A 268,982-nucleotide genomic window follows, 5' to 3' on the forward strand; every position below is an offset into this window, starting at 1 on the left:
AATGCCGCGGTTAGACTCTTATTCTAGTTGTTAGGCGTTACAAGGAGAGGCCTTGCGAGAGACATTCCCTCACTGCTTTGCTGCAGGTTTTTGAGACGTGAACCAAAGCCGGCACAGCGGCGGTGACTGCTGGCCCTGTCACTGCAAACAGCTGTGTGTGCTCAGTGCCTTGACGGACTGTGACTGCAGGAGGAACCTTACTGTATTGTAATCATTTCAGCGCTACTCTGTGATCAGTACCTAATCTGTATTTCATAGTTATTTGTATTAACCAGCCTGCTTTTTGTTTATGTGGAATTAATGTTTGGAGAAAAAGCTGTGGAAGTGGTTTCGTGCTTTCATAGGAAACGGTTGGATTTTGAAAGAAAAAAAAAAAATCTTTGAACATCTGTTTTGATGCATCAGTTGGGTGAACGTTTATAAAATTAAAGACCGCCTTTTGTCAACCTGAGCCCCTCTTCGTTTCGCGCGCCAAAACTCCTCCCCCCCCCCCCCCCCCCCTTCTGGGGCCCAGCAGGAATACTGTCCAATCCCGTCCCCGCTCCCCTCACGCGGGAACCGCCCAACTAACGCCGCCCTATCCAATCCCGTCCTCGCTCTCCTCAGGCGGGAAACGCCTACTACGTGCCGCCCTGCCCAATCCTGGCCCAGTAATAACAGAGCGGCCTCTTCCCTGCGTTTTGCCCGGCCCAACTTGCTATAGGGGCCGTCAGCGCTCTGGCAGCCTCCGTGCTAGGTGGCTAGGTCGTTTTCCGTGCACCAAACGCAGCCGTTCCGCTGCTGCTACTGGAAAGTCGAGTCCTATGCCATCTCTCAGCCTCGATGACATCCGTCGGGGAACTCCGGAGCAGCCATCGCTGGCCGAGTGGGCGGGTCGAGCGGGGCAGGGCGAGGATTGGTTTGGGCGGGGCGGGAGTGTCTACGAGTCGGATTGGGCGAAACGGAGCAAGGCGGGAATGGGGGGCGGGCCAAGCCCTGACTGGGCTGCGGCGGGGATTGGTTCCCCCTGGAACCATCTAGGCAGTGATTGGCTCTGAGCCAGCGAGAGGCGGGAACAGGAGGTGTGAAATACGAGCGCGTGCCGCAGCGTGAGGGAGTATCGGCGAAGGTGAGAAGGCGGCGGCGGCGGCGGCAGAACAGGGAACGGAGCCGGGAGCAGAGCGGAGTGCGGTGAGCCTGGCTGGGAAGCTGCGACTGGGGGTCGGCGAAGTGATGAAAGGATTGGCTGTTGGCCATCGCAGCGATTTAGGTGGGGGCCGCGTGCGGTGTGCAGTGCCTGTGGACACTGTGTAGAGATGGAGTCACAGCGGGAAAGGACTGCTGGTGGGCTGCTGCGGGAAGACAGGGCAGCTGTGCAGCACTGCTGGAGCTGAAACACAGGAGCTGAGAATAAAGATGCTGTGGGAAACAGGGCAAGAGCTGAAATCACTGGTGTGAGCTTCCTATAAGGTTTTGTGGGCAAATATTGCAAGAGCTGAAATCGTGAGGCATAAGGTGGAAATAAAGCCTCATGGGGACAAAAATGGGAGGCAATGAAAGAACAATGAAAGTTCAAAATAAAAATTGAGGCGGGAAACAGAGCATGTGGTAACAGTGCAGAGCTGCTGCTGGAACCCACAGCACGGTGTGCAGGTGTGTTGGAGAGGCTGAGCTGCACAAAGCCAGGGCATCTCACTGGAGTGCAGTGCTGAGCTGAAGCTGACAAGGAGCTGAGAATAAAGATGTTGTGGGAAACAGAGCAAGAGCTGAAATCACTGGTGTGAGATTGTTACAGAGCGTTGAGCTCGCTGAAATCGAGTGAGAGTCGTTATTGTGGGGTGTGAGATGGAAATCAAGATTTGAGGGGGGGAATCACAGATCGAGGTTTGAAATCCATGGGTATGAGCTGACAGTGCAGAGCTGCTGCTGGAGCTGACAGCTCAGGGCATGGAGGTGTGTGAGCAGAGCTGTGCAATGCTGGAGCAAACCCACAGTGTGCTGGGGCTGATGGAGCAGAGCTGGAGCTGAAACACACAAGGAGCTGACAATAAAAATCTTTTGGGAAAGGGGGCAAGAGCTGAAATCACTGGTGTCCATTTATTACAAGACTTCTCTGGGGGAAATCAGGCAAGACATGGATTGCAAATCAGGATCTGTGAGGGGACACGGGGCAAGGGCTGAACTCAGTGTGTATGAGCTGGTAATGCAGAGCTGCTGCTGGAACCCAGGGCACAGGGGTGAAGCTGTGTGAGTGAGGCAGAGCTGTGCAGTGCTGGAGCTGAATGAGACCAGGAGCTGAGAATAAAGACGTGAGCAGAATCCACAGAGCTGAAATCACTGGTGTGAGTTTATTATAAATATTTTGGGGGAACAGGACATGAGCTACAATCATGGGGAGTGCCCTGGGAATAAAGATTTGGGGGCATCACAGGGCAAGAACTGAAATCAGTCAGTGTGAGCTGACAGAGCAGAGCTGTACGATGCTGGAGCACAACCCCAGTGTGCAGTGCTGAGCTGAAGTATGGAAGGAGCTGAGAATAAAGATGTTGTGGGAAACAGAGCAAGAGCTGAAATCACTGTGTGAGATTTGATTAACGTTTGGGGGAAATAGGGCAAGACATGAGTCGGGCTATGGGATCCTTGGGGGCCACAGGGCAAAGTGGAAATCACTGCGTATGAGCTGGTAACACAGAGCTGCTGCTGGAACCCATGGCATGGGACAGAGATACGTCCAGCAGGCAGAGCTGCGTGCAGCCACAACACCTTGTGTGCAGCGTGCAGTGCTGCGAGCTGAAGGGGCAGAGCTGGAGCTGAAACAAGGAGCTGAGAATAAAGATGTGAGCAGAAAGTGCAGGAGCTGAAATCACTGGTGTGAGTTTCTTATCAAACTTCCCAGGGGTAATGAGAGTAGAGCTGAAATAATGGGATGTGAGGTGGAAATAAAGCTTGAGGGGGAAACGTGGGGCACGAGCTGACAGTGCAGAGCTGCTGCTGGCACCCACAGCACGGGTGCAATGCTGTGTGAATATGAGGCAGAGCTGTGCAGTGCTGGGGCAGCTCACTGGAGTGCAGTGCTGGAGCTGAAGCTGACAAGGAGCTGAGAATAAAGATGTTGTGGGAAACAGGGCAAGAGCTGAAATCACTGGTGTGAGCTTCCTTTAATGTTTCTGGGGAAATATTGTGCGAGGTGAAATCATGGGGCAGGAGCTGGAAATCAAGCTTCATGGGAGGAACAGAGGGGAAGCCCTGAAATGATGGCACACGTTGAGAATAACGATTGGGGTGGGAAACAGAGCAGCACTGACAGTGCAGAGCTGCTGCTGGAACCCACAGCACGGGGTGAAGCTGTGTGTGAGACAGAGCTGTGCAGTGCTGGAGCTGAATGAGACCAGGAGCTGAGAATAAAGATGTTGTGGGAAACAGAGCAAGAGCTGAAATCACTGGTGTGAGTTTGTTACAGAGCGTTGAGCTCGCTGAAATCGAGTGAGAGTCGTTATTGTGGGGTGTGAGATGGAAATCAAGATTTGAGGGGGGGAATCACAGATCGAGGTTTGAAATCCGTGGGTATGAGCTGACAGTGCAGAGCTGCTGCTGGAGCTGACAGCTCAGGGCATGGAGGTGTGTGAGCAGAGCTGTGCAATGCTGGAGCAAACCCACAGTGTGCTGGGGCTGATGGAGCAGAGCTGGAGCTGAAACACACAAGGAGCTGACAATAAAAATCTTTTGGGAAAAGGGGCAAGAGCTGAAATCACTGGTGTCCATTTATTACAAGACTTCACTGGGGGAAATAGGGCAAGACATGGATTGCAAATCAGGATCTGTGAGGGGACACGGGGCAAGGGCTGAACTCAGTGTGTATGAGCTGGTAATGCAGAGCTGCTGCTGGAACCCAGGGCACAGGGGTGAAGCTGTGTGAGTGAGGCAGAGCTGTGCAGTGCTGGAGCTGAATGAGACCAGGAGCTGAGAATAAAGACGTGAGCAGAATCCACAGAGCTGAAATCACTGGTGTGAGTTTCTTACAAAATTTCACAGGGGAATTAGGATAGGAGCTGAAATAATGGGATATGAGGTGGAAATAAAGCTTGAGGGGGAAACATGGGGCAAGGGCTGACAGTGCAGAGCTGCTGCTGAAGCCCACAGTGCAGGCATGAAGGCACATCCATCTGCTGGAGCATTTCCTGCCTGGATCTGATGGAGCAGAGCTGGATCTGAAACTGAGACGACAAGTTGCGAAGATTCTTGGAGGAAATATTGGGCAGAAGGTGTGAAAGCTTCACTTTCAGACAGTGCAGTGCAAAGCCAGGGTGCTGTTTGCTCGAGTATCCAACTGCTGGAGGTGACACGCACACCGTGAGTTGCACCTTTCCAGAACCGAGCCAAAGTAAACATGCAAGCAGATGGCACATCCAGCAGCTGGAGCTGTCAGAAGGTAGAGCTCCTCTTCCACAGACTGCAGCATCTGTAAGATGGGGCAGATCTGAAACCGAAACGCAAGGTGTGCCCTGGAAATACAGATCTTGACATGAGCCAAAGGTCGTGAGCTGAAATGTTGGATCTGGGGGTGAACGTGGGATGTGGACAGAGGTAGAAATGCAGCTGCCAGCAGAGCTGTGGGAAGCCAGAGCTCCTACTTGGAGTGAACAGCATCCGGATTGGAACTGCGGGGTCAGAGCTGGAAATGTGGACCCTGGGGAATGGTGGGGCCACAGCACCCCCGGATGCAGCTCCTGTGCCCAGCTGCTGTGTGCATGTGGAGCTGGCAGCAGGAGCTCTGGCTGCTGGTGGATGCCTCATTTCTCGTGTTTGCTCTGGGTGCTCCCTGGGCAGCGCCAGGCTGAGGATGGCAGTTGGACCCCAGCAGCTGCTGCCCACTGTTCCAGGGAGCAGCAGCACCCTCAGCCCAGCCTGAGGATACGCAGGGACTCTGCTGGGCGCAGTCCTCAGTGCACAGTCATGCCAGGGTCCAGGCCTGGTGCTGCTCAGCCCTACCATCCCCCCAGGGTTCCAGGCATCTCCATAATAAACTTAAAGATCGTCTTTTGTCAACTTAAGGTATATTTATTCAAGTGCATCACTAATGTGGCCACTTCTACAGCCCATGAGATGGCAGTTCCATACCCACAGCAGTGCAGTTATCCCTGGGCTCTGCAGCTGCGGGGCTGCTGCTGCTCAGCTCCTCCTGCCTCATGGACTGCAATGGAAACCATGCATCTTTGTGTTTGAATTTGTGTGAAGCAGGAGAGTGCAAGAAGAAGCGCTGGGAACACACTGCATCAGGCAGATAAGTGCAAGGGAACGGGCCATACAGCTTCTGTGAATGAAAGGAGAGCAAGTAACAGCAATAATCACATAACTCACTGGACTAATTTAGTTAACCTATAAATTCCATCATGTTCCATAATACATTTCATTCGGGTTACTAAACTAGACCTAAAGCCTCACTGCAAAATCAAACTGCATTCCGTAGAGGATGCACTGCACTTGCTGACATGCTCCAATATTTCGGTCGCTCTCTGCTGCTGCAGCCTGAAACCCCCACAGCTGCCCAGTTCCTTCTGCTCGGGTGTCCTGTGGCAGGAAGGATGCTCCCTGCTCTAGGTCCTTGCTCTGCCACTGGAACAAGTTTTCCAAACTCTGTTCAGTGCTACAAGTCAAGATTCTAGCTGTCTGATTAAATTTGATGTTTGTCCCCAAAACTGTGTGCAATGTACCTGAATCCAGGGCAGGCTGAAAAGGACTCAAATACATTCTCAGAAAATCTACAGGGCTTGAACATTCTTCAGCTTTACACAAGTAGCCAATAGTCTCTGCTGGGATGAGCAGCTCAGGGGCAAGAGTGTGCAGACTGTCACTGCTGGCCTTGCTGTCACCCTGTGGAACAAAGAGCATTTTGATGCAGGTGCAGCAAGGGCACAGGGCTACAGGTTACCTAAGCAGCAGGACTGGAGCTGCTCCCCATTTCTGTGTCCTTTGGGAGCGCTCAGGGACAAAGCCCAGGAGAGGCACTCATGGGACACAAGCCTGTGGCAGTGCTGTGAATGATCTCAAACGATCTCGCTCAAACAACCACACAAAACAGGCAGACACAGGTCTGAGAAGCAGCGCAGAATAAAGCAATGACTTTCTGTGATGCTTCCATGCTGCCTCCAGAATCCTCTGAGCGTGCTGATGGACTCTGCGGCTGCTGAATGGTGTGGGGGAGTGCAGGGCTGGGGGGGGAAAACTGAACTTTACCTCAGCAGATTTTAGCACATAGTCTGCCACGTTGACCAGGAGCGTAAGACACTCTGCGACCACCTCTTCTATAGACTGTGATTGCGTTGAGTCTTCTGGATGTGTCGCAGGAGATGTCACCACTGCCACATCCCACCTCGCGAACAGCCTGCTCGGGATGTTGTGTGCCACCACCAGGGCTTTGATTTCCTGGAGAAGAGCACTGAGTGGAAAGGGAGTGAATTCTGCCCTTGAGAACAGCAAGCAGTTTGTATCATCACATTCATGTTTCATAACCCAAGCAACGCGTGACCTGCACTCAGTGTTTCCTGAGCACAACGTGCTGCACATGTTGCACACCTCCCACCCTGGCCCTTGGGCGAAGCGGATCATCCAACAGAAGCTTTTTTCCAGTTGTGCTCTAACAGCTGTGCAAGGGTCTGAGCAGACTGGTGGATGGGAGGGTAAGAAATGAGCAGAAAAGCAGGTGGGATTTAGTGAGCAAATGGAGGTACGGGATGCTACTGGGCCTACGGCACTCAGAAGGAGAATGAAAAGTCAGTGTAATTGTACCTAACGTTCTGATTAACCTGAAAGGAGCTGCCTACCACTTCTGTTACAATTTATTTTTCAGCAAAGGTAATGGAAACCACTCACCTAGGACCCTGATTTTGGAGAGAAGCAAGAGCTCGGATGAGAAAATGTATTGTGCTACTGCAAGACTGCAGAGGAAAGGGTAGAGTTTTTATGAAATTGCATATCATAAAATACTATCTGAATAAAAAGTAATTCTTCAGTATCCATCCTGTAAATAGTCCTTGCCTTTGAGACCCACGCTCTGAGGACAAAGCATGTTCCCATCGTGCCTGACAGCACTTCATGCTGTCACATCCCTCCCTGCTCTGGAACAGTTCGCTTCAGTACAGGGGGCAGCAAATTCCAGAGGAAAGCTGCCGACCCCACACCCCTCAGCTCTTAGTTCTCACTTTAAACCAGTGAGAGTCAGAGGCGGTCACATGTTTGCAGTCAGCTGCCTCTGAACAGCCTCGTTTGTACAAAGCTGAATTGAGGCCATTGGATCCCTCTGGGAATTCCTTTAACTTACTTCCACTACATGAAGAACATGTCCGGAACTGAGAAGCAGCAGCCCCGAAACTCGTTCTCTTGTGTGGTACTCTGACGCGTCTTCAAGCAATTCTCTGTGATAACCTTGTTTCAAAAGAAGTAGTTTGTTACAACGCCCACAGTGGGAGTTCCAGCAGGTCAGTTCTCTGTCCTGCCTGCTCAGATTTACAAATTACGCTTTTTTTATTCAGAAGCATTAAAGTATCACTTTAACGGGAACATGCGGATCGCTTCTTGAAGCATGCAGCACTACAATTTGTGTCAGCCCCTAAATCTGCACCCAAACCTCACTACTAGGTGTACCTGGAGTCCAATTCCTGTTGGCATTCATTGAATCACAAAATCATGAGTTGGAAGGGAGCTCTGAATGCCGCGTGGTGCCACTCCCTGCACTGTGCAGGGACCCACAGCTCCATCAGTGCTCAGAGCCCCGTCCAGCCTGACCACGGCTGTGCGCAGGGTTGGGGCACCGCCACCTCTCTGGGCACCCTGTGCCACTCCTTTACTCCAGAGGTGCAGCTACACCGTTGTTGCTGTGGATGCACTGCCTGCAGGCCCCAAGCATGGAGCACAGCCTCTCCCCGATATTGGCACCAGCTCATACAAACGCTCTGGGAAAACAAACAAAACAAAACAAACAAAACCCAACTCCCTTAATGCTCCTCACAGGCAGAGCCACCCACCTGCCACCTCCTCCTCCGTCACCTCCTCGCGGAGTCGGGCCACGACCAACAGCCGCTGCAGCGGGACGCGGCACTGCGGGCAGAGCACAGCGCACACAGCTCACCACAAAAGCCGCCGCCGTCGCCGCCGCCCGGCCCGCCGCCCGCCCACCTGCAGGGTTCGGCGCAGCCGCCGCCGCCGCACGGACAGGAGGTTCCTCCGCTCCAACTCCAGCGGCTCCGGACAGCCGCGTCGCACGGCCGCTCCCGTCTCCTCCTCCATGGCCGGGCCCTGCGCCGGGAGCCGCCGGTGGGGGCCGCGCTGCGCTCGCGGAGCCGGGGAACGGCCGTTGTGCCGCGCGCCAGGGCCACGCCTCCGGCTCGGGCAGGTGCTGCGAGTTCCGGCAGCCACACGAGGCCCTGGGGATGGGTTGGATACCGAGCTGAACGCGTCGGCGGCACAGCCCGGCCACGTTTCTCCTCTCGAGGACGAGCTGTGCCTCCAAGCACATCCTTTCTCCTGGCGGAAGGCTTTAGCCGCGCTGCACCGCCCGTTCCCTGCCCACCCTGGAGGAGTGTGTGCCACTGGGCTCAGCGCCGCTCGTCCCATCGCTGCGCCTCGGCTGAGTTGCTCCGGCAATATCAGCCCCACCGCCTGCCAGCACACTGCCATCAGCGCAGTCCCGTGGGAACCGTCAGCAACCGCGGAGCGCGGGGCGTGGATACGGGAATCCAGGCTGTAAGCCGTGCCCCGAGGTCAGTTGTGCACCCTGGCGGTTACAGGGGCTACAGCTCAGGGAAGCCGCGTGTCTTATGTATGGTTACACGTTAAATAGGAACAGAATCCAGATGTCCTAAGTGCCAGGTAGTGCTTTAACCCCAAAAAGCATAATTATATACTTGGAATAACCAACACCGCACTCCCGCCTCAGCTCGTTGTGCTCAGCTTTGTGCATCCAGCTCAGCTCTGCAGCTGCGCCGAGCGCTGCTAGAGGTGAAATGAGGGATGCGTTAGGGAGAAGGGTCTGTCTTCTTAAATAAAACTTAGAAAGCACTATGAGTTACATTAATCCTCTGCTAATTATTATTATTTACACCAATTAACATTAGTTGATGTCATCTGGGATCAAGCGGCGGACTGCTATGCGAAGTAGGCCCAGAGGAAGACCCCTGCACATATGCTCAGTATCAAGTTGATGTTCAGGACGTGCTTCACCAGTGGGTTCTCCTCCAGGGAAGCCATGGGACACTCGGGTTTGGCTGGCGCCACGTCCTCAGGGTTCTCCTGTCTGCGTTCCATCCCACAGAGCCACAGGAGGGTTCTCACCAGCTTTGAGTCCTTCTTGGTGCCAGTCGGACCTACAGGGGCAGCACAGAGTAAGCGTGACCAACTGCAGATCCCAGATCTATGTCAGTGTGGCCCTGCACAAAGGGCTTTGATGCAGAAGTGCATCCTCACTCTTCAGACAAGTACGCTAGCTACTCTGAGGTGTGGGAAACCCTTCAAATAACATCTATTTGGGCTGTATGGCCTATTTCTTTCTTCCTTGGAGATCTGAGCTCAAGCTCTGCTCTTCCCAACATTTCAGGAAGCAGTGACAGCATCAATCTAAAAGCCCATCTCTAAGTATTTGGAGCCCACCAGCTTCCTTTGCCACGTGCATACTTTGTCCAGTTAGGGTTACTCCACATTACATGTGTGGAAAGGAAATTCTTCCAGCTTTGGGCTGGATTGGGCCATGTGTGACAAAGCATCAGTTTGCAACAAGAACGAGACTTCTCAGCACTGAGAGATCTGCACTTCACTTCCTCGTTACCTTACTGATCTTTTCCTTAGCTTTTTATAGATCAGAGGAATACACAGCTGCACAGTTGCATAAACAGTGTCCCAAGCCTGGCAAAAACAAGTGATGGTAACCATTGCTGGAAAATGCAGAATGAGTTGCTGTGCATGTTTGTACCTAATACCGACAAGCACAAGTTTTAAAAAATGTAAATCCTCCTTCACTGATCTGTCAAGAGCTCCGCCCAGGGCTCTGGGTTCTCCCTGCTGCTAGAGTCCATCAGAAAACATCACTGAAAAACAGAAATGGAATTTCATGAAAGTAATTGTGTTCTTCCTCCACCCTCCCCTTTCAATCAGTTCTCCTTGCAGCAGGTGCAGGCAGCACTAGGCTCTATGCAGGACAGTGGCATGGCTTTCTGCATCCCATCCAGCTCCTTCTTGATTTCAAGCATATGTAATGCCATCAAGAGATGGAAAAGGAACTAAGCTTTTGCTTAGGTGAAACTGTCAGGTAAAACCCTTTAGCATGCCCTGAAGATACAGAAATCCAGAGGAAGCAGTTTTAACTGTTCTCGTCTTCAGGGTGCACATTGCCTAGGGTTGTTAACTGTGGGTGTTACTGAGTATGGTGTTGGAGCACTTACATTTGTTATCATTTGTACTATTTTCAGAAGCAATGCTTATATCAATCTGGAGAGCTGGGCGCTCAGCTTCGCGTGCTCCTTTGGCAGTGTCAGGAGAAGTGCTGACCGCTAGGTCTTTCTTGGCTGGAGGATCCCCACGTGTGAACCAGGTAAGCCGACTTATCTGATGGCATGAAGAGTGGTGTTAAACTGCTTTGCGGTCGCTTAAAGGACTGCCTGAGCAGTACAGCAGCCTGCAGAGAGAACACTGTGAGGGGTTGAAGTCTGTCCTCCCGCTCTGCTGGAGCAGGTGAACGGCTCAGTGCCCCGCTGCTGGCAGCAGAGCGGCGCTGGGTTAGTTTTATCTGCAGCCTGGGAGCTCTTGGAAGGAAGGAGGTCTTCACTTTTGGTTACTGCGTGGGTATCGCTGGATGCAGCCTGAGCGGGCCGGGGAAGGGAGCAAAAGAATGGAAAACGTGGCCAGTGAGGAATGATTCACAGGACGGGGGTTGTTTAGAGAACAAAGGACAGATGGGAGATAGGATAATTTTCTTGAAATATGTCAAAGGCTCATTAAAGAGGAGTGTTCTCGATACCAGTGACAGGGCAGACACGAAGGGATGAGCACAACATGAAGCTGGAAGGATTCAAGTTGGAGAAGAGGAAAAACTTCTGCAAAGAGGGGCAGGACGTTGAGCTGGTGGTGCGCTTCCCTGGGCACCTCCCTCGGGGGGCTTATGGGAGCGAGTTCGCCACGGGTCTTTCAGAAATGCCAGGTTAGTCCTGTCTCGAAGCAAGAAATGCATTGGCTGTACGATTTCTGAAGGTCCCTTCTGGCCCTCCTTTCTGCTATTTACGTTTTTTTGTAGCCTCAGTATGTCTATTAAAAGTAGTCAAACTGGCACAAACCTGTTCCAGAGGAAGTGTGCTCTCTGCCCTTGATTTCTCTTTTCTGCGAGTAAAAATGGTTCCTCACTAAATTAGTAAGAGTTCATAAAGATGACCCAGAATCTGGAATTTCTTGGAAAATAGAGGGAAAAAGCTAGTTTGTTATGCATTAAACACACACGTTTGAACTTAAGAACAGCTCTTTGTAACATCAACTGTTGACCTGTTTCCAGGGTGGAACTGTGGATATACGGGACCAAAACCTTAAAAGGAAAGCAGCAGGGCGCTGGAGCAAAGGAGGGATTGCTGTTACAGGTTGCTACAAGTGTTTTCGTGGACTGAGAATGGGTGGAAACGCCCATTTCCAGATTATTTATCTCCGCCTCATTCCCACGGATGTAACGTGAGGCATCCATTCACCAATAAGGGAAGCAATGGGAGGGGTGGACGCACCATTTCCTCCGAGGGGGGCTCCGTCAGCAGGCTGACAAGCAGCACGGTGAGCGTGGAGACGGCCGCCAGGACCATGGAGAAGTAGAGGTAGTGCATGTAGCGCAGCACGCCCGGCCGCGTGTCCCGCTCCCCGCACTGGGGCTCAGGGAAGATGAAGTCCAGCACCAACCGGATGACGCCCATCAGCAGCCCGAGCACCAGGGCCCAGAACGCGCCCTGGGAAGGGAGGGTTATTTGCTGGAGCGGGAAATGTCAGCCCGCCCAGGACTCAGGGCTATGAGCTGCCAGGCTTTCTCCTTCCTGTTTGTTTGGTTGGCAGCCTCCCATCCCTCATTTTCCCACTTGTGCTGTTTTATCTAGGCGTGCTGCTGCTGTTACAGTAGTGTGGTGTCTGCCCTGTATTGGAGACCAGAGGGCCATTCAAGAGAGGTGTTTGCATCCCAATGGCTGCTTTAACCACAGGTGCTATTGACTGCCCTCCAGTGAAGCGAAGCCAGGTTTGGGAAGGCTTTACACCCCATACTCAGCACCAGGTGAGGAGCTGCAGGCTTTGGATTCCTGGTGCAATGCTCCTTAAATATGTGGGCCCCCTGGTGCAGATCACACAAGTGCATCTAATGAATGGCAAGCAAGGCCCTAACGAGCTTCAGGCTTTATGAAGGGCATCTTGCAGCCAAGCAATGCAGTACTCTCACTGCTTACAAAATGTCTTTTGAAAAGCACCAGGAATGCCTGCCTCAGGGATGACTGTCCAGCAGTGCCTAGAGGGGCTGTTACCTTCTCATTTGCTCGCTTCCAGAAGCAGCCCAATATGAACACCATTGCCACAGGGGGCTGCAGGTAGGAGCTGATGGATTGGATGTAAATGAAGAGCTGCCCGCCCTGGCCAGCCTGGACCAGTGGGATCCACAGGATAGAGACCACCGTAAGTAGCAGCACAAAGACCCTATGCAAGAAGATGTCGGTATTGTTAGCTCAGATGTTTCTTTTCCAATTGTCCATCTCACAAAACTCCTTCTGAGATCACTTGTAACCACGAGGCCTCAGCTTTAGCACTGCAGCAAACCTGTACACTATGGGGCTCTCGGCCCGTTCTCCCTTATCGTGGTTCCCTTGCGACATACCTGCCAATGATCATGAGCTCCCACTCGGAGCATCGAGGCCGGAAATGTTTCCAGAGGTCCATGGTAAAAATGGTGCTGGCACTGTTGAAGATGGATGTGAGGGAGGACATGAGGGCTGCTATCATCACGGCCATCATCAGGCCCCTGAGTCCTGGAAGCAGAAAGATCAGTGCAGCCTCACTGAGAATCCCAAATAACCACTTGCTGTATGCTGTCCCTCACCACACTTCCGTCTAGCCCAATGTAGCCCCACCAAATTACAGCTGCAGGTTTTTTTCCTTTCTGGCCTTTTCCTGCCCAGGCTGCTCACCTACAGGCAGGAGCTCTATCACCAACTTCGGGTAAGCGATATCAGAACAGCCGGATGGGTTGCCACAGATTTTCTGACAAATCTCTGGCTCTGCGCAAGCCACCAGGTCTGAAATAAGCAAGGCAGGTGAGAAGCAATATTCAGGGGTCACAAGAAACAGTATAGCTGAAGGCTGCTGCAGGAGAATTTGCATTCTGCTAGTTGTAGCTGGGAGGAAGTTTTGTCATACTTTGGGACTTGATGTCCTGCAAAAGCTGTCTCAGCTGCACAGAATGGACACAACCTGTAGCGGCTGTCAGAGGGAGCAGAACTCTCCTTCAGCACTGACCTGGGAAGAGGATCCGGCTGATCATGCCTGGCATCACCATCATGAAGAGGGGCAAAATCTTCAGGTAGGAGGTCATCAGGGAGCCTCCCTTGGCATGTGAAAGGTTTTTAGCAGCAAGGGACCTCTGAACGATGACCTGGAGAGGAAGAAACACTTTGGATCTGCTGCTGGGTGGGGCAGAGCCAACTCTGGTGGTGGGGTTGGGTCACGCACTGCTCTTTGGCACGCTGTGTTTGTTTATATATTGTGTTCTCTAAACTATTGCAACTGTAGAAAAGCGAGCACTGGGGTGAAGGTGATCAGAGCCCTGCAGAGCTGAAAGAGTTTAAGAGTGCCTCATCTTTATGGACTGGGATTAACAATGAGACACATTCTCTCCTCTTTCTACATTGAAATAATTCACAAAACCTAGTTGTGCTTCTGCAGTTTTGCAGTCTGAGGATTGAAAGCAACACATTTTACTGCGCTGCTGTCAGAAATAGTGACCAGTCTAGGCTATGCTGCACACCTCAGGTCTGCCATCGGAGTCAAACAGCTGAGAACACGTCCTCAAAACCCAACCGAGGCGGAAGCAGCGACGCACCTGGTCAGTGCACCAGTACCACAGGGACGGGATGGTCATCCCCACCAGCACCCCTGGCCAGGGAAGGTCGGAGTTAACAGGGTCCCGGAAAATGTGGAAAGCGTCTTCCCTTGGCAAACCGCAGCTGCTGTTCTCCTTGCGGGTGCTGGGAATGGCATCAAAGTATTTTGCCTGCAGACCTTCCAGACCACCGACTTCAACAAAGCCTAAAATAGGTCATGAGAAGCAGTCATCACGTCTTCTCTGCCCTTGGTTTTTAGTGTCTATAGTTTGCTCGATAGATGGATAGCTATGGTCTCTGTAAATCCTCCACAAGCATTCTTTAAAATCAGGAGTTACTGGCTTGGCAACTGATCCATGGCAGGGGGTTGGAATGAGATGATTGCTAAGGTCCCTTCCAACCCAACATTATGGCATTGTAATCTATTCTACAGTTTTAATGCTGGACAGGGGATGGCATCACACTGTAAACCTGTTGGCTGGAGATGATGCTTGTTCATCTTTTATACTACCTCAGAACCTATTTCTTTAATTTTTCATGGAGTTCTCGTGCATTTTTACCACTTAAGAACTACTGTAAGATTATTTGACTTGATAAGATTACATGAACACATATTTCTACAGGGAAAAAAAACACATAAAAAGCAGTTCTCAGAACAGCAAACAAGTAAACACTTGTAATGACCCAGCATGTCTGTAGTGCTAAAGCTTCTGTAAGCTCAGCAAGGAGGAGCACTCACTGAAGACCATGAGGCTGATGGCACCGACCAGCATGATGAGGGTCTGCAATGCATCCGTGTAGATGACGGCAGCCAGACCACCTGTGGGAGCAGAGAGCAGAGCTGGAATCTGCTCCGACCCCCTCGGCAGCATCCCGGGGAGCAGCGCCGTGCTGCTCTGCCCGCACTCAGCCATCCCTGCACCTCGTGTTGCAAATCAGAATGAATCACCATTTTGTCACCAAGAAGCTGATGTCCGGTATAAATACCTCTATGGGAAATGCATGGAAAAACTCCAAAACAAAGCCCAGGCTGAATATGGAGGAGGAAAAACAGCAGTGGTGGAGGCGATCTCTGCGAGCAGCAACAGGAGGGGTGAGCGCTGGGAAAGGAGCAACCTTTGTTTGTGTGGGATTTGTGCTCACTCCGTGCATGGCTTTGTTCCATTTGGCCACTGTTAAGCCCCAAAAGGGCACCCAGGACTGACAATGCTTTTTGCATTACGCAGCTCATTGCTATGTTAATCCCTCATACTCTAAAAAGCCCAGAGGAGGAACTGCACTGGGCAAATGCCATGAGCATCACTTCTCTTAAGGAGAGACTGCCATGCATTCATATGTGGCGTGGCCTTGTAAGGGGCGTTCACATACTCACTCCTGGTAATACTTTTTAACAGGTGAGTTACCATTTGCTGTTCTCCTTGTTTTCCGTACTCATGGCAAAAACAGATGGAATGTGAAATTTAGGGCTCCTACCAGAAGCATGAGGCTGTTCTGTGCATTACATGCACACGCTGAGCAGGACCTGCTGTGCTCCGACCTGAAACTCAGCCACGCACCTGCTACGGTGTAGACAGCAGTGATTGCTAGCAGGCCCGCCACAGCAATGTAGAGGTCCCAGTGCAAAGCTTGCTGAATGAAGAGGGCCCCAGCGTACATATCAACCTATGAACAAAAATGATTGCAGTTGCTAGATGACATTACCCAACCCCTATAAGCTGGTGATGCGAGGGAACGGACGTGCAGTGATTAGCATCACAGGATGTTCTTAAGGAGCATCCACAGGACCCCAAGTATGCAGTGCTCCCAGGGATCAGGCAGGTGTGTGCCAGGCTCCTGGCCCACCTGTGCCCTGTGTGCACAGGAAAATCACAGACAGAGACCTCTCCACTTTCTCCAGCTCGTGCAGTGCTGCACAGTTAATGAGCAGCTCGCGGGGTTGCGCAAAGCTTGCTCCTGTTATTCATTCCAGGCACTGCATCAAAGGGGAGCAGCAATAAATCACGGAGCTCTTTCTGCCTGAGCACATACCAGCTCCTGCATTCTTGTTAATCCTGCAGATAGCAGCAGTAGGTGTTTGTGCAGGAAATGAACATGCAAAGGGAAGAAACTGGGCAAGCCAGCCAGGCATACAAATCTAACAACAGAGCATCCACTCAGCTTAACCTTCCAATGGGTAATTGCTCAGGATGTTGACATCTAGCTTTCCCCTTACTGTAGCAAGCATTCAAATCCCTAACAGGGAAAAAAGTAATCATTTTTGTGTAGCTTCTTTAAACAGCTACAGTTCACCTTTCTCAGGTACTTTAAAAATACACCTCTATTTCTGTTATTCCGGGGAAGGTCCAACCATTGCATCATCTTTTCAGTACCTAAAGCAGGGCTATAAGAGAGAAGGGGACAGACTGTAGCAGGGTCTGTCACTACAGACCTACAAGAAGAAACGGTTTCAAACTCAAATGGGAGATTCAGATTGGATCTAAAGAAGAAGCTGTTTGCAATAAGGGCAGAGAGGCGGTGCCCCATCCCTGCAGACACCCACGGTCAGGCTGGACGGGGCTCTGAGCACTGATGGAGCTGTGGGTGTCCCTGCTCAGTGCAGGGAGTGACACCACACAGCATTCAGAGGTCCTTTCCAATCAAACCATTCTCTATCTCTGTGATCTCAGCCTGCCTGGGTAACGCACTCTTCCAAAGCAGCTTGAATTCAACTTCCTACCATTTTTTCCTACTCACTGATATTTTGGTGAAGATATAGATGAACAAGTAGAGAATCGCCAGGAAAATCTGGATTCTTTTTCCACCAAAGCGTTTCCGTAGGTACTCTGGCATGGTGGTCACCTGTGTGGGACAGACATGCTGGAAAGGCAGCAGCACACAGAGCTTCAGCTGGGAGCCGTGCAGCTGCAACTGAGCATGGCTGAGCTCCTGAGCCACGTGGGGGTTTGAATGCCAGAAAGTGACTGATGGACACAACGGCCCATTTACTTACTCCTGCTGCTATGTAAATGGGAAGGAATAACCATGCCAGCACCAAAACAGAAAACATGCCCTGCAAAACAAGTGGAAAGGAAGGTCAAAATGCTGCTCTAGGCTGCATTCAGGTGGGGAGAGCATGTGGCACTCAGGGGCATGGAGACCTGGGGACTCTTCAGGCCCCCCAGCAGCTGGTAGAGGCAGCAGAAGGGTTGCCACGCATATGGAGCCATGCCATGCCATGCAATGCCACACTCACATTCCACTCATAGGCTGTTGCAGCGATTCCTGATGCAGCTCCTGACCCTGCCAGGCCAATGAAGTGCCCGCTTCCAACATTGCTGGCAAACAGGGATGCACCCACCTGGGAAGAGAGGCAGGGGTCAGGCATTGTGTCCCTGGGAAGCTGGGGGTGCACAGAGGGGAGGTGGCAAGGAGACACTGTGCCAGCCAGACACACTGGTCTTGAGAAAGCCAGCATTGTTACTGAGTCTTTGCAAAAACACGGATCACATCTTTCTTCCTTTTGGAGAAGTGAATTCTGCATTGACAAAGGTCTCACTGTAACCTAGGAGCACAAGCAGGATAACAACAAAGATACTTACAGGCCACCACGCCATCTGTCCCCCAGCCAGAAAGTAGCCTTTCACCGTGCTGCGCTGCGTCTTCCACATGGACTGAGAAAGCAGAAGAGCAGAACAAAAGATCACCATTATCAGCTGCTGCTCAGAACCGCACTGAGCGCATGGCTGCTCCCCCAGCAGGAGCCTGTCCTGTCCTCACTCCAAACCCACAGTGAGGCAAGCAATTTTGGACGAGAGCTGTGGGCACCTGCAGTTATCAGGAGGAGTGCTACACATTGCATGCATTACATGTTGACTCCCATTCTTCAGAGACCTCAAAGGTTTTCATGTGAAATGGTGAGTTCTGCATCGCGTGTGGAGGCAGCAGCCATTCATCTTGCCTTGTGACAGCCAGACTGTGCTTCTGCTATTGCAAAAGCCATGCCAGGAGGATGTCCTGCTGCCGTAATTGTATGTGGGGACTATTTTTAATTCACAAAACCTGCTGGCAGGACCTCACCGCTGACAAACACAGATGATACATGGGCCAGCAGTTCCTTCCCGAATGAACAAAACGTTATTAGTAGTACTTGGTACACGACTTCTTCCTCACAAGTGCTCTCAGTGCCTCCACAAACACTGGAGCTGAACAGCCCTCCTGCGGTGCAGTGAGGGCACTTCTCCATGCTGAAGTAGGGGAAAGGACCTGTCAGCTGTGCCCTTCCACTCATGTAGTTGAATTCAGTGAAGTATGGCTTGATTCAAGCCGAAGTAAAATAAGCTGAAGTCCAAACAGCCATATTCTTCAATATAACAGCGGTCTGAATGTTAAATGCTTACCCAGAGCCCAACAGCCAGGACAAACACAAAGTACAGCACGAGGATAGTGATGTCTACAGCGCCCAGTGTCTTCTGGGGAAACACATCCCACTGGGGTGTCGCCAATGATGGGGTACTGCTGGTGCTCTCCATGGCTCTTCGTGCAGGATGGGCGCTTCCTCTGGGCATAGATCTGAAAAACATGGGCTGTGTGGTTGCAGCACTCTGGCAGAAGGGGAAGCTGCTGACTGCTCCTGAACATCCCCAGGGTGCCCTACTCTGCCCAGCCACGGGATCTGCTCTCCATTACCCTGCTGAGCTGAGGAGGTGTCCCCTGGGCCCCCAGCACCACCAGGACACCGAGTGCCCACTCCTCCTTCTGCTCCTTATGCCTGGTCCCTTGGCTACTGCTGCACTTGTAAGGTGACACTTACAAGCTCCCACCTCAAAATGCTGGAAAAGGTGGGGCAGGGAAAGGCGGTGTCACCTGCTGCTGGGGAGAGGAGCAGCCCAACAGGTTCTTCCCCTGAGCCCTGAGCCCAGCGCCCAGCACAACACAGAAACATCTGCCTGTGCCTTGTGCATGGCTTTCACAACGCTCTCTGGCCTCACCCATTTGTTGATACAAGAAAATGCAGCTTTGACTCTCACCTTCCCTGGTGCCTAAAGAGCTGTCTGAAGTGCAAGCAGCTGCTCCTGGGTATTGCTGGCATGGCCAGGTACATAAAGCCCAGGTGTGTGAAGACATAAAGCAGAGTGGGAATGGATACACAAAAGCACATCCACCATCCCTACACATCGAGGCAATGTTGCAAATGCACCGGTGATGAAAATGCAACAATTTCACTGGGCAGCACTGAAAAGTGTCCTGTGTCCCAGCTGAGATCAGCCCCAGCCCAGGTTGGGGTTGCATTTATGGGAATGTTGGGCAGTGGGTGGCTTTCAGGCACAGTCCCATCCCCTGCCGTACGCAGCAGGTGGGTTGTGCCCTGCGGTAGCCACAACCTGGAACTGCAGTGCCAAAGCCCATTCAGAACCACACTCTAAATGGCGAGTGCTGAGAGCACAACCTATGGGGCTGCAGAGCCTTTCCTGTGCCGTACAACATGCCCAGGTCCCTCCGCATCTTCTAGGAGTGCTGGTGTTGCACCTCCCTAAGGAGAGAAGTCTGGGCCTGCACTGAGGCTGTGCTGGCACACTTGACTTGGAGAAGAGAAATGCTCGTTGGTGAGCCAGCCTCAGGGAGCTGCTAACCCCTCTGCCACCTCCCGCTTTCTCTTTTGAGCTCTCATTCTGCCATTTCTTACCAGCCCGAAGCACCTCCCACATCAGGTGCTGTGCACTTGCAGCACAGTCTGCACTGAGCTACCTGAGTTCAGTGCCATGCAGGGCTTGGCTTTATGTTTTCCCTCTGCAATGTGAGTACCACCAGCTGTTTCCTGTGTTGCCAACGAGAGAACACAGAGACGTGCTGGGGGTGTCCCACGCCGGGCTGTGTCTGTGGGCGCCACACAGAGCACAGGGACGAATGCAGTGAGCTCAGCTGCTCTGGCTTCAAATCCTCACTCTGCCACAGTGGAAATTTTGCCCGTTTTGTGCATTCAGGTCACAGCGCGGTCCCCCTCGGTTCCTGGCACAGGCGGCAGCGCTTTCCTCGCCAGAGATTGTGAGCAAGGAACATCCGTGGCATTGAAATGCGGCCGCTGAAGCCGGCCTTTATCAATGGTCCGGGGAGACGCGGCCACGTGGGTGCCGAGGCACCGCCGGCGCTGTATCTCTCAATGCCGCTGCAAGGGGATTTTTTAAAGCTTTCCCAGCTCTGTATCCCTCCTGCAGTGACCGCCGCCCCCGAGGGTGTCCGCCCCGCAGCCGCCCGCAGCCCAGCGCCCGACCGCGAGGTAGAAGCCGGAGGACTTACTGCGCTCAGCTGGGTCTCATTCTGCTCCCTCGCGCTAGGCACCACCGAGCCTCTGCCAACTGACGGGCAGCTTAAATATTGCCAGAGAATGGGGATTTGCCAGCGGAGCTGTTAACAGTGTCACAAGGAACGAGGAGGAATATTCATAGTCAAAGTTAAACTAATTGCCCGAAGTTACTCGTTCGGTCTCCCGAGGCTGTGGTGAGAAGTAGTTATTTTCACCGTCAGCGCTCATAGGTCAAACTCCAAAGAGTGCCATCCTCTTAAGCAATCTGCGCAGCTCATGAAGGGACAAGTAACAATGAAAGTCAGCGCCGATGTCCTCGCAGGCTGACACCACAAGACACAGGAGGGAGCTGACAGCCCTGCGTCTGAATGCGTGCCTGAGCCTCACAAAGGGCAGGATTCAGCCGTGGGCTGGGGTCCGTCTGCGAGCCTGTAGGTGAACCCCAGGACTGAGTTCCTTTCTGAGATCAGGGTGGATAAGCATTCGCAGTCAAATAAAATGTGCTGAATGGTGCTGAAGGGACCTTCCAAAAGGAGAGGCTGCGGCAAGAAGTGGGGTGCAGCTCACGCCCAGGCATGGGTGCAGCTGATGGCCAGGCAGAACTGCCATCGCTGGCTGCCCTTGAGCAGAGCCTGCAGGTCGTGTCATGCCACAGCTCTCCGTGCTGCCTTTCGGGAAACCTCACCTCTCTTAAAACCTCTGCTGTTAGAATGAGAATTACAACTTTCACCTTTCCTTTTCTAGACAGACAGTGGAGGAAAGTTAAATATGCAGTGATGAAAAGGAGCACCCCAGAGCAAGGCAGAAGGAAAGTAGGAAAACCTGTCTTTTAGATCAGATCACACTGATGGATGTAACCAATCTTGTGGCTCAAGGTGCTTTCGTTTGATCTGCTAGAATGTGGAAATGCCAGGATTTCCTAAATTGTGTTAGAACAACACAGAACCTTGGGAGCCATGAGAACCCGGGTGCCCTGTGCTACCTCCAAGCTGTGATACTTTCTGACTTCCAGCCCTTCCCCTCCGTAGCTGAAACTTCAGTTTGTCCTTTTGGCAGCTCTCAGGGTCCAGGAAAAAAAGCACAGCTTAGGGCACTTCTAACAATGCACAGAGGAGACTCGTTCAGACATGTTCCAGCGTGGCTTGGAAACGTCACAGAGTCGGAAGGGACCTTTGGAGATCATCTGGTCATCCTGGTGCTGGTTTGTCCCAGCCAGTCTTCCAGCTGGAGCTGTGGCCAGGACTTCACCATGGCTTTGCTGAAGCAACTCTTTTTATTTTATTTTATTTTATTTTATTTTATTTTATTTTATTTTATTTTATTTTATTTTATTTTATTTTATTTTATTTTATTTTATTTTATTTTATTTTATTTTTAATATCCTCCCCATTTCTTGCAGGAAAGAGTGTAACTCCCTGGGCATTCCCGCATGTGAAGTGCAGCCTGGGGTCACCTCAGGGCTGCCTGGTAGCTGGATCCTTTCCTAGGACACACTCCCCAAGAAGGTGACCCATGGCCAAGGTTGTGGTGCTGAGGATGGGCTGGGCAGGGCTGGGAATTCCCACCTGCTGCATGGGGCTGGGAAAGGATTGCTTAACACATGAAGTTATCGGGGAGAAACCAAAGAGCACATGGCAAGTGTTGCTGAGGCTCAGACTCAACGTCTGCCTATGGGACACGATCTGCAGTGGTTTGAAGGGCAGCTAAAGGAACACCAGGCTGTTGGCATGGCGTGTGTGCGTGTGCCCAGGATTGACTTCTGCCCACAGGTTGGTGCCAGCTCTGTGCAGAGCCCCCAGGGAGCAGCTGCCATGGAGCAGGCTGCTGTAAACAAGCTAAACTGCAACTAGGGGATCTGATAGCAGACCAGCCCCTATCTCTGCTGGTGGCATAAAGAGAGATAAATTGCCCCAAGGACATTGCCTCAGCTGCAGCCAGGAATTCCTTTTCAGAGGGGAACAATTCACTGCTTCTCACACACACAGCTGTTTTCTTCTGAAGGCTGCAGAAAAAAATCCCTACTATTTTAAGAATTTGCTGCTGATATTCATCGTACTGGCTTGAATTCTGCTCACAAATAATTCTTTTCTACATGACTGCAGTAACTTTCCCCATACCAGCAGGGTCAGATGATGCACCTCCCCAGTGCAGGTCAAGGGACTGATAGCGAGGTGTGCAGCCACACAAGTGCCAAATGCAGAATTCCTCTCACCTCCATCTGCAGCTGTTGTACAAAGCAGTTTTCAACAGAGCAGAGATGTACATGCAGCCAGGAGGCAGAAGGCAGCAGCTTTATTTTGGGAACAGCACATAGGCATCAGGTAGATACTGAACCATGAATACACACAGTCCCATTATCAAATGATAGAACCGTATCTCAGAAGTTCTGGGTTTTGAAATTTGAAAATATTCACATAAAAACACCAAGGAGGCCGGGGCTCTAGCTATCCTGGAAAGTTACAACACGTAGCAAAATCTATTTACAGCACTTCCACATTTTTAATGATGGTTGCATAATAACCTCCAGCGGTTTGAATTTTCAATACATTTTTACAAAAAAAAAACAAAACCAAAAACCAAAACCTGAATGCAGTGAGAACATCCAAACCATGAAGTGGAAATGGGTGCGCATTGCACTGCACCATCACTGGGGGACAGAAGAGCTCTGACAGCACGAGGCTGGGAACCGCCTGGCACTTACAGCTGTATAAACCAAAAACACGTGGGGAGAAGGGTTAAAAAAAAGTATTGAAAACAGAAGATTTGAGGGTTATAAGGTCTCCCATAAATAATGCACAGGTTGGTAACAGTGTGTTTCAGCACAGTGAGAGCTCTCACTCTGGCATCGGCATGGGGGGTCACCTAGGCGTCAGCGAGTGGGGGGCTCAGGTGGGTGGGACGCACACAGCAGTGGCTGCGCTGTGCACCGAGCAGAGCCTCGCTGTGTAACGCACTGCGGTGTTGTGCCGCAAAGCTGGCGGGCGCTGCGTGGTCTGGAGGCACGTGCACGGACTGTAGGGTGCTGCTAGCCCTTTGTCCAGGGACATCTGGCGGGGAATTGCCTTGATTACAGCAAACAGCCGCTGCTGCAGGATGGGTGTGCATCAGGCCCCTGAGACAGCCTGCTCAAGTCATTGTACATCCCCAAGCCCTGGGAGCGGGTTCCAGAAGGCACGGGGTGCTTCTGGCTGCTCTCTGCTGCTCTCAGGGCAGTACCAGGGCATCAGAGGGCTCCCGTTCATTTTTAAGCTACCAAAGATTTTGTGCTTTCCAAGGAGGCGCCAAAATGCTCAGGGATCCCTGGCTCCTGGTGAGTTCGGATAAGTCTAGTGCTGATGACATCAGATTACTGGGAAGATTTCTGTCAGTCACTGACAAACTCTTATGCAAAGCTGATGGCCAGGAAGGGCTGTGGGGCTTTTCTTGCTCCCCTGAGCAGCTGGGCAAAACCAGCCTGGATCTTCATTTAGGACTACATATTGTGTCACTGGGGTTCTGCAAGGTCTCATTTCTTCCCATCTCCTCAGCATTGCTGCACAGTGTACCCCATCCCTGGTGCTTCCAGCTCAGGCACCTGGCATCAGGGCTCTGCACCTGCAAGGGGAACACTGGGGACACATCCTGCGTGAGAGGCTGGGACATTGCACAACCACACAGAACGTGGTTGTGGGGATGAGTGACAGGGCTCCAGTGAGCCCTGGTGCCAGGAGTGTGTGCCATGGGAGCACAGGGCAGCGGGGTTTCACCCAGATGTGTCTGCAATCCTTGATTCTGTGATACACTGGAAATGAAGGATGCTAGGAAGGATGCCATCAAACCAGCACAGGGTTTCCCTTTGTGCACCAGTGTCTCAGCCTCGTCTCCATCTGCAGCCATCCACACCTGTGCTCAGCATCCAGGCTGTCCCGGCCCCTGCGGTTCTGCTCGATGGTGGCAGGTGGCAGCAGCCTATTTACAACCAAACTCAATGGGAGCAAATTGCACTTCATTGGCAACGAATCCTTGCGCCTCATGTTGTCACCAGGCAAGGGGGGATGTCATCCTGGGGCTGCGCTGGCTGTCTCCAACCTGCACATCCGTGAGTGCCCGCTGTGGGGAGAGAGCAAATAGCAAAGAATCAGGTGAGGTGAGGAGCACACTGCAGAATGTCCCCCCCTGCATCGGGCACCAGCTTCAAACTTATTGGGTGTTGGAAAAATGTCCATTTTGCTGCTTGCTGCTGCTGCAAGGAAACCCTTTTCTGACTGCCTTTGAAAAATACAACTCACCTCAAACTTGCTCATGAATTCTGCAAAAATGCCGAAGAAAGCTTCTGAAGTTGTCATTTTGGAGTCTTCCCCAAAGAAAGACAGCACCTTGCTGAACTCCTCCATGGCCCTGTGCTGCAGGTCGTCCAGTGAGCGCATGGCGGGCTGAGCGCTCTCCAGGAAGGACTGGGAGGGATGGCGTAAAGGAAAACAACCCAGACTGGAGCCTGGCATGGACATCACCACTTCTAATGGCTACCAGGCAGGGACAGCGGCCACTAAATGGTTTTACTGGAGGGCAGCAAGTGTGCTGGGGATTTGCCTCTTTTACAGAAGGATACGGTCATCACGATGGCAAACCGGTCCTCGGCGGTGGCTGGCATGCTGTGGCAGGCCATCTGGATGTCAGTGACAGTGGTGTGAAGGTCCTTCAGGTCGGCTGTCAGTGTTCTCTGGTTCACTGCAGAAGAAGAGGAGTGGGCAATGTTCCCCAGCTCTGGCTGCCTCCTGCTGCCAACTCAGGCACTGCACATCTCCTTTTGCCCTGCCTTGTCCGTGGGGTTTAAACAGCAGCAAGGCCACATGCAAAATCCAGCTGGGAAAGCTTCCAGTACAGACCTTCATCTAGGGAAAACTTACACTTCTGGGGCTGAGTTATCTTATCTTTATTTATCCCCTGCAGCACCAATTCCCAGGGGAATTTGCTTGCCACCTAGGAGGGGATGGAGTGCCAGGAGGACCCCCATGGTTGCCTGCAGTCATCCCATGTGCCAGCATGGAGAGGGTGACCCTAAGATCTTTGTGATTTCTTTATGGCAGCTCACTGAGCCCTCTGATCCTCAGCCTGGGCTGTACCTGTGGTTGAACTGTGGACGTACAGCATATATAGCCAGCAGTCATCAGCATGGGTCAGCTGGGACCTCCCTGCTGCTAAGCTCTTGCTTTTGCATCCTCCTTCTCTCACTCAGCACCATTCCTCCTGGCTTATGCCAATGGTGAGCAGCTTGTGGCCAATCCAATACCCAACCATTCACCAAACCCTATCCCCTACACCCACAATGAACCATGAGGCTGTGTAGATGCTCCCACATGTGTTTGTGTTCCATTACCTTTGGCAGCGAGCGGCACTGTGGGAAGATCCTTGGCAAAGCCCAGAAGCTCTGGGAAGTGTTGGCTGAGAGATTTGGCAAGGATGTGCAGGAAGGTGGATTTCCCATCAACGGTCTTGGTTGTGTTCAGCTGCAGCAAAGCAAAGCAAGGAAGTAGGCTCTATGCAGAATGGGTCTGGGAAGCACCCAGCAGCTCTGGCTGCACAGAGGCTCCTCCGTGCTGCCCATCTCTCATTGCATTGCTGCTGGCACTGCTGCCTCCTGCATGAGGAAAAGTAAGCTCTGTGTCCTTACCTCTGTGAGGAAGTTGATTTTGAAGCCTGTCGTTTTGCTGGTCTTGGGCTGCCCATTGTTCAGGTAGTTTCCCATGGCCAGCACAAACTGCAAAGAGAAACCACAGTGACTGAGCAGCACAGGCAGTGCCCATCTGCTTTGGTGCCCATCTCCTTTGGTGCCTGCTTTTGGGTCAGATGGATGTTCAATAAATTCAGCTTACTTTAGCACTGTCCAGGAGCACCTTCCCTCCCTGCAGCACTTGGGCCTGGTCTGGATCAGTGCCTTTGCCACTTTCAGCACAATAGGATTTTGTCTCTCAGCAGCATCCCTTGCAGGATCAAAGTTAATTCTGGAGGCTGCTGAGCTCTCCCTGTCTGCAGGGTAAGGAATGTCCCGCTGCTCAGTAAATCCTTCCCCTCCTAAAAACCTTTTGCAGATGTTATGTGTGGATCTTTAACAGGATCCTTAAAGAGAAAGCAGCAATCCAGCAGAGCTGTTCCCCTCCCTAAGGATCTGACTCTTCACACTATGGCTCTGGAGCACTGAGGCACTGCAGGGACAGGACCTCAGAACACCTGGAGCCCAGCCTGGGGCTCTGGATCCCTGCTTGCTCTTTGTTACCATGCAACCAGCATCTCCTCCCCAGCACTTAGTGAGGTGCTGGGGGTCACTGGCCAGGAGCCCATGGCAATTCATTCTCATCTGGAAATGCCTTTTGTCACACTGTATCTTCATTCACCCCACCTGACTTTTTTTTAAAAGCAAAGCTGAGGGAGTTCACCATCATTTGGGGCAGCTCATTGAGTTCATCTGAGCATGGCAAAGCATGCCCAGCCCTGGGGTCACCAAGGGCTGCTCCCCACAGCAGGGCTGCTTCTGACCTCCAGGATCTTTGCCAGCTTCTTGCTGCTTTTCAGCTCCAGAGAGGCCTTGCAAATACATTCATAGCTCGCTTTGATCTCCTCCGTCTTCTCCTGCAGAGTGGTCTTAAAGTGAAGGCTGCGCAGTCGGATCTTGTACTCTGGTACTGACAGCATCTGAGAGCAAAAGGAGGAGGAAATTACTCCTGTCCTTGAACCACAGACCCTCCTAGAAGATTGAAATTTTTCCCTGTACTTAAAAATGGCATCATGCTGTAGGAAAGTGAGTGTTATAGCAATGCCCACAGGTCAACAGAAAGTAAGCCAGAGCTGGGCAAAGTCACTCCTTAGTGTGCAGCAAAAAAATGAGACATGTTTTGGCCACGGGACATTCAATGCTGCCAGCTCCCAGGCACCACTCACACGGTCCCTGTGGTGGGTGCCCCCAGCCTCCCCCCCAGCATCACAGCCCTGTGTGTTTTCTGCCCTGTTCTCCTTCCCTGCAGCACTCAGTGGGATGACCTGGATGCTGCACAGAGCACCTCCCTCCAGCAGGCACCTGCAGCACGAACTGGTCAGGCTCGCTCAGCTTGCCGGGGTTCTCCTTGTAGCTCTGGAAGCGCTGCACCTCTTCCCCATCCGGGGCGTACAGCAGGAGCTGCTTGATGTGGGAAGGCTCCAGGCGGTCCGTCTCCATTGTCATGAGGATCTGACGCAGTTCCATGTGTGAGAGCTTCAGGTGGGCGATCAGGATGGCTGCAGGGAGGATGCAGTCAGTGGCACGGCAGGCAGGATGTTTGGCGTGGCCGAGAAGCGTGGACTTAGCCTTGTGCCCAAGATGGCACAGATCTGTGCTCGGAGCGGGGGGGGGCTTTCCACTCCCCAAGGCACTGCAGAGGCTGTAGGGAGTCCTGGGGCATCGCTGTCTCCCGCAGCCCCCGGTCAGACTGTTGCGCTGCTTTGCATGCACGTCTCCAGTGCAGCAGGGCACCGTGCCCTGAGCCCCTGCCTGGCCCCACACCAGGAAAGCAGGACCCCACAGGTCCCACCATGCCCCCACCCCACCACAAGCACCTGAGATGTGGTGCTGAGCCCTGCCCACAGCCCTGCAAGCTCTTCCCAGGCCAATGAGTCACATCCCATCTCCGTCCTGTCCTTCCCTTCCTCCGCCCGCTGCCCAGGCTGAGCCAAGGTCTGCAGGGCCTTCTGCTGGGTGACAAGGGCAGCTCAGACCAGGGGAGCTGTGCTGGGATGGTGCTCATGGGATGGTGCTCATGTAGCCTCCCTCCTTTTACCTTTCCAGCTCTCTACATCCCCGGTCCCATCTCTGGGCCTGTTTGGGGGTACATTCACCACGATGTTTACTTACATGTGTTGTAGGCCTTTTTGTGGGACAAAATTTCAACCACGTCTTTCTTTTTAAATGTTTCAGGCATGAAAGTTGGCTCTGGAAGAGAAACTGAGAGATATAATCGTGGGTAAGGACAGGCTCAGCTGTCTCCAGCGGGAAGAAAACTGCTGAAAACAGTGAAACCATGAATGAGATAGGAGGACTGATGCTTGGCACACAGCAATGGCTCCGGGAATCCTTGAATTCTGCGATTCAAAGATCTCCTGAATGGAGGACTCGGAGCTGAAAAAGGTAAAACGAGAGGTGAAACACACAGAAAATCCTAGCAATATCCCCAAAATGACAGCTCCTGGCAAGGGTCACATAGCATCCCCCTCCCACAGTCCATCCCATCGGAACCTGCCCGCGTGAGATTGGCTCTGCCCACGCCTGCTGCCATTACTGTGTGTTATTACATATATAAGCAGAAAAGTGTTACTCGTGGTGCCCTCTATAGACAGAGAAATGTGTTCACAGCTGTTTGAGGGCTGAGCTTCGGGAGCAGCGGAGCTGTGATGAGGTGCGTCCCCATGTGTGGGCAACACACGTGTGTGGACAGCAATAAGCAGAGCCCATCACAGATGGGTACAACGTGTGCTGCAGGTTGGAAGCCAGGCCTGCGGTGGCAATGAGGAGCAGCTTTGGCACACAGGGTGGCGTGGTGCTGACTGAGCATGGCAGCTGGGAGCAGAACAATGCAGAGCTCTGCTGCCCAGGTTGGCGGAAATGCAGAGAGAAAACAGATAACGGCAGCAAAGAGAATTAAGGGAGACAGCAAAATCGTCTTCACCTTAATAGTCTGCAGTGCCAGCACTCCAGCACCCTGTGTGTGAATGGTGCTGTCTTCCAGGTGCCGGAGTCAGGCAATGGTTGGTGACCATGGAGCACTGTGCCCCTCTCAGGCTGACCCCAGGACCTGCCCAGGGGCTCTATCACTTACTGGTTGGCTTCTGCGTCCCGAAATGAAGCTCCAGGTCGAGGTATTTGACCATGTCGCTCAGCTTGTCATAGTCCGAGTCCTCCCCGAGCTGCAGGAGGAGGAGGAGCAGGTGGGAACCCGGGCACTGTGCCCCCTCCCCACCACCACCTGGAGATCTGTGTTCCCAGGAAATCCCACGCTGATGGCACTATTCTTATAAGACATTTTTAACACTAGCAATGCCCTGCAGAAATCTGGGGAGTCATTCACCGCCTAAGGAAGTGCTTCTACACTCATCTCACAGGATTTACTCATTCTCTTTAGAGAAGATGGAAGGACACATTTCCATCCATCACTGCCTCCTTGCCCCACAGATCTGTTTAGCTCCTGTCCTGCACTGAAGCCCCACAGAGCATGCTGCTCTCTGCCTGCTGCTGGAGAACAGCTGCTTTACTAAGAACATAGAATTCCAGGGATGCCTGGAATTGTTTGCATCCAAAAGTCACTGGGAAGAAACATTTCATTCTCCATGGTGTAGGGCAGAGGGACGTGCCTGCTGGGATGCAGGATGGGAGAGCAATCCCACAGCTCCTGTCCAGCTGTTTGGAGCTGCCATCCAGCTAACATCATGGGTGGAAGCTGAGCACCATCAGGCTGGAGGCTGAGTTCCCAAGGCCTGTATATCCCTGCAGGGCCCTGAATCCACCTCTAGAGCTTTTCATTGCCCCAAGTCCGTGGTGCCAAAGGTTTATTGCACTGAGCCTCACTCTTAGCTTCTTCTTTGCCCCCATGGGCTCTCCATGCTCTCCCTGTCAATGCTGTGAACCACATTTGCAGTTCCCCACTGATAAACCTGTGACTCCCTTGCATCTCCCAGGCCATACCTGTCCCCAGATGGTCCCCTCCGAGTTCTCCACCTGCTCCCACCGCAGCCTCTTGACACTCATGTGGTTGGTCTCGCTCCGGCGGTGCAGCAGCCCCCGGTGCAGGGGGGGGGCGCAGGGCACAGGTGGGGGAGGCGGGGGGGGAGGCGGAGGCGGAACGGGGTGCAGGTGGCCCACCAGGGGCTTGGGGGCAGAAGAGGTGCTGGCCTTGGGGGGCTCGGCCTTGGCAGGGACAGGTTGGGGGTCATGGAACTGCAGGGGGGGCGGTGGGGGTGGGGGGCTGAGCGGAGGTGGGGGGATGTGGTCCGACAGCGTGGAGTAGGTGAGGGAGCTGCCCTCGTCACTGCTGCTGATGTACTCGCTGCTGCTGACGTCGTTGGTGACATAGCTGCCCTGGTCATCGTGGAAGCTCATCTGGGGGGAGGAGGGGAGCGGATGAAGGTTGCTCCCATCAGCCATCGTGGGATGTTCTGAGCCCCCATGGGAAAAGGCTGATGGAGCATTTCCAGCACCACGCTCACCTCCTCGTAGTCATTCTCGGGGGTGAGGAAATCATCCACGATGGTGACACGGTGTCCCAGCTGCTCGCTGAGAGCATCCAGGAAGCGGTCGGTGTCGCGGCTGCGTGGCGGCCTGGAGAAGGTGAAGAGCTTCTTGCGCCGCGACAGCGGGCTGAGCGGGTAGGGCCGGTGCTGGGGGGACGGGGCCGGGCTGCTGTCCAGGCTGACGTAGGGATTGGACTCGGTGCTGCTCGGGGACCGCAGGCTGCTGTGCAGGCGGTAGTAGCACTGCTGGGCGGCCAGCGGGTCGCTTGGCCATGAGACGGGCACCCCCGATCTGCGGGCACCTGCGGGACAGGGCGCTGCCGGGCGGTTCCTGCTGCCACTGGAGACCCCCCCACGTCTGCCTCTCTCCAGAGCTGAGGGAAATCGGGCGCTACCTGCAGCATGCGCCGGGTCGGGGGCTGGGGACGATGTGTGGTGCAGGGCAGCATTGCCCACCTTGCTGGAGAAGCTGCCCAGCAGGCGGTTCTCCAGTTCTGCATAGACAGCCGACATCTGGGGGAAAAAGGGCAAAGAGCTGCTGGAATCAAGGCCTGGCTTGTGACACACCCAGGGACCTGTGATGTCCCGGGGACAGGACATCCACCATGGACTCAACCACCCCCATCTCTCACTCTGTAGAAGACTGCACCACCCTGACCTGATGCTCCTTCACCTTTTCTGGAGCTCCCCCACTCAGCAGCCTCCGGCTCACAGGGCTGTGACAGACCCCCACGTTATTCAAGCTGATTGCCCAGAGAAAAGCCCAGGGGCAGGGATGCTGCCAGGCATGGACAGCAGTGCTGCACATCCCTCCTGCTCTCCCTTCTATCTGCTTTCCTACGTTTACATGGAAGGGATTTGGTGATGCTCCCTGTGAGAGCAGAGATCCCGTGTTCCAGGGCAGTGGTGCCCGCAGGTGGTGCCCGCACCATTTTGGGGTTGGGTGTCTCTGGCAGAGATGTGCCATCGCCAGCCTGCCTCTCTCCGGGGATCAAGCGAACCGGGACCTCCACGGTGTCACTCTGCCCTGCTGGGAAACAGAGACAGACCTTCAGCAGCCCGTCCTGTGCATGCCCCCACAGCACTGACCCATGAACATTCGTGTGCTCAGTTATAAAATGAGAATATTTTGCATTTCTCAGGTCACCATGCTGGTAGGTTTGGAAGTTTCCTGTGAATCCTCAGCACATGAGCAGTGCTGTGGTTGTGCTGTGGTTGCAGATGTACCTTGCACAGCTGGACAGTGATATTAAAGAGAAGAGCCATTTATCCAGTGCACGTTTAGGAGTTTGGACAACCACAGGAGGACAGACAAGGGGCGATATGTGGGGTTTCCTTTGAAAAGAGGAACAGTTTGAGCCAAGAATGGATTTCATCAATAGTCACAAAGTGCCATTTTGACCTGCTTTTCTCACAGTGGTTTCACAGATGCTGTTCTGCCTATGAACCTGGTGCTGTCTGACACAGCTCACAGGAAGCTGCAGCCTATGCCCCAGAGGGGAGAACCAGCAGCCCTGGGGAGATGTGCATCACTGAAGGGGAGGAATGATTCTGATTACTGCAAATCCCATGGTCTGCTTACCCTTGCAATTCACTTCTGAGCAATAGAGGAGACTGGAAACAATGTTCAGGATCAGCCTAAGAGGCTTCTTATTGGAACTGCTTAACTTTCATAAATATGGATTTCCAAAGGCTCCATCTCCTCCCACCAACTGTGCCCAGGTCAGGATGTCAGCGTGGCCCAGAACACCTGGGCACAGTCTGCAAGACCCCAGCCCCACAGCACCCACCTGCAGCCCCTCCTTCCTCAGGGCGGTTGGTCCGGAGGCTGCTCCGGCACAACGATGCCCCTCGCACTGAGCTGCGGTAGCGTTCCTCTGCCTCGGGCTCAGCTGCAGCAGGAAACACAGTGGTGAGACATGCACAGACCCACCAGACCCCCCCTTGCCCCACTGTTTGTACCAGGGCTGCCCCCAGCCCTTCGGCAACAGCTGTGCTCACGGCTTTCCCCATCCTCAAGCTGCTGCCAGGAAGCAGACTGAGTTGCAAACGCAGATGCACAGAGTGGAAAATTGGAATTGCTCCTTTTCCCAGCAGGATTGGTGTCCAGCAATAACTACCTGCCCTCGAGGGACACAGGGCAGTGGGAGCAGTGCTGTAACACTGCCTGGGAGAACCATTCTGGTGGTGGAATGGCTCAGAGGCTCAGACTCACAGCAGGACGGGGATACTGGAGCGTCAGTATGACGTGTCCCATGGACTGGTGTTCAGACAGACCAATAGACACAGGCATCAGAGACTGCCACTGAGTTTGGAAGAAGACAGGAGGAAGAATCACCCCAAATTCATGGATCTCTGGCCATGCTCCCACACATGGACACACATCATGAACCAAAACAAGCAGCACTCACAGACTGCCCCTCGCTGCCAGGGTGGGAGCCAGGGAGCAGCTCGCAGAGGGGGACGGGTCCTGGGGGACAGAGTGCCATCCTCCTCTGCCAGGGCTGGGGGCACACATTGGCACTCCTGGCACACAGCTGCCATCTGCACACACATTAATTTCCCCCCAGATCTTCGGAAGTTCGTAAACTCCATTTTTAGGATCTGTGTTCTTGGGAACATACAGCAGTTAGGTACACCGGGGCACGATTCTACACACAACAAAGCAGTGATAACTGAGACTGCAAACTGGGTGAGCAAATACCCTATCAGTGCATAGCAGGGGTATTTGCAGCAGGACTGCTCTGCTGTTCCCCCTGTGAGGGAAAAGGCTGTGCTAAAACCACAATGTTGTCCACAACATTGTTGTTGAGGCACCAAAGCCTCTCTCCTCACAGCACCTCTTTCGTGCCATTTTACTGATACCGAGTCTAAAATAAACATATCAAAACACTAATGCCCTAGAGTAGAAGAATTTGGAAGCAATTAAGAAGCTCAGATTCAAAGATTAAAACGTTTCAGCCCAAATTTGCCCTCCCCTTTCTGCTGTCTGAGTGCAAAGCCCATAATCCCACCGAGGCACAGCTGCGTGCTGCTGCAGCAATAAGGGATGGTGACAGCAGCACATGGCTGCTCCGAGCCAGCTCTATTGGGGTGAGACTTCATCCTGAGTGCTCACTGCAGGTGCTGTGCATGGCTGCGGGCATCTCACAGACCCCACTGCCATCATTGCTCATTCACCTGTTATCTGAACACTGCCCTTCGAGCACCAATTCCTTTTGGAGCTTCCTAACAGCCTGAGAGCTTCTGGCACCCTTTGCACCCAGACCTCTGCAACAGAACCACTACCACATTTGCTCTCAAAATGCAATTGCCCTTCCAAAACTATACAGAACTATACAGAAAAGGAAAAGAAGTAACCTTCAGCCCAACATTCACAGAGCAAACCCTAGTTATTAGCAGGAGCTGGAGCACAGCAGCAGCTGCACTGAGCAGTGCACACTCCCTGGGCACATCCCTGCTAGAGCTGGAGCTTTCCTCTCACCTGCCAAGGACTTGTAACCAAGAAACCTGGCAATCTTTTGCTGGCAGTGCTCCTGCTCTTCGTACGTCAGCAGTTGGTAGATAAACTGCCAAATGACTTGCTTGGCTGGTGTGTCCAGCACCGGGTACACATCCACAATAAGAGTGTCAATGTTCCTGCAAAATGGGAGAGAGAGGGCTGGGCAGTGAGTGCATTCTGAGCTGCACAGCCCCAGCACACAGCTTTGCACCTCCCGATCTGCCTGCAGCTCAGCTGCTGGGATTGCCTCATCATTGGTGCAAGCCACCCAGGTCATCTACAAGCAGAGCTGTGGGCAAGGAACAGATCCTGGTGGGAGAGATGTGGGGGACTGGGGATGTGCAAGTGGGACTGATAGGGACAGCAATCTGCAGGGCCTGGCAGCACCTGGCAGCCAGACCATAAAGCCTGCTATGGGAGGCTGTGTGTGTATGGGGCAGCATGGATGGGTTGTGTGGTTTGATAGGTGGGTGGATAGATGGACGGACGGACGGATGGATGGATGGATGGGTAGGTGGATGAGCACCAGGACATAGAGGTGCTCTGGTAAGGCCTGAGGTGTGGGCAGCTGGGATGAGGGCTGTGTCCTATGCTGTGTGGGGTGAAGGTGGTACAGGGTCTGCTCAGGATAATGGGGCTGAGTGCCCGAAGTGGTGAGGACGGTGAAAGACCCAGGGAAAGAAGGCTGTCCCAGAGGGACTGGTCTCTAAGAGGTGGGTCTCAGCTGAGCAAGGCTGGATCACAGATAAGGTCAGGATGTTTTTCTACTGAGAAACTCACGCAGAAAGGAGTGGTTAAATTTCACTGCAACTATTGCAGCCTTAATGTAGAAGCAATAGCAAGAACTCCATATAGAAAACTTTGTATTTAGGACTTTGTATGTAGGAACAAATCTGTTGTCTTGATATTAATCACTGAACTCCCTCAGGTGTGTGAGGGAGAGCTGAAAGATGACAGTGATTATCTGCTAAGCTGCTCTCTATATGTGGGTATTCTGCCTTTTCTGTGATGCCAGACAAGGCACCACCATCCTGACTCCCTTCTGTGTTTACTGCTGGGCAGTGCTGCTATTTGCAAGCAGCAGAAATGTCATGTAGAGGATTTCACCCGCCCTTACCAGGGCAGGTACAGGTCACAGCTGGGGCAGGCTGATGGATTAGGTGATGGGCTGGAGCAGCTACAGGCAAGATGATTTTGTCTAAGGCTGAGCAATTTGTTCTGAGTGTTCAGATTCCGTCCAGGTTCTTCCAAGCACAAAACCCCCTGGGCTGGGTCTTATTTCCCACTGCAGGTCCCAGAGGCTGCAACCATGCAGAGGGAATCCTGCAGGAGCAGAGCTGTCTCAGGGGATTCTAAGCAATGATTTCTGCTTTATCGTCTCAGTGTGCTGACTGCTGGTCCCCAGTGGATTCATTCAGCTGGTGCTGGGGGATTCCAGCAGCTCAAGTCAGCACCTGCAGCTCTGGGTGCGACTCTGGTCACATCAGGTTGGTGCAGCCCCAGCAATGCTCCTTGGGAGCTTATCGCTGCCAGTGACCTAAATACAGAGGGGTTTGTTACATTTCATTGCAAAACAGGATTGAGATCCTTATCTGTCTGTATGGAAACAGAGTGCTACATGAAAGCATCAGGACCTGCCTGGCTCTGAGCAGCACATCCCCAGAGCAGGTGCTGAGCTGTGGGAAGGGGCAGTGAATATCTTCCAGTGCCCTGAGAGGTGGTACATCCCTGCTGGAAGGCTGAAGATGAAGGGCAGAGAGCAGGTTGCTATGACACATCCTGAGGCTGGGTTTCAGCTGGGTGCAGCTGTGGGATGAGGACTCTGCAGCTGTTCTGCTGCCGAGAAATGCTGAGAAGAGCAAGGAGTTGGGAATGAAGCCCGGTGAAATCAGAGAGGTGGAACAGAACCTACGGCCATTGTGGGGACTGCCAGGCAGCAAGAGAGCCAGTGCTGCAGGGGATGAGGTCACCGTATGGCAGGGGGACCAGAGGTGACCGTGCTGCCCTGTCCGCGGGCAGGAAACCCAGTGAGAGATGGGTTCCTGCTCAGCTCTTACCCTGAGAAAAATGCACAGCTGGAGAGAGCAGACAGCTGAGCCTGGCTCTGAGCCTGCGGGCTGAGGGCTGTGCTGCTGCAGGACTGTCCCTGCTGTGGCCATCAGAACTGGTGCTAAGGGAATGGCACCGCTAAGAAGTTACCGATGTTGGAAGAAGCTCTCCAGTGCTTTGCAGATGGTACAGCGCTCAGGTGGGGTGAGCAGGTGCTCCAGCTGCTGGTTGAAGGTCCTCCCTTGAATCTTGATGCTAGAGGGGAGGATCTCTGCCACCCACTGCAGGGAGGTGAGCGCAGAGGAGCTGGTCGGGGAGTCGGCAGAGTCAGAGTCTGCAAGGTGCAGGCAGAGAGAAAAGAGAATTGAACAGGCAGAGGGGCTGGCTGAGCTCATAGCCCATCCTCTGGACAGGGCAGGAGGACACTGGGGCAGCTGTGTGCCCCCAGGAGCCTGAAAACCAAGCAGATGGCAGAGCCGTGACCTGCATATGGGGGTCCTGCACTGCCCTGCCTGCACTGAGCTGCCTGAGAGCACGGCATGCAGTCTGCTTGGCCTTGTCGGGGTCTCTTGGGCCAATACCTGTGTTCCCAATCCCTGCCTGAAGCCCAGACTGCTCGCATCTGCTGCACCTCTGTTGGGCAGCTGAAATCCCTCTGAGGCGGGAGAGCTTAGAGCACAGGCACCTCAGCTCCACTGAAACACAAATCATGGTGTTCTGGTGCAGGGGTGGTTACCCCAGGAAAAAAAGACAGATTTTGGCCTCTGGGAAGCAGCGTGATGACAGGAATGGTACTGACACAGGGCTGCTCACTGTGTCACCCTGCCTTGGCTTCTTTCATGGGGCTTTGAGTGCCACTGCTGTGCACTGATGAGCACTGCGGCTCCTGCTGTTGTTTCTAGGGCACATGCAAAGCAGTGGATAGCACAGGGCTTGAGGGAGCCCTCACCGCACCAGAAGGACAATCCAGTCACCAGTTCCCAGCCCTATGCATCACACAACAGCACCACCACAACACACTGCCCCTCTCCCTGCATTGGGAATGCAGCACTGCGAGTTCTGCAGGACCATATTCCTGCACCTCACTGCAATCACTGACACAACGCACCACCTGCTCCCTCCAGCTCGCTCCCAGCAGCAAGCTGAATTATTCATGTCAGCAGTTCTGCACAGCACAGTCCACACACAGCTGTGATAGCTGCACAGCGACTATGGATGCACGGAGTTGGATTACTCCAGTCAAGTACACAGCACAGACTGCATATGAAGGACACTGGAAAGGGCTGTCAAGGACGATCACACAGTGCAATGAGCTGCTGGGCAGCAGCCAAGCCCAGGATTCAGCCTGGCCACAGAAAGCCAAGGAGCAGCTCTGCAGGTAGTGGGGAGCAGCGTCCAGTACCTTCAGTGCCTTGAGCCCACGGGCATTGGCAGCTCCCGATGCACACAGGGAGTTTAGGAACTCCTGAATCTGGGGTTCCTGACCCTCAGGGCACCCCCTCTGCAGCACACTTACCGCTGGAGAAATTGACGATGCCCTCTTCCACCACCAAGGTGGGCATCGCCCCGCTGCCCTGCAGCATCGACACCACCTTGTCATGAGAGCAGTTCCTGCAGGGCACAGACAGCTGGGTCAGGGCCACCCCATTCCTTGCAGACAGACAGCCCCTACTGTGCCCCGGCTGCAGCTCCCTGGCTCTCCTCTTGCTGGTTCTCAGCTGAGATCACGCTGCATCACCGCAGCCACAGTGAGCAACGGGCATGGAGTGTGCATCCACAGTGAGCAATGGGTGTGGGGTGTGCATCTACAGCCCCAGCAGGTGAACTTCACATGTAGGCCAGAGCACTGGGGGACTCTTCCTGTCCTAACTCTGCATGGAGAGGATGTGAAGTGGATGATAAATACGTCCCTGGGAAGGGCACCGGTTGACCTGGGGCACTTCCACTGCAATGTGGGCTCAGAGAACAGCCTCTAGGTGGGTATGCTCTGTTCTGGAGCTGCTGCATCAGCCAACAGTTTGCTGGATCAGCTGAAATGTGAGAGCCTGAGCACTGCCAGCAGCAGCATCAGATGTTTAACCTTTAAATATTCATCACTCTCTCTTATCTTGTAGTCCATCCTAACCCTTTGCTCTTGCTTTTCTTTGCAGAAAGCCCAACCTGGTGAAATACAGGCTGCTGCCACAGCACCAGTGATGTAAAAGGACAAGCAAGGCCGGGCTGAAATATTCCTCTGACACTCAGTTTTCATGGAAAAATATTACAGGAGGTGTCTATATGGGGTGACATCCCTCACATCCCACAGCAGATAGCTCTGAAGGATGCTCATCTCTGGCTTCTATTCTATGAGGGTTAGTAATGAACACCGCTGCGCCCCCTCCCACAGCAGCACACTCCTTCCAGGAGCCACTTACCTCATGTCCAGGCCGTTAAGAAATAGGATTCGGTCTCCAGGTTTGAGTGCAGCCTTCTCAGCCGGACTCCCTGCAGGCAGAGGGAAGGAGTGGGGCTGCAGCTGCTGCCCCTGGGCTGGGGTCTGTCCCATCCCTTCCACACCTTCTGTGCCCCAGAGCAGGGACCCTGCAGCCTTGTAAAGCTCCTTGGCTATTTTCTAGCAAGCAACATACACTTAGCACTTCTGTTTCACGCCATAGATAGCTGGGTTGGTCTGAGCCTGGTGGCCAGCAGGATTCTTACCTGGCAGAACGGACTCGATCCACACTGGTGCATGTCCGCGCAGCGTGAAGCCAAAGCTTTTGTTGCCTTTATAAACTCGCACCGTCCTGCAGGTAGAAAAAAAACAAATGTGACATCAGAACACAACAAACGTTGGGCTTTGGTTTCCTTCCCCAGCCCCTCTGTCTGGGTACCTCCTGCGCTGCTCACCGAGTCCCTTTGATGCCTTCTAAAGGGACACCCCTTGCAGACCCCTGGGACGAGGACAGCATGCTGCCACTGTGGCCACTGAGCACAGGGTCTCTGCTGAAGCCTTTAGATCCAGTTACGGCTTTTGCAAGCTAAAGCTGAATGTACATTAACATGAAGGTTGCAGCACAGGGGAGGTGGGGATGCTGGAGATGGGAGCTGAAGGAACAGAGCCTGTGAGCATTGATTGATACTCTATTAATTACTGCACTCATAAAAACACAGCCCAGGGCTCCAAATCAAATGTGTTTTTAAAGTGAAGCACAGGCTATAATACATTACATATAATAAGAGAGAATGGGGGCAAAGAGCCCAAAGACTGATGAGAAAAAAGTAAAATTCAGTGAGGAAATGTTGGAAAGAGCATCAGGAAGAGATGAGAGCTTCCTGGGGAAAGTGACAGCACCGAGACCATTCACAACCAGGAAAACCACTATAGAGACCAGTTTTACTCTGGCAGGGAGAAAAATGTGTTGGAACTGAATTTTGGAAAAGTCATAGCAACAAATTTTCCTCACAGGGAGGTGTGCTGTGGCCAAACACCCTGAGAGTAACAGATGGAGGCAGGGGAATGATTTGGAGCAACCACAATGGCACAGGGCCTCCCCAGGAGCAGTCCCTGCCCCCCAGCAGACCCCGTCCCACTCTGCTTGTCTGTGAGATGGGGCTGGGAGCACAGCGGCAGTCAGCGCCAGCACAGCAGGGCAGCTCCATGCTATGAGCTGCAGGGGTCTGGCCATCTGGGCAGCGGGAAGTGGGTTAATCCCCTGCGCAGCCATGTCCTGCCTTCCTCCTGCTGCTGCTGCCTGGCACCCAGACACCGCTGGGGCAGGGCAGGGAGACGTGCACAGCCTGCTGTGCGCTTGGCAGTGCGGGCCATCGGAGCGGCCAAGCATCCCGCACCCCAGCTGACGTGCCCAGGCATCCTGCAACCCACCCAGCATGCCACCATCCCTTCAAGCCTCTGAGTGCCAGCTCACCTCCACACACACCTTTGCAACAGCAAGGGGACAGAAAAGGTGACCTAGATCTGGGACACGAAGTGCAAACCTGTCCACCCTTCAAGCAAGAAGGGTCTGTGCTCAGCCTCATCCCAGGAGGATTTCACCCATCCTGTGCACAGAAGACATCCCCATTCCCAGCATCTCCCCCATGCTGCCATCCACACCAAACACACCCAGGCAGCACCCAGGAGCCGTATTACCTGCGCGCAGCCCCTGAGGCCACATTGCTGGTGATGAGCGAGGTGGTTTTCCGCAGGCTCTTGCTGAGCTCCTCGTGGCTGCGGGGCACAGAGCTGGCGCGGGTGGACACGAGCAGCCTCTCCTGGTGGTCCTCGCTCCGGCTGCGCCGCAGGCGGTTGCTGTGCTGTTCACTCTTGGAGCGGCACAGCTTGCTGATCAGGCTCTGTGACACCACCTCATCGAAGCGCTGCCGGTGTTTTTTGGGGATGAAAATCCTGGAAAAGGGGAAAGGAGAGCAGAGAGTGAGGATGGGACTGAGGGGGTGATGGCACAGAGCTCTGCATCCAGCAGTGCCCGGAAAAGGAGAACTCCAGTCCCTTGTGTGCCCTCAGCCTCAGCACTGCCTGTGAGCACCAGGAACACGGGATGCCAAGGATACAAGGGGACACCATGGATGCTGGCTGCATCTCCTGCCCCTGTCCCATGCACAGCTCCTTGGGGTGAGAAGGTCGGAGCTCTCTGCAGCACAGCATTATGCAGAGACCAATCGCAACAGCTCCATTCCTCCTTGATGCCCCATCCCAGACCCTATTAGCTGCTAGTCCTGCTGGGCCAACGGCAAGGTGCAGCTCAAGCCTTGTATCAGTTGTTTTTCACCCGATTATGGCCCAGCAGCCAGCTCTGCAGAGAAGACCTCTCTCTGCCTTCATCCCTGTTACAGGTGCTCCAAGGACCCTGGCAGACTCACACACTGCAGGGCCCCAGTGAGGTGCTTATTGTCCCCGCATGGCCCTCCCTGCCCACGTCCCCCCTCCCCATCCCTGCAGCACTTGTCTGGGGTGTCACACACCTCCTGCACTGCAACACATGGAGATGCCTTTCCTTCCTCTCTTTTTTCCTTTTCCCATCACAGCTGTGAAACACTGACACCCCATTCATCTCCTCCCACCTTTTCCATTTGCACATTTAGGGGTTTCTGGAGGAGATGTTATCTCCCGATGTTTCTATAGCAACTCTAACTGTTGCACCCAAACTGCATCTCACTGCTGCAGCTGTGCCCACTCCATATGCAGCACCGCTGGCACCTCTCTTTACTGCACACACCTCATCTCATGGACATGCTCTCTACATTAGCAGGGAGCAGGGATGTGGTGTCACCACCCTGCACCTCAGGACTGCATGTTATGGAGTAGCTTTGATTCACAGCAGGATGCAGACAGCATCTGAAAAGATCTGGGCTGGGGGTACTGGGGGGTCCTCAACCCCAGGGCATCTTCTCTAAAAGAATCTGAAAGCAAGGATGGAGCTGGAGGAGGAGCACAGATCCCAAACCTCTGAGACTAGGACACAGCTGTTTGCACCCAGGGAAAGGCTGAGCCCAATGGCGCAGCCCGTGCCCTCCTGCTGGGCCGGAGCAGGCAGAGCTCACCTGGTCCCAAGGCCGACAGATGTTCACACATAGTGCCAGGTGATAATTTAAAATTAGTGAACACACCAGCACGATTCACAGCCAATCTGTGATGAGGCAACAATGAGAAATGCAGTGAGAAATGAGTGCAATGCTGCTAATAAGCAGCTCCCCAGCTGCAGGCAGGCAGCAGGGGCTGGGGCCAGGCTGAGCCCCACTTCCCTCCCAAGGGCAGAGATGCTCTGCTCTCATTTCAGCTGGATGAATGAGATCGGTCCCACAGCTTCCCGCAGGGCTGCCCCACTTTGCCAGGGTGGTTCCTTTGCCTGCGGGCTGGCAGAAAGGAGAACGGAGCAGCAACACAGCACGAGCTCAAAGCAGGCCCAGAGACTCCTTTTTTTATGGACTGACTCAGTGCTAGCAGTGAAACTTGGTGCTACCAGGGAGAGGAGCTTAATGATAGTAATAATAATCTTAATAAGTGCACAAAAGATTTTCTTCTTCCAAAACCCTTTGCAGAGCATCCTTAGGATGGGCACAGCACTTCTCAGAGACCTGCAGGGAGGTATTTTAGAGCTTCAATGGCATGCAATGTGGTGAGCACTCAGATCTGTCCTTAACAAGTGACCCACCATCCAGGCAGCACATGGGTGGCGTTGGCTGATGTGACACCAGCACTGACCTGCCTTTCTCCCTCTCTTCCTCCTGTGCTCTGTCAGCACTGCCCACATTCCCTGTTGGAGTGCAGTGGCTGACGTTCCCCCAGCCCTGGGCACGGTGACTGCCAGCACCCAGCCCTGCAGAGCACTGCCAGCCCTTCTCTGTCATACCAGGACACCTTCATCAGAACTAAGTCTGAATCAATACAAATTGAGGGCATTTTCCAGGCCAGGAGATGTCCCCAAGGGCCATGTGCTCCCACAAGGCCAGGAAACACGGCCGGCAGAGCCTGTCCTGCCTGTCCCCAGCTGCTCTGATGCTCACTTGGGTACAGCGTGCTTGGCACAGCTCAGCCTTTGTCCGTCTCATTCTTTAAAACCCACAGAGAGCTCATTTGCAGCTTATTTCCTAATGGATATTCCCACTGCACCTGAGAGGGACTCCCTCCTGCCCCGCAGCCCAGCACCCACCCCACAACCCAGGTGGTGCCTCCCAGGAGCTGTGGTGGGTGCTGAGCCCTGTGCCACGCTCCGCAGCACGCACAGCTCAGTGCCCTCACCACAGGCACCGTCTGGTTACAACACCCAGCCACAAGCTCTGCACCCCACAGCACCCAACCCATCTGCGCATTGTGTGCACAGAGCCAAAGCAGACCCTGATGTGCAATTCCCAGCCCCCGGCCCCAGCGTTCCTTTAAGCTTCGCCCCACGTTCCCTGGCTCCTCGCGCCCCTGGCAGCGGGGTCCCCTCGCACGACCGTGCATCGTGGGGACACCGCAGGAGCACAAGCCCCACACGGTGCACCAACCCTCAGGCACAGCACGGAGTGCAGACGTACCGAAAATGCCGAGAGAAGCTCCGGTCCTTCCCCATTTGTCCAAGGTGCAGCGGGAACAAAAGGAGACGCTTCAGCTCCGCATGCAGCTGAGGCTCAGCCCCGGCTCACGCCCACGACGCCGGCTCCAGCCCCGCACGGTGCCAGCGGGCACTGCCCTGGCACCCGCCGTGCACTCAGAGAGCGGACAGATGGGCACAGCCCTGTGCCTGCTTCTCGCCCCGCGCTGTGCCCAACGCTGGTTTCACTCTGCCTTTTTCCCAGTGCCAGCGCTGCCCCAAAACTCGGCTCTGAAGCCTTTTTGCTTTCCCTAACCCTGCAGTATGTGTGATTTCTAGCTGGATCTCTCTGGGAAGGACGCTGCACAGAAAGGAGGGCACGGCTTCGTGCCGAACTCCGGAGGGATGCCTCGCTGGTGCTAATTAGTTGACTTCTAAGTGCTTCTGTTTAAATTACATGCTGCCGTAATGGGTGAGAAACCTTAAAGGCAAGCAGTGATTGCGCGGGTTCAGTGCTGCTTGCACACTGCACCCACTGGACCCATCCCTGCAGCCATGGGCCTAGCAGCAGCACCAGGACCCGAACCTCAGCTCTCCTGCACATGTAGAGCACTGTGGAGCACTGCTTCTCCCTGGGGTGCCGCAGCCACTCTTGGAAGCAAGGATAGAAGATAAAATCCTCTATTTTAAATGCTACCGTCTTGAAACACGGCGTTTGATACAGAGGATGTGAGGCTTTTGGAGCTAAAGAAGCGAGAGAATCTCCAGGCAGCAAAGGAGAAAAAAATGAAAAATGTATGGCTTTGCCTCAAAACAGCTATCAAAGAGCAGACCTTGACTGCATCCCTAGTGCAGAAAGCACATCCCAGGGAGGATGAAAACACTGAGCAACACTGGGATTATGTCTAAACTGTGCCAAACCAATGGCTCGCAGGCCAGAAAACACCTCTGCCCCGAGAGCAAGCTGCAGTGCCCAATGTCACATGGTTCTGAGACAGAAAACTTCACCCATCCAACAAGCATTATGGCATCGCACAGATCTCAGTGCTTCTCCCTACTTCTCCCCCCCGGCCCCCCGCATCTCTCCCCCAATATCTCCATAGTGCTCAGTGCTGTGACACCAGGACAGCCGGGTCACCCTGCACCCTGCAGCACACACGCAGCTGGGGGATGGCCGTGGCTGCCCCCGAGCACAGAGCGGTGCATTCCCACCATGGATTTTCTGTGCACACAGGGCTGTCTCCCCGTCCCCGCAGCCGATGGTCGATAATCGCTCATCGGGCCGCAGATGTGCCTCATATGTGCCCACAGAGTCATTAGAGGGAATGGGGCCCTTCCTCACCACAGAGCCACACAGCCCCTCCCAGCCGGGTCCCACCCTGGGGAACTGCTGATGACTGCTGTGTACTTCGGTGTAGGAACAGCAGAAACCATTTTCTGTGATCTGTTTGAGATCCCGAGCGCACCTCAGGTCACGGAGCTGCTTTACAAAACTGAAGTTGCACATCGGCGGTGGTGTGAATGCAGGCAATGCATTACAGCAGCAGCTTGATTTGTCAAACCAAATTAGTTCCTTAACAGGAGATTTTGCACCACGACCTTTTGGCCCATTTGAACTTGACTGCAACCAACAGAACTTCCCTCCCAGCTGGTGCCCCACTGGTGGCACATTTTCTCCCTAACTCCTGTTTGGGCCGTAGGACACGTGTCCAGCTATCAGAATAGGGATTTTTTTAAATGGAAGCAGCCGAGAGCCACCTCCTCTCCTTCAGTCACCTCCTGCTGCCCACTTTGTGGCAGTTCTGCCCTGCAGAGCAGCACAGCACTGCTGCACCATGCACCAGTGGTGCCCCAACCCCAACCAGAGCACGAGCTGTCCGTGAGGGCATGCAGTCTTGGGGAAGGGGGCAGGCATGGCAGCAGCACGGTGCGTCCTGTATAAAACCCTGATGGATAAAATGAAATTTCTCATCCAGAGGTGGCCACAGATGGCCTCAGCATTTTAATATGGGGAGAAGCTGAGTGATGTTATTGCTGTGAAAAACAAGCTGGGACAAATAGATTGTCTTGGGAGTGTTATTAAAATGAGCTCAGTGGAATTTCTCTGAGATGAGAGAATCCCCAGCAGGCAGCAGCGCTGTCTGCATTGGGGATCAAAGGGGCTGCAGGCAAAACTGCAGCACTGAGAGTGACACTGGGGCTGCCTGGTGCCCCTCAGCAGGGGCTGGGAAGGAACAAACTGTATCACTGTGCTCTCCTTGCAACAAAGCACAGCAGAAGGACTTACAGGAGCCCCATGGCACGCAGCAGCCTGAATAACCCGATGGGTTCTTGCACCTGGGGTGTGCACCAGCATATGGGTACGTCCTGCTAATCGCATCCAGGTTAATGGGACGGTGCCTGTGCGCAGGGCATTGGAGCTGGAGTAGCATGCACAACTTTTAGAACACTGAAGGTCAATGGGGGGAATGGAGATCTGTGCTCAGAGCTCCACAGTTCTGTTGTCCATCTGTTTGAAACATGTTTCAAACCTCAGTGCCATTGCTGTGAGCTGAAACAACACTGGCATGGATACTGGGACACTGCTGGTGTGGGAGGAAAGGCACAGGGCACAGCAGACAGCAAAGGGAACACGGTGCTCAGTGAGCTCCTAACCTCTGAAATGCAGCAAGGATCCTGTCTGCATCACTTGTCTTTGTGTCAACAACCCTGGCACTGCAAGGTGCCCAGAGCAGAGTCAGAGCAATTCCCTGCCTGAACCACAGCTCTGCCTGGGCTGGAGACATCCCAGGAAGAAGAGCTGAACCCCAGGACCCACAGCTGCCCCCTACATCCCATGTGGGGCAGATATGAGGAGAAGAAGAATGAACCCCTGGGTCACAGCTGGGCTCTGATGCCCGCAGGTGACAGAGGGGCACAAAGTGAGAAGAGATCTCCCTCTCCCCCACCGCACAGAGCCTCTGGCACTGGCAGCTCTGATGCACTACGGCTGCTAAGAGTTGATTAACTTTTCACATATCTCCTTTTTGCAGTGCTAGATCCCGGAATTAAGCAGCTTTCCAACCGTTCCCCTCCCGGCTCCCTAGGATCCCAGGAAGGGTCCGTTGTTACTCACCCGAGGCAGCTCATCTTCCCCCTGCGCCGCTGCTGTTCATCATTCCTGAGCAGAACTACAATTGTGCACTTTTACTACAGCCACCAACCATATGGGCAGGGGATCTGCGCACAGGGAGGACCTGGCGCAGCACGTGCATTATCCCTGCTATCCACAACCCAACGGATGAAGAAAATGTCAGCAAATTAAAATCTGCGGGAGCTTAATTCTGGGCAAATGGGATGAAATCCATTTGAGCTGAAGAGGGAAAAAAAAAAAAAAAAAAAAGCAACTCGAAAAAGCTCAGCCTGAGGACAGCAGGAGGAGGAGCGCTGCCTGCAGCCCCAGGTCCCAGCGTTGTGCTGAGCCTGGGGGTCTTGGGTTACACTGCACAGCAGCACAGAGCTGGGCAGGGGGATGCGTGGGGAAGGAGGAGAGTGGCAGCCAGGTCCCAAAATAAACACGGCGCTGCAGGAGAGATCCAATCAGACGAGCACCAGGGATGTGCTTGCTGTTTAGCTCTGCACGGCCACACAGTCATCCCCCCGTGGGTCACTGTCACTGTTGCCACCCTGCACACTGATGCAGGGCTCAGCCGGTCTGCTGGAACACAGGTCTGATGGCATGGGGAGCACTGGGAACCCCCAGCATCCCTCACATCACCCCCCAACATCCTCCCTTCCTGCCCATGAGCACTGCCCTCACCTGCCCCATGCTATGGAAAGGGTTGGTCTCACTGTTTCCCCACCTGCTTTGTAGGGCTGTGGGCACTGGGGGGGGTTGCACAGCCATGGGGGTCTGGGGCACCTCTGCCATGGGGCTGAGCCCTGAGCCCTGTGGAAATAACCCAAATAGGTTCTCAGCATCCTACACATCCAGCACACACAGGAGCTTCTCAGCACCTTTGAGTGAGTTATTAAAAGCACTAAAAGCTCTTGCTCAGCAGCAAACCTGCTTGATGCTGGACTCTGGGGTAAGCAGCTCATGTTCTGCACAAACAGCAAACACAGAGCTGAATGCAGCTCCCACCAATACATCCTCAGCTGGGAAACATCGTTTCCAAAGCAACTTTTTTTCCCTTCAATTCATTTCATCAAGATTAGATGGTAAATCTTTCCCCTAAGCTAAATATTTCATTTTCATTAAACTGAGATGAGCTGCCCGATTCGCCATGCATCCTGCCCCAGCCCCACTGCCAACCTCACACATGGCACGGAGGGAAAAGTACCTCGGGATGGGGACAGCAGACCACTGCTGGGATGGGGATGCCCCAGGGAAAGCGTGCCCATGGCAGAGGGGCTCGGGTCTGGAGGGCAATGGAAAAACTTCCTGCAGTCCCCTCTGTGGGGAAAATAAAAAGCCGTAAAATTCTGCAGGTGGTGGTTCCTGGTGCCCCTCTGAGGGTACCTCAGTGGGGTCTGATCTGGAGGTGCCAGGGGTTCCTGGTTTCAGAGGCACTCACTCTCCCACTTCAGGACCTCAAGAGCAAGGCAGATACCCTGGCACAGGGATGTTGTTATGGTAACGGTAATATCTCGCAATTCCACTGATTAAACCAGAAATTGGAAAGCCAGGCCCAGAGCGGGGCCAGATGGAGACCTGATTCCCTAATGGCCACTGTCTCAGCCTGGCTGTAATCCCTGCCACGTGCCCGCGTGCTGTCCCTGGCCCTGTCCCCATCCTTGGACACAACGAGATCAGCACAGCAGTGCAGTTGCATGCTCAGGTCCCCATAACACAGACACTCTGCCAAGGCACAAGAGGTGCTGGGGACCGTAGAGACCCCCAGCAGAGCAGTACCATGGCAGCCCAGGATGTGGGAGCTGGCCCCCAGCCCTGCGCAGAGCCCCCTGCCCCCACAGCCCTGCCAGGCAGGCTGATAGCATGGGTGACGTCAGCCAGGCAGTACCTGATGCTGTCGATGAGGTGCTGGTGGGACTCCTGGGTGAGCAGCATGCACAGGGCACAGGCCAAGCACTCCACCCTCCGCTCGGCTGCGTACTGCTTCAGCGCGGCGAACACCTGCTCCTTGAGCTCGGGATGGTCCCCCAGAATGGCATCCACCTGCAGCACAGAACAAAGGGGCCCTGAGAGGGGACAAGGGTGAGTACAGGGCACAGATCAGATCTGACTAGGGGCAGCATCCGGACAATCAATGGGAAGGGAAGCAGTGTGGCAAGGAAAGTGAAACTTTCATCATTTGGCATCTCATGCCTATCCCCAGTCCCATTGCACTGCATGCCATAAGCGCTGCACAAGGGACACTAGCATGATAAGCCCACAGGGCCACCAGGGCCACCAGGGAGGTGGCCACAGGAACCATCCCCCTGCCATGGATTCTGGGTGCCACCACGTGCTGTACATTTCAAGGTTACTGAATCTGGGACAGAACAGCAGCTGCTCCCTATGGATGGCTCTGCAAACTTTTCTGTCTCAAGGTCCAGCACAGTGAGGACGAGGAATGTGGTGCTTCAATGAGCTTAGTGCTGGGCCAGTTCTGTTATGTTTTATCCCAGGCTGAGGTGCTGTGCCCAGTGTGCAGGGGACAGAGGGCAACATTGACCTCAACTGAGACCCCGAGCAACTTTTGGTGATTGCCACACACAGTGCTCTGCAGGGGCAGCCCAGCTCCAGCCCTACAAACACCACCTGGGCACTGTTAGAACAGAAGCAGTCAGCAGGCAGTGGATCTGCACACGGGGCAGCGCCTGCAAACCCACAGCTCCGTGCCTGTGAGGCTGTAATTGGAATGCCGACCAAGGGGGTCTGGCCCACGGATCTCTTTAGGAATGCTTTGTTCCTGTATTAGCTTGGGATCAAAAAACACACAAGCCTGGTTATTTTCATAACAGCATTTTAAAAGGCTGCTTTGAAATGGAAATTAGAAAGATTAAAAAAAACAACTGTGATCAAATTCATAATTAGCGCAGGGTGATGTTTGGTAAATTACCCACTAGGCAGCATTCAGGAGCACAATGAAGATGTCACTGCAGCACTGTTTCTCCCTTTTCACACAGTAGGACTGCACGGGGATGCTCAGGCAGAAGGAGGGCACTCAGGAAGTGTTGATGTGGTCCCATAGAGCAAAAAGAATGAGCACTCTCCAAACCCAAAGCTCTTCATAGCACCCATTTATTCTCTCTGCAATCATTGCAAGATGGGACCCTTCTCTCTGGCACTGACAACTGTAGAAGTCTTTTCCAACCCAAATATTCCTACGATTCCATGAATCCACCCCCATCAGCCTGCCCTGGGTGTCCTCGTGTGGGTGTGCCAGACACGGGATGTGAGGAGCGTGGTGCTGAGCTCCACCTGGGTGCCCCCCTCACACCCCATCTTTACCTTTTTGCTGAACTCCTGCGCTTTCTGCTTCCTCTCCATGCGCACAGCAGCAGCGCTGGGGCCGAGGTCCCTCTGCGGCCGCAGCAGCCCCAGTCGCAGCGCTCGCCTACCGCAGGATGCCAGCAGCTCGGCCGCCGCCTCGGCACTGCGCACAGCCACGCCGTCCACCTCCAGCAGCAGGTCCCCAGGAGCGATGCCGCAGGTGGCAGCAGGAGAGCCAGGGGCCACACTGGCCACGCGAGGGGGGCTGCCGCCCTCCAGCTGCAAGCCCAGGTGTGGGGCCGGGGGCAGGTCGGCACGCTGCAGCCTGGACAGCACGCCGATGCTGGGGGGCACGGAGCTGCAGCGCCGGGCTAATGCCAGCAACGCCGGGCAGCCCAGTGAGGCGACGGGCTGCCCCTCCAGCTCCAGCACCTCGTCGCCCGGACGCAGCCCTGCCGCTGCTGCACTGCTGCCCTCCTGCACCCACAGCACGTAGCAGGGCCCACTGCCACCCAGAGAGAAGCCAAACGCCTCTGGCCAGCCTTGGTTGGTTGTCGGCATGGCTGCAACTGCAAGACACAAAGGGAGGCGCTGGTGTGGGAGCGTTCTGTTCAGAGTGGTGCTTTCTGCTGGAGATGCCGCATTGGGTGTGCCATGACACTGCACCCTGGGGCACAAAAATGCTTCAGGAGAGGAAATTTTCTTTTGTATTTCCCCCGAAATGGTTCTTATTCTCCCATGGTTAGCAGTGAGGATGTGGCATGCACCCAGCCCAGGGAGTGGAGCAGGGCACCTGCTGTGTGTGTCCATAGAGGTCATTACTTCATTCACACTGTGCTGGTGAACTGACATTCAGTGGCTCATTTCAATACTCAGTGCTGCAAACCCTATTTCCAGCAGCATCTGCCAGACCCTCTCAGCCCCCTGAAGCATCTCTTCCTGCCCAGAAAGTGAAGGCCAATGTGTCCCTGTGCTAACCTGGCTACAGCACCCTGAAACACAAATGATGATTTCCAAATTCTGATTTTGTAGTTAGTTTCAGTATTAGGATCCACTTGGTGAATGCAGTGGGGAAGAGAGCTCAGCGTGCAGCAGCCCCAAGCCTCTGCAGAACGTTCTGCCCCAGATGGGATCAGCACAGCCAGTGTCTTCCCAGGCCCCTCAGGTTCTGCTGCAGTGCACGCGCGTTTGCTGTCTGCTGACACTCGCTCAATTAATTTGCATGCGGAGCTTCACTTCATTTGATCTCAGCCGCCTGAAGATGCTTTTTATTCCCATGTTTATTCCATCCATGTTACTTAACTCACATTAAGCGTTTACAAAAATGAAACAGACTATTTTATCTGGGCAAATTATCTTAGGGGAACTCTGAAGACTGAATCACTCTGAAGCGTCATTGGGAATGCATTCTGAGTTTCTTGCTCTGCAGATTGGAAAGACACAGCAGGTGCCATCCTCATCAGGAAGTGCTAAAAAGGACTAAATGCTCTGTGGAAACCAGCACTAAAGATAATAACCATGCCCTCCTCCACACAGTGCTGACTACATTACAGCGGGGCTGATGGCCATGGTCACATCATCCTTCCACCTCCATATCCTACTGCTACAGCACTTACAGAATTCCTCTCCAGTCAGCCCGACAGGGCAGGTCTGTCCCACCACAAGGTCCTGGTGTTCCCGGCTGTCCTCCATCACCTGTGCTGCTGTGACATGGCCAAGCGAGGTCCTTGCCGGCAATGCTTTCTTTGCCTTTATTTCCCTCTGCCCTAATTGCCTTTATTGCTATCACAGGGAGAACTACAGATGGACCAATAGCTGCGCCAGCCCTGGCTGAGCCTTGCACTGACCTCAGCCTACAGCTTGAGGAGATTAGGGCCTGAAGGGAGGTACAACGGATTAGATCCCATGGAGGGAAATCCGTTACCCACATGGGTAAATCTGAAGATGGGCTGTGCCGAGCAGTGGGATGCATCACTCTGAGCCCCTGGGGCTGGGATTTCGGTAGGAGCACAGAGGTTGCAGAGGTGTCCACCTCACGACACACACCATGCTGCAGAACTGGGTCCGCGCTGGCTGTGGGTGCTGCTCAGTGCGCTGCCTCCACCAGGCTGCCAGAAGCAGGGCAGAACTCCTCACAATGGGGCACATCCTGAGCGCAGACCCCATGCTGCCTCCAGCTCCCCCATAAGCTGCTATTTCTGATTTTCTCCTTTGCTTCCTCAGCACTTAGGGATCCCAGGGCTTAGCATGCTAAGAGGTTTTAGGGTATTACATGTTCTGCTGCAGCACCAGCAGGAGGCTGCAGAGGGACAACACACCCCCATACAGTGCAGAGAGCCATCCTGCCTTCCTGGTGAGTGACATGGAGCAGCTTCCCAGAAACCTGGGCTACCTGGGGTTGCACAAATCCTTAAAAAAGGGAGCTGCAGAGCTCCCATGGCTGCATGCTGTACTTTGCTCATCACTGCTGTTGTGCTGGGTGCTTGCGTGCTGCTACCTCAGTGCACTCCTGCAAAGTGTCGGGGGTCTGAGCTGCTGACCGACCAACTGGCACAACTGTAAGAGATATTCTTTCTTAATCCTTGCAAGAAATTAGTTGTGAGCTTCCAATCTAAATGTACAGATAGTGGTTCCTTGAAGGTCTCCCAGACTTGGATCAGAAAAGGCTTTTAATTGATTTTCACAGTGTTCAGGCTGAGTGAGCTCTGTGCTGAGGCTCACCCTACGGTTGAATCCTCTGCTGCTGTTTTTCTCCCAGCACAGCCCAGGAGGCCTGGGAGCAGAGCAGGATGCAGCTCTGCTGTGCACAGACATGGCACAGCCCCGAGTGTACCACAAGCGTAGCATTGCACCAAATACACATGGTTCCTTCCAACATCCCAAACCTACAGCTGTACTCAGAGCTGTGCAGAATGTGTGCTCTGATCAGGAGGACAAAAACAGCTCGATGATGACCCAGGGGTGCAGTGTGGGGCTGCAGATTGCTGCTCCAGGCTGCACTCAGACCCCAGCTCGGTGTGCTGCTGTAAAGGAGCTTATCAGGGAAAACAAGATCCAAACTGTGAAACGCCCCTCACACCCCACGGCCCCTTCTGCCCAGCGCATTTCTCATCTCCCAGCACCCTGCAGCCCTTACCTGCGTGCCCAGAGGATCAGCTGGCAAAACCATCACAGCGCCGCGGAGCTTTGGATCAGTTACCTGGCAGCAGCACCTGGCTGAGTTCCTGTGGCAAACTATCGCAGCACAGTAACCCAATCGCTGCGTGCTGGCAGCAGGGCGGCATGGCCAGGCCGGGGTGGTTTCAGCTAACAGCCATGGGCAGCAGCCAGCACTGGGCTCCCATCCGCTCCCATCCAGCGCCAGGACCTGATTTTAGGGCTGGTTCTTGAGGAAGCTCCTTGTTGCTTTGAAGAAGAAGGCCGCAACATGTTTTATAACATGTTTTTAGAAATAGCTGATTTGAAGGAGTAAATATACCATATATTTTAGTAGTGTCCTTTTAGAAACACAGCTGCTGAATTGTTGCATTATGTAATTAATTCTTGCTTGCAAAACTGTAATAGCTTATAGCTGTTTCTAATAGTTATGGATGTAGCATTATTGACTAGAAAGTAAGGCTATTCTGTTTTAACAAGAAACCTTCAGCAAAAGAAACACAGTGATGAGATGATGTGAGTAGGCTTATCAAACATCAAAAGAAGCCCTCTACACAAGGCTGAAATGTTTCATTGTGGAAGCAGGTTGGGACGCAACAGGCAGACATCAAGATACTCCCCTCTAGCCTCCTTATCTTCCAACACCCCAGTATATATCATTAAAACACAGGTTGCCAAGCTTATTTCTACCCAAGGACGAGCAGATGTCTGGAAATAATAGCCAAGTACTAAGTGAGAAAATGTTATGATTTTGGTACCTACGAATTACTTATCATTGGCATCCTCCTACCAAGCATGCATCGATGAAGAAAGTCCATATAGAGGGTAAGTGAGGAAGACCACTGGATGAAGGAACAGTTGGTTGGACTGTCTTGATGCTAGAAGGATGCCAGAAAGTGGAAGAGACTGTGGAATAGAAGAGTGAAAACCTCATAAACCACTACCTGAGATGGGTGCGTATATGTTAATTATTTCATGTGTAATTGATGAGTATGTACCATATAATGGAGGAATTTGAAGTGCTTATGGTGGAAATACCCCCAGTGCTTCCCAGCGCTGTAATAAGGAACGCCTGGCTGAGCGAAAACAAAACTCTGCTGTTAAGTTTCTTCAATTCATTGTTAAACAGCACCGTAACACTTGGAACTCCCGTTCAAACCAGGAAACCAAACACCCCACAAGCAGCAAACACGAGGGCTTTTCAGCAACCTCACAAAGCTGCACCCGAGCGGGGCCACGCAGGACCGCGAGAACCGCACAGCGCTCTGAGACGAGAGCTTTCGCTTTTATTTTCGCCTGCTTTCGTCCTCGGTTCGCTCTGCGGACACAGGACGAGGGCCGGGCAGGAGCTCAGCGCCGTGCAGCGCCTGCGGGCCTCTCCCCGCCGAAGCCGTTCCGGCACTGCGGGCGCAGCCGCCGCTTCCGGGTGCAGCCGTGCCGTGCCGTGCCGTGCCGTGCCGTGCCGTGCCGTGCCGTGCCGTGCCGTGCCGTGCCGTGCCGTGCCGTGCCGTGCCTCCGTCTCGATTCGCAGTTCCGGGGCGGCCGAGGATCTCAGTGCTCTCCGGGTCCGGCTCGGCCCTCCCTGCAGCCTCGGCCCCGGCCCTCGGAGCCGCGCATGGACTTTCTGCCGCTCCTGCTGCTCTACCTGTGCCTCGTGCTCGCCGTCGCCGTGCTGTACTGCAGCCACGCGGGGAGCGGGGGCGGCCGCCTGGGCAGGGCAGCCCGCAGCGCCGGCCAGGTAAGGGCTGAGCACGGCGGGGGGCTCCGAAGCGGGGCCGCGGGGCGGGGCTGGGGGAACAGCTTTACACTAAGGCGGTATTGCCAGGGAGGGGATAAGGCGGTCATTGAACTTGTGCAGTTTATGAGAGTCTAAGCGGACTTTGATCCTATTTTGTTCCCAGTATCAGCGTTTTGCTATACAGACGCTCATCACCGTGGAGAGAAATGTATTATTTCCCCACATTTCTGAATGTGTACTTGTATGAAACGTGGCAATCAGCAGCTAAGCTCCCCGTTTGGAGAAATACAATTGATACTGGTGTGCGTGAAATAGAGAAAGGTGGTCCTAAATAGTGTCTCTAGGCACTTTATCTTTTTTTATATCTGGCCCTAATGAGCGAAGTGCGTAACTCTGGAAGTGCATTGCCATTCTTTGCTGTGCTCCTTTGAGATCCTTTACACTATTCTGTGTGTTGGGAAGTCACCCACATGCACACAGCACAGCTGTTCCCAGCCCTGCAACATCTCCCACCCCCATCTGCCTGCTGGGCTCCAGTTGTGCAGGGTGGTTGTGCTCACTGCACGGCTCTCATCCCCTCGTACCTCTGTCACCACCATGAGAGCTTTTTGCTTTGCTCTAGGAAAGGACTGAATTACAAGGAATTGATGTTCCGTGTGTGAGGAAATAATGGGTTTGAATATAAGGTTAGGCTGTAATTAACACACAGCTGATTTAGTTTTCATTCTGCAGTTGTGTGGTAGGTTGTGTGTAGCTCTGTCTGTAGCATGTCTCCTTGCTGCACTATGCAGTCTCTTTTGAAAAGACTTGTAACCAGAGCTGCTGATAAGAGGCATACCAGTTAAAAGAAAAATATTTAGCATCTTCTCAACTCTACATATGTCTTTTGCCTTCTGGTCTTTCGCATCTGAGATAAAAAGCTGTGACACTGTTTTCTTTCCCTGTCTGCTAGAAATAGGCTCAGCTGCTCTATTTCTTCCACTGATAAAGCAGAGCGTTGCTATAGAGATGTCATCTTCTGAACAGCAGAGCCAAACAATTCCCCAGTCACACACAGTTGCAGAGGATCCCGCTGAATGAAGACAGGCAGTTTTCTTCTTCCCCGTGTCTGGCTGTTTTTGAAATGCCAATTAGGCAGATGTGGAGCTGTCAAACTGAGCTGTAGCTGTAGCTGAAGGAACTGGGGTGTGTGTTGTTGACTTCTTGTTTTGCTTTTTGGTTTCCTATATTTGATTGTTGATCTTTCTGGAGAACAGCAGGCTTTATCTCTTTGCTTATCTCCCCTTACATCTGTTAGATGTCCCAATGAAGCATATTGTAGTTCAGAAATTGCTCAGTTCTATCCCCTGCTTAGCCAGTTAAACAGTCTATAGCCTGATAAAAGCTCCTTATAACTTTCACACATTAACCCAGATACATTTGTTTGTGCCTGCTGGGCTTCCAAGAATGGAGAACCTCTCTTCCCTTTTGAAAGCCCCAGCAACATGCCCATCAGGAGCTCGTGTGCCCCCAGAAATGAGCATCCTCCCTGGTGATATGGCTGCAGTGATCTATAACTGAGGGATTAGCGACTTACCTTTTTATTTGGACAGTGCACAAGGTGGAAGTGGTGTGCAATTCAGATAAACACAGTCTTTTTATTTTCCTCAGGTACTGTCATTAGTAATCCCCACTCGGCTCCAGAGTGTGACACAGAAGGTGCTCCTCAGGCTCTTTCACACACGGTAATGCACATTTACTTAATGCTTTTGACATTATTTTTTGCTAATATTTCTGATTACAGTTGGTGTCCTGTTAGTATTATCCTTAGGTGTTCTCTTTCCATCAGGAAATTACAGGAAATTATCAGGATTACAGATTCCCATTAAGGTTTGTCAGGCTGTTGTCTTGCTGTTACTTGTGTTGAGAAGATGGTTCTCTGAAATATCTGAACATATTTGATGAATAATGTAGCTCAGCAGCTTCCACTGTAACAGATGTTGATCACACTGGTGGTAAACCACATCCACGGGAGAATTACAGCAAACTCCCTGGCAGCTGCAGAATGAGTTCAGGCAGAGCTGCTGATCCCTGCTCTCTCCCCCTCAAATCCCATTACACCCTGCAGCCTGGATGTGCGGGTGGCTCACAGGAAGCTGCCAATGTCTAGCCTGCTGGATTGAGGTGAATTTAGCAGCATCCTGTAAAATCTGGTGCTTTAAGATCAGTTTCAGAAACTTCTTAAATACTCATCCTGTGGGGGCAGAAACTCAGGTATGCCGTGTACTTCAGAGGCATAATATTTCCAGCTGTTGAATGCACACCACTGCTGTTTGTTTCCCGCTGTGCAGATTTTCTGGTGTTAGTTAACACTGCCCTAGAGAGAGTGGTTTCACTGTTGAATGTGCAGTCAGCAACAGAGCAATTATCTAATGAGCTTGGTGTAGCTGTCACTGCTAGATTACGATTGGTGCTGGAGGCACTTTGATCCTTCAAGCAAACTGTTCCACTGCTTCACCTCGCTGTTTTATAGCAGTACACAGCAAATGTATTTTGGCAGAATGTTTTATAGCCTATTGCTATGGCATGCTTTGGCAGCACCAGGGGACTGTGAGACTGCGCTTGACTAGCTGGTGGAAATTAATCCAAAGGATGTGCTGATAATGGATGTGAGTTTAGTTGGCGTATTTAAAGGAGTGTGACGAAGAGAAGGTGAAGCTCCTGGGTGGAGAGAACACTTAATATGCAATCTGTGCTGGCCTGAAAACCTGAAAGAGGTGTCTCCTTGCATTTGGAAAGTCTTCCCTGAGCCTATTTGATCTGTTGATCAGGATGCTGAATGTTAACTAGACCATCTCCTTGCTGTTGCAGAAACTATTTGTTTGTTGTCCTGCACATAGCCTTGCAAGCAGCAGTTTATGCTGAATACACATGGGAAGTGTTTGTTTACTGCTGGGAACTGGAGTTCCACCTTGTGCTGCTGCTGCTGCCCTACCTGCTGCTGCTTGGGAACATGGGCTGCTTCATTCTGTGCTCCTGTGCCAATCCTGGTAAGCTCATGCTGAATGTGGGCTGTGGCTGTTTGAAAATAGAACCTTTAAATGTTGCTAATACCAATACTTTTACTTTTTTGTCTTGTTTCTTTCACAGGTATAATAACAAAATCAAATCATGCATCACTGATGAAGACTTATGCATATGATGGTGTATTATTTCAGAAAGGCATTGTGTGTGCTACATGCAACGTGGAAAAGCCAGCCAGATCAAAACATTGCAGTAAGAACTTTAACTTCTTTGACAAGCAAAATAATACATTCCCAAATTAATTCTTTATCAGTAATTGCAATTCATATTGCATCTGTTTTATTACCCAGTTCATTGCACATAGAATTCTGTTCAGTTTCATCAGGGTTCCACATCACAGCTGCCCTTTGCCCATTCGTGCTATTACTTGTTCTCACAGAAATGACCAGTTCTGAAGGTATTGCCTTGGGCCAGGGCTAGACAAGCTGTTGAACATCTGAAGGTGAAATAAAAATTATTGTCTGACAAGAGTTCAGAATATCTTGTTTTACTGGCAGAATTTGCTGCTGTCATCATCATTTAAAATGAAGCAGGCTAGTTACAGTCTCTACCTTTCATGTGCTGTGTTAGGCAGTACTGCCAGAGAAAGCAAAATACTTGAGCTCTAGTCTTGGTAAATTAAGAAATGAGGTACACAAGTTTGTTTTTAATGTTGTTTGTTTGGTGGTAAGTAGTTGAATTCCCTTTAATGTACACTATCACCCAAATCATGACTGCAATTCTCATTTTTTTTCTTGAATGCAGTGCTGTCCTAAACTGTGTAAAAATGGAATCAATCACTTAAAACCAAACAACTGACTTGCCTTGTTGCTCACTTGTGATCAGGTTTCTGTAATATCTGTGTGCACCGTTTTGATCACCACTGTGTATGGGTCAACAACTGCATCGGTGCCTTCAATGCAAAGTATTTCTTCCTCTACCTCTTCACACTGACTGTGATGGCTGCGACCATTGCAATCATCACTACAGCATTTCTCATCCAAGTGGTGCTGCTGTCAAATATGATGCACGGGAGTTACATTGATGACCAAGGACAGCAGCACGCTGTTGAGATTTTCTTTCTCATCCAGGTAAGCTTACACTGGCTGGGCTCTTAGCCTATGAAAAGATTTATCTTTGTCTTTGCTTATGGAGATCTTCAAGTCTGCCTGTTATCAGAGGCAGAATGTAAACAGATGGCAGTTTTTTACTGACTTACACAGCTGTTTAGGTTTAGAAAACTGAAGAATACTTTAACAATACGGGATTTTTCTCGTAGCATTTTGTTACATTCTCATTTGGATTTTTGTGTCTCCACTGCTTTAACTCAACAGATCTGATACATGAAAATGACTATATTCCAATGACCGTCTGTTTTAGTTTCGTTTAGGAAATGGCCATCAATCCTTGAGATAAGTATGTTAAAGCAGGACCCTTTGATCCTAAATTTATATCCTCAAATATTTTCTCACCCATTTAAGCAAAGAGTGGCTGAGTCACTCTGATACTTCAGTCATTTTGCTTTTCATTCCCTTCATCCATTTCTGTAGCATGGCAGTGAGGTGATATGTAACGAATGCTCTCTTAAGCCATGTGATTTAATAGCCCAGCTTTATAACCAAATCATTATTTTCTTTTCCTTGCAGCACCTTTTCTTGACTTTTCCTAGGATTGTCTTCATGCTTGGTTTTGTTATTCTTCTCACACTTATACTGGGTGCATACTTCTGTTTCAACCTATACTTGGCCTTAACCAACCAAACTTTCAATGAATGGTACAAATTCAGAAGATACATGCATTCCCATCATCGAACACTGCAGCCTTGTGACAGAAAAGTTGTCTACAAAAACACTTATGCTAAAGGAGTCTGGATGAACTTAAAGGAAATCTTTAAGTCTCCTGCAGTGCTGGAAAGAAAGAAGAAAAAATGAAGATAAAACTCTTTATTGCATTGTTATTTTTTTACTTTTTGTAAAATGTGCTTTGATACCACGGGGAACTTTGTTCAGATAAGAAAAAAAAAACAATTTCAATTAGTTGGAAACTTCTCATGTGATCAGTCTTCCAGAAAGAAAAAGCTGAAGCTCCTGCGAGTTTGTCTGTAACACTGCTCAGATCAGCTGTGAAAGCAACGTGTTTGTCTTCTCAGACACATCTGCAGTCCAGAAGCTTGCTGTACTCGAGTTAGGTTCAGCTAAGGTACATCATATACACATAAAATGACTTTATATATATGGTTACTGTTTGTATGCTGCAAAATATATTCCATGGTATAATTGGCAAATGGAGCTCCTGAGTTACTTTAGTGTATCTTATGTACATCTTCCTGCAGGAGGCCTTAGAGGAACTTAGCAGTGCCATGCATGTGGAAGAGGTAAATGTCTGAATGCACTGATTTGTCTGTTACTTACACTGTGTTTGCCCTGCAGAGAGATCACAGCTGACAGCAATATTCTAATTAACAGTACCTCAGCAGAACTCTGTTTAAGTTACTCAGTGAGAAGCTGTTAGAAGTCCTGGTAACAAACTTGCTGACAGGAGGTGCAAGTGTGGACCAACAGACTGCAGTGAATCTCTCCATGCGGGAACAAGGGGAGAGCTAACAAAGAGCTGTTGTGAGCTCTGAGGAAGCTTCATTTTTTTGTGAGTACCTTTGGCCAATGTTTAACCTATTAACAGTATGTAGGAGTTGCATATATTCAGCTAAAAAACAGGAATACTCAGATTCAGCAGTTTGCGGAACCAGTGTTACACTGCAAATTTGAGTGAGTATGGAACTCCTTATTTTCAGAAAGGAAGCTACAAGTGCTGCTCCTTAGCTGCTGAATCTCTTTTGATGCCCGTTCTCAGCAATTTCACAAGGTGTTGCTTTAGCATTACTAAAATGGTGGACTTCTGATAAAATTTCAGCATCCTGAAAGAGTATTAAAAATGGTGGTTGAGCTCTGGAGATGCAGATTCTGGCAGATTGCAAACTTAATCCTTCTGGCATTTTTCATTTTCATTCTGCTGTTTGAAATTCTGACCCTGCTGTAGGGATTTCTTTGCATTTCTGGCATTTTTTCTGCAAGGGAAGTTAACAGCAGCTGAAGCTGTTTCTTGGGCTGCCCTCCTGCGTTCACAAAATGGACCCCATCAGAAGTACAGCAGTAACATGGGTTTCCACTTCTGTACTGGAAATTCTCTAGGTGAACTCTGAAGGGCACCTTGTCAGTGGACTTCCAAAAAAAAAAAAACAAACAAAAAAACAACCAAAAGCACACCCTGTGACTTAAGTATCAAAGAGAGAAGTAAATTTATGGCCATGAAAGTAACCTATAATTCCTCTGACTGGAATTTTGCTGTAGATCACTTGAAAGATCTCTAAAAGCAGACAGGCACAAATCTGAGCTTGTGGAGATTAGCTAGGGGTGAAAACTTGTTTTTGACTCACCAAAGGATGAGGGTTTCTTAAGCATAATGTTATATGCCTTGTTCTTTTTTCCTTCCAGAAATTCTTCTGAGTGATAATAGAGCAGAAATAATAGGAAAAGTGTAGTAAGAACTTTAAATAACTTTATTTTTAAAAATGTATTTACATGCCTAATCTGTACAGTATGCAATTACAAATCCATACATGGCTGTAAAAAATTAATGTACAATATGGCTTTACACACCAACAGACTAGCTCTCAGAGTAGCCTGTCTGGCTTTGCAAGGGTACAATGATGTGTTCTTTATAGACCAGTACATAAGGCTACTTGTCCAGGATATAAAATACTTTAAAAATATATATATATATATATACTGCAGTACCATGCCTTAGGAGGAGTAAAGTAGTGAGGTTAAAGGCATGAAAGCGTTTGACTGGTGGTAAATGCACACCAGAACTCCTTAGGTTTGGTTTTCTTGGTTTGTTTTAAATGCATATGATTAATTGTAGTCATCTCTCATGAGACCTACATACTTGCTTCACTTTCTGAATCCTCTTAAACACCAAGATGCTACTGTTCTGTGGTCAGAGGTAAATGCTTTGCAAAGGAATTTCCTTTATTTGAGGGAGCTGCACAAAAAACAGACTGTCAAATACGGCATAGTGGTCACTTTCAGAGTAAACCCACGCAGAGGGCTTTAACTACTGTCATTTCCATTTTAAACAGAAAACACCTCAGGGCTGTACCACCCTGTTAAGCCATTTACCTATAGAAGCACTCCTGCTCTGAACAACTGTAATGGCAAACCTAGGACTGATCAAACTCCCCAGCCTGGAGGCACACAGTAAGTGTAACATCTGTCAGTAGCTGCATGCTGTTCATTACACAATCACAGTCTGGACTTCCACCTCCCCTTCCTGGGAGGCAATAACAAACTCTCCTGTATGTTCCATTATTTCAATGTCCTCTGATGCCACCATTGTCACTGTTGCTTCTTCTGTCTCGATGCTGCCTTCTGTTGTCAGCACTGCTCCTTCTCCAATGGCAGAAGCCAGCGTCATAGCGACCTGCTCTGTGAGGCTTTCGGGGGTTGCAATGGTGATGGTGTCTGCAGCATCTGTGGTTACTTCAGAGTTTTCTGCTACGGTGACATTCTGTACGATGATCTGGTGACCAGAGTTTGCTTGATTTACTATTTGTTGCACAACCTTCATAATGTGACTGTCAACCTACATTATGAGAAAAGTGGCCGTGTTATTTCCTGATGTGTTGCATTGTTAGAAGTACAGTCGTCATCATAGCTGAAAACCATGTCTGATGATCAGCAGTGCAGTACAGCAAGCAGCATTTAGTTCCCATTTCCTCCAGCTGCTCCCTGAAGCTCTCATGAACCCAAGAAAAGCAGAGTCTTATAACACGTATCTTGTGTTACTGAAGGTGTTTTGCCAACAGGGTACTTTCTGGATTTAAAGTACTGTTTGTGGCAAAATCTTAACAGTGCACACTTAGTTGTTCAAGACAGGCTGGCTACAAGTGAGGAGTCTCTGATTTTGCAACAGCCCCTATTTCTAGCCTTCAGGAATTCATAAAGAGGGTAATTTCTCAAGGCTGAAGTGGCATTGTACAATTCTACTTAGCAGCTTCAGTCTCATGTACTAAGAACTACAGGTTACTAGCCTCCATCACTGAGGGGATCTGGGGTTAGACTGAGCTTTGTTCAAACTCGGTATGGTCACTGTTATTATTTTATACAGACAGGTCTGCAGAACTGCTTATTTAGCATGACTTCCAGACATTCAGAGGAGCTCATAACACTCAGAGGGGAGTCACAGAAAGAACAGTTTAAGTAGCTGCTTTACCTCGTGTCTTGTTCCCTCCATTATTTCAGTAGCTTCACTGGTCTCCATATCTTCAGTTGCAGTCTTGAAAGACAAAATAGCATGATTCCTTTTTTAGATTATTAGGTTGTTGTTGTTGTTGTTTTTTTTTAAATTCTATTTCCAAGATAAAAAATATCAAGATCTTTTATAAAATCATCCTGTTTCCCCCCACAATGCAGTAACTACTCTAGAGACAACTCCTTAAATTTTTCTCCAAATCCCATTATAAATGGCTGCTTCACAGTAATGCATAGTGCTCAGAAATAACTGAAAGAGGACATCCTCTCTCAGCAGGATTCTGCCAACTGGCAGATTTTTCTCCAATTAGTAGCAGCCCCAATGTTTACTATGGCAGCACTAAACAGACTCAATGAATGGACTGTTATTCTGCATAGATAAGAGCTGGCTCCCTATCACAAAGAAGGAGGAAGTGAAGTGCATCAATTGTTGTTTTTTGATGGTCACAAAAACTGTTTCAGACAAAATAAGCTAACTAGAAATGGGAGAGTAAACTGAAGTTGAAGGAAAGCTGAAGCAAGTGTGAGAGGTCAGAAGATCTTCGATAGTCAGAAGTTCTTAGTTTCAGCCTTCTAATTAACTACTGCCAGCCTTCCCCACATCCTCATTTTCCTGCCTCAGTTATGTGCAGGACAACAAGGCTGCTTGCTCACTTCTTACCTCAATGATGTATTCCTGAGTGTCTGCCACCACTGAAGAAAACTCTACCAAAACAGTATGAGGATCTTCAGAGATGACTGTTGCAGCTAAATTGTCAGCTGACTGGCTTTCCTCAGACACCATCACTTCCTCCACCTCTTTCAAAGCCAGAAGGCAACCACCTGAGTGGAATTCCAAAAATGCCATAAAAAGACAATTTACATAACCAACACAAATATGGGGATACCTGGCAAATGCTATGCAACACTAATGAGACCCCTTTAACAGGATACCACTGACAAATGGCCAGCAATCAGCAGGCTTTAATCCCACCAAGCCAATTAATGATCTAGAAGAGGTCCATACTTCATTACTGATTAATGTAGATTGGGAAAAAACAAAAAACCAACAAGTCTGCATCCCCTCTTTTGATGCAACAGAGATGCAGATAAATAAATGGCCTTTGATGAAGATCATTAGAACCACTCTGAATGTTTTGCACCCAGAACAATCATCGTCATTCTGCCAAGAATCAGCTCGTCCAAACCTGATCCCAGAAGAAACGTGCATCTGCCCTCACTGCAACAGAGATAAACCTGGCCATCTCACCTTTGGTCTTTAAGTGCCTGTTGAGCGTGCCGTGCTCTGCGAAGCCTCGCCCACACTTGTAACACTTGAAAGGCTTTTCCCCCGTGTGATGGCGGATGTGGCGGACCAGGGAGCCCTTTTCCCTAAAGCCCCGGCTGCAGTACTGGCACACGTAAGGCTTGTCCTCCAGATGCGTACGGAAGTGAACTTGCTGAGCGTTCTGTAGAGAGAGAAGTACCAGTTAAAGGGAATGCCTAAATCAAGCAAACAGTGTTTTAGCTTTCAATGTGAAAGTCGGCGTGTTTGAGGACTTCTCACCTAAGGCACGATAAAGATGTTTGTATTATTTGTTTTCATACGTGAAGGAACAGTTTCCTCAGAACTAGGAATTAAGACTGCCTTTCTTGTCCCTACTGATACAAAAGTGTCTTCTGCTCTTGTAAGAGGAGAGGAGCTGGCATTTGTTTGTTCAGCAGTGAAGCCTCCCAGCTTATCCCAAACCCAAGCTCTGGGAAGGAAACTCTCAGGGCGAGCCTGACACAAGGCAGACACACCTTGGTTTTGTACCGCTTGCCACACTTTGGACAGGAATACGGTCGCTCATCAGAATGCACCCTTCGATGCCCCTTGACGTGTGCAATAGTCTTGTAGAGCTTGCCACACTCTCCGCAGCGGAAACGCCGTTCGTTGACGTGCACCTCCTGGTGCTTTTTTAACAGGTAGCCCTTAGTGAACTCTTTGCCGCATTCTTCGCACTTAAAAGGCTTGTAATCTAGAGAGAGAAAGCATTAATGACAGAAATGCTTTAAATTGGCCTTTTCACAAAACTCTACTTCTGCAGATGCCAGGCAGGTCCAGAAGCATGGAGCCTTTTTGTTAAGCTCTAGAACAAATTGTAAAAGAATAACAAAAACCATTGCTCTGATCTTTTCATGTTTTGTGTTAAGCATCAACAGAATTTGTATGGCTGACGTTTGTCTAAAAGCAAAGAATGTGAAACAGTGAAAACTACACTGTGTTCAAGATCACAAGATCTTGAGAGAGTAAGAGAGGTAAGAAAGGATGCATTTTAGACAATAGCTGGGCGTTACAGCCTTACCTAAATGTCCTTTGATATGCGTTTCAAGGGAAGCAGCTTCACTGAAAGCTTCAGTACAGTGAGGACAAATGTAACTTCTGTAGCCGTTTGTTCTTTCTGCATCTATCTATTGGAAAGAAAATGGCACGGTACGTATCTTTTTTACTGCTCTGTAATTATTTGTAACTAAATTCCCAATTAAATATTCTAGCTTTCACCCCCATCCCTCCCCAAAAAAGATTGATATTGATAACAGCTTGCACTAACATGCATGAAAAGCATGCAACAAAAGTTGGCACAAAGACAAAGGGGCAGGGAGAGGTGCATGGAAGATAACGTGCAGGGTGGTCAGGATTACGGTACTGTTCACAACCAAGTGCAGGCTCAGAAGATTAAGAAATTAATCTACGAAGTGCAAACATACAGGCTCTGATGGTTCTACTTCAGCATGCTGTTCCCCACATGGCTCCTCTTCTGCTTCCACCACTTCATTTTTTATTTCTTCTGTAGCAGCCACAGCAGGCTCATCTGCCTTCTGCATTTCTTCCACAGCAACTCTCTCTATCACAATGCCAGAATTCCTCATGGCCTGCCTTAGCAGATTCTCACTGTTTGTTTCCCCCTCACAGGGCAGCTCCTTAGGATGTGACTGCTAGAGGAATAAATAGTCCAAAACTTGGTACAACAAATGCACAGGCTGCTTTTTGACATATTTGGATGAAAAATCAAAAAGAGAATGATCTTCAACTGGGAAGATGAGACCAATCTGTACTCAAGGAAAAAATCTGTATTCAAGGAAAAGCTTTTGCTTCTGTCAGCGTCCTGCAGCAGTGCATGATCAATGTAAACAGCTTCTCACATTTTGCATCATCCAGTAAGGGACCCTATGCATCTCAATGTATGCTCCACACTCAAACAAGGTCAAAGCAGAGTTTGCCTTCTTTGCTTTCAGATGAGAGAGGAGCTAATTATCCATTTATTTTTCACTGCACAGGTTTACACTTAGCACCTAAGAAAATTTCACGAGGTAAAACCCTTCAAACTACTTCTTGCATAAAATACACAATATTCAAGAGAAATAACACTCACATCTTCATCCAGAGATTTTGCATCTACAACAGGAAGCTCCTGCATTTGGACATGGACTTCATGAAGAACGTTGCCTTTTGCATCTGTCACTAGATGAATCACAGGTGACGTCTCAATGGATTCACTCGCTATTGATGGAACAGTTTCTGAGTTTGAACTACAGGATCCTTCAAGAAAAGCAGAATGCATCACCTGATGTACTGCCCACCCCTCATCCGTTTACTGCACCCCACAATAAATGTGTTTTAGAATACAAAGTGCCTGTTAAAACCATCCTTGTAATGGATTCTCAAACATTCTTTATAGCCTGGCATCAACTATGTGCACTTTGGATTAATAGTTTTGATCTGTATAAAAAAGGACATTTTCTGGTGTAAAAGAGAAACTGACTATCAATGCAGAATGTTTCTTAAAAGAAAAACAACGTATAGTTCAAATGCCAGGAGCATGCTTGGTTTTATCAGACACAAGGCAGTTATTCACAGCATCACTGACCTGCGGGCAGATCATCTTTATTGACTACTATTTCCTTGTTCATGTTGAAGCGAATTTTCTCAGTGCAAGGTGTTAGAGATTTCAGATGCCGAGTCAACGCTCCTGATTCCCGGAAGCTTTTCCCACATTTTTTACATTTGTAAGGTCTTTCATCTGGGAATGACGAGAATCAAAATAACAGTATTAAACCAACAGCTGCCAGTTTAAGTTCTGTGTGACGGACTTACAGAAGAGCGCTTTCAACTACTTACAGCAAGCAGATTACGCTTATCTCACAACCCTGCACTGCCTCCCAGCATCCCAGACATCGGGGAACTCAACAGCCTCAACTCAGCTCAGTGGAAGATGGAAAGCAGCAATAAACTCCATTCTAAAGTATGCTGGATAACAACACACAGTGCACCCCAGCAACAAGGGGCAATTTGAAGTTCTCTTACCAGTATGACGCCGATGGTGTCGAATCAGAGACCCCTTTGTCCTAAAGGAAGTTCCACAGAGTTTACATTCATAGTCCTTTCTGCTGCTGTGAGTGATCATGTGAGCTTTGAGGATGCTTGCCTGGGATACAAATCACATTTTGAAAGAAGGCTCAACAAGTGAAATATTTCCGTGATAAAGAGCAAAAGTGTTCTTTTTCAAAGGTTCTAATTTCAAAGTATATCACACTGTAGAAAAGCACGTCGTTATCAAGTCTTGTCTTAGTATAACAGCTAGCCTCAATTTAGTGCTAACCCAAACAGCGTAGAAGTTACACTTACTGTTTTAAATGTCTTCTGGCACAGCTCACACACATACCGCCCTTCTTTGTTGACCAGAAGCTTAACCTTTATCAGCTCTGTGGCAATATCCTGCTCCTGATCATCGGGGTTGCCTTGTTCTTCAGTGACATCGCCATCAACGTGACCATTTGGGTTTTCAAAAACGTGGTCTCCTGCCACAATGACTTCTTTTATGTGCCCGCTACCTGGGAAAAGGACACAGACCGTTCTGTACAAAAGGCAGCTTTACATGCCTACCTAGGATCAATGTATTGCTCCAGAATTTCAAGTGGTAGGAAAGGAAGGAAAAAACAGATGCTTTAACCCCGGAACACTTGTCTTTGTAAAGTTTGTATTACTGATATTAGAATAGACAGCGCTCCTGGAACTCCCGGAGTTTTGGAGTGAAAGCTTAAATCTAAGGATGGCTTTTGCATCTTGAGAATAATGCCCAGCCCTGAGAGCATAACACAGAAATGTCATTTATGGGCCACAGCAAGACGACACAGGGAAGGATGCTGGAAAAGCAAACCACCCCCTAACATTGGGCCACAAAGGCAGCACCCCACTCACCTACGATAGCTGACGCATTGCCGATCTCCTCTGCTATCGAGGATGCTTCAACAACGATATGAGCAACGGTTATGGACTCCTCGACCGCGGGAAGGACCTGTAGGGGCGGAGATGGTGTCAGCCGGAGGGGCAGAGCCCTCCGAAGTCACAGTGCTGCCTTCAGCCCTCGGGACGGGCACCGGGACCCGCTGTCACCTTCGGTCCCTCGGGGCCCAGGGCCGGCTCCGGGCCGCGCTGGCAGCGCTTCTGGATCTTGTGCTGCACGAACTCCTCCAGGGAGGTGAACTCCGCCTGGCAGCGCCCGCACTTGTGCACGTCATCCTCGTCTGCAACGTAAATTCGGTCGGCGGGTTCGGATATCGCGGGGATCGCGCCCAAACCGGAGCTGCGGGCGCTCCTACCGGGCCCGTCACGGCCGGGCCCCCGCCGCCCCCCGGCCCCGCTCCGCCCGGGCCCCTCCGGTACCTTCCTCGCCGAAAGGCGCCGGGAGGCCGAGGAAGGCGCCGGACCCGGCGCCGGGCCCGGAGCCCGAGGCCGCCGCCCCCTCCCGCTCCTCGGCCGCGGCTGCCGTAAGCGCCGCCGGCCCCGCGCTCGTTGCCACCGCGGCCTCCATGTCGCAACGCGCCGCACCGCCAAGATGGCGGCTTTACGGCCGTGTCGTCATAACAACGGGCCGCGTGCCGCGGGACGGCGGCCGGAGGGACTCGGCAGGGAACGCGGCCACGAGCGGGGGTTCCGGGATTGCTGTCGGTCCGACGGCCTTCGGGCGGCGCCTCCGCGTGCCTGCCGCTGACCTTTGACCCCGCGCCCCCATGAACCCGAGCCTAACGAGTTACTAGGCGAGGCGGCGGGGCCGCCCAACGGACTCGTACGACCACCCTCTGCCGGCCAACCGCGGCGCGTGGGGGCGAGGCCGCAAGGAGGGCGCCCAGTAAGAGCGGACGGAGCCGGCCGCGCGGCGAGGCGGGGGAAGGTTCGGGCGGCCGGTTCCGTCCAATGGGAGCGAGGGCCGGGCGGAGCGCGGCCAATGGGAGCGGCGGGGGGGGCGGGCTTCGCTCCGAAGCGCGGCGAGGCGGCCATGGCGGCGACGGGCGGGCGGCGGTGCCGGCGGCTGGAGGGCGAGACGGCCCGGGCTGTGCTGGCCGACGTCGACACGCTGCTGTTCGACTGCGACGGCGTGCTGTGGCGCGGCGAGGCGGCGCTGAGCGGCGCGCCGGCGGCCCTGGGCCGTTTGGCGGCGGCGGGCAAGCGGCTGTGCTACGTGACCAACAACAGCAGCCGCACGCGGGTCGCTTACACCGAGAAGCTGCGGCGCCTCGGCTTCCCGCCCGCCGAGCCCCGCCACGTTTTCGGCTCGGCCTTCTGCGCCGCCCGCTACCTCCGCCAGGCCCTGCCGCCCGGCGCCTCCGCCTACGTGCTGGGCAGCCCCGCGCTCGCCGCCGAGCTGGAGGCCGCCGGGATCCCGCACTTCGGGCCCGGCCCCGCCGCCCTGCCCGGCCCCGCGCCCGCAGACTGGGCCCAGGCGCCGCTGGAGCCGGCGGTGCGCGCCGTGCTGGTGGGCTTCGACGAGCACTTCAGCTACGCCAAGCTGTGCCAGGCGCTGCGGTACCTCCTGCGCGGCCCCGACTGCCTCCTCGTCGGCACCAACCGCGACCACCGCCTGCCGCTGGAGGGCGGCTCCGCCATCCCCGGTACCGGGCGCGGGGATCGGGGTGGGGGGTGGCGCCCGGACGGAGAGAGCCGCTCCTGTCTGCGGCTTTGCTTTGGGGCGGCGGCTCCTCGCCGTGCTTCTTGGTCTGGTTGTTGAGTGTTCCTGCGGGGAGCCATGAGTTGGACTCGATGATCCGTACGGGTCCCTTCCAGCCCGGGCTGTTTTGTGATTTATTTTCTAGCGGGCATGGCGGTCCCTGCTTTATTTCGGTGCGAGTTGTCCCTCCCCTCCTAGCAGGCTTTCAATTACTGGGCGCCAAGTCCTGAAGCCCTCTGTGCAAACCTGGGTTTTTGAAGTACCCCACATGATTTTAACCGGGTGCCATCTCCTGCGGGTGCTGAGAGTCCTTTGCAGTCCTTAATCGATATTTCTCCTCACCAGGGACCGGCTGCCTGGTAAAAGCCGTGGAGACAGCAGCAGAGCGCGAGGCTTTCATCGTCGGGAAGCCCAGCCGTTATATATTTGACTGCGTGGCCAGCGAGTTTGACATCGACCCTGCACGCACCATCATGGTGGGGGATCGGCTGGACACGGACATCCTCATGGGCAACACCTGCGGCCTCACCACCCTGCTGACACTCACTGGGGTCAGCACGCTGGAGGAAGTGAGAGAGCACCAGGAGAGTGACTGCCCTGCCCGGCAGAGCCTGGTGCCTGATTACTATGTTGATAGCATAGCCGACCTTCTTCCGGCACTCGAGCATTAATAGAGCAGAACGCTGGCAGTCTTGGGAGCCATTCCCCGAGGAGGGCCCCAATTAATCATCTCGTGACAGTAACGTACTTGCTATGATGCCACCTGAAATTAGCAGCCCTTAGCTTTTTAACCCTTTTGTCCTCTTGGTATGATTTTGTTTACATCTCGGTCTTTTAAAATGCACTTTGAAACAAAGAGGGCATTATGGTGTCACCCAAGTCTTGTGGGTTTGGAGTTTTTTTGGTTTTTTTTTGTTTTTTTAAATGATAAGCAACACGTATAGCCAAACATTTGTGATACTCAGTGTCATGTTGTCCTCTGGACTGAGTTGGGGAAAGCAGAGCCAATAGAGCTGAGGAAGAGAACCCAGCAACTTGCAGCGTGTCCTCCTGGACAGACTGTGGCTCAGTCTGACTTATTCAGGGAAATGACTTTTGGAGTGTCTAGTAACTTAGCAGCTGTGCTTGGAAATGCTTGCAGTGGCTGACAGAATTAGTACTTGGCCTTTGGATTGATTTATTTTTTTTTCCAGATTGGGTCTGTTCTGCAGTATGGCCCACTCTAAGTGTGACTTAGGAACTGAAAGCGGTCTCCTTCATGTGGCCGTTACAAATTGCACTTGTAATGCAGATTAGGGTGATTCCACATACAAAATACGAGTGGTGTCTTCTGTATACTGTAGTTGTCCGGTGTTGGGTGTATGTGTAAAGTACATGTACATACAAGAACTACCCTAATCCTAACTCTATGTCAGAATATATTTAAAATATAAATTTAAGTATAGTATATGATAATATATCTTCTTTCCCAGAAGGGAAGCTATGAGGAATGTACTTCACTGATCACAAAAGTTTTAACTCTCATTAGCTTATGCATTTGATAATGCAGAAAATATGTAACCATATAGGATTGTCCTTCACTCCTGCTGTCCCCAGCAGTAACTGGATCGATCAGACTCCAGGTTCGCTCCCGTTCTTCCCTCAGTGAGTCACAGCTCAGTCTACATCTGTTGAACCCCCCATTCCAACTCTCCACTGAAATAAACCTGGAAGAGAACCAACTATATATGACGACAGCACGTGCTTCCTTTAAATAGCTGAATTTAATATCTTCCTTGTGTGGCTGGTGTGGGGGCCTGGCACAAGCTGCTTGGCTGAAGAGTTTGCTTGCTCAGGTAATGATTTTATTTTGATCCCTAGGTAGCTTTTGTGTGATGCATAGCTCAGGCTATGGGACAGATTTTTATGCAGGCTAACTTGAAGGCTACGGTTCCAAGCTTTTGTATTGCAGAATCAAGTGAAAAATTATATATGCAAATAATGTTATTTTATGTATAGATTCAACTGTTGTTAGTTAAATTTAAGCACTGACCTTCCTTCATTTCCCATTGTTGGGTTGAATAGCTCTGGCTGTATCGATGCCGTTTCCCTCCACTCAGACACTAGAAATGAGTAGATTTACCACCTTGTTGGTACAGCAATAACTGTGCAGCCCATATTGTCTTTCACTGTTATGAAAGTATTAGCTGGATCTTGTAAAAGACTTCCATAATTCAGAGTTGTGTAAGGAAGCACAAATAACCTCTTCCCTGTTCTCGTCTCTCTCCAAGAAGGCTTGCAAAAGTCAGGAAAACTTTCATGCTACCTGGGTTACACAGAAATGGACATTGTGGGTTTACTGCAGGTAGGATCCGACTCGATGTGTTCTTCAGTTCACTTCCTGCATTTGGTGCTTCTAATTTCAGAATATGTCAAGTAAAGCAGTACATGCCAGGTGAGGCGTTCAGCCTCTTGGTGCAGCACGCTGTCCCTGTTGAGCACTGTTCACTGTACAACCCATACCTCGATTCCCTTACGCTGAAATGTATTCTTGAAGGTGTCAGTTGTGCTTCAGAACTCTGTATCAACTTCCCAACAGTTTTTAAGCCTCTACTTCAGTTCACATTAAACTTGCAAACCTGCTTTTCCCTTGCATTGTCTTATTTTGTAGTCTCTTTCGTGTGCTCTGGCAGAAATTCTGGGAGTTAAGGATATGTTTGTGTTGACTGTCTCTGCTCCTTATGTAGAGTATCAGTGAATAAAGCCAGCCCTCCAGTACATAGCTTCTGTTTGGGTGCCTGGAGCTGTATGGGACTCTTAGTATTGGCTTGAATCACGTTTGTTCAGCACAGAGCTGAATGATTCCTCTTCACGCTGATGTTTTCACCACGTTTTGTAGATATTGTTTCGTTCCTGTGCCTTAGATGAGGCGTGGTATAAACTTCTTACTCTGCTGCCTAGACATGGAAAGTCTCAGTATGGGGATCATGCTGTTTCTGTGTTGCTATTTGGGGTGCTAAGCTTTACAGCAGAAGCAGCTGGTGGACTGCAGTGGGAGGTTTGCTTTGTGTCTTTTCTAACATCTCCATTTGCAGAAGGAGAACTGGTGGTCAGACTGTTTCAGCATCGTTCCTGATCATCAGGAACTCTGTTTCCATCAGAGAAAACAGCAGCACAGGACACCAAGTGTCTGAGATGGCTGGTTGGGGCACTCTGACCTAGTGTTTGATTGCACCTGAGCAGTCATGTCCCCCAGAAGCAGCGTGCTAGGAGATTGTGCTGCTCTCTTCTCAAATAGGCTTTGACTTACAGAAGGAAGCACAGAAAGCACGAGCGGAGGGGAGTGCATGGCTGTTGCTGCAATGGTGAGAAGCTCAGGGCTAAGTCCTCTTGACTGTGACCCATCCTGGGCCATGCTTTTGAGGTGTCCAAAAGCTGTCATCCCGTTCAGTGCCACATGGAGGAGTTCTGTTGGGATTTCCCTTGCCTCCTTGGCTTTGGTTATTCATAGAATCATAGAATGGCTTGGATTGAAAGGGACCTCAAAGATCATCAAGGTGCAACCGCCCTGCTGCAGGCAGGGCTGCCAACCTCCACATTTAATACTAGACCAGGTATTCCTGGCTGGCAGCTCTCAGAAATACCAACCTCTCACAGGAGTTTCTGAACTGCCCAGGAAAACTGATCTGAGCTGGGAGCTCTTGTGAGGTATTTCCCGTTACAGAAGTGTGTTTGCATGAGCACAGCTCATGTGATGGTGACTTTGCAGCTCATGTCTGTGACCAAGACAAGTAAAGAATCGTATATGGAACACAAATGTGTGTGCAGCCAAGGCTTGCAGTGCAGCAGTCTGCAGGATAAACAGTTGGCTTCAGCCCATGGGGATCTGGCAGCACAGAGTTCATGCTGAAATGTAGAAATAACTGATGACAAGGGCAGGCTGCCACTTTTCTCTATTCATTTTATCTCTTAATGAGACTCACCCAGTCCTGCTACTGGGGACTGCCAGCAGGGAGGCCCTGCACAAAGCCCTCAATTATATTCCACCTGCATGCCTCCAGCTGGCTCACAAGGTAAGCAGGAAGAGTGCTTCTCTACCACTGACAGTATAAATCTGCACCCCTGGCTGTCCCCCCTCCTTCCTCCTCTCCCCTGGCTGCAGCTCTAAGGTTTCATCCTCCTCACAGGTCTGAGCTGAGGAGCACCTGGCTGGAACTCCTTTGGCCACAAGGATCGCGCATTCACGTTTTGCAGGTGTGTGCTTAAGTTTCCTGAGCACGTTCGGAGCTCAAGATCATGCCCAGTCTGTGCATCAGCAGGACGCAGAGCTGCAGGAGCAAGGTTGTCATCTGAAGTGGACGATGGAGGGTGGGAACAGCCCCAGCGACGCTGTCTCTGCAGTGAGTATCCCTGGTCCCTAAAGGATCACACAAGGCTCGTTCAGTGCTTGCTCAGTAACTATGCCTCTTCTCAGGGAGCTGAGTGTCTGCCTGCCCCTGTGCTCATTCACTGGTTTCCCACTTGGGGGAAATTTGCTGGCTGTTGAGAATCTCCCCATTACTGTGGGCTTTGAGGCACAATTGCATTTGGATTGATGAGCCTCCAGCTGTGCACAGCTCTAACTTGATTACAGCTCGCTGCTGTCCTGGTGGAATATATCTGGGAATCACACAGTGCTGAGAACGATCAGTTGCAGATGTGGAGGCTGCAGAGCCCATATATGGGCCCGCAGCAAATCTAACCCTGCAAATTGACTGAATTTCTCTGTTCTTCGGAGTATTTAAACTTCTTTTCTTTTTAAAAGCACAGTTGTGGTTTGCTGAAAGCACATTTCTTCCGCTTTGTAAAAATGATTTTGTGTGCCATTAAGTTAAATGGTTTAAATATAAAAATTAAAGTGATTTTTATATCAAGACATGGGAAGTGCTAGCATGACCACCAAGCTGTTTTGCTTCAAGTAACTGCTTGCTTTGCATCACTCTGTCTGTGGCCACGTCCTCCTCCAGCCTCCTGCAGGGTTTTTGGGTGCTGTGCATTCCTGGCTGCCGGGATGCTGTTTTGCCAGCATGGCACAACACACAGCAGGACCCAAATCACGTCCTGGGGGCAGAAGGCAGCCTTAGCACAGGGCTGTGCTGCAAAACTGCAGTTCTGCTCTCAAGCAGCCCCAGCTGATTGCACAGTGATTTCTTTTGTGAGCAAGGAATTGTGTTTTGAATTTGGGAAGGATAAAAGCAGCAGAAGCTTTAATTTTAATTCCTGTTCTTTCCCTGTTTTCCTTGGCTCCTAGGGCAGGAGGCTTGCAGCACGATTCACAAACCCTCCCAGGACATTCTGGATCATCTTGTCCATCACATTGCTTTTTGCAGCTGTTGGCATCAGCGTTGGGGGGATTCTTGGCTTCTCCCACAGCTCTGCCCAGGTAAGGATCTCACCCAGGGCAGAGAGCTTCCTCCTGCCCACAGCCCACTCTGTGCCTGGCAGCTCCTGCAGCCTGCAGAGCACTGCGAGCAGCGAGCTGAGCAGCTGCTGCTCACCCTGCAGCATTGCTGCCAGGAACCATTGCTTAAATTAGAGGAACTTCCACGCTTCATTTGTAAACCTAGACCCAAGCTGGCATTTTGCTAAGCACGCAGTTCCCAGCATGTTGCTGTATTTGCTAATGGACTCTGCCAGGCAGTATAGAACAGCAAAAGATTCAGGGTGGGTATGCAGGAGGGGAGATGGTGTGTGTGAGTGCTGAACATCTGATGGCACCACTGCCCTCTCTCTGTGCCAGGCTGGACCACAGCTCAGCCGGATCACACTGCATGGGGAGCAGGACGTGCCGAGGAACCAAACAGCCACAGTTGATGTGTCCAGGAGCACTGTCACCTATTACATCACCTCACGGAGTAACCGCAGTGCCATTGTGCTGTACGACAGCCAGCATGTGAGTGTGCTGCGTCGCGTCCTGCTGCTGGGGTCTGGGTGCAAAGCAGGAAAGCACAACCTGCTGCTGTTCCGTCTGCATCCCCAGCACCGTGCAGAGCTGCAGGATCACACTGGAGATAAGCAGCCACAGTCTGCTCGGGATGCACTGGGCACAGCATGGCCACAGCAGTTGATGCTTTGTTAGGGGGGAAATAATGCTCCTGGGCAGCACTGCTTGCTGTAGTAAGACACATCTCTCTCCCAGGGCTACGTGTGCTACAGACCTGCAGAGCAGCATGCCTGCTACCTGCGCACAATGGACCCTGAGGACCGTGAAACCGCACAGGTGATGCTGAGTGCAACTGAGCAGAGGGTGAGCGATGGGCAGCACGAGTTGCTTGGGCAGAAGTGGGGACTTGCACAGAGCCCTGGCATGCTGACTGCCCTCCCTGCCAAGGACAAGCCTTCTGGGCAATGCTTTGATTCCCACAGGGCTCTGAGGAAGGATGCAGACAACTCCCAGTGTTGCTGAGAGCCCATCTGTGAGAAAGAGCAGAGCTGCGGGTTGGGGAAGGGGGCTATGTCCCACAGATGTGAATAGCAGAGCTTTCACAGAACCCAATCCCACTGTATTTGGTTACCTGCTCAAAATTCTGGGGAAAAGGAAACAAAAAGGTTTTGTTAGCAGTGTGCAGGGAAGAAAATTGGAGTCGATCACGTATACAGACCCTCTGAGCAAACTGCTAATGGATGCATGGAGGGGGCAGAGCTCCTGTTTCAAGCAGCCAGATGCCTGCTTTGTGCCCTTGCCAGCTGCTCCCTTTCCTCAGACTAGGACTGCCCCAACCCAGCCGGGACAGAGAAACATAGGAACTGCCAGCTCTGAGTTCTAAAAGGGATGGATGGGGACAGAAGCAGCTGCTAGGAACTGGGGCTCCTTAATCAGTGCTTTCACTTAATGTGAGGCACTTTTTGGGTGAGTTGGATGTGGGAGCCGGGCTGGGGCTGAAGGAGCAATTAGGAGCTTGGGGGAAATAACAGGGCTTTTTTTTTTTTCCAGGGTGACAAACTGCTACTCCGGAATAACCAGACCAAGTACTACAGGGAGTTCCTGGGCATTGTGGCAGGGAAACAAGTGGACCCCAACGGCCTGGGTGAGGCCATCCAAGCTCTCTGTGAGCAGACGTCCATCTTCTGGGTCCAGAGAGCAGATGGTAAGCTGCATCTCCTTTTGCAGAAGAGGAAAGCAACTTTGGTTGAGGACCTCAATAAGAGCAGGGCTGTGCTGCACAAAAGTGAATGGGCTGCCAAGGCAGAGACAGGTGACCTCTGCTTCAAAATCAGGCCATTGTTCAGCCATTGCTGAACTGCTGGCTCACACCCACAACCTGCAGTGAGATGCAGTGCTGCTTGGAGGCTCTGTGCCCCTTCCCTGAGCAGCACGGCTCTGGCTCTCTGTGATGCTGTTGGCTTAACACCTGTCACCTTCACTTTCCCTAGAGGCAATCTGCAGCTCTCACCCTGGCCTTTCTCCTGCTTTAACGAGAGAGGTCATTCCCTGAGGCATTCCACGAGTTTGGCTCTCTAGAGACTCACAGCTATAGGGCTGCAAAAGCATTCCTCTCACCATGTTTCTTGTCCTTGCTCATTTGGCAGGTCCAGGGAAGCAGCGGTTGATCTACCTTTGCATTGACATATGTTTTCCAAGCAATATTTGTGTGTCTATCTGCTTCTATTACCTTCCTGATTAAGCCCTGCAGCCACAGATGCCCTCTCACTGCTCTACATACTTGAACTGTATTCCTGAAAAGCCTCTGATTTCAGCAAGGAAGGTAACATCTACAACACTGCCTAAAAGCTTCCTACTGATTTCATGCTGCCGTTCAGGAGAATTTAGGTAAAGCAACTCTGCTCAGCGCTGTTGGTACAGAACTTTTATTTGCCGCTGCAACCCAGGGCTGCATCTTGTATGTAGGCAGTAGATCTAGACAGAGGAACCACATGGAGTAGCTTGTGTTTTGTGGCCACGTGCCCTGTTCGATACTGAGTTGTTATACTTGCTGGGGGTGGTGGTTTTCTAAGAGAGCAGATCTCCAAGAAAGCCTGTGAAATACATATTTGAATAAAGGGACTGCAAAACAAGAAAGCAGCCGCCTTTCCTCTCTGTTCAGCCCATTCCATCATTTAGAAAGGCTGATTTTTTTCCACAAAAATCACAAGGCTGTCAACAGCAGAAGCCGCAGGGATGTCTCCAGCAGCTGCTCTGCACCCAGCTCCCCTCAGTGGCACTGTGCCTCCCATTCCCTTTTGTCCCAGCAGCCTCCCTGGGAGGCCAAACACATTTCAGTAATGGTCTGCCTGAAGCTGAAGTCTGGTGTTGCTCCAGGCAGCTGCCAGAGTGAGTCCTCTCCACCAGGGGAATGGGGATGGCTACAAGCACATCTCAGGGTCCAGAGAGGATGCTGGCTGTTTTCAGACAAGGGAAAACAAGCAGAGGTCCTTTTGTTCCAATACAATCGTTATCCCAATACGCTGTCATTGAAAGCAAGGCAGACGACTGCTTTTTGGTGCCCACTGTATTCTCTCTTGATCTCTCCAGTTTCCACACACCACAGTCTGGCCAAGTTATCTGAAGAGGCTGGAACAGAATGAGAAAAGAGGAGGGAGAGATACTGTTACACTTCAAGTTGTTTTGTTTTTTTTATTAGAAGAAATACTGTCCTCTTACTTCATTCAACAGTTATGAGCATTGATGGTGATAGGCAAGGGAGCTGTGCAGAGCAAGAAACCTGGTGTTTCTGTATTGGGATTTTCAGTAATTCAGAGAGAAATTACTGTGGAAATTATAACGTTTTGAAAGAACTATTGTACTGCAAATGCTGCAAGCAGCATGTCTACCAGGTGAAATGAACTACACAAGAGGATCATCTCTCCAGTTTTAACAGAGCATCTGTTGCCTCCTATTATAGCACAGGCTGAAAGCTGAAGGGATTTCATACAGTGCAGTGGGCGTGAGACTGGGTGCTCTAACAGAGGAGTCTTCTTTTCTTACATACACGGGTGCTCTAGGGTTTGGCAGTGTTCCACCAAGAGAACCTGCTAGGTCCTGTGTCACCATCCAGCACTGCCCCACCAGCCTGCAGGCAGGAAAGGAGGGTCTCACCTGTGACAATGTACTGTGAGTCTCCAGAGAAAGCACAGTCCCACATCCAGCCACGAGAGGTTTCCCCTGGGTTATTGCTCTTAATGCTCAGCTCTGTCATCAAAGAGAAGTTTGAAGTCCTCCAGATCTTACATGTCTGATCTGCAGAACAGGTAGCCAAGAGCCTGCAAGGATAAGATAGGCACAGGTAATCTTATTAGTCATGCTGTACATTTAAAGGCCTCATTAATGCAGGCCTGGAACAATAATGAACTGAAGCCCTGTGTACTTAGTAATCAGATTTCTTTACCCCGTATCATCTGCCTTACGAGATTCAAGCTGAACTGATCTGGTGGAGGAGCACACTCACGTGGAGTCGGGGCTGAATTTGCACTGCAGGGCGTAGCGGTTGTGTGCTGGGATTTTGGTCTTGGGGATCAGCTGGGTTACCTCCTCTCCGATGCCACCTGTCAGGTTCCACACGTAGCAGTTTCCCTGTGAGGAGATGGAAGGTCTGTGGCTGGCTTTGAGGCCCTTAGCCAAAAGCAGCCCAGACTTTGCGTCCCATCACAGCAGAGCAAAACTCTGTAGTGCATGGAAACTGGCTGCTCTGCCCCACAAGGACAACCCAGAACTGTAAATCCCATCCCATGCCCAAGCTCACCGAGCTGTTAACAGCTGCCATGTAGCTGGCATCAGGGTCAATGTGCACAGAGTTCACGGAGACTTCAGGCTCTGGAATCAGCTGCTCATTGTGGTCTGTTTTCAGGTCCCAGATGTGAATGGCCCCACTCTGGTCACCCACAATTAGCTCAGCCTGCAAGAAAACAGTGACTGTGTCCCTCTGGAAGAACCTCCCAAACAGCAGCCTTGGAGCCGAGGTCCAGAATCAGCCCATCCAGCACCAGAGCCCTGCTATGCTTTAAAGCATTGGGGTCCCCTTCCAATGGACTACTCCATAGCAGAGCTGGGCCTCTGCTTGCTGCTGGGAATAGTTTCAAAGCTCCTGCTCGTAGGCAAACTGCAGCCTGCTGAGCTCCCCATGCGCTGACAGCAAACCAGGCATCAGTCTTACCTTGCACTGTGCAAAAAGGCTGTTTAACTTAACAGAAGTGTTGCTAATTTTATAAACCCCGCTGCAGAGAACAGGTGCCTGGTTTCCAGAACTGTTGTTTGGAGCAGAAGCTAAACAACATCAGCAAAGGCCAAACGATTTACAGCATGTCTGAGCTGAGAGCATGAGGATGTAGTTTGGCCAGTAAACAGCTGAAGCACTCAGGAGCATACAGATACCTAAAGAACACAAGCCTAAGTGGGTTTTTCTCTCTCTCCCCTGCTCCAGGAGCCAGCTGAAGGGCAGTAGCTCTGGCTCCAATCCCTGCTGCTCAGAGCAGCAGACAATGCTGGCAGCTCTCTATTAAAACCAGGACTTTTTATTGACAGACTTATACTGTCCATAATTTTAGCAGAATCCCTAGAGGAGATCAGGTCATCGGGTGCAGCTAATCCTGTACCTGTGACCAATGGCTTGCTTCTGGGGAAGACAATCATCCCTTGATATATTTAGCTGACCGTGTAGTGCAGAGGCATCTCCTGGACACCTCCTAGTCCACTCTTAGCAGCAGTTGCAAGAACAATTCTAACATTGCCATGGTTTTACCCAGGTCATGAGAAATCCCTCCGAGAGTCAGCAGCTCCACAGCATGAATTGCACAGACAGGACGGAGTTATCTGATTAAATACTGCCACCTCTGGGCTAACTAACTGTCCTGTTCACAAGCCATTGCTCCACACAGCCATAGTGATTATTTTGCATGCATGATTTATGTACAATATTTGTTTTAATGCAACACATTCTGAGTCCTATGGTGCTGCAGCAGCAACATTTGGCTGAAGTCCGTTCCAAATGACCAATCTCACGTTTAGTGCAGAACTCAGCATTCTGAGCTTTTATAAAAATCAAAAGCAAAGAAACATTCCTATTATTCATTTTTCAAAAAGGTTTGCTTTGAGAAAAAAAAAACAACTTTATGTTGCTTTGTCTGCAGCTCCCACCCTGCAGTACCATGGATACAAAATGGACCACATGCGTTACAAACACTGCAATGATACACATTGATTTTCACCACCATGCCCACTAATGCATCCCCACCACCCCCATTAGCTTCATTTCCTTAGCCTGAGCGACCTCTCTGACAGCTTCTGAACTGAGTGGTGGATCTCCAGCAAACCCTGAAGACATCACAGACCTAAATGGGGCTCTTGGCCTCTGCTTTTTTCTGCTGGCAGTGCTATCCCCTCTTGTGCCACCTGCTGCCCTCCCATCACATCTGGTTTTATTCATGGGATGGTCTCAAAGGGATGAGAGTGGGACGAGAGGCACTGCGCTGTCTCTGTCCAACAGCCAGCAGGTTAATTAGCACAAACAAGCTCAGCAAAGTCCCATGGCTGCAGCACACGTGCTGATGCCTGCTGCAGGTGCAGAATGAGCCGGACACAAGCCAGGGACATCTGCTGGCTGCCAGCCCTGCTCAGGGATGTTTGCTCCCTGACAGGGGCAGGGACACACTCTACCTGCACCAAGCCTGGTCATGCAGCAGCTGCTCTGCAAGGGAGCAGATGGACGTGCAGCTGGAGCTGCTGCTGCTGATCCTGCAAAGCCACCAAGAGCTGAGTTCACGCAACCAAGACCATCAGCCTTCCCATGGGCTCAGCAATGTTTCAGACTCCCAAGCATTTAGCGAGCATCACCTTTTCCAGGAAAGACAGTGACAAATGCGTACCTGGTTGGGGTGCAGGCAGACGCAGTTAATGGGAGCATTCACTTGGAAGATCCGCTGGCACTGCAGGTTACGAGACCTGCAACAAGAAGACACTGAATGAGCCCACATGAGCCTGCAGAGGAACGTCCCCTTCCAGCAAGCCCTGTCCTCACCTGAGGTCCCATATCCGTGCCATGCAGTCCTCCCCACCCGTGTACATCCAGCGGCCGTCCTCGTGGAAGCCGACGGAGGTGATATTCTTGCTCACGCCGTCGTAGTTGATGACGGGGTTGGGGTTGTTGGAGTTGAGGTCGTACATGCGGATGTGTTGGTACCCTGCGGCGGCAAATAAGGCTCAGCGGTGCGGGGGCTACCAGTGACCCCCAGCACCCCGGGGCTCACCTGCAGCCGCAATCATGCTGCGGTCGGGCGTGATCTCCAGGGCGTTCACCTGCTGCCGGCGGTGCTAAGGGCAGCAGCGGGACCCCACAGCAGGAATCCCTTGTCACACAAACACTCCCTCTCCCATCACACAGAGATCCCACTGCAGCACCACGACCACCCAAACCGGGCGCCTCTCTCAAGCCGGGACCCCCCCCGTGTCACACCGTAACCCCGTGTCACACCGTAACCCCGTGTCACACCGTAACCCCGTGTCACACCGTAACCCCGTGTCACACCGTAACCCCGTGTCACACCGGACTCCCCCCTCCCCAGGTACGTCCCCTCCCTCGCGCCCGCCCCGTGGCAGGATACGGAGTCCTGGTGCTGCACGGTGCGGGTGCAGATGCCGCTGTGCGCCTGCCAGAAGCGCACCGTGTGGTCGTACCCCGCGGTGGCCAGGATGACGGGATCGCTGCCCACCGTGCCCTGTGCCGCGTTCATGGCGGCGGCGCCGCGAGGAGCCGCTCAGGGCTCCCGGCCCGGTGGCGGCCGGCGCGGAGGGCGCGGGAGGCTCTGCGCATGCGCCAGGCAGCCGGCGGCCGCTTTGCGCGAGCGCGGGGCACTTTTCCTCATCGCGCAGGCGCGCGATCGGTGACGTAAGAAGGAGCATGCGCAGAGAGCCGAGCGGTGAGCGGTATGCGCAGGGCGCGGGGGGGTTGAGGCGGGACTGCGGGGTGTAGTCAGCAGTGAGTTACCTGCTCAGCGCTGCCGCCAGGGGGCGCTGTGCTGGAAACGGCCTCGTCGCACCGAGCGGAACGGAGGGAGGGTGGCGGCTGTATGGGGATGCGGGGCACCGGGATGCGGGGTGGGGGCACGCGGGGCGCACGCGGGAAGCACACGGGGCACACACGGGGCACACGTCTCGGGGCCGGCAGGGCTCTGAGCCAGCGCGGAGTCGGGCCCCGCCGTGCCGGTGCCGGTGCAGCGGTGCTGTCGGGCCCTTTAAGGGCGGCGGCGGCGGCCGTGGGGCAGTGCTCGTACCCGCGGCCGTGCTCGCGCCCGAGGGCTGCCCGCCCGGTACCGCACCTACCGGTAAGGGGCGCGCTCCGGGGACTGGGGCTGTCCGGTGGGTACCAGGGATGCCATGTGGGCACCGCACCGGGAGGCGCAGCCGTTCCCCGAGGCGGGCGGTGCATCCCTCTCCCGACACGGCGGGATTCGGGGGGACCGGGACCGGGCGCGGCGGTACCGGGGCTGAGGCGGGGATGCTCCGGGAGCGGGGCTAAGGGCTGGGCTCGGCGCCGTCGCCCCCGCACGCACCGCCGCGCTGCGGCAGCGTGGGCTTCGCATGGCAACGGCGGCGGGACGGCCGGGTACAGCGCTGCGCGGCTCCGGGAGGTAAGCGAGGAGCGGGGCCGGGCGCTGCGGGTGTGCGGTACGCGGCAGGTGGCCCCGAGGTGCGCGCAGCCATGCGCGGGAGCCGCGGCTGCCCTCGGTGCTGCTGCCCGGCACCAGCAGGATCTGATCCGGACAACCTGCGCTCAATTCGAGTTAGATAACGTATATTATAAACGCCCAGTCTTGGCGAACTGACAGCCTCTGTCCAAATATTTATACGCGCTCTGATCAGGAGCTGTGTTGCCATGGCAGTGCAATTAGCACTTGGTCTATTAACGGCCTTCCTGCGGCCAAGAGGTGCTGAGCTCCCCGTACCGCGGGGTCTCAGAGCCCCATGCCCTCCCGCACCCGCACTGCTCCTCCCATGAGGGCTGACGCATCGCTGCCGGGAGCATCCATCGCCAGGCGGGATGGAAATGGTGCAGGGATGGGATGGCACAGAGCGAGTGCCGCCGTTGTCCCCTGTGGCACACCAGGAGCATCACAAAGCGCATCCATGCCACACACGAGGCACATCACACGAGCGCAGGGCACAACCTGCGGCGATGGGCTCAAGGATGCTCAGCACACACCCGCACGTTGCTGCCCTGCCCTGCCCTGTGCCAGGGCCTCGTGCTCTGGGCACAGCGCGCCCCGTGCTGCCCTGCGGGATACGCTGGGTCCGGGTGCAGCGCTGCCCTGCGCTGTGCTGTGCGGGAGGAGGTGTCGGCAGGGATTAGGGTTGCATCTAGAAAAGGGCTAATTCAGAGCCCACGGCGCTGGGCGGATCGCAGCAGCTCTCCCCTGGTGCCACCGTTCTGGCAACACAAACAAAACCTCACAGTCAGCTGAGCGGCTCTGCAGCAGCAGCGACCAAAATCTTTTCTTTTTTTTTTTTTTCAGTTTCCAAATGCAGTCAGTGCTGAATTTAACCCTAGAAGGGGCCACTCGCAGCTGCCTCACTGCTGGGGGGTCTGATGGTTATGTGCAGGAATGGGTGCATGGCATGTGCTCTGCTTCCCCAAGGAAGTGCATTGGAGCTGCAGGTGTATGTGGGTTCTAGAGTGGTTCCTGCAATGCCAGGTATATGGGAACCGATGTGACTCTGTCAGAGCTGCAGCATCCTCCAGAGTGAGGAGGTGGCACCGTGGGGTCCAAGCACTGTGCTGTGGGCCCAAGCACTGTGCCGTGGTTCCAAGCACTGTGCTGTTCCTCTCTGTGAACACAGAGGGGGCCGGGCAAGGGGAACCTGCTGTTTCCTGCATCACAAAGGCTGCCTTTTCTTTGGGATCATTTTCACAGGGTTTAGTGGATCATCATCTCAGGAGTTCTTCCAAGTGGTCTGGGGAGAGGGCGTGGAAAGACATAAAATGCATTTTTATGAATCTTAATGGTGACAGCTCTTTGGAAGGAACTCTTCCCTGTACCTCTCGTGTCCTACATGTCTCATGAGAGATCCAACATCGGTTTAATCCACCATATCTCTCCCACTCCGCAGTGCGTCCTGCAGACCCTGGACAGCACAGGGTGGTTGTGCTGTCAACCTTCTGCCTTCTGTGAGGAAAGCACTGCTCCTCCCACCGGGCTCAGACCTGAGGGTGTTTGCTCCTGCCTCACTCAGAAGCTGAGCACAGGTCCTGGAGGTGCCATGCCTGCCCCGTGATGCAGCCCTGATCCCATCAATCTCAGCAGTGGCACAGGAGCACACAGTAACAGGACCTGCCTCACTGCTGCTGCCTTGTTTGCTTTGGTGGAGCATAAGGAGGCTGTGCTCACAGGCAGAGACAAAGGCACTGGGGCGCACAAGGTAGGAGGGACATGGGATGGCTCCAAGTGTGGCCCTGATGAGGACCAGGGTGGCTGAAGGGGTGTCCCCCTGTCCCTTTTCTCTATGTGCCCTGTGCTTGGGGTCTCTCTATGGCTGCCCAGCCTGGGTGCTGTGGCATGAGCAAACCTCTTGTGTGTGCACACAGCGATGGCCTTCCAGCGGAGCCACAAGCTGAACCTGCTGCGCATTGCTGTGCTGCTCCTCGTGGCCTTGGCTGGCATCAAGTTCCTCTTCCGTGACAGGTGAGGTGGGAGCAGGAGTGGGACACAAAATGGTGTCCCAGTCCTGTGGAGGCTTGGTGCTGGGGGTATACCTCTATGCCTCCCTGGCTCCACTCTGCCCCATGCAGCTTAACCCTGCAGCTTCACAAGCACATCAGCAAGGACAGCACGTTCTGGGGGGATGCGCAGGACTCTGGCCCCCAAAGCCAGGCTGTGGAGGTCCAACCTGCAAAGATCACGGCCCCAAGGCAGGGACCTAAGCAGCAGTTCCCCAAAGACCTCAGTGCCACCGAGATGAGGCTCGTCCACCTGGACCTGAAGGGAGCTGCTCCCAGGGTCTCCTATCTGGAGCAGGTGAGGGTGCCTGGGGACCGGGCAGTCCTGGAGTCAGACTGACCAGGCTGTGCCTGCTTGCTGAGCTCACTTTGCCATCCCACAGCTGTTCCCACTCCTGTCCCAGCTGGGAGCCAATGGGATCCTGATTGAATACGAGGATATGTTCCCCTTCAAGGGGGAGCTGGAGGTCCTGAAGTCCCCCTATGCTTACAGGTGAGCGGGGCTGGTGCTGGTGGGGAGATGGCAGCACCACTGGTGGTAGTGCTGGGTGTGACTTGCATGGGCTGTGCCCAAGATAGTTGTGCTGGAGCTGCATTCATGCCTATTTCCTGCTGTACGGTGTCAATATTTGGGTCTTTAGTTCAGGCATGGAAATCCAGGAGGTGTGGGGTGGAGCAGGGCAGCTGGGGCAAGGCAGGGCAGGGTGCTGCAGAAGGAGGGAATGTTCCCATACACTCTTGCCCCCATTGAGGCTGTCCCTGCCCTCCCCAGTGAGGAGGACGTTGAGTGGATCCAGCAGCTGGCAGAGCTCCACAAGCTGGAGGTGGTTCCCCTGGTGCAGACCTTCGGTCATGTGGAGGTAGGGGCCGGGAGTGCTTGAGGGGGGGCTGAGGGGTGGGATGGGGACCCCGAGTAGTGGAGACACCTCCAGGGTTGGGGCAGCCACAGCACAAAGTGGCCTGGGGCTGTGTCCCGAGTCCCCAGCACCTGTCTTGGGGATGGAGCCCTGGTTCTTGTCCTCCTCCCCCCCATGGTGGTTTTCCTCCCCACACAGTTCATCCTCAAACACACCAAGTACCAGCACCTGCGGGAGGTGGAGCGCTTCCCCAACAGCTTCAACCCCCATGTCCCGGACACCCTGGCATTGCTCAAGGTCATCCTATCACAGGTGATGGAGAAGCACAGGCGCTCCTCATGGATCCACATTGGTGCAGATGAGGTGGGCAGGGGGTTATATGAGACCCAGACATCGCCTGGTGCCAGGCGTGCTGAGCATCCCCAGCCCCCACATACAGGTCTTCCACCTCGGGGAGGGAAAGGACTCCAGGAATTGGATGAGCAGCAACAAGGGTGACACAGGAACCATATACCTGAACCACATCAAGGATGTGCTGGACTTCATCTCCACACAGTACCGGGGACTGCGGGTGCTCATGTGGGACGACATGCTGAGGAAGATCAGTGTGGGAGCCCTGCAGGGTGAGGGGCTGGGGATGGAGATGGGGACAATGTCTTGTCATTGTGGTGGAGATGTGAGTGGTGCCCAGTGTTCATGTCACTGTTCCTGCCCTACAGAGTCTGGGATAGCAAAGCATGTCTCACCTGTGGTGTGGTTCTATGCACCTGACTTTGACGCAGAGCAGATTGGTAAGGTGCCATGCCAGGACCCCAGGGCTGCTCAACAAGAGGGGACAGTCCTGGGGCTGGTGATGCTGCCACTGTGATCTGTCCCTGTCCGAGCTGTGCCTACCACCCTGTTCCCTGCTGCTGCAGGGCAGTTCATCACCAAGTACCTGGAGAGCGGTTTTGAGGCCGTGTGGTTTGCCAGTGCCTTCAAGGGCACCACGGGCCCTACGCAGAGCTGGCCCCCACTCAGCTCTCACCTGAAGAACCAGCTCAGCTGGCTGCGGGTGCGCGAGGCCATGCCGCGCTTCGCCCCGCTGCGCTTCCAGGGCATTGTCCTCACCGGATGGCAGAGGTGAGGGCCGCAATACATGCATGCCATCCCCTACGTGACCCCATGTGAGGCCCTGGCACTGCGTTCCCATCCTGCAGGTATGACCACTACTCAGTGCTGTGTGAGCTGCTGCCTGTTGGCATTCCTTCCTTGGCGATATGCCTCCAGACCCTGGTGAACGGTGAGCTCCCTCTTCCCCCTCTTTCCACACTGCAGCATCCTTGGAGGCTTCACCCCTCTGTTTTGGCATGGCCATCTCCAGGGGGATTCACGGAAGAGACGCGGAGAAAGGTGCTGGAGGTGTTGGGCTTCCACAGCATGCAGCTGGAGCAGAGCACATGGTGCGTGGCCAGGCAGGAAGAGTACATGGAGGGATCGGATGCTGGGTTCACCACCCGTCCTGGGATCTCCCTTCTTCATGCTTTCCCTGCAGTGAGGGAAGGGGAGCGTTCCCTGGGGCAGAAATCTATCACATGGTGGAGCAGGTGAACAGACAGCTGAAGGAGAGCATCACCAAAATGCTGGAGGAGGAAAGGTAACACAGGGGAAGGCTCCGGTTATGAGCATCCCTGCAGCAGAGGGGGCCCATGGGGCCTGGTGTGGTCCTGTGCCTCCTTGCATTCCTATCCCCTTGTGCCTCTTCAGTGCCATCAAGGGCTGGTTCAGCCCCTACCACCGCAAGCACCAGTTTGGCAACCCTCGCAACATGGAGAGCTTTGGCAGCAAGATGCTCAAGTATGTGTGGAGGCTTGGAACACCCCCAGCCCTGCAGGAGGCTGGGAGAGGGTCCTGGTTTGTCTCTGTGGCGTGTTCCCACTCTGCTCTCCCCACCCCAGGCTCCATGAGGAGTGGGAAAGCTTTGTCCGGGACCTGCATGCCCGCCTGGAGAGTATCTACTTCCCTGACACAGTGGAGGAGTGGATGGAGGAGAATGTCAACCCCTACCTGGACCCTCTGCGGGACCTAGTCCGGGATTACCGTGCCATCATCCGCCTCAACGCCCAGCCCAAGGCACCTTAGGGGCTGTGTTTCCCCATGGACTGGGCAGTGGGGGCCATGGGAATGGTCTGTTTGCTGGCCTGCACCCTTCTTCTGTTCAAGGCATGACTGTGGTTTGTTTTGTACTGCACACAGAGCCCTGGCGTGCCCCACTTCCCAATAAAGTATTTTCGTAGATGCTGCTGAGTGATGGGGAGGCTGCAGCTGTGCTCCCTCCCTGCGTGCATAGAGGAAATGGGGCTGGGAGGAACAGATCATCCCTGTCTCATCCTGTGGGGACCCCTGCTCCTCGGGGAGGTCTCAGCTGCTTGGGGCTGGGACTGAAGCTGGTGAGTTTGGTTGAAACATCTACTACAGGCAGAGAGGGGGCAGCCACTGTCCCACAGTGTAGCTGGGCTCCTGGGGCTGGCCATCTCCCTGCAGTACATCACCCAGCACAGTGAAAGTGATGCTGGGGGCAGAGGCAGCAAGGTGAGGGCTGCTCTGGGCTTTTCCATGCCTCAGTGTGCCTCAGTATGAAGGCCTGGCAGCGTCCCCCAGCACCTGCTCCACATCTCCATGGCTGCTTTCAGCAGCAGCAGCCGCCACTGACTCCCTGATGGCTGGGAGGGAAGAGAGCAGCACTCGCTTCCTGCACCGAGCTCTTCCCAAAGCCTTTCATCTCTCCCTTCCTCCCTCTCAGCCAGTGCCTGGAGCCTCCTGTGCTGGCAGTGCTCACTGTGATGTGCCACCCTCCTGCAGCAGTGCTGCATCTAGGGGCTCTGTGTAGTGGGGGGGTGGGTCCCATGTACCCCCAAACCCACAGCTCCCTGAGTGCAGGGCACTGATTGCAGCTCTGTGTGCACGGAGCAGGGATGCAGATGGTTCACTGCATGGATTTCTATTCTGCAAGGACCAAACAGGCTTGGCAAGAGCCTGGAGGGAGCTGCAGGGATACGAAGTTGTCCGAGGCTGCTGCTGCAGTGTGGCTCAGAGGGGCAGGAGGGGTGCACAGCTTTGCTGCTTGGTTCTAGCTGCAGGGATCCTGGTGTCTTGGAGGCTGTGGATAGGAGAGCTTCACTGCAGAGGGCTGTGGGTACAAAGAGGTCTTTGTGGAGAAGACACGGTTATGTCCTTGCATGGTGGCAACTCCCAGCCCAGGAACCCCGCAGCAGTTCAGGTCCCCACACAGCCGTGCAGTGCCAGCCTGTTGGATTAGAGGACAGATTAGGCAGCGTTTTGTGCTGGAAACCTAAATGTCCTGGATTGGAAAGTGGGGGTGGGGAAAAGAGAAGCACTCTGGTGGGGGGTCACCCAGAGCAGGGGGGCTGCAGGGAGAGCCAGGGGCTGCAGAAGGTGTCCTTAGGCTGCAGCCTGAGGGTATGGACGGGCCTGGGGTGGGCAGGGGCATGGCAGTGGCAGGGGAGCTGTGTTTATATTTGGATGTTGCTTTGCACTCCACATCCTTTCTTCTGCTCCATGCACCTCTCCATGTCCTGCAGCTGTCGGTCCCCATATGTTGCTCTCTGGGATATCCTGCAGCTGCTCACCCCTGCTGTCCTGCTGTGACCTGTGCATGTCAGTGGGGTGCCAGCCTTTTAGGGTCTGCAGATTGGTTATCCCTTCTGTCAGTGTGCTTCCGGAGAATGTTTATAAATAAGGTGATAGGTGCTTTATATATATAAACATAAATATTTATGTATGTATAAATAAGTTTGTATATAGGTTATTTTGCCAGAGCTGGGCCCTTAGTGAGGCTTTTAGGCAGTAACTCACCCAAGAGAGAGAAATTTGAGTGTGATTCTGTGCTGTGTTCAGCTCTGACCGGACACCGCTGGCACATTGATGGGGCCATCCATCATCACCCCATTTCCGAGCCTGTTTGCAGCATCTTCATATAGCCAGGTATCACCTCCCATGTCCCGATCATTTAGGCCACAAAAAAATTGTACGGAGACATATGTCACCAGCTACTGCGTCCACGGCAGCGGAAAATTAGGCAGCAATCAGGGCTTTATTTAACGAAATGGGAAAGCTGCTCAGCCCGGTTCCGCTATCAGCCACCCGGGGGCCGGCGGCGGTGACTGCAGACGTCGGGCAGAGCCGGGACAGGCCCTAGGCGGGTGGGGGGCTGTCGCCGGGCAGAGCGGCGGGTTCGCCCCGCTCCGGGGGCACTGATTGCTGCCACCTCCCCCGGACTCGGCACCTTCCCCAGCTCCGGGGAGGGGATCCCCGCGCCCCGCCCGCAGGCACCGGGGTGGCCCCCCCGCGCCTTCCTCCTCTCCCTCCTCCTCCTTCTCCCCCTCCTCCTCCTCCTCCTCCTTTTCCTCCCCCCGTGCAGCCAGACCCCTCCCCGCGCGCTCGGGGCGGCCCCGCTCCTCCTTGCGGCCCCTCCCGGGGCTCCCCCCTCTCCTCTCGCATCGCCCCCGGGGTCGCCCCGGTGCGACTCCCGGTGCCCCCCGCCCCACCGCGCCCCGCCCCGCCCCGGGCGCCCGCCGCCCCCGCCTCCGGAGCGGACTGGGAGGGGGGGCCCGCGCCGCGTCGCGCCGTGCGGAGCCGAGCCGAGCCGAGCCGAGCCGAGCCGCCCCTCGCCGCGCCGCGGAGGATGCTCGGGCCGTGAGCCCGCAGCCGGCAGCTCCGGCGCCGCGGAGCCATGGGCAAGGACCAGGAGCTGGTGCAGGCGGTGAAGGCGGAGGACATCGCGGCCGTGCAGAAGCTGCTGCAGAGGCCCAAACCCGGCAAAGCCAGTGAGTGCCGCGACGCGGGGCCGGGCCGGGCCGGGCGGGGGCGACGGCACCGCGGGCATCCCCCCTCCTCCCCGGGCATGGGCACCCACCCGCTGCTCCGGGGGCCCGGCCGAGTCGCGCCGTGCCCATCGCCGGCACCGCGGCACCGCGGGCGGGGGCCAGGGGGTATTCCCGGCGGCGCCCCGGGGGCACGGCCCGGCCCGGAGGTGGAGGGATATGGGGGGCTGCAGGCGGCGGAGCATCCCCGGGCGCTGCGCGGGGCTGCGAGGAGCCGTGTGCGCTCTGGTCCCGGTGCGGTCCCGGTACGGCCCCGCAGCAGCTCCGATACGCCCGGGGCAGGCAGGCAGGCAGCGGCCGGGCTGCCCTTGTCCTGTGCTCGGAAGCAGCCCGCGGGGGGATCGGGAGGGACGAGGGGCTGCGGCCCCAGGGTAGGGCTGGGGGCGTCTGAGCATCTGTGTGTGTACAGTGTGTGTCTGCATAGACCATGCATGTGTGTGCATGGACAGCGTGTGTGTGTGTGTATGCACCAGGACTGCCGGTGCCTACGTGTGTGCAGCTGTGCTCGTGTACGTGCGTGTTGGGGTGTGCATGTGTGCCCGTGTTTGGGTGCATGTCTGTGTTTGCGTGCCGGTGTGTGCCCTGGCATATGTGTGTTGGGATGCGTCTGTGTTGGTGTTTCTCTGTGTGGGGGTGTTTGGATGCATCTCCACGGGTTTCTCCCTGCGTGCAGCTCTGCATCAGGGCTTTGCACACCTCGGTGCGTGCACACCGATCTGTGTGTCTGTGCACGGGGCTGCGGGGGTGTAGCCGTGTCTTGCTGCGTACGTGTGTGCAGCTCCCGGAGTCTCTGCTCGGTGTGCATGGCTCTGTTGAGGCGTTTCACTCGGGACTGAATTATTCATGGTGCTGATGCAGCCGCAGGTTTCTGGCCTGGTGTGCGGGGCCAGGGGCTGTCCCTGAGTACGGGACCACAGCACACAGCCCCACTGCCACTGCGCCCTGCATCCTTCCCTCCCAGTGTGCCCTAAATGTGGGCACCCCATGGTCCCAGTGCCATGTAGGTTCGTGTGCTTTCCCTTTTGTATACTGGGGTTTCTACTTGAGCAGGGCATTGTGCTCTCTATGTCCTGGTGCTGAGCAGGGCTGGCCCTCATGTCCCCTCGGTGCCATGCAGGGTAGTGGTTGTGATCCCGTGTCCTGAGCTGTTGGCATGGTGTTCCTTATGTCCAGATGCCACATAGGACGATTGTGGTGTCTTGCATGTCCCCGGTGTTGCCCAGGTGCTGTCAATGCTGAGGGCCTGTGTGGGGAGAGAACAAGCTCCAGCTGTGAGCTTCATTCATCCCAACCCACTTCAGGTGCTGCTGATTCCATGGCTTCAGAGTGGTGTGTGATGATGGGACTGTGTGTGGCCCACGGCACTGTCCCCACACTCCCCTCTCAAACCCCACGGCCTGGGTGCCCAGCTGGCGTTGCTGTGGCAACAGGCAGTGGTGCCAGAGTGCTACCACCTCCTCCTGCATCGCATTCATCTCTCCACAGCCCTGCTGCATCTTCCTCTGCAGAGCCCATGGGCTGGGGTGGCTGTGGGGACTGGCAGTGCTCTGTGTGCTGGGCTTAGAGGAAGGGGACAAGGGACATCCCATGAGGTCAAACCCCCTCCTGTCCCATGCCTAGCTGAGCTGCATGCCTCCAGCTGTGCCAGAGCCTCTCGTGCTGTGACTCCTGCTCCTCACAGAACCCAACCTGTAGTGCCGTGCTCCTGGTGTGGGGACACGCGAGCAGCCCTGCAGCAGGGCTGGGGGATGCAGAGCACCACCGGGGTGTCCCGTATCACCATCCCCTCTATGTGCAGCTTCCTTGCTCACCTTGGGCACTCCCTGCACTCTTCGGCACCAGGAAGATTTGTAACTCTAGCTCTGTTATCTGGATAATATCCTATTCATGTGGGGGTTTAATAAATGAGATTTTAAAAATCCCTGCGTGAATTAACACGGGTTACCATGGTGACGTGGGGCCCAATTTAGCAGAGTGGAGTAAGAGTTTGTGGGGCCCATGCCGGCCGCAGCGCGCACCGCGCTCGCTTCCCGGGCATCCATAATTGATGAGGTTGTCTGAAAGTTACGCAAATCAGATGCAGGGATTTGGCAGCAAACTGTTTCCCTCCCTGTCCCCTCCTCCCTGGTGCTACCTCGAAGAATTGTCATGACTTGGCGTTTTCGCCTCTGTCCGCAGCTTGGGCACTGTGGGGTGGGATGGGGGCTCGAGGTGTTCCCAGCTGGGTCTGTCCTGGGGTGCTGGGCACCAGGAGATGGGTTTTGTTGTGCTGCTGCAGGGGACCCTCAGCATTGGTATTTTGGACAGGTGGGCTCTGTCTTTGAGATACTGCTGCCACAGTTGGCTCACCCGCTTTGGAAATGGCTTCTGTAGGGCCCCTGCCTTGACCTGCGGGATGGACCCCTCTGCCCCAGTTTCTCCCACCTGCTGGGCTGGGGGTTCTGTGAATCACTTCTACATGCAGCAGGTTGTGTGGCACAGATGTCCTGGCTCATGTCCCCATGTGCTCTGGATCCCTTTCTCCAGGACGCCTGGAGCCAGGCTCAGGAGACAGGCAAGAGGCTCAGCACCTCACACAACTCTCTGCCACGGGGCCCAGCCCAGCCTAACCCCACTGCCATGGGGCACAAGCATCTCTCAGGATGCCTCTGCCCTGGACAGCAGCATGACTGTGTTGCTACCCGCACTCCGCACCGTGTCCTGTGTGGCACCGGTGGGACCATGAGTGAAGCAGCTGGTGTAGGAGCTGGGCAGCTCTGTGCAGGTTGGTGCATGGGGCAGTAAGCAGCATGGGCAGATGTTGGGACCAGGAGGCAACTGCAGCTCAGCAAACACCCTGAGGCTGCCCCACATTGGGCATTGCCTTCCCGCGGCACTGGGCACCTCCAGGCATAACACAGCTTCACCTGCTGCTTCACCATGTGAAGGTGTCAGTAGGTGAAAGCTGGAGGCAGGAACTGGACCCTTTGGGGCACGTGGGGTCCCCACAGAGCCGTGTCATGCCCAAGGCCCAGTACACAGCATCCTGTCCTCTGATGCATCCTGAGAGGTGGCCAGTTAATTCTGCTTTTTTTTTTTTTTTTTTTTTTTTTTGCCCTGCATTTGATTGCATTAATAATCTCCTCTGATAACAGTATTTAATAAAACCAGGCTAATATGGCGCAGTTAGGAAATGTCTTTGACATTTTACAATTCAATTTCCATGCAGTAAAAGGCAGGGCAGCTGCAAATCCAATTCTGGTGCAGTGCACAGGGCGCGCGTGGCCGGCGACTGCCAGAACAGCCCTGTTCCCCCCATCCCTCCAGCAACACAGGAAACTTCCCCATCCATGGCTGCTGCTTGCGGCTCCTGCTGTTGCATATCCCCTGAGTGCTGCAGGGATAGCCACGTGGGATGCTGCCCTCTGTATGTGTTACGGACCATGGGGAGATGCCCACCCCCAGCACAGGGGATGAAGTTGGCTCCAACTGCTGCAATGCTTAACAAGGTGTCAGTGCTTCCCTTATAAACTTCTTTTCAGGGTTTATAACTGCGTGTGAAGCCTTGCTCCGAGCAGGGACTTGGCAGCCGGGAGCACGCCGGCGTGCGCCAAGTTTCCTTCCAGAGGGGGATTATTACTCAGCTCGGGGTGACATGTATTTATTTTACATTTTCTTGCATCTCTCTCTGGCCAGGCCAAAGCTGCCGGCCCAAACCCTCCCTTCCCGCTCCTGTTTTGGGGCCGACTGCACGGTCTGGGCAGCAGGGAATGCAGGCTCCCAGTCCCGGCTCCCGTGCTGGCCTGGATTTCCTCACGTCACACCGGGTGAATTCAGGGCTGCACCAATTAGTCCTTTGCTGCAGGCAGGCAGCCTCTTGTGTTGGGGCTCTCAGGGTGCTTCCCTTGCGGGGACCTCGTACTGTGCCACCGTGCTCCCCACAGCCCAATGCTCAGTGGTGGGGGAAAACTCTGGGCATGGCCCGGACCAGGCTGGGCACCAGTGGCTTGGTGTCCTGGCAATGCCACCAAGAGCTCAGGGTCCTGGCAATACCACAAAGTTCTCGGGGTTGCAGCAGTGCCATGGGACCGGGTGCTGCATGCAGCCCCATCTCCCCCTTCACAGCCGCCGTGTGGTTTCCCGTAGCCAGCCTGGCGTCTGGCTCTCTCCTGCTCCGGCTGCTCTGCCTTTAACCCTTCCCTTCCCCTTGCAGGCACTGGGAAAGGCCATGATTGCATCTATGGATCAGTGAGCCCGAGTGTCACCAGATCTCTCTATTCCCCTGTGCCTGCAGGGCCCCACTTTGTGACCCAGCAAAGGCGATGCCCATGAATGTGGCTGTGCTCAGCATGTGGCAGGCAGGAGCTGTGGGGTGCATCATGTAGGATGGTGATGCTTGAGGCTGTGTGTGTGTGTTAGCTTCCACAGTGCTCCTGTTGCTGCCAGCATGCTCTATTAGTGCACTTTGTGTCTCAGGGACTGCTGCCTCTCCTGCTGAACACTCACCATAAACCTGCTCTGCATCCTCTTTGCAATGCAGGTCAGCTAAGGGTGCCTTTCACAAGTCTTCAAAGCACTGTAGGGAGTGCGTTAAAGAATGGATTTGCTGATGTTTAATGGCCGGTCTGCATTACTGCTGGACCAGGCTCCTGCAGGCAAGGAAAGGAGGCTGGGATTCAAAACCTGCTTGTGCTCTGTTCGGATGCTGCTGCTCTGTTGCTCTGTCCCTGCTTTGTCCCATTGCTCCAGAGGGGTGCTCTGTGCTGGGCCAGTTACCAAGCTTGTGTGCTGCACCAACAGCCACCTCTGCCTGATCACTGTCCCATCCTGCAGCAAGGACATGTGCAGGACAGCACATCGTGCCCGGGCAAGGAGCAGCGCTGCCAACAGGTCGGCTCTCATGCCAGGCTGAGAGGGATCTTTAAGCTGTAATGAAATGTTAATAGTATTTTCCAACTCAATATGGGAGTAGAAAATGAGGTGTTTAACACTGGGCTCTGCAGCGACAGGAGCAATCAGCCTGAAAAATGGGAAGGCAGGGATGCAGCACCATCCCTGCGCAGCCTGCTGCTGTGGCTCTGTAACGGATGGGTGCTGTGCCCAGTGCAAGCTGCTTGGCCAGGGGAGTGCAGGACTGTGGGGAGCGGCCTCTCCTTGGGCCCTGCCAGCAAGGTCACCATGCTGTGTGGTGACAACTGTCCCTATTGTGAGGACTGGGGTGCTGCGAGCTGCTGGGATCCCAGCGCTGTGCTGTGCGTGGGCACCAAACAGCTGGAGAATGAGCAGGTTGGGGTCAGCGTGCAGCCACAGTGAGTGTTGCCATTCTGAGCATCATGCCTGCAGCTGGCTGCTCCACACTGGCTCTGCTCTGCCCACATGTGTGTGCATGCATGCATGTGCCCCATCAGCATCCATGTGCATCACGTACCCTTGTGCATCTGTATGCATCCATGTGCAGTGTGCGAGCCTGTGCCTGTGTGCTCGCCTCTTACAGCCATGTGTTCCGCATGCCTGTGGCCCTGGCCTGGCGTGGGGCTCGACACTGGGGCCAGCTCTCAGCAGCAGAAGCAGCCGCCGGCTGATCCCTTCCAGATGTGGCTGTCGGAGGCCCAGCTTGCACCGCCTCCTCACTGAGGCCCATGGAGGTCTTGTTCCACTGCTGCTGGCGTGCACAAAGCAGCACCTGCCCGGCTCCTGCATTGCAGCTGGGCTGTTTATGGCGTGCTCCTCACAGCTCCGTGCTGCTCGGCAGCAGCTCTTCTTCTGGCTCTCTTCACTCCAGTGTTCACACGCTCTGTGATTCTCTCACTGAGCCCTCACACCCCAGCTCCCAAACCAATTCCCTGCAGTATGTGCTGTTGTGGTGACACTGGGGATACTGGGGAGTGATCCTTGAGCCCTGCCTGTGCCCTGCAGAGCTGTGAAATTGTTGAGAGCAGCATGCCTCTGCTGCAGCCCAGCTGTGCTTTCCCATGCTGTGCAGTGGGCATAGAGCAGTCTGTGGTGATGAGTGGACAGGGACAAATGATGGCACTGTGGGTGCCGTGTTTGGTGCAGACCCCAGGGCTGATGTATCAGTGTGTGGTCTGGGAGCTCGAGTTATGGCCCTGCAGCAATGCTCTCTGCATGCACAAGTACGGGTGCTGCTGTGTACACGGGGAGCTCCCCACTGCTCCCCAGCGATGCCCAGAGCTGGATGGTAGGAGGCCAGGTAAAAGTGTCTACTCATTAGTTAATGATGCTTTAAGGTGCACAGAGCTGCCAGTCCCCTCCTGCAGCCCAATTGGGCTTCCGGTGCTCCCCACCCTTGGGAAGGGAGCGAGAGGCTGGTAGAAGTTGTATGGACATGGACAGGGCCAGGCAGGACTGTGTCTGTCCCATGCAGTGCCAACACCTTCCCCATCTCTGCCTCCCCCTCCATGACCTGTGTGTGCCCTCCATTCCCGTGCTGTGCGGCAGCTTCGGCATGTTGGCAGTAACTCCTTCCAGCCGGTGTGATTACTGAAAATTACCTGTTTAACATCACCCTGGAGCTGGGAGAATGGATTTCAATTAAGGCTCCATGAAAACGGCACCAGCAGGGATTTGAGCAGAGCTGGGGGTGGGCGTGAGGCTGGCACAGGGCTGCTGATGCTGAGCCCTGTGCTGCCCCTGCAGTGCCGGTGCCACCTCCCTGCTGCTGTCCCTGTGGCTGCAGCTGCGGGGGGTGGCTTGGGGGCAATGGGAGTGACCCTGGTGTGTGGCTCAGCCGGGCTCCCTGGCACGTGGCAGAGGTCGGGTGAGGATAAGGCCTGGTGATGCGTAGCAGCAGGGATGCTGGTGGGGCCACTGGTGAGCGCAAGCTGGTGCTGGTGGGCATTGTGGGGTCTCATACAGGGGCCTGGGTTTTGGTGGTTTGTGCTGGGGGCTGTGGTCGAGGCAGTGGATCTGGCCCCAGCCATTGGCTCTGCACTTGGTGCTCCCAAGCTCCTCAGCGCCCGTCTCTCCCTGCGTGCCATCCTCCCCCATTGGTGCCATCCCTGGCAGCCTGGAGGGACAGCCCGTCCTTCCTCCCTTTGGTTCGGAAAGTTTCCTTTTTATAAAAAAAAAAATTACAAAGGAGTCCCCGCTGCCTCTTGAAAGCTGCATTTAAGTTGCTTCATTCTGGCCCCAGGGGACAGCCCTGTGCTGCTGCAGCACCGTGACTCAGGCTGCCACGGCCTATTGATTTTGAAGTGCAGATTTCTTGGCTCCCTGGGGAAGGCTCCGTGCAAGGGCCGGGGCATCAGGAGCAATCATTGCCCACAACTCCACAGTGCCCCTCAGCGTCACCCTGGGCCTCTTTTTCCCTGGAGGAGAGCCATGCTGAAGCCACCGCAGTCCTCCTGTACCCTGTGCCTTGTCCTGAGCTGTGTCAGTGTGCTGGGATGAGAGTGGGATTGGTGACATGTTGGTGGAAAATCTAGGGTCTTGGGGGGCAGTTTGTGATGGGCAGTGGGTACCCAGCTGTGGTGCAATGGATGTCTATCCAGCTGTGACTGGCAGCTGTCTCATTGCGGTGGGTGCTGGGGTGTCCATCTGTGTTGGGCTGTTGCTGTCCAGCTGTGTTGAGTGGTGGATGTGCAGATGTGCAGAGCAGTTGTCATCCAGCTGTAGGGGCACCGAGTGCCCGGCTGCAATGGGTCCATCCCAGCCCCACTGCCTCTTTGCCCCAGGCAACCCCTTCCCACGCATCCCCGCTACAATCGCACCTCACCAGCAGTCCGCCAGCTTCCCGGTGCATTATTTATACCGTCAACATTGATCTGAAGACGATAATGGCTTCATTAGCATCTCAGCATAGTGCGGGGCTCGGTGCTTGGCCCGACCTTGGCTGCAGGAGAACATGTGCTGTGCTGTTGGACAGTAGTGAGGGGCGGTCTCCTATGGGCACAGCCTCCCCACTCCTCACCAGCCCCAGCCTTAGCACCCCTATGAGGTCCCCACGAGCACAGCCGCACACTCTGCCCATGCACACACCCTTGGGGACCCAGTGACACAGAGCAAATTGGACGGCTCTTGCCAGGGCTCCTTGTGCAATGCCAGCTTTCAGCGCCCGTTGTTTGTGTGGCACTCGTCAGCAAGGATATAATTAAGAGCAGCTATTTTGGATGCTTCCTTTATCTGGCAGCTCACAGCGATGTTGCTGCAGGATCCCCCCGCACCATCTGAAATTATTGCTGTGCTCTCCAGATGGGAACATGGTGCTGGCAGGATGTGGCCGGGCTGGGAGTGGACATACGAAGCAAAGGGAATCCGTGGGGTCATCCCATTATCTTGGGCTCATTAGTGGCCACTGAGATGGGGAGGCAGAGGGGCAGCCCAGCTTTCCCCTCATTAGATGGATGTTGATGTGGAGCAGGTTGGAGCCACCTGCTCGATGCAGACGCCCGCTCCCTGCGAGCTGGCACACTGTGATCACCCCAATGCAACCTGGGGGGAGCAGGCAGCTCTGGGGTGCCCAGAGCAATGGCACTGGGGTGCAGTTGGCTGGGCAGCATGACTCACCCTGCAAATGCAGCCCTGCACATGCAGCTGCTCGTGCTGTGCTCACTGCATCCTGCCCTGCAGGAGCGCGTGGGGCGGGAGGATGGGGTTGGTTCCTGCGCGCTGGGCTCTGAATCCAAGCGTACATTTAGCTACTGTGATCCCGTCATTTAAGTAAAGGCATTTATGAGAGTAGTAGCTGGGATTAGCTCCCCGAGGCGGTGTTTACACGCAGCAGACTCTGTTTATAGTCAGTGTCTATGGCAGATGTCTGCGTCTCTCTGCGTGCACAGCAATCTCTGGCTGGAGACAGTCCGGCCGTGCTAGGCTTGCTGGATCCCAGGAGCAGTGTAGTTCCTTCTTCTGATAGGGTCCTGCCCTGCCTCGCATTACCAAGTCCCCACGTTGCTGCAGGATACACAGACATCAACTGCTGGGCCATGGAGTGAGGGAGAGCAGGGAGCCAGGCCCAGGGAGCTTTGTGCTCCCGCATGGCACATCCATCATCAGGACAGTCCGTGGGGACATGGGGATGCCCTAAGGAGATGGTGTACTGCTGGAAAGCACTGAGTGCTTGTGTGTGCCTGGTGTTCCCCATCACTGCTTGGGTGCAGGTGAAATGCTGCGCAGGTGGCAGCAGGCTCAGCGGCTGTGCAGAACTGCACTCTCCTCCCCATCTGCCCATTGCCTTTTGTGTTCGCTCTTTTTAATTGGCAGCGCTCTCTGCTCCTTCTCTTCTCCCTCGTTAGTTGGAGTTTCCTGGTTCTTCTGTGCCATTAATGAGCTGTCTTGTGTCTTGCCCCCTCTGAGCAGTCTGCGTCCCACGCCATGGCTGAGGCTGCAAATCTGGCAGCATGCATGGAGTGCCTTCCTGCTCCTGGGACATCCGTCCTACCCCGAGCCCCTGGCTGCTGCAAGCATCCAGCCATGCTTTAGCTGCATTGCTAAACTTTCTGCACCATTCTGCCATACCCCGTGCCAGGATGTGCTGTTGGCTGGATCTCCAACTGAGAGCCAGCACAGCATCTGTAGTGGTCAAGTATGGGTCTTCATTACAGGAAGGGCTTAATTGTAGGGCTATGGGGTCATGTGCCCTCAAGGGTTTTCCCCACAGCCTCCAGGAGCCTTGGTGCTCCTAGCTGGTGTGGTGCTCTGCTAGCCCTGACCTGCCTGCTGCTGTTGCAAAGCTCTGGTAAGGGCCCTGGTGCAGGCACAGGGCTGGTTCTCTATTGGAGACAAAGCTGCATTGGCTCCTGCCATCTGAAGCCATGGTGAGGGCTGCAGGGGTGCCAGCCATCATCTGTGCGCTCCACCCCTGTGCCAGAGGGCACCTGGCTGCCAGCAGCACCTGGGGGTGCACTGTGGGAGTCACAGAATCACCCCCAACTGCTCCTCCTGGGGACACCGGCAGCCACTCCAATTTCCATCAGCCCATTTGAGGATGTTATCCCATCAGTGTGAGCTGCCTCCCAGCCCAGCTGTTAGAAGCTGAGGAGTCGTGCTGGGGTCCGTGCTTGCTGCAGCCCTGCCAGAGTGAGGCGGGTGCTCCGCTGCTGCCAGAGCTTTAACAAAAGTCAAACCGCTGCGCGGCTGGAAGTCACTGACTAAGCACTTGGCACGAGCATTTATTGAAGTGCTAAACAGATTTTGGCAGTGGCAGCCTCTTCTGCAGGTGCAGAGAGAAGAGTTTCTCTGCTCTGGTTTATTCAGCATTCGGCCAGCACAGGTTTGGCCAAAGCTGGGGTTGCAGCTTAGGCACCATGTGGCACTGCCCTGTGAGGACAGGGCTGTCACTGTGCATGTCCCTGCACGCAGACACAGCAGCTCCGGGCTGGGTGGGGACAGCGGTGATAGCTGCTGCCCCTCATGCTACCGGCACTGCTGCTCCCTGCCTGCAGCTGAAGGCTGAGCTGCTGCATCCTCGGGGAGCTGCATCCCTGATTTGGTTTTAAAGAAGGCACTTTGGGTCTTAATAGGAGATAATTAGAATCTGCTGGCTGGGAAATGAGCCTGTGCTGATCCCAGCTGAGATTGCAAAAGTGGTTGCACGGGGATCGGCATCATCTTGGCATCACTGCTGCACCCCACAATGTCGATCTCCTGGGGAAGCCTCTCGCTGGGAGCAGCCTGTGGGAGAGGACAGGCCCTGCTACCACTTGTCCATCTGTCCATCTGTCTGTCCTGCAAGCGGGGCCCATCCTGGGGCCAGGGCTGAAGACTGGACCCAGTGTTGCGTGCCAGCCTGCTGCCTTTGTCTGCCGGCGATTTGCATCTCGCAGGGCGGCTCGGCCCCTCTACTGGGAGCAGCTCATTGGGGCAGCAGCGGGCAGCGGAAGCAGCCCTGGGCACCTCTCCACCAGCCCTGAATGGCACCTTTGTTGGGGAGCCTGGCGGCAGCCATGGGCTGGCGGGCACCCACTCAGCCCTGGTGCTGGAGACTCTGCTGCAACTGGGATGGGACGTGGGGCTGCCACATCCCTGAGGTCCGGCTGCACCAATGGGGATTTGTTGCTGGAGGGTTTTGTTACTGTGTTAAGGAGGGTGGACTGCCAGGGCGAGGGGGCTGCCTTGCCATGGGGAGCATGCTCTAATGGTGTGGTTTTTGGGAAGAAGGCAAGTGGTCTGGTCCGGGTGTACTGGGGACCTCTGGCCCTCCCCATGCTGTGGAGACCCTGTGGTGCCCCCACCCACCATGTAGCTGCCTGGTCACACTGTGCCAGGAGAAGATGTTGTGAATCTGATGGATGGGAGCTGCTATTTGTTGCTATTCAGAAGCCATCCTCTTTATCTATCATCCATCGGCCCTGGGCTGCGCTGTTGTTAGCAAATGTACGGCTTGTTGGGCTGTCTGGCGGCTGATGGAGCGCAGGAGGGAGCGAGGGCAAACAGAGCTTGGCAGCATCCGCGTGGGCAGAGAGAAACTTCTCCCAGTGCCTGGTACCGTCCACCAGGCGTATCCCTCCCTCTGCAGGAATGAGACATACATGAAGGGGTCAGTTAGCTGGGATGAAGCTGTGGGGCCCATGTGGGTCAGTGCCATGCACAGCGCTGGCTATGGACAGGGATGGCAGAGCCTGATCCCCATCCCCAGGTGCCTCATCTGCATGCGCCTGGCCCTGTCTGCACCACACGGACTGGGATTTAAAATTCAATCAGGGCTTTACGTGCCAGGAGAGACTCTGGCTGCTCAGCACTGGCTTTACCTGCGTTGCGGTGAGACCTGTCCTATGCTGCATTGATTGAATGGGACAAGGCTGAGGGCACAATGCTGCTCCAGGTAAGGGGGTACAGCCCCCCCCAACCCCAGTTCTGCATCCCTTAAAGTGTGCTGGTGGATGCAAAGAGACCCTGGTGACAGAGCAGGGTGCCTTTGGGGGCTGGGACCCCACTCTGAGCCACTAGCCACTGGCACATGCAGACCCCACAGTGGGCCAGCAGCAGCTGCTTGCTGCCCGCACCTGGCAAGCATCCCGCTGTGCCCGGTGTGCTGACACAGCCCTCTGTGTTCTATAACTGAATATTGTGTTCAGGTGCTGATAAGTATTGCAGCCTGCATCATGAGCAAGGATCCAGCAGCCCTTCCATAGTGCTCTCTCCTCCACCTGAAATTGCCCCTTGCAGGGCTGTGCCTGTGCTGCAGCACCTTGCCTGGCTGTGCTCCCAGGCAGAGGAGCAGCCTCTGATCTGCTCTTCCTCAACCCTCAGTGAATGATTTCCCCAAGGCGTGGGGATGCACTGCTGCCTGCTCGCTGCACTGCACACACGGATGGCTACAGCTGCGTGACGTGGGCACCCTGTGGTCTGGGGTCACTGTTCCTCCTCCCCTGGCTGCACAGCCCTGGGCTGTGCCCCCTCACCTCAGAGGGCTGCAGCTCAGCCAAGCCTTCAGCCTCGCTCCTCCTCCTCGAGGCCCCAGGAGTGGTACCACAGCTGAGCTTGGAGGTGTCCCATGTCCCCATGGCTCTGTTGTGTTCCTGCTCTGTTACAAGGAAGAGCACTTTCACTGAAAAGCCTGACTGGCGTTTGTGGATAAATCTCATGTAAATCTCACTCCATCCCTCCGTGCTGCGCTAATTGGATTGCTGCGAGGGACTCCATTCCCCCACGCCTTTGGTTGGAGTCGGGCAGAGCAGAGGAAGGCAGGGCAGCACCACGAGGTTTGAGGTGTGGCAGAGTCCTGTGGGTAAGGGAATGGGAGGGAAACCCCATGTCAGCTGTGGGGCTGTCAGCAAGTGGTGGTGGGTAAAGCAGCACTACCCAGAGCTATTTGCTTTGGGCATTTTGATGCTTGCAGGAGCAGCTTTTTCCTGGGCCTGAAATGCTGTGCATGGCCACCCTTCTGTCCAGACCTCAATCCTTATGCTTGCAGCACCCACAAGCTTGGGGCAGCTCCTCACAGCCCCTTGCCACACCTGGCCCTGGACTGTAGCCAGCAAAACCTACAGGAGAAGTAGCAAAACCCACCAGCAGCCGTGTCACCCTCCCCAGCACACTCTGTGCCCAGCTGTGCCGCCTCTGCCTCCTGGTTAACGGGCTGTCTGCTCTTCCTCTCTCCCAGAGCTCCTTGGATCAGCAAAGAGAGTCAATGTCAATTTCCAGGACACCGATGGGTGAGTGTGACCCCGCTCCGGGTGTGCATGCTATTGAGTGTGTATGCTATGGGCTTTGCATGTTGTGGGGTGCAGTGAGTGGGAGATCTCATGCAGGTATCCTTGGTGCAATGCGGATAGCGTGACTGCACATGTGCAGGTGGCTTTGTGTGTACCAGCCATGCATAGCAGTGGAGATGAGGGCTGAAGGACACGGTGTGCTGTGCTCCTGCTCTGCCAGCCCCTGCCTCTCATGCCCTGAGCGATGGTGGTGCTTTGGAAGCACCCATTCCTGCTGGGGCGTCAGCTCTGGGCATCTGTCTATGTGCATGGGTGCACACCAGCATGCAGATGTGCATCTGAGAGTATGTGTGCATGCAAGCGTGGCTGTATGTGTGAGCAATGTATGGGTATGCTGGGCAGCACCGGGGAAGGCACATGGCTGCATGGGCAGGATGGGGGCTGTGTCACCCATGGCTCCTCTTTATGCAAGGCCTTCTGGGGGCTGGGGTGGTATAGAGAGAGCCTGCACTCTGCCTGCAAACTCCTGATGGGCTCAGGGTGTGCAGTAGCAGTCTTGCAGCAGTTCAGCTGTCCCAGTGCTGTGCCTCAGTTTCCCCGTCTCTGCAGCACTTGCTGGTTCCCAGGCTGATACTCAGGTGACCCCATGCTCTCATCGGGCCCTGCACAGCTCTGCAGATCTCCCTGCCGTTGTGGGAGAAGCCTCTGAGGCAGCCCAGGGGCAGCAGGGAAGGGGGGTGTTGTGATTTGCACCATCTTGAGCCGATTTGAGCAGGGCGCTGGAGCGGAAAACGCTGACATTTCCAGGCAGACGCTGGGGATCGGCCTCCTGAGCGAGCTGTCTGCTCTCATCGCAGCGCCCGACGGAGAGCGGATGGGGAATCACAGGCAGTGGGGCCGCGGTGCCATACCGTGCTGCCGAGCGGGGACGGGAGGATGTGACCCTGTGCAGCTGGGGGTCATGATGATTGCAGGGGTGGCAGGATTGCCACTCACTGCCCACAGTTTGGACATGGGGCCTTCAGGGTCAGCAGATCCCATGCTTTGTTGGTGCTGAGGTAACCAAAAGAATGGGATGGGGATGCTGCCTGGAGCAGTGGGGCGGCGAGTGCAGCCTTGCAGAGGATGCTGCTGCCAGAAGCAAGTAGGTCAGCGCCTGCCGGGTGGGAGCGGAGCAGGGTGCAGTGGGACGAGGGGCTTTCCCCAGCTCCCAGCACAGGGCAGGGGCACTGTGGCCATCTGGCAGCCTGGGCCCCCCCCCGCTGCTGCCTGCGGTCGCGCCGCTGGGGCCAGGCTGGGGGAAGTGGGTCAGCAGGGAGGGGTTCCCTGGTGCCAGCCGCTTCCCTGGCAGTGCCGGGCCTCTCGCCTCCGGTCCTGGGACTCCCAGAGCTAAATGCTAAATAACGATAATAAAGCAAAATAATATGGATTGGCTGAGTCTGGTCCCTATGGCAGCTCCTTCTCTTGGTGCCCACAAAGTGCAGAGGCATGCATAGGGAGGCTGGCAGGAGCAGGGTAGGTGCTCTGGAAGCTGCAGTGGGTGCAGGCTGGAGTGGACAGCCCACAGGGACAGTGCCTGAGCCCCTCCTGACACTGCGCCCATTCCCCAGGTTCTCTGCCCTGCACCATGCAGCACTCAATGGGAACACAGAGCTCATCTCGCTGCTGCTGGAGGCACAGGCTGCGGTGGACATCAAGGATAACAAAGGCGAGTGCCTGTGGCTGTGCCACCCTGGGTCTGGTATGCAGGGCAGAGCACTGTGCCTGGCTGTGAGCGCACTGGGGTGGGAAGTGAAGGATGCCTTTTGCTATGACATGGGGGCTGCATCCCTCTGGGGTCCTGCCCCATGCCCCCCACCCTCTGCCCCCTTTGCAGTCTTTGCCCAGGAGCATCTCTGTGCCCTGCAGGGCTCACTGCTGCTCCTCCTGCTCACCTGTAGGCATGCGGCCCTTGCACTATGCGGCCTGGCAAGGCAAGAAGGAGCCCATGAAGATGGTGCTGAAGGCAGGCTCCTCTGTGAACATCCCATCAGATGAGGGACAGATCCCCCTGCACCTGGCAGCACAGCACGGGCACTACGACGTGGTACAGCGGGGCCAGTGGTGGGGCACAGGAGGGGACGGACAGTGGTGGGGCACAGGGGACAGCAGTGGGGCTGATGCCCTCCCTGCCCCTGCTCATGCCCTGCTCTCACCGTACCTGGTCCTTCTCACCCACAGTCTGAAATGCTCCTGCAGCACCAGTCCAACCCCTGCATCATGGACAATTCAGGCAAGACGCCCCTGGACTTGGCATGCGAGTTTGGCCGGGTTGGGGTAAGTCTTTGCAAGCTGGGCCCCCCTGAAAGGCAGATCTGAAAGCGGGTGGTGGGTTCCTTGGAGTGGAGAGTCCTGTAGGTGGCATGGGGCAGCTGTGGGGAGGAACTACAGCAAGGGCATCTCCTGCTCTTGGGTCCTGCGGGCTGACCAGGGGTAGGGCACCCCTGTCCTGGGTCTCAGGGGGCCATCTCAGGGCGGCTGAGCCATCTTTGCAGCCCTGCTCCGTCTGTGTTTGCTGATCCAGGTGGTCCAACTGCTCCTGAACAGCAACATGTGTGCGGCGCTGCTGGAGCCTAAGCCAGGGGACACCACCGACCCCAATGGCACCAGCCCTCTGCACCTTGCGGCCAAGAATGGACACATCGACATCATCCGGTGGGTGCTCTAATGTGCAGGGAGCGGGCCAACATCATTCCCATCCCACCCTTTGCTGACCTATCCGTGCATCCACAGGCTCCTGCTGCAAGCTGGCATTGACATCAACAGGCAGACCAAGGCGGGCACAGCACTGCACGAGGCAGCCCTGTGTGGCAAGACGGACGTGGTGCGGCTCTTGCTGGATGTAAGGGCTCCCCCAGCTCTGCTGTCCCAGGGAAGGAGTGCAGAACGGGGTTGACCCCAGTGGGATGTTACCTCCTGGTGGGAGGGCCTAGGGCAGCGAGCTGTGCCCATGGCAGCATGACTCCCTCCATTTTGGGTGGCCCTGGTGGTCCCAACCAGTTGTGTGCCATCCCGAGCTCTCTCTCCCCGTATCATTGCAGAGTGGAATTAATGCCCACGTCCGGAACACGTACAACCAGACGGCTCTGGATATTGTCAACCAGTTCACCACCAGCCAGGCCAGCAAGGAGATCAAGCAGATGCTGCGGGGTGAGGGAGCAGGGTGGGCACCTTGGGATCAACTGTGGGACACCTCCATCAGAGAGCCTCCAGGGGGGATCTCAGCACTGGACGCCCACCAACACTGCCCTCTGTTCCCACAGATGCCTCAGCTGCACTGCAGGTGCGGGCTGTCAAGGACTATTGCAACAACTACGACCTGACCAGCCTCAATGTGAAAGCTGGAGACGTCATCACTGTGAGTGTGGTTGCACAGGGCTGGGGGGACATAATGCAGGTGGGGAGGCACAGCCCTGCCCTTACCACTCCGTGCCCATAGGTGCTGGAGCAGCATGCAGACGGGCGCTGGAAGGGCTGCATCCACGACAATCGGACCGGCAATGACCGCGTGGGCTACTTCCCCTCCAGCCTCGTGGAAGCCATAAGCAAGCGAACAGGCAAATACTTCCCCGCCTCTACCTCCCAAACCAGTCCCAAGGAGCAGCCCAGCCCTAGGGACCCTCCTGTCGGGCTGGGGCTCAGGGGCTGCATTGCCACTGCTGAACCAAAGGGCACTGTCCCCATTGTGCATGTGAAGTTGGTGTCCCCACCGCACAGGGTGGGACAGGTGTGTGGGGCTGGAGCCCCCGTTGTGCGTCTCCACCATGTGGGCACACTGCTGTATGGGGGTCAGAGCCCCCAGTTATGTAAAGAGTCAATGCCCTCGCTGTGTGTGTGGGAGGGAGGTCAGTGCCGGCGGCCCAGGAGTGTTGGGTGGGCAGTGTTTTTGTCTGTGCATGGGGATGGTTTGGGGTGTTACGGTGGTTTAGGAACATGGTGCTCAGGGACGGTCCCAGCGGCTGCACGTGGGGCTGGGTACTGGTGCCAGGGACCTGGCACTGCCCCACTAGGACTTATCCGTGGCCAGGGACCGTATCAGGGAGAGGAACTCGCTCCCTGCCCTGTGGCTCCCCATCCCAAGGGGGTGCCCTTGGCTGTGCCCAGTGCCAGGAGCAGTGTGGTGGTGCAGGCACAGCACTGATGTGATGCACTCAAAGGCAGTGCACTGACCAGCTCATTGCCCAGGGCTGCTGCATGTTCCCAGCCCCACGTCACCCCACTGTACGTTTCAGTGAGGTCCAGGGGAGCGGAACCGTGCCAGGCTGCACCGATCAGCACAGCCCTCCTTGCCTGGCAGCAGGTCGCATGCTAGTGCTGCAGAGGCAGGGACAAGGCCTGTGTCTCCTGGGCTTTGTTGCAGTGGTGTTTCCAGAGTGTAGGATTTGTGGCTCCAGGAACGCAGCCCCACGTGGCACAGGGGCTGCTCCAGGGCTTGGCACAGCGGTGCCGCCCTCACAGCCCCATTCCTGCAGCAGGGCACGTGGCATCCTGGGAGCCCAGTGGGGACTCGATGTTCCCCATTGTCATTGTGAGGTGTTGGGGGTCTGCAGGCTGTGCCCATGGGTCATGCCCTGCCCTGTGCTGTGTACTGACTTCTGCTGTTGCTTTGTGGCTCAGCTCCTTCTCAGTTGGGTCTCGGTTCCGCCTCCTCCAAATTTCTTTTGGTTGCTTACTTTGTTAGCTGTTTTTTTTATTTTTATTTTCTTTTTTTTTCTTCCTTTCATTCTTTTTTTTTTTTTTTCTTTTTATTTCTTCTTTTCTTTTCTTTTTTCTTTTTTTTTTTTTTTTTTTTTGGTGGTGCTGAACATGTCTCTGTTATTTTGATTCTTTTCATTTTGTCTCTTGTTATGTTTTATTATCAGGTTCATGGGAGACTGTAACAATCCCCCAACAGTACCAAAAGATCCCGCTCCCGGCTTACGGGGCTGCTGTGCTAAACGGTGACGCCTCGTCCCATCCGTTCCATTCCCTGCCTCCACCTCCACCTCCACCACCACATTCCCATCAGACTCTTTTCAGTTCCTTTGGCTATCACAGGCTCTCCCCTAGCAGTGCCGACGAGCCGCGTTACGGACAAGGTAGTTCACCGCTTGCTTCATTCTCTCGATGGATTTCTTTCTTTTGAAGTGTGTATCTATTCTTTTCTTTTCTATCCGCTCGGCTTCTCTCCCCCGTGCCTTGGTGCCTGCCGTGTGCTTGCACGCTGGGTGCGTGTGCGCCTGCAGGCGCGTGCTGGTGCGTGCATGCAGATGTGTGCATGCGTGTGTGTGTGCATGCGTGCGCGGCTGCGTGCGGCTGTGTGCACGCGTGCATGCAGAGCGGCCCCTCTGCTGCCCTCTCCTTGCACTGCTGCTCTCACCCTGCTGCAGCCACATCCCATCCCCGGTATCCCTGGCCACGCGGGCAGCACTGGATGCGGCGCTGAGCCCCTGACCGTGTGCTATCCCACCCGCAGCATCCACCCCCAAAAACACTTTGCAGCCTCCTGGTGCCAGGTTGGGAGGGGACAGCAGGAGCGACGAGCCCCTGCCCTTGTAGCATCCCCTCCCGGAGTGTTCAGCGCCCACAGGGCTGGGTCTGCGCATTCACAGCGGGGCTGGCATTGTCCTGAGGGTGCTCTCAAGGCTGGATCCCCACAGGCAGTGACCAGCTTCGTCCTTGGGACTATCTCTGTGGCACAGGCGGGTGACGGGCACTGCTGGTGTGGGTGCTGGTGATGGTGACTGGGGAGCAGATATGGAGCCAAGGGTTCTCATGGTTGTAGCCTCTGTGCTGGCACACTGTGCCATGCCCTCGGGGGCCTCTGCCAGCTGTTTGGGGCTGGGGGTGCTTGCACAATGTGAGGCACACGGTGTGTTGGAGGAGCACTGGGCCTCGACTGTGGCTTCCCAGTGTGATGAGGATGGGGATGCAGCACTGCTCCCTAAGATTTTCTCTTGCAGTGAGATGGCCGCAGCACGCACAGTGGGCACATCTCAACCTAACAGCGCCGTGGCTGTCAGCTTCCTGCTCACGTTCCTACCAGGAATTTATCACCTTGCACCATCTGCCCTGTGCTCCAGCCTGGCTGGGAGCTGGGCAAGTGGTCTCATGAATAAAAATATCTGCAGTGGCACAGGGGTGCAGCTTGGGCACAGATCCAGCACAGGGCTGCTCTCCATCACCACGCGATGCTGTTTTACACCCTGATCTCACTGCAGGGGGTTGGTACGGATTGAGCTCCGTGCTGGGCATCTCCAGCTCTGGCCAGTGTGAGAGAGATCCAGTGGGGCTGGAGGGAGCGATGGAGGAGCACATTGATGGAGCTGCACTTCTGGGGTGGGTTGGAGTGCATGGGGCTGGGTCTCATCACTGCAGCTGGGTCACCCCCGTGTCACCTACTGCTGTAGGGCACCCTGGGGAGCACAGCACTCTGGTGTCTGGTCCTGCAGCACCCTCGCATGGGGGCAGGTGGCCACATGGGGACAGCTGTGCTGCCTCAGCTGGGGACAGTGGGGTGGGGGCTGTGGTCCTGACTGCCTGAGTCCTCGCTGCTGCCTCCTGTCTCCTGCAGTGGGTCATGTTCCCATCCTGCTGTGCACAGGGACAACATAGTCCCCGTTTCCTAACTCCTGCAGTGGATCTGTCCTTCACTGGTGCCTGGCAGGACGGGGCCGTGGCTCTGGCCATGTGCACATGGTCACTCCATGCTGGCTGCTTGAGGAGGACAGGACCGAAGTACAGCATTGGCATCCCCCAAAACCTTTGACTGTTTTTTTTTCCCCTGCATATGGTGGTGATGGGCCCAGGGCCAGGGCTCACCTCTCCCCACGCCACACTGCCGTGAGCCCCTTCTGCTGGGTCACACCTGCCTGACACTGCTCTCTCTGCTCTGCCACCAAGGGTCCCGTGGGGCTGACATGAGCCCATCCCACCTTTCACCATCGCAGGGTGGATCGGCTGCACCTGCACCCACCGAGGAGATCTGGGTGCTGCGGAAACCTTTCACAGGTACAGTGGGCATTTCCCTGCTGTTCCCAGGGCAGCACGCATCGCAGCACCACAGTGTCCCCGTGCCTGGATGCGGATCCCTGATGGCATCTCCTCTCCCTGTGCAGGTGGTGATCGCAGCAGCCTGGGTAGCACGGGCAGCGTGGCCTCAGCCCGCAGCTCCGGAAGTGGGCAGAGCACGGGCAGCGGGGCGCACGCCCTGCATGCTGGTTCCGAGGGCGTCAAGGTAAGGCCGTGCACCGGCACACAGTGTCACATGGCTCCGGCATCGGTGCTGGCTCGTGGTGGGACTTTGCTCCTTTGGCAGCTGTGATCCCATCCTGAGCAGAGCCTCTGCTGAGATCAATACTGCACCTCGTGCTGCAAGGTCCTGTTGGCATTCAGTGTGGCGTGGAGAAGCTGGTCACTGCCTGTTGGCATTCAGTGCCGCAGATCATGGTTGTCACATCCGGCCACCCTCTTCCACCCCCCATGCTGGCTGCTCGCTGAGCTCAGCCCCCAATAGCGGTGCAGCATCTGGCCAAGGCCCGAGCTGTGCATCTCTGCTGCCTCTCTGAGGATGCATCTGCACTGCGCACTGCACCGCACACTGCACGCCGCCATCTGCACGCGGCCCACTGCAGCTACGCGCTGCACGCTGCCATCTGCTCGCTGCACGCTGCTGCCCAGTGCACGCTGCTGCCCACACGCTGCCCTCTGCATGGCACGCAGTGCCCACTGCATGCCACACATTACACTGCGTGATGCACATTCTGCACCGCACCGCGCACGCTGCACAGTGCACACAGCACACCGCATGCTGCGCTTTCCGCACTGTACGTTGCCCACCATTCATTGCACGCTATGCACTGCTCGCTGCCCCCTGAACTCCGTGCACAGCAGCCCCTTCCCGTGCCAACACATCTCAGGGAGCCCCATGAGCCCACCTCCCCACAGGTGTGATGCTGTGACCGGCTGGGCACTGAGCGCAGTGCGTGCCCCCCATGCCGACGGCCACCACGGCTGCACCGTGCAGGGGGGGCCGTGCTGGCAGCCCTCTCCGGCGTGCGCCGGGGTGCCGCGGTGCCGCAGGCTCCCACCACCCGCGAGCACCATATGTGCTGCGAGCGCTGCTTTCCCCTCCGCAACCCAGATCCGTCGCGCTCCTCCCTGCAGCACCGCAGCGCCCGCCGCGCACCCCCCGGTTCCCCGCTCGCCTCACTGCCGCCTGCTCTCCCCCCTTCTCGGGGTGTTTTTCAGCTGCTGGCAACGGTCCTTTCCCAGAAGGCTTCTGCGCAAGATGCTGCCGTGGGCGATGGGCCGGCCAAGGCGCAGGACATCCCCGCAGGTGCGTGCTGCCGGCCCGGCTGCTGGGAGCAGGAGGAGCCCTGGCCCCGCCGCGGGCTTGCCGTGGGCTGAGTGATTTGTCTTTTTTTTTATTGCCGCGGCACCCGGCGCAAAAGAAGAAAACGTGTGGGTAAAAAATGACTCTCTCGCCTTTCGGCTGCTGCCAGGCCTTCTCCTGCCTCGGTTAGTGGGGGCACCGTGGGGAGGGGGAGGGGGGGGGGGGGGACGCGGGCGGGCGGTGGGGCGAGAGCGCTCCCCGGCCCCTTCCCCTCCCCGGCCCCCCCTCTGCCGCTGTCTCGCCGCCCAGGGGCTCGGCCGGGGGCAGCCGGGCCGGGGGTGCCCACGCCGCGGGGGAGGCACGTGGGGGACGCAGGAGGACGATGCTCGCGTGCCGGGTGTGCGTGCCGGGGGGGTGCCCAGGCTGCAAGGGGGAGGTGCATCCATAGGGGGATGCAGGCGTTGATGGGGGTGGTGTGCACGCTGGGGGAGTGCAGGTATTGCGGAGGGACTGCACAGATGTGGAAGGTGCCCACATGAGTGGGAGATGGATGTGGTGGGGAGGCACATGGCAGAGGGAGGCACGTGTGAGGAGGTGCCCACGCGAGTGAGATGCAGACTGGGGAGAGATGCGTGCGCCTGGGGGATGCACACGAATTGGGGAAGCAGTGTGCACAAACACACACACACACAAGGAGGATGCAGGCAGGTGCCAGAGGGATGCATGCAGGCGCGCGTGCACACACACACACACACACACACACACACACACACAGAGGAAAATGCTCCCGCAGCGTGCAATTACATACAAGGAGGACGCACTTACCAGCAGGGGGAAGGAGATGCTCTTGTTGATCTGGATTAGAAACATGAGGTTGAAATTTCTGTGCAAACTGATGGCTGCTGAAGGCCACCATCCTGAAGACAAGGGGTGTCTGGATGCCTGTGCTGAGGTGCAGGGGTACAGGGCAGCTAGTGGCAGTGTGCTGGGTCTCCTGGCTGCAGTGAGGCTGAGCCTAGCCCTGTGCCAGTGGCATGGCTGGAGGAGTGGGCACAGATGGCTCTGGGCAGCAGGACCTCAGGCTGCTGCCTGGGGCACGTGGGCAGACGAGGAAAGCAGCTCTGGGGAGGGGTCTGCCTCCTGCTGGGTCCATCAAAACACTCTGGCCCTCAGCCTCCACTTGGCTACCCCAGGTGAGCTCCATCCTCTTAATGCCCCAATGATGCCACGGTCTGTGGGAGCTGTGCTCACAATGACATGGGGGCCAGGGAGACCTGGGTACTCTGCAGAGCTCTGTGCCAGCACAGCCTCCTCTGCAAGCCTGGGGATAGCCTGCTGGCCTTATTGGGCACCATCTGCACAGGGATGGTACTGTCCCAGGGAGCACAGCCCAGGTAAGGGCGCCCTGCTGCATGGGGCTGGATGTTGCTCTCCTCTGCCTATCCTAGCCTTGTTGCCCCTGGCAGTGGTTCTGCTCCCTGCCTTACACAGCCAGAGTCTAGGAGCTGCAGCTTAGAGATGCACTGAGGAGGGCCTGACCAAGATCCTAGAACCATGAGGCCCAGCAGACCAGTGGCCCCATTCCCCACTGACTGCTGCCCCCCCAGCAGGCTCATCGCGGTCGCAGAGTGTGGCCAGCTCCCCCTATGCACCCCAGCCACCTGCCGAGCAGCAGCTGAAGAAGATGGAGCCACCATCAGAGGGGAAGGTGAGCGGGGAGCACTGAGTGCACTGGGTACTCTGCGGAGTTCACAGTGATGGGGGGCATAGGCACAGCCACCCCCTCACCAACAGCTGCAGGCAGAGCTGTGCCACAGCCACCTGTGCTGATGTGGCTGAGTGCTGGTTCTGGTGCTGGCCATGATGCCGTGCCCATGGGATGCCTAAGCCAAGGGGCTACATGGCCCTTCTGCAGTGCTGACTGATCTGAGGCCAGCATGCAGCTGGACAGCCCATGGGGCTGTGACAAGAACAGAGCAACAGATCCCTGTGCCAAGGCTGCCCCGAGCTACACCACTCTTCTCATTCTAGAGCTCAGAAGCTGTGTACCAGTGGCTGTGTAAGTTCCAGCTGCAGCTCTACGCACCCAACTTCATCAACGCCGGCTACGACATCACCACCATCAGCCGGATGACGCCAGAGGTGAGGCCATGAGGGCAGTCCTGGGATTGCCACCTGCTTGTGGAGAGTGATCCTGATTCTCCTCTCTCCCTCAGGACCTCACGGCCATTGGTGTCACCAAGCCAGGGCACAGGAAGAAGATTGCCTCTGAGATCAATAACCTCAACATCCCCGAGTGGCTGCCTGAGTACAAGCCGGTAAGGGCTGCGCGGGGCCGGGTGCCATGGTGCCACAGTGCCACATCCAGAGCGGTGCTGGGAGCCCTGCAGCAGGTTCCATCCAGGGAGGGCTGTCACAGGGGGAGTGGCAGTGGGAACTGGCTCACTGCTCCCAGATGAAGCCCATATCCCATGGTCCTGAAGCTGCACGTCCCCTGCTGAAGTCCCTGGCATTGGCATCGGGCCAACGACAGCTGTCACCACATGGATGTGATGCTGTCTGCGCCTTGATGTTGTCCCATCACTGGACCATAGTAAGGGGTCCTTGGAGCACAGAGGTGCAGGAGTTCCCTGGGCCCTCCCCGGTGAGCACAGGGACACATGTGGCACTATCACTGCATGTGGTGCCACCTGGTGCTGAGCAGTGTCCCATGCCCCCAGGCCAACCTGGCGCTGTGGCTCTCCATGATTGGCCTGTCCCAGTACTACAAGGTGCTGGTGGAGAACGGCTACGAGAACATCGACTTCATCACTGACATCACCTGGGAGGACCTGCAGGAGATCGGCATCACCAAGCTGGGTAAGGTCTCATGACACAGCACTGTGGTTGGCCCATGGTTCCTTGGCTTACACTTGATGCTTTGTGCCATCCCCAGGCCACCAGAAGAAGCTGATGCTCGCAGTGAAGAAGCTGGCAGAGCTGCAGCGGGCTGAGCTGGGCAAGTATGAGCCAGGCACACTGAAGAGGAAGGCAGCGGCATGCCCAGAGGTGCTGGCCATTGAGTCCCCACCACCTGAGCCACCCGAGTGCCAGTCACCCAAGATGACAACGTTCCAGGACAGCGAGCTGAGCAGCGAGCTGCAGGTGGCCATGACAGGTGAAGGCCCTGAGGAGACGCCTGAGAAACCAGCCAACCCTGCAGCCCCTGGGTACCGATCACCACCAGCGCTGGGCGGCCGCGCCAGGCAGATGAGCAGCTCACAGGAGCTGCTGGGTGATGGCCCCCGTGCCCCTGCCAGCACCTCCATCTCCAAGAGCCAGGAGTACCTGGCAGAGGGGGCCCCCGAGGGTCCCCCTGTGCCGCCAACCAAGGAGCTCCGCCAGCCACGGCACGGCCACTCTGTCAAGCGTGCCAGTGTTCCGCCAGTGCCCGGCAAACCACGGCAGGCCTTCCCACCTACCGCCGGGCACCTGACACCACCGCAGACCCCTGGCAAGCCACGTCCACCTTCCCCACAGGGCCCATCAGCACCCCACGCCACTGCCAAGGTGAAGCCCACTCCACAGCTGCTGCCACCGGGTGAGCGCCCCGCATCACCCCGCTCCCTGCCCCAGTCTCCCACGCACCGTGGCTTTGCCTACGTCCTTCCGCAGCCCACCGATGGTGAGGGGGCCCCCCCAGGGGTGCCGGTCCTGCCCGTCTCAGTGCCGGTGCTGTGCCTGCCACCAGCAGGTGAGGGTGAGGAGGAGCCGGGGAGACCGAAGAAGCGGGCACACAGCCTGAACCGCTACGCCACCTCCGACAGCGAGCAGGAGCGGGACGAGCTGCTGGTGCCTGACGCGGGGCCTTATGCTACCGTGCAGCGGCGCGTGGGGCGCAGCCACTCAGTGCGGGCACCTGCCGGTGGTGACAAGAATGTCAACCGCAGCCAGTCCTTCGCTATCCGCCCCAAGAAGAAGGGGCCCCCGCCACCACCCCCCAAGCGCTCCAGCTCTGCTATATCCAGTGCTGGCATGGCAGAGGACTTCCCCAAGGATGGTGAAGGTGAGGTGGCCGCTGGAACCCCTGGCACCGAGGGGGAGAGTCGTCAGGAGCAGCGGCGTGCCAGCGATCTGGGTGGCAGCGTGGACACGGGCAGCGCCGGCAGCGTGCGCAGCATTGCAGCCATGCTGGAGATGTCCTCCATCGGTGGTGGGGCGCGGGCGCTGGCCCTGCAGAAACCACCTGGGGCTGGTGTGCCTGGGAAGGGGCCCGATGGGTACTATCTGCAGCCAGGAGCTCCCCCAGGAAGCCCTGAGCGTGCCCGTGTGGCCACCGTCCTGGCTACCGTCAAGCACAAGGAGGCCATTGGACTGGATGGGGAGGTTGTGAACCGGCGCCGGACCATCAGTGGTCCTGTCACCGGGCTGGTGGCGGCCGCACGCCGCGAGCGTGCCGACAGTGTGCGCTCCGAGACAGGCGCTGATGGCCCCAGCGAGCGTCTGCGGGCTGAGCGTGGTGGCTCTCCAGACACAATCCCCTTTGCTGAGGAGGGCAACCTCACCATCAAGCAGCGACCACGTGCCCTGGGACCAGCCCGGGTGGAGGCAGGAGAAGGGCTGTCCCCAGCGCACCGCCATGGAGACCTGGCCAAGGTGGAGGCCAGTGCCACACTTAAGAGGCGCATCCGTGCCCGGCAGAGCCAGCAGGACAGCGTCCGCTTCATCCTCACCGAGTCTGACACTGTCAAGCGCCGGCCCAAGGCCAAGGACAAGGAGCCAGCGCTGGAGCAAGCCCCTCTTGTCGTCTACCAGAATGGCACCGGCACTGTCAAGCGGCGGCCAGCTTCAGAGCTGAGTGGAGCTGAGACTCCCCCAACCCCACCTCCTGCCACCCGCCCCGACGGCCCTGACTTCACCCCACCGCCTGCCGAGCCCAAGAAACCCTTCAAGCCACCGGTGTCCCCCAAGCCTGTGCTAACGCAGCCAGCGCAGAAAGTCCCTGGGCCACCAGTGCCCATCCCCAAAAAGATGCCCATCCCAAGCCCAGGCAGCCCAGGTAGGTGTTCGTGAGCATTGGGGATGGTTGGCTGTGGGGAGCCCCTCGGGGCACTGCACCATCACTGCAGCCATCCTACCCCATTCCCTCTCCCTTCTCTCCACAGAGGTGAAGCGGGTCCACGGCACACCACCCCCGGTATCCCCCAAGCCCACACCACCCCCCACGGCCCCCAAGCCCCCCAAGCCCCATGCCGCCATCCAGTCGGTGAGTGCGGGCTCCACGCCAACTCCGTCCCCCGCCCGGCAGCTGGGCGCTACTGCCAAGCCCTCCAGCACACCGCCCTCACTCTGCTCCAGCCCTGCCAAGCCCCTCTCACCCGGCGCTCAGCCCCAGCAGGTGCCAGTGAAACCGCCGCGTTCTGCTATCGCCGGACCCTCTGTTGACAGTGCCAGCCCTGAGCTGGTGCAGCAAAAGCTGGAGGAGACCAGCGCATCCCTGGCTGCTGCGCTGCAGGCTGTGGAGGAGAAGATCAAGCAGGAGGACAGCCAGGCAGCAGAGTAAGGGCTGCGAGGATGCGGTGCATGGCAGGGAGCTGTGCGAGGGCTGGGGGCTGCGCTCTGGGCTGCGTGGGAATGGTGGTTTGGGAGGATGAGTACCACGGACTGGCGGTGGTGGTGACACTGGGGACAGGGCACTGGGGCATAGGAGGGCACCGGGGCTGTGGTGGCACTGGGGATGCTGACTACAGTGGGTTAAGGCCATAGCACAGGGCAGAGGTAGCCACGTGGTCCCAGTGCATGCACTGACCCAGTGCCCACCACTCTCCTAGCTCCACTGCAGAGGCAAAGAGCACAGGCAGCATCCTGGATGACATCGGCAGCATGTTTGATGACCTGGCCGACCAGCTGGATGCCATGCTGGAGTGAGGGGCGCGACGGCCCCGCGAACCTCAGGGCTTACGTGGGCACAAGGGCACAATGATCCGCGACCTCCCGGCCCCACCATCCCCTTTGTACAGCCGTCCCCTCCTGGACCTCCCATCCCTCGGGGTTTGCACAAAGAAGAAGATACCTCAGGATTGTGCTCACGGACTCGGCGCCCGCCCGCCACGGCTCCGGCAGGACTCCCTTCTGCAGAAGCAAAAAAATACAATAGAAGAAGCAAAGCAACACCACCCGGCCTGAAGCGCCCTGCTCGCACCAGATCCGGGTTTGGGGTTTTCTCTCCCTACCCGCGGTGGCCCCGTGGTTGCCCTGCCGGCCCCGGTCCCCGAATGTAGCACAACCCCGGTGCGGCACTGCTGGCATTCATCCACCCGTGCCCTCTTGTTCTGGTGGCGAGTCCGGATGGGCGATGCACTTAGGTTTCTTTAATTTTTCTTTTCGTTTTCTCTTTTTGTCATTTTTTTCCTTTGTCGTTGGGGTGGGCACGGTGCTGGGTACCCCCACAGCACCCGGATCCCTGCACCCGCTGCTCTCCAGCCCCGCGCTGCTGCTGTGGGCTCTTCACGTCGGGGTGGGAGAGGGGCTTTTTGTCGGTACCGTTGCAAATGGATGAGCTCCTGCTTGGGGCAGGTGGGGAGCAGCAGGTTGTGCCCCTGCCCAGCCCCTCGCCGCCGGGGGAGAGGACGTCATAAGCTATAACGAAGTATTAATTTATTGGAGGGGAAAAACGACTGAGAGATATAAAGCAGTATTTCCCCCATCTCCCAAATAATAATAATAATAAAAAAAAAAAAGAATAAACTTTAACAAATATATATTTAAAAGATTTAAAAAAAAAATATTAGCAATTATATATAAAGCAGTTTAAACAAAACAAAAAAAAAAATCAAGAGAGAACTGGATTTTAGCTTGAGAAAAACTATTAGATTATACTAAGCTGTGTGTCTTGTGGCAAACTCATTCTCCGAGTAGCACAATATTTACCTTTATCTGGGTGGAAGGTACGTGCAAGCCGTTCTGTTCGGGTTTTCCGTTGGGTTTCAGTGTACCGTCTTTCTTTTTACACAGTTAAGAACTCAAAGGATGTGCCTTGTTTTATGGAGGTTTTTGTTAACTCTTCTACTGGAGGTGTTTCGTTTCTTTCCGGAGTGTCTTCAGGTTTTCATTTGACTTTTTTTGGCATTTCTGTGTGTGTGTGTGTGTGTGTGTGTGTGTGCACGCGGTGTGTGCGTGCGTCCCGGCGCACGGCTGTACATTCATGTATAAACAGGAGTCTGGTTCAGTCGCTTGAGTTCTGATGAATGCATCTTTTTGTTTTTTGCTTGTGGTTCCCAACAAAGTGTTGCTGTACCTCTCTTTTCCCCGAGCCGCGCAGGCTGGGCTCGCCCTCCCCCCCTCCCTCCTTCCCATTGTGGTCGCTGATCCAGATGTGTTTGGCACAACTTTGAAATTTCTTTACAAAAAAAAAAAAAAATTAAAAAAATAATAATAAAAAAATCACAACACACACACGCAAAAAAAAAAAAAAAAAAAAAAAAAAGACTTTAAAAATAACAAAAAAAAGAAAAAAAAAAAAAAGAAAAAAAAAAAAATCACCCGCCTGAAAATATCTGTTGAAAGGAAAAAAAAATATGTATCTACCAAAAAAAAAAAATCCATAAAGTTCTACATGATGGATATATACATATATATATTTTTTATGATTAAGTTATGGACTCTGTATCGTATCCCATCTGTCAAGCTATGCATCTTGGTGCTTTCCCTGCTCTTCTGTGCTTAGATTTCACCTCTACTCGTCTTATTCTTCCTATTCTGAATAGTAGATGGCTCGTGGTGCTGTGAAGAAGTTTGCTCCTATACAAAGTCTGGCAACAAATATTTAAAGAAAAATAAAAAAAAAAAATAAAAATAAAACCCTGCCGGGCTGCCACCCCTGTTTGTGACCCGAGAGGTGTCTCCTAGTGCGAGGGTCCTGATGCCATCGGGGCTGGTGGGGGCACAGCGGTGCCGCAGAGCTCCCAGTCCTCATTGTGCAGAGCCGGGTGGATATGAGGCACAGCCCAGAGCTCCCCTGTGCCTCTGCCCTGGGGGGAGCCAGTGCCAGCCTGGGGCGAGGGGCTGTGGGTGCTCCCCACCTGACTGCCCACCGTCCTGCAAAAACTCACGCCGGCCAGGAACAACTCTTTCCACTTTTATTGTCAATGAAGAAATAATCAAATCTATATTACAATCTTAAAAACAGTAGAAAATGTGAGTAAAAATGCAACAGAGGCTTTTTCTCTTTAATGTGGAAACCATTATTACAGGGCGGTGAACAATGGGCTTGTGTTATCTGAGAACTAGCAGTGGCGTAAAAATCGTACCTGGCTACTCAAGAAAACACCTCTTCCCAGATGGATCAGCCTGACATCTTGGCAGTAAAATTAAATACTAGAGACAGAAAGGGCTTGGGGACCTAACCCAGGGCACGGCCTAATGCTCAGCTCTACCATTTACATGGGACCACCTCCCAGCCCCCACCTGCGCCCACCCAAACCACTGGGTCCCGGTGCTGGCCAACATGACCGGCACACTGCGGTGAGGGCACCATGCAGCTCTTCTGCATTCCCACGTGGCAGATCCGAGGGAACAACTGGAGCATCCGTGGGCCAGATCTATCCTGAGAGCTGCCCGCCGGGGTCCTTGCAAGGGGGAGAACCGCAGCTGACAGGCAGCAGCGGGCAGTGCTCGGTGCAGAGAGGAGCTGCAGCAGTTCTTCGGAGTGGTGGCATCACCCAGCAGGCCGACGGAGGGAGGCATTTTTGGTCTTTCAGTGTGTAGAACTAGGGCGGCTCTCGCTAGCACGTCCAGACCTGGAGGAGACAACAGCAACCCGTGGTCATGACAGTTCTGAGCAGCTCCACTGGCTTCTCTTCGTCATCTCATGGAGTTTCTCTTTGGGTTTTCAGCCCCCACAGCACCTCTGCCAGGAGCTCAACCTCCCACCCGCTGAAACTCATCTCCTTGTTTATTTAAAGCCAACTCCTCCTTCATTTAACACCCAAGTTCTAGCACTAAGAAGAGACCAAAGCATCACGGAGAAGCCTAAGGAAACCAACCTTTACAGTGCTGTCCACAGCGCCAGAGAAGAGGCGGCCCCTGGAGACTGCAAGGGCAGTGACACTGCCCTGGTGCCGCAGCAGCGTCTGAGTACAGATCATGTTGTCCATGCTCCACACCTGTGGGCGCACAGAAGGCACAAGACAGAAGAGGATTACTCATCCATCCTCTCCCTTCTAATGCTGTGTCACAACAACAGTGCCAAGAGCACAGATCCAGCTGCACAGCCCTGGACACGTACCCTGAGAGACCGGTCATACGATGCACTGAAGACTTTGGTTTGATCTGGTGTGGAGATGACAGCAAGGGCATAAACTGTACCCACGTGACCAGTCAGTGTGCGGACTTGTTCCTTGGTCTCTATGTCCCAAACCTGTGGAAGGAGAGCAGGTCATCATAACCTATTACAAGATGTTCATCCACATCTCCAAGCTCTGGGTGCACTGTGAAGGGACCAGCAGAGCCAGGCTCCCAAATCCTTGCCCCTCTCTCCCAGCCCAACACATACATATCGAATCCTGCAGCCCTTACATGGATGAGGTTCTCGTAGGTGCCACACACGATGTGGTGGTTTGTAACAGCAATGGAGTAGACGCTGCCTCCTGATGTCTGCAGCACATGCACACACTCCAAGTTTCGGATGTCCCAAATCTGAAAGAGCCACCAGAGTGAAGGATGAGACCCACAAAGGCACCTTTCTCCAGGAGGGAGCTCTCTTAAAACCATCCCCCAGACACCCAGCCCTGCTCCGTGTTACAGACTGATCTGTCCAGCTGGGAACGTTCAGTGCCAATGAGCAAAGTCCTGCTGTCTTATTCAGCTGCCCAGCTTTGGATATCTAGGCTGAATAAATGGCGGAGATTGCATGCTTTGTGTTTGTGACTGCACACACGTGCACAAATCTGCTCCTGGGAGCACAAGAAACCGATGCGGGCAAATTAATGGGGATTTATTAATAAGGGAGGGAAACTTCAAATTCTCTCGTGTCATCCAGATGCTGAGAGGTGAACTGTTCATCAAAGCCTGAGCCAACACAGATGAGGACACTTTGCAAAGCACGTACAGATTTATGGTAACTCTAGAGCCAGACAGTGACCTTCCCCTCTTATCAGCAGCACTGTCAGCACAGATAACGCTGCGGCAGCTGCAGAGGCAGTGTGAGGCGCCACGGCTGCGTGGCCGCTTTTATCTTAGCGAGCATCCCTGGGCAGCTGCACTCACAAGGAGCAGCCAGAGCCCTGAATTAGTGCCTATGAAGATGCAATCAGTAAAAGCTAGCATGTCAGCAGAGCTGCAGCAGTGTTCTCACTTCTGAGCACTGCCTTCTGCCCTGCTCAGCCAACCCGTGCTGCAGAATACATATATGTATCAGGGACAGCCTATGGCTTACAACTGCCACGAGTCTCACCTTGATGGTTTGGTACGATCCACTGTACAGATAGTTTTGAGAAGCCACCAGTGCTCGCACCCAGTGATTGAGACCTGTCAGTTCTTTCTTCAGTTTGAGCTCAGTACCCACGATATCCCAGACCTAAGGACAGCACAAACACACGCAGAGGAGAGTCAGTACAGGGCCCTAAAAGTTCACACAGTGGAATCTTGTGCTGGTTCTCCAGCCCCATGGGAATCAGCTGAACCCGCTGGCCGGCAGATACAATAACTATGCTGAATAAGCATGTTCCTGAGGGCTGGGAAAGTTTGAATGGAGCCTGCATTATTGCTGGCACAGACCCTTCCTTAGCAGAGCTATAGGCTTGGAAAACCTAAACCAAATCCTGCGCTGCACTTCTCCTCACAGCCTGTCTATTCCCACAGCTCCTGGAAAACACTGGCTGAAGCCCTCTGAACACAGGGATCAACAGGGCTCCAAACAGCACTGCTGACCCACTCAGCTCACGTGGCAGAAAGTGGCTGGGGATGAGAAAAACAGAAGGCCCCATGTGCTGCTTTTGCTCAGTGCTGTCACTTCCAGCCCCAAGCGCTCTGCAAAACCACTCCAGGCCCAGATAAAGAAAAGAGCATGTGCTCTCTTACAGATGGACGGTCCCATAAGCCGCCTCACCAGGAGCTGGAAGCAGAACCAATGGAATCCAGCCAAGGCTTTAAAGGGCAACTTGCAAAGCTGTTCCCTGATTTTTTGCATGCTTTGGGAAAAGAACACTGACTCAAGATCCTTTGGAGGCGGTTTCAAACAGGCAGGTTGAATCCCCAGCCAATTCTGGGCACAAGGCACAATTCCCAATGGTCTGAGTAGGTGTGTAAGGAGCCCAGGGAATCACACATTGGGGAACTGCCAACGTCCTCCACCTGAAGCCTCAGGTTTACAGAATTAAAAGGAACAAAAGGGTCTTTTTAGTCAGGTCTCAGAAAATCTCTAACCAGCACACAGCTCACTACTGGCTGTTCTATGTAGCTCCAGAGAACAGAGTAATAAGATACAGACCAAAATGTCACTTGATTTCTATTTGGAAACTGCTACCTGACAGCCTGCAGCATCAGTCCCCCAGTGAACCAAGAGGAGCTACCCCAGAGCTCTACCTTGATGGCTTTGAGGGAGCCACTGAACAGCATGTTGTGCGAGGAGACCAAAGTGCAAACAGGATTGTCATGCGCTCGGATCGTGTTCACTTTCTGCAGATTTTGGATATCCCAGACCTGCAAAGGAAAGGAGGAGAGCCTATGAGGGGCAGGAGCTGGTGCTGAAGCCCTTCCTCTTTCCTTCTGGAGTGAAGCAAAAACACAGGCACCGGTGTGAGCCACCAGCCTGGCTCGATGAGCAGCATGTGCCCAGTCTGCAGGGAACACCCAAATCCAACCCTTGGGAACCTTGGTTAAAGGCTTGGCATAAAGCACACGAGATACCAATCCTATCACCAGCAGCTGAAAAACGTTACAGAAACCAGGATGCAGGTCCCTGCTGCCCTGTTAATCCCACATCTCCACTCCCAAGCACAGCAGGGGTCCCAGGTACTCACAATAATGGTGCAGTCAGCAGAGCCACTGTATAGCTTGTTCCTGTAATGTCACCACAAAACAAAAGAAGGTCAGTAAGGACAGCAGCCAGCGCACGGCCTCAGCTGGTTCCCAGGCTGTGTGCTGGGCCAGGAGCTGCAGAACTACAGCTTCACTGGGACAAGTCCCAGAGCAGCAGCAGCCTCAGGAGCAGGGCTGGGGCTGCGTGGGAGGCTGTGCTGGATTATCATTTCCAGCAGCAGCCCAGCATCATGCTGGTGAGCAGGGAAGGAAGAAACCAGGACGGCAGCAGGAGGTGGTTTGTCATTTTTTAAAGATGTGAGACTCATGAAGGGTTCCATCTAAAGGTGAGATCCAGGACTTTGGGAACTGATGGGGCTCCTCTTCCCACCACCCCCAGCTCCAAATGCACGCACAGTCCTGGCACATGCAGGACTTGGGATGGGAACTATAAGGGTGCACTCAGGAGGCTCAGTGCTCACTCCCTGTCCTGCAAGGCAGGTGTCCCTCAACACTCACCCCTGGATACAGAGAGCCAGTACAATTCCATCGTGACCTTCCAGGGTCTTTTGGCACTTGTATGTGGTACAGGTATCCCACACCTAACAGGAAACACAAGGCAGCAGAGGGTCACATGCCTGCACATACAGCAGCTGGGGGCCTGGGCAGGATGTCGGCAGACCACAAAGGCACGGAAAGGAGGAAACAGGCTGTCATCTGGGCACCTGTGTTCCTGTCTTCCAGGCAGAGATAAGCCTGTCTAGGAGAGGAAATTTACTGCAGAGGGTCAGGTTGAAGTTAACAAGAGACACTGAAGAGGAGCACACACCAGCCCTCTCCAGCACTGCCTTTCACAGCCCCAGGCCAAAACAACACTGCTGAACCACAGAAGCAGCTCTCTGGCTCCTGTTTTAGCGATTCACACCCTGTCCCTGGGGGCCAACCACACAGCACAGCCTCCTCAGTCTCTGCCACCACAGAGCATTTCCCCACTAAGCTCTTTCTTGTCAGAGAAAATGTGAGAATGTCGTGCTTAGCCGGCTCTGAGTTGCCCAGAGCAGCCAGCACTGGGGACAAAGCTGTTCTCCTCCAGTAAAACACAAAAATATCCATTCTCTTCCATGTGGCATTGCTCTCCCTGAAACAACCTGACCCCAAGTGGCTCCCCGGCTCAGCCAGCAGCCACCACAGTGACACTGGAAACTGCTGCTTAGGTTGCACTGGAGCACTGCTGTCAGTTTGTGCTACTGAAAACAGGGCAAAGAAAAACAAACATGCCATAAAATGAAAAAAAGGCTCATTTTATCAGGGGAAAATGGTGGGGTTTTTTGTTTGTTTGTTTGTTTTTTGAGGTGACATTTTATAACAAGGGAAAATATAATCAGATGCTGAACAGGGCTCAGATGCCTTAGACACCATATAAAGCAAAACCACAGAAAGCAGGAATGAGATTCTAATCAGGGCTTCACAAAAAAACACGATTTGTCTTTATTTCCCTATCACTTAGCACTTCCCTACAGCAAAACTGAAGTACATTTTGCCTAACTATAACCATAAAGAATCATTAAGGATTTCAGGAGGAACATTGGGCAGTAATATGCCCCTCAGTCTCCCAGCTGAACTGGAGCTCAGCTTCTGCCTCACCTGGAGCACATATAGAAATGCAAAGTGGAAGAAGCAAAGCTCTTACCTTAATGGTTTTGTCTGAAGAGCCGCTGAAGAGCAAATCTCCTATGGAGTAAACACATAGACACCAGACGGGGCCCTGGTGCCCCACAAAGGTCCCTTTGCACTTGAAGATCTGCTGAGGGTCATAGGCTATGGAAAGAAGGAAGGTAAGCATGGGAAAACAGCCACAGCACTCTGAGCAACCATGGAGGGAACAGAGCTCCCCCCTTCCTTGAGCTTCAAGCTGCTGCAGCAGTCTGGCTGGAGGGTCCCATTCCTGCCCTTACAGCTCATTGCCTTATCACTGCTTTGAGCCCCAGAATTCTCTTCCCTTATGCAACTCCCAGGTTGGATCTAGGGAGGGCAGAGATGCAGAGCCCACTTGAGCCCAGCAACCAGTAAACCTGCAGCGCTGTGAGTTAGCCAACCCATTAACCAACTCTTCTGGCAATCATGTCCCACCAGTCTCCTGCAACAGTGGTGGTCCTGTGCACAAATCACTGCTGCAAACAGAGAAAACTGGTACTCTGCCTGCCTGTGACTCAGCCTGAAAGAGCTCACTGCCATCACCCAAAACCAGCTCAAGCAGATGAAAAACACAGGTATACTCACATCCAAGGATGCCCATGTTGAGTCGAGCATTAATATGGGAGAGCTCATCCTGAAAAACAGAACAAACTGCCTGAGCTGCAGAGTTATCAAGACCAGCCTGCCCTTCTGGGCACTGTCCCCATCCACTGCTAAAACAGCTCTCATGTTTGGACAGATTTTGACTTCCCGTGCAGGCTGTCCCCCCGCAGCTGACTCATTTTCCAATCAGAGATGTCCTGCCCTAGGACTGTATGTCTACATCCCTCTGTCACCTTCCTCCAGGGACCACAGGGTTCTGACAGCGCCTCAGTCCTGCACTAAACTCTTCAGTATTCATGCAGGCACAACAACACCTTTCAGAATATACTGTCCTTGCTCTGCCATTCACCAGATTGCTAACTATAATCTAATCAGTTATGAGGGCTGCTTGCTCAGCTTGGCTTTTGAAGCCCACACTGTTGGAGAAGAACTGGAAGATCTCTCTGCAGTCTCCTCCACAGCCCACTTACTACTGTACCCATGGGGATTCAGTTCATCAGTACGCTTAGGTAAACCAGAGCAAGCTCCTCCTAATCAGTACAGCCAGTGGGATGCAGTCTGCCTGAGCTAAGGAAGAATGTCTGTCCAACATCAGTGCCTGAATAAGATCCAAAATCATGAGACATCTCTCACTCCCAGCTTGTTAGCAGGGATTTGCTTATTTGCCTGCTTTCTCTGAAGGCAAGGAGGACATGTTGTCCCTGGCCAGTATGAAAAGTACAGCTGCGTTCAGGCTTTGGAGCAGAGGGCTCTCTGTGCAGCAGGTGTCCTTTACTCTGGTTACACCTTCCAAGAGCAGCAACAGGCTAAGAAAAGGCAGGAGAAACAATTAAAAGAGCAACCTAGATGCAGTACCTAAATACACCCACTGAGCTGCCTGTAATTCAGCCTAGAGGAAATCTTCACCCACACACCAGTTGCTGTAAAAACAACCCAAAGGTGGGGTGCGCAGAGTCAGCAAGCTGGAGGGAACCCCAAAGACTCCCCCCACCATAGGAGAAGCCCAAGGAACAGCAGAGGCAGGATCTGACTGAGTGCGACCCTGCCCAGCCCCAAGGCCCCGTCCTCACATTCAGCATGGAGGCATCCCTGCGGAACTCCATCAGGTCCTCGCTCAGCTTGCTCTGGTTCTCATCCAGCACATCTACAAGGGAGTGACAAGATCATGGTTACTGCCGAGGCCCACACAGCACCCAGGAGAATGGAGCAGAGGACACACACTGACATCTAACTTTTGGAAAGGGCTGGGCATGGCACTCCAGTATTTTTGGCTATTCTACTGATCTTTATGGGGAAGTGTGCCAATGGACTACACAGAAAGAAGCCACAAAAGAAAGGTGGTAGCTGTATGCAGACATTCCTAGGATTTGCCATAAGAGCAGCAACTGGAGGCCCCATGATTACAGGCAGCACAGAAGCCAATAGGACCCCTCTTTGTTCCTCCTGTTTTAAAAACAGAATGAATCCTATAACATAGCATCCTACCAGTGCTGCCCTGTCCCTCCTGCTCCAAGCAGACAGCTCATCTGATGCAGACTCACCGAACTTGAGTTCCAGATTCTTCTCCAGCTGGTCAATCTTCTCCGAGAGCTTCCCCAGCATGGAGCGCAGGAAGGCAATTTCCTGGTCCTTCTGGGCCATTGCCACCTGCATCTCATGGAAGCGATCATCTGTCTGCTGCAGAAACTCTTTCAGACCCTCAAACTTGCACATCTCCAAATGGGTCTCATAGGTGTCTTGATTTCCTATGAATGTACACCTACAAGAGAAAGGCAGACACCAGTTTGGAGCAGGTCACACTCTGGGAAACCTACTTGCTCAGTCGGCTCCAGGCTTTTGTGAGCCCCCAGCTGTTTGTCCCCTACAAAGAGCACTGGTACTGCAGTTCACCATCATGCTGGGTTACAGAGACCAAGTAGCTCCCATTCTTCTGGCCAGGGTACTGGCCCCAAAGTGGTTTGCCTGTCTGTCTACCGAGGTAGTTGCAAGAAGCAGCAGATCTTAGGCAAGAGACACGATGTGGTGTCCACTAGTGCTCACCAGAAGCCCAATCTAAGAGCCATCAAAACTAGTGGAAAAAACTGCTGCTGACTTCAGGTGGTGCTGGCTGCAGCATGGCAAGGAGTAAAGACTGCTTTGTCAGGAGTTCCTTTCTCAGCTTCTGCCAAGACATCATTACCACAACAGAAAGTTTAGCTGTGCAGCCTGCAGAGAACTCTTAGCCCAGGCCACACCTCTGCTCATGTGGCAGTCAGCCTTCTGAGCAGTCCCCAAGCCCTGGGAGAAAGGCTGGCTTGCAAGATACTGCCACGGTACTTGCTCTGTCCTCCAGCTCATTCTGCTGCTCACACACCTCATCCCAGCTGCCAGCAGAGCTTACAGTTGGGTGGCATGAGCTGCCTGTTCTCAACAAGAGGCCTGGGGGCTGCCTTCTGGAAGCTCTGCCAGCCTAATTGCAGTCTAAGGCACTGCAATGGTAGAGCTGTTCACAGCCCATGGGGCTACCACAGGGCTGCAGTAGCCAAAAAGCAGCTTGGAAATGAGCTCAGTGCACATCCCTCCCACTAAAAAGCACCAGCTCCTTACCCATACTTGGAATGGGGACACTTGATGTGTTCGCACTCTTTCAGATGTGCCTCCAGGTTCATTTTCAGGAGAGGTGGGCAGCTGGGGTTATTGGGGCAACGAACTGGCCTGTAATCACAGCTGCTTTCATGATCTCTGCCCATGGAGAAAAGCAAAAGGAAGGAAAAATCAGTGACAAGCAAAAAATTAACGGAAATCACACAGATCATCAGGAAAGGAGCTAAGCAGACCTGTGATAAAAAAGCCTGCCATTCTAATGCCATAATTACAGCTTTAAACTTTTATTTGGTCAGCAAGTTGGGAGCAATAGGTCACATTTATGCAGGGAACATTAAATTTTGCAGCTCATCAGTTGAGCCTTCAGCTAGCTATTAGCAGCAGGCAACAGCCAGGTGACAGCAGGAAAGTGAACAGATACAGGATAAGGAGAGAAATGAATTTCAGAAAGCACATTCCCAGGATACAACCAGGATGACTCCTTTTACAAAAAGAATCCCTGAGTCCCTTCTTGACCACAGTCACAATGTTCCACCCCAGAAGTGAGGTGGCTGCTTTCACGCTGCCTGTCCTGATTCTGATTGCCAGGTAAGCCACGAACACAGAACAGCACCTTTTCCCCAAGACCTGACCATCTGTCCCCATGCTCAGATTGAGACATAGTGAAAAGAACCGTCCCCAAGTCCTTCTGCCTGTTTCCACATCTTTGCACAACCAGAAGAACGCTGCGGGTGGGAGCTGTGCTGTCCCAAGGGTATCTCAGCAATTGCTGGTGGTGGGGGCCCTGCCTGGGTAGGCTGTGTGCTGGTGACAAACCACTTACTTCCTGACACTCAGTTTAATTGTAAACGGGCATCCACGGGGGTCCACCTCAAAGGCAGCAGGCTTACTGCTGGCTGCAGGCCGGCAGCCATACTTGCAGTGAATGAAGAGCTCCCCGATCTGCTCAGCCACTGCAATGTTGTTCACCACCACAGTCAGCTTGGCGTTGTCCACAGGGCACTTCTCTGCAGGTGGGGAAGAAAAAGAGTCAGTGAGGGCTGAGACGCTGTGGGAGAACTTCAAAGAGTCTTTGTGTGTGAGATTTTATTCTTTACCCTTCCCTATCCAAGACGGCCAGCTCCCAAATCGGTGACAGTGGCATGAGCCATGAATACTCACACATGGTCTGCAAACTGCCAGCTCTGATTTGCATTGGAGTTTGGTGAAAAGTTCTATTTTGTGTTAATTCAAGGCAATTCAAGATAATCATCAGTGAAGGAATGCCACTCTCCTTGAAGCAACCTTGTGTATGCTGAATTGCAGAAGTATACATGGAAAGTGCCCACACATCTGCTGATAGTGCACACATAATCCCATCTCCCACCCCAGCCCAGAGCTAGCTATAGCCAACACAAGCTGAGGGGACAGGAGCAATCCAGGGCTACAATTGCAAAGCCTTTGGTTGCAGAAGTGTTGGTTGGGATAGACACAGCGACAGAGAAATTGGTATGCAAAGCAGAGTGACTCGCTGACATGCAGAAGATGAACATCTTAAGGCAGAAAGAGCTACTGTTTGCTGGGCTCCTCAGGGAGCTTCCTCAGGGCTTGCTGTTCTGGTAATACAAATGGCTTTGTGCTGAAACAAGAGGGACACAGGCTCATGCCAAGGGAAGTAATTTTTGGAGTGCAGAGACCAAACCAAGAGGGAGGTGGTCAGGCCAGGCTGTCAGCCAGAAGCTGGGGCTCCAGCAGGCTGCTGGGGGAGTGGAGTGAGCTCCAGCAGCTCTGCTCTGCAGGCGGAGCTGGCACTGAAGGGATATGCAGACAGAGAGCTGGCACTAATGGGCTGGGGGAGGAGGGCTTGGTGATTTCTTGCCAAACACAGCCCTCTTGTTCCCTGGATGGGTAGCCACAGAAAGCTTTCATTCTGAAATCAGTGGGTCAACTCTGGGCAAGACACGTATTATCCTGGGATTATCCACTGCCTATTCCTGGATTTGAGAACATCCTGTGCCCAAAAGCTGGGCCCAGCCCTCCAGTGCCCATGCTACACTGCATACCATCAAAGCTTAGGGCAGCTCAGCCACCCGAGTCCCAGTCCCTCACTGCTGCAGTGGTAGCCAGGGACTGACAGCTTGTTTAAAGCCCTTCAGATATCATTCTGAATGAGCAGGTTTCTTTTAAGTGAAAGCAAACAAACCAGAAAATGACAGCATTTAGGCTACATCACACAAGAACAGTTCCGTACTCACCAGATGTTAAGGCACATCTTCTACAAAACGTGTGCTGTGGAAACAAAGAAGAAAAGCAGTGTCAGCATAAACTATATCAGATAAATTATCCCCTGTGGCTAATGATGGGAAAGGTTGGAGAGCCCAAAGCCAGTTGCACAGGGATCTCAGCAGCTGTTCAGTCTGCTGTGTAGCTCAGTGTGCTCTTGGGTCTGTAGAAGAGAGCAAAAACAGGCTGAGAGGGGCAGCTGGTACAGGCAGCTGAGACTCCAGCACAGCTCCTGTTCCTGATAAGCACTAAGTACATGTTTGATGCTTTGAGGATTCTGCTCTACTCAGATCAGGATATAGACATGTCCTGCAATACTGACATTCTTACCCTCCAAGACCACATGGATTTATCTACTTTGCTCTCCATTTTAGTCCATGCCACTTCTCTCCTTTTCCTGAGCACTCTCCAAGCAGAAGAGCATCAGTCTCTCCCTGCCCTTGGCCAGTCAGCCCATCATACACACTCTTCTGTAGCTCTTCTAATGAAGCTGTCCAGCTGCCAGGTGGACGGGACAGCTAATTTGTAAACCCATTAAATACACTGTAAATTCTGCCCCTTGATATAGCTCACTCTCCATTTTTACAGCAGAAATGTATGGCAGCTATTTAACCTGATAAAGTAGCAAATTCAATCTAACGTGCTAAAGAACATAAAGAAAGGAACGATGTCTGCGGCACTTCATGGGTCCTGAACTCACCCTGGTGGGGTCCTGGGGACTCCTCAGCCACATTTCCCTGCCCCAGGGCTTGGCAGCAGCACTTGCAGGTACTGCAAGGCACTCTTCAGAGCGTTTCTGCAGCCCTGCTCACATGGCCTTTTCCTGCCCTGCACAGCTGCATGCTGCTCTCTCCAGAGCTGCAAAACCAGAACTGCAAATGAAGCCACTCTGCTTCCTGCAGATTATTTTTTCCAATATTAACCAGTAAATCTTTGTCTCCACAAAGAGCTGCTTATTGAAATGATGCAGCAAAAATGAAGCAGCTTCCAGAACCTCCAGGGACAGCACCCCCTACAATAAACAATCCCACTCTGAGCTTGTTGTTACAGTTCTATCCTAGCAATCTGAAGCACATCAGAAGCATTAGTGAGCCCGTCACAAAACCATCTTTCTTCAAACATAGCACAGAAGCAGTAATAATATACAGCTTCTATTAAAATCTCAATAAAATGGAATATAGAAGAATATTCATAATACTCTGTGCCTTTCATTAGAGGATGCCAAATCCCTCTGCAAGCATTAACTAAATGAAGCTTCAAGCCATTCCTGTCTTATAGAAAACAGTTTTTTAACAACTGAAAAGCAACTGCTTCCAGGGTGCCCAGAGGCAGCAACACCCTGCAGAGCCCTTCACACAGGGAATAGGAGCTTTGACATCACTGAAGCCAAACCAGGGAGACCGAATGTGGCCAGGACTGGCAAGCTGACAGTATACTTCTTCAGGGAAAAGCAGAGCAGTTGTGAACAAGCCTTGGGCTTCTCTGGCTAACCGCACTGCCCTGCATGCCTCATGCAGACAGGTTCAGAGCTGCCTTTAGGAAACCTGCCACGTGCTCAGCAGCATCTCTGCAGCCACTGACAGCCACTGGGACAGTCATGGCTTGGCTGTGGGTCACCTAAGACATCTGTGGAAGCCAAGCTCATGATCTGGAAGAGTACTGCCTTACCCCACAGGTTGTGATGACTGGATCCTTAAACACACTACAGCACAGTTGGCAGCACAGCTTCACGGACGGCTGTTCAGCAAACACCAGTGGCTCCTAAAGAAGAGAGAGAAAAGGACAGAGAGCAGAATTAAAGCAAACCCAGGAGCTTTCAACTCTGCAAAAGGCTCAGCAGAGCAACTCTTCAGTGATGAGCCAGGGGCCCAGGATGCACTAAGGATGTCATTATCTCTAAATAAATATTTGCTTGGATCTGTTTATTTCCAGCATGCAGGAGGCAATGGAGGAATGACACTGGGAATGTCTGGAGACCCTCAGATCATCACAGACTGGGAGTCACTTGTATCTGGAACACTGGAACACTGACAGCAAACTGCAGAGACCATCTTTGTGTGAAAAATTCAAGTCACCAGAACTGCATACACTGCACTGCCTGGTACTCTCTGCATGGTTGGAGTCAACAGTGTGGTGTCAAAAACATTCTGGGTACTAAGCTTGAAGTTTAAAAGCCATTTTAAAACAGCTTGCCCTTCTGCATTTTGAAACACCCTGAAGGAAGTGTTCTTTCATTCCCTTATGATACAGAAATAGCACTGCCCTGCCCAAATGGGCCCAGCTCTTCAGATTTGTTACCAACAGAGACTGCTGGAGCAAGGGCACTGGGCACATCCTACCTGATTGGCACAGCTCAGATCAGAATGGGGCTCAAGGCATTTTGAACCAATCACTGCAGCATTCTGAACCAATCACTGCAGCTTACTCTGCCTTTTCATCCCACACCGTTCTCACAACTGCAAACATGACCCCCTGGGTTCCTAAATATGAAACACAAACTTTTATCCTCAATCTGTGACAAAATGCCACTTGACCTTTCGTTCATCCACTGTGGGCTTAGGCACTGGGTCACAAGCTAAGCACTGCTCAGAAGTGCCTTCCCCTACAGGGAGGGACATGAGGGCAATTCCTTGCACCCCCCTGGGGCTTACAATTAAGTCAGTGGGGTGCCACACAGCCCTAAAGGCAGGATGGGGCTCTGAATCAGGGAGGAATTGTGTAGCCTGTCTGGGGCTCAATCACCAGCTTCAAGATTTACTGCTCCCTCCTGCTCTATAGCAGAGCCAGGGAATCACGCACCACTCTGCAAAGCATTACAGTTTTTCAGAGAAGCAGAAAAGACTCACCATCATCCCCTCTTTACATATGGGGAAATGGTACACAAGGAAGCAAACTAACTTGCAGAAGTCAGTAGGGAAAACAAAATCATAACCACGATTCCTGAACCTTAGTTGCCAGACAACACGAAAAGCTCCCCGTGCTAGCGGTATGTACTCACAGGAGTCTGCTAAGTTACTCTTTTGACACTGAACTTCCTAATACTGCTCCTTCCGACAATCCCAAATACCTACTGGCTCCTCCTCTTCCTCATGGAGTGAGAACGTTGAGCGCAAGGACATGTTGGACTCAGAGTGCAATGAACGGACGGAGATAGCGGAGTCAGAGCGGCGTGGGGTGCTGATCGGAGGCTTCAAAGAGATAAAAACCAATTCTTGTTATTGCAAATAACTCCCCCTGCTCCAAAACCCTACGCACAGAGAGTTCAATTCAGCCCCCCCCTCCACCAAACTCAGCTGCTCCATTTGTTCATCCACTTTGCCAAGCTGCTCTGAATGGTCTCTGCGTGCCTCCCTGCTGGGGACACCACGCCGCGCAGGGACAGGACGGCCACCATCCAGCTCCAACTCGCTCAACTAAGCCGACATCCAGATTCCAAGCACGTCACTTTCTCAAAGGTGCATTTGTTTGGATACTTACTGCGCCCACCCGCAAAGTAATGGCTTGGAAGAATTAATCCTGCGCAGAAAGCTGTGTAAATCTCCCCCAGAGACAGCTACCAGCCCCTGCAATTTCTCTAATCTCTGCAGCAGCACTTGTTGTTTCGTTCGCGATCCAACTTCTGCCAATTTTTTTGCGTAAGTGTGCAGACTTCCTTCTATTCAATTCAGCAACAGGCTGACTTTGTCGCTTCCTGCTTGGGAGGGGAGAGCTCAGCGGACACTGCGTGCACCAATCAAGAAAAATCCCACTGGTTACGGCAGCCTTGGGGTTGGTTTTGAGGGAGTGCTGCCACTGGAATATTAACCAGCAACACATCCCAAAGGGTGCAGTATCAACCAGCAGCACGTAGCCGTGATACAACTCAACGTCAGAGCCAAAATGGAGACTTCAGACCACTGGGACTAGGGGGCTAGAGCAGCTGGGAACTCAGCTACTGCCACTTAATTGAGGATCTCCAAGCAGACCCCACCACACTGGGCTGCTCCCTCCGCTACCTTGCATAAAGAAAATGCCTTGCTCGTGTTCAGTCTGCCCTGGGTGAAAACATGGAACATCACACCCAAGAGCAGGTGAAACCAATGAAAGAGGCCAGGAGGGGCAGTCAGGAAATTCAGCAATAAAAGATGCAAAATGAGCTTCAGAGAGTGTGCACTGCAGGGGGAGTACAGTCCTCACTGGGCTGCAGGAGAGGAGCAGCACAGGATCCTGCTGGTTCTTCACACTGCTCCGCTCTGTAATTTTTATGATCCTGGGATCCCAGGAAATCAGCAATGCTGCATCTGCTTAGAAGCCAAAGTATAAAGCTCTTTCTATCAAAGGCATGTTTATTGGCTAAATATGTAAACCTCGAGGAAGAATAGTTATGAAGTAAATAAATTCTATGCATATCCATTCATTATTTTCCCCCACAAGTAACACAAGTTACCACTCGTAACACAAGGTATTAAAACAAGAAGAATGACTGTGCATAGCTCCTATTCTGGAAGTGAGACAGAGATGAGGGCAGCAAAGGCAGGCTCTGCAGAGGCAGTTTCAGCAGCAGCACAGCCCATGTGCATCATCAGGCTGCAGCCAAGAGCATTTCCAGAAGGCTGGACGTAAGCCATGGCCTGGCTAGGTGTAAGACACCATCTTCAAACAACCCGAAGGATGGAGTGCTCGCACATCTTTTGATTGAATAGCCTGTGGCTGGCTGGTTACTCGGCCACAGGCAAAGCTCCCTGTGAACTGCTGAGAGCTTGGACAGCCACAGCAAGCCCACCATCCAGCCGTTCACACTTGCCCCGATATTCAGCTGTAATCTTTAGGGCAGAGTTCAGAGAACCTATTCAGAGAACAGGTCATCTCTCACCCTCTCCATGAGTGCTCCAATACTGCCCTTGCTCCTGCTCCCTGAGGCTGGAAACACGTGGCACTGTTTTCAGGGAGGATGACAGCAGATGCTCACTAATCCCTGCTTGCACACAGAACGCTCTGCTCTGCTTTAGGTTTCATTAAGAGAAACTTTAAAAAGAAAGAAGGGGGAGAGGGGTACAGGAGGGCTCTGACTCCTCTCCAGCTGTCTCTGTGATGGCTGACAAGCCCTGCAGAAGGATAAAACATAGTAAACATAACGACCAGGAAGGGAAATCCCAGATTATTTCTTAACAAAGCAAAGAAAGCTTCATAAAGGGGTTAACAAAAATTTGTCTGGAGCAGCAGGCAGAGCAGAGCAGCTCATGGTTTATTAGCATCTCATGCTGCAGGCTGCTTCCTGAACCACTCATTACTCCTTTTGCTATTTTTGCTTAACAATACTTAGCACTCCAGGAAAGGTAGACCTGATGCTGTCCAAGAAAGACAACTGAGAATAGGTCCTAGGAGAAACCTCCCCTACTGGCTGCACACCTCATTGTGTAACACAGGTTTTCAAAGGAGCCAGGGAGCTTTTCCATCAAACATGGCTAAATGTAGTGTCCCCAGCATCCATGCTCTTCAGGAAAAGCCTCATCTCTACTCCATAAGAACTGCACAAGCCATGAAAAGAGAGCAGTGAGCACAGCACTCGGCCCACTGGGCTGGTGCTGGCAGCCCAGGGGTTCTCTGAAGCAGTGGTTCAGCACCCTGAGGTCAGTGATGTGATGGAGAGCTGTGTCTGTCAAGGATATGAGCCAAATGTTCAAAGGATTTTTTGAAAAACAAACACATGCTCACATAAAACACAGCAAGATCTCTGAGCAACAGAAGGAACTTTATAGGATGCTGACAATAAAGCTCTTTGCAATCTGGTGTCAAATTTATTTTAAGAAGTGCTGCTGCTCCACACTGTTGCTGCAACCCCAGGGCCTAAATGAATCAGCAGCAGTGATCAGTTTCCCAGACTCTGAAGCTGGGTCTCCTGACCTGACAAAGTCTACATGCACTCACTTCAAATGGAGAGGTTCCTACTCACATGCCTAAATCTACGCAGGAGCCTGTGGTTGTGAGCTGGGGCTGGGGCACCAGGCACCTGACCAAGTGCTGCTTTTGTTGCTGAGGTTTGCTTTGCTGTTGCCAGTCTTGATTTAATTGATTTATTCAATTTCATTTCTCTTCATGCAACTAACCCTGATGGCTGCTGGGTCACTAAATTGCCAAAAAAGTAGTGTGTAAGTTGAATGAGGAACTGGATACAAAACCAAGCAGTGCTTCCCTGCAAAGACACCGTGGGACATGGACACATTTTTCTGAGGAGACCTTGCTGATGTAATCCCCAGGAGCTGAGCTGCCTGCAGGGCTGTACATCTCACTGCAGGTTTCAAGCTTGCTCCCTGTGGTCAGAAGCCCCACCTGGAGGTGGAAGGAGGAATGTATTTTCTAGTCATAGCTGCTGGATCAGCTGTGCTGCTGATGGAAGTTTACACAGCCACAGCTACCGGTGCCAACAGCCCAGGAAGGTCAGGGCATTCTGCTTACAACAGAAGGCAGGTACACCCTTACCAGTAGGTCTGTGGGATTTGTAGCTCTCAAACTCTGTAACAATGTACTGCTTTCAAACAGGCTGAAAATGAGGCTCAGCAGACAGGTCAGAAGCAGCCTCTGCTGCCCCACTGCCTAACCGTGCGAGCAGCCAGGAAATGCCAACTCTGCTCCTGCCTCCACCGCAGCCATCTGTAACTGATGTAACAGTGCATGGGAATGTAGAGGGAGACAGAGGAACGCCAGATGTCATTTGAGATACAACCAGCTGAGCCAGTCACGAGGGGCCTCTTGGCAACACCTACCATGCCATCGTCCTCATCTCGTGGGGAGTAGGTGAGTGTACTGGAGGAAGATGGAGTCCGACGATGCTGCTTAAAAGTATTGGTTCCATCAGCTTTAAGGCAAACGAGAAGAAAAGAAAGAAAAAAAAAGCTCCTTAGTAACATTTCTAAGCTACAGGTTTCTGTAGCTGTAAGTGCTCCTTGGGAAAAGAGTAGGGACTCCCCTGCGTCAGTTCCTGACCTGAACACATCAGCACACACAGTAATCCTGATCTCTGACAGCTTGCTGAAGTGCATGCAATCCTTTAAAGGGAGCTTGCCCAACAAAAAGCATAGATAATTTCCTCCCAGGCCTATAGGTTAAAAATGCTAATAAAAGGAAACCTTCCACACCCACAAGTGATCAGTCAGATCACTTAGATCTAGGGAGGTTTGGATACTTCTCGCAGCACAACAGAAACACGCTATACTAAATCAGAGGTTTGCATAAGGACAGTATTACTGACTAGCACAAAATTTTAGATGTAAATACTCAGGAGTCCAAAATGATCCAGAGTTTACACATGTAATCCAAACATTTCCTCCAGAAAGGTCATTAATTTCCTTATCTAGATCGGTATCAAGTGCCAGTTTCTTGTCTTTACTAAAGCAAGGATATTTTTATTCCAAAGTGAAACCAGATCTCTTCCCACATTCACACTGAGTGCCAGAGCTCAGACTCCTCACCTGCTGGGCTTTGAAGAACAAAGCAGAAGAATTTTAAATGAGCAGGTACATTCACGCCCCCTCCTGTCTGAGCTAAAAATGACCACAGAGATTTTACCAAAGTGTACAGAGTGACAAACGGGCAAAGATCAGAATTTTCAGCCCTGGTAACGATTGCATGAGAATTCACACGGATAAATAAGATTTGAAACTAAGCTTTGTATCAGATCCTGTTGTGCTATCCTAATTTCAGCAAGATCTTCCCAGTTGTTCTGCTCATGCTCATTCCATCACTCCTGGTGAACAGATGTCGTGATTAAGTAACACTCGAGCTGTGTAATACTAACAACAGTACTCTGGCACCTGTCTGCAATGAACACACAGTGACTGTACCAACAGCTCTGTGAGCTGTGAAACAACGACGAGAAGAAGCCTAAGATTCTTGTCCAGTGCTCTGGGAAGAAGCCCCACACATGAAATGCACTCACCCTTTGTGATAGTCGTCACAGCAGAGTACGCCGGCCCAAAAGTTGTTTCCATTCTTGTCTGAAATATAGACAGAATGAATGTCAGTGTATCCGTGCAGCACAGCCTGAAGGCTTGCTACTTCTCCTGAACTGGCAACTATATATATGAATATAGCCTGTATGCATTCTTCAGTTTCATTTGTGGATACTGTGATTTTTCAGGGGAAAAAGTATCAAATTTTCCATCATTGTCATCATTTTCTCAAAAGAAAGGATGAGAACACGAGAAGCAGCCCCAGCCCCTGCCCAGTGCTCACGGCACCCACACTTACCCCGTTAGTGTTTTCTGAAGCAGTGATGTTTGGTGTGCCACTGGAGAAACGATTGAAGCGAGCGTTCTTGTTTGAGCTCATAATCTAGACCAGCACTTGTTAGTCATGGGAAGTTTGCTCTGTGGAAGAAAAAAGACAGAGTTAGGTTCATTGTACATCTTCCAGGCTCAGGGAACACTTTCCTCTAGTATGAAATCCAAGTATTTACCTAAACTCACATGAGCCGGGATTTTCAGAAGCAAGTGGCAAGGTCAAAGTCAGGCCCCTTCAAACCACTCCTGGGAGAAGCATTCAGCATTTTCCAAAAATCCAGCATTTTTTAAAATGACTCCTTAATCTCCCATATACTGGAACACTCATCGTCATTTTACAAGTGTACAATCACTTCAGTTGCAGATGAGACTCCTCAGCAGTCAAAGAAAGACAGCATCCCACTGTCCCACTATCACTGTTCCAAATGAGACCCACAGCATGTGCCAGCTGTGTCTGACAGTCCCAGCACAGAGCACACCACACCCCAAACAGACAGAGGGATCTGAGCTAAAGCCTTGGACAAAGCCTGAGCCTACAGAGTGTCAAAGGAGCTGCGCATGCACGGAGGGCAAAAGGATGTAAAGCTGTACCAGCAAAGCCCTTATCCCTCTAAGAAAGAAACCTTACTTCAATTAACACACCTGTGATTCTGGATCTCACTCAGCTCCTGTTCAGAAACAGCCCATATACCATCACCCAGAGAGAGAAATCCCCTCCCTCAGAGGGCTCACTGCTCTTCTTCAGCTGTTTACCGGGTTCAAGTTTGCGAAGTCAAAGCATTGCACACTAATAATCTGTGGAAGCACATGGAGTTTGCTTTCTTTAACTTCTGCTGAAACCTGATGCTGGCTTGAGAGTTCTATAAGAACTTTAGGGAGGGTGCTGAAGCTGCTCCCCCAGGAAGGAGCTGCAGCTCCATGCTGCCATGTTGCCTGGGACAGAAGTTCCCACTGTGGGCTCAGCACAGCAGGGAGCTCTCCTCCTTGGCTGCCCCTTCATCCTCGTAGCTGGAAGTCACTGCTGGCACTCACAGCCTGTCCCAGCCCGCACAGTGCTCCAGGAATAAGCTGCTGAGGAAAAATCCCGATTAAGGATCCCTTTTTATCCAAGGTACAGTTAAATCTTGGTGTTCTCCCTGCCAGCCACAGAGTCCAAGGGCTAAGCAGGCAGATCAAACAAACAGCAGTAGTGAGAACTGACCGGCCAGACACAGTTGACTAAATACACAGCCCAAATCCGTTTTTTGCTGGTGCTTGGCTCTCCTCCTGCAAGCACCATGGGCTGCAGCTGGGCAGGGCAGTGGTCCTGGTCCCACTCCTTGCAGGAACATCTGCCTGCAGCCTGCAGCCAGGTTGGGGCTGCTCCCCATGCAGCTGCTCCTGCTGCAGGCTCATCAGGAAGCAAGGTGACTTGGCTCCTCACAGCAAAGGATCTTCTTTTATCCAAGGGTGACACATCCCAAATCTCCAAGCACTTCATAACAGTGTGTGATCACCTCTTTTGTACATGGGGAAATTGAGGCTCAAGGTGTGACGTGACAAAGCAGTGCAGCTGGGACCCTTCAGAGCTCCTTCAGTCACAGCCCAAAAGCCCCTGCTTTGCATGTATCCTATGCTCACATTTTAAACACTGCAAACATGATGCTGGAGTTGTCCCCAGCCCCTGCCTAAGTGCTCTGCTGCCTGGCACAGCACACTGTGTCCTGCATGGGACAGCATTCATAGAGATCACTGCCCTTGGAGCTAAACTCTTGGGAAAAGCTACAGGATGAAAAAAAAAAAGAAGAAGAAAAACAAACCAAAACCCAACCAAAAGCAATAAACAAAAACCCCCAAACCAAGCTCAGGACTATCTCAAAAACACAGATCTGAATAATGTTTTCCAAACATTATGAAGCTCTGTCCTGGCTGCCTGCAAATGCCAGATCCCTTAGGAAATGCTAAGCAGAGTTGCTGATGTCCAAGAACAGCAGGAGTGAAGCAGGACCGTGCTGCTGCATTGTGCAAATCAAGCAGCTGCCTCCCAGCTGCAGTGCAGCTCCAACAGCTCCAAACTGCCTGCAGCAGGGGCATTCAGGGGCACCTCCCCAGTAAAATGCACATTCCCTCGCTGCAAAGCCCACCTAGAGGCATGCAAGATCCCACTTCAACAAATCATGGATAAATCCAAAGCAAGGAAAGGAGCATGGGTTGGAACACAGGGATTTTCCACTCCTTGCTCATACCCCAAACCCTGCAGCGTGGCTGAGCAAACTACCTGTGAGCAGCAGGAGGTAACCTGCCCTCCTTCTCCTCTGAATAGAAGCTAGGGGAATGTAAGCAATGGAAAAAACATCAAGTGGAATATTTCCTAACGTGCATAACGCCAGCTACCACAAAAACAGCCAACCTCAGCCCAAATCTCTGCAACCATCGAATGCAGGAGTGACTTCAACAGAGCAGACATGTCTGTGGAGCAGCCTGCCAATGCACTGTCACGAGGCACTGAAAAAGGCCTTTGTCAGTTGACATCAAAGAACTTAAAAGGAAGCGGAGAAGAGATGGTGTTCCTGATGTTAATAGCAGCTTCCCAAAGCACTTACAAAATCCCCTCCAGATCTCTGAACCTTGGCTTAGCACCTGGACCTGTTGGATCTGAGCAGAATCACATCCACAGGAGATGCTGACAACCACACAGTGAAAGCCTGTGTTACAAAACACATGCACTCTGTGACCTAGAAGGAGTAACTGAAAAATACTAGCAACCACAGAATCCTTTGGGTTCCAAGTCTTTCTCAGATAACCAAACACAAAGGGGCTGCAAAAATCCCAAGCATCTCCAGCAGCATCACAGAGCAGCAGGTCGGCAGCACTCACACAGAACACAGCATCCAGATGTTCCATCCCAGGACTCTGCAGGGTCTGCTTGTGGCTGACAGCAAAACAGCAGCCACAGTAAGAGGGCAAGCTCCCTGTGCATGAAGAACTGCTGGAAGCCCTTTGTGTGTCCAGGCAGCACAGCCCTGCACGGACCCGCCTGTGACCCAGGCATTCTGTGCATGGAGTGGTGTTTATTTTTGACAGTAAAAAGAGGGGGGAAAAATCTCCCTTGGAAAAAAAGATGCTGTGGGAACCCGTAATTCACTGAATCACAAGGCTGATAGCAACCAGATGCAAAGTAGGGGAAGGGCTAACTTTCAGCATTTGCACAACACAGGGATCAACACAGGCTTTGGAGATTCAAGGAGAAGAAAAGCCCTAAAGTTCCCAGTTTTGTAATCCTTGCAAGGAAAAATCCAACCAGCAGCAGCTGCAGACAGCCGGGAAAGGCAGCACTCCTCCCATCGTAGAGCCCAGAAAGACAGCAGCAGAGCCATTTCTGCTGGCTGTTTCCTGCTGCTGCCCTAACACTGCACCTGAATGAGGGAGGGCCCTGCTGAGGGATTGCTGCCATAGCAGAGGGCTGATACCTCCTGTTGCAAGGCATCGCACAGAGCTCACCCAGTGGTTCCCAATGCTCAGCAGAAGATCCTTACACCCTTAAGAACAAGGCCAGGGCTTTGAGGGGATACACGACACAAGTAGGGATGGCAGAGGGCACAACCTCCACGGATACTGTGTAATTTACCCTGCAGCCAGTTCCTGGTGCGGGCACCACCCTGTGGGGACAGTGGCAGCAGTGAACTTTGTGCCCACAAAGCTCAGCTGTGTGCCCTGTGTCTGCTTTGTTCTTCCTTCTTCCTCTCTCCATTCACTGAAGCTATCTCTCAAGCTATTCACCCACAGCAGGGCTGGCAAAACCATACCCACAGGGGTGCTCACTGGCAGATGAGCCACGATGTGTTGCTGAAGGCAGGCTGGGGCTGCCCCACAAACTGGGAATGGGCTGCACTAAAGTGAATTTCCTTATTTCACAGCCCATGTACTCGTGGTAAAAGACAAGTTTCTGTTCCTCTACTACACCGCAGCCAGAACAGGAAGGGTTACACATCCTTTAGAGGATTGGTACATCACTGGGGAAACACTTACAAAGGTTGAAGTCAGCTAAGCTGCTCCAGGAGCCCAGCTCGGCAGGACATGGAGCACCACCCCACAGAAGGTGGGTGCAGAGAGCTGGGGACTCAGACCTCTCCTTGCAGGTCCGGTTTGGGCAGACTCTGTCCGCTTTGTTCTGTACTAATGAAGTGTTCTCGTTGTTTTCCAGCTGTGAACTGATTCTCAGTGGTCCACAGCAGCCTGAAAGGGGAGGGCCGTGCACAAAGCAAGCACAAGGCAGGGCTCATGAGCTCAAAACCTAGTTTCTCTGCATCTCACAACACCAGCGCAGTCACTGGCTTTCTTGCTCAGTGTCTCTGGCGGAAATAGCATTCCTTCATAAGTGCTTGTGAAATTCAGCAACAGCATTTAAATAACACCGTGATTATGACAACAACGAGCATCTAGTCTGACCTGTAGGACACAGCATGGGAAGGAGAGGGTGCAGCTCCTCGGGTGCTCCTCAGGTGATCCCTTTGCTCAGGAAAGGAAATCATTTTGTACTACACATTCTTCTCTTCTTTAAGGTTAATGATTCCTTGGGATGTTTGCAATACTTGACACCAAAACCTAAAGCAATAACTTTCAAATATGAAGTCCCCAAGAAGCACTGCTGAGTAAGCTTCACTCACCATGGTCATCTACGGAGTAAGTAGTGAAATCTCCAAGGGTGCAGATTGTACAAACTCTCCTGTGCCAATTAAGATTTACAAAGTCAGGAAGCCTGTGAGTAAACCAAACTTGGGCCTGTTATTTGCCCAGCCCTTTGCCACAGTGTGCCCAGTGAACCTAGCAGGAGGCTGATCTAATGCAGGCAACAGGAAGCATTCCTTCACCCCACTAACAGGGAACACCAGTGCCTGTTGCTGCTGCACGCTGTGGAGAAATGCAGTAATGACAGGTTCAGAAAGGACTGGGCTCAGTAACGTGCAACAGGTCTATAAATGGATATGGAAGGATCCACCGAGGACATGGCTCCTCACATTCCTAATCCATCTGCTCTGAATCTCAGAAATCATGAAGCAAATGGATGCTGGAAAGGGGTTGGGCTCACATGCTGACAGCCTTCATTTGCAGGGCAGCCACACAGAGCTGCAGCTGAGCACGGAGCTGTGGGCACCTCCTGCACCCCTGGGGTGACCCGAACACGGCCAGCCACGTGTGCTGAGATGTGCGTCAGTGCCAGAAGATCAAACGTGAAATGAAGCTCAGTCCTACCAACAGAGCTTGGCACTTCCAGCTGGTGGTTCCTTGCTTCTGCGGAACAGAAAGGCTTTTCATTGTGCACAAGTCTTTTCGTTGCTTTTAAAAGCCCTACAAACTTTTCTGAGCTGAAGTGAGACCAGAGCTGCACAGCGCTGTCATCAAGAAAAATAAATGTGACGCTTTTAATTGCTGCTGCTTTTACCAGTGCTTCATTTCACAGCGGAGCTGAGAGGGCACATCCAGCAGTGTGACAGAAGCACAGCTGTTTGAACGCTGCCATTCCTTTCTGCAAATATAGTTCAGAAAAGGAAATACTTTCACAGTAAATGTTTTTTTCTTCCATAAGGTTAACGAGCCCTTGGGACAGACTGGCTGTTTGCTATACTTGACACTAAAACCTAAAGCAATAACTTGCAAATGCGGTTGTAACAGGATCAAAACCAACTGCTCTGGTGGAACAAAGCATCTCATTTTCCCCAAAACACTAGAATTGAGTTAGAACAGAGCCATAGTTCAATGCTGTTTCCATGTCACAAAAGCCATACTTGAGGCTTTACTTCCATTTTAGGAAGCATCCACCTTCCACACCATTTTCCTTGCACATGAAGCTGCAGATGAAGTTTGGCAGTGCCTGGCCCTGGTTGGTGCTGGTTGAGTGTCTGCACATCACTGCTGGCATGGCTGGAATGGGCACAAGCTGAGCTCTCACACCTGGCCCTTACACACAAGGAGCCTTAACACTGGCCCTAAAACTACAGCGCTGCACGCTTCAGATCTTTCCCTTATTCTCACTTAAAGAACAAAAATCCAATAGATAGAAAGACTCCAATTCCTTCACAGTCCTGGGAGCCACTGGAAATGGCAAAGGGCTCCCACAAGAAATGCACAATAAAACTTGTAAATAGCATTGGTCAGGCTTGGAGCTCCCTACAAAGCTAGCACAGCCCAGTGAAGGGAATAAGGAATTCCCCCAACACACACATTTTACATACGAGGAATTCTATGGCATACCAGGTAAGCAGCAAAGCCCAGGGCATGGAGCACTCCTGCCAACACCCTGTCCTGGCAGGACAGCCCATGAGAAAGGAAAGCCTATGCCTGGAAGGCTTCAGTGAGCAGCACAGGAGCAGCAGGAGGTTGCACAGCAAACCTCTCCAGCAGCTTCTGACTGCCTTGCTCACCTCTCATCTCTGCCAGCACTGTGCAGGTGGCTCAGGCCAGGTTAGTTTGCACTTCAGCAAGGCTGCAAGAGAGAAAAACAGAAAGTAACCTGGCCAGGTTAAAGTCACAAGAAATCTGAGCCTGTCATCATTACTCAAAACGTACCAAATATCACACTTCCTTCCCCTGCTCTTCCCAAACATCTTCCAAAGCTTTGAAACTTGATGACATGCTCCTGTTTGCCTTCTGGGCGCAATCAGAGCACTTTAAAGATCCATCTGAAATGCATCAGCTTCTTCCCAAATAAAAGGTCCCAGTAAATTTCAGTCATCTGTGCCCTTTTTGGGTTATTTTGCACAGTTTTCCACTGAGAACAAGCTGGGCACAATCCAAAGCTGCTAACACTGCCAGGAACTCTTAGCCAGCAACCCAGAAACTGTAGTGCTTTACAGGCAGCATGAGAGCAGAGTGATGTCCTGCCCTTAGATAAACAAGCTCCAAATCTTTGATTCCTGAGCAATCAATAGAGATCAACACTTCAATTGTGGCACATCTACCAAGCACTGAAGCACCGAGCACTGAGCTTCGGTGTCCCACACCATGCTAGGAAGGCTGTGTTTAAATTACCCCAGCAGACAGTCAGCAGCTGCACTGCAGTCACAATGGTTTGGGACACAAGGGAGAGGCAGTGAGACGTTGCCTCGCCTCACCAGCACCCCTGCTTTAAACAACAGAGGGTTTCACACTTCTGAAACCACCTGGAACAACCCCAGAAAACACTTGCTGCATTGCTGCACACGTATTACATGTCCTTGCAAAGGAGGATCACAAAACTAGCTCAACACTGCTCCAACTAGCTGCAGGCAACAGGCACCTGCTTATGAGCTTCAATTGAGCTTCTGAGCTGGATTTCAGACACCTCTTGCACCTTGTTATGGCACAGGCTGGAGAACAGTTCCTCCGCTCTGCTGCCAGTGAGCACCATGCCTGATCCGTGGGATCCAGACGACACACACGTTGTGCTGCCCTGCTGCTCCCATGCTGTGCTGTGCCCACGCCACCCCGCAGGACTCACCCCTGGCAGCCCCAGCACAGCGGGGCCTGGTGACACACCACCATGATCCAGTTCCTGAGCTGCAGACAGGCTTCCCTCAGTCAGAATGCCTCTTCCGCTATCTGGTGCTGTGTATGTGTGTATAGCTCCCCAGTGATGTAAACAGAAAGGCATGCAGAGCAGTGGGCGACATGTAAATTTGGCTGGAAAATCCCACAGCTCAGCCAATCCTCGTGCTGCCCTGCGCTGCTCACAGATCAGAGGGGTTAAGCAAAAACAACCTGAGCACGCACTGCTTTATGCCTCCAACCTGAGAAATCCGCAGGAACAGGATCATCCACCATTCACACTGAAGGGAGTTTGAGTGTCTCGACCTCTTGAGGTAGTTCTCAAACTTCATAATACTGAATATTGAGCAGCCCGACAAAGAGTGACACACTCTGTGCTTGCAGAGATGCTCCAGGGAAAACCAGATAACTAAGTTAACTCATTAGCACAGAAAGGAAGAGCCCTAAGGATGGGGGTCCATGGCACAACAGCTTCCTCCAGGCAGCTGCTATGTCCCCAGCCAGCCCCAGGGCAGGGGAACACGGCCAGCATGGACCTCACTGCCCATGGTGAGGGAGTGTACAGGAGGGATGATAACAGGAATAAAATGGATGGAAAAGATCTGACAGCCTGAGCGTGTTCACATTACGTAAGTGTTTAGTTAGTGAAACCAGGATTTGCTCTCAAGTGCCTTCCTCCTGGCACAGCTGGACTTGGCTTCAGAAAGTGCCAATCTGGGCTACAAGGTGCCTCAGGCTCAGCCAACGCTCAGCCCACGATGTGACTGCTGAACACCACCCAACTTCAGCCACAACTGCAAAATGTCCAGCACTCAGGACCAGCCCACCCAGAGCTTTCTGTGAGCCAGATTTACCCTGCATTTTCAACCCCACCTGGGACAGAAGCACTCAGGGACACCCCAGGACTCATGGGCACTAAGCTGAGCCCAGATTCCACATGTTCCTGCCTGACTCTTGGGAAACCTCCAAACTCTTTGATTTCCTCTTGCCAGACGTGCAATGAGGACAGCACTTTCTGTTCTTTTTGAACTCATGGTCAGTACCCCCACACAATACACATTTCCCGATCTGCTCCTCTCCTCACACAGCTCCTGCAGCCACCGTGCAAGCAGCCAACCCCGACATTGCCTTCCTCCCTCTGTCAGGGCTTTCACGGCCATCTCTCACACACTGCGACCGAACTGATCACTGCGGCTGTCCGCAGGAACCAGCGGGAGAAACACGGCCAACACGCAACAGCTGTTTCACAGGAGCTCGCTGCTTAGGGCATGCTGCAATACCTCGCTGCGGGGAAACGAAGAGGCACAATCAGCCTGCCGGGGCTGGAGCAAAGAATTGCCTCCCATTGCCAGGCGCGAGGCAGAGGTGCCCAGAACCTCCTCCGAGGGCAGCACAGCGCTCAGCCCGGCCTGCTGCCCCCAGCCCACACCCCGCTCTTGTACCATGCTTCTCCTCGGCTCCAGCAGAGCCTGAGCCGCCGTCTCTGACGTTACGGGACAGCCACGGGTCTGGAAGGCGTCCACGCTTCCGTACAATGTCAGGAACGGCTCGGGAGCGGTGACAGAAATCCACCCCACCGTCTCCCACACTGCGTGAGGCCCCGCAATCCCCGGCCCGGCTTTACCCAGCGCTCCCGCAGCTCCGCGCCGGCCCCGCTCGGCTGTGGGCTCCCCCAGCGGTACCTGGCAGCGGCGGCGGCCGAAGCGCCGGTCCCCGATCCCGGCACATCGCGGCCCCAGGCCTCCCTCTCGCTCGTCTAGCGGCTCAGCTGCCGCCCGGGCCAGAAGAGCGGCGCTCTGCGCTCCTCGGGACTTGTAGTCCTGTCCGTGCGCTTCTCGCCGCGCCTCTGCGACGCTGGGACTACAATTCCCAGCAGCCCTTTCGGCAGAGCGGTGATTGGCGCTCCCGCAGTCACTCCTCACTACAATCACTGTTACTACTGGCTTCTCCTGACGCCCCGCGGGAGCCAATCGGGAGAGAGCAGACCACGCCTCGGGCCACGCTGCGCCGCGCGGCGCCATTGGAGAGAGGAAAACCGTCGACCAATAAGCGTTGGGAGAGGCGGGCCGGCGATCACCTCAGCTGCTCGGGATTGGTTGGGTCCACAGGCATCCTGACCAATAGCGGCGGCGGGGTATGTATAAATTCTACAGCGAGCGCGTGTTTCGGCCTTTCCAGGCTGGAGGTGAGTGTGGTGCGGTGAGCTGCGAGTGGGCGCTGCGAGGCGGGGCGAGCCGGGGATGATTTCTGCTTTTCTGACACCTCGTCTGAGGGCGGCGGGCGGCCGCGGCCACTGCTGACGCTTTGCGGCTGAGGCTCGCGGCCCCGCGGTGGGGCTGGGCCGGGCAGTGCGGCTCGCTCTCACCGCGCTGCTTTTTCTCTTTCAGGACCTGCCGGGAATCGGATCGCAGAGGCGTGAGGGGCAGCGAGAGCCTGGGCTGCTTCCCTTAGCGCCCGGCACGCTTCTCGCGGTGGACACGTGCGGGGAAGCGAGGGCAGAGCGCCGGGGGGCCGCGCCGCTCGGCTGCCTCCGTGTTTCCACCGGAGCTCCTGTACCGGGCTGACTATAGCTTACAGATTCAATAAAGCTTTCAGAAGACTTGAAGTTTTGCTTCTGTTCCTTTTATGCGTCACAAGGGAAACTACAGACCGATCGTACCTCTGGCTCTGGGCACACGGTGAACTTTGCTACTTAAATGATTAACCAAGTGGGGTATGTGCCACAATAGCCAAAGCACCACCGTAGCCACGGAGATTATTAAAAAAAATTTATTAACAGGAATGAAATAAAAGCTATAAACGAGCCAGCGCGAATGAGAAGTGCAAGTAATGCCGCGTTGTCTGGCCTGCGTGGTGCACTGAGCACTGCTCCATCGCTGGGCGGCAGTCGAGGCCCGTGTATAAAATGGCCGAATCTGAGCAAGGGCTTCAGCAGCGGCGCTGCGTGCAGGCACTGGGGGCGAGTAGAGCGTGGGCAGTCTGTGGTGGGATAGACGGGGAGTTGCGCCTCGTCGAAGCCTAGGTGTGTTAGGAAAGGCCACAAATACAGTTGTGATGTTTATGCTGGTTGCTTAGGTGCCAAAAGGTACCTTCAAGGAGTAGCATTTGCATCTCCTTTACTTAATTTTTTTTATTTTTTATTTTTTAGCTTGCTTTTGGTCTCCCAATAAAGAACCAAGCTAGTAACTGCCAGCTTTTTCATCAAGATACAAGGCGTTCCTGCCCAGAGAAGGGGGGAGTGTCTGCAGGGATTAGCAGCATGGGGCAGGGGCTGCTGTTACTGCTAAGATTATTCTGAGAAAATACAATCCGAAGGCAGGCTTGGGAACGGATCTGGGTGTTGGAGCTGCCTGTCTCCTGTGCCTCTGTGGAAATTCCCAGGAGCTGTACAGCTGTACAGTACCGAAATGCTGCTCCTTCAGGCTGAGGGCTGTAGAAAATTCCACTCTTTTTTTTTTTTTAACCTCAGCTAGCAAGCATGTGCTACAGCCTAGAATGAGAATGAAGGTAGCTGTTAAGCAGCATCATGAGAGGTACTGATCAGGTAGCAGCTGCAGGAGCACAACAAAGCTCGACAAAGCAGCACAAAGCAGTTCAGTAGGTTTCCACTCCTTCATAAAGTCTGATCAGAGTGCAGGGCAGCTGCAGTGATGCTCGGAGGCTGCCTCTGCTGAGGCTAGACAGGACAGGGCGATTGCTAGGGAAGGAGTGACTGACAGGGCTGATGAGAAAAAAGAGGCCCTGGCTCTGTTCCCCAGGTCCTGTGTGCTGGCTGCCAGCAGGGAGCAGGCACTGCCTGGGGATGCATGGTGGCAGGAGGCTGCGAGCTGCAAACATCCCCCAGGAACAGGTTTTTAACAAAAATAAGAGAACTGAAAGACATTTCTCCCTAAAAAGCTATTTATGAAAAGGTTTATTTTAGGCTCTGTTATTACTGTGCTGGACCCGTTTCAGCAGTTGCTCTGCACGTTGCTTATTTTACTGCAGCTCACTGAGAAGTGCAGCTCCGAGGGGTCTCCTCTGTCACTGCCCCTGGCTCCTGTGCTGAGTGCCCTTTGGAAATGCTGCTGCAGCCCAAGCTGGCACAATGAGGGGCAGCTGCACCCCGACTCACTGCTGAGAAAGCTGGTGTTTGGGAAGTGAAGGGTGGGTTGACTTCAGTGGTCCATTTAGAGCAGTGCAGGGAGGTTCAATGCAGTGGGCACCTGGTGTTAGTGCATGTGGAATTGCTGAATAAGAAAATTGCCAAAGGCCAAACACATCATCCAGATCTGTACTTTGAAGTGCAACTTGGAAAAAAGCAAAAGCCAAACGCTTGGCACCAGACAAAAGGGGTGAGGAGTCCATTGAAGAGAGCTGGCAGAAGAGTCTTAGACCTGTACAATCAATGCCTACAGCACTCTCATCTTTCTTCTGTTAGAAGAAAGAGCTGTCCCAAGAGAACTTCAGAGATAGCAAAGCATTGTTGTGGTCTAAAAATGCTATCACACTTACATAAAGGTATTTAGAATAAGCTGCAGAACATTAGCTTTCTTCTCATTAAAGTACTAGAAATGGCTGTAGTAAGAGAACCAAAGCCTTTACCAAACAGATAAACAGTCAGGAGATCTCTGTACAACAGATGTGTTTGCAGGAGCTCACTCAAACAGACATCTAAGCTCTGCCTTCTGCGGGGAAGAGGAGAAATCTTCATCGAGGAGGTATGTTACAACACGGGAACAACGGACAGGCAGAAGTAAGCAGCTACAAAAACGGTTGCCTTGAAAACAAAGCCTTCCTGCGTGCCCCAGAATCTGAACAGCTGAATTCCAAAGGTGTGGGAAAAGGGAATTCAGGATTTTTTCTGCCCAGATGTTTGGTGGGGAGCAGGCACTCCCCGACATCATCACTCCTAACACTAACGCACCCGAAGACGCTCTGGGCTAAGGACTGTCACTGCCGAACAGATGCAGGAACCCATCGTTCCAGGAGCCACAGCTGCACCGGGAAGTGGCTCTGGGCAAGGCAGGAGTGGAGCAGCTGCGAGAGGTGCTGCTTCTCTGCAGGAGTGGAGCACTGCGGGGCTGTGGGTGCTGCGGGGCTCGGAGCAGCTGTGGTGCAGCACTGCCAGCCTGTTGCCAGCCTGAGGAGCTTCTGCTGCTTTCACCCCCACGTCTCAGCTCACCTTTTACGCAGATACAGACACAAGACAGACATGCACACACTGTCCACGAGGAGAGAGCGCACAAAAACACGTGGCATGAGTCTCTGTACAAATGCACCGAGCATATCAGAACCTGCAGCAGCCTGAGCCTCTCACTTCCTTCTTCACGTAATCATGGAGCTTGAATTTGGGTTCGTTGGGCAGCTTCATGGACCTGTGTTTCAGTTCTCTGCAGGAAGGAGAAAGCACTTTACTTCTCTGCCCACACAGCCTGCTACCAAGCTGTGTGGCACCAGCCCCTTCACAGTGACTGGTGCTGCATGCCGTCCTCCCCACAGCCAGAACCCCCCCCTTACTTTGCGATAGCTGTGAATGCTAATTCCACATTGAGGCCGCTTTTGGCACTGGTCTCCATGAAGGGCACCCCGTACTCCTGCAGGACAAGACAGCATTTGTACAGAGCTTCAGAAGAAATGTGAAGACATCGAACCAAGGAGGGCAGTGGAGGGTTAAGGGATGAGCAGATGAGGGAGAAGAGAGGGAGACAAAGGATGAATCCCACTCCGCAGTTATCCCCATGGCTGCTGTGCTGCCTGCCCAATCTGAGCATAACAAATACCCCCATGCAGCAAAGAGTACCTCCCATACCTTAGCCAATTTTTCTCCATCTTCCCTTTTCACCACTCTGTCCTGGGCTGAATCCACCTGCCAACAGCAAAAGAACAAAGGGAGATTATTTGGAAGCTCAGCATTAGATAAGCCCCATGCCCCACGAATTCCATCCCATCAGCATAAGCAGCAATGCCCTGGCAGCAAGAGGGATCTGGGACTCAGATCCACAGAGTGAGCACAAGACACTGCTTCCATCTCCAGCACCTCAATTCAATGCAGCATCCCTGGGAGAGACTCTGCAGATCATCAGCACGCAGAGCAGGAGTCAGCTTTGTGCACCAGGAGGGAGATGGGCAGGACCATGGCTTTGGTGATGACTGCATCCCTCCCTGGGACATGTGGTCACTTTCTGTGCCTCTGCTGCCCCAAAACCTGCAGCTGCATGGCTGCACTGCACCCATCCCTGCCCACATCCCTAGCATCCTGGCAGGACTAGCTCCATGGGTCCAACTCACCTTGTTTCCCAGTAACATGAGGACCACATCCTGCTGTGCATATTCGTGGATCTCTGTCAGCCATGCCTGGAGAGACACAAGCAGAGATGGGCTGCAGTGAGATGGGCTTCAGGAATAGGAAGAGTCAGCTGGGGCTGCCCAGCCCTGGGCACCAGGTGCCATGTGTGAGGAACCTGTGGGTCTGCAGGGAATGAGGGACAGTAGGATTTGGTCCTCTCCTCTGCCCGGGTCTGCTGCTAAGGCAATGGGGCAACATGGAGACGCATCGCAGCAGAGTGGGGACAAGGGAGCACCTCGCTGCTGGCATTTGCTGCCCCTGATCACCAGGAGCAAGCTATCCAGCTGGTGCTGTAATTACACGTGGCATAAATCTGTCACTGAACCCAGTCCATCGACCTTTCTGATTGCCAGGAAAGTGAAAATGTTCTCTGCGTGTCCTCCGGCATCTTCATCAGCAGCCCTCAGCAGCTGCCAGCTGGGCACACAGCACTGACTGCAGCCCTTTGGGAATGCCCACAGCTCGCACAGCTGGCATGCACCTCCCACAGTGCCACCTCCCACAGTACCACCTCTGCTGTGGGGCAGCACCAGCCACAGCTCCTTCCAGCTTTCTTTTTCCCCAGGCTCCCTGAACCCCATTCATCTCCAGCACAGGGTATCATGAAGGCTGCCAAACCTCCATGCCACCTGCAGCCAATGACCCACGGGTTTGCTCTGAGCACCAGCTGGAGATTCAGGGCTTAGGGAGCAACAATAGCACCCCAGAAACACGCAGATTTGCCCGAAGCCATCAGGAGCAGTCTGGGAGGTGCGACACATACCTGGATGTTGTCAAAGGATGCCTTGTTGGTGACATCATACAGCAGGAGCAGGGCTGTGGAGAGAGTGGTAGGTGTTAGTGTTGGCACCATGCTGTGCTCCCCAAGCCCCCCAGCCCTGCTGGGGATGTGCTCACCATGGGCATCCCGATAATACGCGTGTGTGACACTGCGGAAGCGCTCCTGGCCAGCCGTGTCCCAGATCTGCAAGGCAGAGGAGAGAGGTGAAAGCATCATGCCGCCACTCACAGGATGGAAACAGCACATGACCATAGCACACTGCAACCCCACAAAGTTTTTTCAGCATTTTGCTTCTAACAGCAACCCAGGGGCTGATCTATTTGCACGTGAGCAGTTTGCAGCTGTAGAGGAGCTCGCTGAGGATGGTGAGAAGTGACAAGTGCAATAAATATGTAAGCAGCACCTCCCTGTTCCTCAGCACATCCGACCGCAGGGACATGGGTGTGTGACAAAGGGCTCGTGAGCTCCATTGGAAATCGACCAGCAGAAGGATGCACAGGGACCGTGCACTGAATTGATCCAGTTTTAGCACAGCGATGTTTCCAGAGCACTGAGCTGCTATCAGGGGAAGGAGGGCACTATTGGCATGGCTGGGCTGCACATGTACACATGTGCACATCCACATGCCAACACAGCTGGCGAAGTGGGGACACACACGATGGCAGCTTCCAAACATGGGACAGAGATTGGACTCTTGGGGCTGTCCCCAGCCCTGGAGCTCTGAGGGGTTTTACCACACCTGAACACTGTAAGCACAGCTCCAGGGACTCACCTGCAGCTTCACCTTCACCCCATCCACTGTCAGCACCTTGTTCTGCAAGACAAGACAAAAGAGAAGCAGCGCTGAGGCTGGGAGCTGCTGCCCCACACCAACTCTGCCAGTGCATTGCTGATATTCTCTCCCCATTTTTTAAACTTGCACATCGCAGCCCGTTTTGTTGGAGCAATTTGTATTTGCACAGCGAGAAGATCATTTCCTGTGTTTGCTGCAAGTTACATCTATTTGGATATTTAAATCTTCGTGTCTGCAATGCTGATTTAATGTGGTGTGTGGCTCGGGCTGGATCACCTCTGGCAATAAATTAACGAGTGCCAGCATCCCATCTTAGCAGCCTTCAAAAGGCACAGCAAGCGACTCCATATTCAGTTAGCAACTTACACAGATCTCCTTTTCCTGCTGCTTTTACTTGTTGTTCTCCCAGCAAGCACTGGGCTTGGTCCCCACAGCCATCTGTGGTGAGGTGATGCCCGCTGTGCCCCAGCTGGGGTCTGGCATGGTGCTGGGTGCCCTCTTCCTGCATAAACCACTGCAAATAATGATCCAGCAGCTCCCACAACACCACCAGGATGCTCAGCAAATTAATTGGCCCCTACAGCGATTGCTTTGTGGACCGGCTCCAAGGTGAGCCACGAGTTGTCACCATGTGATGTGCAGCAGCAGCGCCTGACCAGGCAGGCACAGGACACACAGATATCCCTGGCACCACCAACCACAGTTTTCCTATTTGATGCCATGAACTCCCAGACAGATCCAGGACTGCAGCAGCAAAGCATCACCAGCACCCTGGATGCTGATTTTCAGAGCCCCACTGAAGCCAGCAGCGTTGTAGGATGGGCACTGTGAGGCACTCAGCATCCCCAGTGTGTTAACCAAACCCAGTCCTAAACATAAAGCAGTCCCACAGCTAGGAGCAGAATTCCACAGAAATTAGCACAGTAATCACCGGGGCATGATTAAAAAAGCCCCAAGCAATGACGGGGCCAAGTGGGATGCTGGTTGCACCTGCTGTGATGCCAATCCCATTGCTTTCCATTAGAGCATGGCCATGAGGATGCGGATGAGGAGGATGGCGTGGAGCGAAAAAGCACGCTAAATTTACACTGTCTGCTGAAGCCAGCGCAGGGAGATGAACATGGTTTATAAATACCTTCAAAAGCAGTGATGAGATGAGGGAGAGGAGTGACTCACAGCCCAGGAGTGGAAGAAGTGGGCAGCCTGGCTGCGGCTGCAGAGGGGAAAGCGAAAGGGAAAGGGAAAGGCAAAGGGAAAGGGAAAGGTGCACAGCTGGAGCTGCTGATGGATCTGCTGCATCACAGCTTCAAGCAGTAGCAGTGTGAACACCTAGCCCAGCCTGGAGCTGCTGCCTTCCTAATAAAGCATCAGCACATTTTCAGTTTGCCTTGGTAGGATGTAGAATACCTTGCAATAATTGCACATCATTTTTCCAAGATATCTGTTCATTTCTTCGTTGTAATCAGCCAGCTCTCACTAAATATTTCATAGATTTATGCTCATTGCTCGACAAAAGGAAAACATTTGCCAGCAGCTACAGGTGATTTCCTGCAGGCGACAGCTTGCAGCTGCCCACAGCAGGACAGCTTGGGGACCTGCAGAGCACTCTGCCCTGTAGCACAGCTCAGCCTGATACCCATATCCCAGCCATGCTGCAAACAGCTGTGCCTGGCACCGAGCAGTGGGGGGCAGCAGCCCAGGGTGCATGTGGCAGCTCCTCGACCCTCTGCTCGGTAAGCGATGCCCAGAGCACAGCTGTGGGTTTGGAGCACAACAGGCAGTGGCTGTACTGCAAACCTCACCCCACAAACCTCACTCCGCAAACCACCTTCTGAGTGCTGACACTTCGTTTAGTACCTGTTCTCTGGAAGAGCTTAATTAAAAGCAAGAGAGCAGCAGCAGGATTCACACTAATTACAACTGCCCTACATTTTGGGTTAGGGGAGGATTCTTAAGCTTAATTACCATCTGGAAGAGCAGCAGGGAGCTGTGCATTGAGGTGCTGCTGGGGCAGGCTGGGGAAAATGGATGAATCTGCGAGGCTGCAGTATGAAGCTGATACTTTTGGTCACCCACTGCAGGACATACTCAGGACAAGTGAGGGAGCACTGCGCTCGAGCACAGGCTCACACAGAGCACTATAGCAGACGTAATGCTTGCAGCAAAGCTGTCCGTGCAACTGATCTCTGCTGTCGCTCTCTGTATGTTCAGGAAAGCAGTTCTTGCACAGCTTTTCACACGGGCTTTGACAGTGCTGTCAAAGCATTTTCTAGCAGAGCTTACAGTGTGGAACACTCTGAGAGTTGCTGCTGCAGGAACAAGATGTTTGTAAGTGAAATTGTCCTCAAGACATCAGATAAATAAAGCTGGAGCCTCACAGATGCAGGGGCAATGCTATTATCGTGCAGACAGACCTCAGTGATGGGCAGCATCACCCACCCAGCACTGCCATCGGGAAGCAGAGGAAGGGAAGACTCACAGGCTGCTCCCCACAGCCTACTGCTTTCCAACATTGTGCTTGCAGCTGCTGCTGGGGCACTGTCCGTGGAAGGACGTCCCACTGGGAGCCACGTGCATTGCCCACCAAGGCCGGAGCACCAACTTGTGGTCAGTTATCGCATGGACAACCCGACCCAGTGTTCTCTGCCTCCCTGCAGCTTTTCTGCACGTTTGCTCATTAATTAATTAAAGCCTTAAGCGTTCAGTTGTATACATGGATTAACTCGCTTCACAGTTAAACTTGACAAATCAAAAGCTGCTCAGTGCAGCTCTCCAGCATGGGGAGGGGGAGAACCCCCTCTGGTTCCCCCAGCACACCTGAGGGCTCAGGGTAACCCAGCCACAGCATCGCCTCCATGCACAGCGATGGTACGGGGACACCAATGGCACAGGGAGACTCAGGGATGAGGACGTGGTCACTCTGCAGGGCAGAACCCCAGAACCCCACTGCAGGGGCAGGCACTGAGCCCAGCCCGCAGCTGGGACTTTAGCCACAGGGTGGACACTACAGCCACCCTTGCGTCGAGGCTGGAACAGAATGGCACCAAATGCCATCGGTGCGCAGACCCCAAATTCCTGCCCCAGCAGAGACACCCCACAGTCGAGCAGGATTGCACCTACAGACAGACACACACACATTGTCTGTGAGAGCAGCGATGGAAATGGATGAAGGATCAATATGGAAAGCTGCCCAGAGCAGCAGGACACCACAATTTGCTCATTAAAACCCTGGAGTTTCCCCAGGGAATACACACTTGCTGCCAGCGAGCTCAGCAACTCCAGCCACAGCAGCCCGGCCTGGGGCAGCACAGATGCTCTAAGAACAGCCCCCCAGAATTCAAGAAGCCTCAGTGGGTGGATAGGGAAAAGGAAAAAATCCAATCCCTGCTCACTTGCAGCCCAGGACGGCAGTTTTGCCACATTCTGGCATGCAGCTCACACTGATAACACAGCACTGAGCTAGGGCTGAGCACAGGATGCTTTAAGGGAGGAAAGGTCCCAGGTGAGAATGCATCCCATACCAGAACTGCTGTCACCACGGCCCTGAGCATCCCTCAACCCCAAAGCATCCCTCGGCCCCGCTCAGGGCCAGCCCTGCAAGTCAGCTAACTGTAAACCTCCTGTGGTGTCTGATGGGGGAAACACAGCAAGAGTGCAGCAGGCAAACACTGCTCATGGATCTGAAATCAACATCTAAACAAATACTGAAGTTCCAACACCTGCAAACAGACGCTGGAGTAGCACAAGCACTGCTGAACCCTTACTACAGCTTCACATGAGCCCTCAGAATGATGCCAAGTTGGTGTCTCCACCTTGCGGAGCAGCAGACAGGCATAGAACCAGGCAGTACCCAACACCCAGCACGGCACAGGGAAGGAGCCCACCTGCCCCTCTCCTCCAGGGCCATGCACACTGCATTAAAGTGCAATTAGCATCTCCCTGGCTGCCAGCCCCACAGCAGATAAGAGTCAATCCTCTTTTTAGAGCAGATATACCAAAGAATTAGGGGCTTATCAGCTTTTATTCACATCAGTCTGCACATAAAAGGTTTTTCTGGCAAGAAGCAGAGAGACACGTCTCAGGGGCAGATTAGGGGTAAGAGGATCTGTTGAGGATCATAGGTTTTACAGTAAGGCCCTGCTCTGCTCCTCAGCATCCTCCCCCAGAGCCTCCCCCATCCCAGCCCAGCAGTGCCCATGGAATGAGAACACTGGGATCTGGGATGCCCTGCGGAATGGCCCCAAGGAGATGTGGGTGGAAGGGGCTCACCCCTGCATCTCTTCTGCTTTATCACAGAAGACAGATTTTAAAGACAGCCATGCTGACTTCCCAACCAGGAGCCTTGGAAACAAAAGGGCAGAGATGGCTCACGCCAATCTGTGCCAACACTGGGGATAAGTAACATGGTGCTCAGCGTTTTTATCTTCATTTTCCTCACCAACAACACAGCATGCTGCAAAGCAGAACAGGAATCTCCACAGCACATTTATTGTGGCATCTATTCTCACGTACAACATACACAGCACCTGTCAGTGGTACGAGGATGAAAAATGGGTCATCAATTATTGCTGTACAGGGAATTGTTTGCTCTGCTCCTGAGGGAAAACAAAACCTTGCATCAGTTTTTGTGCTACAGAAGCATCAGAAATGAAACAATCTGCTTTGTTCAGCTTGCTCTACAACAGCCACAGGGTGGGGAGCAGCCCTGATTATAGTCTCAATCCTTGGATCAGGGTCCTGGGAATCCCACCTGAGCCCTGCAGCCTTGGGGCTGCACTGACCTTGCGTGGTCGCTGCTGCAGGACTGTGCCTTGCTCAATGGAGATGTGCCCAAAGAAGGCCCTCTGGCTCCATCCACCATGGCATGCAATTAGCAGGGTCTGTAATTACAGCTGGAGGTGCAGCCAGGCTTCTTTCTATCTGGCACCCAAAAGGATGGAAACCTGCCTGAAGTTTCAGAGATGACTTTGCAATCCAATTAAAGGAAATAAGGAAAGAATCCTGGCAGCATCTGGCAGTAACGGAGCATCTTCTGCAGACAACACTGCAAACAGCATCATTAAATAGCACTTCTCATCCCTAAAAAAAAAAGATAATAATAATTCCACAGATCTGACAAATGGATCTGGAGCTTTTTATCACATCCCAGCACAAACACACTCATCCTTCACCCACGGCTGCACCGCCAGGCAGCTCTGGGAAGCCAAGCTCCATCTAAGCAGGAAACCTGGGTCCAGCTGAGTCTTTCAAAGGAAGAATTTAGGGAAAAGAGAGCAACTAAATGACTGCAATCTATCTTCCATGATTCCACTGGCAATGGCCCATACATACAAGGTCTTGGTGCTTGGATCCCATGCCTGCTGCAAGCCAGCACTGAGCGCACGATCGACTTTTCTGCTTTACAGCAATATCCCCAACTCTTGCATTCCTGTTGCTATCAAAGCAGGATCTCTGCAAGGTTTCTACATCAGTTTGGAGCTGCCAGCTGTGATCCCAGAGAGACTGCAAGGAAGCAGCTGGGGAGCACTGGGGGCAGAACCCGTGGCCCAGCCCTACATGTCGCACAGCCATGCGGGACCCACGGCATGCCGGAGGTGTTGGGCAGCACTGCTGAGCACTGGCACATTTCAGATGGGGAAGAAAGAAACAACACAGCTGTGCTACAGCGCTGTGATGGAAAGCAGGCTGCTCCAGTCTGGGTGCGAGGCTCAGAGCAGGCACCCCGCAGCCCCTCCCAGACCTATCTTTGGCATCTCGCAGCACCTCGGCAGCAATTATAGCAATGATGCCGTCTGCCAGGCACAGGCCGTGCTGCAGCGTCTGCACTGGGAATGGAGCTGATGGGCACCTCCTGGCATCCACAGCTTTGGTCTCCTCTTTCTGCCAGCTCCTGCTTCCCCTTTGCCAGATTCGCCTCCGGTGCCAACACCCTGCAAGCAAAGGAGACTAGCGGCTGCCACTGGGAAAATGTTCTATCTGCAGGCAGTGGAACCCCAACCAACCTTCAACTGCTGGCACAGCACAGAAGCTACCCAGCAAAAGTCAAATGAAAATGTCCAGTAAGAAGCCACGAGTCACTGCAAACACAGCCCTGCTGCAGGCTCGGTGCACGCATGCAACCGCACTGCAGTTCCCAGGGGACTGCAAGGTACTGGGCACACTGCTGCATTGCACTGCCACAATAATCTCCATCCACAAATCTTTTTGTCTCCAATAGCAGCATCTGCCCAAATCATGTACTGCTGTCCCAGAACCAGGACAGTGCTCCACTGGGCTCTGCTCCACAGAGAGGGTAGAAACCCTCCTGCAAATAAAACTGAACCCAAAGCCGCCTGCAGTCACCTTGGTGGGTTTTGCTTGGGTCTCTTGAGCGAGCTGTGCTTTTAGCACAAATGTGACCTCCTGTGTGTCAGTATTCAGTGGGTAAAAACACATATGCCATGCAGTAACACTTGCTCAGGAGCAAAGTTATTTTGGGCGCTGTCAAGCACCTCTCACATTAATTCATGCACATTAATACATGCGGCATGTTAATGGGTTCAAGAAAGTCCTGCACGGCACAGCACCCATGTTCCTGCCAGCCCTTCCCAAGGCTGGCACTGCTTGAGGCCGCGTGGGCTGCCCAGCACTGCTGCCAAAAACCCACGCTCAGCTCTAAAAAGAGGCGCTGTGAGTAGCAGTGAGCCCTCAGCATTTCCGCTACAACGGCAAGCGTGCAGCGAGAGGGGCTGTGTGCACCAAGGAGCCCACATGAGTTGCTCCAACACCACACAGAGCACTGCAGGGAAAATGCAAAGTGAGCCAAAGGTATGGGGCAGACACAACCTGGGTGAACCCAGAACAGGGATGGGGCTGACTGCATGTGCAGGACTTCACGGGTGACACCGACCCCTGCAGACAGACTGGTGCTCCAAGTCCCATCACCTTGGCTTGGCTGCATTAATGGATGCTGCACCTTTCCACCACTGTGCCACGTCTGCAGCCATCAGCATAACACCAGGAAGCAAAACACAGCAATTCCAATCCAATGCTCAGCGTCACCAAGCAAGCAGCCAAGCAAGGTCCTTGCAGCAGGGTCAATGCACCCCAAAGAGGGGCTGGTTCTGCCTGGCAGCCCCTTCAACCTGGATTTGAGGGAAGCATTCATGAATGGGCATTTTTTTAAGGTTCAGAGCAAAGGACATGGTGCTGATGCCAACAGCTCTCCATGGCAGGATGGGAACAGGGAATTATAGATTCACTGAATCAATGAATCACTCATAGAATCATTGAACCAGTGAATCAATTGTAGAATCATAGAACAAATCACAAAATCATCAAACGCCCAGGGTTGGAGGGGACTTTGAGGACCACCGTCGGGATAGCAGCGCAGGGCTGGGCTGGGTGCAGGGGGCAGAGCTGCACCATTCCTATGGGGTGACAAATCCTAGCACCAAAAGCCATGGCAGCACAGAGGGGCTTCACTGATCACAGGGCCAGAGCCCAAACGGTGCACGTTCCACAAGCCCTTCCCTTCCCTCAGCCATCGGAGCCCGCTGGTGAGGGGAGGATGGCAGAGTGGTTTCCATAGAGACACCCGCGTAAGCAAAGCTGGAAAAGCAAAAGCCTCCATTTCCCAAATGTGTCACTTGGGCATAAGAACAGCATGGCCTGAGAGCCAGCAGGAAAGCATCCGGAGCTGCACTCAGGATTCAACCAAGGCCCACAAGGTCCCGGCTCGCTGCAGGTCCATGGCTTCGCTGCAGGGCATGGAACCAGTGTGGGATTGTTTGCACAAATGCATCTGAGCACAGATACCCTCCATTAAACAGCTTTGAGAGAATTTAAAACAAAATGAAACAAAACCTCACCGGATGTTCACAACGGGGCCGGCTGCATCCCCACAGTGGTGCTGTGCTGGTGCTGACACTGTGGGTCTGCTCTGTGCCCTGGGATGTTCACCAACCTCCAGAGCTGCACGAGCTCTTGACAGATATTACTTGCAATCAGGGAGAAATATTTTCTCCCACGCAGGCATAAATATGAAATATTTGCTGTTGTTTCAGAGAGGTTTCTGAAGTCCTTCGAGGTAATGATTTGGTGCTTAGCCAGGGTTAAAAATATACTGCATGCCCTCGTTGGATGAACAGAGCCATGGAGTGCTCTGCATGGTGACCACTGGGATAGAGCCGACAGGTAGGGACGGTACAGCTCTCCTCCAGCTCTGACCAAAGGCAAAACCCCATGGAGAGGGCAGGGATGTTCCCATGGGGTGGGCAGAGATGTCCTGCACAGAAAACCCACCAGCTCCCACTGCCCATCCTCATCCTCCTCCATCCTCCTTGTCCCCAGCAGCCACCAGCACCATGCTCAATGTTTGGTTTCCTTGTGGCAGAGCTCTGCAGGTAAACAAGATCTCGATCTGCCCATTTCCCATTTCCATAGTAACCAGTACCCCCCCCCACTGCCAGCCAAGGACGAATGGACAATGGCTCAGGCACAGCTCCTTCCCTCCACAAACACAGCTCCCATGCACTCAGATGGGGTGTGATCCTTTATTAAAAATATTTCCATTATCCAAAGGGGTTGGGGGGGGGGGGGGGGAGGTTTTTTGTTTTCTATTTTCATCTGAAGGGAGATGACCATTGGTGGGCACTGCCTGTTCCCAGTGCTGGAGCACAATGAGTGCCAGGACACGATGCTCTGCCAGTGCCATACATTGCCAAAACCCATTCCCTGCCCAGACACGGGGATGACTGCTGGAGCCCGACTGCTGGAGCCCAACTGCTGCAGCACCCACTGCACTCCCCCAAGTGTTGGGCTGCTGACTGCATGGCCAACATCACCAGCACCCGCCGAGCTCCGCTGCGCCGCGCTGCCCCAAAGGCTCGTTTACTCCAAAACGTGCCGCAGCCTGCTGGGGGCAGATAATTAATCGGCGGTAACGAATGAGTCAGCAACAGCTCAAGGAGAGGCAGCCCACGCTGTCTCCGTGCTGGGTGCACGTGGACCCGCAGCACCGCACCCAGGACCCCACTGCTGTCAGCGCCCACCGTTCCCAGGGGAGCTCTGAGGGACGTCCCCCAGCAGCCAGCACTCAGACAGACTACAAGGCCCCATTTCCCTCTGCTTTCAAAGAAAATCCCAGTTCTGCACCTTTGAATTCAATATTTTATCACAAATGAAAGATGAAAGTGAAATTAAGCCAAATTTATTCCATTAAATATTCAGACCGTTTAGACTCGCTCTGGCCCTATTTCAATGTTTTATAGGCTGTGAGCCACTTCCTTGCAGGACACAGCAATGAGCCGGGAGCAGCGATGCCTGCAAAATCCACCCCCTGCCCCAGCACTCTCACTGTTGGCTGGGATGGATGCAAGTCTTCACAGCTGGGTTAGGTACCAAATCCATTATGGATCATAAGAGAGCCCTTTGTGAACTGAGATCACCTTCACATCACCATGCAAACTGCATGAGAGTTTTCTTGCCTGAGCTCTGGGGCTCACGTAAAGAGCAACTCGAGCACTTTTCTGCTTTGAATGCAATCGTTTCATTTCTTTCTGCCTTCCCCAGGGCAAGAATTTAGGCTGTTGCCCACTGGGATTACCGGCAGCATGCGGGCGTTCACAACTCATCGACGTGCTGCAGAACCAGAGCACACTGAGGTTTATTATTTTCCAAATGCGAGAGCCAAAGGGACATGAATAAAACACCGGCAGCTGGGAGGGAGAGGGTGCAGCCCGACGGGCTCTGCTCTCAGCATCTCTTGGCAACTGAGCCCTGCATGCAAATGACAGCTTTGCCTTCGTGTGATCGGGAGTAGACTGCAAAGCTGCATCTCTCTGCAAGGGAAAGGAGCACTAGCTGAAAGCAAAGCAGGGCTCGGCTGTTTGGGAATAACAACTATTGGAGAGGCTGTCCTGGGAGCAGGGAGCAGCTGCACAATGGCTGCTATCCAAAGAATCGGACATGAAATAAATCAATAAAATAAATGTGGGGTCCCTGAACAGCACCACAAGAACCCTCTGAAAGCTGGCAGCAGGGTGGGAAGCTCCTCTGGGCAAATGGATCCCAGCTCTCCTTACAGCGACAAAAGCAAAAGTATCAAATCAGCAACTGGCTTCTATTAACATCCATACAGCAGCGAGAAATGCAGCAGAGGAAGAGCCACCGGAGGGGCGCACCCAGTGTAAGGCTCCCTCCGAGCCCTAGCAGGGCACCGAGCACCAGATGATATGGGCAGTGCCCTTTGGGGATGTGAGCTGAGGACATCTCCCTGTCCCCACGCTGCTGCTCACAGCACTGCCAGGCAGAACACAGCCCTCAGCCCCTTCATGGGAACACTGCCTGGCACAGCACACAAACAGAGCCGCAAACAGAGATGCAACTCACACCTCATGCAAAAAAAAACCCTATCACACATCACTGATCGCAGCTCCGGAGCAGCACAGGATGTAACCACAGCCCCTCACTGCTCAGGGCCACCAGTGACAGCTTTTATTTACCGAGCGTGGGAGCTGTTCCTGGGGGCAGATTAACAGCAGTGCGACCAAGGCTGAGCAGAGCGGTCCCTGCGAGCAGGGCTGGGTCGGGGCTTCGGGAAACCTGGGCAGCCCACGCAGTGGCGGAGCGGGGCCGCAGCACGAGATCTGCACGCCCGCAGGGATCGCGCTGCACGAGTCGGGAGAAGGAGCGGCAGAGCTGCTCCCTGCAGACCTGTCTGTAAGGCTGACTGACACAAAAAGCATCTCCCCGGCTCAGCGCAAAGAACCTCATTAGAGCCTCTTCCCAGGGAGAAAAGGCTCATCTTGAATTTTCTCTTTTATGTTCTCTCCTTTCAGGTCCAATTAGCACAGACCCCTGAATTCAGCTGTGCTCCACGGGCAGCCCCATTTGAACCGCTCCAGGTCAGCTGCCACCCATTCCTGCGCACACTTCTGCCACCTTCCCAAAGTGCAGATGTTACAGCCCAACCAGGAAAGGTGGGATTCACTCCTCTGATTCCTAACATGGTTCTGTTCCGGGGCACCTTTCTGCCTGAAACTCCTAAAGCACAAAGTTTTGGGGAGCTCCAGGTGAGGCGAGCTGCACAGATGCTGGATGGGAGCTTTGGGGACCCAGATGTCCCACAGGACCTCAGTGCCCAGGGGGAAGAAGTAGACCAGTGCTCAGCACGGCCCTGGCAGCCATAGCTTGTGGGAGGCAATAACTGGGTACCTATTGTCCAGCAAGGGCAGGGAGCCCAAAGCTGACACTGTCAGAAGTGTTTGTTTAACATGGGTGTGCTCCCTGGGATGGGGAGAATGGCAATGACAGGCAGAGGTGTGGATGTACGGAGGTGTCTGGAGCCTGGCTCTGACTCCCAAATGCTCCCATCACTGGATCCCATCAATGGATCACTACAGGATAGGAAGCTGAAGGGCATCTCTGAACTGTGAAGGTTCCACTCTGATGCGTTTTTTCCTAATGCTAACATTGCAATTTCCCCAGTCTGTTTGGAAAAGGAAACACTGGTATTTATATCAACATCCTTGTGTTTGTTTAGGAGACAATTACAAACAACAAAACATGAGAGACTCTCCGTAACTTAAACCAGTAGGAGGGAAAAACCTAGGGGGTCATTAAGAATTGTAATGCCTGATTAATTTTATATGGATTTCTATTCATTTACATTTGCTCAGGCAGTACCATCTTTCAGCCATTCGCCCAGGCAGTCCCAAAGGATGCAAGTGAGGGCTCTGGGTGCCCCATAGGGACTGGATGAGGTCAGAGCAGAGCAGAGCCCATCCCAAATCCAGAGCCACCGTTGGCACATATGGGCTTGGGGGCTTCAGCCAGAAACCTGGCTTTGAATTCAGGGATGGCAAAGGAAGGGCAGTGTGACAGCTCCGTTATTAGCTGGATGCTAATTAAACACCAAACCTGCTTGTGCAGCAGAAGCCTCTGGTGCTCTCAGCCTGGAGTTCTGTAATTGTGCATTGTAATGCAAACAGCAGAGGGGCACAATTACTCGGCGCCTGCAAACAGGATTATCGTAATGGCAGAGGAGATGTACAATCACAGAACTATTTCCATGTCCCTGAAAAATGATGAGCGTCTTACTGAGATGGTAATAATGAGGTTTAGGACACACTCCTGATGTCTCCCGCTGCATAATCTGCCCATTTCAGACCCATGCACCTCCAGCAGTTCTATTACAGGAGTAAATTAACCCTAATTTGATTGCTGCTCAGTGGCACTTGTTTCAGCACTCTGATCAATAAGTGACAGGTTGTAAGATTGCCCTTGGTATCAATCACTGTGATCAGTAATACAGTGCTTTCCTTTTAAGAACACTCAAAATATGGTGTGATTATGTTGGAATACGACTATGGGCTTCAATCCACCAACATTTGTGGCCCCTGTGGCCTCACTCTGCATCAAGAGCTGCAGTGCAGGACACGCTCACATGCAAGGGGTAGAACTGCAGGAACAGTGGCACCAGAGCTTCTGTCTGTGCCCAGGACAGCATCTGTGCAGCTTCTGAATGAACAAAGGCAGCTGGGAGGGCACAGCACAGCCAAGGGCACCGCTCTGCATCATCAACCCACGGAACGAGCAGCACAGGGGCATCCACAGTGCTGACAGAGGAACCTACAGCACCACTGTCCCACACTGTGCCACATGTCCCAAGCTGCTGCAGGGAGCAGGAAGGGGCTGGGATCCATCCTGAAACCTCAGTCTTCTTCCAACTGCTGCTTCCAGATTGACATGGCCCACCACCACCCTTTGGGGATGCTAGTTTTGCTTGCCTGTTTCCAGGTCCCCCGTTCAATCCAACACCCCCACCAAACAACAGCTGGGAGAGCCAGTCACCAGCTCCCAACAGAGTACCCGAAGGCAAAAGCATTAGAAAATGCTGCCTGGGCAATGGCCACCTCAGTCCGGGTAGGATGGGGCTAAGGATGTGCAGCCCAATCAGTGACACAGAGCTCCTGCACAGTGCCCCTAAGGTTTGCTTTGGAGATGCCTCGAGGAGATGTTGGGTTGCGTCACTTTGTTATTGTTTTCTATCACAGTTTTTAAAACAACGACATTGGCTTAGGGAAATATTTTCACGGGGCAGATGGTCAGAGCCAAACAGTTGTGCTTACACAAACCCTCTCCAGGGCACACAGAGGGAGGACTCACTCCCCTTTGTTATGCAGAGCCATAATTAGACGCTGCTGCAGCCATCAGCTGCCTCCTCCACCCGCAGCCCCAGGGGTATGCACGGGTGCAGGATGCCGAGCTCCACATGGCTGGAGCAGCATCTTGGTGTTCTGAAGACAGTCACCAACCTGGCACATCCCAACTTACCCTGAAGTCAATCCCCACGGTGGAAATGAAGCTGCCCGCCAGGAAGGCGCCATCCTTGAAGCGCACCAGCAGGCAGGTCTTGCCAACCCCCGAGTCGCCCACCAGCATCACCTGCAGGAGGGAGGCAGCAGGGTTAGGAAACATTCTCCTGAAGCAGCCTCACCGCAGCCATTACCCCTCTGCAACCCAAAAGCCCCATCCTGGATACGAGCAGCTGCTCAGCCTGGCTGCACTAGGGCTGCTGCACCACTCCATTGCACTGCTCCACACACCCAGGGCACGGTGCTGCCTCCATGAGCCTGACTGCCATTGTCCCTGCAGAAATTGTCAGCCTGTGACCAAATATCAACGATTCCAACACAGGCACTGCCCTGGGTCAAAGCAAACCCACGCAGGAGCCAGCAGCACCAACCAGTGCCATGGGCTCTGCCACTCCACCTGGACGGAGACAGCCCTAGACACGGATGCCTCTCTTCTGGGGCTCATTCCGGCTCTTTTCCTGGGGTGCCCCACAGCAGCTGCTTGCTGCAACCGCCCCATGCAGCCCTACTGAGAGCCATGACACAGTGAGCTCAGATAAACCTATATGTACGTGTGTGGATCCAGGGGATGGGGAGAAAAAAGTCTTTTGTGTGTGTGTGTGTGTGTGTGTGTGCGCAAAATTTTAGTACAAAACAGCAGAGCTGATTTTTTTTTTAAACTTTCCGACACCAGTGTGCCCACCCCTGAGCCCACCACTCCCAGCAGCACTGAGGCTGGGCTCCCCCCAGCAGCTCTGCCAGCAGGAACTAGACCCGTGCCTGCCCCAGGGGGCTACTGCTGTCTGTGGGGCAGCTCAGCAGAGGGAGCAGGGGAAGTCCATTAGGTTAGGCTGGCACCAAACACAGCATAGCATCCATCAGTGAGGAACACCCGGACACAGAGCACAGCCCTTTGCTACCCGGCATGGTTGGGTTTATTTGAGCTCAGGGCAGCATCCATACGAGGTCAGCTCCATATCAGCACAGCTGTTGCACTGCTGCTGCAGCTGTACCAGCAACCACTGCCTCCCAAAGAATTGAACCTACATCTCAAATCCTTACAATGCCATGGCTGCACCGCAGGTGCTGCGCTCCTGGCACCGCGCACCAACACTCGGACCTCGCCAGAGCAAACACCACCTTCCCTGTAGCTTAGAGCTCCATGCTGGGTTACAGAGAGCTGTGTTGGAAATGAGACTGGCTCACAAGCCAGAACCCAGAGCAGCGAGACAGAGCCAGCTGAGCCCTTACAGGAAAGCACAAGCTGGAGATAGTTCAACAGCAGGCAGAGCAGATCCAATGCGACGCAAAGAAACTGTCATCCTGGTTTATAACCCAATTCTTTATCTTGGTAAAGAGGGAGCAGAAGGTTATGGTAACCAGTCTGAGCAGAAAGCCATCTGTCACCACTTGCAAAAGTTGAGCAGGAGCCCTTTGGTGGAGGGCTTTCCACGGAGCCTCCTTCAGAGCCACCGGACACACAGTCTTGGGTCGGGTGGCGGGGCTGAGCCCTGCAGATGTGGAGTAGGGGATGGCGGCGGTTAGCGGGCGGCCAAAGCACGGAGTGTGGGGGGGTGAGGGCACGACGGTAGGTGCCCTACGGCCACCCCATCTCCGAGGAACTTTGCCGGTGGCCGCGGGGAGGGCTGCTGCACTCAGCACGGCGTGGAATGGAACGGCTCGGCTCCGAACTGCACGGCACGGCACGGTTCGGTTCGTAATGGCACGGCACGGCACGGCACGGCCCCGCGGATCCCCCCACGCCCCTAGGCACCCCACGCTTTGCTCCGGCCCGGCCTGCCCCTCCCCGGGCAGTCCCTTTCCCACAGCCCCTCGCACCTTGAAGGTGAGGTCGTAGAACTCTCCACTGCTGCTCAGCGAGGGCCGCCCGGGCGCAGCGCCGCCGTTGCGGGGCAGCTCCGGAGCGGGCGCGGGGCTCCGCGGGGCGGTGGCGGCGGGGGGAGGCAGCGCGGCGGAGGGCGCGGAGCCGCCGCCTTTGCTCCGTGCCGCTTTCTTCCGCGACATGCCGGGGCAGCGCGGCCGCGCTCAGGGCGCGGGGCCGTACCGCCGCCGCCGCCGCCTCCCCGGGCCCGGCCCCGCTTCCAATGGCAGCGCCGCGGAGGCGGCGGCGAGGGCCAGGCACGCTCCGCTCCGCGCCCGTTCGCTCCTCCCCGGCCGCGCTCCGCCGCGCGCTGTGCTCCGAGCGGTGTTCGTGCGGGAGGGGAGCGGAGCTGCGGGCTCTCACAAGTGCGGGAAGGGGCGGCCCGAGGGCACCCACTAAAGGAGCAGCGCACCGTGAGTCTGCACCTACGAAGAGAGCAGCGGCCTTCGTTTGCCCCCAGGGAGGGAGCAGCACCGTGCGTTTGCAGGCACGAAGAGAGCAATGCACCGTGCGTTTGCACCCACGAAGGATGCTTGCGCACCGTGCATCCGCACCCACAAAAGGAGCAGCACACTGCGCACTCACATGTGCTCTAGGGGTGCAGCACGGGCGCGTTCACTCATGTGGGTGCAGTGCTGTGTTCCACGCTCTGCCTGCTGCCCCTGATCTGCTGCATACCCCAGTCTCACAGCAGTGCATGGGGGCGGCTGCTCTCTGGGTCTGGGTCCATATTCCAGCAGCTGGAGCTCCTGCACTGCTCCACAGCTGGCAGAGCCATGGGCAAGAGAGAAGCACAGGGAAGAGAAGAGCAGGCATAGAAATGGGGGTGGCAGAGCATACTCTGGGGGGCAGCGGGTGCTGTCTGCTCTACTGGCAACTTGTGCTATCCTCAGTGTCTCAGCAACTGGTTTCAGTGAGGAACACTTTGCATCTTTCTGGCTGCAAATGAAGTGTCACCAGAGGCACTTGCGACTCCCTCAACTGAAATAAATGTCTTTAGCTGTGTGACAGAGTTCCAGCGGCACAGCCTTATCCTTCCTGCAGAAGGAGGCTCGAGCAGTCCTGTCGGAGCAGGAGAGGAAAATAAATCTCCCTGGTGAGAAGCCAAGCAAGCACACAATGAAGGCATAAATAAGTAACAGGGCTTGCACAAGCCCAGGAGGAGCTGATGGCCAATACAAAGGAGCTCACACCAACCTGAGCCACGGGCAGAGCCCAGAGCGCACCATGGTGACACTGTACTGCTGCTACAGTCAGAGCGAGCGCTGCTCTTTGGGACCTTCGGTGCCCCCAAGGGCTGAGCTGCATAAGTGGGCACCTCAGTGAGCCCAAATCCTCTCCTCCCCTCCCGGACCTGCAATGCCCCCGGGGCAGTGCTTCTCTGCGTGCAGCAGAACGGCTGCTTTGAGTGCATTTAAAGCTGCAGTGAATTCCTGTTCTGCTCTCTTAAAACATTCCCACTGTGGAGGGAGGAGGCAGAAAGCAAAGCTCTGAGAGCTTCTGTCATGGACGGGGGAGATGAGTTGGGCTCAGTTCCCCCTGAGATCCCCTTCTGCCACTCTGAGCCACACACACAGCCATGGCTGCAGAGCTCTGGGCTCCCTTCTGCTGAGGCTGGAGATAGAGCTGTCACAGCAGAGGCTTCTCGCCCTCTTCCTGCCATGATCCATCCAGGAGATGGAGGACCTGACTTGGCAGAGCAGACTTGGTGCCAAGGCTTTGCTCTATAATCTGATTTTCCAGTACAGTTGTGGTCAATAGAGGTGGAGGGAGCAAAGTACAATGCTGTGGAGCTAGCAATGGCTCCATGGGATTTTTAGCTTGTCCCCATGCAGCAACAAAGCGGCTGGAAAGGTGCACAGACTCCCTGGGACCAGCACTACTTTAGCAAAGAGACTTTGTTTTTCCCCCATCCCCACTACAGCTGATGACGATGGAAGTCTTTAAGAGTCTCATGCTCAGAGCAAACAAAGCCAGCTGCTTATCGTCGCTGCATCTCAGCAACGTGGCACAGGGATGGTCCCTTATTGCAGGTGGCATTGGGGACATTGCCTGCTGGCTGCTGCTCTGCCAAAGGTCGCGTGCTGCAGAGCTCGGCTGCATGCAATGCCGGCGCTTGGAGCCACGGAGCCATGGGAGCACAGCAGGAGGAGCAGCCCCAGCAAGTTTATCCCTTTGAGAAAATGCATGTGAAGAGGCACAGCCTGCTCACAGCTCTCAGTCATGCCTGGAAATGTTGCTCCTCATATAGTTACAGGAACTAATCAGATAACTGCTGCTGAAATAAGGGGAATGTGTTTGCTAAAAATAGCTTAATGGAACAACACACGCCTGGAGATGCGGCGTGCCTCGGGGAAGCAGGGCTGCAGGATCTGGCAGGCTCTGAGTGGGGCCGGCAGCAGTCAGTTGTTTCTCCCATGCATCTCCATGTAAGTGGATTTGTTTCTCAAGGCAGCCGATCAGCACAACCCCATTAGGACCATCAGCCCGAAAGCTCTGCCGTGCTGCAGCACACACAGGGACCACAGCTCTCAGCCTCCTGCTAGACCCAGGCAGAGCCTTTCCTGGCAAATTCCAAACCTGTGGTTGAGACCTTCATGGTCTCCTCTCTGGGGGTGCTGGCAGTGCCCTTCCAGCAGCCTGAGCCTGCTGGTCTCTGGTTCCATCGCTGGCTCAGGTGGAGTGGAGCTGTCCTTGTGGCAGAGAGTTTACAAGGACGTGCTCTTCCATCATGTCTGCTGCCTTCTTCACCGGCTGGCTTGGAAGCTGCAGAGAAGCTGATGCAGGCTCCTGCCATGCTCTGCTTGCGGCTCAGCTTTGTCTCTGCCATCACCTATGGCAGTACCTCCAGCCAAGTTTCAGTTCTCCCAGCTGCTCCAAGGCCTGGTATCTCACCCTGCTTTTTCTGCTCCTACAGGCAAAGAGCAAACATAGCTCTGTCTCCAAAGAGAAGTCACAGAAAGAGAGGACAAACATCACCCGGATGGGAGGCCCAGGAGAGCAGCCAGGCAAAGGTAACACCATGGTGACAAGGCCAACACATTGCCCATGGTGCTGCCATGGTGCAGTAGTGACAGAGAACCTGGGCAAAACAGAGAGCTCAGCGCTTTCCCTCTGCCTCCATGCAAGGGGCCCAGCCCACGCAGAGCTGAGCACTCATTGTTCCCTGCCTGCCACTTACTGTTCCTCCCTCCCCATTGCTCACTTACCTTTGAACACTTCAATCTCATTGCCTTTGTCAGCGTCACTGGCTTTTAATTGAAATTCCTCAGACATCTCTTCGTCAATGCAGCCCATCAGTTATTTTCGTGTGGGAAGTGATTGTTTTCCATTTGCAGCTGTGAAAGTTAAATTCCAATGTTTTGCTGGGAGACTGTTTTTGTCTTTCCACTTTCTTTTGTTGCCAAGTCAAGTCTTATTTTGCAGACCTCCTTCCTCTGTCTGGCTACTTCGTTTGCTGTCTCTCCTATGCACAGTCACTCTGTTTCCATCCTTAGCCCACCTCTCTGAGCCCTCCTTCACCCCCAAAGCACATGCACCATACCCAGCAGCCGAGAGGCTGAGCTCAGACTGTCACCCACTGACCAGGTGCTGGGTTCTATCCCTGCTCCCCCAGCAGGACAGGGAACCCATTGGTGCAGCTGCCAACAATGGGGCACTGCTTCCCCTCGTCCCCTTGGAGGGGCAACGTGGTGTTACCCACTCATGGCACTCGATGTGGAAGCTGTCCCCAGGATGAGCAGCTCACAGCATGCACGGACCTCATTGCCCTCGCAGGGCTTTGCTCTCACAGCTCCATGCCCCACATCACCACCAGCAGTGCTGAGATGCAGCAGAGCAGCCTTGGCACCACCCCATGAGCATCCCTATGGAACCACCATGCTGCACCATGCCAGCCCAGCCCTTTGGAGCACACCAGGGCAACCATGCCAGGTCCCAACAAGTCTGGGCTGGGGCCAGGAAATTAGTTTTCCTTGTGCCAAGACAGAAACGAGCCATGATTTCAGCCAGCAGAGCACCGAACACATGAGAGCCCTCAGCCTGGCTCTGTTCCAGCAGTCACCCACGAGAGCTTTCAGATGTGATGAAGTCAAACATTCAAAAGTCCTTTGAAATGTGTCCTACAGAGAGAAGGCTGAGTAACAAACCCTCAGCCTCCGAGACAGAAGACACTTCCAAGCTATTTAGTATATTTCAAATGCTTCTCAGATACGCCACAGACATCAAATATTTTAGAAATATCTCCGCTTAAAACCATCTAAGATGGTTTGTAGTGAGATACAGAGACATCCTGCAGTGAGGAAGGTCTGGGTGTGGGGATGATTTCAAAAGCAAGTGTGCAGACATGGCACAGTGTCAGCTTTATCAGTACGTGCGCTGGTAGGTTTGCAGCATGTGGAGCAGGGCAGGCAGCAGCTTCATGCCTTCTTCGTGGTGCTCATGTCCTCATCCCAGCTGAGGCTGTGCTCTGCCAGATCTCAGGGTGCTGCAGAACACACATGGATGCACAGCGAGTGCAAGAGCGATGGTGCACAATGCAGGAGGGGTGCAGAGCAATGGAGAAAGCACCATGACTGAAGGGTGCAGAGATGGCCGAGGCTCTGGATGCAGACAGCATGGTGAGTGCTGAGGGGCTGCTTGTCCTCTGAACACATGCTCCCAGAAATATTATTTGAATTTTGGGTAGGCCTGTGCAAAGCCAGAGGCTGGACTCGATGATCATCATGGGTCCCTTCCAGTTTGGGGTATTTGATCCTCTGACATGTGAGTCAGAGAGAGGACAGACTGAGGGCTGTTTTGTGCTGCATCACCCACAGGATCTCACCATCAGCACTGAGTAGATAAACCCCCATAGCTCACATTTGCACACTGTGTTTTAGGCACTATGAGGCCAAAGTCATCTTGGGGCCAGCTACAGCTCAGTGATACGTGCAGCACTCCTTGGGGCCCTGTAAAACAATAAGCAGTAGTAATAAGTTAGCACAGGGGTGTGCAGAGGCTCATCAAGCTGCTATCCAGACCGTAGGTGAAGTGCTAAGTGCCAGGGCTGGGAAAGAGCCCCTACTGGAGTGAGCCATTACACTGCTGCTCGCTGTTCTGCACCATGCCTTGGCCAGTGGGTTCTGCATCAGGGAGAAGCAGCCTCACCTCCCTGATTGAGGCAGAGCTGTGCTTCTGTGTGCCAAGAGATGCAGCTCCGTGCCCACATCTCATTCAGCCATCCATCAGAGCAAGGCAGTGGCAGTGTGCTGTTCTGAGGCCAAGCAGTATTTATCAGCCCAAATCAATAGCTTCTGTCTTTCTGCTTGTCCTCTCTCACACTTGCAATGATGCTCGCCCATGGCTGTCAGCAAGCAGCATTTCTCCAAGCAATTAATAACCTGGGTTACAAAGGTGCAGAGACATGTGCTAATAGGGTTTGTTAACACTTTTTGAGGCAAGCTGAGTGTTTTCAATTAACAGAACTCTTGTGAGTTGGGGCAATTGCATTTTTCTTGAAGATGACAGTGAATGAGCAGCACAGGCAGCCCAGAGCTAGGCATATGAAGGTGCCCTTAACTCTGTGACATAATCAGCTGCGATGGATTCATGCAGTCAGCACTTTGCTGCTACTGCTTACTGTGATTTTAAATTTCCTGCTTTGTTTGAAAGTGTTTCTTCTTTATTGCTGGAAACATCTTTTTCCCCAGCAAAGCTAAGGGCTGTCCTAGTTCTGCAAACATTTTGTCTGCAGGCAATTACATTTGCATCAGCTGTCCTTCTGCAATCAGAGGGACTAATCACATCTGAACAGCTGAGCACATGTGGAAGCCATCAGGTCTGCCTGTGAAAGGCACAGCCAACTGCAACCAGCCACAGCCAATTGGAGGCAATATCATCACTGCCAAGCGATTCCTCCAGGCTGGAGCACACGGTCCCCCTGCCAGCTGTGCTGGGAGCTGCCTCAGGCCACCAGCACCTGCCCTTCCCCAGGGCCCAGCAGGTCCTGAGGGCTTTGAGTGCACTTTTCTGCCTCTGCGCCTCTTGCTGGCTGCCCTCTGGCTTCAGCTTCACCAGCACTAACTAATGCACAGTTATTTCTTTTGCATCATTGCATTACAAATGAGCAGCTTTTGAATCCTTGTTAAAAAAAAAAAAAAAATTCAATTTTCTGAAGTTTTGAAAGGCAGAGGTACAAGTGTGAGCACCATGCAGACCTGGCCTTGGGGATGCTCAGCAGCATCACCAACCTCCTGGGTGATATTTGTGCTTGTGTGGGTATGATCTATGCAGAAAGGCAAGTGAGGGCGATACGAGCAGGGAACAAGAGAGGAGATGCTTCCCATAGCTCCTGGGGTGTGGAACAAGCATCTCCAGCCACCTGCTGACTGCTTACCCAGCTGAACTTGCCTCAATTAAAAACACCAACACCACTGCGGTGCCTCCTGATGGTGCGCAGACATCAGCATTGCCATAGCAACGAGCAGAGCAGCAGCAATTTGGGGGGAAGCAGTGCTCGGCCCCTTGGGCAGCCCCTGCATCATTCCCTGAATTCCTGTCACTTGGAACTTCAAACCCTGTGGAGAGAGGGATCCTGAAGTTCTGTTTGCTTTGAATGAGCGTTTGGTGAATAAAGCCAGAAGTGCCACCAGTTGGATCCTGAGCAGAAAGCACCGTGGCTGAAAGCGCTCAGCTCTGGTTTGCATTCGTGCTCCATCAAATGGATGAAAGCGTTCGGTGTGAATAAATTCCCTTCTTGAGCTGAAAACACCCACAAAAATCATCCAGAAAAAGCCCAACGGGGGCTCATCCTCATGCAGCCGAAACCCAACACTGAGCCTCAAGTCTCACTGAGAGCACCGCCCCAGATACAGCTGGTGGGGTCTCAGGCATCCAGGGATGAGCTGGGGGCACTGCCCACACATCCCATAGCGATGTGGGCATCCTGTTCTCATCCTCTGCATCCCGTACAAAGTGAGTGCTGATGTGAAAGCCAGGAGCCCTCCGGAGTGGGGGATCGCTGCTTGGGTCATCCCGTGTGGGGTTGTGTCTGATTTTAGAGACAGTTTGGGTTTGTTTTTTTTTTTTTCCCCCGTTTTTGGGTTAGTGCTTTTTGTTGTTGTTGTTTGATTGGGTTTAATTGGCCGAGCCGGGGGGTGGGGGGTGAGAAGCGGAGCGGCAGCGCGGCGGGCGGTCCTAGGGGGCGCCAGGGGAACACGGACAGCGCCGGGAGCGGAGCTTCGGCCGAACCGCCGCGCTGCTCCGGGGCTTCGCGTGGCCCGAAACAAAACCCTGCCGGGGAGCGTTCGCAGCAGCCCAGCAGAAGAGCGGCCCAGCATTCCAGTAGTTGAGCTTCCCAAATATCCAAGCATCTCTGTACCCCAGCAGCTGAGCATCTCAGTAGTTGAGCACTCCAGCATCCCAACAGTCAAACATTCCACAGGCTAAATATCGCAGTAGTTGAGCGTCCCAGTACCCCATCAGCTGAGCAGCCCAGCATCACTGTAGCCAAGCACCTCCACAGCCCAGCAGCCCATCTCCCCAGCCACAGGCTACCCCTGCCCACATCCAGGCTGCCTTTGCTGCCCCACTGCTCACAGCTCAGATACCGGATGCTCCATATCCCCAGAGCCTTCCTGTGGCTCGGGGCTGCAGTGCTGCTGTCTGGGGCACAGAGGAGGTTCCCAGGCTGGTATTTATTGAATTGACACCGTGGAGTTGGCAGCTTCTCTGTTTTTAATTTTCAGCCCTCTCTGTGAGGTGTTACATCTAACAGCTGGTATATGAGGAAGTCTGTCTCAGCTGCAGGTCTCGATGCTGCCACACCAGCACACTGAGCCAGCAGATGTGCCTCATGCTCTGAAGTCCTCTAAAGAGCTCTGCTCAAATAGAAAGATAGAATGGAGATTGGTGGTGGCAAATATAATATAAAATAGAATGAAGTTTTGACTTTCAGCTGTCCTCTCCCCCAGACCTTCCAGGCAAGGAAAATATTATGTCTGGAGGAAAGGCAGCGGAGCATGAGGAGGTGGCTGCAGTCATCGGGGTCGTGGATAACAGCTGGGAATGCTTGTGTTGGCTGCAGGAGGTGGACATGGGTGGGAGGTGATGGCTCTGCTGGGGTAACTCCAGGCTCCTCTTCGTGGGACTGGCCATAGTGTTTCACGTTGGCAACCTGCAGGGGTGGAAACTGCTGCTTCCTGCTCAGAGAAAATAGTATCCTTGCTTCCTCTGAGGTACTCACACCCCACCTAAAAGAAAATGTGACAATTCTTCCCCACCTGGGTGTGTACTGAGGGTACACCGTTCTCCTCCTGCAATGCAGGAGTATCGGTTAAGATGGAAAAGAAGCGCTGCTGCAGATGTTCTGGGTGCATTCAGCCTGTATTGCTGGTGGGATGGAAGGGGAGAATTAGCACCCTCTTAGTTGGGTTTTAATTCTACTCCAAGTAAACAGTGTTGGGAAACTCTCCGTCCGCCTGCCAGTGGGAGGAACCAGAAGGATCCCTTCCCCACAGCACGCCCTGCACTGAGCCTCCCCGCCCCATAGCATTTTCCACTCCCATCATTTTCCACAGGCTGCACTTTAAAATCCATCCCAGCTCAGTGCTGAGAACTTCCTCCAAGATCAAAAATCACAGTTCAGTGTGAACAAACTACTCTCCTGCCACTCAATCACCATCTGCCATCTTCTTCCCCACTCGCTCCATTATTTCCCCATTTGCTGCCTGTGTTGCAGCTTGGCAGCCCCACTTGGGGGGAGAGCCCTTAACCTCATTACATCCACTGGATTACATTAGCCACCTAATCTGATTACCATCCATACACAGGACATTTTCTCCCTGCTGTTATCTTTAGAAATATGGACGTTGCTGCCTGCACCAATGGTTAGGAAAGAAAAACAGAAAGCAAATTGCAGCTGAGGGAGCAGAAGCAAATACGCAGTGGTCACACGAGGAGGCAGCAAAAATGGAGCTGTTTGGGGCACGATGCATCATGTAAAAGATGATGATGTGTCCCTCAAGTCAATTTCAAGTTCAAAAGGCACAAAATGTTTTCAGAAAGTAAATTCTCATATACATTAAGTGCTATGCCAAGGGGTGAAATAAGATGCTGTCAGGCTTCTGAGATAAGGTATGTGTAGCATTTAGATAAGGAAAGCCAGAAGCCAGCTAATACAATCTGCTGTCACTCCTTTGGTTTCAACAGGATGATGCATGTACCTAAAACCCAGCAGGCTTTTATGGACTTTATAGGATCTGGACCATCATAACAGGCAGAGCAAAGTGAGCAGCTCTGGAGGGATAAGGACAGATGCAAGGCTCACGGATCAGTCCTTGCACTTTAGGGAACCCAAAGCATCTGAAGTCACACAAGTAAAAAAAATCCTGCAGGAGACACAGGCCTGTCCCCACAGCCCTCCTCCCCCCACCCTCATGTATCCTCAGGCTTTTAGGCTCCCATCCTCTTTCTGTTACCACCCAAAAAAAACATTCTGCCTCCCTGCAGCTCGCACCTTCAGATGCTTGCAGCATGTCCCACTCCTTCATGTTGTGGTTTCTCCCTTGAAAGCTCCCAGGCAGATTTCTTCAAGATCTGGCCCCACTGACACAATGCTGCGGCAGCTCCCAGCACACTCACTGTGAAACGCAGGGGTTGACATCCCCAGCACTGAGCAGCACCAGCAGCAGGAGGCTTTGCAAGGAGACCAGCCTTGGGCTCCATGAGCTGCTCTCAAAAGCACCAAATGCCCTTTGCTTGGCACTGGGCTGCTGGAAGGGTGCAATATCAGCAGATCATGGCTCATACTGAGCACACAGGCATCTCCTGCGGGATGGATACCAGGGCTGAGCCAGAGAGATTTCCTGTGTTGTAACACTCAACTCCAGCGTTACATGCAAATATTCTAAAGGTGCAAAGGTCTGTGAGAATTAATGCAGTCGCATAAAGAAAAGAGTCGATGGGCGCAATGCTGAAAGATACGTCTGGACTGACAAATCTCTCCCAAGGAGAGTGTGTCTTTTCTGGGTAATTCAGGCAGAGCTGAGTAGCACCTGGTTCGGGCTGTGCAGGGTTTGTCCCTCCATTCGCATTCCCTGCCCCAGCCACTCTCCCTGGGCGCTCTGCTTCCCCCAGACCCCTCCCCATCGCCCCCAGCAGCGCGCTGCCTGTTGCCACTCTTCCACCCTACGGCACACATCTGTTGTGTTTACAGTGAGAAATCCCTGCCGGGCACGGGCCAATGGCTCTGGTATCCAAAGTGATGAGGCACTGAAAGCAGCTCAAAAGCAAGAATTCTTTCTGTGTTTTATTCAGGCTTCCTTCTGTCCTCCCCTTGGCTGATGCTCTGTGCATATCACACAAGGTGCAAAGGGCACTAAGCAACTAGGGCTCCTGTGAAATTTCCAGCTAGCACACCTTCTCCACTGTTTACAGATGGGGCTGGGCTTGGTTTTGGGGAGACCCTTTGTGAGGACGGAATTCTGCTCCCTTTGTACGTGGGCTTATTTTAGCTACGATAACCTGGGACCAGCCCTCACACGGAGGAGCTTTCAGTGCAAATCTCAGCGGCCCTGGCCCGGCCTGAGCCACGCCCCGTCCCAGTGCCACGGTGCGCAGGGGGCGAGCGGCACGTGGAATCCGCTGACCTCCGCATAGCATTACAAAGCAGCCCTGCGAAGCACGTGCCTTCCTCACCTGTCTGAACCGCTGCCGCGCTGCAGATGCCAAACGCGCGGCTCTTAACAAGATCCGATACTGTAAAGCTGCAGCGGCCCCGGAGCGGTGCCCTCCCCCGTGCGCCCCAGCCCGGCTGTTTCCGTCCACCCCTCACCGAGCGGTGCCGAGCGCTCCCCGCACCCGCAGCTTCGCCGCAGCCCGGATCGGGAGCGGTGCCGGGGCCAGGCGGGGGCTGCCGCGGGGGCGGGCGGAGGGGCTGGAGCGGCGCCGGGTTTCCGCCGGGCGGGAGGCGGAGCGGGAGGCGGCGGGCCGCGGCCCGGGCGGAGCGCAGAACGGAGCGGAGCGGGGCCGGGGCTGTCAGCGCGGGGAGCGGAGCCCAGGGGCCGGGCCGGGCGCCGCCGCGGGAGCAGCGCGCACCGCAGCGCCGGGGGGAGCCCGCCATGCGCTGAGCCCCGCGGCGCGGGAGGAGCGGAGCGGCTCGGAGCGGAGCGCGGAGCGGAGCCGAGCGCGGGGCGCGGCCGGGCCCGGGCCGGGCCGGGGGAGAGGCGGGCCGGGGCCATGCCATGCCCGTAGGAAGAGATGCCTTTTGGAAATGGAGACACTGGAACACAGCGCAAACATGGCGTCCCCGCGGCGCGGCTGCCCCTCTCGGGCTGGTGCCTGCTCTGCTCCCTGCTGTGCGGGGGGCTGGCGGCCGCCAGGACCTCTCCGGCTCCCTCCTGCCAGCCCTGCGCCGCCGACTGTACCTGCTCCGGGGGCCGGCCCGGAGCCGTCTGCGTCGCCAACTGCTCTGCGAGGGGCCTGGAGCGGCCTCCGAGCGTCCCGACCGCCGCCACGGCTCTGTGAGTACCGCGGGGCCGGGAATGGGGCCGGGAACGGGGCGGGCACGGAGCGCCGCTTTCCAGAAGTTGTTCGCGGTGTTTGCGTGAGTCCACGAGCCGTTTTGTTGGAGACCCGTTGCATGACAGCGGGGACAAACATGGAGACGGCTGAGAAAGTTTGGCGTGCGGAGGTGGCAGCGTTAGAGATGTGCAGAAGTGGCCCAAGCCACGCAAAAGGGAAAACAACTCCGGGGTGTGGGACACGCGGGTCCCAACCGACAGTGGTCGTGGGGGTGCATTGGGCTCTGCGCCTGAAGAACGGTTCTGGGGTTCACCCCGAACTGCGTGATGCTGTAATGCTGCGTGGGTCCCATCACAGCCACCCACGGGCACACAGCGCACACCAGCTCACAGGCACTGCTTCCCGTGGAGGAGAAGGTTTGCTATCTGGAAAGGCACAGGGACACTAATTAGTTAGTGTTTAATTGTGCCTTTTGCACTGTGGCTGCATCCGAGAGAGCTGGGATGCTGCTGCCCCAGAGGTGTTGTTCTGCTCTGGGGGTGGGTACAGAGGGAAATAGCTGTGTTGTGACGTGAGCAGCTGAATGTGGTTTCAACGCTGCTCTGTTAACAGCAGATTTAAGGGACTCAATTAGCAAGTTCACATCAAAGTTTGGTGATGAAAGCTCTCAGATGAGATGGGTGATGCTCGTGTCACAATACTGACTTTGTTGCTTTGGAGCTTCAGAGAGGTGTGTGCCATGCAGGGCATCAGTGCGGTCTGCATGCAGAGCCATAAAGTTACTGTATGATGTGAAAAACAGAGTCACGGCAGAGTGGGGAGGGAGGATTGTTTTGAACCTAAATTTGTTTTCTAGAGGGAGTAACTTTTCTTGAGGAGATGAAAGCTGTGAGTGATTGGTGCAGGAGGGATGACACGGTCTGGCATGATGGAAGGATCTCACAGGAGCAGAGTTCTGCTGGGTTTCAATAGGATGAGGACCTGCTTTTCTGAGTGTCTGCTTTGTACTGTCAGTATAAAATAAAAAGTATAGGAAAAGTTGCACGCAGCACGGTAAGCATTAGGTTACATATCTAAGTAACTTCAGGAAAACACACACATCTGTAAACACAGCACATGAGGCATTTCCAAGTGGTTCCTTACATGACATGCATGACATGCTTTGGGTTTTCCAGACAAAGCCATGGGTATTTTATTTTTTGTTTGGCAGTAAGTCCCCAAATGGGGAAGGTTTGGTGTCGTCTGGGGCTCCCTGATGCTGTCTTATCTGCTGTCGGCTGTGCAGCTGAAGTCCCCCTATAATAGGAGTGGGACGTGCCAGTGCTTTGCTGCTCCTTTCTGAAGGCTGTGATGAAGTTGCTCATTTGGCTTGTTAGGGGTTTGGGGTTATGTCTGTGTTTTTAGGATTATTAATTTTGAGACCGCGTTTTGTTTGAGACTGCTGCTCTTATTGTTGTTCGGAGGAGCTGAGTTGTAAAAGCTCCCAGGACGTTTTGGGTTAGGTCCTGTGACAGTAACAAATTGAAGTTAGCCATTCAGCTCTCACCGGTCCCCGAAACAAAGCGTGGGAAGGGGGAATCGGCTGAAGCTGCAGGCTGGAGTTGGGGGGTGCGATGTGGCTTTTCTTTGCCTCTGAGGAATGGCTGGCAGCCTGTAGGGCTGCACGGCTGATCGTGCACCTCAAGTAATGAATGCATGCTGGTGATATTCTGGGGGTGGTGAGGTTGTGCTCCTGTAGATTTCCCTCAGGGAGAAGTTTCCTGCCCTGTTCTACCTCTGGCATGAGAGTAAGGACAGCTGTGCTTGCATTATTAGCAGGATGGATGTACAGCTGAGTTTAGGTTGGGTGAGGGGCATTCCAGCTTATGGTGCAGTTCTGTGATCAGCTTTTACTTCAAGTTCCTTTTATTGAACACCAGCACATAAATTGTGCCTTTAGCAATTTACTGCTGGCTCTCTCATTAGATTAAAATATAAATATATATCTCAGCAGCATGTGAGTTTTTAATTAGTCTGAAATGAAAACAGCCTTTGAGAAGCAGAGTTCAGAATTCCCAAAGCTCCCGGTTGTGCAGTAGCTGTGTGCTGGCCGTCATGCTGACCACTGTGATCCCACGGCTCTGATGGACAAGGAAATGAGTTCTTCTCATATGCACGTCACAGACAGAACAACTTTCAGTAAGAAAATGCCAACTTGGGCAGAACCATTTCTGTAAGCTCAGGAGCACCTCCACATGCAGGGCAATACACAGCACTGCTCTCAGCCACGTTCTGAGCAGGCAGCCCTGGAGGGCACCAACCCCATCCCACTGCTGCAGCCAAATTCTCTTTGCACTTCTTTGGACAAAGCTTTGCACTTCTGAGCTTCTCCAGCTGAGGAATGCTTTGCTCTTCTCAAATGCTTCATTTTCAGGCGCTGGGTTTTGCTTCACGGTGCGACTTTGCTGTTTTGTGGGATGCTCCTTTTGTTCCTCAGCCAGGAATGTATCTCATAACAATTTTCTGACTTTCCCTTGCAAATATTGACTGCTTCTGACACATCGTTAGCATCGTGGAAGTTTTGGAGTGGAGATAAGAATCTCCATTTGTAAGGCTATAGAAGTGAAAGTCCCTTATTTTTCCCTCATTAATGCAGAGCAGCATCAGAGGGGCTGCTGAAGCTTTGCAGATCTGGGATTGTGACTTTCATCCAAAACCCAGCGGGGTGTTTTTGTAGACTTGATGGTAAGCCCGGGGATTGCACTGCCCAAACCTAAGGATAAACAGATTTTACAACTTATGGGCTGTACTACTTGAAATCAGAGGAGCTGGCAGTGACTGTAGGTGCTGGTAGTATTACACGAGGCAGTGAAAGCTTTTTCAAGGCTCAAGGTGCCTTCAAAAGCTATTGGAGAAAAATAATCCAATTAAATCTGCAATCCAGCACAGGGATAACCACATGCAGTGGAGTGTCTGTACCGTGGTGTCCAGCCCACAAAGGGAAAACAGATTAATTAAAAAAAAACTTAATCTGGAGTGCCATTCACATAAGAAGCCATATTCCCAGAGAAAACAAGGCTGTGCTTCTCTTTTGTAAGCAATTTTAGAAGGGGGAAAAAGGCCCAAATGAGGTGCTAGAAAAATATTTTGCGAACAAGGTTCATTCAGCTCAGGGAAGGGACTGATGGTGAAGTGATTGCAAGTGCAGTGAAAGCTCCAAACAAGGAGGCAATTCTGTATCATTCTGTCTGAGCATAATGGTGTCTGGTGTTAGCAGAGTACCTCTGTAATGGCATCTCAGCAGCACGAGGTCTGGGTTGGATGGAGAATCTGGGAGCTCTTATTCACTTTGGAGAGGTTATGGGAGTGTGATGACTTGTGATACTACTAGAGGGGAAGGTTGTGTCAGTGCCCACCTCATAGTTTGAGGTTCCTCTGAAATCCGGTATATTTTTTACCAAGTCTCTCTCAGGTTTCTCCCAGTTACTCTCATTGTGCTCTCACATACTGTGCGTTTAAAGAGCAAATCACTGCATCAGAAGGCAGGGTTGGAACTCTCATCTGGTTTGCTAAAGCCCCTTCTCTTTTTTGCTAGTTAGTGGAATTCCTTGTTTTATCTCTCGTCATGCTGCAGTTTCCACTGTGGTTTTCACACTACGTCTCTGCGTCATCCTTTTTTCATTTCTTCAGGCTTTGTTGTCTTTTGATTGATCACTGCAGTTTGGCCTCATTTTGTGCCTTGCTTTTATCTGTCCTGTGTTTCCCCAGATGTTTCTCAGGGCTGCAGCGACTGAGGGCTGAGAGCAAAGCATGCGTGCAGTGGCCAGGAGTGGGCTGGGAGCTGCATGGGATTCGAGCATCACAGAGTGGTTTGTGTTGGAAGGGAGCTCTGAATGCTGTCTGGTCCCACTCCCTGCACTGAGCAGGTTCACACACAGCTCCATGAGTGCTCAGAGCCCTGTTCAACCTGACCGTGGCTGTGTGCAGGGATGGGGCACCTCCACCTCTCTGGGCACCCTGTGCCATTTCTCACCGCCCTTAGCATAAAGAAATTCTTCCTTATACCCAGTCTAAATCTCCCCTGAATATCACCAGGGCTGGAAGCTGCACTGGGGCTGGACTCACCTCCACGCTGTCCTCTATGCCACTGCCTGTCCCAGCACTTTGGGCCTTCTGGGCCTTACTTTGTAACATGCATTAAAGAATGAACTTGTTTTTCACATCAAAAAGCTGATGTTTTTTTAGACAGCGAATCTGTGCTGACATCTTTGCCAAAACTAAAAATATCAAATTGAAACATAGCATTAGTTTTTGCTTTACAAACAGCACAGAAAGAAAAAGCAAAACAAAACAAAACAAAAAAAAACCCCAAAAAACAAAAACAAACAAAAGCAACACATGATTATAACCGTTCTTAAGGATAATTATCATCAGGAAGAGCCTCAGCAACATGCAAGCTGACAATCCATAGCACTTGTGGTGAATTATAGGAGCTGTGACCAGCAGACAGATTCTGTCCTCGCTTTCCGGCTCTCTCTTCTCCCAAAAGATTGCTGCAGTTTTGATGATGTGCTGCCACTGCATTTAAGCAGAGAGAATCAAAACAAAGCGAAGCAGTATGTCTTCAGTCAGCTGCTTCCTGCCATCTGACAGTGAAAACAGTTCCCCTCAGGTTAGGAACGAGCCCGTCTCTTTGGCTCCCCAGCATCAAGCCTGGTAAAAACTTCAGTGAGCTGAGATCAGAGAGGAGGCTTCAGATGTGGTGTGCTGCCTTCAGTGCAGCGTCTCTTTTAATTTAATGAGAAGCCGGTGTGATATGCTGGCTTGGTAGCAGTGCCTGAAGGAATGATGCTCAGCTGTAGCAGTGAGCCTCCTGCTTTCAGTCAGGGTGCATAGGTACTGCTGTGCCCTGCGTTACCTCCACCCTGGGCTCTGCATTCTGTACCCCCGTGCAGAGAGCTCCTTGTATCAAAGCCCACCCTTGGCTCAGGTCTGAGATGAAGTCAGCAGCTCTAATCACTGGTTTGAAACTCGGATTTGCAGGGTGGAGTTTGCAGCCCGTGCTGGAGCCCATGCCCGCTTCCTGCGGCGGGCGTCACCGACGGCGCTCACAGATTCTCCACCGTCGCCTCCCTGCTTCCATTGCAACATCTGCTGGCAGCATCGGCCCCGGCTGCTGCTCAGTGCTCCTCGAGCAGGGAGGTGGAATTGGCAGATCCCAGAAGCGAAATGAGTTTTCTCTGCAGCTCTGTTTGAGGCGGGCAGAGGAGCCTCTCCTTCCTTTTCATTGTGGGTTGGATGGGACTCTGTGAACAGTTTTGCTGCTTGGTCAGGGGGCACTGACAGTGCTGGGAATGGGTTAAAGAGGTTCTGTTCCAGCCGACTGAGGCAGAGGTGGGAGTGGCTCTCTAAAAAGAGAATCTGGGGTGTGGATTGAGTCCTCCTGAGGGAGGGACTGGGGAACAGCTAAGCCTGGGAAAGCGAGAGCCGAAGTGTTGTGTTGGCCAACATTTTTAGTTTCTCTCTCAAAGCCACGCCTTGGGAAGGGGGTGGAGAGAGCATGGCCCAAAGCATGTGGGTTTTGGTGGAGGTCAGGTTGGTGAGAGCCCCTCCGAGTCCGGGCCCTTCGGGGACCTCATGTGGGAGCCACGTGTGACCCTGTGGATCCACAGTGGCCAGCTGTCGGGCTGCAGGAATGTGTTGTGAGTGCAGCACAGGCAGTCGGGGGGATCCTGGGGTCACACTGCAGCGATGGGAGCTCACGAGTCCCTCTGAAAAAATAATAATTAAAAAAAAAAAGATTGTTCTTCTTTGTGTATTTATTTTTGTAGGGCAACCTCGTGTTGCTTGAAAGAGCACTCCACAAGCGGCTATTTTTGTACTCCTCTGTTCATCAGCTTGCCTCGCAGCTGGGCTGGGTGCCTTTTAAGAGTTGAATGCAGTTTAGCCTTTCCAAGCGTGGCTTGGATTAAACAGATGTTTCAATTCCCATCCCCGCGGCTCATGCTCCCCCATGCCGCATTTCCAGCAGGAGGACATCAGCTCTGGCATGCAGGCCCTGGCAGAGGCCCTCGGGGCTCTTCAGCTCCCCGGTGTCCACATGCTGGTGAGGATTGCTGCTAGCATCGATGGGAAGCACATGATCCTTCAGCAGCACCTGCACACAGCCCAGACCAGCACCCCATGTCTGGCTGGCAGCAGACACCGGCGCGCCATCAGAATGGGAATGTTGATGGGTTTTGCCTCATGAGTTGCTTCTGTGCTATTGCTTAATGGCTTTCACATGCAAAGAGTGTGGAGGTGTTTGTGAGCAGGCAGAACCATCCGAGCCAGGCTCTTCAACCAGTGTCAGGCTGTCTGTGGGGCGATAGGAATAATAATGATGGGCCCCATCCTGCGGTGCGTGCTCCCAGCACAGAGCCCGTGTGCCACATTTCCTCTCCTGGGGCTTAGAGAGCTGCGGGTACAGTTGGAAACCTCAGTGAGATGCAGAGTGGGATCTCCGAGAAAAGCGTTGCAGCCACATCTGTTCCACACAGCTGTGCTTTTGACTCCTTAGACACCTCTGTAAGCTGGCTTTCGTTGTCACAAAGAAGAGGACAGGGGCTTGAGGACAGTGCTTTGCCACTGACAGATACTTCCTTGCACAAGAGCATTGTGGAGACCTGTTAGAAATGTCTGTGCTCAGTCTGAGCCTGTGCAGCCAGTGTTTGTGTGCCACTCGTGGCATGGAGCTGGCCCCAGCATGGCTGTATTGCACCCCTCCCCAGACAAAAAGGCTTGGAAAGCCTTCTGGAAAGAGTGAGTTTTTGGAAGGGGAAGTTTGGATATGGAAAGAGAAGTCAACCTGCACTTCTATTATTTTTTACTGCAGCACCACTTCTCGTAGCTTAGGCACTGTACAGATACAGCCAAGAGACAGGTCTTTTCTAGGACATGCAGATGGTCCAGGCAATCCTGCAAAAGCGTAAGCTTGGATGTGGGCACTTGGCTCTGAGATATTAACATGCCTTCTGCCATTCTGAAATTGGTAATGGTTTCAGCAGGTCAGCAATTCGTGTTGTGAAACTGCCCTTGCACCTAAGCATAGCACAATTAAAAAGAAATCATCTGCTATTTTCTGAAACAAAATGAAGCTGCCATAGAAATATGATGCAGGATGATTCCATGGGAGAAGAGCTTCCATTGGAAAATATCTTGGCTCCCAATCAGACCTTTTAGAGGACGGCTCATTTTTGCTACCTTGGTGGTTTTCTAGGAGAGAAATGTTACGTAAGCAACAAGTTGATGGATCCATAGCCAGGACTCCTCCTCATCTATTTCACATGTTCTTTTTGCTTTTTGTTTGTTTGTTTGTGTTTTAATAAGGGTTTCCTGTCCTCCTAGATCCAGGAAGCGACTAAAAGTAGCCACTAAAATGAACAGAGTGACGTTGGCCAGAGATTCATAAGTAATGAATTAAATCTGTGCAGATCAAAGGTTTCTATCAGAGTGTGGGAACGTTATTTTATTCCAACAGAGGGAAAACAAGTGATTGGCTTTATGGGCTGAACTCGGTCAAGATCTGCAGTCTCTGATTGCATGGATCAGTGCAAAGTTTGTATCGGAAGTCTTCAATATTTAGTGAAGACAAAACTGGGGTAGTAACATGAAAGCTAGGAGAGGCCGAGTGTTGGGCTGTGTTAGTCTTTGTGTTGGGTACACCGGAGAATTCACTGTAGCTAACGTAAGTGGTAGATTGGGGACACAATGTAACACAAAGTAATGGCTTTCCTTAAGAAAGGGAAAAAAACAACAACAAACCGCTGCCACTTTGTGCGGTAAAACTGTTGCAGGTTGCAGAACAAGACTGGAGAAACAAAGCTTGGGTGGTCCTTGTGGCTCTGCTGGACTGACAGAATATAGTTCCTGAGTTTTAATTTGGATGGAAGACACACCTCACTTTTACAGGGGGTCCCAACAGCATCATTCATACTTGATTTTGTATTTCATATAAGGCAAAACAACTTCAGTAGCGCTACAGTCAAAGCCTGAACTCTGAGGCTGCTGGCCCTCATAGCTATCCCTGCTCTCATTGCATCCAGCAATAAGTCATTGCTTGAGCATTTGTTGCCTTAACAGTGCTTTCAGGAGAGTAAACTGTAAGGATAATAATGTCACCATCCATGGACAGTTTAGTTTCTGATTACGTGCACATATTGCATCTAATATGTCCACCAATGTAAGTTGCATTGCCTCAGCTCTGTACTGGAGTGCTATGACCCGTATTATGCACTCAGTCAGAATGGAGGATTACCCTCTGGCATAATTTAGAATTTGAATCATTTAAAGTGTTAATTACAGCTGGCCATCAGATCTCTACAGCAAGCCAGCAAAGCCCTCTGCAACATTCTGCCTTCATTTGGACTGACTGTGACACCTCCAAATCTGTAGCTTGATCCCATTACTCTGGAGAGAACTGAGAGAGGAAACTGCATTTGGAAATGAATCTCCCACCGGACACAAAGCTTCCTCCAGAGCAGATAAACTCTCAGGCTGCTTGGGAAGGACGTTTACAAGTCACTGGGGTGTCTTGGATCGTTTGAAGGCATGCAGGCCTGCCTCAGCTCCTCTCCTCTTGCTGGTGGTTGGTCCCATCAGCAACATGGAGGCCTTTTGTCCCTGTGCTTGTTGACCTCACGTCCTGTCTACTCCCATGGAGTAGGGAAGTGGAAGTGAAGTGTTGTGCATTGGCTTGCCATGCAGTTTCTGGGATTGCTGAGTTCTGCAGGAGCCATGAAAGCTGTGTACAGCACACACAAGGCCAGGCCTTGTTGCCATCTTTGTCCTCCCCTCCACAATCAGGGAATTGATGTGCATACATTAATTTGGGAAGAGAGCTGGGCTGCTGGAGGAGGTGCTGTCCTACAGCAGGAACATGGGGACACGGGACATGTTTCTTTTGTTTTCAGCTCAGACCCTGGTTGTGTGGGCTGGGCTGTCACTGACTGCTGCGCTCCGTCTCCCCTGTCAGAGCAATGAGGTTGATGGTTCCTGGCCTTGCTGGAGAACTGTAGTGGTTATTTATGTGAATTAAGTGCTTGTGGAGGGCTTAAGTGCTTGGCTGCTGGATAAATGCCCTGGGGTTCTAATTTGTACTTGTTTGGTGCTCTGCCATCCTTGTGAGAAGGCAGCAGAACATTGTCCTGTACCAACGCTCGGGATGCTGAATCTGCAGTCTGAGCAAGGCACAAGGCAGGGTAGCAAAAAGCCCCTGTTTGCTTGTTTAGCTAGTTTATTTGTAACCTCTGTCCTGCCCTCCTGTCCCTGTTTTTGCTTCACCTTGCCATCACTCCCAGAATGCAGCCTTTTGCTTTGCCTCCACATCCTGTGGCAGGTATAGCAGCCAGCTGGATCTCATCGTGCTGCTGTAACCATCTTTTTTCTTTTGAATGCAGCTGAACAAAGAAAAGTCTGGTTTTCTGCTCAATTTTATTTTAGATTCAATCCAGTGCCATCGGTTTTCAAAGAGACATCCCAGCCCCAAATCTGACCTGAGTCCAGGGTGCCAGCTCCTGAGAACACATATGTGCTCTGCAGGCTCCTCAGGAAAAGGACTGGGATGGTTTTCCTCACCAGCAGCATCCTGAGCAGCCAAGCCATGCAGCCCCAGGATGCAGATGCGGAAATGGTTGTGCAAGGCCAGGGCCATGTTGCTGGCACAGGGCATCCTGCACCCACCCAGCAGACCTACAGCCATGTCTGTGGGCCTCACTGCTCTATGTGGAGAGAAGGGCCTGGGCTGAGCCTCCAAGGCTGCTCCCAGAGCAACCTGCTGCAGTTGGGCACCATTTTGCCTCTGTTGGGTGCCATTTTCTTGCACTGTAGGCTATGACAACAGTACAATGAGGCTTTCTTGTCTCTTACCTACACCAGTCTATGTGAGGTGCTGGAACAGGCTGCCCAGAGAGGTTGTGGATGCTCCATCCCTGGAGGTGTTCAAGGCCAGGTTGGATGGGGTAGGTGGCCTGGTCTGCTATTAAATGTGGAGGTTGGTGGCCCTGCCTGCAGCAGAGGGGGTAGGAATTTGTTGATACTTGAAGTCCCTTCCAACCCAAGCCATTCTGTGATTCTATAATGAGGAAGAAGCTGGTGGAGTAAATTCCTTACGTATCAGCAGTGCTGGCATTCTTTTGTATGTAAAGCTCAATTTAAAATGCAGAAATTCATCTGTATCTTTGTACTGTGCATGGTATGTGTGGGCTTGCAGAAAAGACCCAAAGCTCTGAAAATTGTTATTTGTACATGTAGTCCCAGGCAGGACCTCGTAGTGCTGGGCATATGCAAAGATCCTTGCAACAGAAATAGATAAGGCAAGAGGAAAGGGAAGTCGTCTTGTTTTACGGCTGGCTGAGACTGAAAGCTGTCTGCACATAGTGTGAGACCTGCCTGGGGTCTCACAGGCAGCATGTGTCAGAGCCAGGCCTGAGCCCTCCCCCTGTTCTGAGGTGCAGCTGAGTGTGATAAGCACGTGAGCTTGCACGTGCATGTGGGGCCAATCTGACGTGAAGATCTCGCAGTGTGGGACGACTTGCTGGGGGTGCGCATGCTTCAGCTGGGAAACAGCTGCTGGACTGGGCCGACCAAAGCAGTGGTTTCTGTCCTAAAGAGACTCCCAAACTGTGCTGGTCAACAAAAAGCAGTAGTGCGTCCTGCTGTGTGTGCAGTACAACATAGTATGAACTGCAGGACTGGAGTCTGAATGTAATTTATTTACAAAGCTATGGTTTATTGTGTTGGGTAAGGGGAGTTTGCTGTATTTTGGATAGAACTGTACAATGAAGGGGTATGCTTGCTGAGATATGTATCTTCATCCAGGTTTACATCTAGCTTTCTCTACTCCGGAATATCTTCAGAGCAGGAGAGCTGTGTTCACTGTTTTGTCCTAGATCCAAATGTAGCACATCATGGCTTAGCTCTGATTCATTTTGCTGTGAGGGGAGCAACACCTAGTCATTGTATTGTTTTGCTACCTTGAAAAGAGCTGTCCTTGCTCCAGACCCTGTCCCTGGTGTGCATGGTGGGCCTACCTCTGCAGCAGAGAGCGTTCCTCTGTTGTGACCTCCAGGAAGCAGGATTCATTTAGGGAAATTTGGTGTGACAGGAGGAACAGTGTTTCATCATGAGTTTGCGCTGGGGTTCAGGATTAATCATTACTGCATTTAATGTGTTTTAGCTCAAAGCCAGAACCGTCCGTATCACCTGACCATTCTGCAAGCAAAACCAATGGGATATCAGATTTTGGCATGGCTTTGCTACCCGGAAGTGGGATTTCTGCAAAGCATGAGAGAATGGAGAGCAATGGTTAATCGGCAGGATGGAGTTAATCATTCACAGAATTCCTTAGCTACAAACTCTTTCCTCAGTAATTTTTTGGTGCGTTGCTGGAAAGGAAATGGGGGTATGTGAAACAAAACCATACTTAACAAGTCACAGTAGCCCTGGTGTGTGTAGGATTTCTTGCTCTCTGCTGAGGTGGAGCTCTCCTGTGGGAGGAGACGCTTAAATGAACTGATAGAGCTGAACAGTGCTGGTCAATTTGATATATCTGCACCTTTCTCTTTGGATGCGCATGCCAGAGATGGAGATTGAAGAAAGAAATGTCTGGCCTTTCACCTGTGTGAGACCCAAGGCAAATAGCTGGGTTGTGTTTTTTGGGTTGTTTTTTTTTTTTTTTTTTTTTTTGCATCAGTCAGTGCCATCACCAACATCTCAAACAGAAGTGGGAAAACTTATCTTAATAAACTAGCTAGGATGCAGTTACAAGAGTCTGGCTCCGCCAGCCAAAACATGAGTCAGCCAACCTCTCATAAATCTCAAGATTAAAAATAACCCAAAAGAAAGCCAAATGTTGCCTTGAGCCTAAAGTCCCGTGTAGGAGACATTTGGAGGATGTTTAAAAAAAAAAAAAAAAAAAAATCAAGAAAATAGAAAGAAAAAAAATAAAGATTATCATTTAATGTCATGATTCCAGGAGATAGGCTTAGGGAGCCCACTCCTCCTCATATGACTAAGCTCAGTACATCCTCTAAGCCCCTTTTTTGGGTAGAAGTGGGTTGGGGAATGATCGTTCGGAGCCTCGTACCATGGAGCAGATACAGGAGTTGGTAAGGAGTCAGGTGAGGTTGGTAAGGGACTGCTAAACAGGCAGCCAAAATCAGAGTCATTTTTAGGGGATTAATCATGTGGTCAGATAGATTATATGACATTTCTGCTGTTTAGAGGTAAATATTTAATCTGTAGGTAACCCAAGGCTGAGCTGATTTCTGTGCCCGATGGAAGTAGCCCTCCATCCAGGAATCTGAGTCTGCCTTCCTTCCTTCCAGCTCCAATTCACCTCCCAGACACCACTCAGACCTTGAGAAATTCTGTTCCTGAGCTTCTGGCTTTTGCTTCTTTGTGCACAGACTGGTTGTGGAGTTGGTGATGTGACATGCCCAGCAGTGACAGACCTGCTGTCTTCTTTAGAAGTACCGAGTGTCTGTAAAATGTGTGACTGCAGTCAGGGGGCTCGATGATTCAGGCTGTATTTCATACAGTGTACCAAACTGAAGTGGCACAAAGTATTCAATAGGAAGAAATGTTCAACTGCATACTGTAATCTTGTTCTACAAACACATAGATAGGAGAACAGTTTTAGATTTCTGTGCTGGTAGAGCTTGTGAGCCTTTGACTGCCAAGACCAGTGAGTTCTGTCAGCCCCTCGGGGTGTGCACATACTAGACATGGACTGATTACTTTTGTATCTGCTTGTTTCCTACTTGAAATTGCAAAGAGTAATTGCTCACTGTAAGCTACCCAGACTCCATGTGTGGCATCTTATTAGCTAGTGTAGTTAGCAGGAGAGCAGAGGAAGCATTTTGAAGTGCACTGGGTGAACTAAGAAAGAACTAAGTACAGATGCCATTAGATGGGGAACTTTTGCTATGGTTATTTTCCCTACATCTGAGCCAGAAGCTGTAGTTTTGGGGCAGACATGTATGTGATTGCAAGAAAAGGGTGGATTTAATTTGCTGGATTGCATAGCTTTTTTTTTTTTTTGAGACTTCTCATAGCTAACATTTTCATACAGGCACAATGTCAGAGTGCTGCAGTGGATTCTGTAGATGTTGCTGCTCTGGGAGCTCTGCTTTTCTCAAGTATCCAAAGCTTTCATTTTCTAGCCTCTGAAGAAGCTGTTTTTGCCTGTCAAATGTCTGAAAAGCCTTATATAAAATCTTTGCAGGATGAGATTTCTTGCTTCAGCTTCCCTTTCTATCTGAATTCTCTCCACTCCTGCCTTGTCCAAGAAGCTGCCCATGGAGTGGCTTTCTGGGCTGACAGCTCGCTGGCCATGGAGGCTGCAGTGCTGGAGCTCTCTGCTCAGATTCCAGGTAGGATGAGCATGCCAACTGCTTCCAGGATCCTCTGGGAGCTGCTGTTGTGCAGGGAGGGGCTCCTGGAACTGTTGCTGTGGTTGTGTTTCTTGGGAAGTCTCTCCCATTTCTTTCCATGCTATTAATGGTGTTCCCAACCCAGTTTGCCTGCATTACAATGAAGCCGCAGTCTGGCAGGGGAGGGAAGAGGTCATGGAGGGAGAATTCAGAAAGCACCAAAATCCAGGGTTTAGAGACAGCCAGTTGCGAAAGACACTTCCTGGTAGGGGAAAATCTTGGTTCCATAGGGTGTTTGATAAAACACAACCTGTCTCCTGGGCCTGCCTGTCCCTGCTGCCAGACTGGCCAGTTAAGTGTGTGCCACTGACCAAGAGTCTGATGGTGACTTTTTTTTTTTTTGGGGGGGGGGGTTGGGGGGGGGAGGGAGGGTGGAATTGGGCAAGAAAACCCCTGATCTCCTAAAAGTACTGGGCAAAGTGTTGCTAAATATTGCTTTTAATAGCACTGGTACGAATGCAGAAGGGCCTGGCTAATATAGCCAAGATATTGCAGCTGTTTTCTGAGCAATGAAGGCAGCTTAGTGGGCAGCCACCTTCCTCTTTCAACTTCTGTGGTCTCTATTTGTCCTTCTGCTATTGTTTCTCTCTGCTGTATCAGTTGCAGCTGGCCTCACTGAATCAAGGGATGGCACCACTTGTCCCTATGGCCTTTCAGTAACAGAGTAGTTGGTGAGCTCTTATCCCTGTTGTGCCCACATCCAGAGCACTGTTTATCACTCACCTGGGATTGTGCTGCTCTGTTCTGCTCTGCTGTTTGCCGTGACAGGCAGATGGAGCCAAACCAAGCTAAATAAGAGGGAAAAATAACCCAGTCGGTGTTAGTCAGGCTACAGAACACGTTAGCAGAACAACAATGGCCTTAAACACCTAGTGGGATCCAATTTAAACCCATAAAAGCAAGGAAGTTCGGACTTGGAGCCTGTTCTACCTGTGTGAGCAGCCATACTCATAGTAGCTGTGGCACAAGAAGGCTAGAAGGCATTGGGATTTTGTTGTTGTTGGTTTTTTTTACCCCATTAAAGAATTGTCATTTGTTTCCAAGGATTTGACTTTATTGCTCCTCATATTTCATACAGCAGGAAATTAAATAAAAAAAAAATACAAGACACCTCAGATGCAGATTTTCATTTGCTGAAATTGTGTTGAGTGTAGGAGCTGGGATCCAGGTGGCATCCTAAAAGTGGTGTAATAATTGATGATTCGGAATGTAATAAAAATATATGAAATTCATGCTAAATGCTTTGACAGAAGACCCATAAACCGAGAGTGTGGCAGCTGTGGGAGGTGTCCTCTTTTGGTGTTTGAAGTTGAAGGTGTTTCCTCTTCTGATACTGCCATTGAGAGAGGGTTTCTTTGGAAAAAAAACGAAAACAGAAACAAAAACAAAACCCTGAAGTTAACTGGATTGTAAGGAGTTTAATCTGTGGGACTGAGGCATGGCTGTGCCACTGTCCTGGGCATCAGACTGATCAGTGTATTGGACTGACTCCAAGAAATGGGTTGGGTCACGCTGGTAAAGATGAGCAAATTCTGTTCCCCAATCCCTTTTCCTTGGGAAGAGTTCAGGCATCTGAGGTCGGGAGATCTGTATTTGTGTGTTGAGAAGTCACAGGTATCAACCCCTTCTTGCATTTTCAACCAAGCTCTAAGCACTCACAAATGGCTTAGAGCAAAAGGCTTCCAGACTCCATGGGATCTGGGGAGCTGGTCTGCTTGTGGAGGACCCAAAACTCATAGCACGCTTTGCAGGCTCCCTAACTGTCTCCTATTAGAGGTATTGCAGGAGTTGCAGTCCCTTGGTGCAGAGCGAGGACGGAGCTTTGCAGATGTCCTGCTGTGTGCCTGCATGCTCTAGCTGTGGGGACTGTGCAGTAGGAAGAACTTGCCAGACATGGCAGGCAGCTCTGAGTTTTCTTGGCAGGAGGGTGTGGAAAATGTTGGAAAGGAGTAATGGAGCAAAGGCAGTCTGCAGCTCAGACTGCCTCCACATCAGACGTGTGTGCTGGGCTGGGAAGTTCTGCGTCACACGTTTCTCAGTCCTTCTGCCTGTGTGAGATCCCTCTTCAGTCCCTGTGATACTTATGGTCCCTACATGCTTCTAATTTTGTTTTATTTTGAGGGAAACAGTAGCTCTCCGGTGGCCTTCCAAGGGATAAAAGGGACAGGCATTGTATTAATCTGGAAAACCCTCAGGGTCTTTGTCTTCCTGAACCCACCAACTAATACACAGCACAGCTTCCAGAAAGTCTAAGGTGCTGTTCTATGGAGAGAGAGAGAGGGGTGCAATCAGTGTGGGTTGTTGCTGTTAGAACAGGTGCAATTGGGCAGCATGACTTGGCTGAACAAAGGACAGTTTTTGTCTTTTCGTACAGATCCCAGGGCCTTTTCTGACCATAGGTGCCTGGACTGTGATTTCCTGTCCTGCTGGAAAGCAGCATTTCATGCCATTCTGTTCGCCCAGATGCACACAACGTGTCTGTTTGTCCGTCTGTTGACCTGAATGGAGATGGCACAGTCCTGATGCTCTGGCATTTGCCACTGTCACAGAAGGATCTGGGCTTGGTCTCACCAGCAGGAAGCATCACTGGCACCTGGCAGTGGGTCAGGTTCACATCAGCAGGCTGAGGGAGGATTCTGGGCTTGCTCTGTGGCACTGCTTTCCTATGGCACTGGTGATTCTTCTGTCCAACTTAAGCTCTGCTTTAGTGTTGGATTGCACCGTGAAGTAGCAGTGGTGTTGCGGTGGTGGATGACATAATCCCTGTGCGTGCAGAGGGTTTCAGGGAGTTACGCTGGTAATGTCCTTTTGGATCTGAGAGGCAGAGAGGTGCTATGGAAACGTAACGTATTATTATTATACGGGAATGAAATTTCTTATTTCCCTCTTTTGCCTCAGTTTGTGATTACACCACAGAGCAATTTTTAGCCTTGGCAAGAAGGTGATTTAACATAAGACCAAAGATGAGGCTTAACTCAGCGTCTACCATAAATCCTGAGAAACGATGATGCCGTCTGAGGCTCGAGAAGTGGTCAGATGTTCTTTCTGCCAGCAGAGCTGATGTAAGGTCTGATTTATGAATGCAATACTTCTTGACATTGCTGCAGTGTCCAAATATTACCAAGGATGTTTACCAAAACCCTCTGGAGTCTCAGCGCAGAGCCTGAGAAGGAATCAGGCTGAATTTACACGTTCTGCTGTGCCAGGCCTCTCTTGGTAGCCTTCCAGTCCTGTTCAGGGCAGAGCACTGGGCACGCTGACACCCGCTCTGCCAACCACACAGTGTGGGATTGCAAGCTGCTCACCTCCGCTCATCCATGGCCTCTGCCCTTAGTGCTTCGGGGGCTTGGCATTGCTTGGATTCATGCTCTTCTTTCCGTTTTAAACAAAGTAAATTTACTGGTGGTTTGTATTTACCACTAACACCCTCTTAAGCAATCACCCTCGTGTTTTTGTTCCTTTTTTTTTTTTCAGTCTTCAGCTTATGAAGTATGGGACAGTCGTTTTTAATGCGATCGATAAGTTGAGCCGTGGTTCACAGCAGTTGTCTGTCTGTGTCTTTGGTGTTTCATTTTGAGTAGCACTGCATCAGACAGGGGAGTTGCTCTGGTTTGCTGTTGCACTTAACAGAAAATGGAACAACAACAAAATAGTTCATTTGCAGTAGAAAAAATCTATGAGATGGAAAGGATGACCTTTTTTTAATGGTGTCTGTCTCTGCTCCAGTGACATGGGCCCTGTAGGGCCTCTGCTGGCCTGCTTCTCCTTTCGTGCTGTGTGCTTTGATAAGTGTGTGATGTGCAATGGGCATTAGCCAGCAGTGAATGCTGAGGTGAATCAACAGAGACCTGTTTCTGGGAACTTTGGAAAAAAACCCGAATTGGGGAAGATTTCAGATGAATAATAAAGGAAGAATTTCTAAGAGCAAGAATCAGCTCCAGGGGAAAGCCCCTTTGCTGCAAGCCATGCATCCACAGCTGGGTTCAATGCTGGGCTTCTGCCCTGAGTCTGCACTGGTCCTGGTGAGTGCCTGGGGGAGAACACATAGTCCTTGAGCAGATGTTGCTGTTTGATGTGCATGAATGCATTTACCTGAGAAGGATGCATCTCTTGGCTTTGCAAATGAAAAGGACAAAAAGGAACCTATGTGGAATAGGCTGCCCCTAGGTTCACCCTTGGGCACAGAGACAGCACAAACACGTGCCATGAAACCACTTCAGCCTTCTTCTGAGGTGTGGAGAGAGATGGAGGTGTTTCACAGGCCTTATTCTGGTCTTGTTCACCTGGAATGCTTAACCTGAGATAGCTGAATCACAGCAGTCTTTGCCAGGGATGTCTCACCAGGGCTCCGGTATGCGGCGTGTTGAGTAGATGCATAAATGTAACTGTGGGCTCTGGGATGTCTCCTGCCTGTTCTTCCTGGTATGATTAAGAAATCAGGGGGGAAAAAGCATCACAGAAACTGCAGGGAAGAGACGCTTGCCAGAAAGGAAGAATAATTAAAGAAAAAGGGTGGCTGTAGTAGTAGAAAAATGCTGATTGTGAATCATCAACTGTCCGTGACTTTCCTGCTGTAAAAGGTTGAGTGGCCCAGTCTGTGTATTTGTGCTGGCAGTGAGTGATCTCTACAATAACAGCCATACCCTGTTTAGCTTTGCTACTATTTGGAGGATCTGTGCCAGGACTTATTGGAATCCCCCAGGCAGGCATTTAGAAGTCTTTAAAAATCACAGGGGACAGTGGGAGCAAAACCCCTACTCATTCTCCAGAGAAATTGGCTTTGTTTAAAAAAAAGAATAATCCACAATAAGACGCCAAAGTGTGGTGAGACTTTTAATAGGAGAGCTTTTAATGCGATCAGGAAAGGAATACCTCCCAGTAGTACTCACAGGTATTAAATCATTAGGAAGATTAACAGAGTTGCAAGGCCGTTTTTTTTTTTTCCCCTAGACAGTTTATTCCACACAACAATGATTTTAAAAAGGGCTGTAGGCATCAGCCATGTGGGAGAAAGGAACAGATTGTAGTGATCCTCCCTTTAACATAACGTGTAGTATGAAATGAATGAAATTATCCTCTCTGTGATTCTCTCACAACAACGAAATCAGACCGAATCTGCATTACTTACTTACTAAGGACAGCCACCTCTTTTCCAAGGCTGATCAGAGATAGCAGTCTGCAGGAACAGAAGGAAGAAGTCTATTGAATGACTGCTGTGATTTCCTCATACCTCTGCTCAGGCTGAGTTCAAAGAGATGCTCTAGAGATGATGTGTTCTTCACATGCTGACTGTATATATATATATATACATATATATATATATGTGCCAGGGCAAGGGCTGGGCCTGGCACTGAGCTGTGGATGCTGTGAAGGATGAGGGCCTTCTGTGCCTTTCCCCAAGGAAGTACAGAAGTTCTTCCTCAGAAGAGCTCATCTCCTGCCTTCTGAGCAGTTGGTGGCTTTGGAACGCAGCCCCAGTTTGCCCACTCTGGGGCTGCAGCGTAAGCCCTTCTTTGCAGCAGCAGTAGGAAGAAGTTGCAGTTGCTGGAGGTCTTGCAGTAAAGCAGCACAGAAGCTTAGCTAAAGCCAGCAGAGGCAAGCCCAAGAGGGCTTTGACTGAGCCAGAGGTCAGAGGTAAATTGTTTTCATGGCTCTGGACAGGTGGAGGGCAGTCCGTGTTGAGGGGGAGAGCTGAGCTGAGAAAAGCAGTGCAGGAGCAGGTTACCTCGAGGTCAGCTGTGTCTTTCCAGGATAAGCTGATGACTGGACTGGAGTATTCTTCCAGAGCTCTTTCCAGGGATCTGTCCTTTGGTCTCCACCCCGTATACCCCCAGATTTGCCGCATTGTGGATTTATCAGCCATTAATATTTGGCAGAAGTATGGACAGCTATTCTTCACAAGCAGATCCTGTTAAAGTCTTGGCAGTCTCCTATCTAGAGTTTAAATTTTCCAAGGAACAGGCAGAGAGTTTGATGCACAACTCCTGTTTAACCCATAAGATCCAAACGTTTCCTTCTGCGGTGTCGGGCTCAGATCATCAGCTTCAGCACTGCTGGTGTGGCAGCTGTGACATCTGCACCCTTTGCACACTGAGAAGCTGCTAGCATCTCTTCATGTACAGCGCATGAAAATGAGTGGATCCCTGGGGGGTAGGGCTGTTGACGTCAGGGATGAATTTGGCCCTTCACTTCTCGCCAAGATTTGTTCTAAAATTGCTTGCGATTCTGGTGTTTCAGTGGATTCATCAGGGAAAAGTCCATCTTCTCTGATAAGGGAAGTATGACTAAAATCCAGAATTCAGAGAGTGCTAAAACCAGGAGGGGTTCAGAGGAGGACACCGAGCGGACTCCTGTGCACATGAATTCAGAAACAAGTCAGAAATGTGCATCACATCCTCTGGGCCAGGCACACCATCTGACCTGGGGAGGACCTCCCTTGTGCTGGCACTAATATCTGCAGACACAGAGCCTCGCTTCTTGCTGAAGCATGAAGTATGGGCAGTGACCAGAGCGAACTCCAGACTGCTGCTGGCTGGTGGGTCTGACCTGAGTGTTTGAGGAGCCTCAAGAGAAAGATTTCCATCTTCCTGAGAAACCTGTGGTCAGCTGTCTCTGCTGAACCTCTGTGCCTAAACCAAGAGCAATAGATGGCTGAGGATGAAGAGAACAAGGGCTCCTCTGCCCAAACGCTCTGTAGTTCCAATAGCAAATACAGAGATAGGGAGAGGAAAAAGTGCTGCAGCCTGCAGTGACCACATCCCCTGTGCTGGAGCAGCAGGAGGAACTGCCAGCCCTTTCCCTGTGATGGCAAAGAGCTGTGCTTCCTGCCAGCTTGTGCAGAGAACAAATTGGTGATTGTTTCCCATGTCAGTTTGCAAGGTCTTACGAAGGGGGCAGCTCTGCCTCAGAGCTTGGGGCCCTACTGGGCCCAGGCAAGCTGCTGATTTCCCTTTATGCCTACTTTGGGGCCTCTGAACATCCGTGTGTTTTGGAGTCAAAATATTCAGGCTGCGTTGCAGAAGACTTTCTAATGCTAAAAGGAAGCAATGCAACCACACAGATTATTAATGCCAGAAACACGCAAATCCATTTTGTCCTGGACCCAGCAGATCTATATTGGGTTCTGATTGTTTTTTGTTTTCAGAAGTAAGATGTTTAAGGATCTGTAGGGAACGTATTCCAAAAACACTCAGAGCTGAGCCCTCCAAACCAAACAACCACCTTTGAAAAAGAAATAAAGGGGGAGCTCATATCAGTAACAGCACTGGAACACGTGGATTAAGGAAAGGCATGTCCTTGGGCCTTCTGTAGACCATTCCCCTTTTCTCCTGCTGTCTGTCTGCCTGTCTGCCCTCACAGTCGCTGAGCAGACTCGCTCTGGGTCTTTATCTTGCCCTGTGATTTATGGCACATAACAGCAACCGAAGCTGCTGTTTCAATGAGTTCTTCGGATGTTTGTGTTCCAATAGGGATTCATGGGCCTGCCTTTGAAATTACCTTGTCCTTGTGCTAGAGAGGTGTTTACAGCGAAGCAGGAGGCTGGAAGCCCTTTATCCCTGGGAATGATGGAAATGCCATTATCTCAGACTCCAGCAGATGCAGTGGAATGGGGAAGCCTCCAGGTGCAGCCCACCTGCTGCCACGTGTGCTGCTTCTGCTCAGGGTTTAGGATGTTTGGTTTAGGATGCTTAATCAGATTTGCTTTTCCTCCTTTAAGTGAAGAAAACCTGTAAGGTTGATTCTGAGTATTTGTCAGGCAGACCAGAATGGTAAATGTGTATTTGGACAGTTTCTTCTAATGTGCTTAGCTGATAGACACAGCAGCTCATGCAAAACTGTTGCCTGGATCTTTTAACAAAGCACATGTTTAGGCATTTAAAACAACAGCCTTGGATTCATTTGTTTATGCATTTGCTAAAACAGATTTGAATAAGAAAGCCCCTTTGGGGGCGAAATATCTGTTTGTCTGTCTCCTTGTCTGTGTATGGATGTATCTGTCTATCTAAGTTCAAACCTGGAATATTTAGACCCCCAGGAATCCAGGGAGCATGGAAGTGAGCTGGAAAAGGAAAGCGGATGTGCTCTAGGAACTAGCCCAGGTGATGTTGCTGGATATGGCAGCTGCACTCAGGAGCAGAAGAGATGCTGTAGGCCTGAATCCATTGCCAACATTTCAGAAGTCACCATGGTGCTGGATGCCTAGCCAGAAGCAGAGGAAAAAGACAAGGGTTCCATGAGCTGTCATCTGCAGAGCCAAACTCCTGTGCCAGGCTCAGCAGCAGCCTGTTGTGTCCCAGCTGGGCAAGGCTCACAGCAGCCCGGCAGCATCTGGACCTTTCCTGGGGCCACCCAAAATCTCCCTCGTGCCTGCTGTGTGGTTCTGGCATCTGTGCCAGCTCACCTGCATCCTGAGCACGCACTTGCCTTGTGACTGCTTAGAGAGTATTACTTCCTGAGGACCTGCAAGCTTTTTTTCTCTTGTTGCTGTAGCACAGGACTCATTTCCCTCATTGTACTCATGTCACTTCTTGCTGTTGGTATAGACTGCCAAACATTTTGTTTCTACCTCCCCCGTAGATATGTCTGCATCCACTGCTGTTTATGTTCCTGCTTTCAGTTAGAGGGTTGTTTTTTTTTTGTTTTTTTTTTAACATTTTTTTTTTAGTATGTCAGTTGCATTTGTATCCTATTTTTGTTCTTGCTTATTATGAATCATTGTACTACAGGATAAGGGAGAGGACACCATACAAACAACTGCAGTGCTGCCTTACCTGGCTTATGACCATTGTGTATGCTGGGGTTTTCCTTCATGATACAGGTGGGGGTACCTGGAAGAAACCTGGCTGAGGCCACATCTCCTTGAAGCTGACCCTTCTGGGATGCAGCTGGTGTTGGTGGCAGGGTGCGGGTGCCCCTGCTTGGGGAGCAGGGCCAGCAGCGGGTGGAGGTGGGCCGGCGTTACATAACGCACCGCTCGGCTCCAAAGACACATCCAAGTGATTAATTTGAGGCTCTGGCAGCCGCTTCCCTGTAATAATATTTTAAACATTACTTTTCCACTGCTTCTTGCCAGCAATCGTTATTTTGCGCTGTGGAGGCTGTAAAATTTCACTTCAAGGATGGGTTTCACTCCCGTTACAAAATGTGTCTGGAATGTGCAGATGTTTCCTTCGGGGAATAGAGAGCCAATCCGCTGTAACACATCATCCCCACAGGGAGGACTCAACGTGCTAAGCAGCCCTATTCACAAAATCACAAACAAACAGACGCACACAGCACCCTGTGGAGCTGTGCCCGGGCTGGGAATGTTGCTCAGAGCCCTGTGGGTGCAAGCAGCCCAATGCTTGTGCCCCTGGAGCTGCAGATCCTGCTCTGCAGCCTGGACTGTGTGTGCAGATCGGCTTTTGCACAGTGCTACATCTTAGCATTTGCTGGAGGTGGATTGAAAGAACGATGAAAATGTTGGCTTGTTGGGTGCATGTATCCTGCAGGTAACCAGTCTGCTGGGCATGGGTGCTGGACCAAACCCTGCCTGTAGCAGTCTTCTGGGGCTTGTAGCACTTCTAGAGAGAATCTCATTTAGGCTGTTAAGATTTTGGTGATGAGGTCTGCCTTGATTCTGCTGTGCACCTGTGCGTTAATACAGGGCTATCTTTGCCTCTCCGTACCCTGCATAAAAACGCAGTGGAGCCGGGTGAATACATGAAGGCAGGTATAGAATGAGTACACAAGGGAATTGTTGATAGCAACAAGTATGGGCTTAGAAGACAAGCCTATTGAGCACTGATAAGCAAAACACAAGGAAGAGTCTGTGGCCAGCAAAGCTGAAGAAGTCGCACAATTATATTGGGAACTAAAGGGATTAAATGATATTGGTCTGTTAGTAAACAATCGTGATCAAATTATCAATGAAAATACAGAAAAGGCAGTAAATATTTGTTTTCTATTTGGAAAAAAGCCATGTGATGTATTTGTATCATATGAGGATGATGAAATACTTTCCACTCCAACAGTAACTGAAGAGGATGTTAAACAGCTGCTATTAATGTTAGACCTTCTTGAACTAGCAAGTTCAGATATTTTGCATCCAAGAATTTTTAAAGACCTGGCCGAGGAGCCCTGTGGGCTATTAACGTTCTCTTTTAGGGAATTTTAGGGCAGCAAGGAGATTCTTGAGGACTGGAGCAAAATGATCATGATACCAGTGCTAACAGAAGGTAAATGGGATGGTGCAAGTGTTTGTTAACCTGGTGTCCTGATTTTATAGCCTGAGGAGAAACAATGCAGTGTACAGCATGGACAGAAGCTAGAAGTTAAAGGGGATAGTGTCATTAGTGGCAACCAACATGGAATATTCACTTACGGAAAATAGATCTCATGAATGTCTGCCTTTTAAGTGAGTTTACAGATGGAGTAGATGAAGACGACGTTGTTGATGTAATACACATATGACTTCTGTAGGTATTTGACTCAAAGCAACATATATTTGTCAGGAATTGGAAGGAAAGAAATCAACACATATATCGAAGGGATTAAATACTGGCTTCAGAATGTAAGAGCAAGCTGGAGTCATCCCAGAGAGCTGCGTTGCAGTGAAGTCTCAGAGATTGATTGCTGAGTGCCTCTGTAGCATATATGTCAGCAGGCTGGGGCAAACAAAATGCAGCAGTGATGCTATACTCAGTCATACTGCCACATACTGCAAGCCACAGTCCTGTGGCTTGCAGTATGTGAGTTGCTCTCATTGCTTTGCATTAGTGTAAGAAGCAGACTACCAAAAGGGAAAGGTGAGTGGCTTTGTGGCCCATTTCCCTCTGTTTCCCGAAACCAGCTCATGCACTGTGTAGGTCCCAGAGCTGCAGTACATCTGGAGAGCCTGTCCCTCATTTAGGAGACTACAGAAAGCAGGCACAGCGTCAGGACTGCAAGGAAAACACAAACCGGACCGTGCTGCAGCCGTGGTTTAGCCAAGTCTTGGTCCTGAGCATGCTGCACTTCTCTTTTTCTTCAGACTCTCCAGTCTGTGGGTTGTCTGTTGCAGGCAGTGGGCTGTGAACTCTGTGGTTATGCTTAGCATCATTGTTTTCACAGAGCAGCTCCATTTACTTTGTGCTATTTTTAAATATATCAAGTGCTAATGTGACTGCCACAAATCCCAGAGTTTTCTGCCTGGAGGAGAAGAAAAAGATGAGTGAGGGGCTCAGCATCTTTCATCCGGACTGTGTGGTCCCGTGCTTTGCTTCTCATCCCTTCTCCACCTCAGCTTCCTCCATCTGGCAGCCCATGCTCGGAGCCCAAGGGTGCTGCTGAGAGCCTGGAGCAGGGAGCATCTTAAATGTGTGAAAATGCTGTTGGGAAAACATATCGGAGGTGAGAATCATTTGACAGACAAGGTTAAAACGCACACCAAAATGTTTTTCTTTAGCAGCCACCCGGGAAACTTGGAAAACTTGCTTGTCTGTTCGAGATTGATGTTAGCTAAAGGTCAAACAAATTCGTACTGTCTGCTACAAAAGGGAAAGCATCTGAGAGAGTGTTATCACCCGTGGGAAGTGACTGCAGAGATGTGGCTACTGGGCCAGCCTTGTTGGTGCTGGAAGGCGTGACTCTGCTCACACATCCAGGAGGGTGACACTGTGACACACGGGATGGTGGCATGCCAGGTGGTTGCACTGCAGGCAGCTGCTGCCCTGTGCCCTGCAGTGTGTTTGGGCTGGGGCCTCTCTGGCCCTCCCTTTGGCAGTGACTGATGAGGAGACCGCCACGGAATCTGCTAGCTCTGCTTCTCCCTTGTGTCTGTGCTGCTCTGGTGATAGCAGGTCTGAAGCAGGGAGCGCACCTTGGTACTGCAGGGTGTGGAGGGGATGTCAGCAGAGGGCAGTGATGGTTGTCGTGCTGCAGGCAGCTCTGCAGTGCTTGGCCCTTGGACTTTCCCTGTCTATTTCTCAGTGCTTTGGGTCTGGGTTGTCTGCTTTGCCTAGCACGCATGGGTAACTTTGGCTGGGAGGTGATGCTCCCATCAAATCATCAGTCCTTCGTGAATCCGAATAAGGCCCCTTTTTGCTGCTTCATGGCTTTGCACCAGCACCACAGCAGTTGATGCTCAAGTTGTTTCACTCCTCCTTTTGGGATGCTGAACACAGATTCCCCAGAAGGTTTCCAAGGAACGAGCTATGCAAATATTTTTTCATATTGTGTCAGTGTTTGCAAACCAGACGTGTGCTTCTAAGGAGACTTTCTTGGAGTTCTGTGCTCCTCTTGCCTCGGCTGCTCCAGCACAGCAATATGCTGTTGCTATCGATTCAACATTTAGGGATGTGACTTAGTGGCTATGGTGGTGATGGGTTGGAGGTTGGACTTGACCTTAGAGGTCTTTTCCAACCTTTATGGTTCTCTTTCAACTGCCGCCTGCATGCCTTTGGCTCTCCGTTATTGTGTACAGCAGGGCTTGCAGTGCTGGAAAAGAATGGTGTTGTGTTATTGTCTGAAGGATGGCTATTAAGGCGAAGGCCTCACATTAGAATAAATACAAATAGAATTAAAAAAAAAAAGAAAAGGACCTGAATATCATCTATCTCATCCTTTATCCCAATGGTGAATTACTATCACCAATGCCTGAAGTTTTATTGGAAGCTCTTCACTTGGTGAGCAAGGTTAAACACTTGGTAGCTCGGTTGTGTAATTCTTAAATTGCAGCTTAGAGAGGGCTCGCATGCCATGGTAAACTGAAATATCATGGGGCTCTGAACATGCTGATGTGGGCAGGCACTGGAGGAGCCATGTGCCAATGCGTGGTGCCCGTGAGCATTGGGGCTCCCCTGGCTGGAGGTGTTCTGGGGAAGGAAGTGGTTATCTGCTTGGAGAGCAGCTGGACTTGGGCTGCGGGCTTCAGCATTGTCTCCTTGCTTGAGCTGTGCCACGTGTGCTGGGAAGATGCTTTGTTTTGATGGATCTTTGGGGTTTTTTTTGCAAACTTTCCGTGAAACTAACATATATTTGCAGGGCTGACATTTAGCTGGCTGAAACTGCAGACAGCTTGTTTATGTGCAGCACTAATTATGGACATTAACTTTATTTAAATATTTGAGTTGCTGCTTTCCCAAACTTAGCCTTCTTTGCTCTGATCTCTCTGTGATGTTACAGAGGCCAGGCAGGGCCGAGTGCCTTCTCCTCAGTGATATTCAAAACTCACTGCACATCAGCTCGAGTCACCTCTTGGTGGAGGGGAGCTCCACTTGCAGTGCCAGCAGTGGTCTCCACAAGTGCACAAGGCCCTGGGGACTCTCCAGTGCCCCTCCTTGCATGCATTTCCATTGTTTAAATGTTGGGAACAAGGAGATGAAGTCAGTCACAGCCTAAAAATAGCTTGTAAATCAAGCAGTTCTTGTGGGTCCCTGTGCAGACAGCAGCGCTCCGGTTCCTGGGAGCCTCGTGTGTGCAAGGCCCCCACCCAGCACTCCTGACTGGGGAGCGGAGGGATGGAGCGCGTGATGCCATCGCCTACGGGCTGCACTGCCAGAACATGACATCACTGCATGAGGTAACACATCCCCTTTGTTCGAGTGGCTTCATCCCTGGTCCTGCTTATAACCATATTTGGGAAAGTCTGAGAAAAGCTCCCTGGCTGTGGGATGCGAGGAGCCGCTCTTTGGGTCTCAGCTGTGCTTCAGACAGCTCCCACCTGGAGGTCGATGCCTTTGGTTGTGCTCAGCAGCACTGCATCCCCAAACTTTCCCCAAGCTGCAGGCACAGCAGCCAGGAAGGGTGAGGGCACAGCTGGGCCTGGGGTGTCCCGAGCTCAACTCCGTTTCATGCAGAGCTCAGATTAGTCCCATTCTGCACTGCTTGAAGCTCTTGCAGCCTCTTTTCCTGGGCTGCCTTAAGGAACCCAGACACCCAATGCTCAGCTTCACCCCTGAGCTCACCCACTGTGCTAAGAGCTGCAGGGTGTGTTCCATGCCACTCTGCAGCATCTGCAATAACCTGTGCCCAGAGCAAAAAGGATGAGCAGGATTGACTCCTGCAGCTTGGAGCGCTCTGAGAGAGGCTTGTGCAGGCTGCAGGGGGAAGGAAACCGGAGGGGCAGCAGGAGCAGGCAGAGATAGGGCTGCTCTGTGTGCTCCTGGCCCTGCAGTGGGCCTGCAGCACTGGACATCGTGTCTTGGTCTACTCAAGTCGAACCTCGCTGTCTCCAGGCTGAGCTGCCTTGCAAGGACATATGTGAGAGTGTTTTGCAGTTCTCCCAGGAGAGCACAAAGTGTACGGAACATTGCAAAAATGCTTGTATCCTTGCCTTACATTTTCATATCAACAATTATGATTTTGCTGTGGGAAGAGAAACAGTTATTCGTTAGATGAATATTTGTGAAAAAGTCTTTTGGGGCAAATTCCTTGGAGAGAGCTGAGACTTGAGCCAGCATTTGAAACTCATAAATTCAAAATGAGCAAATAAATTGTCATCATGCTGTGACAGCCTTGTGGAGGCGAGGGTGCTCCCCTCTGCCTGCCAGCCGCAGCAGCAGCTCTACTCGGACCTCCAGCATCTCTCAATGAGCCTTTCCCTGGACCCTGCTGCATCTTCATTCTATCTCTGGCAGCTTTGCTATTCTTTGCAAGGTGATCTGTGCAGATGAAATGCAGCCTCGGGGGCAACAAGTGTGGGTTTGCAGTGCCTCTCTGCTACATGGCTCTGGGCAGAGGGTGAAGCCCTCTTTTCCTGGCCTCACACAAGGAACAGAAACCAGTACCTGGTGATGAAAATCTCCATATGCTCTTCCGCTCCTGTTTGTGGAGAAGCACTGGGAGCTCGATGTGCCTGGGGGCAGTTCAGTGGCTGGGATGCCCCTGTGCTCAGTGCAGGACTGCAGCACTTCCCCCACGCTCCCAGCTCTGCACATGAGAGAGCCGGAGTTCTTTTTTTTACATTTCCTTAGCCACTGTGGCATGAATCTCTATTCCTCACTATGCACACAAAGTGCTGTTACTTCTGCTGTGCTTCCTAGAAGAGGTGCAAGCCAAAATTCGGAGTGAAAAAGGAATCAGATCAGCAAAAAACTGTAATTTTCCTGGCTCAAGCATGCAAAAACACGTAGGGTTTTTCCTCCACTTTTCTGGAAAGTCTATTATGTACGTCAGGCACAGCACTGTTGCAAGGGGTACTGTGCTGCCTTGTGTTCCTGGAGCCCAGCAGAGCGTTTGCCATGGTAACACGTCAGACAGCCCAGTTGCGGCTGGGCTGCCTCTTGCTGCTAAGGAAGGAGGGGTTTGTGTCTCACAAACTGTTTCCCATGTCCTTCTGTCACTTGCCACACTCTGTGAGGTGTGCATGCTGCAGCCTGGGTGTTGGGGACCGTCAGCCCAAGCACCCGGTGTGTCTGGGGGCAGTGAGGTGTGTGGAGTGAGAGTGCTGGGGTCAGAAACGGGGAGCTTTTTCCACTGGAAGTTGTGCTTGAGTAAACGAGGGCTGAGGTAATCCAGGAGAGGCCTCTGAAATCAGGAGTGGTACAGAGAAGATAAATAAGAGCAATTATTCATCATTGACAGAGCAGAAAGTAAAGCAGTGTCCTGTGAAATGATTTGTCTAGCAGATTTAAACCAGCCAACGGGAGCAGTGTTTTTTTGTTAAAGCATGTGAATGATGGAGCTTATTGGCTGAGGAAGGTGCTAGGCAGCGTTGTCTGCTTTGATCCCATGGGTTCTGCCATCCTTGTGGCCGCTCCTGCTGTTAAAATGCAGTCTGGACTAAAGTGAGGCTGGGGGATAGATTTTCCCGTGACTGTGGGATGGTGTGCATGGTGTGCTGAAGGCCAAATGCTTTATCCTTCTCACACTGCTGTGAGCCCCTTCACAACCATTGCAGAGGTTCCTACGCGCACTGGATGGAAACACAAACGTGCCAGGCTGCCCAAGCACCTCTGGAGCTCCACGGACCTCCAGCACTTAGCTAAGCTGGAGCTTACCGGCCTGGAGCTCCCTTTCTGATGAATTGCTGCTGCCTTTCCCCAGCCTGCACGCAGGCTCCTCTCTGCACAGACATTTCTCCCTGTCTGTGGATGCTTTTCCCATTACTGTGCTGGCTGGGCTCCGCACACCAAAAGGGCTGCGGAAGGCACGAGCCAGCACTGCCCCCTTCCCTTCCCTCCCTTCTTCTGTGAAATGAAGGCAGAGCAGGCCCGCAAATGACATAATGAGAGCATGATATCAGGCTTGGCAGGCGGAGGCGTGCTATACCCCGCTCAACATTATATGTTCTGCGGGATTAAGAAAAAAACAGCAGCGCACCAAAAAAAAGCCCGTGCACCACGGGCTGCAGAAATAACCACCCTGCTCCCCAGGCTGCCCTTCCCTGGCCGCCTCCTGCCCGTTGGAGCTCTGTGAATGGATGCTGGCAGCTGCTGCTTGGGGTACACAGGTGCCCGGTGTGTTTAACTCCCAGAAGTGGTCCAGCTCCATCCACAGGATGTCCCTGGCGTTGTTAGGGACTGGTGTGTACTTGCACACCATCTGTGAGGTGGATGCTGTCCCTGCCGTCATCCCGCCTCTCTCCCTGCAGTACACGTGGCTCTCCCAGCCTCAGGCAGGAATTGGTAGCAGGGCTGGGATGGAGCTGCAGGCTCCCAAGGTTCAGGCTGACGCCCTCATTACCAAATATTCCCTTACCCGCAGCTTCGCCTTCCCCACATGAGTGAGCCCGCTTCCAGAAGTTTTCTCAAAACTTCCTTTGCTCAGCACATATGTCAAATGTGTCTGTATTCTGGGAGGTATTGTGGAGCTGCATGGGGAGCTTTCTTTAGGGGCGTCTTTCACACAGCTCCTGTTCAGTTCCATAGTCACTAGTGGTGGGTTCTGATGCCTCTGCTCTCAAGAGCTCTTCAGAGGAGCAGGCTGAGCCATCCCAGCCCCTTTGGTAGCACACAGTTCCATTTTACAGATGTGGATGGGATCAGGAAGCTGTGACTGGCCTCCAGCTGCCTTCTTCCAGGAGCACACCGTGTTCCTGGTGCCACATGCTGCACAATTAAACACAATTTTTCTTTCTCCTCGTGGGCAGAGCAGCAGTCAGCATGTGTGCTGCCTTTCAATGGAGAGCTTTGTTTTCTGCTGGCTTCAGCCTTGTCTTGAACCTGCTCTGAATTTCCTCCAGCCTGGCAGTGGGCTGGGAAAATACAGTTGTGGCAGTTTGTGGCACCGAGAGGCTGAGCTCTGTCCCACAGCCTGTGCCTGGGGTTTTATTGGTGAGTAGTTCTTTCCTATCCTGATTTTATTTTTTTAGCCTCCTTTGGTTTACAGCCCTCTTTCCCATGCCAGGAAGGTATAATGTTATTTTCCATACAAATTGGAGAGGGAACAGTAGGAGAAGGCAAACAGGTGGCTGGAGGTGGCAATCGCTGGCACCCGCCACCACTCCTGGCTTCTGCAGGGCTGGGCTGTCCACGGGAGCCTGGCTTCTCAGCAGACTCCTCGTGGAGGTCTGGTGAGGTGGAAAGCCAGAAGGTTTTATACTGGTTCTTCATCAGATCGTGTTGACAAGGTTGGAAAATAGCAAAGGTATTAGGCTTTGATTTGTAGATTGCCCTCTAGTGACTTGTCCCGTGGAGAGCATCAGCATCTTCACCAGGTCGGGACGTGAGCTCAGGCTGTGAGGTTGGTCCTGTGTCTGCTGTGGGGTATGGATGAAGCTGTTTGACCCCAGGAGCCAAGGGCTTGGGCTCTTAGCCCACGGCTCATCCCTTGGTTGAAACTTTGAAAGCTTTCTCTGAGGTGAAATGGAAATAATGAGAAGGGATATTTGTGAAGTGCTTGGAAAGGCTCAGGACGGAGCCCTCCATGCACTGCAGGGGGATGGAGAAGAGTAGGCAGCTCTGTTGGAGTCCTTTGCTTCCTCCTTGCAAAGCGGCAGGACGGGAGGTAGAGGAAAGCAGAGGGAGCTGCAGGGACAGCAATGGGCATGGGGCTGTCCCAGGACACCACATGGCTCCCAGTGCTATTGCAGTGTTGAAGACCTTTCCCTGCCCAATGCTTATTGCCCTGGCTTTGTAGCAGCAGGCAGTTGGGTTTGGAATTTCTCTTGTCTGAGTGAGGAGCAGGAAGGCCAAGGCATGAGACATCCGAGCTGAAAAACTGCTTCCGTCTGGTGCCTGAGAATTAACTGGGCTATTTCCATGTGTCTCAGAGAAGTAGAATGTTCTCCCTGTTACACCGGGTCACCCCATGCCCAACATGTGCACAGCTCAGCACGAAGATGGTAGCTTCTGGCTCTGCTCACCTGCCCAGAGCCTTCTGTGCAGGCTGCATGCTCAGCTGGTGGACTCGCTTTTCTAAGTGTGTTTGTCGAGCTTTTATTTTGCACATTTCTTGGCCTTCTTTATTGGTGTTGCTGATGTATTCTTCTGAATCCACTCTCAGCTTGGCAAAGAGCTCCTGGACAGCAAAACTGGGAAAAATAAATCTTCTAAAGAGACATCCATCCCTGTTACTCATCCCCATGGTTTCCTGGAATCATAAGTCATTTTTCTGCCAGTTTGGTTTAATTCTTTTCATTCAGATAGATTAAATATCAGATCAAACCAGGAATTAATTTATTAGGGAACAAAAATAAGAGGTGAGACAGGAAGGAGAGATTATGAGAGGTGCTCTTAGGAGAAAAAGGTGAGGAGGGAGCTGGGACTCTGTGCAGTGTGGCTGCAGGAGCTGAGCCATGTGTCCAGATCCATCCTGCAGAGATCCTGGTAGGAGAAGAACCATTGCCTCGGGCTGGGAAGAAGAGCATTGGTACTGCTCAGTGACTAACCAAAGAAGATTCATCTGAAACCAGGGGCTGGAGTTTGTAGGGAGCAGAGACTGATCAGTGAAATCTCACTTCTTAGCTGAGTGTCGTTTTACGCTTGAAAAAGAGGACATGAGGTGAAAAGAAAGAACTGAAACAGATGACAAAAAGAATTTTGCTTTGGATGAATTGAAGGATGTTGGTGTTACGGGGAGGGAATTAAAGATTTTTTAAACTTTGTTCATTTTATTGTGAAAATTGAGCTTGGTTTTAACCAGAAAATATTCTTAGTTGCTTCTCTTAAGCTTTTTCAGAGAGATCTTAAAAAAGATCTTTAAGCATTAAAAGTTGAGTGCATCAATTTTGTGATTAATTTCCTGTTCTTTGGTGTTAGAGATGGATGTGGAAGTTCATATTCTTTTTCTTTTTTTTTTTCCATAAGTTAATTGCTAACTTAGTCCACATTACCTCTTGATTACTTCTTTGAACACGTATTAGAATTGAATAATTTTTTTGAGGTATACCTCAAATTCAGTAATACATTAATTACACCTGTGATTGCTCTAGGAATGCTGTAGAATGGCATGTGTATAATGGTAGGCCAGTCTGTCCCTACACATTATACAGTGCTGGGAGCAGTGCATGCTTTGTAGCTGGGAGAGGTGTTTTCTTTGGCTGGGAGAACCATTCCACATTAACACACTGAAACCTTTCTGTCTGCAGTCTGGATGGAGTTTGGAGAGAGACTCTTCTAAACTCCACCGATGGAGAAATGACAAAAAGTTGAACAAAAGCTGAAAACTGTTTTTTCTTTCTCTAGGGATCTTTCCAGAAACAAGATCAGTGCTTTAGATGTCCAGATGTTCAGAAGCCTGACTTCTCTGGCAAAATTGTAAGTACATGCTGCGCACTTGTAGTCCTTCAGCTAGCGGAGCACGTTTGGGCTGGTATCATGACATGCTCACGTGTCATGAGTAAGCCTTGCTCTTGGTCAACCTCGCATTGTGCCCCAGCTGTACGTGTCCATGGCCTCCTTCCTCGAGGCGTTCAGCTGCACAGCCCAGTGAGGGCTGATTTGCCACCTGGTGCTCACAGTCAGGCAGGATCTGGCATGCTGTACTGAGTGGAGGGGAGATGAAGGTGAGAGAGTAAGTGGTATCGATCACAGGGTGGATTGCAGAATGGGAAATGATGGTAAAGCTGCGCTGTCCAGATCCCACTTCAGAGGGAACTGGGTGCTGAGGCTGTGGGACCTTGAGGGATTCAGCTGTGGTGAAGCAAAGGCCTGCCTTCACGTCCCACTGCTCCCAGCACCCTGAGGAAACTGCCCAGACTGAGTGGTCCAGGAGGAGAGCAGAGCTTTGACCATTAGCACGTTCGCTGGTTGAGCTGCTGGTCAGGTAGACTTGCACTACTACTTACTGTTGGTTCCTAGAGAAGGTTGAATGTATTTTAAGAAAAAATGGATTGTCAAATCCAAAAATGCGTCAGCACCCAAACCTGATTTGGTGGTTCAACCTGGGTAGCTGATAGCCAGGACAGCCTACCATCATTACATTTCAAAGTCTCCTAGAAGGAGAACAACTCTTTGGAGGACTTGAAATGCTAGAGCTGGACTTGAGCATAGGACCAGGCTGCCCAGAGAGGTTTGGGATCTCCTCCCTTGGAGACGCTCAGAAGCTGTCTGGACATGGTCTGTGCACACCACTGCGGCTGGCCTGGATTGAGGAGGGGTTTGAACCAGATGACCCCCAGAAGGTGGTTCCAACCTCATATACCCTGTGATTCTGCCACTTAATGCCTCACAGAAAATTTTGCCAGTGTATGTGCATGGCTTTTGAGACTGGGAGTGATCAGAGGGCAGGTGGCCACCAAGCAGAGCTTGGGACTGAGGTTGATCATGTTTTATTGGCTGGGAAGTTATTACCAGTACAATGAACAATTTTTAAACTTATTTTTTCCTTTTTTTTTTTTAACAGAGATATAAGCCACAACAAGATTTCTACATTAGAAGAAGGAATATTTGATAATTTATTTAATTTAAGTGAAATGTAAGTTTTCGTTTCTTTGTTTCCTGGTTCCCTGTTGAGACCTTCCCTGGGAATTAAGTGCTGCCTTAGGGAGATCTGGGCTGCATACCCCACCTCATCCCCACCACGTGTAATGGCACACACTTTCCCATCTGTGTTAATGAGGGAACTAAAGCCCTTAGTGCCCATTCACCCATCCAGCCCTGCCTGCTTGCCAGCTGCTTCCCTGGTGAGTTTTTTGGCAGTAAACCTCATCTTTCTCTGTGTCATTCTCAAAACTTTTGAGCATTAGGAAACACAGAGCTGGTGCAGGAAGCCTAAATCTGCTTGGCTGCTGGAGGGATGAGTCGATGCACTGACTCCCACCTTCTCATTACCAGGCCTCCCAGGTGTTACCTCTCCTCTCTCCAGCTGCTGCTTCCTCATCCTCCTACACCCCCTGCAGTTGCTTTCTAGACTCTCTCCTGTTTCTTCCTCAGGCTATGTCCTGCTCTTGGATCCTGTTGGTGCCACTTGTGCCTAACCTCCTCTCAGACTTCGCTTCTGTCTCCTGGATACCTCAAACCTCTGCTGCCACCCTCTTGGTTCCTCTACTCTTCCACACCACCTCTCCTGAGGTTGTTATCTCCAGTCACACCCCCCCCTGTTCCTGTTGTATGCTCACACCTTGGGACCAGGGGAGCTAAGGACAGTGACAGGGAGAAAGGACAGTGACCTGCCACACGTGTGTCAGTCATGAGAAGGCCCTTGAAGATCTTCTTCCTGAGTAATTCAGGTTCTTATGCTTATAATGATTTTTAACTGAAGTAATTAAAATCTGTGTTGATATGGGAAAGATATGTTTCAAAGGGATACCACATATTTCCAGGAGAGGTATATAAAATCACAGCACAGAATGACATTTCTGTGTCTGGAGCCAAAGAATCAACCCTCTGCTGTTCCTTAGCAAGCAAGAAAAAAGCTCAGCTACACATTCTCCATGAAGACAAGGCACAAAGGGCATTTTCAGCTTTGCATTTTTGCTTGAAAATTGCACTAGAGCGACAGAAGGGATCCCTGCTGTGTCCAAGTGAGCCTGTCCCTGCTGAGGCTGGCCTGCAAAGTGGTGCTTTTAGTATAAAAATCTTGGGTTCAGCCCCTGCGGCAGCCCAGCCCAGCTGGCGTCAGCTAAACAAACATCTTTCCATCTCTGTCCTGTTCGCAGCTGAGTGCCAAAGGCTGTAATTTGGATCAAGCTTAGCTGCAATTAAAGTTTCCATCTTTTCATTAAACTGCCACATGGAAAGATTATCATTGACTTTGCATTTCTTTTTTGACAGATCAGTTTTATTCTCTTAGCTATTTTTTAATGGAGCTGTAAATAGTCTCCCTTAGCTGCAGAGGCTGCCATTACATCCAGTGGCTGTTAGATGGCAGGCTATTTTAAATATAAGATTGTGTCTGTAATTTGCTTCTAATTGCAACAATTATTTGTGGAGTGAAAAAAGTACTTGGAGTACTCGCCTAATTCTAGCCTCTAGAAAAATCATGTTAATTATTGCTTGATTCCCTATTCATTAGCTCCCCTAGCAGTACTCTCCGAAGCATTTCACTGGAGTTGCGCAGATGGGAACAGCGAGGGATCTGCACATTGCTGTAATTAACACTTAGCACATGCTTCCCGTTGTCAAGTGAAGGCGTAACTTTCCTCTGATCTCCCTGTTACAGAAACTTAAGTTGGAATCCATTTTTTTGTGACTGCAAACTTTCCTGGTTGCCCCGCTGGGTGGAAGACAGAAAAGTGACCGTTATCCAGGCATCAGACACACGATGCGCACACCCTCCTGGGGTGGCAAACCTTTCTCTCTTCAGTGTTTCGTTCATCAATGCTTCTTGTGGTAAGGGCCCTTGGTGGGGAAGATGACTGAAAGGGTGGAAAGCTCCAAGCAGCCCTCAGATGGTTCTCGCTTTAGGCTGTCATTCTCTCAAGCGGTTAACAGTCTGACTTTAAGCAGTGGAATATCATTACAGTTGGTGGGACCTGAGGACATGATAAGTTGGATCTCTGCAGATGACAGGGCTCCAAGTCAGGAGTTGTATAAACTCTGCCCTGATATGCAGGCTGTCACTGTCTCCTGGTGCATGTTTCTGCCTGCCTTGGCCAGCACAAACATGGGGCACTGGTTGCTTGGCAGGTGGGGAGGAGCAGCCCTAAAAAACTCAATCCTCACGAAGTGCTCAGCTATCTCTCTGAGTAAAAGGTAGAAAGAGTGCTCCTCAATCAGCATCAGACATCTCCTTTGATGCAGGGAATGGGAGCTGGGGGGAGCTAACTGAACTGCCCAGCAAAGGGCAACATTCCTCAGGAGCTCAAACCTAGCAGGTGGCTGTTCTGCTTTCCCCACAAATCACCCAGCACCCCAGCAGTACACTGCTTACCTGCTGCTGGACTCACTGCTGCTGTTATTCCCCTTGATAGTGAGGTGTTCCCCTCTTCATGTACCTCAGGTTAGCATGGAAACAATCATGTCAGGCTGTCTTCTGGGGTAGTTCAGTGTAACGAGGATAGGTTGGGGAGAGCCCACCAGCTACAGTTCTTCCTAACAAGCTAAGCAATATGGCCAGACGGGTGATAAAAACAAGGTAGTTCTCATGTCATGGCTCTCCTCACAAGGGACTTTTGTTAAGAAAAATGGCTTAGCATTTGCGGGAAGGCCGTGGAGCAAGGCCGGACAGTTGGATGGATTCGATGTGGGAAGATCACGCAAGGCCAGGGCTGTTGAGATGTTTGGGGGGAAATGTTGTAGCAACAAGCGAAAACACACAAGCAACTGTGACTGGTCTGCGTGGGCAGAGCTGGACAGGAGGCAAGGCTGTCCCAGCTGGGCTGCGGCTGTGCGTGCTGCAGGGGCCATGCATATGTGCTTGGGGCAGGGCAGTGTCCCATCCCTCACAAGCTGGTGGGGGGAAAACAAACTGCAGGGACAAGCTGTTGCTCTGAGAAGGGTGTTGTTGTGGTTGTCATCATTGTGCATGCCTGTGTGTCCATGCATGCGTGCACTTTGTGCTCCCTGCAGCCAGGCACACGTTGTTTCTGTACATCTGTACACATTATATACATTCGTCCTTCTGCGCCACTCAGTTGCAGACTGTGCAGCATTGACCTTCCAGTTTGCTACTGGAAGTGAAATATGCTGCACCAGCCCAAGCCTTGGTACAACCTTTGGGCTCTTTTGGGCTCCTTTTAGGGTAGCTCAAAGCAGCTCCATGTCCTGTGGTGTGTCCCGGGTGGTGTCCCTTTGCAGGGTTTCATCAAAGCCATGGCTTCAGTGTCAGTTTGCAAAAGAATTTTCTATTCTTTCCTCCAGGAGCTCAATATGTTACGTGTCTGACAAGCAACCACACGGGTGAGGCTGAACTTGTCATCCTCTTCACATCTTCTCACCCTGGGAACCTCACTGAGGAGACCTGCAGTGCCCTCTGTTATGCTGAAGACCAGGAATATGGAGGTTTCAGCCCCCATGGGCAGTGTCTGTGTGGTACTGCCCACGAACCAAACTCTTCTTCCAGTTGTTTGCTGTTTTGCACTGAGCATTCATCTGGGCAGGCCTGCGGTGACCCATCCCTCATCCACTTTCCCTTCCAGGCACAGCTGTCTGTGTCTTTCGTAGGACTGAAGCCCCGGTATAGCCTACACCAGGCTGTGCTTTTCAATGTCAGTATTCCAATTGCTGTCAGCACTTTAATGTGGGAATTTGGGGACCAAACAGAGGTTCTCAACACCACTGGAAATGTAGCTGTCCACACTTATGCCTTACCTGGGCAATACAATGTCACTGCCACCCTCTTTGTGGGCACCAAAGTCTCGTATGTGCAGGCAGAAATTGAAGTGGTGGCTTCACCCCAACAGCTAGAACTGCAGTGCCCTTCCTTGATCAAGACGAACGAGAGTCTGGACATAAGGATCCGCAACAGAGGTGGCACTGGCCTCACAGTGCTATATGGAATCACAGCAGAGTCTGGAGAGCCTGGTAGAGGTAAGCACAGTTGTCTAGGAGGCCAGTGGGTGCCGGGCAAAGGAGGGGGTGGCACTGGGTTCTGGGGCTACCCTCTCTGTTTCTTCCTGGTGAGGAGGAAGGGATGACTCCTTTGGCCATTCCTTTCACCCCTGTGCTTTGCCTGTGCTGACCAAGCAGTGCTTTGCTGTGTCAATAGTACAGTTCAGCAGTGAATAGGATTTAGTGGCATCAAGGACAGGACAGGCGTCTTGCTTTCCAGACTGAAATGTCTGGGCCCATAGGAACAGCATCATGCCTTTGTTCTTCTACCTCATGCAGCAGTTCACCCTATGTGTCCCCATGATGGCATTGTCTTCCCGGGCAACAATCACTGCTATCAGCTGGTGGTGGAGAAGGCTGAATGGCTGGAGGCCCAGCAGCACTGCCAGGAGTATGGCAATGGAGAGCTGGCTTTTGTGAGCAGTCCCGAGATCCAGAGCTTCCTGGTCACTCACGTTATCAGGTAAGTGAGGAGAGTAAGGGTTAAGATTTGAGTGAGAGTTAAGATTTACCTGCTTCTGGATTGGAACCTAGAGAAGGAAGAGCCCAGCAGCAGGCAGCCATCTGCAGTCAGGCTGGAAGGAGATGTGGGTCCAAGCTGAGTGTGGTACAGCACAGGGCAAGGCTGTGAACAAAGAGGAGGAATAGGCAGATTAGAGCCCTTGCTGTGCTTAACTCCTTTGCTTAGAGGCTGTGGAGGAAAGAAGAGGAAAGGGGCAGAAAGACAGGAAGTCAGAACCGGTGTATGTGGGATTGCTGCTGGTGAGCACCTGGCAGTCTGTGTTAGTACCTGTGGGTGCCTCTGATCTGAGGCTCAGTGCAGGGTCAGGAGCAGGCAGGGCTGAACTGAGCAGACATTCCACCCAGGGTTCAGCACAATCTGCAGACTTAGCCTGAACAGTAGAGAGACAGGTGCTGGTGTCCTCAGGGTGCTTGGCTGCCTGGCAGGGCTGGAAAGTGACCTTACAACGAGCTCTCTTGGTCAGCAAAGTCACAGCTGGATCATCTGGTGTGGAACACTGTGACATGGTTTGGGACTAGCAGCTGCTCTTGCCAAGCACAAGCCAGTACTGTAATCCTGCCTGGGAATCTCACATCCTCCTGGACACACGATTGCAGCCTGAAGCCCAGACCACTTCCCCTCTCCTTTTGAATCCTGAGAAGGAGCAGTGCTCCTCTCTGGCCCCAGAAACATCTGTTACACATCAGGACTCGGACTCTAATAAATAGACAGCACAGAAGTGTCAGCCTTTGGTTATATGGGCTTCTCCAAGTGCCCTTTATGCAACCAACGAGCATGTGGAGAAAATGAACAGGAAAGCTAGTAGGGCCTGGCAAGGTTTTGTCAGCGCTCTCAGGTGCAGAGGTTGGAGATGGCCACATAATAAATGTGACCCAGGAATTACTCGTGAAAGGAGTAGCTGCTGTGATATTGTCTTTGAATGGGCCTGCTTGAGAACTGACAGCCCTTCTTGCCAAGAGTGCGTCCTTGCCTTGTTCCCTTTGCACTGAGCTCTGTGCTGAGATCACAAATGTGATCCCTGCTTTGGAGAAGAGAAGTCTGTCCTGGCCACTCGGTGCGCTGATTTATCAGGCGTTGCGTGCAAGGTTTTTGATGGACTGCAGCACAAGGAAATCATGAGACCTCAGAAGAGAACGAGCCGCCCAAGCTGTTTCCCAGCTGCTGCCCCACGTTGTTCTCTTTCTCAGTCCCCTTTATTTCATCTATTTATTTTATTAATCCATTCAGATAAACATGAATGAGACAGTTCCAGGATGTGATTTCCCTGGTGATAAAAGACAAATCAAGCAAGCCGCGGGTTTTTGGAACATGAAGAATCCATAGTTTCTTGTGGGAAAATGGCAGAAGCAGAAGTCTGTTTCCCATTACAGCACGCACTGCAAGGACTGCTCTCTTTTCTCCTTTGCTCCTATTGCTTGGTGACTTCCCCAGGAGCAGTACATGCTGAACTGATCCCCTCTCCTCCTCCAGGAGCAGAGTGCTCCAGGTCCACACCCCTCATGGGACCCCATTTTCCCCTCGGTGTGCAGAGAACCCCTCTCCCCTTTCAGGCCTCCTCAGACTTTGTTCTCATCCTGCTTCTCCAAGGAAGGCAGCTTGTTCCTTCCTTAGAGGAACACCCACACTTTCCTTCGAAGAAGGGTGTTGCCCTCTCCATTGAGCCCCCTTGTTCCTCTCTGCAAGGTAGTGTGCCAGCCCATGGGGCAAGGATGGGAAGCAATCCAGACAGCCTTTTTCTTTTTTTTTTTTGTTTACTTGCACTTAGATCATAGCTGGAATTAGAAAAGGAAAAACTCTATTGGGTTTTACTGATGGCAGCAAGCAGGCGGTTTCCTAGGCCATTCTCCCTAATCCTCTGCCAGTGGTTCGGGAGCAGAGCACAGCAGTTATTTATTTTTTAATCTTATTTGCAATGAAAACTACTGATTCACAGAACAGCTATTTTTGTTGTCGTTTTTCAGCATGACCTCATTAATCATTTCATCTGGCATGAGCCTAGTGGTAGAGAGACACCAGTTGTCTCCCTTGTGTGCTCCTTCCAGAACAGCTGTACCAGGCTATGCGTGCATCGGAGCAGAGGGGCACAGCAATGCAGAATGGGCTGAAGCATGCAGGAGGGACTGTGGGGAAGAAGCAGGGGGGTTCTGAAGGTTGCATGCTGAGGCTGTTCCCCCCAGAAGTTAATGTGGAACAAATGCCTCACTTTCTGCTGGGTGCGATTAGAAACAGTTGTCCAGGCTGTTTGTGGCTATGAAAGACCACTCAGCACTTTCCACCAGAATCTCTGCTGGGTTTCAGCCAGTTTCCAACTGTGGAAGGGACATGTCATTTTCCTAAAATGGTCCTGGCAGTTTCTCTTGTATATGGAGTTCTTTTCCCTGCAGAGTTTTGGCCACTGCTGCTTGCCCCCTGCTGCATTTCTGCTTTCAGAAGCGATTGAGCAGTTTATTATCTCCCAATGTCTGCATCGAAGGTTCCTCAAGTTGAGCAGAAGCTCCTATGACTGGCACTGTCTGAGGTTTAATCCTGCCCAGGTATTAGTTCCACTTGCAGTGGAGAATCGGCCAATGGCAAATTCCACAGGTCTCCAGAAATGAAACAAAAGCTTTCTGAAAGATGCAGGTATCTTCAGACAGTTGATTAGAATCATATCGTTCCTCTTAAGTCACAACAAAACGGGCTTAATAGTATCTGCGAAGGTCATTTAAACTCTACTGCAGGCAGGCTATTTTAACAAACTACTCTTCTAAAAGGGGGCCTGAGGTTCAAGTTAACCTGCTGATGCTTCTTAATTTGCAGATAATCCCACTCATCTGTGTTGTGCTGTGTTTGCTCAGCTATGGAAAACTGCTGTCAGCCCTTCCAGTCCCCATCCTTATGAGTGGGGAAACCAGGCTGTGACTTGATAAGGGCAAACAAACATCATGTTGCTTGAGAGAAGCTGCTCTAGCCTGAGGAAGCAGATGTGTGCTACTGGAAGGAGTCCTGGGAAGTTCTCAGACAAAACCTCATGACTCTTACATCCAGTTCTCACGTTCCAGTAGCCTCCTCTGATACTTTGTGCTGTCCCAGTTGTGGCTGAGATGAATCAGTGCTTACAAGTTTGTCATGAGTTCTGTGGTGCTGATGGAGCCTTGGGTCATCTTGTAACCTGAGTGAGCAACCTGCACTTTGGGAATGGAGTGACTCAACCTGAAGACCAAGAGCAGAGATTTCCAAGGGTCTGAATCAGCTGCACAGTGATCCCCACGAGCTCTTTCTCCTTCCCAGCTCAGTTTCACTGTAGCATATTGTACTGTTGGCATTAACAGCTCTATCCTTTTGGTGCAGCTCTCTCCTCAGTACATCAGAGGGCAGTTGGCTTTCTGTGCCTGTAGATCAGAGGTCAGTTTGTAGAAAGGAGGACGGTGTACCATCTGGAGGCAAAATTTATTCTGAAATCTTTTAGTAACTAAAAGACTCCTTTAAATGCAGCCTGTGACACCCGGATGGAGCTGTTGTTAAGATTATTATTTTCATAGAGAACCATAGATGGCATCTGTCCCAGATCTTTCTAATACTCGTGATTTCCTGAAATCCACCCCTTTTTTTTATTTCTTTTTCTTCTTCTTCTTCTTTTTTTTTTTTTTTTTTTTTAAGGAGCCTTGATGTCTGGATTGGATTCAATGATTTTGCAAGCACTGAAGCACAGCAAAGAGGCGAAGGATTTAATATAGAGAGCTGTCAGAACTGGCTTCCAGGAGAACCCCATCCATCAAATGCTGATCACTGTGTCCGGATGGGCCCAACAGGCCAGTGTAACACAGACCTGTGCATGGCCAAGCACAGCTATGTGTGCGAGTACAAGCCAAAAGGTGGGCTCTGCTTCTCTCCTGCTCTCAGCTGGCATCGTGGGCAGGCAGGTCTGTTGGCATGTGCCAAGGAAAAATAGGGCTGTGAGGAGATGCTTGTCCAAACCATTGCCCCAGTCGAGTGGGACCAGCAGCAACCGCAATATTCCCATTGTGAAGAATTTGGCCCACCCCAATCTTTGCTATCAGTGTAAGTGGAGAAAGGAGTGAAGCTTTGATGCAGAGCTTTGGAAAGAGCGTCTCTCTGTTATTTGAGGAGTCTATGCTGCTGCATAGGTCAGAGCTGCCGTCCTGCCATGATGTCTTCTGCTGTCTTTCTGTGGTATCTTGCAATCTGTGGGTTGTTGGGGTATTGTGATTTAAGAGACTGTAGGGCCTCGAAGATTATTATGTGTGCTTTTAAGTGGTGTATAATATGGTGTGCAGATGTATACAGCATCCCAAATCTGGTTTGGGAGATACAGAATAATAGAAAATTAGAAGCTAAGAATAGAATTGGAAGAATTAGAAGTAAAGAATAGAAGTTAAGTTGGGCTTAAAACAAAGGGTCAGTTTTGGTCCTCTAAATTAAGGCCGAAAGAGATATATCAGCATCTGTTAACCTCTTGGTCAACATCAACCTACTTTCCTCATCTGGCCCTGTGCAATTTGGTATAAGGGCTGTTTCCAGAGATAGATGGTGCAAGTGTTGGTCTGTTGCACTGCTTTGAGAAGGACCCTGTTTCAGGGAGGCTGTTAGGAGAAAAGTCAGTTCCTGCATCTTGGGCAGCCACTTCCCCAGTACAGCAAGGTGTATGGAAAATACATTCCCACCTTCCAGAAAACTAATGCAGCAGGGGGATGTCGTGAGTAAGGAGAAGTGGGAAGAACAGTGAATACAGGGTGTGATTTAGGTAAGAAGGAAAAGTCAGATCTGGGAAGACAGCCCACTGGCCCTGGTGTGAGGAACAGCATCAGCTGGTTGTGCTCAGTCCCCAGAACCTGACCTGACTGTGATGTAACCAGAGCTGTTTGCCAGTGATGGAAACCAGCTGACCCTGGCCACATTTCCCATGAGGTCCAGGAGGACAGGGGATATGGGGAGTGCATTGAAAGCAAATTATGGGGTGTTGGCATTGCTCCTAGTAGTTAAAGTTGCTGCTTATACCTGTAAGAAGATGGTATTTGCAGCATTACAGCAATTGCTTCTCTATTAAAGTTCTAGTTACAGGTTTTTGAGTGGACCAAGCCCTGCTTTAGCTCTGTTGTGTGGAATGAACCAACATGAGCATCATGGGGAGGATAGCTTCAGGCCCTAGTGAGTCTCATGGGCTTTCTTCAAATACTTCCTTTGCAAACAGGAGTTCTCTTAAATGCTGAAAACTTCTTTGTGGGAGACTCTGTGTTTGACACACACGTGGCTGCAAAAAACATGATGGAAGATACGCTGTCATCTCCACTGCAAGCTGTGGAGGTAAGCTGGATTTGCTCATCCTACTGCTGCAGGGAGAGTCCAGGAAGATGCAGGTAGGTGAGAGCTTTGTTTTACTTTGCAGGTGATGGTGTTCCCTGAGCTGGCATTCAGGCACGATGGATATTTGTCTGCCCTGGAGTTTGTGACACAGGAGCTGCATCAGCCCATTCAAATGAGGTTTCAGGTGCATAGACCAGTGGATGGAAAAGGTGAGACATCTCTTCTTAATGCTTTTGGTATTGTTAGAGCAGGTGCTCCGAGGGCCATGTCAATCTGAATGTGTGTGGCTCTGTCTTTAAGCAGAAACGTTGAAGCCCTAAAGGATTAGAGATTTGGTTCTGTGTTTTGAAGAGTCTCAAGTGCAGAATCTGTGGGTGTAGTTGGACAGCCTGAGGTTGCTTTTTAGAAGTAGGTGTCCTGGAGAACTGAACAGGGGGAGAAACTGAGTGGATGAACTTTACATCAACCTGACAGTTTAGAAAGCGACAGAGCCACAATTGCGTGGAACAAAGCCAGAGATCAAAGCTGTTCTGTTGCAGCCAACCAGCACAGCTGAAGAAGAGGTTTCTGGATGGAGAGGTGGTCCTAGAAAAGTAATGAGCTGTGAATGGCTGATGGTTCATGACCAATATGCAACTAAATAATGACTCTTCATCAGTTATGGTAGTCTGATTAGTGGTGGGTTAACAGTGGGGATTGCAGATTTGTGACCTGCATCTGTGACAGTGTTGGTACAGAGGGACAAATTCCCCTTGGCTGCTAGCTGAGTGCATTGCTGGAAGTGTCTCCTCTCCCATTGCTTCTGTGACCGAAATCTTAAAACAGAGGAACACTTTTCTTCTTCAGAAGCTCTGGGTTATATCCAGTTTTGCTCATGGCTATCACTAATTAGCCTCTCCTGCTCTCCTGGGCCTTTGTGTGACAACAGTTTCAGGCGCGTTTGTCCACCAGCTCCGACTTAAAGCAGAATGTTTGAATCAGACATCAAATGCAGAGGTGATAGCTATAGAAATACAGGACCTTGTGTTTCTCTGTTTAGTTTAAGCTGACCAGCACCTGCAACTTAGGAATGATACTTCTTCCCCACAAAGATCCCAAGTAGTTCCTTATGGCAATGTTACCTGTCTCCACGCATCAAGAATAATGAGAGTGTTTGAAACGTGTGTAGAAGGAAATTAACCTTCTGAGCTATACTTCTATGCTTTGGGAGGACATAATACGTCTAAAGGGAATGTGTGCTGGTCCATCTGGCCCCACAGGTTAACGAGGAAGAATATTTTCTTGAGTCCATTTGTTCTTGATGGATGAGATGATCTAATAAGCCTTGTATTCCTTGTACAACAGCTCAATACTCACAATTTTGGCAACAATTAATTTTGCTGCAGATTTTTTGCTATAGCCATATAGTTGGCTGGTTACAAAAGGGTATTTTTTGACACTGATACTTTAACATGGAAACAGTAATTTAAGAAAACTTACTTAATGTGTTTTCAATGTCAAAGCCAGCTCTGCTTTTGCTTGGACTAGCTTTCACTTGAACATAGATCTCTCTTAGATTGCAAATTGGCGCATTCTCCCTGGAAAAGAGACTAACTTTGTTTTTAACAAACTTTGTGCCTTTGTGAAATTTTCCAGTAAAACAGGACTCTTCTGACTTGCATAGCACCATGATGCATTGCAGTTGCAGCATTGATGATGAAGTCATCATCAGTCACAGGGAGAAGAATATGGTGAATTTGGAGCTGAATAGAATTGCACTATAAGTATTGCCTGTTAAAATGGTAATCTTTGCTTTCTCTTCACCTCTTCCAGAGTACCAGGAGGGACAAAATGCTACAGAACCATTTCCTGCTTCACAGGACGATGGGAACTATACTCTAGTTGAATGTCCTTCTGGCTTCCAGTGGTGTCATTTGACTAATTTGTGCTCATCAGCAAACAACTGCTGCAACGCGACGGAGTGTATCAACAGTTCTTTTGCCAGCAGCCCTATCCCTGCATCCCCTCAGCACAATGGCAGCCAGCTCAGCTACGAACTCATCAAGGAATTTCTCTTTACAATACCAGCTGGCCCTTCTTCCCCTTATCTGGTCAGTCTTTATTAGCTGCTGTAGCTAGTGAGTAGGTGGGGCAGTTTTCTCTGAATGCTTTGGGCAAATTAAGAATTTATCCCAGTCTGCAGATGGAGAAGCTGAAGTCCATTCAGATGAAATGGCTTACCCAGGGAATACTTAGCAGGCCTGGCACAGAGCTCATGCCACCACTTTCTGTCTTCTTTTCTGTAAGCTGCAAACTCCCTGTGGTAACAACAGTAGTACAGTTAGGCAAAAGACTGTGCAGATGCTCTGGGCTATTCCCATTGCACTTGAGAAGTGGAGATAGAGCATAAAGCTGTCTTCCATGTTAGAACATTTGGTTCAAAGTGGCCAAGGAGAGCAGAATGGTGAATTGTTTCTGCATGCAGTGTTTGGATCTGTGGCTTTTCTGTGAGTTTCCTCTTGGCAGTAGATCCAGCTTTGCCCAGGCAAGAGTTGGGTGCTGAGTGCTCTGAAGTTCATGCAGCAAACCAAAAATGTCTCCTCTCCCTGCAGGTCACATTCAGCAAAGATGATGTTTTTGTGAGGGCCATGGATGTCTTGAGTATCCAGCACAATGCAGGCGTGGGCTCATTCCTCCAGTGCCAACCAAGTACCACGTCCCCTTTCAGAACCAATTTTTTTAGAACAAACTCTTCGGATTGGGCACTTGGCCTCCCTGCCAGCTCCATCGGTGCCACCTGGATCCGTAACACTGTTTGCTCTCTCCGAGTTCTCTATGCCAAGGAGCAGCTGGTCCCAATAATCAACCCCCAGAACGCAGGGCTAGCGCATCCAGGACTTTACACAGTCAGCGCCAGCGTGGACAATGGGATCTTCAGTGCCAATCTGTCGTGCAATTTCTGGGTTGCTTCCCAAGTTTCAGGCCTGCGTGTTGTTCACCCAGTTCCTCAAGGTGGCAAGGTGTATGTACCATCCGACCACGTCACCCTGGTGGTCAAAATCTCCTCAGGAATGAATGCAACGGCACGCTGGCTGGGAGAAAACCACACCTTCCCCTTTGAAGGGGCCTGCCCACTGACTATTGCACCGCTGACATCGGACTGTGCCAGAGAGAACAATGACACCTGGTTTGCTATGGTCAGCTTGAGTGGCCTGAAGGAGGGGACAAGTACCCATATACTTGTTGCAGAGAATGCCATCAGCTCCCAGAACATCACCATCGCAATAAAAGTGGAACAGCCTATCCGTGGGCTGAGGGCCACCCCAGACCCTGAGAGCAGAGTGCTGCTAAATACAAGAGTGGTGAGTAGTTACTGATGCTTCTACTTAGTCATTTTTAGCCTTTACTGCTCGTGGTGTGGGTTTGACTCAAGAGGAGGACAAAGGCTCTGTTCCACACGGGGTCAGGGCGTAGCACTGCTTGCTGCTAAGTGCTGGCTCGTGAGCCATGCAGTCAGCACTGCTCTGGTACATGCATGTGGCAGAAACCACTCATGCTCTCTGGCAGGGAAGCAGCTCAGCTGTATGCTCACTTTAATTCCCTCAGAGGTAAGGCAGCGCTTCCGGCAAAGGCAGTACTGGCTTTTCATTTTCCCAGGGATTTGATTGGAAAACTGATGCATTTATCAGAGGCCAGTGCTTACCTTGTTTTGATTTGTTAAGGTAGTTCATTCCTTTAGCCATTTTGATTTGCTCTACTAAATCTTTACACCAGCTGACGGAAGCTAGAGACATGTTTCATCCATCCATCAGGGGCTTGGACTTGCTCTGATGTCTTCAGTCTTTTTTTCCCCTCAAATTCCTCATCCCCAGAACTACAGCCAAGCCCTCAGAACCTGTTTAAAAACTGCCCGTCATTATCTGTGAAGCACTGTGTTCAGTTTCTGGCTGCTTATGGCAGAACTCTGTGCCTGCAATTCCTGTTAAGTCTCACACTCCCTGCTCAGGAGGCACTGTAGGAGTAAGGCACTGTTTGGTGCAAGGCAACTATTTTCGCTTTTGGGACAGGCAGCATCTATGGACTAGGGGCAGAGATTGAGTTTGCAGGTGTAGGTAAAGCCGAGCTATTTCTGCAAAGATTTCAGAAAGTTTCCTAGCCAGCAAGAAAGAGACCTGATCAGAAGAGCAGAGCAGTAGGATGTGGGAGCAAGAAATACAGCTTTTGCTCCCAGCTTTGTTTTTGGTTTGTGGAGTCGGGATCTGCATTGCTCTGTCAGTGGCAAAGCCACAGGTGATCCTGCACCTGTGTCATGCTCTGAGAGCACTGTCTTATGCGTGTGTGATGCCTCCCAGTCTGGCTCTGCTCCTTCTCCAGTCCATCTGGAGATCTGGGAAGCAGTGTGCATGCTTTTCCCTTGCACTAGTATAAAATGTCCTCATGCCTTTCAGAGCTATGTCCCTGTGATGGAAGCCGGGTCAGATGTGACTTTCCGATGGACGGTAGATGATAAACCATCTTTCACTTTTTACAATGTTGTCTTCAACGTTATCTACCAAAGCCCAGCTGTGTACAAGCTTTCGGTAAGCCGAAATACCATAATACCATTTTAATCCTGGGTTTCCATTTCATCCCACAAGCTAAGCAGGAAAAGGAGCAGGGAGAGAAGGCAGCAGAGCTTTCTGCAGACAGCCTGTCCCATTCAGGAGCTGTCCGTAGTGCAGGTCCGTGCCGTGTGCTCCAGTTGAGTTGAGGAGATTTTCGCTGTGCTCCTAACAAGCTCATCTGCTCTTCCTTGCAAATGCACATACTAAGTTTCTTCTTATGGCTTCCTTTCCTGCTGACTTCTCCGTCTTTCTTACCTTTGCCTTCTCCTTTTTTTCTCCATCTTCTCCTTTCTGATCACTAAACATCTGTCCTTATTCCTTCCCGGTAAGCATGAGGCAGTAAGCCCCACAGCAGGAGATGCGCATGCTGAACCATGCAGGGGTAGAATTCAAATGTAAGATCTTCATAGCCAAGACAGAGCTTCTGCCACGAGCTCTTCTGGTCTTTGTCCTGTCCACTTTCTTCTAGTGCAGTCAGGAACACCAGAAGAAGGATAGAGCAAAAAGTCTAGACAGAGGAAAGTGTCTCCTGTGGAACAGGAGTTTATCTCTGGCCAGAACACCTTTCTGGTTCTTGCTACGTACTGCCATGCAGAGTCTTGGTCTGGCTAAAGGCTGCTTAATATGTTTGTGAGTGGTGGCTGAAGAGACACCAGCCCTAGCTCCGAAGGCACATTTGCACTAATTTTCTGCGTACTGCACTATGCTGACAAGTCCTTCCTTGGACTAGCATAGCATCAAAAGTGTGGGTCTAGCAAGAGGTGGCTTTGCCAGATAGGTGACCTTCCAGTCTATGCTGCTTTCCAGAGCCTTTCAGGCTATTGCTTCTGCCTCCCTGTCCCACAGGCTACTCTTCTCTGGCCTAACCTGCTGCCTGCCTGGGGGGATCTCTTCCACGCGGTGAAGCCCCACTCTGAGGAGAGGGCATCATGGCAAGGAGATTCCAAGTGCGTTCTTTGTCCCACTGTCCTCCCCAGCTCACCGCCTCCAACCACGTCAGTAACTTTACAGTCAACTACAATGTCACAGTGGAGATGATGAATAAGATGAAGAACCTGACTGTGTTGGGCATCCCGCCGGTCCTCCCTCAGAACAGCACCGTGGAGTTTACAGCAAGAGTTCAGGTTGATTCAGCTGTGGATGCTATGTTCCTGTGAGTCCTTTGCAAGTTGCCTGAACGTAGGATCTTGCTGTGCATGGCTTACCAGCTTTCCTGTGTTATTTCTTCTCCCTGGGATAGTTGATTTCAAATGTCCGTTTCTTCATCTGCTGTCTAGGTAGTTCCTGGAAATCTGATTCAGTCTCACTGGTTGGGAACTGTACTTGAAGCCTGAAATAATTTTCTTTTAAAGGATTTCTACGTTGCTTCAATATTCACTATCTCTTCTTTTTAGCAGTGCTGTGCTCCTCTGACAGCCATGGCTCTGCAGCATTGGCATAGCTACTTCTTTGATATTTGGCGTTACACTTGCTGTGTTTTTTTCTGAAAACCCTCACCTAATGCCTGAAAGACTCAGGCCTGGGGCTTTTGTGGTGTAGTGCAACGTGGTCTGTATGTTTCTCCAGGTGGGATTTTGGAGATGGCATCCAGGAGACATACCAGTTCACACCTCCCTACAACAAGTCTTTCCTTGTTCCTGATCCCAGTGTCCACGAGGTTATAATTGAGCACAATGTGTCACACATCTATGAATACCCAGGTATGCTCAGGCTGGTTCTTTAGGGAAGAAAGAACTCAAATGTTTTTGTTTCAATATGTCACAAGGCATCTTCAAATAAAACAGTAGCTTTGAAGTCATTACGTTGTTCCTGAGCAAACTGCCACATTGCATGGCCTGGTGATCCCTGCTTGTCCTGGAACAGAGGAGGGAAGCAGAGGGTGTGTGCGGTGCAGGAACAGAGCATCTCCCTGGAACTGCCCCTCACATTCCCATTCTGCTGCGGCACTGAAAATGCTGTTGCACGAGCACTGCTCTCACCACTATTCTTTTTCTGTTCTTTTTCCGTGCAGGTGATTACATCCTGGTGGTTCAAGTGTCAAATCAGTTTGAGAACCTCACCTGCTTGACCCCAGTTAGCGTCCACAGTTATTTGGTTGATGTGCAAATAGAAACAGTGAAGGATGTTTTAGTTGTAAACCGTTCGGTCACTTTCAGAGCCATTCCACTGCCATCTCCCTATGGTGTCTTGTACACCTGGGACTTCGGGGACGGGTCCCCACTGGTGACAGAGAGCCAGTCTACGGTGACGTACAGCTATTCCAGCAGGGGGGTATACAATATCACTGTGTCAGCAAACAACACCGTAAGCAGCGTGGAGACAGTTGAGTGTTACCAGGTGTTTGAAGAGATAACTGGGCTCCATGTTTCAGCAGATGAGGTGGCAGAGGTGGGTGCAACTGTAACCCTTAATGCTTCAGTGCAGACTGGAGACAGTATCACCTGGATATTTGATATGGGGGATGGGACGGTGCTGAGGAGTCAGGTGCCAGTGGTGGAACACGTGTACACAAAGGACATCAACTGCACTGTGAACGTGACAGCTGTGAATCCTGTGAACTCTGTCTCCCAAACTGTTCCTGTTTGGATATTTGTCCTGGAAGTACTCAAAATAGACCCTACTTCTTGCATTCTTGAGCACCCAGATGTGCAGCTCACTGCATACGTGACGGGGAATCCCAGTGAATACATCTTTGATTGGACCTTTGGAGATGGCTCATCCAATGTCACGATCAGCGGGGACCCTGTAGTGATGCACAACTTCACACGAAGTGGGACATTCCCCTTGTCCCTGACTCTCTCAAGCAGGTTTAACAAGGCTCATTATTTCACCAGTGTCTGTGTGGAGCCAGAGATAGTCAATGTCACGCTCCTCCCTTCCAAGCAGTTTGTGAGGCTTGGTGAGGAGTGCAGCTTTCAGGTCAGTGCTATGCCCCTCTACCAGTACCGATACCGCTGGGATTTTGGCAACAATGAGTCCACTAGGTCGAGTGGAACTGAAGTGAGCTACAACTACAAGAGCACAGGGGTCTTCCTGGTTACAGTGACCGTCTCCAACAATGTCTCTTTCAACAATGACACGGCATTTGTGGAAGTCCAGGAGCCAGTTGGGGTAGCAAAGATTGAATATAACGGGACGAAGGTTTTAGAGCTGAACCAGATCTACCTGTTCTCTGCCAGCATGAATGGAACCAAAGTGAATTACTTTTGGGACTTTGGAGATGGCATTACCCAGCCTGGTCAAATCACTACCCACTCCTACAACAATACTGGCCATTACACTATTAGTGTGACAGGCCAGAATGATGTGAGCACTAATGAAACCAGGATGGACGTCACAGTGAAACATCGGCTACATGGGATTACCATCAATGCCAGCAGGACAATTGTGCCTTTAAATGGTTCAGTGAGTTTTGTGGCCACGCTTGCAGCTGGCAGTGCCATCCGCTACTCTTGGATCCTCTGTGACCGGTGCACTCCTATCCAAGGCTCCTCCACAATTTCCTACACCTTCCGCTCCGTGGGCACATTCAATGTCATTGTGACTGCAGAGAATGAGATCAGCTCATTGCAGGACAGTATCTACGTCTACGTCTTGGAACAGATTGAAGGCCTGCAGGTGGTTAGCAGTGACCTGGTGGAGGATCTCTATTTCCCAACTAACAAAACACTCCATCTGCATGCGGTAGTGAGAGAGGGAACAAACATTTCTTATAGCTGGATAGCCCAAAAAGATGGCAATGCTGTGCAGACATCCACTGGGAAAACCTTCTCCTTGAATGTCTTAGAAGCCGGAAACTACACTGTCTATCTGAAAGCTACTAACATGCTGGGATGCGCAACTGCCAACAAGACGTTGGAATTCATTGAAAGCCTTGGTCTTCTAAAGCCATATGCCTTCCCCAACCCAGTTGCTGTTAATACATCTGTTAACATTAGTGCCACCGTAACCAGTGGCACTGGTATCGTGTATATTTGGTACCTGGAGGATGGCTTCTCTCCTGTTACATCTGAATCCTTTATCATACATTCCTTCCAAAGCCCTGGAACTATGGAGGTTGTAATTGGTGCAGAAAACAAGCTGGATTCAACGAATGCAACAATTAATATCTATGTAGAGGAGGTCATAGAGGAACTGAGTATAGGGACTGCAGAACTGGACTGTAGGTATGTCTCATCAGGCTCCACTGTGGTCTTTGAAGGAGAGCTGCAGAAGGGAACTGAAGTGACGTGGCTTTGGGAGGTACCGAATGGCACACTGACAGGCCAGTCCGTGGCAGTCATGTTCCCCACAGCAGGGTTTTACACAGTCTATCTAAATGCGTCAAATGACATCAGCTGGGCTGTGGCCAGCAGGAATATCTCTGTGCTTGACAGGATTCAAGGACTGGAAGTTATTGCCAGCAAGAAGGTGGTAGAGCCAGGTGAGCAGGTCACCTTTGTGATCAGGATGTCGTCGGGTACCTCTGTGAGTTACTTGGTGAGCATAAGTGGGGACTATTCCGTAGTGCTCAATGGGTCCAAGTACACGCATGAGTTCACCAAGAGTGGCGACTATCTGGTGACAGTGACAGTGCAAAACCAAATCAGTATTGCTCATGCCCAGGTGCTCATCTCGGTTCTGGAGGCCGTCCGCGATATCAGGCTCCTAAACTGCTGTGAGCGAGGCATTCCCACGGGTATGGAGAAGAGCTTCAGTGCCCAGGTGGGGAGCGGCTCTCGGGTGTTGTTCTCCTGGCAGTTCTCCCTGTGGAAGGAGCAGGGCCGCTCCGTGGTCACTGCAGCAGGAGAGAGTGTTTCCTACACTCCAGAAGCTGCAGGGCTGCTTGAGATTCACCTCAGGGCCTTCAATGACCTGGGAGGTATCAATATCACCAGAACCATCCAGGTCCAAGACCCAATACTCCAAGTCTCCCTCACTGCCTCCAACGCCTTTGTCAATAGGACAGCGCTGTTTGAAGCATCAGTGATGCCCAGTGGCAGGGGTGTTGAGTTCCTGTGGACCTTTGGGGACGGCTCTTCCACTCAAATGACCAGGGTTGCAGTGGCCAACTATTCTTACCTGAGCCCTGGGGATTACCTGGTGGAGGTGAATGCCACCAACCTCATCAGCTTCTTCGTAGCCCAACTCACTGTCACCGTCAAGGTGCTGGAATGTGAGGAGCCAGAGGTGGAGCTGGCCTTGCCCCCTCAAGTGGTGATGAAGCGGTCCCAGAGGAATTACCTAGAGGCACAGCTCGACCTGCGGGGATGCATCAAGTATCAGACGGAGCACCTATGGGAGATATACCGAGCACCCAGCTGTCTGCACCTGGATGACTCCAGCAGGATCCATCTGCCAAACGTTGATGTGAACAGGCCGCAGCTTGTTATACCAAAGCTTGCCCTGGAAGTTGGGAGCTACTGCTTTGTCTTCATTGTCTCCTTTGGAGATACTCCACTGTCCAAAAGCATCTTTGCCAATGTGACCATGATACCGAGTAAGCTGGTCCCAATCATTGATGGGGGGTCATACCGTGTATGGTCCAACACTCAAGACTTAATCTTGGATGGGGAGAAATCCTATGACCCAAACTTGGATGATGGTGAACAGACTCCGTTGTTTTACCAGTGGTCTTGTACGTTCTCCTCCAAGGTAAGAGCATTTTTGCACAGCCACAGAGGTGATCATTTGGGAGTTCTGGCTGCGTGTCAGCTTCAGTATATATGTGTTAGCATCTGTGTTGAAATAGTGTCAATGGGAGTATTGTGAGCATCTTTAACAAAGCTGCTTGGGAAGAAGGGCTGCAAATATTACCCAATTCCCAGCTCAGGGCAGTGGTACAGAAGTTTTTGTGAGGAGCTGTGCAATGCAGCCCACTGTAGTTCAGCATTGCACACTCTCCCTGTGTGCTTCAGAAACATTTGCACTGGAAGCCAGAGGCATTCACTTTGCTGCTTCCTTTGTTCTTGGCTTCTGCTTCAGGTTCTGTGTAACATCTTCCATAACCTGAAGGAATCACAGAGCTGCTGACTGCTGTCCAAAGGGTGGAGGACTCTGGTCTCTTTTCTGTGAACAGTTAGATGTCTGATAGCAACAGTTAGACTTTAGAGGAGTAGGCACAAGCCAAAACATTGTGCCTGTCACCCTCACACTGAGATGATGTGATGCTATAGTGGATAAGGGGCAGGGGAGTTGTGCCCTTCACGTTTGCATGGGCGATTCTCATCGGGAGAATATTTTAACTGAATGCAGGATTATTTTCCTTGGACAAGATTATTGTTTTCTATCTTTACAAAGTGAAAATATGTGAAATATGTGTGGATGAGACTTTCAAGTTTAATTTGTGTTGTTTAGCAATGTTTATGAAGTATTTGATGGAAGAGTCAGTTGCTATAAATTAAGAATCTGAAACTTGGAAGCAATGCAGGAGTGTTCATACTAACCTGAAGAGTGGGTTAATGCGCTTTGTCATTCACACACCACCCTGTGTGTCCCACCCTGGTGGTGGCATTGCACAGAAAGCTTTGTGATGGTAACTGGGCTTGGTGTGGACCTGAATGTTTTGGCTGTGGACTAACCCGATGTACACCCGTATCAAGGAGGGTTTGAAAGTTCTTTTCTCCTTGCAAGCAGAGCTCGGCTGCAGGGTGCTCTCTGAATTTCAGTGCCAAGGGAGGAAATGTCACAATTCCCAAAGCTGTATTAGAAGCAGATGTGGAGTATACTTTCAACCTCACTGTCTGGAAGGAGGGTATGAATCCCGAGGCAACAAATCAAACCGTACGTATCACAGAACTCTGTTGCTTTCTGCCTGTGTGTGCCCATTGCTGCTTTCCCAGCCTGATCCCAGGGGCAGTACCAGTTCAGCTCAGTGCTCTGGAAGGCACTGGAGTGCCTCAGAGATGCAGGGGAAATTGAATTTAGGGCATTGCTGGGGCTACGAAAGCAGTCCTGTCCTGGTCATTGGCAGAGACAGGTGCAGATATTTCCATGATATATTCACCTTACGCAGCACTTTTTTCTTGTCCTGCCAAGTCCCTGTTGTTCCTTCCTGCAGACCTTGGGTTACTCTCACTGTACAGCCCTGGTGTTCATGACCCAGCCCTGGGCTGGCTGCGGTTCCTGGGACCAGGGGTCTGCAGCAACACATCTGCTGTGGGAAAACACAAAAGATCCCGTGGTCAGTAGTTGTTCCACTGCTATACGCAGTCCTGAGCTCTTCATGTGAAGATTACCAAGCTCTTCCCTGATTTTTGCTTCCTAAATGCTAATCCTTAATTTCACTGTCCTTCTGGATGTTATTAAGGGAGGATTTCTTAAGTGCACGTTGTTTATGTCAAATTAAACCTAACACTGAATGCATCTGCAGTCCGACAGCAGCTATGGTTTATGTCAGTAACATTCATCATGGTGTGTTTGGCAATTAGAGATATAGTTAGTCTGAAAGTGGAAATTCTTACTGCCTGGGTTTTAAACCAAAGCTGGAGGATAAAAAGAAAAAAATTGAATTGATAGTCTTTCAAGGACATTCCGTACTATCTGGTTTCCATGCATAAGTGCAAAACAATGATTCCAGTTTAATAGGAAGTTTGCGAATACCGTAGGAATGAATGAAGCTTCGATGCACTCCGGCTCAGTGCTGTGGAATATTTATTCTCTTTTAAAAGTTGCCATACTGAGTAATGTCTTCATTACTGTCTTTCTTTGACTTTGGAATGTTCATTATGCTGGGGAAGAGGGCTCTGTCCCATGCTGGACGGCCATGTTTCCTAGGGGATCAAGTGACTTTAGGCAATGAATGGGGATGTTAGCCCCAGCTCTCTGGAGAAGTTGGCTCTTCCATCTGCGGAGCAAAAAGCATTTGATGCATGGTGGGAGTTGCATCTAGCTAATTTTGCCATCGTTTCTGTTTCTCAGGGATATGAATAGTGTCAGAAATGCTTACACAAAGCAATCAAGAGCCCAGGGGTCAAGACATGGGATGCAGCATGTACTTCAACACCAAGCTCCATAGATCAGAGCAGAAACTGGGAAGGCGGCCTCTGTGGCCATCCTGGAGGGAGCAGGTGCTGGCTTTGCACAGCAAAGAATGTCCTCTGCAAACTCACGCTCTCTGGCTTGCCCTCAGCCCACTCTTATTCTGGGCTGTAGATGCTTCCCACGTAGCAGCCTTTCCAGCACCCATGGCAGAGACAGGTGCAGGTGTTTCCATGATATATTCACCTTACAGTGCAGAGCACTCGTGCTCCTGGGTGCTCTGCACAAAGATGCAGTCCCTCAGGGCAGGCACTGCATAGCTGCAGAGATGAGGCCAAGAGTTTGGCCAACAGAAAACAAAGGAGAGTTGCAGTTGCTTCCTGGAGCTGGTGCTCACCATATGTTCAATGTGCACCAAAATGGAGGCTCTCCTCCTCCTGTTTACATTTCTCCAAGCTGCAACACAGATCCCTTCTTTGTAGGACTGACAGCTGTTGAGAGATGGTCAGAACAGCGAAGTGCGTCAGGTAGCATCTTTCCCACCCTAAAGGACAAGCAGGGTTCAGGGCAATTTGAGAATGAGTTATATTTAAAAATATAAATAAAGTAAACCTAGAATCTTCTAGATTGGCCCAGCTTGGCATTGTGTGGCTCTCAAAAATTAGTGGTGGAAGAAAAGTGATGTAGCTTATGTCTGACATGAATTTCTTTGGGAATCCCTTTCTGCTGTTTCCATAGCACATACTGGGCTGGTGCAGAGCATCTCCTGCTTGAAAACCAGGTGCTGCAATGTCTTGTTTACTTGTTAGATGTCTCTATTCTTGTCCCCCAGCATCTCTGATCTCCTGATGGAGCCTCTTGCTTTCCCAGGTATTTATCAAGAGGGGAGGAGTCCCGATTGTATCGCTGGAGTGTGTTTCTTGCAAAGCTCAGTCTGTCTACGAAGTAAGCAAAAGCTCCTATGTCTACCTGGAGGGGACCTGCCAGAACTGCCACAATGACTCCAAGATTGGGGTAAAGTGCTCAGCAATGCTGGTTGTTGGTTTGCATTTGGTAGACTTCAGGGAGAAGGGGACAGTCAGACAGGACAGGGCAGAACGACCAGGTCCTCTGGCAAGCTGTCAGAACATGCCCTTCCCCAGGGTTGTGCTGGCTGCATCCTGGTGGAGATGTCTGCTCTGGGGGTCTGGAGGCTGTGGAACACACAGCCCATCACTTCTACATCACTGTCTGCCTGCATCTACTAAGGACAAGTCCTGACTTAGCCCAGGCCATGAATGACTAGCTCTTTTTACACAAGGGCACTTTTTTCCCCTGAGAGATCAGTAAAGCATTTTCTTCTCCCTGCTAGTTGGTGTGTTACACGTTATTCTGGTTGTTCAAGCAGAGGTTGTTCAGTCTGTTCTGATTCCCTAAGTCCCTTGTGCTCTCTAATTATAGATTCCACTAAGCATCATCTCTGCAACCTGTTGAGTGAAATGGGTCTTAGAAGTGGAAGTCCCATTGTGTGTGCTAAGCTGTATTGCTCCCAGCAGGCCAAGCATGTACCTGCATGGCATTTTCTGGCTGGCTCTCTCAGCAGTCCTCTTGTTATCACAATTGTGCTATTAACAGTAACTGTCCAGGACACGTTCAGCTTACAACACAAAACATGGTGTCCCATGGAGACTCCACGAGTACTTAATTTATTTCCTGTGTTTTGTATTCTGTATTATGAAATACTCTGTCGGAGGGTGATGTAATCCCAGAGACTACAGTAGATCTCACAGTGGAAATATTCCCATCAGACGTTTTGGAAAAGTTCCAGTTCTTGTTGCCGTAGCACACGAGACTAAGGCTGAATTATCAACTGCAAATTTGGCAGACGCTCCCACTAGAAATCTGTTGCTTTTTATAAGAGACTCAATCTGAAAACATTTTAGGGACATAACTTCAGATTTAAACAAAACCTCTCCTGTCTTTCCCTTCTTCATCTCTGTAGAGATGGGCAGCGCACAGCTTTAAAAACAAGTCTCTCATCCTGGACAAAAAAACTACCTCCACTGGTGATACGGGAATGAACCTGGTCTTGAGGCAAGGGGCACTGAAGGATGGGGAGGGCTATACTTTTACCCTTCACATCACAGACCTCACAACAGGGGAGGAAGGGTTTGCTTCCATTGACCTGCTCCCCAACCAGCCGCCCATCAATGGATCCTGCCAGCTGTCTCCCAGAGGACCGCTCAGGGCACTGATGGCAAAGGTGCACTTTGAGTGTACAGGTGAGTGTGCTGGGCACTTGCCAGCCCTTTCTTATGCCTCGTGAGTTACCAGCTGCCTTTATTCCCACAGTTGTTTTGTTTTCCCTTAGCTCATATCTCAGGACATTTTAGGTGAGATGTGAGTTCAGGAGTGGACCTTTCTTTCACTGTTCCCCTAAGCTTGGACCACGAGCAGTTGTGTGTGCTCAAATTAAGGCACACTGTAGAAATCATGGTGGCAGAAGGGCACTTTTTTTACACCTAACCCATGTAGTTGAATAGCAGTAGATGAGCCAGGATAGTGCTTGTGGAAAAAAGTGGTGTTTCAAGGGCAGGAAAAAGAGGATACGTGCTCAAAACAGTCTCACAGATCTGTGAAGAGTAAAGACAAAGCACTGGGCCCATCTCTGTCATATGGGCTAGATATTCCCATCAGCAGTTATCTTCTCGACCAGCTGCAGAGACAGCAACAAAGAATCCAGCTTTGGAAAAATGGCCTGGCTGATGGTCTGTAGTTTAGTGCCAAGTGCCTCCAAAAGCCTTCTTTCCCCATAAGATTAGAGGTTAATGTTCTCTGTGCACAAATGCTGGGAAGCCACGCCACAGAGGAAATGACGAGTTCTGCTAGGTCTGGGAAGGCTGCTCCCTGATGCACAGTTAGGGTAGAGGAGAAGCAGCAGTAGATTCCCTGCGTTGTGGCTGCGACTTTGGGCTGGGCGATGCAGAACGATCATGAAATCGGTACATGTTTAGTGTGGTGGGAATTTTAGGTTTCAGCCCAGTGCAGCAAGCCCTGACGGAGCCACGCGCTTTACACTGCAAGCCCTGAAAACATTGTCCAACCTGGTGGAGTCCTTAAGCTGTCCCAGCCGAGGGCTCCAGGGTGGTGACAGCAGCTCCCCAGTGCCCTTGAGTGTGTTTGGGTTTGTTTTGCAGGCTGGCGGGACACGGAGAGTGCAGAGGACCCACTGGTGTACATCCTCCTGGCGTCTCGCCACCGCGCTGGGCACTACCATGAGTTCTGCGTGTACAAAGGCAGCCGTGCTGAGCACAGCGCCTTCCTGCCTCCGGGCTTTCACGAGAGTGGCTTCGTGGTGTCTGTGTCAGTCCTCGTTCAGGACCAACTGGGAGCGACCGTGGTGGCCATTAACCAGTAAGGCTGGGGAGGGGCTGGGTTGAGTCTGCACACAGTTCCTGAATCACTGCCTCGTGCCTGAACTGCTAGCTCCCTTTTTGAAGGGCTCAGCATTTTCTGGGTGAGATATCTCCAGATGTGTCTCAACAAACAGGAGATGATGCTGCAATAGACAGCCCCAGTCTTTGTGGATCATCTCTAGAAGGGCAGCCTTTTTCCCTAAAGTTATTGCTTTCCTGACCTCCCACTTAATTTCCTGATGGCACTTTGATTTGATTATGGCACGACATCATATTTTTGGAAGACCTATTCGTGCTCTGCCACCTTCCCTGCATCAAGAGCCCACCAATGAAGTTGGCAGCAGCAAGCACAGGTACTGTGGGTGGTCTTGCTGTGCTGAGAGCCAGGGGAAATTTCTGTAGCCGAGGTGAAGAGCACATAAGTTTGAATAGGCTGAAAGGGATTGCAGCTCAAGCCTCAGCAGGGCTGTAAAATCTCTTATCCAATGGTTTCCAGCATGCTCCATGCAGGTGACAAATGCCCATGAGTCTTCAGGCAGTGTTCTGAGCTATTCTCAATGCTTCCTGGTGTAGCTGTGTGCCTGCTCCTTCTCCAGGCTGATCTGTAGTCCCATGCTCCTGAGAAGGAGTGTGTAGTTCTGCAGTGCCTATGGAGGAGAATCTGTGTCCCAGCTGTTTCTCAGACCCCAGGGAGTGATGCCAAAAATAGTGCAGCTCCTCCCAGCACACTGGCCCTATTTAGCTGCTCTTTATGCTCCATCAAATTAAACCTGAATTTTTCCCCCTGAGTTCAGTGCACCCCCATGCATCATCTACTTCCACCTTTGCAGAGCTGCCCCAGCTAAGAAGCTTCAGGCTTGTGGAGCTCCTGCATTCAGTGAAGATTGGGTTACCAGGGCAGGTGTTAGTTATGCTTTCACTACTGTTTAACAACCTTTTTCCCCTTTATTTTCCTTCCCAGCTAAAGGGCAGATTCTGCTCCCTGCTCCGAGCCCTGTTTGAAAATATGCACATCAACCAAATGACTCTTTTCCTTGGCAGATCCATGGAAATTGGCTTACCTGAGGGATTCCCCAGCCTCTCCTACTGGCTCTACAATCAAACAGACACAGTGCTCCAGGGCTTAGTGAAACAGGGGGACCCTCAACAGGTCATTGAGTACTCTCTGGCACTCATCACCATCTTGAATGAGGTAAAGCAGCACTCTGCACAAGAGGGACCTCTGGAAGCTCTTGCAACTGCTAGTAATGTTCTTTGGACAGGTTTTATACAACTATGTAGGAAAATGACTATTGCTACAGTTTTTTTTGTATGTGTAAATCAGCATATCTGCATGCTGGGAGCTGAGATGGAGTTACTTTTTTTGTGCATCAGAAGGAGTAGCAGCCTCCAGACACACAGTGACCAGAAAAAACTAAGGTGTTGTAAGATAAAAGAGTGGTTCCAGGGAAGGCAATGGTCTGGACTTCCATCATGCAGCTTTCATTTTCAGATAATTTTTCCTCTCTGCTGCTAACCTCGGGTGTAAACACTGAATTTAAAGACAGAAATATTGGCCCGAATTCTCCCACCTCCTCCACGCTTCCCTGAGGCAGCCACCCTTCTCCACCTCAGCATCCCCATGAGCACAGGCACTGTGCTTTGCTGGGTAGGGACAGCACACTGCTGTGCTACTTAGCTGTCAAGTGCAAGGCCGTTCAGGTAATTGCTTGGAGCACACTTGTGAACTGGAGAAAATTCTGCTGAAAACCCAGCTCATTAGATCATCATCTGGGGAGAAAAACAGGCAGGAAGGAGATGTAGAGTGCAGGAAAGGTGAATTCAGTGCAGCTCATCAGCTTCTAAAACAACCTGGTGCATTTCCTCACTCTGCCTGCTTTGATCCTCCTCAGTATGAGCGGTCAATGCTGCTGGAACCTGAGACTGGGAATGAATTTGAACTCCGGACTTGGACTCGCAACAATATCACAGAAACTCTGAACTCACTGAATGTGAACACAGTTGATGATATCCAGCAGATCTCAGCAGCGCTGGCTCAGTGCACGGTACGTACTTATCACTACCCCCAACCTTCTGCTCTTCCAGGAGCAGCTTAGATGCTCTTCAGTTCTTTCGTTTCCTCCCCTTTCTCCCACACACGGACCACACAGGGACAGTAGGTGTCATTTGTTGACATCATTGGGGTCTCAGTGGAGATATCCTAAGTGTTATCAGCTCTGTTCCTTGCCATGCCACCGATCTAGCAGGCGTGGATAAGGTGATGTATTCATGTGCTGGAAGACAGCACCTAGGAACTCTGTGCTCCTTCTCCATACCAGTGCTGGTAGGGCAGCTTACTAGCTCTCTTAACTAGCAGATGGAGACTGTAAGAAAGGCCTCAGCAGGCTGGAGAAGTGCTGGAATAAATTACTGAGGGGTGCTCATAATCTCCAAGGACAAGCTGGTCTCCATCAGGAATAACTCAAGTAGAGTCAGACCTGCCTTGAGAAAGGGAAGCAGCCAAGGACCGATGTTCCTTCCAGCCTTATTTCTACAATACAAGATTAGAAGCACTTCTCTGCTCTGCTGTTGACTGGAAGCATTGTGTTCCCTGGCCAGCCAGCAATTTCAGCTCCCTGGTGCTGGGGCTGCTGCCTCTTGGATTTAGGAGTGGTTTTCTGTATTTTCTCAGATGGGCAAAGGGAAGAGAGCCGAGTTATATAACGTGCTTGGGTTTTGGTTCTCAGCCAGTCTGCTCTGGCATGCTGTTTCTTCCCCGCCCTCCCAAGCCTTTGCTTTTTGGGAGCCCAGTCAGGTACCCTGGCATTGGTTGCACATTGCCTTCCTAGCCAGGTCAGCAACCTTGCTGACTGCGAATGGGTGGTCATTGAAATGATAGACAGACTACTGCATGCCACCCACAGAGTTCCCATTCTGCTCCTTTCTCTATTTCGAAGTCTGTAAACCTCAAAAATCACTTCTTTCTGTTCATCTTTGCTCAGGGATTTGGGGTTCAGTGTATCCCACTCTGATGCCACGTTGGTTTGTTTCTGTCTCTCACACATGCTCTTGCCTTGTGACTTGGTCTTGCTGTGGAAGCCTAAGTCTAGAAATAGAATTCTTGTTCCATGGGAAAAGCTGACATTCTAGGATTAGTTTGCTCTGGGCTGGAATGAAGCATTTGTAAAAACAGTAATCTAGAATTTCCCAAATGGTTGACAGTTCCCAGCACAGAGCTCACAGGCTTCCATTCCTGTGGAAATGTCAATCACTGGCGATACTTCTTTGGTTTTACCTACAGGTAAATGAGAATGAATTTCTCTTGGATAGAGTAAAAGAATCTCAGTCTTCAAGTAGTTTCTCCTTTCTTCCCAACCACCTGGATATCTCGCTCTGTCTTGCTATCTCTGATTTACTTAGCGTATCTTCACTTCTCATAGCTTACAAATATAAGCAAAAACAGGAGAGTTCTAGACCTGCAGATGCTGTTTTGATTCTTTACCAAAACATATGGTGAATCACGTCTGAATCTTATGATGATTAAAATGAAAAGATGAATAAGAACTAGGAACTGGATTGTGGTAACAGCTTCCATGTGTTGCCTCAGTCCCTCCCATCCAGCCCTTAAGAGTGCTGGGAGCTCCAGGCCATGGCTAGAACATTCTGTTTCTTGGACACATCTGGGAGCAGAGGGAGGGCCATCCATCACGCCTGAGTGGCAGGATCCCTCCCACAGTTTTCAGGAGTGTTTGGATACTGCAATGGATTCAGTTAGGGCCAAATCTTACTTCTACTGAAGACAGCTGAGTTTATGGAGGCGTCCTGTACAGCTCCTTGGAAAAGTGGCCCCAGAGGGGTGCTCATGAGGTGCAACAGCAGGAGACATGCTTGGCCCTTACAAATGATCTTCAGGAAATTTCAGTGTGCTCTTTGTTGCCCTTTCCAATCTAATGCATCTTCCATCACTTCCTAGCGTGTCTGCCTGTACAGCGGCAAACTGTAACATGAGGGTAGATGGATGGAAGGCTCCCAGAGACACCAACAAATTCTTGGCATCTCTTAGTGTGGAGAGAGCAACTCTGGTCTCTACAGATACCTTCCTGGGGCTGGAAAGAGCAGGGATAACTTGCAGAATGCAAATAATGTTCTCAGGTCTTTGGAGGACTGAGCCAGCATAACTTCCCTGTTGCTTTCATCTTTCACTCCGAGCGTTCCTGCTGAAATCAGACAGTTTTCCTTTGCAGGTGGTAAGCAAGGAGCTGGTTTGCAAGTCTTGCCTGACAAGGACCTTGAACAAACTGGAGAGCATGATGACCATTCTGCAAGGAGAAATGACCCAGGGCACTGTGACACCAACTGGCATCGCTGACAACATCCTCAACATCACAGGTTGGCTTTTTTCATGCAAGAATAGATGATATTTGACCAGGCACGGCTGAGGGCACAGGTCTGCTTGTGCAGGTTGCTGGGCAAAAGCAGACTGATGGAAGTTCTGTAGGCTTGAAGCCATTAGAGCTTGAAGCTGATGCCTTTTCAGGATTTTAGGGAAATTGTGTCTAAGATTTAGAGCATGGCACCCCCATTGCTTTATTCTCCCTGCACTTTTCCCAGGGTTAGCTTTGGCAACTGTCTTTGTGGATATTTAAATATGAGAGTTGTTAACAAACTCACCAATACTTTAGGGAATTGTTACTTTCATAAACAGTGAATAACAGATATGGCTTCCAGATGCTTGCCTTCCTGGTTGCAAGCAAGGAGAGTACCAAACTTCACTGGGACAGCCCTGAATCTTGTATGGAAATTCCAGTGTAATTACTCTAGTGGGAAGCAGAATACCTTTGCACTGCTCATCATACATTTCTGAGTGCTTTGCACTGTGTAATGCAAAACCTTAGTAACGTGCCTGATTTATCCATCCCTTCACTGTTTCCCAATCTGCTGTTGCAGTCAATTCCCAGGAGGAAAATAAAGCCTGTGGTGATTAAGTCTTCACCACCAAACATTGTAGATGAGCTGAGAAACTGTAGGAGGATTTGGCAGCTCTATTTTTAGCCACAGGCTACTGAACATTTCCAGTGTGGAAGGTCATGTGCACAGTGTAGAGCTGTGGTGAGATGACAGTAAGGAAAGACTTGTCTGATTGTTTTGGGAAGGTGACAGATATTATCTAGACTCTTGCAGTTATCTGACTATTTACCAGTTCCTCTGTTTGTGCTCTTGTTTCTCTTCTGACAGGCGATTTAATTCACCTTGTCAATACCGTTTCACAAGAATCCAAGCCCCAGGAACTGCTTGCAGATTCCCACAATTTGCTGTTAGCTCCCAAAGCCTACAACCTGTCTTCCAGCCTGATGCGCATCCTCATGAAGTCTCGAGTGCTGAATGAAGAGCCCCTTGAGCTGGTGGGAGGAGAAATTAAGGCCACAGGCAAAAGGTCCGATCCCTTCAACTTGCTTTGCTATGAAAACATGCCAAACTGCCAGTTCTCCATCCCCCAGGCTTTCAACACCACCCTTTCCAACCTGACGGATGTCATTCAAGTCATGTTCCAAGTGGATTCCAATCCTTTCCCATTTGGTTACATCAGCAACTACACTGTGTCCACAAAGGTAGCTTCCATGGAGTTTCAGACACACAATGGAGTGCAGATCCCCATTGGCAGCCTGGACTCAGAGAGAGCCATCACTGTAATGGTGTCAAATAATACAGATGCCGACAACCTGTCTGCTGGCACTGAAGTCATTGAGGCAAGAACATCTGTGAACCTGATTGTGACTATGGAGAACAACATTCGAGAAGCAGGACTGCACTTCCGGCTCACTTACAAAGTCTTGAATGGTAGCTCAGGCTGAGCCAGCCCTCTGTGCAATTTGCTTTTTGTTTTTTTCCATGGGAGATGGGAGCAGGGTGTTGCAGCAGAGGAAGGCTGTGTCAAGGGATGTGTTTGGCAGGAGGTGTCAGATCAGTGAGTGCTGCACTGCTGAGGTTCCAATTGTCATGGGCATTATCAGTCCCTGGTGTAATTCTTGCTTGTGCTTGTGACACTGAGAAGCCTTTTGCTTTTCCCAACTCTTTTGTGAGCCACATTAACACTGGAGAGATTTTGCCCTTTCTCTGGGTCAGGTCCAGTGGTATCCAGAGCCTCCTGCTTAGGAATCCTTTGAACTGCAGAGACTGCAGTCTGGAAAAGCATCTCTCCCAACTCTCTGCATTCCTCATATTCCTCGCTGAGCATCCCCTGCTGGCAGCAGGCATGTGATTGAGCTCTCCTGGCTGTTTATAAAGTACTTTTTGTTCTTTCTCTCCCTCTCCATGCAGATCGCTACGTTGCAAGTGAGCCTGAGCCGTTCATCATGGCCTATCTCCACCATGAACCAGAGCCCAATGAGCACAACTGCACTGCCTCGAAGAAAATCAGCCTGGAGGCCCTGTCTGGAAGTGACCACAAGCTCTACACTTTCTTCACTTCACCACTGTAAGAGAATCCTCCCTTGTAATCCCTGCCATTCACAGCTCCCACACCCCCTATGGGTATATGTGAGAGATGCTCAGGGCCTTGCCATGAGTTATGCCAGACTGCTCTGCCAGGCTGCTGTGGCTGTCCACAGTGTTCCTCTGTGCTCAGAGGAGAAAGCTCTCCTGGACAGGCAGCTCCAGGTTGCCATTCCTACACTCCAACACAGCACCTTGTTCATCCTGGCTCTTTCTCCTTCCCAAACATCATCTGCTGCTGGTGTGAAAGCAGTTCAGTGCTCTGTGGTTTGCCTTTCACCTGAGGTTTATCCTGGTGATGAGTTTCCCCTTGCTGACCTTCTTTGTGCTCACTTGCCTTCCAGCTGATACAGAGTCTTTGATTGTTGCTTGTCCAGACTTTCTTCCCCGCTCCCAGAGCTGCCCACCTTTAAGAGATCTGTTGCCCCAAGTGACTCACACTGACCTTTGCAGATACAGGGACTGCTTCCTGCATCTCATGAAGGCCTTTCCTGGAACAAAGCACCATGCTTGTTAGTCCAGTTCATGAGTTGTAGTGCAGCCTTCACAAAAGCACCTCAGTTTTCTAGAGCTCATCTTCCCAACGCAGGAGGAGAACACAGGCCCCCTCATGAGCTGGCTCCCTTTCCCACTGCTTGCCTTCCGCTTGGAGTATGCTGGGACTCATTCCCATGGTCGTGCAGTAAAACTCTTATTTTTATCAAAGCAATCATTCTTGTAACTTCAGTTACTGACTTGCTGCCTTTCTCGGGAGTGTGTGTTCGTGCCTCGTGTTATTTAGGAGCCATTCCTAGGCATTATCTAACACAGATAGGCAACTTGGGAATAGGTGGAGCAAGAGTGGAGCCACTGTTGTGTAAGTTGACACAACTTCCATGGCTTGTGGTAACAGCATGCTCAAAGAGGGATTAATAGTCCTAACGAGCAAATCTGCTCACAGCCAAGAATCACAGTTGCTATGGAAGTATCCTGGGGGTCAGTGGGACATAGGGAAGAATGGGCGGGAGAGCCGTGCAAGGCTGCCAGCACAGAGAAGAAAAGAGGATGTGCAACGTAGTGCTCCCAGGTACTGAAATAATAGGAAGAGTGGAGAAGAATTAGTGATCTGTGTAGCTCTGGAGTTCGTACGGTCTGAGAGTTGTGCAGATTATACTGTGCTCACTGCTTTTTCTTCTCATCTGTCCCTGCAGGGGGGTGGGCGCTGATCCATCAGAATGGATTTGTATCTCTTCAGCCAGCAGGCTCATAATGTCTTCTTGCTGTCCTTTCCTTTTCCAGAACTGATGACACCATCCAGAAGTACTACTTCAACATCACGAACCATTTCAGCTGGTCCCCAGTGGAGGTGACTCTGGGGTTGTACACCTCCCTGTGCCAGTACTTCAGCGAGCGGGAGAAACGGTGGAAGACAGAAGGCATCATCCCCCTGGAGGAGACCAGGCCAGACCAGGCTGTGTGCTTAACCCAGCACCTCACTGCCTTTGGGGCCAGTCTGTTTGTCCCACCCAACTCGGTCCAGTTCATCTTTCCTGTGAGTAAAATAAAGCAGATGCTGTGTGGCATTGTCACATCTTAGCAAATTTGTCACCTAGAAATCTTGGGATCCCATCAGCTTCACATTCAGGTTGGATGTTGGCTGGCCTGTTCCCAGATGGCAGACCAGCACACGTACCTGAGTGCCTTTGAAAACTCCAGATGAATACAGCTCACAGGGATGCTGTGTCCTCTGATCATGAATCCTAGTTGCTGTTGCTAAAAACAGACCTTTGCAGATGGTTTTATTCTTTAATCTGAACACCTTGTATGCTCACTTCTTTCATGTGATGGCAAATGCTCCTCCCAGCTGTCACCCAGCACTGTTCTATCCTGGAGAGTCTGCACCTGCCAGCTGCTCCCAGGTTCTTAGGGATGTTCAGGCTCTTTCCATCTCTGTCAGCGTGACGTAGGTGAGAGTAGAAAGCTCTCTGCAGCTGCTACAGCAAGCTTCAGCTGGCTGCTGCAGTATGCTCTGCAGGGACTGTGAGCAAGTGAGGCCTGACCACACAGTCTGCACGGGGACAGGTCTCTGTTTGTATGTGGTACTGCATGTGAGTGATGATTATAGCCAGCAAGGAGGCAGCACAGCTCCTGGGGTCCTCATGGGGAAGGAGAGTGACTTTCACCATGGTTCTTTTCTTTCAGGCTCCAGGCTCAGGTCTCAACTACATCGTTCTGCTGACGTGTGCTGTCTGCTTTGTGACCTACTCAGTGGCTGCACTGATTGTACACAAGCTGGACATGATTGACATTAACCGAGTTGGGGTGATTCCCTTCTGCGGGAAGAATGGGCTGTACAAATATGAGATCCTGGTGAAAACTGGCTGGGGCAGAGGATCAGGTTAGACTATGGACTTCTGTGCTTGATTGCGGGGGTGTCATCTGTGTAATTCCTTGAGATCTCCCCTCCGCAAGCGCCCAAATCTGAGCTGGTGGCTGGTGGAGCACTGAGCAGCAGTCTGCTCAGGGATTCCCCACAGCATTGAAATGTTGGGTTTTTTGTATGACAGTCAAGAACTGTGGAGAAAAGCGTGCTGTCTCTTCTCTTGCTGTCAGTATGGCTGCTGCTAGAGGGAACCACCCAGTACAGAAATATCCTTACTGCTCACCGTGCCTGCAGGAACAGCCAAGAGATATTGATTGTTCCTCACTGCTGGTCCTGTCCTGCAGAAGTATCCAGACTTGCGGGCATTTTAGATTGATTATTTTACTGTCCACTCTCATCCATTGTTTTGTTCTTGCCTTCGAATCTTTCTCAGCAACATGAAGGCAGAAAGCTTTGCTTTCTGATCTGGCTCTGGGTTTGTAGCTAGAGCAGCCAGAAACATGATTCCAGGCTTGGAAATACTGGGAGCTGGGAGGTGGAAGCTACAGTGGACATAGAATGCCACCGTATCACTGCTGGAAATGTGTTCCCATTGATCTTAGTGTGACCAGCGATTTCATCGAGAGCAGCTTTGTTCTGAAGTCACCTAAAAGACCATCCAGGTTGAAGAGGTGGACTAGGGAGCATCTAGCAACCTCTACCAGAGAAAAGTCAAAGAAAACAAGTCTTTTGACTGCTTAATGGAAAAAAAAAACTGGAGTAAACATTTCCTCCCGTTAGGGTGTTAGCAAGTCAAGGAATTTCAGATTCAGTCCCCTCCAATTAGGAAGGTCCATGCACCAGGCTAATGCAAGCAGCTGCCCTCCATGCTGTGTGTAACACTCTGCCTGGGTGTGGGATCTCTGGTCAGCACATTCCTTCCTCCTGAGTCTCCAGGTGACCCCTCTGAAGGAGCCCCTGCATCTGGTCCCAATTCCTTGACAGGAAGGCAGGGCTGGGAAGCAGATTACCTTGGGTGAACTTCTTTAACTGAACCCTGTTAACTTTGCCAGGCACCACAGCACATGTGGGGATCGCGCTGTACGGTGTAGACAATAAAAGTGGTCACAGACACCTGGATGGAGAAAATGCATTCCACCGCAACAGCCTGGATGTGTTTCAGATCGCAACAGAGCGGAATCTGGGCAGCATCTGGCGCATCCGCATTTGGCATGACAATAAAGGTGAGATGGGAGTGGGCACATGGGGCTGGGGCTGCTGTCAGACATCACAGGACAGGTCTGGGCCCTGATCTGACTGGTGCAAGGGCCAGGAATGACCAGGAGCTTCTTTTGTTGCCTTCTAGCTTTGCAGGTTCATGCAGGGAACATCTGCCATGAAACACATTTCTTTCTCCCTTAACTTTTAGGACTCAGCCCTTCCTGGTACCTGCAGCACGTCATTGTCCGGGACCTGCAGAGCAGCAAGAGCTACTTCTTCCTGGTGAACGACTGGCTGTCAGTGGAGAGTGAAGAGAATGATGGCATGGTGGAGAAGGAGGTTTATGCTGCCAGTGAGTGTTCAGCTCCTGGGCATGGGGCTGGGGTAACTGGGCAGTGTGGCAACTCTCACTGTTGAGGAAATGCCCACAGCAGCAAGCCTGCATGCTGATACTGTCTGACTGTGCTAATGACTTGTGCAGCCAGGTGCTTTGCTGGGTACTTTGTACTACAGGACAAGCCATGGCCAGGATCCAGTTGTGCAAGAGAGACCGTATAGATGCAGTGTGAATACCTGCTGAATGCCAGCCTGCAAGGAGGGCCAATGCCAATCCCAGCTGGCTCTCCTCTGCTGTGCTGCTGATACCCCTCTCTCTTTGTGCTCAGGTGAGACAGAGCTGAGGAGCTTCTCCCGGATCTTCATAGCAGAGCTGCAGAGAGGTTTCTTTGAGAAGCACGTCTGGCTGTCCATGTGGGACCGCCCGCCTCGCAGCCGTTTCACCCGCGTCCAGAGAGCCACCTGCTGCTCCCTGCTCATCTTCCTCTTCCTCTGTGCCAATGCTGTGTGGTACGGCGTGGTGGGGAATGTACACCTCAGGTGCGCTGTGCCCCTTGATGCTCTGGCCAGTCCCCCACCTCCTTGGGGCCCCTCTGTGCTTCCCGTTATGTAGGACAGAACAGACCTTACATCTGCTGGAAACAGGGGCCTTGCTTGTGGTCTCGAGTCTGCCCTTTCTGTTGCAGAGAATGTGGGATTGGTACATAGGCTACTGAGGGCCAAGGAGAGCCTGATCAGCTTTCCTCCCTTCCTGTTAGCACAATCAATGCCCATTTCTTTTTCTGCACACTTGAAGTGCTCAGTTCTGCTCTTTTCTTGTTGTTTGCATGGCTGGCAATCCTGAGTGCTCCTGCTAACACCAATCTCTGATCTCTCTTGATTCTTTGCAGCAGTGGGGCTGTTTCCAACCTGATCCCTGTTAATGTGGACACGGTGGCTGTTGGTCTGGTGTCCAGCGTGGTGGTCTACCCTCTCTACTTGGTCATTCTATTTCTCTTCAGGATGGCTCGTGCCAAGGTAACGTGAATTAGTTGCAGGCTGCACAAACAGGTGTGATGCCACCAGGTTTGCTTATCTGGGCCTGGACTCTGCACTTTGTTGTGCATCACTTCTCCAACTCGTTGCTTCCCAGCTGACTCTGCACTGCCCTGCACCCTCCACACAGCCTTGGATTTAGCAAGATTCTGTTTCCTTGTTGGGCTGGGAGCAGCCCTTCACCATAGGAGGAGAGATCACTGCCTAATATGTTTGCTGTGTGATACTGGATTCTGTCAGTGCCCAGACAATTACCAAAGGGTCAGATTCTAAGAGCTATTTGAGCATGTGGTGTTGATTTTGGTATGTGATAGGTACCTAAATGCTACTGAAAGGTACAACCCTTGGTTGTATTGGTAGGAGCCTGAGAGATGCTCAGTCAAGCTTTTCTAATGAAATACCTGCCCTGGGTAGAAACTCAGCTGTCTGAACAGAGCTGTGGTTAGGCAGCTGTGGTGGGAGGATTAGTTGGGGATTTAATGACTAGTTAGACACAATTAGCAGCTCCATTAAGTATTGCATCCTGCTGCTTGGTGACTGATGAGCAGCAAATGTGTCTGATAGTTTTTTTTCCTATAAGTACTCCTTGCTTTGCAGGACGTTGCACACTTGGGAACTTATGTCTAGGGCAGGTCAGATGCTAATGGATGGTGGCCAGTAGCATCTGGGAGCAGGGAAGGACATGCCTTCTGTCAGACCCACTGGGCAGCCCTTTGTGCACAAATGTGGAGCTCCCCAGTGGAGTGGTGGGCAGCAAAAATGTGCTAAGCAGCAGAACTCTAAACTGCAGTCACACTGTCACCTCCAACCCTTCCTGTTCCTCTCAAGCCTTCCTGTTTCTTGTAGGTCTCCATCAACCACACCGTGACTCACTCAGACCAGCAGTCCTTGGAGATTGACAACTACCTGGACTCCTCGGTCCTCGACAGCTCCTTCCCCACCTTCCCTGGGCTCCGGGCAGAGGTAACCTGCTCCATACCTGAAAGCCATACAGGCTGCGTGGGTTTGTGGGCTCCCTGCACTGACACAGCATGCATCCAACACTCAGTGTCAGAACTGAAGGTGCTGCTGGCACCACTTCAGATGCCACTGACCAGCACTGGTGGTAGGGGACACCACAGCCCTTTATCTCTCGCCTGCATCTTTGCTCAGGTCAGTCACAGGCACTGAGCACAAGCTGTGTACAGCTACAGCTCTGCATTTGAGAGTATGGTTCTCCTTGCATGCTTGGGCATCATTCTGCTGTAGCAGAACAGGGTCCAGGAGGTGTGGGACCAAGGCTCACAGTGGCTGGGATTCCAGGCTTTCAGTGACCCCTGCTGAAGCAGTGTTAGCAACCTGCTGTTGTAACCAGGCGCCAGCAAGTTTCACATGCCTGAAGTACCTCCTCTTCCTCCACAGGCCTTCTCCGAGCAAACCAAAACAGATCTGTTTTTGGAGGACTCCAAAAGGTAAGTAGGCTTCTTGGGTCAGAGCAAGGAGGAATTTAATGTTGTTTTCTGCTTTGAGTTTCCCACATATTATTTCTTCCTTTCCAGTGCCACAGGCCTGCAGATGTGAAACAGCTTCACAGCTTACATACTGCTCTGGGAGGGAAAACAGGGGGCCATCAAAGTTGCCTGCAAGCAGTGGAGCTCTGATGGCTTGTTTTATAAGTGCTGGTAACTCCTTGTTGCCAAGGGGTGGAAAATAATATCCATCACCACCTTTGTTCTGAGCAGTTACCCAAAGCACTCTGCAGGTCTCAGTGCAGCCATGTGCTGGTAGACTGTGGCGGTTCCACTTCCAGACAGGCCTGCCCGCTAGCACAGTTTCCTTTCTCATGCTTCCTTTCTTCATACACACTTGATTGAGCCAGTCCTCTGTTCTCCTGCAGCCTCGTGCGGTGGCCCTCCAGCGAGGCCCTACTCAGCTGGCCAGATCTCCTCAGTGACCCCTCCATCATGGGCAACACCATTCAGAAGCTGAAGCGAGGCCGGGCCAGCCGTCACCTTGGACTCGAGCCCCCTCTAGCAACTGAGGAGGACAGCTTGTCACTTGGTGTTCATCAGGGACAGCCCAGATATTTCTCTGCCTCAGGTGTGTAGCATTGCTCTGTGCCAGGGTTTGAATGCCACAGGGAAGTGCAGGAGGGACAGTGTGGTCCTTGGGAGTCCTGGCTCAGGTTTGGAGAAGTTGAAATAACAGACTGCTACCTGGCTTCAATTTGCAGGGCAGAAAAGGGGGGTTATGTTTTCTGGGGAAATGGGATTTCAGTCTGGGAAGCAGAAATCGTGACATGGGTCAGTTTGAAGTGAGTGGGAGCAAGGAGAGGTTCTCCTGGGATCTGAATGTTGCACGCAAGCAGTACTTCTTCACTGGCTGCACGGCCACTGTGTGTCTTGAAACATGTGTAAGTGTCTGAAAAAGAAGAACTCGGCCCTCCTGTACCAGGAATTTCATGTCAGATTTCACAAACACAAAGTGGGGATAGACAGGAGCTAGAAAACCAGGAGGAAGGGAGGGCTGCTCTGGGGGAGAAGGGCCCCTCTACTGTGTATTGACTGGCTCCATGAGTGTGGCTGAGCCTAAGTGGTACAGAACCATCTCAGTGTGTGGGACTGCGTGCTGTTCTCCTCTCAGTGCTCTTTGCTCTGTTTCCCCAGATGAGGATCTGATAAGGCAGATACTGGCAGATGGAGCTAGTGGTATCTCGCACTCCCAGGACCTAGGACCGTACATGAGGGCTGAAACAGATCTGATCTCAGGCCTGTAAGTACTGGGGAGTAGAGTCCCTCCAACAAGGCAGACAGTTTTTCTGCCTGGTCCGGGGCTGCTGTTCTTGTAAGAGCCTGCTTACTGCAGAGCCAGCACCAGCTGGGGCAGAGCCTGCACTGCTCACCAGTGCATCCCCTTTGCCTTGGCAGCTCCAGTGTGTTTGGGGAGAAGGTGGAGACGGTCATGATGCAGAAACTGAATGACAAAGGCCAGAGCATGGCAGCCCCTCCCAGGGAAGTGAGCAGATCGGCTAAGTCGACGTGGACAGGTACCAGGGCTGCATGGCCGTGCCAACCATCAGCACCAAAGGCAGGGGTGGTGGGTATGGGCAGGGGGCTTTGCACATGGCAGCAGCTGGGAGGGATGAGCAGGTAATTAGCAAAGGAGCCTTAGGAGAGGCTGCTCTGAAGCTTGGGTTGTACTTGCTATTTCCTGCCTGAGTCTGAGCAGACCACAGAACACCATTTGTTTTGTTATATATCTCATAACATGCACCCTAGGGAAGCTCAGCTTGATGCTTCTTCAATTACTCTGCAGACATCAGTTCATTCATTCTGCATAAGGATGGAGAGTGAGAGTCTCTGTACATAACCAGAGGGGAAAGAGGCAAATGCCAATGAAAGTTCAGACTGACTAACAAAGCAAAGCAGAGGAGAAGAGATGCTTCCTACTGGGTCATGCAGCACAACAGCCAGCCAGAGAGTGTTGCACAATGCAGCAGACAAGCTGTCAAGCCTTGTGAAGGGGCTGGGTGCCCTGCACAGATCCTGCAAGAAGCTGTGTCAATTCTCATAGTGTGAGCTCTTGGCTTCTTGAGGCATAGCCTCTCTAGGGCAGGCTGCAGCACAGAAAATTGGACACAGGAGCAGTTCTCCTGGGTCTGTTAAAATCCATCAGTTCATCATGCTTGATGAATGGCTGCTCTATCTTTATGCCAGCAATGGTTTGCATGGGTGGATGAAAGCAGCTGTGCCCAAGCAAGCCCCAAGGCTGAGTAGCTCAGCAGATTGAAGGCCAGGCACTGTGACAGATCTGTGTGGCTTTTCGTGAGTCTTGACAGCAGCAATTCCATTCAGGCTGGGCATTCCAAATTCCTGGGGCCCTGATGGAAAGTAGGGAACTGACCCCTCTGCCCAAGTCAGGATCCCATCTCCTCCTCCTGCCCATCCTGCTGCCTGCAGGTAGGGGGCTGCTGTTCTGAGGCTGGCTGTGTTTCAATATGCTGCCCTTGTTCCCTCTGAGTGTGTGATGCCTGGGATGATCTCTCCAAACTCACCCAGGACTGGTGGCAAGCTCTCTGCTGGGATGAGGGATGTGCTCAGCCTTTCGTGTGCCTGTTGGTATCCTTTTTCAGTGACTCTGTTTTCTCTCCTTCCAGTTGCAGACCAAACATTCAGAAAGCGCTTGCTGCCATCCTGGTGCTCCTATCTGGCTCATGGTATCAGTTTCTTCCTCTTTGCCACCTCCACGGGGGTCTCCGTGTGGATCGGGGTGGGCTTTTCCTCCAGCGTTGCCCTCATGTGGCTTATCTCAGGGATATTCAGCTTTCTGGCATCCTTCTTGGTCTGGGAGCCCCTGAAGGTAAGGAAATCAAAAGGACTACACAAGCATGTATCTGTACAGGTGCATGTATTAGCCGTAATTAGCATCTTGTCCAGTTACTAATCAAGTTGTATCAGACACTAATTGGGCTGAATGCTTTGCAGGGGGAAGGGTAGACATGATAGCAGCATTAGGGGAAGCAGGGCTGGTGGCAGTTTGAGGTAGTCCAGCTGCTCCAAGGCTCTTCCTGCTGTCTGTAGCTGTGCTGGAAGGCAAACAAGAGCTGCTGCCCACGGTGGTTCTGATGGCATGGCTCACTCTGCAGGCCCTGACACTGTTTGTGTCCTCAGGTTCTGCTGGAAGCCCTCTATTTCTCACTGGTTGCCAAGCGCTTGCACCCAGAGGAGGATGATACCTTGGTGGAGCATCCATTTGTTGAGCATGTTTCTGAGAAGATCAGCAAAGTTCGACCCCCACAGGGGTTTGCCCTTTTCCAGGCCAAGGAGGAGGCAAGGAAGGTCAAACTGCTGCACAGGATGCTGAAGGTAAGACACGTTCCTTGATGTCTAGGGTAATTGGCTCCAGCAGTTGAGGTACACCCTTGTTTGGGTTCTCCCAATCCAACTGTCATCTCCTGAGATAATAGAAGTCTCAGCCTCAATTTTCCCATCTGTAGAAGGCAGACAGTGACATTCATCTTCTCTGTGAAGCTTTGAGAGCTGAGGTGTGTGGGGAGCGGGGCTGTAAGGGGATTGGCTGTACATCCTTGGTTTGGTATGTTTGGGTGTTTGAGGTTAGAGGGCAAAGTTTGCAGCACCAACTTGCACAAGAAAATTCATTAACAGTGTCTTGTGAAACAGAAGACCCCACCTAGGAGCAGAAGTTTCAATTTCTGTAGATTGTCCATTACTTCTCCTCCACACTAGTGGTGGGAATACACAGCTGCTGTAGAGTTGTCAAGTTATTTTTAACTGTATGGTATTTCTTTAAAGGATGGAAACTCCCTTCACTGTTTTTACAAACCAAACTTCCAGCTATAGGAGCTGCTACAGAGAGGTTGTGCAATGCATATCAACTGAAACATGTGGTGCTGGGCTGGCCTCTTCGAGGAAAAAAAATATAATAAAAATTACTGTTACGTGTCTGTGGTCTGAGTTTCATTTTAATTTGCTTCCCATATGGAAAAAGAAAGACTTGGGGTTCTGATCCTGCTTCATGCCAGCCAGCAATCAGTGGACAGCGTTAATTTGCTGCAGAACCGGGACTGGGACCAGGTCCCACCCTGCTGTTGGCTGCAATCCCTTTCTATTCTCTGTTTCCAGAATTTCCTGATCTACATGATGTTCTTGCTGGTGATCCTGCTCACCAACTATGGAGATGCCACCCGCAACAGCAGGGCCTTCCTTCTGCAGAGCTCCATCAAGCAGCAACTGGGCAGCAGTGAATTCCTCCGCATCAAGAGGTAACTGTGAATGTCCTGGGCACTGAGGGGAATGGAATATTGCTTGAAAAACAATAAATTCACACATGGGCACAGAGTGGCAGTGAGCAGGTCCTTTCCTTTCCCCATGGTTCTACTTCTCACCTGGAGGGCAGAGGGAACTGTGAGGATTGAGAGCTTTAACATATTGGAACATCAAATACCTCTGCTGTGTGAGTTACAGGTGTTGGTCTTTCTGTATCTGGTCAAAAAGACACAAGTTTGCTCTGTCTACAGAATCTACAACTTAAAATAAGGTTCGGTCATAAACATGGTCATGAGAACCAAAAATAACATCTCTCAGAAATGCAGAGTCTTTCCCTTCTTTTTGCACACATGGTTTAGCTAGGTTAAAATTTCCCAGCTGCATTTCCACATTGCTGTAAACTCCAGCAGAAAGACACTGGGACAGCTGCCTGGGATTAACCATGCCTTTGAGCCCTTCTCACTACTGATCTCGATTCTCCTGTGCCAGCAGCTTTGGCTTGTCCTTGTCACACGGAGTCACAGAAGTTTTGATTCATTGCAGCCTGAATTGGGAATGATTTCACTGAACTCAGAAGGAGAGCGGATCCATTCACCTTTAGGTCTTGACCATCAAGTAACAGTTCCTCTTGCCCCACCCCAGCAGAGCTCACAGTGGGTGGAAGTCATGTCCCTGCCTGCTGACAGAGCTGGGAGGAAGGCAGCCCAGTTTACTATCCAAAATGCAGTCCCTTCCAGGTGAAATTCGTATGACCAGATCCTTGGTGAGACATGCAGAGAGGCTGCCCTCGCAGAGCTGCCCCAGGAGTTTTGCCTCTCACACCTTTTCCCTCTTGCAGATCAGATCAGTTTTGGGTCTGGATGTCGCAAGTGTTCCTTCCTTACCTCTACAACAACCAGTCGGGTCAGGAGAGCTACAGCACCACACTGGGGGTGGCCCGGCTGCGCCAGCTCCGGCTGCAGGAAGGTATGGGGCAATGGCCCAGGGCCTCACTGTCACCTGCTGGGGGGTGGCACTGCATGGGAGGAGGAAATGGCCAGGACTGGATGCAGCTAGAGGCTGAGTGAGGCAGGGTAGGTTGCCGAGGCACTTTTCTCATTGCAGCACGTGCATCAGTGTGTCTTGTTCTGCTGCCATCAGAGATTAAATGAGGATGGAGAGACTTACACTGAAGAGAGAGGTTCTTGTTGTTTTTGGAGGTGTGACTGAGGACACAGTAATGGAGGGGGCTTGGGAAAAAGGGGGATGCTAAGTGTAAAAGCTCAGCTGTGTGCCCTGCACTGTTCATCTGCATTTGGATGCTGATGGGGTGGTGATGTTGGTCTCCTTTCAGCTGAGTGCCAGCTCACTGCACAGGATGTCCTCCACGGGCTGGGTACAGTTGCCAGGAAGAACTGCATCGACTCACACAGCTTCTCCACTGCTGACTATGCAGCTGGCTGGGAACAGGCAGCTGTGAACGTGACAACTGCATGGTCCTATTCACCACCTGACCTCACAGGGTAAGGAGCTGCGCCCGCAGCCAAAGCTCTGCTCTGCGTCCTAAAGACATGAGAACTTCTCAGTTGATTTGGTGCCCTGCGTGGTTGCTAGGGGCTGTTCTGTCTCAGTCTCCAGCCCTCATTCCATGCTTCCTCTTCCTCTGCAGGGTCTGGTACTGGGGTTACATCTCTTTCTACGATAGTGGTGGTTACATCCAGGAGCTGGGGACTTCACTGGAGGAAGGCAGGGCTCAGCTGAATTACCTTCAGCAGCACAGCTGGATCGACAACATGTAAGTGTGGCAGGGGCAAAGGAAATGTTGTCTATCACCTGGATTTTTAAGGTGCACTACTGAGACCATCACCAGAGGGACAGAGAATCTAAGATCTTACAAAAATGATGGCACCAAAGCCTGAGGTTGTTGTCCCTGCGTTGTCCCAGGGCCCTGAGCTGTTCTTACCTCCCCAGGAGCCGGGTCATCTTTGTGGAGCTGATGCAGTACAACCCCAGCGTGGACCTGCATGCTGCCATCACCCTCCAACTGGAGTTCCTGGGTGCTGGCCAGGCTGTCACCACTGTCACCATCAGCCCCTTCCCACTGCTGCGACTCAGCAGTGGTGTCACACTGCAGCTTCTCATGATGGTGAGTGTGGCACTTCCCTTTCAGTCGCTGCACAGAGGTGCTTGGGTGGATCAGACTAAACCTTCTGCTGACTGGGTCAGGGCTAGATGCAAGCAGAGCAGTCTTCCCCTGGGCATTGCCACCCTGCCATAGGTGCACTGGATGTGGTCTGGGGAGCTTTGCTGCCGTGACAGGAAGGAGGAGGAGAGAGTGATTGAGAGGAAGGCATGGGAAGACTTGCAGAAGTGCATTGCAGATGCAGGATTGCAGAACTCAGCTTAATATATGGGGCTTTTACTGTCCTAGGGTCTCCTGGTGCAGCCCAGTATTGCCCTCTCCCTCCATGACAACCTCTCCATTTTTCCCCCAGGTCTTTCTCATGATGTTTGTAGTCTACTTTGTGGTGTCTGAGTCACTTTCCATCAAGAAAGAAGGCAGGGCCTACTTCACCCTGTGGGGCAACTATGGTCAGTGGGTCTTCATCCTCCTCACCACCTGCACAGTGGTGGTGCACCTCAGCCAAGCCACCCTGGCTGACCAGCAGTGGCTCAAATACCTCAACAACCGCAAGGTCTTCACCAACTTCTACCAGGTGGCCTTTCTCAACACGGTCTTCAGCACCTTGGCTGCCTCCCTCCTCTTCCTCCTGATGGTGCAGGTATGGAGAGGGCTGGGTGGATGCAGGATATGGTCAGAGATGTGTCCTCTGCTCCTGTGCCAGGTTGTCATTCCTGCGCAGTCCTGAAGTAAAAAACATGCACATGACTGATTCTGTTGTGCCAGGCACTGATAAATGCAAAGTGGTTGCTGCCACATTCTTCCACATCCATAGCAAGACAGAGGTGCTGGACAGTGTTGTCACACACCCATGTGCACCTCTGCTGCAGCACTCTGAGTCTCTAAAGCCTCTCAGCACCTAGTTCCCTTGGAGAACTGTGGCTGATGGGATGATTTTGTCCTCAAGGAGCCTTTGGACTAGAATGTCCTCTGTGCTGCCAGAGTTTGCACTTCTCAGACATGTTTGAAAGACTCTCAAGAACCTTAAGAGAAATGTGTAAAAGGAGGGCTGAGATGGAGGTGTGGGATTTTAAGGCAGGACACTCCCACGTCCTGAGCTCTTGGGCTCTGGTATAGTGCTTGTACAGGACTTAAGGTGTGCTGCCTTCCCATTGCAGGTCTGCATGTGCAGTCTGAGAGCAAGTGGTGCCGCAATGCCCCTTCCTCTGCCAGGGCAGGGAAAACAAGAAAGAGGCTCTGCTGTGCTGGGCAGATCACCTGAGCCTGTTGTAACACCATCCTCTCGTTTGGTTCTAGGCTGCCCAGCAGCTGCGCTTTGTCAGGCAGTGGTCCGTGTTTGGGAAGACTTTTCAGAAGTCCTTGAAGGAGCTGACTGCAGCAGGGCTGGCTTTTGTGGTCCTCATCCTGGCGTACGCACAGCTTGGCTTCCTGGTAACCTGCACTCCCTGTCTTGTCTCACAGAGGGGCTGGTTGGGGGGTGAGGCCCAGTGTTGTGTGACCCCCCCTGTCCCTCACTGTGCTGCAGCTGTCAGCAGATCCCAGCTGGCTCCCAGCACGGGCAGTGCCCAGGCTGTGCCAAGTGCTCAGGGACATGGTGGCTTTGGCCATGCTCTGTCTGTGGCCAGTCCCTGTCACAGCTGATTGAGGAGCTGCTCCAAAGAGCTTATGCTTTGCAAGATGGAGTAGTGAGTGTCATGAGATACTGTGCCATCAATGGATCTCTTTTCATCATATCTCCACTGTCTCCTTTGCAGCTTTTCTCCTCTTCCTCGGAGTCCTTCCACAGCGTTGGCAGCAGCCTCCTGCTGCTCATTGCTATGGTGCGGGGCAGTGTGAGCCTCTACCCCTACCCGACTGACTCTTCTGGCCTCTACTACCTGTTCTGCACCAGCTATATCATCCTGGAGGTGTGGATCATGCTGAGGCTGTTCACCGTGGTGCTTGTCTACAGCTACCGGGAGATGCACTTTGAGCTGTACCGCCCTGCCTTCGAGCCCCAGGACTATGAGATGGTGGAGCTCTTTGTGCGCAGGCTGAAAATGTGGATGGGCTTCAGCAAAGCCAAGGAGGTGAGTGCAGCTTGGGACAAGGGGTCAAGTAGCACATCTTAAGCTGCAGACTTGTATAGGGAAACGTCCACTGTCCTTATCCCGCTTTGACTCTGGCTGCTTTCAACTACAGTTGGCAGTTGGATGCTTCAGCCCCTCTGGCAGTGGCAGATCCTGGAGGCCAGGAGCTGGTTTAGTGGCAGGGCATTGCAGGGATGTAGGCTGCCAGTTCTCAGTCCCAGCATTTCAGCTGATGTTATTTGAGATCTGTCCCCAGGTCTGAGCTATAGCCTGACCCACCAGGAAAGGCTAATAGCAGCACTGGGGCTATTTGAAGCAGGGCAGATGTTGTGGCACAGCATTCCCATGTGGCAGCTCCTGAAATCACTCTGAGTCCCCTGCCCTCTCCTTCCAGTTCCGCCACAAGGTGAGGTTTGAAGGCATGGAACCACTTCCATCCCGGGACTCCAGCGACTCCAAATCCATCCGGGGCCCCACTCCCAGCGCTGCCTCTGACAGCTCCAGGGCCTCCACCTCCTCCAGCCAGCTGGATGGGCTGAGCCTCGTGCTGAGCACCCGGGACAGCTTGGAAGTGGACGCCGACCTCCAGCGGCTCCTTTCCCTCTTTGAGATGCTGCTAGCCCAATTTGATCGGGTCAACCAGGTGACGGAGGACGTGTACCGCATCGAGCACCAGCTGCAGGGCTCCCAGAGCCGCCGCTCCAAGAGGAGGCACTCTCTGGTGCCGGAGGATGTCTTGAGCAGGTACTGTGCGGGCAGTACAGAGCGGGGGCCCTCACCCGAGACCTCCTCCACCACGGACCCGCAGCTCCCACTGTCCTCCCACTCTCCTGGCAGCAGGAGCTCTGTGCCCAGCCGCCTCATCCGTGCCAGCAGAGGCATCAGCGTGGCGGCTTCTGCGCTCCCCCCGCACAAAGCACACTCTGCTCTGGCTCCGGCCGTGAAGAAGAAGCGGCCTCTCCGAGCCAAGAATAGGGTCCACCCCACTGTCAAGTAGCTGTGCTGGGGGCATCATGGGGAGCAGTGCCCCTGGGAGGGCAGAGAGAGCCTCGGAAGAGGTTCGTGAAGGCGGGCTGTGCCTGCCAGGCAGGCCTGGAGCCTGGCGAGCTGCTGCCGGTGTATGGGGCTGCTGCCTGCAGCGGGGCTGGTGCAGCCCCCAACCTCCATGCTGTGCCCATTTCCTCACCAGTGGTTTCCAGTACTGAGGGTTCACTGGGAGAGGCTGAGCCTTTCCTCATGGACAGCTGGGGAAGGCTGCACAGGTTGGGGTCAGCGTGCAGAAAATACCGGTTACAGTAAGGCAGTATTAAAAAGTTGTCTCTCTTTTGTTAAACGGCCCCGTCTGCAAATGGACCGCGCAAGGCGGCTGTCACAAGGACACTTTATTGGGGACTGGTGTAGGGTGAGTGGGCCAAGGCTGTCCCCCCTTCCTGCTGGCTGTGCCAGGAGAAAGGGGGAGAGCTGAGCCCTGGCCTTGAAGGTCTGACCTTGGATTTTGCCGACCAGACACACTGTGGAGGAAAGCTACAGGTTTCAAGAAGATATTTAACCTTTTTTTAAGCATAAATATATATTGATATAGACAAAATGATATCTATGCCCAGATCAGTTAATTCCAGTATTGGTTCCTTTTATCCTCCAGAAATTGGTATTATTTGTATTTAAAGAAACCCAATATTTAAAACCAATGACATTGCAAGCTGCAGTAAGCTGCCTGCCTGCTGTCCCAGGTGGAGTGCAGATACCCGGGGCCGCCTTTGGCTGTCTCCAAGCAGGGGGTGCCACCGTGCTGGCTTCGCTGCGGCCCCCCGCCCCACGCACAGACACCCCATGGTGTGTGTGTGTGCTGCTGGCTGCTTGGCTTTTCTAACCCAAGGAATGTATTGACCTAAGTATATGTATTTCTTTTTGGTTTACTTTTGTTCGTATGTACTGCCCAGCACTTTAAACAATGCTTTCCTCAGCTAACGACGACACATGCGATCTAACAAGAACAGGATAATATATCAATATAAAGCAGTATTTTTTTTTTGTTTGTTTGTTTAAATCATAAATTGAAATGAGAATGCAATGATAAAGTGAATGCAGCCACCCAGCTGCACCGTTACCTCCCCGCATCTTCATGATGAGAAGCACAAATGCACTGGGGGAGAGAGAGAGACAAACATCCCAAACCCCCACGGCAGCCACTCCAGGGTCTGTGTTCACTTTGTCATCACCATTTCACATTATGTATAGTGTAAGTAATTTATATGGTGTTTTGTTGGTTTTTTTTTTTTTTAAATGTATATATTTTTGTATGTTTGCTATATTTTCATAGCATCGGTAACGTGTTTGAAACATGTAGATAGGAGACAGAATACTATTGTCAGAGTTATTTAAAGGATGTACCAAGTGCTTCTTTCTGGGAATGTCCCATGTATATAAAGGTTCGGGTGTCTGTGTGCATGTGGTGCGTGTGCTCTCGAGGTGGGGCAGTCCCTGCAGGCAGAGCAGAGCACAGTGGGGTACCTTTGGAACGGTACGAGGGCTGAAGGGAGTGAAAGCAGTGCCCCAGGGAGCAGCAGTGTTACTTCAGGGAGTGCCGTGGGTAAGCACAGCACTGCAAGGCCCTGGCCAGCTGCAACAGAGATGTTCAGAAAGCTCCTTGGCGGCTTCGTGCACCTGCCCAAGTCCCTTCCCATGGGTGCTCTGGTGGAAATTGCTGTTGAAAAACTTGGTTGCTTGAAGGACAAGAGGCTGTGGAAAGTTGCAGAAGGCTGCAGATAGGCAAAAACAAATGTGTGGAGCCTGAGGGTGAGATGAGATGGAGGTTGGCCTGTTGGTCTCCTTGAAGGTTGGTGAAAGCAGATTTCAGAGCAGGAAGTAGAGCGTGGAGCGGAGAAAACCGCTGTTAGTAACCGAAAGCTTTCCTAAAGGGACAGAAGAGGCAGGCTGGAGAGGTCGCAGAGAAGCGCCTGGAGCTCAGCAGAACTGAGGCACCTGGTCCCTGTATGGCTACAGGCAACCATTCTCAGCTGCATCCCCAGCACTGTGGGTGGGACAGGCAGAGGGACCGTGCAGGGAGGAGAGCGAACCAAGCAGGTCTTGGAAATCTCTTGCATTGTCAAGAGCCAAAAGAAGGGCTGTCCCAAGAACCACAGCAGAGGGCTCAGCCCCTTCCCCCCAGCGTGGTTTGAATATGTTCAAAAAATAAAGTTGTTAATAGGAGAAAGAGAGGGGCAGCAGTGAGCAGGGACCCAGGTGCTCAGAACGGCCTTGAATAAGCTACAGTGTGGGCTGGACAAGGATGCTCCCCAGTGAGGCACTGGGACTTCCATTCCCCAGTGGCTGTTTCTTACCCCATTTGCTTTGTTTGTGTGCGTGATTGTGAGTTGATGCGCGTGACTTACCAAGTGCTTCTTCTAATCAAAGAGGAGCAGAAACAGGCTAGGACAACTGCCCTACTTCTCACCTTCATTTGAAGTACGGAGAGCAGCTCTGGAACCCACACAATTGTTTCCTGATAAGCCAGACACCTCACTGAGGGCCTGCGTGCTCAGCGGGCACCACAGACAGCTTCCAAGCAATCACAGTTCTCAGTGCAGCATTTATTTGTACAGACTATAGCAACACTCACAGAGTTCCTTCACTGTCACAGCTGAGGTACCACATAGACACATACTTTGCTGCAGGCAGTTAGCATGGCGTTATACTGGCGGCAGCAACAAACTTGACGTACAGCCCTAACCAATAAGTACTCCTGAATGTATATTTCTGTGTTTGTAGTCACCAAGAGTTGGTTTTTTATTTATTGTCTTAAGTCTCGTAAAGATGCAACAGTATCAAGCTGCTTCGATTAAAAAAAAAAAAACAAAAAAACCACAAAAAACTATCCACTAGTTTAAAAGGGAGTGGGAGGGACCTCTATATAAATGCTTTTTTGTTTTAAAAAACAGATGATTGTGACCAATATGCCAATTGTTACCATCTGGTCAGCATTTACTGCAAAGAAAAATGCCGTATTTTGTAACTATGGGGATGTTTCTTAAAAAAAAAAAAAATGACAAGGTCAAATAAAAGCTGACTGCTACAGACCGGCTCCATTGCTTTTGTTGCTCTCTCAGCCCCACAGCTGCACAGTGACCCACGCACCGCTACCGGGAAGAGCTCAGCAAAGGCCCAGGGGCACACGGTGCTCACCAGAGCCCATCCCTACCAACCCAGCCTTGCTCCTTTTGGCTGTGACCAGAACTTCACTGGCATCTCGTGCACAATACAAGACACTCTGATCAGCTGGCCTATTAGGGAAGCTTTGGTCTGTAATTAACTACAACAGCTCGTTACTGAAGGGTCTGCAGCCAACACAAAGGCAAAGTGCCTGCGACATTATTATTTGAGACTTCCCAGGCCAGCAAAAACCCACTGACCATACAAATACTTTATTTCCTTCAGGACTTACGTATGAACACTCAAAACACAACATACACTTAGAGTTCCCAAACAGCCCTGCATCGGTTAGTAGCTTCGCTTTCGCTCCCTTGGCAGTCGCTCTGCAGTTCCATGTGCTGACTGCACTGCATTTAGCTCCACTGCAAGGGCTCTGTAATTACTGTTATCAAAAAGCCACGCTTCCCATTTACTCACGAAGCAGGAGATAAAGTACTCACAGTATAGTCCAGCTTACATGATGTCTTCCAGTTTGGTAGTGTAGTGTCTGATGAGCATCTCAGCACAAGGTGGGCTACATAATCCCAATCCACCTGTACACACTTGCACTGAGAGGACCACTGGTTAACTACAACAGCTGAGGTCCCAGGAGGAGATACTGACCTCGTGTGTTAGTGCAATGGGCAAAACTCCTTCAGAGACGATGCTGCAATTGGTGGATATCCTGCAGATGAACCTAGAAATCACACCTGGCCTCAGTCCTCACTGTCAGCCCCAGTGGATCAGAGCAGTTCATCACCAGTGGCCCATGTCTCAGCACTCTGCCATTCTGCTGCTCCACTGAGTTGCTCCCATCTCCCCGCTTTGCATTACTTCTGGCAGCAAAAAGGGCTCACTGACTCAAGGAGACATCATCCTTGGTAATTTAAACAGTTCATCCTGCAGATCACTTGAGAACCTGGATTAAGCCTTACCAGAACTGGCAGGAAGCCTCACAGTCTGTAGAGTTCAAGTGCCGTGAGGCACCAGAGTCTGGAGAGGAGCAGAGATTCTGGGTTGCTTAGAAACAATGGCTGGAGCTTCAATACTTCGTATTTAACTCCCAATAAAGGTGTGACACTTTCCCCAACTCCTGCAACTTCCACCTATGTGATGAAGTGCAGACTATCAGACTTCATCTGCCCCCACCAGACACTGGTGTTGTGGGAGCCCAGAAGAAGGTTCTGCCAAGAAAGTTCCCACCAGAGATGGAAGCTTTAGAGAAGCTCAAACCAA

General features: G+C 52.1%; 13 protein-coding genes across 16 annotated transcripts; 6 read left to right on the forward strand and 7 right to left on the reverse strand.

Moving 5' to 3' along the window:
• Positions 1 to 1,301: 1,301 nt before the first annotated feature.
• Positions 1,302 to 8,262, reverse strand: TEX47 (testis expressed 47; the record flags this gene model as incomplete). Its single annotated transcript, XM_079543103.1, has 7 exons — positions 1,302 to 1,369; positions 5,691 to 5,850; positions 6,214 to 6,415; positions 6,850 to 6,914; positions 7,298 to 7,401; positions 8,001 to 8,073; positions 8,152 to 8,262. 7 exons carry the CDS (start codon positions 8,260 to 8,262, stop codon positions 1,302 to 1,304), a joined length of 783 nt encoding a protein of 260 aa, XP_079399229.1.
• An 858-nt stretch (positions 8,263 to 9,120) lies between these two features.
• On the reverse strand, positions 9,121 to 18,619 carry SLC5A11 (solute carrier family 5 member 11; the record flags this gene model as incomplete). The annotated part of the gene is made up of 15 exons (XM_079542841.1): positions 9,121 to 9,338; positions 10,410 to 10,572; positions 11,730 to 11,945; positions 12,507 to 12,675; positions 12,854 to 13,004; positions 13,164 to 13,271; positions 13,492 to 13,627; positions 14,075 to 14,280; positions 14,815 to 14,895; positions 15,632 to 15,737; positions 16,809 to 16,913; positions 17,065 to 17,124; positions 17,308 to 17,412; positions 17,654 to 17,725; positions 18,452 to 18,619. 15 exons carry the CDS (start codon positions 18,617 to 18,619, stop codon positions 9,121 to 9,123), a joined length of 2,064 nt encoding a protein of 687 aa, XP_079398967.1.
• Positions 18,620 to 24,372: 5,753 nt separating this feature from the next.
• On the reverse strand, positions 24,373 to 49,612 carry GRID2IP (Grid2 interacting protein; the record flags this gene model as incomplete). The annotated part of the gene is made up of 21 exons (XM_079542669.1): positions 49,583 to 49,612; positions 48,150 to 48,304; positions 40,266 to 40,520; positions 38,834 to 38,919; positions 38,551 to 38,620; positions 37,653 to 37,747; positions 36,287 to 36,470; positions 34,070 to 34,224; positions 32,376 to 32,477; positions 31,515 to 31,612; positions 30,562 to 31,098; positions 30,041 to 30,454; positions 29,178 to 29,265; positions 28,217 to 28,306; positions 27,407 to 27,603; positions 26,869 to 27,024; positions 26,006 to 26,092; positions 25,712 to 25,841; positions 24,944 to 25,062; positions 24,624 to 24,788; positions 24,373 to 24,444 (listed from the first exon to the last, which is right to left on the reverse strand). The coding sequence occupies exons 2-21, from the start codon at positions 48,194 to 48,196 to the stop codon at positions 24,373 to 24,375; spliced, it is 3,147 nt and encodes a 1,048-aa protein (XP_079398795.1). The 5' UTR covers positions 48,197 to 48,304; positions 49,583 to 49,612.
• A 4,723-nt stretch (positions 49,613 to 54,335) lies between these two features.
• ZDHHC4 (zDHHC palmitoyltransferase 4) lies at positions 54,336 to 59,431 on the forward strand (the record flags this gene model as incomplete). The annotated part of the gene is made up of 6 exons (XM_079542897.1): positions 54,336 to 54,458; positions 56,109 to 56,182; positions 57,309 to 57,487; positions 57,588 to 57,713; positions 58,347 to 58,591; positions 59,147 to 59,431. 6 exons carry the CDS (start codon positions 54,336 to 54,338, stop codon positions 59,429 to 59,431), a joined length of 1,032 nt encoding a protein of 343 aa, XP_079399023.1.
• Positions 59,432 to 61,793: 2,362 nt separating this feature from the next.
• On the reverse strand, positions 61,794 to 68,643 carry E4F1 (E4F transcription factor 1; the record flags this gene model as incomplete). The annotated part of the gene is made up of 14 exons (XM_079542949.1): positions 61,794 to 62,141; positions 62,772 to 62,834; positions 63,471 to 63,631; positions 64,059 to 64,257; positions 64,592 to 64,809; positions 65,137 to 65,242; positions 65,540 to 65,767; positions 66,205 to 66,371; positions 66,700 to 66,852; positions 67,137 to 67,257; positions 67,458 to 67,659; positions 68,027 to 68,127; positions 68,226 to 68,356; positions 68,496 to 68,643. 14 exons carry the CDS (start codon positions 68,641 to 68,643, stop codon positions 61,794 to 61,796), a joined length of 2,346 nt encoding a protein of 781 aa, XP_079399075.1.
• Positions 68,644 to 69,108: 465 nt separating this feature from the next.
• Positions 69,109 to 70,448, forward strand: PGP (phosphoglycolate phosphatase; the record flags this gene model as incomplete). The annotated part of the gene is made up of 2 exons (XM_079543104.1): positions 69,109 to 69,721; positions 70,123 to 70,448. 2 exons carry the CDS (start codon positions 69,109 to 69,111, stop codon positions 70,446 to 70,448), a joined length of 939 nt encoding a protein of 312 aa, XP_079399230.1.
• Positions 70,449 to 74,117: 3,669 nt separating this feature from the next.
• Positions 74,118 to 77,420, forward strand: BRICD5 (BRICHOS domain containing 5; the record flags this gene model as incomplete). The annotated part of the gene is made up of 6 exons (XM_079542829.1): positions 74,118 to 74,156; positions 75,047 to 75,178; positions 75,536 to 75,688; positions 75,935 to 76,042; positions 76,730 to 76,883; positions 77,326 to 77,420. 6 exons carry the CDS (start codon positions 74,118 to 74,120, stop codon positions 77,418 to 77,420), a joined length of 681 nt encoding a protein of 226 aa, XP_079398955.1.
• Positions 77,421 to 78,188: 768 nt separating this feature from the next.
• On the reverse strand, positions 78,189 to 82,458 carry MLST8 (MTOR associated protein, LST8 homolog; the record flags this gene model as incomplete). 3 transcript variants are annotated; one of them, XM_079542773.1, is made up of 8 exons in its annotated part: positions 78,189 to 78,307; positions 78,833 to 78,996; positions 79,182 to 79,306; positions 79,476 to 79,628; positions 81,595 to 81,670; positions 81,747 to 81,909; positions 81,976 to 82,024; positions 82,330 to 82,458. In XM_079542773.1, 8 exons carry the CDS (start codon positions 82,456 to 82,458, stop codon positions 78,189 to 78,191), a joined length of 978 nt encoding a protein of 325 aa, XP_079398899.1. The 3 variants fall into 3 exon arrangements, with proteins under 3 accessions (XP_079398899.1, XP_079398898.1, XP_079398897.1); XM_079542772.1 differs by having other exon boundaries at positions 81,976 to 82,027; XM_079542771.1 differs by having other exon boundaries at positions 81,747 to 81,927; positions 81,976 to 82,027.
• A 2,851-nt stretch (positions 82,459 to 85,309) lies between these two features.
• Positions 85,310 to 88,417, forward strand: LOC306952058 (hexosaminidase D-like; the record flags this gene model as incomplete). Its single annotated transcript, XM_079542692.1, has 13 exons — positions 85,310 to 85,404; positions 85,512 to 85,737; positions 85,823 to 85,932; positions 86,212 to 86,299; positions 86,495 to 86,659; positions 86,736 to 86,919; positions 87,016 to 87,087; positions 87,214 to 87,418; positions 87,496 to 87,578; positions 87,660 to 87,738; positions 87,831 to 87,932; positions 88,043 to 88,132; positions 88,234 to 88,417. 13 exons carry the CDS (start codon positions 85,310 to 85,312, stop codon positions 88,415 to 88,417), a joined length of 1,683 nt encoding a protein of 560 aa, XP_079398818.1.
• Positions 88,418 to 91,028: 2,611 nt separating this feature from the next.
• CASKIN1 (CASK interacting protein 1) lies at positions 91,029 to 118,533 on the forward strand (the record flags this gene model as incomplete). Of its 2 annotated transcripts, XM_079542910.1 has the most annotated exons (21): positions 91,029 to 91,122; positions 104,222 to 104,273; positions 105,884 to 105,981; positions 106,214 to 106,359; positions 106,494 to 106,589; positions 106,837 to 106,967; positions 107,046 to 107,154; positions 107,354 to 107,462; positions 107,576 to 107,670; positions 107,752 to 107,869; positions 109,175 to 109,390; positions 111,195 to 111,302; positions 111,410 to 111,528; positions 112,542 to 112,629; positions 114,237 to 114,334; positions 114,658 to 114,768; positions 114,843 to 114,944; positions 115,347 to 115,485; positions 115,562 to 117,664; positions 117,771 to 118,164; positions 118,437 to 118,533. In XM_079542910.1, 21 exons carry the CDS (start codon positions 91,029 to 91,031, stop codon positions 118,531 to 118,533), a joined length of 4,623 nt encoding a protein of 1,540 aa, XP_079399036.1. The 2 variants fall into 2 exon arrangements, with proteins under 2 accessions (XP_079399036.1, XP_079399037.1); XM_079542911.1 differs by lacking the exon at positions 109,175 to 109,390.
• A 2,855-nt stretch (positions 118,534 to 121,388) lies between these two features.
• TRAF7 (TNF receptor associated factor 7) lies at positions 121,389 to 140,073 on the reverse strand (the record flags this gene model as incomplete). Its single annotated transcript, XM_079543105.1, has 20 exons — positions 121,389 to 121,403; positions 121,650 to 121,769; positions 121,892 to 122,023; positions 122,182 to 122,301; positions 123,059 to 123,181; positions 124,189 to 124,305; positions 124,626 to 124,665; positions 125,143 to 125,225; positions 126,314 to 126,441; positions 126,904 to 126,952; positions 127,992 to 128,065; positions 128,463 to 128,680; positions 129,508 to 129,642; positions 130,328 to 130,511; positions 131,739 to 131,772; positions 133,435 to 133,527; positions 134,838 to 134,954; positions 138,510 to 138,601; positions 139,682 to 139,739; positions 139,993 to 140,073. The coding sequence occupies 20 exons, from the start codon at positions 140,071 to 140,073 to the stop codon at positions 121,389 to 121,391; spliced, it is 2,013 nt and encodes a 670-aa protein (XP_079399231.1).
• A 12,723-nt stretch (positions 140,074 to 152,796) lies between these two features.
• On the reverse strand, positions 152,797 to 170,791 carry RAB26 (RAB26, member RAS oncogene family; the record flags this gene model as incomplete). The annotated part of the gene is made up of 9 exons (XM_079542724.1): positions 152,797 to 152,899; positions 153,027 to 153,103; positions 153,319 to 153,375; positions 153,798 to 153,863; positions 154,619 to 154,671; positions 154,753 to 154,819; positions 155,409 to 155,450; positions 168,747 to 168,857; positions 170,606 to 170,791. 9 exons carry the CDS (start codon positions 170,789 to 170,791, stop codon positions 152,797 to 152,799), a joined length of 762 nt encoding a protein of 253 aa, XP_079398850.1.
• Positions 170,792 to 181,886: 11,095 nt separating this feature from the next.
• PKD1 (polycystin 1, transient receptor potential channel interacting) lies at positions 181,887 to 264,555 on the forward strand (the record flags this gene model as incomplete). The annotated part of the gene is made up of 46 exons (XM_079542715.1): positions 181,887 to 182,149; positions 215,188 to 215,259; positions 216,347 to 216,418; positions 218,105 to 218,274; positions 219,745 to 220,413; positions 220,714 to 220,897; positions 224,597 to 224,811; positions 226,149 to 226,261; positions 226,344 to 226,470; positions 228,074 to 228,351; positions 228,853 to 229,602; positions 230,689 to 230,820; positions 231,822 to 231,997; positions 232,411 to 232,544; positions 232,856 to 236,478; positions 237,460 to 237,606; positions 239,674 to 239,817; positions 240,785 to 241,064; positions 241,980 to 242,196; positions 243,240 to 243,390; positions 244,091 to 244,243; positions 246,422 to 246,566; positions 247,413 to 248,015; positions 248,496 to 248,652; positions 249,948 to 250,200; positions 250,851 to 251,046; positions 252,084 to 252,254; positions 252,440 to 252,583; positions 252,897 to 253,107; positions 253,458 to 253,584; positions 254,449 to 254,565; positions 255,004 to 255,053; positions 255,479 to 255,681; positions 256,248 to 256,353; positions 256,509 to 256,627; positions 257,738 to 257,940; positions 258,252 to 258,446; positions 259,224 to 259,363; positions 260,206 to 260,333; positions 260,701 to 260,869; positions 261,016 to 261,141; positions 261,318 to 261,492; positions 261,842 to 262,129; positions 262,786 to 262,920; positions 263,244 to 263,558; positions 263,953 to 264,555. 46 exons carry the CDS (start codon positions 181,887 to 181,889, stop codon positions 264,553 to 264,555), a joined length of 13,149 nt encoding a protein of 4,382 aa, XP_079398841.1.
• Positions 264,556 to 268,982: the final 4,427 nt, after the last annotated feature.

This window comes from Tetrao urogallus, assembly GCF_951394365.1.
Source record: "Tetrao urogallus genome assembly, chromosome: 15".
NCBI classification, from domain to species: domain Eukaryota; kingdom Metazoa; phylum Chordata; class Aves; order Galliformes; family Phasianidae; genus Tetrao; species Tetrao urogallus.